The sequence below is a fragment of the Rhinoderma darwinii genome (assembly GCF_050947455.1).
Source record: "Rhinoderma darwinii isolate aRhiDar2 chromosome 1 unlocalized genomic scaffold, aRhiDar2.hap1 SUPER_1_unloc_14, whole genome shotgun sequence".
Lineage (NCBI taxonomy): Eukaryota > Metazoa > Chordata > Amphibia > Anura > Rhinodermatidae > Rhinoderma > Rhinoderma darwinii.
This window is the reverse complement of record NW_027461650.1, coordinates 133809-393231: the sequence shown is the minus strand read 5'-3', so window position 1 is coordinate 393231 and position 259423 is coordinate 133809. Positions and strand designations below refer to the sequence as shown.

The window sequence follows — 259423 nt, the reverse complement described above, 5'->3', positions numbered from 1 at the left end:
CATAGCTGCTAAACAGTATATTGCCTCCATAGCTGCGACACAGTATAATGCCCCCATAGCTGCGACACAGTATAATGCCTCCATAGCTGTTACACAGTATAATGCCTCCATAGCTGCTACATAGTATAATGTCTCCATAGCTGTGACACAGTATAATACCTCCATAGCTGTGACACAGTATAATGCCCCCATAGCTGCTACACAGTATAATGCCCCCATAGCTGCTACACAGTATAATGCCCCCATAGCTGCTACACAGTATAATGTCTCCATAGCTGCTACACAGTATAATGCCTCCATAGCTGTGACACAGTATAATGCCTCCATAGCTGTGACACAGTATAATGCCTCCATAGCTGCTACACAGTATAATGCCTCCATAGCTGTGACACAGTATAATGCCTCCATAGCTGTGACACAGTATAATGCCTCCATAGCTGCTACACAGTATAATGCCTCCATAGCTGTGACACAGTATAATACCTCCATAGCTGTGACACAGTATAATGCCTCCATAGCTGCTACACAGTATATTGCCCCCATAGCTGTGACACAGTATAATGCCTCCATAGCTGCTACACAGTATAATGCCTCCATAGCTGTGACACAGTATAATGCCTCCATAGCTGCTACACAGTATAATGCCTCCATAGCTGTGACACAGTATAATGCCTCCATAGCTGCTACACAGTATAATGCCTCCATAGCTGTGACACAGTATAATGCCTCCATAGCTGCGACACAGTATAATGCCTCCATAGCTGCTACACAGTATATTGCCCCCATAGCTGTGACACAGTATAATGCCCCCATAGCTGCTACACAGTATAATGCCCCCATAGCTGCTACACAGTATATTGCCTCCATAGCTGCGACATAGTATAATGCCCCCATAGCTGATACACAGTATAATGCCTCCATAGCTGCTGCACAGTATAATGCCCCATAGCTGTGACACAGTATAATGCCCCCATAGCTGCTAAACAGTATAATGCCCCCATAGCTGCTGACACAGTATAATGCCCCCATAGCTGCTAAACAGTATAATGCCCCCATAGCTGCTACACAGTATAATGCCTCCATAGCTGCGACACAGTATAATGCCCCCATAGCTGCTACACAGTATAATGCCTCCATAGCTGCTGACACAGTATAATGCCCCCATAGCTGCTGACACAGTATAATGCCCCCATAGCTGCTACACAGTATAATGCCCCCATAGCTGCTGACACAGTATAATGCCCCCATAGCTGCTACACAGTATAATGCCCCCATAGCTGCTACACAGTATAATGCCCCCATAGCTGCTGACACAGTATAATGCCTCCATAGCTGCTGACACAGTATAATGTCTCCATAGCTGTGACACAGTATAATGCCCCCATAGTTGTGACACAGTATAATGCCTCCATAGCTGTGACACAGTATAATGCCCCCATAGCTGCTGACACAGTATAATGCCCCCATAGCTGTGACACAGTATAATGCCCCCATAGCTGCTACACAGTATAATGCCCCCATAGCTGCTGACACAGTATAATGCCCCCATAGCTGCTACACAGTATAATGCCCCCATAGCTGCTATACAGTATAATGCCCCCATAGCTGCTATACAGTATAATGCCCCCATAGCTGCTATACAGTATAATGCCCCCATAGCTGCTATACAGTATAATGCCCCCATAGCTGCTACACAGTATAATGTCTCCATAGCTGTGACACAGTATAATGCCCCCATAGCTGCTACACAGTATAATGCCCCATAGCTGCTACACAGTATAATGCCTCCATAGCTGCTACACAGTATAATGCCTCCATAGCTGTGACACAGTATAATGCCTCCATAGCTGCTACACAATATAATGCCCCCATAGCTGCTACACAGTATAATGCCCCCATAGCTGTGACACAGTATAATGCCCCATAGCTGCTACACAGTATAATGCCTCCATAGCTGTGACACCGTATAATGCCTCCATAGCTGTGACACAGTATAATGCCTCCATAGCTGCTACACAGTATAATGCCTCCATAGCTGCTACACAGTATAATGCCTCCATAGCTGCTACACAGTATAATGCCTCCATAGCTGTGACACAGTATAATGCCTCCATAGCTGTGACACAGTATAATGCCTCCATAGCTGTGACACAGTATAATGCCTCCATAGCTGTGACACAGTATAATGCCTCCATAGCTGCTACACAGTATAATGCCCCCATAGCTGCTACACAGTATAAAGCCCCCATAGCTGTGACAAAGTATAATGCCCCATAGCTGCTACACAGTATAATGCCTCCATAGCTGCTACACAGTATAATGTCTCCATAGCTGTGACACAGTATAATGCCCCCATAGTTGTGACACAGTATAATGCCCCCATAGCTGTGACACAGTATAATGCCCCCATAGCTGCTACACAGTATGCCTCCATAGCTGTGACACAGTATAATGCCTCCATAGCTGTGACACAGTATAATGCCCCCATAGCTGTGACACAGTATAATGCCCCCATAGCTGCGACACAGTATAATGCCCCCATAGCTGCGACACAGTATAATGCCTCCATAGCTGTGACACAGTATAATGCCTCCATAGCTGCTACACAGTATAATGCCCCCATAGCTGCTACACAGTATAATGCCTCCATAGCTGCTACACAGTATAATGCCTCCATAGCTGTGACACAGTATAATGCCTCCATAGCTGTGACACAGTATAATGCCTCCATAGCTGCTACACAGTATAATGCCCCCATAGCTGTGACACAGTATAATGCATCCATAGCTGCTACACAGTATAATGCCCCCATAGCTGTGACACAGTATAATGCCTCCATAGCTGCTACACAGTATAATGCCTCCATAGCTGCTACACAGTATAATGCCCCCATAGCTGTGACACAGTATAATGCCTCCATAGCTGTTACACAGTATAATGCCTCCATAGCTGCTACACAGTATAATGCCCCATAGCTGCTACACAGTATAATGCCTCCATAGCTGTGACACAGTATAATGCCTCCATAGCTGCTACACAGTATAATGCCTCCATAGCTGTGACACAGTATAATGCCTCCATAGCTGCTACACAGTATAATGTCTCCATAGCTGTGACACAGTATAATGCCTCCATAGCTGTGACACAGTATAATGCCTCCATAGCTGTGACACAGTATAATGCCTCCATAGCTGCTACACAGTATAATGCCTCCATAGCTATGACACAGTATAATGCCTCCATAGCTGTGACACAGTATAATGCCTCCATAGCTGCTACACAGTATAATGCCTCCATAGCTGTGACACAGTATAATACCTCCATAGCTGTGACACAGTATAATGCCTCCATAGCTGCTACACAGTATAATGCCTCCATAGCTGTGACACAGTATAATGCCTCCATAGCTGCTACACAGTATAATGACTCCATAGCTGCTACACAGTATAATGCCCCATAGCTGTGACACAGTATAATGCCTCCATAGCTGCTACACAGTATAATGTCTCCATAGCTGTGACACAGTATAATGCCCCCATAGCTGCTACACAGTATAATGCCCCCATAGCTGCTACACAGTATAATGTCTCCATAGCTGCTACACAGTATAATGCCCCCATAGCTGCTACACAGTATAATGCCTCCATAGCTGCTACACAGTATAATGCCTCCATAGCTGCGACACAGTATAATGCCCCCATAGCTGTGACACAGTATAATGCCCCCATAGTTGTGACACAGTATAATGCCTCCGTAGCTGCTACACAGTATAATGCCCCATAGCTGCGACACAGTATAATGCCCCCATAGCTGCTACACAGTATAATACCCCCATAGCTGCTACACAGTATAATGCATCCATAGTTGTGACACAGTATAATGCCTCCATAGCTGCTACACAGTATAATACCCCCATAGCTGCTACACAGTATAATGCCTCCATAGCTGCTACACAGTATATTGTCTCCATAGCTGCTACACAGTATAATGCCTCCATAGCTGTGACACAGTATAATGTCTCCATAGCTGTGACACAGTATAATACCCCCATAGCTGCTACACAGTATAATACCCCCATAGCTGCTACACAGTATAATGCCTCCATAGCTGCTACACAGTATAATGCCTCCATAGCTGCTACACAGTATAATGCCTCCATAGCTGCTACACAGTATAATGCCTCCATAGCTGCTACACAGTATAATGCCTCCATAGCTGTGACACAGTATAATGCCTCCATAGCTGCTACACAGTATAATGTCTCCATAGCTGTGACACAGTATAATGCCTCCATAGCTGTGACACAGTATAATGCCTCCATAGCTGTGACACAGTATAATGCCTCCATAGCTGCTACACAGTATAATGCCTCCATAGCTATGACACAGTATAATGCCTCCATAGCTGTGACACAGTATAATGCCTCCATAGCTGCTACACAGTATAATGCCTCCATAGCTGTGACACAGTATAATACCTCCATAGCTGTGACACAGTATAATGCCTCCATAGCTGCTACACAGTATAATGCCTCCATAGCTGTGACACAGTATAATGCCTCCATAGCTGTGACACAGTATAATGCCTCCATAGCTGCTACACAGTATAATGCCCCCATAGCTGTGACACAGTATAATGCCTCCATAGCTGCTACACAGTATAATGCCTCCATAGCTGTGACACAGTATAATGCCCCCATAGCTGCTACACAGTATAATGCCTCCATAGCTGTGACACAGTATAATGCCCCCATAGCTGCTACACAGTATAATGCCTCCATAGCTGTGACACAGTATAATGCCTCCATAGCTGCTACACAGTATAATGCCTCCATAGCTGTGACACAGTATAATGCCCCCATAGCTGATACACAGTATATTGCCTCCATAGCTGCGACATAGTATAATGCCCCCATAGCTGATACACAGTATAATGCCTCCATAGCTGCTGCACAGTATAATGCCCCCATAGCTGCTACACAGTATAATGCCTCCATAGCTGTGACACAGTATAATGCCCCCATAGCTGCTAAACAGTATATTGCCTCCATAGCTGCGACACAGTATAATGCCCCATAGCTGTGACACAGTATAATGCCCCCATAGCTGCTACACAGTATAATGCCCCCATAGCTGCTACACAGTATAATGCCTCCATAGCTGCTACACAGTATAATGTCTCCATAGCTGTGACACAGTATAATGCCCCCATAGTTGTGACACAGTATAATGCCTCCATAGCTGTGACACAGTATAATGCCCCATAGCTGTGACACAGTATAATGCCCCATAGCTGTGACACAGTATAATGCCCCCATAGCTGCTACACAGTATAATGCCCCCATAGCTGCTACACAGTATAATGCCCCCATAGCTGCTATACAGTATAATGCCCCCATAGCTGCTACACAGTATAATGCCCCCATAGCTGCTACACAGTATAATGCCCCATAGCTGCTACACAGTATAATGCCTCCATAGCTGCTACACAGTATAATGCCTCTATAGCTGCTACACAGTATAATGCCTCCATAGCTGCTACACAGTATAATGCCTCCATAGCTGCTACACAGTATAATGCCTCCATAGCTGCTACACAGTATAATGTCTCCATAGCTGTGACACCGTATAATGCCTCCATAGCTGTGACACCGTATAATGCCTCCATAGCTGTGACACAGTATAATGCCTCCATAGCTGCTACACAGTATAATGCCTCCATAGCTGCTACACAGTATAATGCCTCCATAGCTGTGACACAGTATAATGCCTCCATAGCTGCTACACAGTATAATGCCCCCATAGCTGCTACACAGTATAATGCCCCCATAGCTGTGACACAGTATAATGCCCCATAGCTGCTACACAGTATAATTCCTCCATAGCTGCTACACAGTATAATTCCTCCATAGCTGCTACACAGTATAATGCCTCCATAGCTGCTACACAGTATAATGCCCCCATAGCTGCTACACAGTATAATGCCTCCATAGCTGCTACACAGTATAATGCCTCCATAGCTGTGACACAGTATAATGCCTCCATAGCTGCTACACAGTATAATGCCTCCATAGCTGCTACACAGTATAATGTCTCCATAGCTGCTACACAGTATAATGCCCCCATAGCTGCTACACAGTATAATGCCTCCATAGCTGCTACACAGTATAATGCCTCCATAGCTGTGACACAGTATAATACCTCCATAGCTGCTACACAGTATAATGCCTCCATAGCTGCTACATAGTATAATGTCTCCATAGCTGTGACACAGTATAATGCCTCCATAGCTGCTACACAGTATAATGCCTCCATAGCTGCTACACAGTATAATGTCTCCATAGCTGTGACACAGTATAATGCCTCCATAGCTGCGACACAGTATAATACCTCCATAGCTGCGACACAGTATAATGCCCCCATAGCTGCTATACAGTATAATGTCTCCATAGCTGTGACACAGTATAATGCCCCCATAGTTGTGACACAGTATAATGCCCCCATAGCTGTGACACAGTATAATGCCCCCATAGCTGCTACACAGTATGCCTCCATAGCTGTGACACAGTATAATGTCTCCATAGCTGTGACACAGTATAATGCCTCCATAGCTGCGACACAGTATAATACCTCCATAGCTGCGACACAGTATAATGCCCCCATAGCTGCTATACAGTATAATGTCTCCATAGCTGTGACACAGTATAATGCCCCCATAGTTGTGACACAGTATAATGCCCCCATAGCTGTGACACAGTATAATGCCTCCATAGCTGCTATACAGTATAATGCCCCCATAGCTGCTATACAGTATAATGTCTCCATAGCTGTGACACAGTATAATGCCCCCATAGTTGTGACACAGTATAATGCCCCCATAGCTGTGACACAGTATAATGCCCCCATAGCTGCTACACAGTATGCCTCCATAGCTGTGACACAGTATAATGCCTCCATAGCTGTGACACAGTATAATGCCTCCATAGCTGCTACACAGCATAATGCCCCCATAGCTGCTACACAGTATAATGCCTCCATAGCTGCTACACAGTATAATGCCTCCATAGCTGCTACACAGTATAATGCCCCATAGCTGCTACACAGTATAATACCCCCATAGCTGTGACACAGTATAATGCCTCCATAGCTGCTACACAGTACAATGCCCCATAGCTGCTACACAGTATAATACCCCCATAGCTGCTACACAGTATAATACCCCCATAGCTGTGACACAGTATAATGCCTCCATAGCTGCTACACAGTATAATGCCCCATAGCTGCTACACAGTATAATACCCCCATAGCTGTGACACAGTATAATACCCCCATAGCTGCTACACAGTATAATGTCTCCATAGCTGTGACACAGTATAATGCCTCCATAGCTGTGACACAGTATAATGCCTCCATAGCTGCTACACAGTATAATGCACCCATAGCTATGACACAGTATAATGCCCCCATAGCTATGACACAGTATAATGCCCCCATAGCTGCTACACAGTATAATGCCTCCATAGCTGCTACACAGTATAATGCACCCATAGCTATGACACAGTATAATGCCTCCATAGCTGTGACACAGCATAATGCCTCCATAGCTGCTACACAGCATAATGCCCCCATAGCTGCTACACAGTATAATGCCTCCATAGCTGCTACACAGTATAATGCACCCATAGCTATGACACAGTATAATGCCCCCATAGCTATGACACAGTATAATGCCCCCATAGCTGCGACACAGTATAATGCACCCATAGCTGCTATACAGTATAATGCCTCCATAGCTGTGACACAGTATAATGCCTCCATAGCTGCTACACAGTATAATGTCTCCATAGCTGCTACACAGTATAATACCCCCATAGCTGTGACACAGTATAATGCCCCATAGCTGCTACACAGTATAATGCCTCTATAGCTGCTACACAGTATAATGCCTCCATAGCTGCTACACAGTATAATGTCTCCATAGCTGCTACACAGTATAATACCCCCATAGCTGTGACACAGTATAATGCCTCCATAGCTGTGACACAGTATAATGCCTCCATAGCTGCTACACATTATAATGCCTCCATAGCTGCTACACAGTATAATGCCTCCATAGCTGTGACACAGTATAATGCCCCCATAGCTGTGACACAGTATAATGCCTCCATAGCTGCTACACAGTATAATGCCTCCATAGCTGCTACACAGTATAATGCCCCCATAGCTGCTACACAGTATAATGCCCCCATAGCTGCTACACAGTATAATGCCTCCATAGCTGTGACACAGTATAATGCCCCCATAGTAGTGACACAGTATAATGCCTCCATAGCTGCTACACAGTATAATGCCTCCATAGCTGCTACACAGTATAATGCCTCCATAGCTGCTACACAGTATAATGCCTCCATAGCTGCTACACAGCATAATGCCCCCATAGCTGCTACACAGTATAATGCCTCCATAGCTGCTACACAGCATAATACCCCCATAGCTGCTACACAGTATAATGCCCCATAGCTGCTACACAGCATAATGCCCCCATAGCTGCTACACAGTATAATGCCCCATAGCTGACACAGTATAATGCCCCATAGCTGCTACACAGTAGAATGCCCCATAGCTGCTACACAGTATAATGCCTCCATAGCTGTGACACAGTATAATGCCCCAATAGCTGCTACACAGTATAATGCCCCCATAGCTGCTACACAGTATAATGCCCCCATAGCTGCTACACAGTATAATGCCCCCATAGCTGCTACACAGTATAATGCCCCCATAGCTGCTACACAGTATAATGCCCCCATAGCTGCTACACAGTATAATGTCTCCATAGCTGTGACACAGTATAATGCCTCCATAGCTGCTACACAGTATAATGCCTCCATAGCTGTGACACAGTATAATGCCTCCATAGCTGTGACACAGTATAATGCCTCCATAGCTGCTACACAGTATAATGCCTCCATAGCTGCTATACAGTATAATGCCTCCATAGCTGCTATACAGTATAATGCCCCCATAGCTGTGACACAGTATAATGCCCCATAGCTGTGACACAGTATAATGCCCCCATAGCGGTGACACAGTATAATACCCCCATAGCTGTGACACAGTATAATACCCCCATAGCTGCTACACAGTATAATGTCTCCATAGCTGTGACACAGTATAATGCCTCCATAGCTGTGACACAGTATAATGCCTCCATAGCTGCTACACAGTATAATGCACCCATAGCTATGACACAGTATAATGCCCCCATAGCTATGACACAGTATAATGCCCCCATAGCTGCTACACAGTATAATGCCTCCATAGCTGCTACACAGTATAATGCACCCATAGCTATGACACAGTATAATGCCTCCATAGCTGTGACACAGCATAATGCCTCCATAGCTGCTACACAGCATAATGCCCCCATAGCTGCTACACAGTATAATGCCTCCATAGCTGCTACACAGTATAATGCCTCCATAGCTGCTACACAGTATAATGCACCCATAGCTATGACACAGTATAATGCCCCCATAGCTATGACACAGTATAATGCCCCCATAGCTGCGACACAGTATAATGCACCCATAGCTGCTATACAGTATAATGCCCCATAGCTGCTACACAGTATAATGCCTCCATAGCTGCTACACAGTATAATGCCCCCATAGCTGTGACACAGTATAATGTCTCCATAGCTGTGACACAGTATAATGCCCCATAGCGGTGACACAGTATAATGCCCCCATAGCTGCTACACAGTATAATGCCCCATAGCTGCTACACAGTATAATGCCCCATAGCTGCTACACAGTATAATGCCCCATAGCTGCTACACAGTATAATGTCTCCATAGCTGTGACACAGTATAATGCCCCCATAGCTGCGACACAGTATAATGCCCCCATAGCTGCGACACAGTATAATGCCTCCATAGATGTGACACAGTATAATGCCTCCATAGCTGTGACACAGTATAATGTCTCCATAGCTGTGACACAGTATAATGCCTCCATAGCTGCTACACAGTATAATGCCTCCATAGCTGCTACACAGTATAATGCCTCCATAGCTGCTACACAGTATAATGCCTCCATAGCTGCGACACAGTATAATACCCCCATAGCTGCTACACAGTATAATGCCTCCATAGCTGTTACACAGTATAATGCCCCCATAGCTGCGACACAGTATAATGTCTCCATAGCTGCTACACAGTATAATGCCTCCATAGCTGCTACACAGTATAATGCCCCCATAGCTGCTACACAGTATAATGCCCCCATAGCTGCTACACAGTATAATGCCTCCATAGCTGCTACACAGTATAATGCCTCCATAGCTGCTACACAGTATAATGCCCCCATAGCTGCTACACAGTATAATGTCTCCATAGCTGCTACACAGTATAATGCCCCCATAGCTGCTAAACAGTATATTGCCTCCATAGCTGCGACACAGTATAATGCCCCATAGCTGCTACACAGTATAATGCCCCCATAGCTGTGACACAGTATAATGCCCCCATAGCTGCTACACAGTATAATGCCCCCATAGCTGCTACACAGTATAATGCCTCCATAGCTGCTACACAGTATAATGTCTCCATAGCTGTGACACAGTATAATGCCCCCATAGTTGTGACACAGTATAATGCCTCCATAGCTGTGACACAGTATAATGCCCCATAGCTGTGACACAGTATAATGCCCCATAGCTGTGACACAGTATAATGCCCCCATAGCTGCTACACAGTATAATGCCCCCATAGCTGCTACACAGTATAATGCCCCCATAGCTGCTATACAGTATAATGCCCCCATAGCTGCTACACAGTATAATGCCCCCATAGCTGCTACACAGTATAATGCCCCATAGCTGCTACACAGTATAATGCCTCCATAGCTGCTACACAGTATAATGCCTCTATAGCTGCTACACAGTATAATGCCTCCATAGCTGCTACACAGTATAATGCCTCCATAGCTGCTACACAGTATAATGCCTCCATAGCTGCTACACAGTATAATGTCTCCATAGCTGTGACACCGTATAATGCCTCCATAGCTGTGACACCGTATAATGCCTCCATAGCTGTGACACAGTATAATGCCTCCATAGCTGCTACACAGTATAATGCCTCCATAGCTGCTACACAGTATAATGCCTCCATAGCTGTGACACAGTATAATGCCTCCATAGCTGCTACACAGTATAATGCCCCCATAGCTGCTACACAGTATAATGCCCCCATAGCTGTGACACAGTATAATGCCCCATAGCTGCTACACAGTATAATTCCTCCATAGCTGCTACACAGTATAATTCCTCCATAGCTGCTACACAGTATAATGCCTCCATAGCTGCTACACAGTATAATGCCCCCATAGCTGCTACACAGTATAATGCCTCCATAGCTGCTACACAGTATAATGCCTCCATAGCTGTGACACAGTATAATGCCTCCATAGCTGCTACACAGTATAATGCCTCCATAGCTGCTACACAGTATAATGTCTCCATAGCTGCTACACAGTATAATGCCCCCATAGCTGCTACACAGTATAATGCCTCCATAGCTGCTACACAGTATAATGCCTCCATAGCTGTGACACAGTATAATACCTCCATAGCTGCTACACAGTATAATGCCTCCATAGCTGCTACATAGTATAATGTCTCCATAGCTGTGACACAGTATAATGCCTCCATAGCTGCTACACAGTATAATGCCTCCATAGCTGCTACACAGTATAATGTCTCCATAGCTGTGACACAGTATAATGCCTCCATAGCTGCGACACAGTATAATACCTCCATAGCTGCGACACAGTATAATGCCCCCATAGCTGCTATACAGTATAATGTCTCCATAGCTGTGACACAGTATAATGCCCCCATAGTTGTGACACAGTATAATGCCCCCATAGCTGTGACACAGTATAATGCCCCCATAGCTGCTACACAGTATGCCTCCATAGCTGTGACACAGTATAATGTCTCCATAGCTGTGACACAGTATAATGCCTCCATAGCTGCGACACAGTATAATACCTCCATAGCTGCGACACAGTATAATGCCCCCATAGCTGCTATACAGTATAATGTCTCCATAGCTGTGACACAGTATAATGCCCCCATAGTTGTGACACAGTATAATGCCCCCATAGCTGTGACACAGTATAATGCCCCCATAGCTGCTACACAGTATGCCTCCATAGCTGTGACACAGTATAATGCCTCCATAGCTGTGACACAGTATAATGCCTCCATAGCTGCTACACAGCATAATGCCCCCATAGCTGCTACACAGTATAATGCCTCCATAGCTGCTACACAGTATAATGCCTCCATAGCTGCTACACAGTATAATGCCCCATAGCTGCTACACAGTATAATACCCCCATAGCTGTGACACAGTATAATGCCTCCATAGCTGCTACACAGTATAATGCCCCATAGCTGCTACACAGTATAATACCCCCATAGCTGCTACACAGTATAATACCCCCATAGCTGTGACACAGTATAATGCCTCCATAGCTGCTACACAGTATAATGCCCCATAGCTGCTACACAGTATAATACCCCCATAGCTGTGACACAGTATAATACCCCCATAGCTGCTACACAGTATAATGTCTCCATAGCTGTGACACAGTATAATGCCTCCATAGCTGTGACACAGTATAATGCCTCCATAGCTGCTATACAGTATAATGCCTCCATAGCTGCTACACAGTATAATGCACCCATAGCTATGACACAGTATAATGCCCCCATAGCTATGACACAGTATAATGCCCCCATAGCTGCTACACAGTATAATGCCTCCATAGCTGCTACACAGTATAATGCACCCATAGCTATGACACAGTATAATGCCTCCATAGCTGTGACACAGCATAATGCCTCCATAGCTGCTACACAGCATAATGCCCCCATAGCTGCTACACAGTATAATGCCTCCATAGCTGCTACACAGTATAATGCACCCATAGCTATGACACAGTATAATGCCCCCATAGCTATGACACAGTATAATGCCCCCATAGCTGCGACACAGTATAATGCACCCATAGCTGCTATACAGTATAATGCCTCCATAGCTGTGACACAGTATAATGCCTCCATAGCTGCTACACAGTATAATGTCTCCATAGCTGCTACACAGTATAATACTCCCATAGCTGTGACACAGTATAATGCCCCATAGCTGCTACACAGTATAATGCCTCTATAGCTGCTACACAGTATAATGCCTCCATAGCTGCTACACAGTATAATGTCTCCATAGCTGCTACACAGTATAATACCCCCATAGCTGTGACACAGTATAATGCCTCCATAGCTGTGACACAGTATAATGCCTCCATAGCTGCTACACATTATAATGCCTCCATAGCTGCTACACAGTATAATGCCTCCATAGCTGTGACACAGTATAATGCCCCCATAGCTGTGACACAGTATAATGCCTCCATAGCTGCTACACAGTATAATGCCTCCATAGCTGCTACACAGTATAATGCCCCCATAGCTGCTACACAGTATAATGCCCCCATAGCTGCTACACAGTATAATGCCTCCATAGCTGTGACACAGTATAATGCCCCCATAGTAGTGACACAGTATAATGCCTCCATAGCTGCTACACAGTATAATGCCTCCATAGCTGCTACACAGTATAATGCCTCCATAGCTGCTACACAGTATAATGCCTCCATAGCTGCTACACAGCATAATGCCCCCATAGCTGCTACACAGTATAATGCCTCCATAGCTGCTACACAGCATAATACCCCCATAGCTGCTACACAGTATAATGCCCCATAGCTGCTACACAGCATAATGCCCCCATAGCTGCTACACAGTATAATGCCCCATAGCTGACACAGTATAATGCCCCATAGCTGCTACACAGTATAATGCCCCATAGCTACTACACAGTATAATGCCTCCATAGCTGTGACACAGTATAATGCCCCAATAGCTGCTACACAGTATAATGCCCCCATAGCTGCTACACAGTATAATGCCCCCATAGCTGCTACACAGTATAATGCCCCCATAGCTGCTACACAGTATAATGCCCCCATAGCTGCTACACAGTATAATGCCCCCATAGCTGCTACACAGTATAATGTCTCCATAGCTGTGACACAGTATAATGCCTCCATAGCTGCTACACAGTATAATGCCTCCATAGCTGTGACACAGTATAATGCCTCCATAGCTGTGACACAGTATAATGCCTCCATAGCTGCTACACAGTATAATGCCTCCATAGCTGCTATACAGTATAATGCCTCCATAGCTGCTATACAGTATAATGCCCCCATAGCTGTGACACAGTATAATGCCCCATAGCTGTGACACAGTATAATGCCCCCATAGCGGTGACACAGTATAATACCCCCATAGCTGTGACACAGTATAATACCCCCATAGCTGCTACACAGTATAATGTCTCCATAGCTGTGACACAGTATAATGCCTCCATAGCTGTGACACAGTATAATGCCTCCATAGCTGCTACACAGTATAATGCACCCATAGCTATGACACAGTATAATGCCCCCATAGCTATGACACAGTATAATGCCCCCATAGCTGCTACACAGTATAATGCCTCCATAGCTGCTACACAGTATAATGCACCCATAGCTATGACACAGTATAATGCCTCCATAGCTGTGACACAGCATAATGCCTCCATAGCTGCTACACAGCATAATGCCCCCATAGCTGCTACACAGTATAATGCCTCCATAGCTGCTACACAGTATAATGCCTCCATAGCTGCTACACAGTATAATGCACCCATAGCTATGACACAGTATAATGCCCCCATAGCTATGACACAGTATAATGCCCCCATAGCTGCGACACAGTATAATGCACCCATAGCTGCTATACAGTATAATGCCCCATAGCTGCTACACAGTATAATGCCTCCATAGCTGCTACACAGTATAATGCCCCCATAGCTGTGACACAGTATAATGTCTCCATAGCTGTGACACAGTATAATGCCCCATAGCGGTGACACAGTATAATGCCCCCATAGCTGCTACACAGTATAATGCCCCATAGCTGCTACACAGTATAATGCCCCATAGCTGCTACACAGTATAATGCCCCATAGCTGCTACACAGTATAATGTCTCCATAGCTGTGACACAGTATAATGCCCCCATAGCTGCGACACAGTATAATGCCCCCATAGCTGCGACACAGTATAATGCCTCCATAGATGTGACACAGTATAATGCCTCCATAGCTGTGACACAGTATAATGTCTCCATAGCTGTGACACAGTATAATGCCTCCATAGCTGCTACACAGTATAATGCCTCCATAGCTGCTACACAGTATAATGCCTCCATAGCTGCTACACAGTATAATGCCTCCATAGCTGCGACACAGTATAATACCCCCATAGCTGCTACACAGTATAATGCCTCCATAGCTGTTACACAGTATAATGCCCCCATAGCTGCGACACAGTATAATGTCTCCATAGCTGCTACACAGTATAATGCCTCCATAGCTGCTACACAGCATAATGCCCCCATAGCTGCTACACAGTATAATGCCCCCATAGCTGCTACACAGTATAATGCCTCCATAGCTGCTACACAGTATAATGCCTCCATAGCTGCTACACAGTATAATGCCCCCATAGCTGCTACACAGTATAATGTCTCCATAGCTGCTACACAGTATAATGCCTCCATAGCTGCTACACAGTATAATACCCCCATAGCTGCTACACAGTATAATGCCCCATAGCTGACACAGTATAATGCCCCATAGCTGACACAGTATAATGCCCCATAGCTGCTACACAGTATAATGCCCCATAGCTGCTACACAGTATAATGCCTCCATAGCTGCTACACAGTATAATGTCCCCATAGCTGCTACACAGTATAATGCCTCCATAGCTGCTACACAGTATAATGCACCCATAGCTATGACACAGTATAATGCCCCCATAGCTATGACACAGTATAATGCCCCCATAGCTGCGACACAGTATAATGCACCCATAGCTGCTATACAGTATAATGCCCCATAGCTGCTACACAGTATAATGCCTCCATAGCTGCTACACAGTATAATGCCCCCATAGCTGTGACACAGTATAATGTCTCCATAGCTGTGACACAGTATAATGCCCCATAGCGGTGACACAGTGTAATGCCCCCATAGCTGCTACACAGTATAATGCCCCATAGCTGCTACACAGTATAATGCCCCATAGCTGCTACACAGTATAATGCCCCATAGCTGCTACACAGTATAATGTCTCCATAGCTGTGACACAGTATAATGCCCCCATAGCTGCGACACAGTATAATGCCCCCATAGCTGCGACACAGTATAATGCCTCCATAGATGTGACACAGTATAATGCCTCCATAGCTGTGACACAGTATAATGTCTCCATAGCTGTGACACAGTATAATGCCTCCATAGCTGCTACACAGTATAATGCCTCCATAGCTGCTACACAGTATAATGCCTCCATAGCTGCTACACAGTATAATGCCTCCATAGCTGCGACACAGTATAATACCCCCATAGCTGCTACACAGTATAATGCCTCCATAGCTGTTACACAGTATAATGCCCCCATAGCTGCGACACAGTATAATGTCTCCATAGCTGCTACACAGTATAATGCCTCCATAGCTGCTACACAGCATAATGCCCCCATAGCTGCTACACAGTATAATGCCCCCATAGCTGCTACACAGTATAATGCCTCCATAGCTGCTACACAGTATAATGCCTCCATAGCTGCTACACAGTATAATGCCCCCATAGCTGCTACACAGTATAATGTCTCCATAGCTGCTACACAGTATAATGCCTCCATAGCTGCTACACAGTATAATACCCCCATAGCTGCTACACAGTATAATGCCCCATAGCTGACACAGTATAATGCCCCATAGCTGACACAGTATAATGCCCCATAGCTGCTACACAGTATAATGCCCCATAGCTGCTACACAGTATAATGCCTCCATAGCTGCTACACAGTATAATGTCCCCATAGCTGTGACACAGTATAATGCCCCCATAGCTGCTACACAGTATAATGCCCCCATAGCTGCTACACAGTATAATGCCCCCATAGCTGCTACACAGTATAATGCCCCCATAGCTGCTACACAGTATAATGCCCCCATAGCTGCTACACAGTATAATGCCCCCATAGCTGCTACACAGTATAATGTCTCCATAGCTGTGACACAGTATAATGCCTCCATAGCTGCTACACAGTATAATGCCTCCATAGCTGTGACACAGTATAATGCCTCCATAGCTGTGACACAGTATAATGCCTCCATAGCTGCTACACAGTATAATGCCTCCATAGCTGCTATACAGTATAATGCCTCCATAGCTGCTATACAGTATAATGCCCCCATAGCTGTGACACAGTATAATGCCCCATAGCTGTGACACAGTATAATGCCCCCATAGCGGTGACACAGTATAATGCCCCCATAGCTGTGACACAGTATAATGCCCCATAGCTGTGACACAGTATAATGCCCCCATAGCTGCTACACAGTATAATGCCCCATAGCTGCTACACAGTATAATGCCCCATAGCTGCTACACAGTATAATGCCCCATAGCTGCTACACAGTATAATGCCCCATAGCTGCTACACAGTATAATGCCTCCATAGCTGCTACACAGTATAATGCCCCCATAGCTGTGACACAGTATAATGTCTCCATAGCTGTGACACAGTATAATGCCCCATAGCTGTGACACAGTATAATGCCCCCATAGCTGCTACACAGTATAATGCCTCCATAGCTGCTACACAGTATAATGCCTCCATAGCTGCTACACAGTATAATGCCTCCATAGCTGCTACACAGTATAATGCCCCCATAGCTGCTACACAGTATAATGCCTCCATAGCTGCTACACAGTATAATGTCTCCATAGCTGTGACACAGTATAATGCCTCCATAGCTGTTACACAGTATAATGCCCCCATAGCTGCTACACAGTATAATGCCTCCATAGCTGCTACACAGTATAATACCCCCATAGCTGCTACACAGTATAATGCCTCCATAGCTGCTACACAGTATAATGCCTCCATAGCTGTGACGCAGTATAATGCCCCCATAGCTGCTACACAGTATAATGCCCCCATAGCTGCTACACAGTATAATGCCTCCATAGCTGCTACACAGTATAATGCCTCCATAGCTGCGACACAGTATAATGCCCCCATAGCTGTGACACAGTATAATGCCCCCATAGTTGTGACACAGTATAATGCCTCCATAGCTGCTACACAGTATAATGCCCCATAGCTGCGACACAGTATAATGCCCCATAGCTGCTACACAGTATAATGCCCCATAGCTGCTACACAGTATAATGCCCCATAGCTGCTACACAGTATAATGTCTCCATAGCTGTGACACAGTATAATGCCCCCATAGCTGCTACACAGTATAATGCCCCCATAGCTGCGACACAGTATAATGCCTCCATAGATGTGACACAGTATAATGCCTCCATAGCTGTGACACAGTATAATGTCTCCATAGCTGTGACACAGTATAATGCCTCCATAGCTGCTACACAGTATAATGCCTCCATAGCTGCTACACAGTATAATGCCTCCATAGCTGCTACACAGTATAATGCCTCCATAGCTGCGACACAGTATAATACCCCCATAGCTGCTACACAGTATAATGCCTCCATAGCTGTTACACAGTATAATGCCCCCATAGCTGCGACACAGTATAATGTCTCCATAGCTGCTACACAGTATAATGCCTCCATAGCTGCTACACAGTATAATGCCCCCATAGCTGCTACACAGTATAATGCCCCCATAGCTGCTACACAGTATAATGCCTCCATAGCTGCTACACAGTATAATGCCTCCATAGCTGCTACACAGTATAATGCCCCCATAGCTGCTACACAGTATAATGTCTCCATAGCTGCTACACAGTATAATGCCTCCATAGCTGCTACACAGTATAATACCCCCATAGCTGCTACACAGTATAATGCCCCATAGCTGACACAGTATAATGCCCCATAGCTGACACAGTATAATGCCCCATAGCTGCTACACAGTATAATGCCCCATAGCTGCTACACAGTATAATGCCTCCATAGCTGCTACACAGTATAATGTCCCCATAGCTGTGACACAGTATAATGCCCCCATAGCTGCTACACAGTATAATGCCCCCATAGCTGCTACACAGTATAATGCCCCCATAGCTGCTACACAGTATAATGCCCCCATAGCTGCTACACAGTATAATGCCCCCATAGCTGCTACACAGTATAATGCCCCCATAGCTGCTACACAGTATAATGTCTCCATAGCTGTGACACAGTATAATGCCTCCATAGCTGCTACACAGTATAATGCCTCCATAGCTGTGACACAGTATAATGCCTCCATAGCTGTGACACAGTATAATGCCTCCATAGCTGCTACACAGTATAATGCCTCCATAGCTGCTATACAGTATAATGCCTCCATAGCTGCTATACAGTATAATGCCCCCATAGCTGTGACACAGTATAATGCCCCATAGCTGTGACACAGTATAATGCCCCCATAGCGGTGACACAGTATAATGCCCCCATAGCGGTGACACAGTATAATGCCCCCATAGCTGTGACACAGTATAATGCCCCATAGCTGTGACACAGTATAATGCCCCCATAGCTGCTACACAGTATAATGCCCCATAGCTGCTACACAGTATAATGCCCCATAGCTGCTACACAGTATAATGCCCCATAGCTGCTACACAGTATAATGCCCCATAGCTGCTACACAGTATAATGCCTCCATAGCTGCTACACAGTATAATGCCCCCATAGCTGTGACACAGTATAATGTCTCCATAGCTGTGACACAGTATAATGCCCCATAGCTGTGACACAGTATAATGCCCCCATAGCTGCTACACAGTATAATGCCTCCATAGCTGCTACACAGTATAATGCCTCCATAGCTGCTACACAGTATAATGCCTCCATAGCTGCTACACAGTATAATGCCCCCATAGCTGCTACACAGTATAATGCCTCCATAGCTGCTACACAGTATAATGTCTCCATAGCTGTGACACAGTATAATGCCTCCATAGCTGTTACACAGTATAATGCCCCCATAGCTGCTACACAGTATAATGCCTCCATAGCTGCTACACAGTATAATACCCCCATAGCTGCTACACAGTATAATGCCTCCATAGCTGCTACACAGTATAATGCCTCCATAGCTGTGACGCAGTATAATGCCCCCATAGCTGCTACACAGTATAATGCCCCCATAGCTGCTACACAGTATAATGCCTCCATAGCTGCTACACAGTATAATGCCTCCATAGCTGCGACACAGTATAATGCCCCCATAGCTGTGACACAGTATAATGCCCCCATAGTTGTGACACAGTATAATGCCTCCATAGCTGCTACACAGTATAATGCCCCATAGCTGCGACACAGTATAATGCCCCCATAGCTGTGACACAGTATAATGCCCCCATAGTTGTGACACAGTATAATGCCTCCATAGCTGCTACACAGTATAATACCCCCATAGCTGCTACACAGTATAATGCCTCAATAGCTGCTACACAGTATAATGCCTCCATAGCTGCTACACAGTATAATGCCTCCATAGCTGCTACACAGTATAATGCCTCCATAGCTGCTACACAGTATAATGCCTCCATAGCTGCTCTACAGTATAATGCCTCCATAGCTGTGACACAGTATAATGCCCTCATAGCTGCTACACAGTATAATGCCTCCATAGCTGCTACACAGTATAATGCCTCCATAGCTGCTACACAGTATAATGCCTCCATAGCTGTGACACAGTATAATGCCCCCATAGCTGCGACACAGTATAATGCCTCCATAGCTGCGACACAGTATAATGCATCCATAGCTGCTACACAGTATAATGCCCCCATAGCTGCTACACAGTATAATGCCTCCATAGCTGCTACACAGTATAATGCCTCAATAGCTGTGACACAGTATAATGCCTCCATAGCTGTGACACAGTATAATGCCCCCATAGCTGTGACACAGTATAATGCCTCCATAGCTGCTACACAGTATAATGCCTCCATAGCTGTGACACAGTATAATGCCCCCATAGCTGCTACACAGTATAATGCCTCAATAGCTGTGACACAGTATAATGCCTCCATAGCTGCTACACAGTATAATGCCTCCATAGCTGCTATACAGTATAATGCCCCCATAGCTGCTACACAGTATAATGCCCCCATAGCTGCTACACAGTATAATGCCTCCATAGCTGCTACACAGTATAATGCCTCCATAGCTGCTACACAGTATAATACCCCCATAGCTGCTACACAGTATAATGCCTCCATAGCTGCTACACAGTATAATGCCCCCATAGCTGTGACACAGTATAATGCCCCATAGCTGCTACACAGTATAATGCCTCCATAGCTGCTACACAGTATAATGCCCCCATAGCTGTGACACAGTATAATGCCTCCATAGCTGCTACACAGTATAATGCCTCCATAGCTGCTACACAGTATAATACCCCCATAGCTGCTACACAGTATAATGCCTCCATAGCTGCTACACAGTATAATGCCCCCATAGCTGTGACACAGTATAATGCCCCATAGCTGCTACACAGTATAATGCCCCCATAGCTGTGACACAGTATAATGCCCCCATAGCTGTGACACAGTATAATGCCTCCATAGCTGCTACACAGTATAATGCCCCCATAGCTGCTACACAGTATAATGCCCCCATAGCTGCTACACAGTATAATGCCTCCATAGCTGCTACACAGTATAATGCCCCCATAGTTGTGACACAGTATAATGCCTCCATAGCTGCTACACAGTATAATGCCTCCATAGCTGCTACACAGTATAATGCCTCCATAGCTGTGACACAGTATAATGCCCCCATAGCTGTGACACAGTATAATGCCCCATAGCTGCTACACAGTATATTGCCCCCATAGCTGCTACACAGTATAATGCCCCATAGCTGCTACACAGTATAATGCCCCCATAGCTGCTACACAGTATAATGCCCCCATAGCTGCTACACAGTATAATGCCCCCATAGCTGCTACACAGTATAATGCCTCCATAGCTGCTACACAGTATAATGCCCCCATAGCTGCTACACAGTATAATGCCTCCATAGCTGTGACACAGTATAATGCCCCCATAGCTGTGACACAGTATAATGCCTCCATAGCTGCTACACAGTATAAAGCCTCCATAGCTGCTACACAGTATAATGTCCCCATAGCTGCTACACAGTATAATGCCTCCATAGCTGCTACACAGTATAAAGCCTCCATAGCTGCTACACAGTATAATGTCCCCATAGCTGCTACACAGTATATTGCCTCCATAGCTGTGACACAGTATAATGCCCCCATAGCTGTGACACAGTATAATGCCTCCATAGCTGCTACACAGTATAATACCCCCATAGCTGCTACACAGTATAATGCCTCAATAGCTGCTACACAGTATAATGCCTCCATAGCTGCTACACAGTATAATGCCTCCATAGCTGCTACACAGTATAATGCCTCCATAGCTGCTACACAGTATAATGCCTCCATAGCTGCTCTACAGTATAATGCCTCCATAGCTGTGACACAGTATAATGCCCCCATAGTTGTGACACAGTATAATGCCTCCATAGCTGCTACACAGTATAATACCCCCATAGCTGCTACACAGTATAATGCCTCAATAGCTGCTACACAGTATAATGCCTCCATAGCTGCTACACAGTATAATGCCTCCATAGCTGCTACACAGTATAATGCCTCCATAGCTGCTACACAGTATAATGCCTCCATAGCTGCTCTACAGTATAATGCCTCCATAGCTGTGACACAGTATAATGCCCTCATAGCTGCTACACAGTATAATGCCTCCATAGCTGCTACACAGTATAATGCCTCCATAGCTGCTACACAGTATAATGCCTCCATAGCTGTGACACAGTATAATGCCCCCATAGCTGCGACACAGTATAATGCCTCCATAGCTGCGACACAGTATAATGCATCCATAGCTGCTACACAGTATAATGCCCCCATAGCTGCTACACAGTATAATGCCTCCATAGCTGCTACACAGTATAATGCCTCAATAGCTGTGACACAGTATAATGCCTCCATAGCTGTGACACAGTATAATGCCCCCATAGCTGTGACACAGTATAATGCCTCCATAGCTGCTACACAGTATAATGCCTCCATAGCTGTGACACAGTATAATGCCCCCATAGCTGCTACACAGTATAATGCCTCAATAGCTGTGACACAGTATAATGCCTCCATAGCTGCTACACAGTATAATGCCTCCATAGCTGCTATACAGTATAATGCCCCCATAGCTGCTACACAGTATAATGCCCCCATAGCTGCTACACAGTATAATGCCTCCATAGCTGCTACACAGTATAATGCCTCCATAGCTGCTACACAGTATAATACCCCCATAGCTGCTACACAGTATAATGCCTCCATAGCTGCTACACAGTATAATGCCCCCATAGCTGTGACACAGTATAATGCCCCATAGCTGCTACACAGTATAATGCCTCCATAGCTGCTACACAGTATAATGCCCCCATAGCTGTGACACAGTATAATGCCTCCATAGCTGCTACACAGTATAATGCCTCCATAGCTGCTACACAGTATAATACCCCCATAGCTGCTACACAGTATAATGCCTCCATAGCTGCTACACAGTATAATGCCCCCATAGCTGTGACACAGTATAATGCCCCATAGCTGCTACACAGTATAATGCCCCCATAGCTGTGACACAGTATAATGCCCCCATAGCTGTGACACAGTATAATGCCTCCATAGCTGCTACACAGTATAATGCCCCCATAGCTGCTACACAGTATAATGCCTCCATAGCTGCTACACAGTATAATGCCCCCATAGTTGTGACACAGTATAATGCCTCCATAGCTGCTACACAGTATAATGCCTCCATAGCTGCTACACAGTATAACGCCTCCATAGCTGTGACACAGTATAATGCCCCCATAGCTGTGACACAGTATAATGCCCCATAGCTGCTACACAGTATATTGCCCCCATAGCTGCTACACAGTATAATGCCCCATAGCTGCTACACAGTATAATGCCCCCATAGCTGCTACACAGTATAATGCCCCCATAGCTGCTACACAGTATAATGCCCCCATAGCTGCTACACAGTATAATGCCTCCATAGCTGCTACACAGTATAATGCCCCCATAGCTGCTACACAGTATAATGCCTCCATAGCTGTGACACAGTATAATGCCCCCATAGCTGTGACACAGTATAATGCCTCCATAGCTGCTACACAGTATAAAGCCTCCATAGCTGCTACACAGTATAATGTCCCCATAGCTGCTACACAGTATAATGCCTCCATAGCTGCTACACAGTATAAAGCCTCCATAGCTGCTACACAGTATAATGTCCCCATAGCTGCTACACAGTATATTGCCTCCATAGCTGTGACACAGTATAATGCCCCCATAGCTGTGACACAGTATAATGCCTCCATAGCTGCTACACAGTATAATGCCCCCATAGCTGCTACACAGTATAATGCCTCCATAGCTGCTACACAGTATAATGCCTCCATAGCTGCTACACAGTATAATGCCTCCATAGCTGCTACACAGTATAATGCCTCCATAGCTGCTACACAGTATAATGCCTCCATAGCTGATACACAGTATAATGCCTCCATAGCTGCTACACAGTATAATGCCTCCATAGCTGCTACACAGCATAATGCCTCCATAGCTGCTACACAGTATAATGCCTCCATAGCTGCTACACAGTATAATGCCTCCATAGCTGCTACACAGTATAATGCCCCCATAGCTGCTACACAGTATAATGCCTCCATAGCTGCTACACAGTATAATGCCTCCATAGCTGCTACACAGTATAATGCCTCCATAGCTGCTACACAGTATAATGCCCCCATAGCTGTGACACAGTATAATGCCTCCATAGCTGCTACACAGTATAATGCCCCCATAGCTGTGACACAGTATAATGCCCCCATAGCTGCTACACAGTATAATGCCTCCATAGCTGTGACACAGTATAATGCCTCCATAGCTGCTACACAGTATAATGTCTCCATAGCTGTGACACAGTATAATGCCCCCATAGCTGCTACACAGTATAATGCCCCCATAGCTGCTACACAGTATAATGCCTCCATAGCTGTGACACAGTATAATGCCCCCATAGCTGCTACACAGTATAATGCCTCCATAGCTGCTACACAGTATAATGCCTCCATAGCTGTGACACAGTATAATGCCTCTATAGCTGCTACACAGTATAATGTCTCCATAGCTGTGACACAGTATAATGCCCCCATAGCTGTGACACAGTATAATGCCTCCATAGCTGCTATACAGTATAATGCCCCATAGCTGTGACACAGTATAATGCCCCCATAGCTGTGACACAGTATAATGCCTCCATAGCTGCTACACAGTATAATGCCTCCATAGCTGCTACACAGTATAATGCCTCCATAGCTGCTACACAGTATAATGCCCCCATAGCTGCGACACAGTATAATGCCTCATAGCTGTGACACAGTATAATGCCCCCATAGCTGCTACACAGTATAATGCCTCCATAGCTGCAACACAGTATAATGCCTCCATAGCTGCTACACAGTATAATGCCTCCATAGCTGCAACACAGTATAATGCCTCCATAGCTGCTACACAGTATAATGCCTCCATAGCTGTGACACAGTATAATGCCTCTATAGCTGCTACACAGTATAATGTCTCCATAGCTGTGACACAGTATAATGCCCCCATAGCTGTGACACAGTATAATGCCTCCATAGCTGCTACACAGTATAATGCCCCATAGCTGTGACACAGTATAATGCCCCCATAGCTGTGACACAGTATAATACCCCCATAGCTGCTACACAGTATAATGCCTCCATAGCTGCTACACAGTATAATGCCTCCATAGCTGCTACACAGTATAATGCCTCCATAGCTGCTACACAGTATAATGCCCCCATAGCTGCGACACAGTATAATGCCTCATAGCTGCTACACAGTATAATGTCTCCATAGCTGTGACACAGTATAATGCCCCCATAGCTGCTACACAGTATAATGCCCCCATAGCTGCTACACAGTATAATGCCTCCATAGCTGCTACACAGTATAATGCCTCCATAGCTGCTACACAGTATAATGCCTCCATAGCTGTGACACAGTATAATGCCTCTATAGCTGCTACACAGTATAATGTCTCCATAGCTGTGACACAGTATAATGCCCCCATAGCTGTGACACAGTATAATGCCTCCATAGCTGTGACACAGTATAATGCCTCCATAGCTGCTATACAGTATAATGCCCCATAGCTGTGACACAGTATAATGCCCCCATAGCTGTGACACAGTATAATGCCTCCATAGCTGCTACACAGTATAATGCCTCCATAGCTGTGACACAGTATAATGCCTCCATAGCTGCTACACAGTATAATGCCTCCATAGCTGCTACACAGTATAATACCCCCATAGCTGCTACACAGTATAATGTCTCCATAGCTGCTACACAGTATAATGCCTCCATAGCTGCTACACAGTATAATGCCTCCATAGCTGCTACACAGTATAATGTCTCCATAGCTGTGACACAGTATAATGCCTCCATAGCTGCTACACAGTATAATGCCTCCATAGCTGTGACACAGTATAATGCCCCCACAGCTGCTACACAGTAGAATGCCCCCATAGCTGCTACACAATATAATGCCTCCATAGCTGCTACACAGTATAATGTCTCCATAGCTGCTACACAGTATAATGCCCCCATAGCTGTGACACAGTATAATGTCTCCATAGCTGCTACACAGTATAATGTCCCCATAGCTGCTACACAGTATAATGCCCCCATAGCTGTGACACAGTATAATGCCCCATAGCTGTGACACAGTATAATGCCCCATAGCTGTGACACAGTATAATGCCCCCATAGCTGCTACACAGTATAATGCCTCCATAGCTGCTACACAGTATAATGCCCCCATAGCTGTGACACAGTATAATGCCTCCATAGCTGCTACACAGTATAATGCCTCCATAGCTGCTACACAGTATAATGCCTCCATAGCTGCTACACAGTATAATGCCTCCATAGCTGCTACACAGTATAATGCCCCCATAGCTGCTACACAGTATAATGCCTCCATAGCTGTGACACAGTATAATGCCTCCATAGTTGCTATACAGTATAATGCCCCCATAGCTGTGACACAGTATAATGCCTCCATAGCTGCTACACAGTATAATGCCTCCATAGCTGTGACACAGTATAATGTCTCCATAGCTGCTACACAGTATAATGCCTCCATAGCTGTGACACAGTATAATGCCTCCATAGCTGTGACACAGTATAATGCCTCCATAGCTGCTACACAGTATAATGCCCCATAGCTGCGACACAGTATAATGTCCCCATAGCTGCTACACAGTATAATGCCCCCATAGTTGTGACACAGTATAATACCTCCATAGCTGCTACACAGTATAATGCCCCCATAGCTGTGACACAGTATAATGCATCCATAGCTGCTACACAGTATAATGCCCCCATAGTTGTGACACAGTATAATGCCCCCATAGCTGCTACACAGTATAATGCCCCCATAGCTGCTACACAGTATAATGCCCCCATAGCTGTGACACAGTATAATGACTCCATAGCTGCTACACAGTATAATGCCCCATAGCTGCGACACAGTATAATGCCCCCATAGCTGTGACACAGTATAATGCCCCCATAGTTGTGACACAGTATAATGCCTCCATAGCTGCTACACAGTATAATGCCTCCATAGCTGTGACACAGTATAATGCCCCCATAGTTGTGACACAGTATAATGCCTCCATAGCTGCTACACAGTATAATACCCCCATAGCTGCTACACAGTATAATGCCTCCATAGCTGCTACACAGTATAATACCCCCATAGCTGCTACACAGTATAATGCCCCCATAGCTGCTACACAGTATAATGCCTCCATAGCTGCTACACAGTATAATGCCTCCATAGCTGCTACACAGTATAATGCCCCCATAGCTGTGACACAGTATAATGCCTCCATAGCTGCGACACAGTATAATGCCTCCATAGCTGCTACACAGTATAATGCCTCCATAGCTGCTACACAGTATAATGTCTCCATAGCTGCTACACAGTATATTGCCTCCATAGCTGCTACACAGTATAATGCCTCCATAGCTGCTACACAGTATAATGTCTCCATAGCTGTGACACAGTATAATGCCCCCATAGCTGTGACACAGTATAATGCCTCCATAGCTGCTACACAATATAATGCCCCCATAGCTGTGACACAGTATAATGCCTCCATAGCTGCTACACAGTATAATGTCTCCATAGCTGTGACACAGTATAATGACTCCATAGCTGCTACACAGTATAATGCCTCCATAGCTGCTACACAGTATAATGCCCCCATAGCTGCTACACAGTATAATGCCTCCATAGCTGTGACACAGTATAATGCCCCCATAGCTGCTACACAGTATAATGCCTCCATAGATGTGACACAGTATAATGCCCCCATAGCTGCTACACAGTATAATGCCTCCATAGCTGCTACACAGTATAATGTCCCCATAGCTGCGACACAGTATAATGCCCCCATAGCTGCTACACAGTATAATGCCTCCATAGCTGTGACACAGTATAATGCCTCCATAGCTGCTACACAGTATAATGCCTCCATAGCTGTGACACAGTATAATGCCTCCATAGCTGCTACACAGTATAATGCCTCCATAGCTGCTACACAGTATAATGCCCCCATAGCTGCTACACAGTATAATGCCTCCATAGCTGTGACACAGTATAATGCCTCCATAGCTGCTACACAGTATAATGCCTCCATAGCTGTGACACAGTTTAATGCCTCCATAGCTGTGACACAGTATAATGCCTCCATAGCTGCTATACAGTATAATGCCTCCATAGCTGTGACACAGTATAATGCCCCCATAGCTGTGACACAGTATAATGTCTCCATAGCTGCTACACAGTATAATGCCCCCATAGCTGCTACACAGTATAATGCCTCCATAGCTGCTACACAGTATAATGCCTCCATAGCTGCTACACAGTATAATGTCTCCATAGCTGTGACACAGTATAATGCCTCCATAGCTGTGACACAGTATAATGCCTCCATAGCTGTGACACAGTATAATGTCCCCATAGCTGCTACACAGTATAATGCCCCCATAGCTGTGACACAGTTTAATGCCCCATAGCTGTGACACAGTATAATGCCCCATAGCTGTGACACAGTATAATGCCCCCATAGCTGCTACACAGTATAATGCCTCCATAGCTGTGACACAGTATAATGTCTCCATAGCTGTGACACAGTATAATGCCTCCATAGCTGCTACACAGTATAATGCCTCCATAGCTGCTACACAGTATAATGCCTCCATAGCTGTGACACAGTATAATGCCTCCATAGCTGCTACACAGTATAATGCCTCCATAGCTGTGACACAGTATAATGTCTCCATAGCTGCTACACAGTATAATGCCCCCATAGCTGCTACACAGTATAATGCCTCCATAGCTGTGACACAGTATAATGCCTCCATAGCTGCTACACAGTATAATGCCCCATAGCTGCGACACAGTATAATGTCCCCATAGCTGCTACACAGTATAATGCCCCCATAGTTGTGACACAGTATAATGCCTCCATAGCTGCTACACAGTATAATGCCCCCATAGCTGTGACACAGTATAATCCATCCATAGCTGCTACACAGTATAATGCCTCCATAGCTGCTACACAGTATAATGCCCCCATAGCTGCTACACAGTATAATGCCCCCATAGCTGTGACACAGTATAATGACTCCATAGCTGCTACACAGTATAATGCCCCATAGCTGCGACACAGTATAATGCCCCCATAGCTGTGACACAGTATAATGCCCCCATAGTTGTGACACAGTATAATGCCTCCATAGCTGCTACACAGTATAATGCCTCCATAGCTGTGACACAGTATAATGCCCCCATAGCTGCTACACAGTATAATGCCCCCATAGCTGCTACACAGTATAATGCCCCCATAGCTGCTACACAGTATAATGTCTCCATAGCTGTGACACAGTATAATGACTCCATAGCTGCTACACAGTATAATGCCTCCATAGCTGCTACACAGTATAATGCCCCCATAGCTGCTACACAGTATAATGCCTCCATAGCTGTGACACAGTATAATGCCCCCATAGCTGCTACACAGTATAATGCCTCCATAGATGTGACACAGTATAATGCCCCCATAGCTGCTACACAGTATAATGCCCCCATAGCTGTGACACAGTATAATGCCCCCATAGCTGTGACACAGTATAATGCCTCCATAGCTGTGACACAGTATAATGCCCCCATAGTTGTGACACAGTATAATGCCTCCATAGCTGCTACACAGTATAATACCCCCATAGCTGCTACACAGTATAATGCCTCCATAGCTGCTACACAGTATAATACCCCCATAGCTGCTACACAGTATAATGCCCCCATAGCTGCTACACAGTATAATGCCTCCATAGCTGCTACACAGTATAATGCCTCCATAGCTGCTACACAGTATAATGCCCCCATAGCTGTGACACAGTATAATGCCTCCATAGCTGCGACACAGTATAATGCCTCCATAGCTGCGACACAGTATAATGCCTCCATAGCTGCTACACAGTATAATGTCTCCATAGCTGCTACACAGTATAATGCCTCCATAGCTGCTACACAGTATAATGCCCCCATAGCTGTGACACAGTATAATGCCTCCATAGCTGCTACACAATATAATGCCCCCATAGCTGTGACACAGTATAATGCCTCCATAGCTGCTACACAGTATAATGTCTCCATAGCTGTGACACAGTATAATGACTCCATAGCTGCTACACAGTATAATGCCTCCATAGCTGCTACACAGTATAATGCCCCCATAGCTGCTACACAGTATAATGCCTCCATAGCTGTGACACAGTATAATGCCCCCATAGCTGCTACACAGTATAATGCCTCCATAGATGTGACACAGTATAATGCCCCCATAGCTGCTACACAGTATAATGCCTCCATAGCTGCTACACAGTATAATGTCCCCATAGCTGCGACACAGTATAATGCCCCCATAGCTGCTACACAGTATAATGCCTCCATAGCTGTGACACAGTATAATGCCTCCATAGCTGCTACACAGTATAATGCCTCCATAGCTGTGACACAATATAATGCCTCCATAGCTGCTACACAGTATAATGCCTCCATAGCTGCTACACAGTATAATGCCCCCATAGCTGCTACACAGTATAATGCCTCCATAGCTGTGACACAGTATAATGCCTCCATAGCTGCTACACAGTATAATGCCTCCATAGCTGTGACACAGTTTAATGCCTCCATAGCTGTGACACAGTATAATGCCTCCATAGCTGCTATACAGTATAATGCCTCCATAGCTGTGACACAGTATAATGTCTCCATAGCTGCTACACAGTATAATGCCCTCATAGCTGCGACACAGTATAATGCCCCCATAGCTGCTACACAGTATAATGCCTCCATAGCTGCTACACAGTATAATGCCTCCATAGCTGCTATACAGTATAATGCCCCATAGCTGTGACACAGTATAATGCCTCCATAGCTGTGACACAGTATAATGCCTCCATAGCTGTGACACAGTATAATGCCCCATAGCTGCTACACAGTATAATGCCTCCATAGCTGCTACACAGTATAATGCCTCCATAGCTGCTACACAGTATAATACCCCCATAGCTGCTACACAGTATAATGCCCCCATAGCTGCTACACAGTATAATGCCTCCATAGCTGCTACACAGTATAATGCCTCCATAGCTGTGACACAGTATAATGCCTCCATAGCTGTGACACAGTATAATGCCTCCATAGCTGTGACACAGTATAATGCCTCCATAGCTGCTACACAGTATAATGCCCCCATAGCTGTGACACAGTATAATGCCTCCATAGCTGCTACACAGTATAATGCCCCCATAGCTGCTACACAGTATAATGCCCCCATAGCTGTGACACAGTATAATGCCCCATAGCTGTGACACAGTATAATGCCCCCATAGCTGTGACACAGTATAATGCCTCCATAGCTGTGACAAAGTATAATGCCCCCATAGCTGTGACACAGTATAATGCCTCCATAGCTGTGACACAGTATAATGCCTCCATAGCTGCTACACAGTATAATGCCTCCATAGCTGTGACACAGTATAATGCCCCCATAGCTGCTACACAGTATAATGCCCCCATAGCTGCTACACAATATAATGCCTCCATAGCTGCTACACAGTATAATGTCTCCATAGCTGCTACACAGTATAATGCCCCCATAGCTGTGACACAGTATAATGTCTCCATAGCTGCTACACAGTATAATGCCCCCATAGCTGCTACACAGTATAATGCCTCCATAGCTGCTACACAGTATAATGCCTCCATAGCTGCTACACAGTATAATGTCTCCATAGCTGTGACACAGTATAATGCCTCCATAGCTGCTACACAGTATAATGCCTCCATAGCTGCTACACAGTATAATGCCTCCATAGCTGCTACACAGTATAATGCCTCCATAGCTGTGACACAGTATAATGTCCCCATAGCTGCTACACAGTATAATGCCCCCATAGCTGTGACACAGTTTAATGCCCCATAGCTGTGACACAGTATAATGCCCCATAGCTGTGACACAGTATAATGCCCCCATAGCTGCTACACAGTATAATGCCTCCATAGCTGTGACACAGTATAATGTCTCCATAGCTGTGACACAGTATAATGCCTCCATAGCTGCTACACAGTATAATGCCCCCATAGCTGTGACACAGTATAATGTCTCCATAGCTGTGACACAGTATAATGCCTCCATAGCTGCTACACAGTATAATGTCTCCATAGCTGCTACACAGTATAATGCCTCCATAGCTGTGACACAGTATAATGCCTCCATAGCTGCTACACAGTATAATGCCTCCATAGCTGCTACACAGTATAATGTCTCCATAGCTGCTACACAGTATAATGCCTCCATAGCTGCTACACAGTATAATGCCTCCATAGCTGCTACACAGTATAATACCCTTATAGCTGCTACACAGTATAATGCCTCCATAGCTGCTACACAGTATAATGCCTCCATAGCTGCTACACAGTATAATGCCCCCATAGCTGTGACACAGTATAATGCCTCCATAGCTGCTACACAGTATAATGCATCCATAGCTGCTACACAGTATAATGCCTCCATAGCTGCTACAAAGTATAATGTCTCCATAGCTGTGACAAAGTATAATGCCCCCATAGCTGTGACACAGTATAATGCCCCCATAGCTGTGACACAGTATAATGCCCCCATAGCTGCTACACAGTATAATGCCTCCATAGCTGCTACACAGTATAATGCCCCCATAGCTGTGACACAGTATAATGCATCCATAGCTGCTACACAGTATAATGCCCCCATAGCTGCTACACAGTATAATGCCTCCATAGCTGTGACACAGTATAATGCCTCCATAGCTGCTATACAGTATAATGCCCCCATAGCTGTGACACAGTATAATGCCTCCATAGCTGCTACACAGTATAATGCCTCCATAGCTGTGACACAGTATAATGCCTCCATAGCTGCTACACAGTATAATGCCCCATAGCTGCTACACAGTATAATGCCCCCATAGCTGTGACACAGTATAATGCCTCCATAGCTGTGACACAGTATAATGCCTCCATAGCTGCTATACAGTATAATGCCCCCATAGCTGTGACACAGTATAATGCCTCCATAGCTGCTATACAGTATAATGCCTCCATAGCTGTGACACAGTATAATGCCTCCATAGCTGTGACACAGTATAATGTCTCCATAGCTGCTACACAGTATAATGCCCCCATAGCTGCTACACAGTATAATGCCCCATAGCTGCGACACAGTATAATGCCTCCATAGCTGCTACACAGTATAATGCCCCCATAGCTGCTACACAGTATAATGCCTCCATAGCTGTGACACAGTATAATGCCTCCATAGCTGCTACACAGTATAATGCCCCATAGCTGCGACACAGTATAATGCCCCCATAGTTGTGACACAGTATAATGCCTCCATAGCTGCTACACAGTATAATGCCCCCATAGCTGTGACACAGTATAATGCATCCATAGCTGCTACACAGTATAATGCCCCCATAGCTGTGACACAGTATAATGCATCCATAGCTGCTACACAGTATAATGCCCCCATAGCTGTGACACAGTATAATGCATCCATAGCTGCTACACAGTATAATGCCTCCATAGCTGTGACACAGTATAATGCCCCATAGTTGTGACACAGTATAATGCCTCCATAGCTGCGACACAGTATAATGCCCCCATAGTTGTGACACAGTATAATGCCTCCATAGCTGCTACACAGTATAATGCCCCATAGCTGTGACACAGTATAATGCCTCCATAGCTGTGACACAGTATAATGCCCCCATAGTTGTGACACAGTATAATGCCCCCATAGCTGTGACACAGTATAATGCCTCCATAGCTGCTACACAGTATAATACCCCCATAGCTGCTACACAGTATAATGCCTCCATAGCTGCTACACAGTATAATGCCCCCATAGCTGTGACACAGTATAATACCTCCATAGCTGCTACACAGTATAATGCCTCCATAGCTGTGACACAGTATAATGTCTCCATAGCTGCTACACAGTATAATGCATCCATAGCTGTGACACAGTATAATGCCTCCATAGCTGTGACACAGTATAATGCCTCCATAGCTGCTACACAGTATAATACCCCCATAGCTGCTACACAGTATAATGCCTCCATAGCTGCTACACAGTATAATGCCCCCATAGCTGTGACACAGTATAATACCTCCATAGCTGCTACACAGTATAATGCCTCCATAGCTGTGACACAGTATAATGCCTCCATAGCTGCTACACAGTATAATACCCCCATAGCTGCTACACAGTATAATGCCTCCATAGCTGCTACACAGTATAATGCCCCCATAGCTGTGACACAGTATAATACCTCCATAGCTGCTACACAGTATAATGCCTCCATAGCTGCTACACAGTATAATGCCTCCATAGCTGCTACACAGTATAATGCCCCCATAGCTGTGACACAGTATAATGCCTCCATAGCTGTGACACAGTATAATGCCTCCATAGCTGTGACACAGTATAATGCCTCCATAGCTGCTACACAGTATAATGTCTCCATAGCTGTGACACAGTATAATGCCCCATAGCTGTGACACAGTATAATGCCTCCATAGCTGCTACACAGTATAATGCCTCCATAGCTGCTACACAGTATAATGCCTCCATAGCTGCTACACAGTATAATGCCCCCATAGCTGTGACACAGTATAATGCCTCCATAGCTGTGACACAGTATAATGCCTCCATAGCTGCTACACAGTATAATGCCCCCATAGCTGTGACACAGTATAATGCCTCCATAGCTGCTACACAGTATAATGCCTCCATAGCTGCTACACAGTATAATGCCTCCATAGCTGCTACACAGTATAATGCCCCCATAGCTGTTACACAGTATATTGCCTCCATAGCTGCTACACAGTATAATGCCTCCATAGCTGTGACACAGTATAATGCCTCCATAGCTGCGACACAGTATAATGCCCCCATAGCTGCTACACAGTATAATGCCTCCATAGCTGCTACACAGTATAATGCCTCCATAGCTGCTATACAGTATAATGCCCCCATAGCTGCTATACAGTATAATGCCCCCATAGCTGCTACACAGTATAATGCCTCCATAGCTGCTACACAGTATAATGCCCCCATAGCTGCTACCAAGTATAATGTCTCCATAGCTGTGACACAGTATAATGCCCCCATAGCTGCTACACAGTATAATGCCTCCATAGCTGTGACACAGTATAATGCCCCCATAGCTGCTACACAGTATAATGCCCCCATAGCTGCTACACAGTATAATGCCTCCATAGCTGCTACACAGTATAATGCCCCCATAGCTGTGACACAGTATAATGCCTCCATAGCTGTGACACAGTATAATGCCTCCATAGCTGTGACACAGTATAATGCCTCCATAGCTGTGACACAGTATAATGCCTCCATAGCTGCTACACAGTATAATGTCTCCATAGCTGTGACACAGTATAATGCCCCATAGCTGTGACACAGTATAATGCCTCCATAGCTGTGACACAGTATAATGCCTCCATAGCTGCTACACAGTATAATGCCCCCATAGCTGTGACACAGTATAATGCCTCCATAGCTGCTACACAGTATAATGCCTCCATAGCTGCTACACAGTATAATGCCTCCATAGCTGCTACACAGTATAATGCCCCCATAGCTGTTACACAGTATATTGCCTCCATAGCTGCTACACAGTATAATGCCTCCATAGCTGTGACACAGTATAATGCCTCCATAGCTGCGACACAGTATAATGCCCCCATAGCTGCTACACAGTATAATGCCTCCATAGCTGCTACACAATATAATGCCTCCATAGCTGCTACACAGTATAATGTCTCCATAGCTGCTACACAGTATAATGCCCCCATAGCTGTGACACAGTATAATGTCTCCATAGCTGCTACACAGTATAATGCCCCCATAGCTGCTACACAGTATAATGCCTCCATAGCTGCTACACAGTATAATGCCTCCATAGCTGCTACACAGTATAATGTCTCCATAGCTGTGACACAGTATAATGCCTCCATAGCTGCTACACAGTATAATGCCTCCATAGCTGCTACACAGTATAATGCCTCCATAGCTGCTACACAGTATAATGCCTCCATAGCTGTGACACAGTATAATGTCCCCATAGCTGCTTCACAGTATAATGCCCCCATAGCTGTGACACAGTTTAATGCCCCATAGCTGCTACACAGTATAATGTCTCCATAGCTGTGACACAGTATAATGCCTCCATAGCTGTGACACAGTATAATGCCCCATAGCTGTGACACAGTATAATGCCCCCATAGCTGCTACACAGTATAATGCCTCCATAGCTGTGACACAGTATAATGTCTCCATAGCTGTGACACAGTATAATGCCTCCATAGCTGCTACACAGTATAATGCCCCCATAGCTGTGACACAGTATAATGTCTCCATAGCTGTGACACAGTATAATGCCTCCATAGCTGCTACACAGTATAATGCCTCCATAGCTGCTACACAGTATAATACCCTTATAGCTGCTACACAGTATAATGCCTCCATAGCTGCTACACAGTATAATGCCTCCATAGCTGCTACACAGTATAATGCCCCCATAGCTGTGACACAGTATAATGCCTCCATAGCTGCTACACAGTATAATGCATCCATAGCTGCTACACAGTATAATGCCTCCATAGCTGCTACAAAGTATAATGTCTCCATAGCTGTGACAAAGTATAATGCCCCCATAGCTGTGACACAGTATAATGCCCCCATAGCTGTGACACAGTATAATGCCCCCATAGCTGCTACACAGTATAATGCCTCCATAGCTGCTACACAGTATAATGCCCCCATAGCTGTGACACAGTATAATGCATCCATAGCTGCTACACAGTATAATGCCCCCATAGCTGCTACACAGTATAATGCCTCCATAGCTGTGACACAGTATAATGCCTCCATAGCTGCTATACAGTATAATGCCCCCATAGCTGTGACACAGTATAATGCCTCCATAGCTGCTACACAGTATAATGCCTCCATAGCTGTGACACAGTATAATGCCTCCATAGCTGCTATACAGTATAATGCCTCCATAGCTGTGACACAGTATAATGCCTCCATAGCTGCTACACAGTATAATGCCCCCATAGCTGCTACACAGTATAATGCCTCCATAGCTGTGACACAGTATAATGCCTCCATAGCTGCTACACAGTATAATGCCCCATAGCTGCGACACAGTATAATGCCCCCATAGTTGTGACACAGTATAATGCCTCCATAGCTGCTACACAGTATAATGCCCCCATAGCTGTGACACAGTATAATGCATCCATAGCTGCTACACAGTATAATGCCCCCATAGCTGTGACACAGTATAATGCATCCATAGCTGCTACACAGTATAATGCCCCCATAGCTGTGACACAGTATAATGCATCCATAGCTGCTACACAGTATAATGCCTCCATAGCTGTGACACAGTATAATGCCCCATAGTTGTGACACAGTATAATGCCTCCATAGCTGCGACACAGTATAATGCCCCCATAGTTGTGACACAGTATAATGCCTCCATAGCTGCTACACAGTATAATGCCCCATAGCTGTGACACAGTATAATGCCTCCATAGCTGTGACACAGTATAATGCCCCCATAGTTGTAACACAGTATAATGCCCCCATAGCTGTGACACAGTATAATGCCTCCATAGCTGCTACACAGTATAATACCCCCATAGCTGCTACACAGTATAATGCCTCCATAGCTGCTACACAGTATAATGCCCCCATAGCTGTGACACAGTATAATGCCTCCATAGCTGTGACACAGTATAATGCCTCCATAGCTGTGACACAGTATAATGCCTCCATAGCTGCTACACAGTATAATGCCCCCATAGCTGTGACACAGTATAATGCCTCCATAGCTGCTACACAGTATAATGCCTCCATAGCTGCTACACAGTATAATGCCTCCATAGCTGCTACACAGTATAATGCCCCCATAGCTGTTACACAGTATATTGCCTCCATAGCTGCTACACAGTATAATGCCTCCATAGCTGTGACACAGTATAATGCCTCCATAGCTGCGACACAGTATAATGCCCCCATAGCTGCTACACAGTATAATGCCTCCATAGCTGCTACACAGTATAATGCCTCCATAGCTGCTATACAGTATAATGCCCCCATAGCTGCTATACAGTATAATGCCCCCATAGCTGCTACACAGTATAATGCCTCCATAGCTGCTACACAGTATAATGCCCCCATAGCTGCTACACAGTATAATGCCTCCATAGCTGTGACACAATATAATGCCTCCATAGCTGCTACACAGTATAATGCCTCCATGGCTGCTACACAGTATAATGCCCCCATAGCTGCTACACAGTATAATGCCTCCATAGCTGCGACACAGTATAATGCCTCCATAGCTGTGACACAGTATAATGCCTCCATAGCTGCTACACAGTATAATGCCTCCATAGCTGTGACACAGTTTAATGCCTCCATAGCTGCTACACAGTATAATGCCCCATAGCTGCTACACAGTATAATGCCTCCATAGCTGCTACACAGTATAATGCCCTCATAGCTGCGACACAGTATAATGCCTCCATAGCTGCTATACAGTATAATGCCCCATAGCTGCGACACAGTATAATGCCTCCATAGCTGCTACACAGTATAATGCCTCCATAGCTGTGACACAGTATAATGCCTCCATAGCTGTGACACAGTATAATGCCTCCATAGCTGTGACACAGTATAATGCCTCCATAGCTGCTACACAGTATAATGTCTCCATAGCTGTGACACAGTATAATGCCTCCATAGCTGCTACACAGTATAATGCCTCCATAGCTGTGACACAGTATAATGCCTCCATAGCTGCTACACAGTATAATGCCCCCATAGCTGTGACACAGTATAATGCCTCCATAGCTGCTATACAGTATAATGCCTCCATAGCTGCTACACAGTATAATGCCTCCATAGCTGCTACACAGTATAATGCCCCATAGCTGTGACACAGTATAATGCCCCCATAGCTGCTACACAGTATAATGCCTCCATAGCTGCTACACAGTATAATGCCTCCATAGCTGCTACACAGTATAATGCCTCCATAGCTGTGACACAGTATAATGCCCCCATAGCTGCTACACAGTGTAATGACTCCATAGCTGCTACACAGTATAATGCCTCCATAGCTGCTACACAGTATAATGTCTCCATAGCTGCTACACAGTATAATGCCTCCATAGCTGCTACACAGTATAATGTCTCCATAGCTGCTACACAGTATAATGCCCCCATAGCTGCTACACAGTATAATGCCTCCATAGCTGCTACACAGTATAATGCCCCATAGCTGTGACACAGTATAATGCCCCCATAGCTGCTACACAGTATAATGCCCCCATAGCTGTGACACAGTATAATGCCTCCATAGCTGTGACACAGTATAATGCCTCCATAGCTGCTACACAGTATAATGCCTCCATAGCTGCTACACAGTATAATGCCCCATAGCTGTGACACAGTATAATGCCCCCATAGCTGCTACACAGTATAATGCCTCCATAGCTGCGACACAGTATAATGCCCCCATAGCTGCTACACAGTATAATGCCTCCATAGCTGTGACACAGTATAATGCCTCCATAGCTGCTACACAGTATAATGCCCCATAGCTGCGACACAGTATAATGCCCCCATAGTTGTGACACAGTATAATGCCTCCATAGCTGCTACACAGTATAATGCCCCCATAGCTGTGACACAGTATAATGCATCCATAGCTGCTACACAGTATAATGCCCCCATAGCTGTGACACAGTATAATGCATCCATAGCTGCTACACAGTATAATGCCTCCATAGCTGTGACACAGTATAATGCCCCATAGTTGTGACACAGTATAATGCCTCCATAGCTGCGACACAGTATAATGCCCCCATAGTTGTGACACAGTATAATGCCTCCATAGCTGCTACACAGTATAATGCCCCATAGCTGTGACACAGTATAATGCCTCCATAGCTGTGACACAGTATAATGCCCCCATAGTTGTGACACAGTATAATGCCCCCATAGCTGTGACACAGTATAATGCCTCCATAGCTGCTACACAGTATAATACCCCCATAGCTGCTACACAGTATAATGCCTCCATAGCTGCTACACAGTATAATGCCCCCATAGCTGTGACACAGTATAATGTCTCCATAGCTGCTACACAGTATAATGCATCCATAGCTGCTACACAGTATAATGTCTCCATAGCTGTGACACAGTATAATGCCCCATAGCTGCTACACAGTATAATGTCTCCATAGCTGTGACACAGTATAATGCCCCATAGCTGCTACACAGTATAATGTCTCCATAGCTGCTACACAGTATAATGCATCCATAGCTGCTACACAGTATAATGTCTCCATAGCTGTGACACAGTATAATGCCTCCATAGCTGTGACACAGTATAATGCCTCCATAGCTGCTACACAGTATAATGTCTCCATAGCTGTGACACAGTATAATGCCCCATAGCTGTGACACAGTATAATGCCTCCATAGCTGTGACACAGTATAATGCCTCCATAGCTGCTACACAGTATAATGCCCCCATAGCTGTGACACAGTATAATGCCTCCATAGCTGCTACACAGTATAATGCCTCCATAGCTGCTACACAGTATAATGCCTCCATAGCTGCTACACAGTATAATGCCCCCATAGCTGTTACACAGTATATTGCCTCCATAGCTGCTACACAGTATAATGCCTCCATAGCTGTGACACAGTATAATGCCTCCATAGCTGCGACACAGTATAATGCCCCCATAGCTGCTACACAGTATAATGCCTCCATAGCTGCTACACAGTATAATGCCTCCATAGCTGCTATACAGTATAATGCCCCCATAGCTGCTATACAGTATAATGCCCCCATAGCTGCTACACAGTATAATGCCTCCATAGCTGCTACACAGTATAATGCCCCCATAGCTGCTACACAGTATAATGCCTCCATAGCTGTGACACAATATAATGCCTCCATAGCTGCTACACAGTATAATGTCTCCATAGCTGTGACACAGTATAATGCCCCCATAGCTGCTACACAGTATAATGCCTCCATGGCTGCTACACAGTATAATGCCCCCATAGCTGCTACACAGTATAATGCCTCCATAGCTGCGACACAGTATAATGCCTCCATAGCTGTGACACAGTATAATGCCTCCATAGCTGCTACACAGTATAATGCCTCCATAGCTGTGACACAGTTTAATGCCTCCATAGCTGTGACACAGTTTAATGCCTCCATAGCTGCTACACAGTATAATGCCCCATAGCTGCTACACAGTATAATGCCTCCATAGCTGCTACACAGTATAATGCCCTCATAGCTGCGACACAGTATAATGCCTCCATAGCTGCTATACAGTATAATGCCCCATAGCTGCGACACAGTATAATGCCTCCATAGCTGCTACACAGTATAATGCCTCCATAGCTGTGACACAGTATAATGCCTCCATAGCTGTGACACAGTATAATGTCTCCATAGCTGTGACACAGTATAATGCCTCCATAGCTGCTACACAGTATAATGCCTCCATAGCTGTGACACAGTATAATGCCTCCATAGCTGCTACACAGTATAATGCCTCCATAGCTGCTACACAGTATAATGCCCCCATAGCTGTGACACAGTATAATGCCCCCATAGCTGCTACACAGTATAATGCCTCCATAGCTGCTATACAGTATAATGCCTCCATAGCTGCTACACAGTATAATGCCTCCATAGCTGCTACACAGTATAATGCCCCAAAGCTGTGACACAGTATAATGCCCCCATAGCTGCTACACAGTATAATGCCTCCATAGCTGCTACACAGTATAATGCCTCCATAGCTGCTACACAGTATAATGCCTCCATAGCTGTGACACAGTATAATGCCCCCATAGCTGCTACACAGTGTAATGACTCCATAGCTGCTACACAGTATAATGCCTCCATAGCTGCTACACAGTATAATGTCTCCATAGCTGCTACACAGTATAATGCCTCCATAGCTGCTACACAGTATAATGTCTCCATAGCTGCTACACAGTATAATGCCCCCATAGCTGCTACACAGTATAATGCCTCCATAGCTGCTACACAGTATAATGCCCCATAGCTGTGACACAGTATATTGCCCCCATAGCTGCTACACAGTATAATGCCCCCATAGCTGTGACACAGTATAATGCCTCCATAGCTGTGACACAGTATAATGCCTCCATAGCTGCTACACAGTATAATGCCTCCATAGCTGCTACACAGTATAATGCCCCATAGCTGTGACACAGTATAATGCCCCCATAGCTGCTACACAGTATAATGCCCCCATAGCTGCTACACAGTATAATGCCTCCATAGCTGCTACACAGTATAATGCCTCCATAGCTGTGACACAGTATAATGCCTCCATAGCTGCTACACAGTATAATGTCCCCATAGCTGTGACACAGTATAATGCCTCCATAGCTGCTACACAGTATAATGCCTCCATAGCTGCTACACAGTATAATGCCTCCATAGCTGTGACACAGTATAATGTCCCCATAGCTGCTACACAGTATAATGCCTCCATAGCTGCTACACAGTATAATGCCCCCATAGCTGCTACACAGTATAATGTCCCCATAGCTGTGACACAGTATAATGTCCCCATAGCTGCTACACAGTATAATGCCTCCATAGCTGCTACACAGTATAATGCCCCCATAGCTGTGACACAGTATAATGCCCCCATAGCTGCTACACAGTATAATGTCCCCATAGCTGCTACACAGTATAATGCCTCCATAGCTGCTACACAGTATAATGCCTCCATAGCTGTGACACAGTATAATGCCCCCATAGCTGCTACACAGTATAATGTCCCCATAGCTGCTACACAGTATAATGTCCCCATAGCTGCTACACAGTATAATGCCTCCATAGCTGCTACACAGTATAATGCCTCCATAGCTGCTACACAGTATAATGCCTCCATAGCTGCTACACAGTATAATGCCCCCATAGCTGCTACACAGTATAATGTCTCCATAGCTGCTACACAGTATAATGCCTCCATAGCTGCTACACAGTATAATGCCTCCATAGCTGCTACACAGTATAATGCCCCATAGCTGCTACACAGTATAATGCCCCCATAGCTGTGACACAGTATAATGCCCCATAGCTGCTACACAGTATAATGCCCCCATAGCTGTGACACAGTATAATGCCCCCATAGCTGCTACACAGTATAATGTCTCCATAGCTGTGACACAGTATAATGCCCCCATAGTTGTGACACAGTATAATGCCTCCATAGCTGCTACACAGTATAATGCCTCCATAGCTGCTACACAGTATAATGCCTCCATAGCTGCTACACAGTATAATACCCCCATAGCTGCTACACAGTATAATGCCTCCATAGATGCTACACAGTATAATACCCCCATAGCTGCTACACAGTATAATGCCTCCATAGATGCTACACAGTATAATACCCCCATAGCTGCTACACAGTATAATGCCTCCATAGCTGCTACACAGTATAATGCCTCCATAGCTGCTACACAGTATAATACCCCCATAGCTGCTACACAGTATAATGCCTCCATAGCTGCTACACAGTATAATGCCCCCATAGCTGTGACACAGTATAATGTCTCCATAGCTGCTACACAGTATAATGCCTCCATAGCTGCTACACAGTATAATGCCTCCATAGCTGCTACACAGTATAATGCCTCCATAGCTGTGACACATTATAATGCCTCCATAGCTGTGACACAGTATAATGCCTCCATAGCTGCTACACAGTATAATGCCCCCATAGCTGCTACACAGTATAATGCCCCCATAGCTGCTACACAGTATAATGCCTCCATAGCTGCTATACAGTATAATGCCCCCATAGCTGCTACACAGTATAATGCCTCCATAGCTGCTACACAGTATAATGCCTCAAAAGCTGCTACACAGTATAATGCCCCCATAGCTGCTACACAGTATAATGCCTCCATAGCTGCTACACAGTATAATGCCCCCATAGCTGCTACACAGTATAATGCCCCCATAGCTGCTACACAGTATAATGTCCCCATAGCTGCTACACAGTATAATGCCTCCATAGCTGCTACACAGTATAATGCCTCCATAGCTGTGACACAGTATAATGCCCCCATAGCTGCTACACAGTATAATGTCCCCATAGCTGCTACACAGTATAATGCCTCCATAGCTGCTACACAGTATAATGCCTCCATAGCTGCTACACAGTATAATGCCTCCATAGCTGCTACACAGTATAATGCCCCCATAGCTGCTACACAGTATAATGTCTCCATAGCTGCTACACAGTATAATGCCTCCATAGCTGCTACACAGTATAATGCCTCCATAGCTGCTACACAGTATAATGCCCCATAGCTGCTACACAGTATAATGCCCCCATAGCTGTGACACAGTATAATGCCCCCATAGCTGCTACACAGTATAATGTCTCCATAGCTGTGACACAGTATAATGCCCCCATAGTTGTGACACAGTATAATGCCTCCATAGCTGCTACACAGTATAATGCCTCCATAGCTGCTACACAGTATAATACCCCCATAGCTGCTACACAGTATAATGCCTCCATAGATGCTACACAGTATAATGCCTCCATAGCTGCTACACAGTATAATGCCCCCATAGCTGTGACACAGTATAATGTCTCCATAGCTGCTACACAGTATAATGCCTCCATAGCTGCTACACAGTATAATGCCTCCATAGCTGCTACACAGTATAATGCCCCCATAGCTGCTACACAGTATAATGCCCCCATAGCTGCTACACAGTATAATGCCCCCATAGTTGTGACACAGTATAATGCCTCCATAGCTGCTACACAGTATAATGCCTCCATAGCTGCTACACAGTATAATGCCCCCATAGCTGCGACACAGTATAATGCCTCCATAGCTGCTACACAGTATAATGCCTCCATAGCTGCTACACAGTATAATGCCTCCATAGCTGCTACACAGTATAATGCCTCCATAGCTGCTACACAGTATAATGCCTCCATAGCTGCTACACAGTATAATGCCCCCATAGCTGTGACACAGTATAATGTCTCCATAGCTGCTACACAGTATAATGCCTCCATAGCTGCTACACAGTATAATGCCTCCATAGCTGCTACACAGTATAATGCCCCCATAGCTGCTACACAGTATAATGCCCCCATAGCTGCTACACAGTATAATGCCCCCATAGTTGTGACACAGTATAATGCCTCCATAGCTGCTACACAGTATAATGCCTCCATAGCTGCTACACAGTATAATGCCCCCATAGCTGCGACACAGTATAATGCCTCCATAGCTGCTACACAGTATAATGCCTCCATAGCTGCTACACAGTATAATGCCTCCATAGCTGCTACACAGTATAATGCCTCCATAGCTGCTACACAGTATAATGCCTCCATAGCTGCGACACAGTATAATGCCCCCATAGCTGCTACACAGTATAATGCCCCCATAGCTGCTACACAGTATAATGCCCCCATAGTTGTGACACAGTATAATGCCTCCATAGCTGCTACACAGTATAATGCCTCCATAGCTGCTACACAGTATAATGCCCCCATAGCTGCTACACAGTATAATGCCTCCATAGCTGCTATACAGTATAATGCCTCCATAGCTGCTACACAGTATAATGCCTCCATAGCTGCTACACATTATAATGCCTCCATAGCTGCTACACAGTATAATGCCCCCATAGCTGCTACACAGTATAATGCCTCCATAGCTGCTACACAGTATAATGCCCCCATAGCTGCTACACAGTATAATGCCTCCATAGCTGTGACACAGTATAATGCCCCCATAGCTGCTACACAGTATAATGCCTCCATAGCTGCTACACAGTATAATGCCTCCATAGCTGCTACACAGTATAATGCCTCCATAGCTGTGACACAGTATAATGCCCCCATAGCTGCTACACAGTGTAATGACTCCATAGCTGCTACACAGTATAATGCCTCCATAGCTGCTACACAGTATAATGTCTCCATAGCTGCTACACAGTATAATGCCTCCATAGCTGCTACACAGTATAATGTCTCCATAGCTGCTACACAGTATAATGCCCCCATAGCTGCTACACAGTATAATGCCTCCATAGCTGCTACACAGTATAATGCCCCATAGCTGTGACACAGTATAATGCCCCCATAGCTGCTACACAGTATAATGCCCCCATAGCTGCGACACAGTATAATGCCTCCATAGCTGCTACACAGTATAATGCCTCCATAGCTGCTACACAGTATAATGCCTCCATAGCTGCTACACAGTATAATGCCTCCATAGCTGCTACACAGTATAATGCCTCCATAGCTGCTACACAGTATAATGCCCCCATAGCTGTGACACAGTATAATGTCTCCATAGCTGCTACACAGTATAATGCCTCCATAGCTGCTACACAGTATAATGCCTCCATAGCTGCTACACAGTATAATGCCCCCATAGCTGCTACACAGTATAATGCCCCCATAGCTGCTACACAGTATAATGCCCCCATAGTTGTGACACAGTATAATGCCTCCATAGCTGCTACACAGTATAATGCCTCCATAGCTGCTACACAGTATAATGCCCCCATAGCTGCGACACAGTATAATGCCTCCATAGCTGCTACACAGTATAATGCCTCCATAGCTGCTACACAGTATAATGCCTCCATAGCTGCTACACAGTATAATGCCTCCATAGCTGCTACACAGTATAATGCCTCCATAGCTGCGACACAGTATAATGCCCCCATAGCTGCTACACAGTATAATGCCCCCATAGCTGCTACACAGTATAATGCCCCCATAGTTGTGACACAGTATAATGCCTCCATAGCTGCTACACAGTATAATGCCTCCATAGCTGCTACACAGTATAATGCCCCCATAGCTGCTACACAGTATAATGCCTCCATAGCTGCTATACAGTATAATGCCTCCATAGCTGCTACACAGTATAATGCCTCCATAGCTGCTACACATTATAATGCCTCCATAGCTGCTACACAGTATAATGCCCCCATAGCTGCTACACAGTATAATGCCTCCATAGCTGCTACACAGTATAATGCCCCCATAGCTGCTACACAGTATAATGCCTCCATAGCTGTGACACAGTATAATACCCCCATAGCTGCTACACAGTATAATGCCTCCATAGCTGCTACACAGTATAATGCCTCCATAGCTGCTACACAGTATAATGCCTCCATAGCTGTGACACAGTATAATGCCTCCATAGCTGTGACACAGTATAATGTCTCCATAGCTGTGACACAGTATAATGCCTCCATAGCTGCTACACAGTATAATGCCCCCATAGCTGCTACACAGTATAATGCCTCCATAGCTGCTATACAGTATAATGCCTCCATAGCTGCTACACAGTATAATGCCCCCATAGCTGCTACACAGTATAATGCCTCCATAGCTGCTACACATTATAATGCCTCCATAGCTGCTACACAGTATAATGCCCCCATAGCTGCTACACAGTATAATGCCTCCATAGCTGCTACACAGTATAATGCCCCCATAGCTGTGACACAGTATAATGCCTCCATAGCTGTGACACAGTATAATACCCCCATAGCTGCTACACAGTATAATGCCTCCATAGCTGCTACACAGTATAATGCCTCCATAGCTGCTACACAGTATAATGCCTCCATAGCTGTGACACAGTATAATGCCTCCATAGCTGTGACACAGTATAATGTCTCCATAGCTGTGACACAGTATAATGCCTCCATAGCTGCTACACAGTATAATGCCTCCATAGCTGCTACACAGTATAATGCCCCCATAGCTGCTACACAGTATAATGCCTCCATAGCTGCTACACAGTATAATGCCACCATAGCTGTGACACAGTATAATGCCTCCATAGCTGTGACACAGTATAATGCCTCCATAGCTGCTATACAGTATAATGCCTCCATAGCTGTGACACAGTATAATGCCCCCATAGCTGCTACACAGTATAATGCCCCCATAGCTGTGACACAGTATAATGACTCCATAGCTGGTACACAGTATAACGCCCCATAGCTGCGACACAGTATAATGCCCCCATAGCTGTGACACAGTGTAATGACTCCATAGCTGCTACACAGTATAATGCCCCATAGTTGTGACACAGTATAATGCCCCCATAGTTGTGACACAGTATAATGCCTCCATAGCTGCTACACAGTATAATGCCCCCATAGCTGTGACACAGTATAATGCCCCCATAGCTGCTACACAGTATAATGCCCCCATAGCTGTGACACAGTATAATGACTCTATAGCTGGTACACAGTATAACGCCCCATAGCTGCGACACAGTATAATGCCCCCATAGCTGTGACACAGTGTAATGACTCCATAGCTGCTACACAGTATAATGCCTCCATAGCTGTGACACAGTATAATGCCCCCATAGTTGTGACACAGTATAATGCCTCCATAGCTGCTACACAGTATAATACCCCCATAGCTGCTACACAGTATAATGCCTCCATAGCTGCTCTACAGTATAATGCCTCCATAGCTGCTACACAGTATAATGCCTCCATAGCTGCTACACAGTATAATGCCCCCATAGCTGTGACACAGTATAATGCCTCCATAGCTGCTACACAGTATAATGCCTCCATAACTGTGACACAGTATAATGCCTCCATAGCTGCTACACAATATAATGCCCCCATAGCTGCTACACAGTATAATGCCTCCATAGCTGCTACACAGTATAATGTCTCCATAGCTGTGACACAGTATAATGCCCCCATAGTTGTGACACAGTATAATATCCCCATAGCTGCTACACAGTATAATACCCCCATGGCTGCTACACAGTATAATGCCTCCATAGCTGCTACACAGTATAATGCCTCCATAGCTGCTACACAGTATAATGCCCCCATAGCTGTGACACAGTATAATGCCCCCATAGCTGTGACACAGTATAATGCCTCCATAGCTGCTACACAGTATAATGCCTCCATAGCTGCTACACAGTATAATGCCTCCATAGCTGCTACACAGTATAATGTCTCCATAGCTGTGACACAGTATAATGCCCCCATAGCTGTGACACAGTATAATGCCTCCATAGCTGTGACACAGTATAATGCCTCCATAGCTGCTATACAGTATATTGCCTCCATAGCTGTGACACAGTATAATGCCCCCATAGCTGTGACACAGTATAATGCCTCCATAGCTGCTATACAGTATAATGCCCCATAGCTGTGACACAGTATAATGCCCCCATAGCTGCTACACAGTATAATGCCTCCATAGCTGCTACACAGTATAATGCCTCCATAGCTGCTACACAGTATAATGCCTCCATAGCTGCTACACAGTATAATGCCTCCATAGCTGTGACACAGTATAATGCCCCCATAGCTGCTACACAGTATAATGCCTCCATAGCTGCTATACAGTATAATGCCTCCATAGCTGTGACACCGTATAATGCCCCCATAGCTGCTACACAGTATAATGCCTCCATAGCTGCTACACAGTATAATGCCTCCATAGCTGCTACACAGTATAATGCCCCCATAGCTGCTACACAGTATAATGTCCCCATAGCTGTGACACAGTATAATGCCTCCATAGCTGTGACACATTATAATGCCTCCATAGCTGCTACACAGTATAATGCCTCCATAGCTGCTACACAGTATAATGCCCCCATAGCTGCTACACAGTATAATGCCTCCATAGCTGCTACACAGTATAATGCCCCCATAGCTGCTACACAGTATAATGCCCCCATAGCTGCTACACAGTATAATGCCTCCATAGCTGCTACACAGTATAATGCCTCCATAGCTGCTACACAGTATAATGCCCCCATAGCTGCGACACAGTATAATGCACCCATAGCTGTGACACAGTATAATGCCCCCATAGCTGTGACACAGTATAATGCCTCCATAGCTGCTACACAGTATAATGCCCCCATAGCTGCGACACAGTATAATGCCTCCATAGCTGCTACACAGTATAATGCCCCCATAGCTGCTACACAGTATAATGCCTCCATAGCTGCTATACAGTATAATGCCCCATAGCTGTGACACAGTATAATGCCCCCATAGCTGCTACACAGTATAATGCCCCATAGCTGTGACACATTATAATGCCTCCATTTGTACGTACCTAATAAATAAAAATAACATAATTACTTACCTATCCCGGTTCCCATGGCGGTGGGGGATGCTTCTCCTCCTCTGCACTGTCACGTGAGTGACACCGTGCAGACAGGCGCGATGATGTCACTACATCACGCCTGCCTGCACCGAGCCGCTCACGGCAGAGTGAATGCTGGAGCGAGGCTCCAGCATTCAACCCAACTGAATCTGCGTCCTGCGGACACAGATTCAGTTGGAAGCGGGACAGCACGGAAGCTAGCAGCGCTGCATAGTTTTTTAAGATTGTGTGATGTTCGGGCGGCAATGGGCCCCCTGGGAGCCTCGGGTCCCGGGCGGCCGCCCGAACCGCCCATATTATAATCCGCCATTGAGCAGAACGTCTACAAGCATCTGCCCATTACGGCGTTCTGTTCCGACAGGGTGTTTTTTACATGGTTGTTTTCCAAAACCGGCACGTAAAAAGACGCCCGTCAAAATGAAGTGCACATAACTTCTTGGGACGTTTTTGGAGCCATTTTTCATTGACTTTATAGAAAAACAGCTCAAAAAACGGCCGTAAAAAACACGAGTTTGATTAAAAAATGGCTGAAAATCAGGATCTGGTTTCCCTTTGTTTAGTAAGCGTGTGAACATACCCTTAGCCTTTTGGTGTGTCCTATAGCTTCTGCCAGCTGCAGAATCACACCCAAAATGGCTGCCGGTCACTGCTTAGCAATTTGAAGACACCTTTTCCTGGCTTGTAGGATGAGATTCCCTCCCACATTTACAGCAGCTGTGAGTCAGGTTGCTTTGCCTTATTCACCTTGCTGTAATTCTGGGAAGTGCTCCCCCTGGTGGCCAACATAGGAAAACATGTCAAATTATTATTTAATTTGTAATACTTTCCACCATATGGAAGAGAAAAAAAGTAACGACACTTAAAAAAAAGCCGTATGGCAGTCGTGATGGGGTTATGGAGGCAGCCATTTTGTCTGAGCAGTTAACTGCATTAAGAGATATGGTTTACAGCAGCCACATGGGTCCTAGGAATCAATAGTCTGGAGCTGAGCCATTGACTTCTACGGGACAGTTTTCTAGGTGTGCTCTGTGACCTGTGCAGAGGTCATTGTGCAGGGAGGGGGAGGAGGGGAGCGGTGTCCATCACCTATTGTCAATGGTGTATCCTGTGTTATCTATATATAGGTGATACCAGTCAGTGTAAAGGCCCTTTTACATGGGCCAATTATCAGGCAAACAGTCATTCATAGAACGCTCGTTGCCGATAATTGCCCTGTGTAAACAGGGGAGCGATCAGCAGATGATCGTATCGTTTTTGAAAACCAAAATATTATCGTTGTCTGTAGCACATCTCCCTGAGCCGTGCTACCGACATGATATTAATGTATGGGGACGAGTGATCGGAGTAACGAGTTGTCGGTCCCATATATAGCTCCTTGTGACAGGAGCAAATGAGCGCCAATCAACAAGCTGTCTCATTGATCGGCAGTCGTCTACACGGTCCTTGTCAGGGCCGTGTAATAAGACCTTAATCCTGCCTGTGATGATAATGAGATGATTGGCTGTATGTTTCAGGGCAATGTCGTGCTGGAAGACCCAGCCACGAGTCATTTTTAATGTCCTGGTGGAGGGAAGGAGGTTGTCACTCAGGATTTGACGGTACATGGCTCCTTCCATTCTCCCATTGATGTGGTGAAGTAGTCCTGTGCCCTTAGCAGAGAAACACCCCCAAAACATAATGTTTCCATCTTCATGCTTGACAGTGGGGACGGTGTTCTTTGGGTCATAGGCAGCATTTCTCTTCCTCCAAACACGGCGAGTTGAGTTAATGCCAAAGAGCTAAATTTTAGTCTCATCTGACCACAGCACCTTCTCCCAATCACTCTCAGAATCATCCAGATGTTCATTTGCAAACTTCAGACGGGCCTGTACATGTGCCTTCTTGAGCAGGGGGACCTTGCGGGCACTGCAGGATTTTAATCCATTACGGGGTAATGTGTTACCAATGGTTTTCTTGGTGACTGTGGTCCCAGCTGCCTTGAGAACATTAACAAGTTCCCCCCGTGTAGTTTTCGGCTGAGCTCTCACCTTCCTCAGGATCAAGGATACCCCACGAGGTGAGATTTTGCATGGAGCCCCAGATCGATGTCGATTGACAGTCATTTTGTATGTCTTCCATTTTCTTACTATTGCACCAACAGTTGTCTCCTTCTCACCCAGCGTCTTACTTATGGTTTTGTAGCCCATTCCAGCCTTGTGCAGGTCTATGATCTTGTCCCTGACATCCTTAGAAAGCTCTTTGGTCTTGCCCATATTGTAGAGGTTAGAGTCAGACTGATTCATTGAGTCTGTGGACAGGAGTCTTTTATACAGGTGACCATGTAAGAGCTGTCTATAATGCAGGCACCAAGTTGATTTGGAGCGTGTAACTTGTCTGGAGGAGGCTGAACTCTTAATGGTTGGTCGGGGATCAAATACTTATTTCTCTGTGCACAATGCAAATAAATATATATAATTTTGACAATGTGATTTTCAGTTTTTTTTATATAATCTATATCTCACTGGTAAAATTAACCTAGCCTAAAAATTCTAGACTGTTCATGACTTTGACAGTGGGCAAACTTACAAAATCAGCAAGGGATCAAATACATATTTCCTTCACTATATATATATATATATATATATATATATATATATATATATATATATATATATTACCTGTCAGTGTAATCCTACCTGTGATGATAATGAGATGTATGCTGAGAAGTGATCTCTACAGAACAGGAAGGGTCAGTCTATTATGGATGGTGGATCCTGTGTTATCTAAATATATATGTTACCTGTCAGTGTAATCTTGCCTGTGGTGATAATGAGATGTATGCTGAGTAGTGATCTCTACAGAACAGGGAGGATCAGTCTATTATGGATGGTGGATCCTGTGATATCTATATATAGATGTAACCTGTCAGTGTAAGGGTATGTTCACAAGATTAACAAAATAAGCCTGAAAATACGGAGCTGTTTATGAGAAAACAACTCCAAAAACGTCCCAAGAAGTGTCCTGTACTTCTTTTGACGAGCCGTCATTTTACGCGCCGTATTTTGACAGCGACGCGTAAAATGACAGCTCGTCTGCACAGAACATCGTAAGACCCATTGCAGGCAATGGGCAGATGTTTACCGAAGTATTGGAGCCGTCTTTTCAGGCGTAATTCGAGGCATAAAATGCCTCAATTACGTCTGAAAAGAGGTCATGTGCACATACCCTCATCCTGCCTGTGACGATAATGAGATGAGTGCTGAGAAATGATCTCTACAGAACAGGAAGGGTCAGTCTATTATGAATGGTGGATTCTTTGTTATCTACATATATAGATGTTACCTGTCAGTGTAATCCTGCCTGTGATGATAATGAGATGAGTGCTGAGAACTGTAAGGAGCCGTCTACTATGAGACTCATTGGCCAGAGGGCAAACTGCAAGATTAGATAAAGACAAAAAAATAATATAAAAAAAACCCACCAAAAGACCTGTCCTCTACTTCTACATTACTCTGTGCTCCTTCTAGACCTGTCCTCTGCTTCTACATTACTCTGTGCTCCTCCTTCTTCTAGACCTGTCCTCTGCTTCTACATTACTCTGTGCTCCTCCTTCTAGACCTGTCCACCACCTTCGGCACAGTCGAACACACCCTCCTGATACAAATTCTCTAGTCCCTTGACATCACAGACTTGGCCCTCTCCTGGATCTCCTCATACCTTACCAACTAAAGATTTACTATCGCTCCCTTATGGGTCTCAGTGTTCTGGATCCCTTACTCTTCTCCATCTAAATCTTTGGTCAAATTTACCTCTGGTCTTGATGTTACCTCCCTGCTATCTAGAGTGTCTAACAGTTATCTCCTCTTTCACCTCCCACTTCCTTAAGATTAACATGGAGAAAACGGAATCATCTTTTCCCCATTTCACTCAACCCCCTTACCAGAACTATCAAATCACAGTTAATGGCTCCACACATTTCCCGGTCTCACAGGTCCGCTGCATTGGGATAATCCTTAATTTCAAATAGCACAGCCAAGCGCTTACCACTTCTTGCTGTCTCCACCTCAAAAACTCTCTTGAAGTCAGTCTTTCCTCGAACAGACATAAATGCTAGTATATATGCCCTCATCATCTACTGTCTAGACTACTCCAACACCCTTCTCTGTGGCTTCCCATCTAACATTATTGCACCCCTCCTACCCATTCTCAACTCAGCTGCAAGGGTAAATCTACCTCTCCCCTCATTCCACCTCTGCGGTCACTGGCCACCCATTGCCTACTAAATTAAGTTATACATATTAAAAATGACATGCAAGGCTGTCAACAAACCATCCCCTCCAAACATCTCTGCCCTAATCTCCCAATACCTCCCCACACATAATCTCCGGTCCTCACAAGACCTTCTTTGTTCTCATTTTATCTGTTCCTCACATCATCGTCTAGATTTCTCCCGTGCTTCCCCTAGTAGTCTACGAGGGCAGGGTCTCTCTCCCTCTGGACCAGTCTGTCATTCAATAATGTTTGTCTCTTCTTATGTACCGTATATATCGGCGTACAAGACGACTTTTTACACCCTTAAAAAAATGTCAAAAGTGTGGGGTCGTCTTATATGCCGGATATTGTCTACATTAGGGATGCACGTTGCAGCCGCACAGCTCAGTATAATACACATGAATGTATGGGAGCGCGGCTGCGGCTGTGTAATTCAGCCACAGCCCCGCTCCTGAGTCATGTTAAGTTCGCGGGGTCAGGATGATGCAATGCGGCCAGCGCTGCACTAATGAGCGGCGGCACTGGAGACAGAACATGGCGGGCGCGCTACAAAACACCCCCATGTTCTGTCTTCAGTGCCTGAACTGCCGCTCATTAGTGCAGCGCCGGCCGCATCACCTCATGCTGACCGCGCGCGCACTTCCTGTCAGGAGCGGGGCAATGGCTGTATTACACAGCCGCAGCCCCGCTCTATAAACGGCGGAGATCAGAGAAACCGCTCATCTCCGCCGTTATTCCCCTGAATGCTGCGATCACAGCTGACTGCAGCATTCAGGGGAAAGTGAGAAGGGGGGATGCCCCTGGATCGCGTCACAGGGAATTCCTGTGACGCGATCGAGGGCCATACCATATATGGGCAGACAGCCCAGGGTCTATTGACGGACCCCAGGGCTGTCTTACCATATTTCATGTTGTTAGGACATACCCAAGTATGTCCTAACAACTGCCTGTGTATTATCCGTCCACAGGTTAATGTACTGGCACATATCTGATATATGTCAGTACATTAAAGTTTAAAAATAAAGTAAAAACAAAGTATTGTTAAATTGTAAAAAAAATAAATACACCTTCACCTTTTTTACAATAAACATTAAAATAAGTCTCAATACATAAAATACACACATTCAGTAATGGCGCGGACAACAATGTTTTTGCATCATTTATGATGTGTACGCTGTAAAAAAATGAAATAAACACGGCTTTCATTCACTTATTAATGTGAGGCGCGAGGTGCGATGAATTTACCCTCCATGTTCCTCACATTAATAGTAATTAACCCCATCATGTACCTCGCACATTAACCCAATATGACTGAGAAACATGATGGGATTAATTACTATTAATGTGAGGTGCGTTCAAAATTCATCACACGTCGCGCCTCACATCAGAAAACGGAAGAATTTTTTTTTATTACTGTTGGCAAAAGTATCGAAATTGGTATCGAAATCGCAATACTAAACGAAGTATCGGTATCGAAGTCCAAATTCTGGTATCGTGACATCCCTAGTCTACATATTGTCTACACACAGGTTGTGTGTTACCTTGTGAGCCTGCAGTCCGGTACACAGACTCCCGGGATTCACGGAATCCGCCACGGATCTGAGGGAAGCCGGTATTAGCCGCCAGGGAACATCTCTGTAAGATCCTCTGGCCCGCCCTTTCCTCTCATTCCCTGCCTCTCAGATCTCGAGCGATGAAGCAGCCTATCTGCGCATGCGCGAGTTCAAAGAGACAGAGAGTCCTGGGTCCTGCCGCCGATGGCCATAGTGAAGCGCTCCTGCACGAAATGGTGAGTATATCTTAAATTCTATATTTTAAGGGTAAAAGTTGGGGGTCGTCTTATACGCCCAGTCGTCTTATACGCCGACATAAACGGTACTTAACCCCTTGGACACGCAGCCAATTCAAATTTTTTCTCCCTCCTTCCAAAAGCCAGAACTTTTTGGTTTTTCCGTTGACATAGCCGTATGAGAACATGTCTTGTGCTGGACGTGAAGTAATTTTAAAAGGGGATTTCCACGATCAGACAACGGATGACCTCCACTGGATAGGTCATCAGTATATGATGGTGGGGGTCCGACACCCGGACCCCGCACAGATCAGCTGCTCCTGCTGCCGGATGTTTTGATCGGTATGCAGTAGTTGGAGCCGGAAGCAAATGGCTCCGACCACTGAACAGCGGCCGTTCTGCAGAACTAAATGCTCTGCTCCTATTCACTTTAACACAGCAGCACGACCGCTCTATTCCGTGACCGGAGCATCTGCTTTCAGCATGGACGTCTGGTGCCCGGAGGCAGCCGGAGCAGTTGAGCGGTGTGGGGTCCGGGTGTCAAACCCCCACAGATCATATACCGATGGCCTATCTGGTGGAGGTCGTCAGTTGTCCGATCGTGGAAAACCCCTTTAATGTCCCCTATAATGTACTGGGTAAGAGGAAACAATTGTGGGCTGGAATAGCGGAAAACGCAGTGAATCCTATTGATTTTTAGGTTTCGTTTTTGCAGCGTTCACCATGCGGTGAAAATAACTTGTTACCTTTATTCTCCGGGTCAATACGATTATGACGACACCAAATTTATAGATTTATCTTCGACAAGGAAAGAAAAATTTGTCCAAAATAGAAAACAGTTTTGCGACGCCATTTTGAGAAACAGAACGTTTTATATTTCCGGTGATTGCGCGGTGAGAGGAGTTTTATATTTCCGGTGATTGCGCGGTGTGAGGTGTTTTATATTTCCGGTGATTGCACGGTGTGAGGTGTTTTATATTTCCGGTGATTGCGCGGTGTGGGGGGTTTATATTTCCGGTGATTGCGCGGTGTGAGGGGTTTATATTTCTGGTGATTGCGCGGTGTGAGAGGTTTTATATTTCCGTGATTGCGCGGTGTGAAGAATTTATATTGCCACACACTGCCCCTTGTAGATAGGGCCACACACAGCCCCCCTGTAGATATTACCACACACGCTGCTCCCTGTAGATATTACCACACACGCTGCTCCCTGTAGATATTACCACACACACTGCTCCCTGTAGATATTAACACACACACTGCTCCCTGTATATATTACCACACACACTGCTCCCTGTAGATATTACCACACACACTGCTCCCTGTAGATATTACCACACGCACTGCTCCCTGTATATATTACCACACACACTGCTCCCTGTAGATATTACCACACACACTGCTCCCTGTAGATATTACCACACACACTGCTCCCTGTAGATATTACCACACACTGCTCCCTGTAGATATTACCACACACACTGCTCCCTGTAGATATTACCACACACACTGCTCCCTGTAGATATTACCACACACACTGCTCCCTGTAGATATTACCACACACACACTGCTCCCTGTATATATTACCACACACACTGCTCCCTGTAGATATTACCACACACACTCCTCCCTGTAGATATTACCACACACACTGCTCCCTGTAGATATTACCACACACACTGCTCCCTGTAGATATTACCACACACACTGCTCCCTGTAGATATTACCCCACACACTGCTCCCTGTAGATATTACCCCACACACTGCTCCCTGTAGATATTACCACAGACACTGCTCCCTGTAGATATTACCACACACACTGCTCCCTGTAGATATTACCACACACTGCTCCCTGTAGATATTACCACACACTGCTCCCTGTAGATATTACCACACACACTGCTCCCTGTAGATATTACCACACACTGCTCCCTGTAGATATTACCACACACACTGCTCCCTGTAGATATTACCACACACTGCTCCCTGTAGATATTACCACACACACTGCTCCCTGTAGATATTACCACACACACTGCTCCCTGTAGATATTACCACACACTGCTCCCTGTAGATATTACCACACACACTGCTCCCTGTAGATATTACCACACACTGCTCCCTGTAGATATTACCACACACACTGCTCCCTGTAGATATTACCACACACTGCTCCCTGTAGATATTACCACACACACTGCTCCCTGTAGATATTACCACACACACTGCTCCCTGTAGATATTACCACACACACTGCTCCCTGTAGATATTACCACACACTGCTCCCTGTAGATATTACCACACACTGCTCCCTGTAGATATTACCACACACTGCTCCCTGTAGGGAATGCCACACATTGCTCCCTGTAGGGAATGCCACACATTGCTCCCTTGTAGATAGGGCCACACACAGCCCCCCTGTAGATAGGGCCACACACAGCCCCCCTGTAGATAGCGCCACACACAGCCCCCCTGTAGATAGCGCCACACACAGCCCCCCTGTAGATAGCGCCACACACAGCCCCCCTGTAGATAGCGCCACACACAGCCCCCCTGTAGATAGCGCCACACACAGCCCCCCTGTAGATAGCGCCACACACAGCCCCCCTGTAGATAGCGCCACACACAGCCCCCCTGTAGATAGCGCCACACACAGCCCCCCTGTAGATAGCGCCACACACAGCCCCCCTGTAGATAGCGCCACACACAGCCCCCCTGTAGATAGCGCCACACACAGCCCCCCTGTAGATAGCGCCACACACAGCCCCCCTGTAGATAGCGCCACACACAGCCCCCCTGTAGATAGCGCCACACACAGCCCCCCTGTAGATAGCGCCACACACAGCCCCCCTGTAGATAGCGCCACACACAGCCCCCCTGTAGATAGCGCCACACACAGCCCCCCTGTAGATAGGGCCACACACAGCCCCCCTGTACATAGCGCCACACACAGCCCCCTGTAGATAGCGCCACACACAGCCCTCTGTAGATAGCGAGACCAAAAGAGAAAATAAATGCTGAGAAACAAAGAAGTAATGAAAATACAAAAATATTTTATTAACATATAATAAGACATGTAAAAAGAATCCATAAACCCACAGTAAAAACACGGATCCTTGACTGGAGCATTAACCAAACCATGTATCTATATATGAACGGTTAGTGAGACACATGTGTATCCCTTGATGGAAAATAATATGACATGAGTGTGTGAGCGTCTTTGAGAGTATAGTCTATTAAAGTAAATAGGTCAGCTATGTGCATATGTGAATGCAAAGTACTGTAGACTAAATAGAATCACACCCTATAGTCAAAAAATAAGTTAGCAGTACTATGGTACAATAAACGTAACAACACACATGTCATTTATAAATGCAATGGGATCAAACATGCAGAGATTCCGTAATAAGGTAAGTAAAGTACACAAAATAGAGGAGGTCTCACATACCCATAATGAATGAACAGAATGAATGCAGCCAAGGTCCACCCCAACGCGCGTTTCGGCGCTAATGCCACACACTGCTCCCTGTAGGGAATGCCACACACTGCTCCCTGTAGGGAATGCCACACATTGCTCCCTGTAGGGAATGCCACACACTGCCCCTTGTAGATAGTGCCACACAGTGCTCCCTGTAGATAGGGCCACACACAGCCCCCCTGTAGATAGGGCCACACACAGCCCACTTGTAGATAGGGCCACACACAGCCCACCTGTACATAGCGCCACACACAGCCCCCTGTAAATAGCGCCACACACAGCCCCCTGTAGATAGCGCCACACTCAGTGCCCCTTGTAGATGGAGCTCGTAGATAGCGCCACACACAGCCCCCTGTAGATAGGGCCCCATACAGCCCCCCTGTAGATAAGGCCACATACAGCCCCTCTGTAGATAGGGCCACATACAGCCCCCCTGTAGATAGGGCCACACACATCGCACCTGTAGATAGGGACACACACAGCCTACTTGTAGATAGCGCCACACACAGCCCACCTGTAGATAGCGCCACACACAGCCCCCCTGTAGATAGTGCCACACACAGCCCCTTGTAGATAGCGCCACACTCAGTGCCCCTTGTAGATGGCGCTCCACACTGCCCCCTGCAGATGGCGCCACACACAGCCCCCTGTAGATGGCGCCACACACAGCCCCCTGTAGATGGCGCCACAAACAGTCCTACTGTGGATAGCGCCACAAACAGCCCCCCTGTAGATAGCACCACACCCCCCCCCCTTGTAGAAAGCACCACACCCCCTTGTATATTGCTCCACACACAGCCCTCCTGTAGATTGCGCCACACAAAGCCCCCTTGTAGGGAGAGCCACACACATCACCTTGTGGATAATGCCACACACATCCCCTTGTAGATAACGCCACATACCCCCCTTGTACATAGCGCCACAAACATCCCCTTGTAGAAAGCGCCACACCCCCCTTGTACATAGTGCCACAAAGGGCCGGCCAGAACGGTGTGCCATTGCACTGGGTGCATCACTCTAGCAGGTGGAAGGGGGCGCTGCACTGGCTACCTTTCCCCTGCTTGTTTCAGAAGCGCCCGGGCCCGGTGACTCAGCATCCGCCTTTCCGCCCATAGCAGCCATAGCGGCGACACCGGGAATGAGGACGCCCATGCTGCCAGTCGGGATCTGCCCCCCATGGCCGGCGGCACCGCTAGCAGCTGCTACAGCTGTAGCAACGCCACATTCAATAGTGTCTGCGTGATCAGTACACAGGTACTATTAAATACTATAGCAAAGCAGGAAGGTATCTCCCAGCTCTGCTATCTGCTAGCGCCACTGTGTGGCTGGGGATTCCGCTCCTGGATGAAGCGCTTGATGTCTCTGTCCATATATGGACAGTGACATCAGGGGCAACTCCTGAAGCGTAATCCCGGTCCACAGCGTTGCCGATGCAGTGACCGGGGATTCCACTTCAGTAGAGGCCCTTGACGTCACTGTCCATAAATAGACAGAGTCATCAAGCGCTCCGTCCAGGAGCGGAATCTCCAGCCACAGGGGGATTCCGCTCTTTCGGGGAGCTACAGTAGCGCTATGTACAGGAAGGGGGGGGGGGGATTCTATCATCTACAATGGGGCTGTGTGGCACTATCTACAGAGGAATCTGTGAGTGGCGGGCTGATGGTCTTCAAGTGGTTTTCACCTCTGACCTCCAATTAAAGTTAATAGGAGGCAGAAAATACCTGTGGCGTTCGTTTGGAGCTTTCTTTGCCTACGTCTTTTCCGTTAGCTTCAACGGCTTAAAAAAAAAAAGTCAAACAACGCTGTCAATTTAAAATCTGCCTTAAAATTCCTGAAGGAATTTTGGGGGGAGTATGGCACTGTCTACATTGGGAGGTGGGGGGCTGTATGGCACTGTCTACAAGGGGGAGGTGAGGGGCTGTATGGCACAATCTACAGGGGGCACTATCTACAAGGGGGGCTGTGTGTGTGCCAGCGAGGGGAGGGGGGCATTATAAAATTCCTGAAGGAATTTTGAGGAAGATATTTTCTGCCTTACAAAAAACGCTGTGTGAACATATTCTCAGTGTAGTGCTTGTTTTTAGCTGTTTTCTGTCTTTCTCGAAACAATTTTTGGTAGGGGTGCCCTGAGGAAATTTTATTTCTCCAGTGGTGCCTCGAGTCCGAAAAGGTTGGGAAACTCTGCACTAGGCTACAGGATCACGCCGGCCTACGCAAGGATCCCGTCGCGGAGCAGCGCAGTTCGTCTTGGGAACGGGGCCTAGAGGTGTACAATTTTTTTGTGTTTGGGGCACTGTCTACATCGGGAGGTGGGGGGCTGTATGGCACTGTCTACAAGGGGGAGGTGAGGGGCTGTATGGCACTGTCTACATGGGGGAGGTGGGGAGCTATATGGCATGATCTACAAGGGGGAGTTGCGGCTCTGTATAGCACGGTCTACATGGGGGAGGTGGGGGGTTGTATGTCACGATCTACAAGGGGGAGGTGGGGGAATGAACAGCACTGTCTACAAGGGGGAGGTGGTGGGCTGTATGACACTCAACAAGGAGGGGTGGCGGATTATGGCACAGTCTACAGGGAGGCTGTATGGCACAATCTACAGGGGGCACTATCTACAAGGGGGGCTGTGTGTGTGCCAGCGAGGGGAGGGGGGCATTATACTGTGTGAAGGCCACTAAGCAGACATTATTCTGTGTAAGGGCACTACAGGGGGAAATCTACTGTGTATGGCACTTAGGGGGCAAAACACTGTGTGGGCAAAATTAGAGGACAAAATACTGTGTCCATAAAAGGGGTAATAATATATGATATTATTAAATATTATTATTATTTTTGGGGCGTGGCCAGCAAGCAGCATGGATAGTCGTATCTGAGCTGAGCTCCCGGGGACCGTAACCTCTCCTGCTGATTATCCTGTCATCCTGGCTGGTAAATCTTTTTAATGGGACCAGACAAACTCTGGGCATACCTCTACCCCTCGCAGGCTACCCGGGGACATTCTTCGGTGACTTCGTCGGCCCTGCGGACGGAAACAGTGCACGACGGCCTGGTGTTCTGCTGCAGCCTGCACTCGACGTACTTCCACTTGATATTAACCCAGCCCAGGAGACATCGAAGGACTTGCATCCACTTGCATCGGAGGTACACGGTTTATGCCCGACATCTCTTGCTTCTCCCAGGTGTCTTTTGGTCCTCTCTGTCAGACTCCGTGGTCCTGGTTGCATGGGCTTCTGTTCCTCGTGGCGGCTGGTGGTTAATGGCGGCCTGTCTGTGTCTGCAAGGCACGCATGGTGAAACATTCTTTATCTGTCTCCCCTGACAGCCGGTGAAGGTACAGAACTCAGGCTCAGTTGGGGACGACAGTTTTGATTTCTCTCAAGGGAGACCCTGAGATTCCATTGTTACCAGTATCTGGGTGGTGAGTTGCGGCCTAACGGAGCCATTTTGCATATATGCCTGTTATACATCTATGTCACTGATTTGGCTCACCTGCTCACTATACTTTCTGGGACTGCCTGCCTACCCGGTTCTTTGTCTATAGAGCTTACTTACCATATATAACTTCCTACCAGTGTGCCATACTCTGTTAAAAGGAGACTGTATCTGCTGCCTTACTTTTGCTGCTACACTATTGGTGGGGTGAGACCTACCTATTTCAGCTATACTGTGCACCATGCGTAAATCTAAACCTCAGTCTGCAGTGGATAAGCTAAAAGATTTTGCTCGTACTGATCAGGACGAAGATAATTCCTCTCCACGTAAAACGTGATCTACTCACCTCAAAAATAAAGAGGGTGATGACAATTGTTCCTTGATGACGGGCCTCGGGGTTCCCTCATATTAGGCGATCCCGTCCCCCCCTAATCTGTTTACAGGAGATTCACCTCATTAGTGAAAGATCTAGTTACCTTAAGAAACCTTGGATACAATGGGCGTGCCACTCCTTTCACACTTTTTATTCTAGAGGGGTTTCCCTGCTGATACATCGCACTGTACGATGGAATCCAATACAGACGCGAAGAGACCCAGCTGGAGGTTTCGTTTTTGTTTATGCTGAAATAGACACGAAGCCATATGTTATTCTGTGTATATATAATCCACCACAGGCTAACACCTCCGTCCTTCAGGCAGCTATTGCTTTTGTACATCAAATTAGGTAATGTCTCCGGCTATAGACCGTTTCTCACAAGATCCCGCCCATAATTTAACACCCACTACTCCTTTGTGTCAGCTGATAGAAGGTTTGGCCTGGATTGATCTATGAAGACATTGTCACCCACAGGTTCTGGAATACACTTGTCATTCTCCTGGGAGACAGGCTCTCTCCAGGATTGATCTATGAAGACATTGTCACCCACAGGTTCTGGAATACACTTGTCATTCTCCTGGGAGACAGGCTCTCTCCAGGATTGATCTATGAAGACATTGTCACCCACAGGTTCTGGAATACACTTGTCATTCTCCTGGGAGACAGGCTCTCTCCAGGATTGATCTATGAAGACATTGTCACCCACAGGTTCTGGAATACACTTGTTATTCTCCTGGGAGACAGGCTCTCTCCAGGATTGATCTATGAAGACATTGTCACCCACAGGTTCTGGAATACACTTGTTATTCTCCTGGGAGACAGGCTCTCTCCAGGATTGATCTATGAAGAAATTGTCACCCACAGGTTCTGGAATACACTTGTCATTCTCCTGGGAGACAGACTCTCTCCAGGATTGATCTATGAAGACATTGTCACCCACAGGTTCTGGAATACACTTGTTATTCTCCTGGGAGACAGGCTCTCTCCAGGATTGATCTATGAAGACATTGTCACCCACAGGTTCTGGAATACACTTGTTATTCTCCTGGGAGACAGGCTCTCTCCAGGATTGATCTATGAAGACATTGTCACCCACAGGTTCTGGAATAGACTTGTCATTCTCCTGGGAGACAGGCTCTCTCCAGGATTGATCTATGAAGACATTGTCACCCACAGGTTCTGGAATACACTTGTCATTCTCCTGGGAGACAGGCTCTCTCCAGGATTGATCTATGAAGACATTGTCACCCACAGGTTCTGGAATACACTTGTCATTCTCCTGGGAGACAGGCTCTCTCCAGGATTGATCTATGAAGACATTGTCACCCACAGGTTCTGGAATACACTTGTCATTCTCCTGGGAGACAGGCTCTCTCCAGGATTGATCTATGAAGACATTGTCACCCACAGGTTCTGGAATACACTTGTCATTCTCCTGGGAGACAGGCTCTCTCCAGGATTGATCTATGAAGACATTGTCACCCACAGGTTCTGGAATACACTTGTCATTCTCCTGGGAGACAGGCTCTCTCCAGGATTGATCTATGAAGACATTGTCACCCACAGGTTCTGGAATACACTTGTCATTCTCCTGGGAGACAGGCTCTCTCCAGGATTGATCTATGAAGACATTGTCACCCACAGGTTCTGGGTCATTCTCCTGGGAGACAGGCTCTCTCCAGGATTGATCTATGAAGACATTGTCACCCACAGGTTCTGGAATACACTTGTCATTCTCCTGGGAGACAGACTCTCTCCAGGATTGATCTATGAAGACATTGTCACCCACAGGTTCTGGAATACACTTGTCATTCTCCTGGGAGACAGGCTCTCTCCAGGATTGATCTATGAAGACATTGTCACCCACAGGTTCTGGAATACACTTGTCATTCTCCTGGGAGACAGGCTCTCTCCAGGATTGATCTATGAAGACATTGTCACCCACAGGTTCTGGAATACACTTGTCATTCTCCTGGGAGACAGGCTCTCTCCAGGATTGATCTATGAAGACATTGTCACCCACAGGTTCTGGAATACACTTGTCATTCTCCTGGGAGACAGGCTCTCTCCAGGATTGATCTATGAAGACATTGTCACCCACAGGTTCTGGAATACACTTGTCATTCTCCTGGGAGACAGGCTCTCTCCAGGATTGATCTATGAAGACATTGTCACCCACAGGTTCTGGAATACACTTGTTATTCTCCTGGGAGACAGGCTCTCTCCAGGATTGATCTATGAAGAAATTGTCACCCACAGGTTCTGGAATACACTTGTCATTCTCCTGGGAGACAGACTCTCTCCAGGATTGATCTATGAAGACATTGTCACCCACAGGTTCTGGAATACACTTGTTATTCTCCTGGGAGACAGGCTCTCTCCAGGATTGATCTATGAAGACATTGTCACCCACAGGTTCTGGAATACACTTGTTATTCTCCTGGGAGACAGGCTCTCTCCAGGATTGATCTATGAAGACATTGTCACCCACAGGTTCTGGAATAGACTTGTCATTCTCCTGGGAGACAGGCTCTCTCCAGGATTGATCTATGAAGACATTGTCACCCACAGGTTCTGGAATACACTTGTCATTCTCCTGGGAGACAGGCTCTCTCCAGGATTGATCTATGAAGACATTGTCACCCACAGGTTCTGGAATACACTTGTCATTCTCCTGGGAGACAGGCTCTCTCCAGGATTGATCTATGAAGACATTGTCACCCACAGGTTCTGGAATACACTTGTCATTCTCCTGGGAGACAGGCTCTCTCCAGGATTGATCTATGAAGACATTGTCACCCACAGGTTCTGGAATACACTTGTCATTCTCCTGGGAGACAGGCTCTCTCCAGGATTGATCTATGAAGACATTGTCACCCACAGGTTCTGGAATACACTTGTCATTCTCCTGGGAGACAGGCTCTCTCCAGGATTGATCTATGAAGACATTGTCACCCACAGGTTCTGGAATACACTTGTCATTCTCCTGGGAGACAGGCTCTCTCCAGGATTGATCTATGAAGACATTGTCACCCACAGGTTCTGGGTCATTCTCCTGGGAGACAGGCTCTCTCCAGGATTGATCTATGAAGACATTGTCACCCACAGGTTCTGGAATACACTTGTCATTCTCCTGGGAGACAGACTCTCTCCAGGATTGATCTATGAAGACATTGTCACCCACAGGTTCTGGAATACACTTGTCATTCTCCTGGGAGACAGGCTCTCTCCAGGATTGATCTATGAAGACATTGTCACCCACAGGTTCTGGAATACACTTGTCATTCTCCTGGGAGACAGGCTCTCTCCAGGATTGATCTATGAAGACATTGTCACCCACAGGTTCTGGAATACACTTGTCATTCTCCTGGGAGACAGGCTCTCTCCAGGATTGATCTATGAAGACATTGTCACCCACAGGTTCTGGAATACACTTGTCATTCTCCTGGGAGACAGGCTCTCTCCAGGATTGATCTATGAAGACATGGTCACCCACAGGTTCTGGAATACACTTGTCATTCTCCTGGGAGACAGGCTCTCTCCAGGATTGATCTATGAAGACATTGTCACCCACAGGTTCTGGAATACACTTGTCATTCTCCTGGGAGACAGGCTCTCTCCAGGATTGATTATGTTTTTGGTTCTCCTGCTTTATGTGTCCTCCATATCACTCTCTCCCAGGGGGATTTCGGACCACAGTGCGATACTGGTCAGGTTGGTTACATTTCACTCGTTTATATAAACATGTGCTTCACCTTAAGACTAAGCGCAAATTGTTTTATTACACGTCAATATTATTTTGAGATGGAGAATCAATCCAGTCAGTTATTGGCCCACTTAATTAGACACAATAACACCCCAATTCAGGATAATGAGGGTGGTCTATTAACAGAGGGGGATGCCATTGCTACCAGATTTAGAAAGGACTATACCATTTTATATAGTTCCACCTCTAATCATACCATCGCAGACGTTGTAGTTTATCTGAGGGATCTGACTTTTCCTACTCTCTCTTCATCGCAGGTTACATTGCTTGACTCCCCTATGATGATGGCGGAACTTCAAGAGGCTATTCAGGAAATGTCTCTCCATAAATCCCCAGGTCCTGATGGGCTCCCTATTGAAGGTTATAGGAGGTATCGGGAACATATGGGCCCCATGTTGTTAGATACTCTTAACCAGGCTTTACTCAGCCACTCACTTCCCTCTACATTTGATGATGCTTCTATTATTGTGCTACTGAAACCGGATAAAGACCCTGTTGATTGTGGTTCTTATAGACCAATTTCCCTAGTTAACGTGGACTATAAAATCCTACCTAAGATCCTGGCAAAGCGACTGAATCAAGTTGTTCTCACAATTATTCACCCTGACCAAACTGAATTCATGCGCGGTAAATCTACATCTATAAACATTACACGTGTACAGACACTTATGCAGATGGCTAGAATGCGTCATTTGCCTTGGGCTGTCGCTTCATTAGATACTATGAAAGCGTTCGACTCTGTTGAGTGCTCCTTCCTTCTGGCCGGCCTTCACAGCTTTGCTCCTACATTTATCTCATGGATCCAACTTCTCTATAAATCCCTTATGGCTATTGTGGTGGTCAATGGCATCCCCTCTGATTCTTCTCCTCTGGCACGGGGTACGCGGCAGGGATGTCCCCTCTCACCGGTTTTATTTGCTATTGCCATTGAAGCTATAGCTATTAGATTGAGATCCACCCCTATGGTAACTGGTGTGCAGTGGGAGGGAGGGTCTGCTGTGGTGGGCCTGTACGCTGACGAGAAGGTCCTTTTCCTGCGCAGCCCTCATGAGTCTTTTGGTCACGGTGTCCGCTTGTTAGATGCCTTTTTGCCATTTTCTGGGCTTAGGGTTAATTGGCAGAAGTGCCCCATTTCCTACATAAGGAGATCGGCGCTGTAATGTCGGTGACTAATGCTTTATAATTAGAAAAACGATCATATTTACCACGTTAGGAGCGATTTTACATTTATGCTAATGAGTTTCTTAATGCCCAAGTGGGCGTGTTTTTACTTTAGACCAAGTGGGCGTTGTACAGAGGAGTGTATCACGCTGACCAATCAGTGACCAATCAGCGTCATGCACTCCTCTCCATTCATTTAGTCAGTGCATAGTGACACTGCGTTGTTCACGATCTGCTGTCTTATACTGACACATTAACGTTACTGAAGTGTTTAGACAGTGAATAGACATTCCTTCCAGCCAGGACGCCATGTCTATTCACAATCCCGACACTTCGGTAACGTTTACAGCAGAGCAAAGCGTAATCTCCCTGTAACCGGTCATTAACAGCGAGATCTCGCGAGATTACACTTTGCTCTGCTGTAAGTACCACAGAAACGTTACCGAAGTGTCGGGATTGTGAATAGACATGGCGTCCTGGCTGGAAGGAATGTCTATTCACTGTCTAAACACTTCAGTAACGTTAATGTGTCAGTGACTGAGCCCAGGCTAAGTGTAGAATCCCCAGTCAGAGGGTTGCCGACGCTCTGGCCGGGTATTCCGCTCCCGGAGGAGTGACTGGCAGAGCAGGGAGCGGAGAGTTTCCTGCTCCGCCACAGTATTCAGTAGTACCTGCGTCCTGAGGATGCAAATACAATTGAAAATGGCCGGGACAGTTATTTGCCGGGACTGTCTCTGTAAATTTGGGACAGTCCCGGCAAATTCAGGACTGTTGGCAACTATGAGAATATGGCGACACTAAATAACATTGTTTTCTAACAAAAAGTTATTTCTATGTAAATATCGCACATCATGAAAAAAACCATAGAAATTTGGTATCGTCCCGCAGAATGTAATCCTCGCACCGCGGGACCGGCAGAAAAATAAACAAGAAATAGATCTGAGGGAACAACTAAACCCGTCCTGGTGATGAAGGGGTTAACCTGCGGTGCGGATTATAGACACGCAGGATATCGCATTTATACCGCGGATTCGCTGCGCATTTGTTGCAGAATTTCCCCATTAAGTTCAATGGAAAGTCAAGTTCTGCAACAACCGCCATTGTTCCCAGAATCCTCTGCGGCTCCACCGCGTGTTCACAGCAACGCTGCAGGTTACACATATATAAAAAAGAAGGCGTCATGTGACCCCTGCAGCCAATCACAGGCCGGAGAGGTCACAGGTCATTATAGGGGTCACCTGGACACAGCCGGAAGAGCAGGGACGTGTTGCTATGGTAACGCTGGGAGAGGTGAGGATCGGCCTTGCTGTATTTCTGTAGTAGATATTCGGGAGGATTATACGTCCACCATTTGGGGTGAATATTCGGGTGATTTCCTTGCGTGTTGTGGGTCGTATTCACTACGTGTGAACATTCCCTTAAACCGCACGGTGAACGACATTAACAAGAAACGTATAAAAGTCAGTGAATAAGTTGTATGTCCCGAATATTATGTCATTACAAAACACGACTCGTCCCACAAACCATCCGACCACTACAAAGACCAGAAATAACCACTTACCCCAAAGAGGCCGGCACTGGAGGGGTTAAATCCGGGCTAGGAGTCCAGTGGGCGGGGTCACTCAATGATTGACAACAGAGAGAACACCCGACCAGCGCTGCTCTTTACCTCATCACGTAACAGCGGAAGGACCTGTGATGACGTCACCACCAAGTGACAGGAAAAGGCGGAGCCTATTAGTGGAGAGAGGCGGAGGTGGAAGGACCTGGGATATCAAGGTCACGTGACCGCGGCATCAGGGGCGGGGAGCTTAGACGTTTGAGCGATGTATGAAGGACCTGTGTGATGATCAAGTGACATGAGGGGTCCTGAGCATCATATATCGGTCATAACAGTGCAAAATATAATGTGTTGTGGTAAAAGGACCTGTGATGACATCACCACCACGTGACTGGGACGGGTGGAGCTTATCATTTGAGAAAAGAGGTGGAGGAGACCTATGAAGCTGATCACGTGACATGTGGGGGGCGGAGCTCTGTGAGTGGTCCGGTCTCCTGTGCTATGGTGAGAAGCGTTCATGATTACGTCACATGAGGGGGGGGGCTATGCCTCCTCTCCAGTTATAAGCTCCGCCTCTCTTGTCCCTGTCACATGGTGGTGACGTCATTACTGGTCCTTCAGCTGTTGCCGTGTATGATGTAGAGAGCAGCGCTGGTCGGGTGTACGTGACTTCCGGTCACCGCTGTTGTTTAGTGTTCTCTCTGTTATCAGTCAGGAGATTTCCCATGATGCAGTAGTAAGGTTACATGAGGTCATTTCTGTCCGGTTTTGGTGCGTTTTTGTCTGGCACAGTGTTGGTAATTATTATTATTTATTTTAAGTGGTGTAAATATAAAATACAGGAGGGATTAACCCCTTGGTGACATCAGATCTATAGTATTATGCTGTACATGCGCCGTCACACTAGAAGGAGCGGAGCCTGCACCGTACACGGCTACTGACAGCCGCCTGCAACCGCCAAGATCAGAGACAGCGCAATCCCGGCCGCTTAACCCCTCGTGATTAATAGCGATGGCGGCGTCTGATCAGTTAGAGATCGCGGCTTCCTCTGTCCTCCGAAGAAACTGCGCGATGCCGACCGGTTATATAAACCCCCCTCACACCGCGCAATTACCGGAAATATAAACCCCCTCACACCGCGCAATCACCGGAAATATAAAACCCCCCACACCGCGCAATCACCGGAAATATAACCCCCCCCACACCGCGCAATCACCTGAAATATAAACCCCCTCACACCGCGCAATCACCGGTTATATAAACCCCTCACACCGCATAATTACCGGAAATATAAACCCCTCACACCGCGCAATTACCGGAAATATAAACCCCCCACACCGCGCAATTACCGGAAATATAAACCCCTCACACCGCATAATTACCGGAAATATAAACCCCTCACACCGCGCAATCACCGGAAATATAAACCCCTCACACCGCGCAATCACCGGAAATATAAACCCCTCACACCGCGCAATCACCGGAAATATAAACCCCCCACACCGCGCAATCACCGGAAATATAAACCCCTCACACCGCGCAATCACCGGAAATATAAACCCCCTCACACCGCGCAATCACCGGAAATATAAACCCCTCACACCGCGCAATCACCGGAAATATAAACCCCTCACACCGCGCAATCACCGGAAATATAAACCCCCTCACGCCGCGCAATCACCGGAAATCTAAACCCCCCACACCGCGCAATCACCGGAAATATAAACCCCCCCACACCGCGCAATCACCGGAAATATAAACCCCCCCACACCGCGCAATCACCGGAAATATAAACCCCTCACACCGCGCAATCACCGGAAATATAAACCCCCCCACACCGCGCAATCACCGGAAATATAAACCACTCACACCGCGCAATCACCGGAAATATAAAACCACTCACACCCCGCAATCACCAGAAATATAAAACCTCTCACACCGCGCAATCATCAGAAATATAAAACCCCTCACACCGCGCAATCACCGGAAATATAAACACCTCACACCGCGCAATCACCGGAAATATAAAACCCCTCACACCGCGTAATCACCGGAAATATAAACCCCCCCACACCGCGCAATCACCGGAAATATAACCCCCCCCCACACCGCGTAATCACAGGAAATATAAACCCCCTCACACCGCGCAATCACCGGAAATATAAAACCCCTCACACCGCGCAATCACCGGAAATATAAAACCCCTCACACCGCGCAATCACCGGAAATATAAACCCCTCACACCGCGCAATCACCGGAAATATAAACCCCCCACACCGCGCAATCAGCGGAAATATAAAACCCCTCACACCGCGCAATCAGCGGAAATATAAACCCCCCCCCACACCGCGCAATCACCGGAAATATAAATCCCTCACACCGCGCAATCACCGGAAATATAAACCCCCCTCACACCGCGCAATCACCGGAAATATAAACCCCTCACACCGCGTAATCACCGGAAATATAAACCCCTCACACCGCGCAATCACTGGAAATATAAAACCCCCCACACCGCGCAATCACCGGAAATATAAAACCCCCCCACACCGCGCAATCACCGGAAATATAAAACTCCTCTCACCGCGCAATCACCGGAAATATAAACCACCCACACCGCGCAATCACCGGAAATATAAAACCCCTCACACCGCGCAATCACCGGAAATATAAACCCCTCACACCGCGCAATCACCGGAGATATAAACCCCCTCACACCGTGCAATCACCGGAAATATAAACCCCTCACACCGCGCAATCACCGGAAATATAAAACCCCTCACACCGCGCAATCACCGGAAATATAAAACCCTCCACACCGCGCAATCACCGGAAATATAAACCCCCCCACACCGCGCAATCACCGGAAATATAAAACCCCCTCACACCGCGCAATCACCGGGAATATAAAACCCCTCACACCGCGCAATCACCGGAAATATAAAACCCCCCACACCGCGCAATCACCGGAAATATAAAACCCCTCACACCGCGCAATCACCGGAAATATAAACCCCCCCACACCGCGCAATCACCGGAAATATAAACCCCTCACACCGCTCAATCACCGGAAATATAAAACCCCTCACACCGCGCAATCACCGGAAATATAACCCCCCCCCACACCGCGTAATCACCGGAAATATAAACCCATCACACCGCACAATCACCGGAAATATAAACCCCTCACACCGCGCAATCACCGGAAATATAAAACCCCTCACACCGCGCAATCACCGGAAATATAAAACCCCTCACACCGCGCAATCACCGGAAATATAAACCCCTCACACCGCACAATCCCCGGAAATATAAAACCCCCCACACCGCGCAATCACCGAAAATATAAACCCCTCACACCGCGCAATCACTGGAAATATAAAACCTCTCACACCGCGCAATCACTGGAAATATAAAACCCCTCACACCGCGCAATCACCGGAAATATAAAACCACTCACACCGCGCAATCACCGGAAATATAAAACCCCTCACACCGCGCAATCACCGGAAATATAAACCCCTCACACCGCGCAATCACCGGAAATATAAAACCCCCCACACCGCGCAATCACCGAAAATATAAACCCCTCACACCGCGCAATCACTGGAAATATAAAACCTCTCACACAGCGCAATCAATGGAAATATAAACCCCCTCACACCGCGCAATCACCGGAAATATAAAACCCCTCACACCGCGTAATCACCGAAAATATAAACCCCCCCACACCGCGCAATCACCGGAAATATAAAACCCCTCACACCGCGCAATCACCGCAAATATAAAATCCCCCACACCGCGAAATCACCGGAAATATAAACCCCTCACACCGCGCAATCACCGGAAATATAAACCCCCTCACACCGCGCAATCACCGGAAATATAAACCCCTCACACCGCGCAATCACCTGAAATATAAAACCCCTTACACCGCTCAATCACCGGAAATATAAAACCCTCACACCGCGCAATCACCGGAAATATAAAACCCCTCACACCGCGCAATCACCGGAAATATAAACCCCTCACACCGCGCAATCACCGGAAATATAAAACCACTCACACCGCGCAATCACCGGAAATATAAAACCCCTCACACCGCGCAATCACCGGAAATATAAACCCCTCACACCGCGCAATCACCGGAAATATAAAACCCCCCACACCGCGCAATCACCGAAAATATAAACCCCTCACACCGCGCAATCACTGGAAATATAAAACCTCTCACACCGCGCAATCAATGGAAATATAAACCCCCTCACACCGCGCAATCACCGGAAATATAAAACCCCTCACACCGCGTAATCACCGGAAATATAAACCCCCCCACACCGCGCAATCACCGGAAATATAAACCCCGCACACCGCGCAATCACCGGAAATATAAAACCCCTCACACCGCGCAATCACCGGAAATATAAATCCCCTCACACCGCGCAATCACCGGAAATATAAAACCCCTCACACCGCGCAATCACCGGAAATATAAAACCCTCACACCGCGCAATCACCGGAAATATAAACCCCTCACACCGCGCAATCACCGGAAATATAAAACCCATCACACCGCGCAATCACCGGAAATATAAAACCACTCACACCCCGCAATCACCAGAAATATAAACCCCTCACACCGCGCAATCACCGGAAATATAAACCCCCTCACACCGCGCAATCACCGGAAATATAAACCCCTCACACCGTGCAATCACCGGAAATATAAACCCCCCCCCCCCACACCGCGCAATCACCGGAAATATAAACCCCTCACACCCCCAATCACCGGAAATATAAAACCCCTCACACCGCGCAATCACCGGAAATATAAAACCCCCCCACACCGCGCAATCACCGGAACTATAAACCCCTCACACCGCGCAATCACCGGAAATATAAAACCCCTCACACCGCGCAATCACCGGAAATATAAAACCCCTCACACCGAGCAATCACCGGAAATATAAACCCCTCACACCGCGCAATCACCGGAAATATAAACCCCCCACACCGCGCAATCACCGGAAATATAAAACCCCTCACACCGCGCAATCACCGCAAATATAAAATCCCCCACACCCCGCAATCACCGGAAATATAAACCCCTCACACCGCGCAATCACCGGAAATATAAACCCCCTCACACCGCGCAATCACCGGAAATATAAACCCCTCACACCGCGCAATCACCTGAAATATAAAACCCCTTACACCGCTCAATCACCGGAAATATAAAACCCTCACACCGCGCAATCACCGGAAATATAAAACCCCTCACACCGCGCAATCACCGGAAATATAAACCCCTCACACCGCGCAATCACCGGAAATATAAACCCCTCACACCGCGCAATCACCGGAAATATAAAACCCCCACACCACGCAATCACCGGAAATATAAAACCCCTCACACCGTGCAATCACCGGAAATATAAACCCCTCACACCGCGCAATCACCGGAAATATAAACCCCCCCACACCGTGCAATCACCGGAAATATAAAACCCCTCACACCGCACAATCACCGGAAATATAAACCCCTCACACCGCACAATCCCCGGAAATATAAAACCCCCACACCGCGCAATCACCGGAAATATAAACCCCCCACACCGCGCAATCACCGGAAATATAAAACCCCTCACACCGCGAATCACCGGAAATATAAAACCCCTCACACCGCGCAATCACCGGAAATATAAAACCCCTCACACCGCGCAATCACCGGAAATATAACCCCCCCCACACACCGCGTAATCACCGGAAATATAAACCCCTTCACACCGCGAATCACCGGAAATATAAAACCCCTCACACCGCGCAATCACCGGAAATATAAAACCCCTCACACCGCGCAATCACCGGAAATATAAACCCCTCATACCGCGCAATCACCGGAAATATAAAACCACTCACACCGCGCAATCACCGGAAATATAAACCCCTCACACCGCGCAATCACCGGAAATATAAAACCCCTCACACCGCGCAATCAACGGAAATATAAAACCACTCACACCGCGCAATCACCGGAAATATAAAACCATTCACACCGCGCAATCACCGGAAATATAAACCCCTCACACCGCGCAATCACCAGAAATATAAAACCCCCCACACCGCGCAATCACCGGAAATATAAACCCCTCACACCGCGCAATCACTGGAAATATAAAACCTCTCACACCGCGCAATAACTGGAAATATAAACCCCCTCACACCGCGCAATCACCGGAAATATAAAACCCCTCACACCGCGCAATCACCGGAAATATAAAACCCCTCACACCGCGCAATCACCGGAAATATAAACCCCTCACACCGCGCAATCACCGGAAATATAAAACCCCTCACACCGCGCAATCACCGGAAATATAAACCCCCCACACCGCGCAATCACCGGAATTATAAAACCCCTCACACCGCGCAATCACCGGAAATATAAACCCCCCCACACCGCGCAATCACCGGAAATATAAACCCCGCACACCGCGCAATCACCGGAAATATAAAACCCCTCACACCGCGCAATCACCGGAAATATAAATCCCCTCACACCGCGCAATCACCGGAAATATAAAACCCCTCACACCGCGCAATCACCGGAAATATAAACCCCCTCACACCGCGCAATCACCGGAAATATAAACCCCTCACACCGCGCAATCACCGGAAATATAAAACCCCCCCCACACCGCGCAATCACCGGAAATATAAACCCCTCACACCCCGCAATCACCGGAAATATAAAACCCCACACACCGCGCAATCACCGGAACTATAAACCCCCCCCCCCACACCGCGCAATCACCGGAAATATAAAACCCCTCACACTGCGCAATCACCGGAAATATAAACCCCCCACACCGCGCAATCACCGGAAATATAAAACCCCTCACACCGCGCAATCACCGGAAATATAAACCCCCTCACACCGCGCAATCACCGGAAATATAAACCCCTCACACCGCGCAATCACCGGAAATATAAACCCCCCACACCGCGCAATCACCGGAAATATAAAACCCCTCACACCGCGCAATCACCGGAAATATAAACCCCTCACACCGCGCAATCACCGGAGATATAAACCCCCTCACACCGTGCAATCACCGGAAATATAAACCCCTCACACCGCGCAATCACCGGGAATATAAAACCCCTCACACCGCGCAATCACCGGAAATATAAAACCCCCCACACCGCGCAATCACCGGAAATATAAAACCCCTCACACCGCGCAATCACCGGAAATATAAACCCCCCCACACCGCGCAATCACCGGAAATATAAACCCCTCACACCGCTCAATCACCGGAAATATAAAACCCCCCACACCGCGCAATCACCGGAAATATAACCCCCCCCCCACACCGCGTAATCACCGGAAATATAAACCCATCACACCGCACAATCACCGGAAATATAAACCCCTCACACCGCGCAATCACCGGAAATATAAAACCCCTCACACCGCGCAATCACCGGAAATATAAAACCCCTCACACCGCGCAATCACCGGAAATATAAACCCCTCACACCGCGCAATCACCGGAAATATAAAACCCCTCACACCGCGCAATCACCGGAAATATAAAACCACTCACACCGCGCAATCACCGGAAATATAAAACCCCTCACACCGCGCAATCACCGGAAATATAAACCCCTCACACCGCGCAATCACCGGAAATATAAAACCCCCCACACCGCGCAATCACCGAAAATATAAACCCCTCACACCGCGCAATCACTGGAAATATAAAACCTCTCACACCGCGCAATCAATGGAAATATAAACCCCCTCACACCGCGCAATCACCGGAAATATAAAACCCCTCACACCGCGTAATCACCGGAAATATAAACCCCCCCACACCGCGCAATCACCGGAAATATAAACCCCGCACACCGCGCAATCACCGGAAATATAAAACCCCTCACACCGCGCAATCACCGGAAATATAAATCCCCTCACACCGCGCAATCACCGGAAATATAAAACCCCTCACACCGCGCAATCACCGGAAATATAAAACCCTCACACCGCGCAATCACCGGAAATATAAACCCCTCACACCGCGCAATCACCGGAAATATAAAACCCATCACACCGCGCAATCACCGGAAATATAAAACCACTCACACCCCGCAATCACCAGAAATATAAACCCCTCACACCGCGCAATCACCGGAAATATAAACCCCCTCACACCGCGCAATCACCGGAAATATAAACCCCTCACACCGTGCAATCACCGGAAATATAAACCCCCCCCCCCACACCGCGCAATCACCGGAAATATAAACCCCTCACACCCCCAATCACCGGAAATATAAAACCCCTCACACCGCGCAATCACCGGAAATATAAAACCCCCCCACACCGCGCAATCACCGGAACTATAAACCCCCCCCACACTGCGCAATCACCGGAAATATAAAACCCCTCACACCGCGCAATCACCGGAAATATAAACCCCCCACACCGCGCAATCACCGGAAATATAAAACCCCTCACACCGCGCAATCACCGCAAATATAAAATCCCCCACACCCCGCAATCACCGGAAATATAAACCCCTCACACCGCGCAATCACCGGAAATATAAACCCCCTCACACCGCGCAATCACCGGAAATATAAACCCCTCACACCGCGCAATCACCTGAAATATAAAACCCCTTACACCGCTTAATCACCGGAAATATAAAACCCTCACACCGCGCAATCACCGGAAATATAAACCCCTCACACCGCGCAATCACCGGAAATATAAATCCCCTCACACCGCGCAATCACCGGAAATATAAACCCCTCACACCGCACAATCCCCGGAAATATAAAACCCCTCACACCGCGCAATCACCGGAAATATAAAACCCCTCACACCGCGCAATCACCGGAAATATAAACCCCTCACACCGCGCAATCACCGGAAATATAAAACCCCTCACACCGCGCAATCACCGGAAATATAACCCCCCCCCACACCGCGTAATCACCGGAAATATAAACCCCTTCACACCGCGAATCACCGGAAATATAAAACCCCTCACACCGCGCAATCACCGGAAATATAAAACCCCTCACACCGCGCAATCAGCGGAAATATAAACCCCTCACACCGCGCAATCACCGGAAATATAAACCCCCCCCCCTTCACCGCGCAATCACCGGAAATATAAACCCCCCCCACACCGCGCAATCACCGGAAATATAAAACCCCTCACACCGCGCAATCACCGGAAATATAAACCTCCCCACACCGCGCAATCACCGGAAATATAAACCCCCCACACCGCGCAATCACCGGAAATATAAACCCCTCACACCGCGCAATCACCGGAAATATAAAACCCCCACACCGCGCAATCACCGGAAATATAAACCCCTCACACCGCGCAATCACCGGAAATATAAACCCCTCACACCGCGCAATCACCGGAAATATAAACCTCTCACACCGCGCAATCACCGGAAATATAAACCCCTCACACCGCGCAATCACCGGAAATATAAACCCCCCCCTTCACCGCGCAATCACCGGAAATATAAACCCCCCCCACACCGCGCAATCACCGGAAATATAAAACCCCTCACACCGCGCAATCACCGGAAATATAAAACCCCTCACACCGCGCAATCACCGGAAATATAAAACCCCTCACACCGCGCAATCACCGGAAATATAAACCCCTCACACCGCGCAATCACCGGAAATATAAATCCCCTCACTCCGCGCAATCACCGGAAATATAAACCCCTCACACCGCACAAACCCCGGAAATATAAAACCCCTCACACCGCGCAATCACCGGAAATATAAAACCCCTCACACCGCGCAATCACCGGAAATATAAACCCCTCACACCGCGCAATCACCGGAAATATAAAACCCCTCACACCGCGCAATCACCGGAAATATAACCCCCCCCCCACACCGCGTAATCACCGGAAATATAAACCCCTTCACACCGCGAATCACCGGAAATATAAAACCCCTCACACCGCGCAATCACCGGAAATATAAAACCCCTCACACCGCGCAATCAGCGGAAATATAAACCCCTCATACCGCGCAATCACCGGAAATATAAAACCACTCACACCGCGCAATCACCGGAAATATAAACCCCTCACACCGCGCAATCACCGGAAATATAAAACCCCTCACACCGCGCAATCACCGGAAATATAAAACCACTCACACCGCGCAATCACCGGAAATATAAAACCATTCACACCGCGCAATCACCGGAAATATAAACCCCTCACACCGCGCAATCACCAGAAATATAAAACCCCCCACACCGCGCAATCACCGGAAATATAAACCCCTCACACCGCGCAATCACTGGAAATATAAAACCTCTCACACCGCGCAATAACTGGAAATATAAACCCCCTCACACCGCGCAATCACCGGAAATATAAAACCCCTCACACCGCGCAATCACCGGAAATATAAAACCCCTCACACCGCGCAATCACCGGAAATATAAACCCCTCACACCGCGCAATCACCGGAAATATAAAACCCCTCACACCGCGCAATCACCGGAAATATAAACCCCCCACACCGCGCAATCACCGGAATTATAAAACCCCTCACACCGCGCAATCACCGGAAATATAAAACTCCTCTCACCGCGCAATCACCGGAAATATAAAACCCCTCACACCGCACAATCACCGGAAATATAAAACCCCTCACACCGCGCAATCACCGGAAAGATAAACCCCTCACACCGCGCAATCACCGGAAATATAAAACCCCTCACACCGCGCAATCACCTGAAATATAAACCCCTCACACCGCGCAATCACCGGAAATATAAATCCCCTCACACCGCGCAATCACCGGAAATATAAACCCCTCACACCGCACAATCCCCGGAAATATAAAACCCCTCACACCGCGCAATCACCGGAAATATAAACCCCTCACACCGCGCAATCACCGGAAATATAAAACCCCCACACCGCGCAATCACCGGAAATATAAACCCCTCACACCGCGCAATCACCGGAAATATAAACCTCTCACACCGCGCAATCACCGGAAATATAAACCCCTCACACCGCGCAATCACCGGAAATATAAACCCCCCCCCTTCACCGCGCAATCACCGGAAATATAAACCCCTCACACCGCGCAATCACCGGAAATATAAAACTCCTCTCACCGCGCAATCACCGGAAATATAAAACCCCTCACACCGCGCAATCACCGGAAATATAAAACCCCTCACACCGCGCAATCACCGGAAAGATAAACCCCTCACACCGCACAATCACCGGAAATATAAAACCCCTCACACCGCGCAATCACCTGAAATATAAACCCCTCACACCGCGCAATCACCGGAAATATAAATCCCCTCACACCGCGCAATCACCGGAAATATAAACCCCTCACACCGCACAATCCCCGGAAATATAAAACCCCTCACACCGCGCAATCACCGGAAATATAAAACCCCTCACACCGCGCAATCACCGGAAATATAAACCCCTCACACCGCGCAATCACCGGAAATATAAACCCCTCACACCGCGCAATCACCGGAAATATAAAACCCCTCACACCGCGCAATCACCGGAAATATAAAACCCCCCACACCCCGCAATCACCGGAAATATAAACCCCCTCACACCGCCCAATCACCGGAAATATAAACCCCTCACACCGCGCAATCACCGGAAATATAAACCCCTCACACCGCGCAATCACCGGAAATATAAAACCCCTCACACCGCGCAATCACCGGAAATATAAACCCCCCACACCGCGCAATCACAGGAATTATAAAACCCCTCACACCGCGCAATCACCGGAAATATAAACCCCGCACACCGCGCAATCACCGGAAATATAGAACCCCTCACACCGCGCAATCACCGGAAATATAAATCCCCTCACACGGCGCAATCACCGGAAATATAAAACCCCTCACACCGCGCAATCACCGGAAATATAAACCCCCTCACACCGCGCAATCACCGGAAATATAAACCCCTCACACCGCGCAATCACCGGAAATATAAACCCCCCCCCACACCGCGCAATCACCGGAAATATAAACCCCTCACACCCCGCAATCACCGGAAATATAAAACCCCTCACACCGCGCAATCACCGGAACTATAAACCCCCCCCCCCCACACCGCGCAATCACCGGAAATATAAAACCCCTCACACCGCGCAATCACCGGAAATATAAACCCCCCACACCGCGCAATCACCGGAAATATAAAACCCCTCACACCGCGCAATCACCGCAAATATAAAACCCCCCACACCCCGCAATCACCGGAAATATAAACCCCTCACACCGCGCATTCACCGGAAATATAAACCCCCTCACACCGTGCAATCACCGGAAATATAAACCCCTCACACTGCGCAATCACCTGAAATATAAAACCCCTTACACCGCTCAATCACCGGAAATATAAAACCCTCACACCGCGCAATCACCGGAAATATAAACCCCTCACACCGCGCAATCACCGGAAATATAAACCCCTCACACCGCGCAATCACCGGAAATATAAAACCCCCACACCGCGCAATCACCGGAAATATAAAACCCCTCACACCGTGCAATCACCGAAAATATAAACCCCTCACACCGCGCAATCACCGGAAATATAAACCCCCCCACACCGTGCAATCACCGGAAATATAAAACTTCTCACACCGCACAATCACCGGAAATATAAACCCCTCACACCGCACAATCCCCGGAAATATAAAAGCCCAAAACAGCGCAATCACCGGAAATATAAACCCCCCACACCGCGCAATCACTGGAAATATAAAACCCCTCACACCGCGCAATCACCGGAAATATAAACCCCTCACACCGCGCAATCATCGGAAATATAAAACCCCCTCACACCGCGCAATCACCGGAAATATAAAACCCCTCACACCGCGCAATCACCGGAAATATAAACCCCTCACACCGCACAATCCCCGGAAATATAAAACCCCCACACTGCGCAATCACCGGAAATATAAACCCCCCACACCGCGCAATCACCGGAAATATAAACCCCTCACACCGCGCAATCACCGGAAATATAAACCCCTCACACCGCGCAATCACCGGAAATATAAACCCCCTCACACCGCGCAATCACCGGAAATATAAACCCCTCACACCGCGCAATCACCGGAAATATAAACCCCTCACACCGCGCAAACACTGGAAATATAAACCCCTTACACCGCGCAATCACCGGAAATATAAAACACCTCACACCGCGCAATCACCGGAAATATAAACCCCTCACACCGCGCAATCACCGGAAATATAAACCCCCCTCACACCGCGCAATTACCGGAAATATAAACCCCCCCACACCGCGCAATCACCGGAAATATAAAAACCCCCCCCACACCGCGCAATCACCGGAAATATAAACCCCTCACACCGCGCAATCACCGGAAATATAAACCCCTCACACCGCGCAATCACCGGAAATATAAACCCCTCACACCGCGCAATCACCGGAAATATAAACCCCCCCCACACCGCGCAATCACCGGAAATATAAACCCCTCACACCGCGCAATCACCGGAAATATAAAACCCCTCACACCTCGCAATCACTGGAAATATAAACCCCTCACACCGCGCAATCACCGGAAATATAAAACCCCTCACACCGCGCAATCACCCGAAATATAAACCCCCTCACACCGCGCAATCACCGGAAATATAAACCCCTCACACCGCGCAATCACCGGAAATATAAACCCCCCACACCGCGCAATCACCGGAAATATAAACCCCTCACACCGCGCAATCACCGGAAATATAAAACCCCCCACACCGCGCAATCACCGGAAATATAAACCCCTCACACCGCGCAATCATCAGAAATCTAAAACCCCTCACACCGTGCAATCACCGGAAATATAAACCCCCTCACACCGGAAATATAAAACCCCTCACACCGCGCAATCACCGGAAATATAAAACCCCTCACACCGCGCAATCACCGGAAATATAAAACCCCTCACACCGCGCAATCACCGGAAATATAAACCCCTCACACTGCGCAATCACCGGAAATATAAAACCCCCCACACCGCGCAATCACCGGAAATATAAAACCCCTCACACCGCGCAATCACCGGAAATATAAACCCCCCCACACCGCGCAATCACCGGAAATATAAACCCCTCACACCGCGCAATCACCGGAAATATAAAACCCCCCACACCGCGCAATCACCGGAAATATAACCCCCCCCCCACACCGCGTAATCACAGGAAATATAAACCCCCTCACACCGCGCAATCACCGGAAATATAAATCCCCTCACACCGCGCAATCACCGGAAATATAAACCCCTCACACCGCGCAATCACCGGAAATATAAACCCCTCACACCGCGCAATCACCGGAAATACAAACCCCTTACACCGCACAATCACCGGAAATATAAAACACCTCACACCGCGCAATCACCGGAAATATAAACCCCTCACACCGCGCAATCACCGGAAATATAAACCCCCCTCACACCGCGCAATTACCGGAAATATAAACCCCCCCCACACCGCGCAATCACCGGAAATATAAAACCCCCCCCACACCGCGCAATCACCGGAAATATAAACCCCTCACACCGCGCAATCACCGGAAATATAAAATCCTCACACCGCACAATCACCGGAAATATAAACCTTTCACACCGCGCAATCACCGGAAATATAAACCCCTCACACCGCGCAATCACCGGAAATATAAACCCCTCACACCGCGCAATCACAGGAAATATAAACCCCCTCACACCGCGCAATCACCGGAAATATAAAACCCCTCACACCGCGCAATCACCGGAAATATAACCCCCCCACACCGCGCAATCACCGGAAATATAAACGCCCCACACCGCGCAATCACCGGAAATATAAAACCCCTCACACCGCGCAATCACCGGAAATATAAAACCCCCCACACCGCGCAATCACCGGAAATATAAACCCCCCACACCGTGCAATCACCGGAAATATAAACCCTCCACACCGCGCAATCACCGGAAATATAAAACCCCCCACACCGTGCAATCACCGGAAATATAAAACCCCCCACACCGTGCAATCACCGGAAATATAAAACACCTCACACCGTGCAATCACCGGAAATATAAAACCCCACACACCGCGCAATCACCGGAAATATAAACCCCCCACACCGCGCAATCACCGGAAATATAAAACCCCCCACACCGTGCAATCACCGGAAATATAAAACACCTCACACCGCGCAATCACCGGAAATATAAAACCCCTCACACCGCGCAATCACCGGAAATATAAACCCCTCACACCACGCAATCACCGGAAATATAACCCCCCCACACCGCGCAATCACCGGAAATATAAACCCCTTACACCGCGCAATCACCAGAAATATAAACCCCCCTCACACCGCGCAATCACCGGAAATATAAACCCCCTCACACCGCGCAATTACCGGAAATATAAAACCCCTCACACCGCGCAATCACCGGAAATATAAAACCCCTCCCACCGCGCAATCACCGGAAATATAAACCCCCCACACCGCGCAATCACCGGAAATATAAACCCCCCACACCGCGGAATCACCGGAAATATAAACCCCTCACACCGCGCAATCACCGGAAAAATAAAACCCCTCACACTGCGCAATCACCGGAAATATAAAACCTCTCACACCGCGCAATCACCGGAAATATAAACCCCTCACACCGAGCAATCACCGGAAATATAAACCCCCCACACCGCGCAATCACCGGAAATATAAAACCCCTCACACCGCGCAATCACCGGAAATATAAACCCCTCACACCGCGCAATCACAGGAAATATAAACCCCCTCACACCGCGCAATCACCGGAAATATAAAACCCCTCACACCGCGCAATCACCGGAAATATAACCCCCCCACGACGCGCAATCACCGGAAATATAAACCCCCCACACCGCGCAATCACCGGAAATATAAAACCCCTCACACCGCGCAATCACCGGAAATATAAAACCCCCCACACCGCGCAATCACCGGAAATATAAACCCCTCACACCGCGCAATCACCGGAAATATAAACCCCCCTACACCACGCAATCACCGGAAATATAAAACCACACACACCGCGCAATCACCGGAAATATAAAACCCCTCACACCGCGCAATCACCGGAAATATAAAACCCCCCACACCGTGCAATCACCGGAAATATAAAACCCCCCACACCGTGCAATCACCGGAAATATAAAACACCTCACACCGTGCAATCACCGGAAATATAAAACCCCACACACCGCGCAATCACCGGAAATATAAACCCCCCACACCGCGCAATCACCGGAAATATAAAACCCCCCACACCGTGCAATCACCGGAAATATAAAACACCTCACACCGCGCAATCACCGGAAATATAAAACCCCTCACACCGCGCAATCACCGGAAATATAAACCACCCACACCGCGCAATCACCGGAAATATAAACCCCTCACACCGCGCAATCACCGGAAATATAAAACCCCTCACACCGCGCAATCACCGGAAATATAAACCCCTCACACCGCGCAATCACCGGAAATATAAACCCCCTCACACTGCGCAATCACCGGATATATAAACCCCCTCACACCGCGCAATCACCGGAAATATAAACCCCCTCACACCGTGCAATCACCTGAAATATAAAACCCCTCACACCGCGCAATCACCTGAAATATAAAACCCCTCACACCGCGCAATCACCGGAAATATAAACCCCTCACACCGCGCAATCACCGGAAATATAAACCCCTCACACCGCGCAATCACCGGAAATATAAAACCCCTCACACCGCGCAATCACCGGAAATATAAACCCCCTCACACCGCGCAATCACCGGAAATATGAACCCCTCACACCGCGCAATCACCAGAAATATAAAACCCCTCACACCGCGCAATCACCGGAAATATAAACCCCCCCACACCGCGCAATCACCGGAACTATAAACCCCCTCACACCGCGCAATCACCGGAAATATAAAACCCCTCACACCGCGCAATCACCGGAAATATAAAACCCCTCACACCGCGCAATCACCGGAAATATAAACCCCCCCACACCGCACAATCACTGGAAATATAAACCCCTCACACCGCGCAATCACCGGAAATATAAAACCCCCCACACCGCGCCATCACCGGAAATATAAAACCACTCACACCCCGCAATCACCGGAAATATAAAACCCCTCACACTGCGCAATCACCGGAAATATAAAACCCCTCACACCGCGCAATCACCGGAGATATAAACCCCTCACACCGCGCAATCACCGGAGATATAAACCCCTCACACCGCGCAATCACCGGAAATATAAACCCCCCCACACCGCACAATCACTGGAAATATAAACCCCTCACACCGCGCAATCACCGGAAATATAAAACCCCTCATATCGCGCAATCACCGGAAATATAAAACCCTCACACCGCGCAATCACCGGAAATATAAAACCCCTCACACCGCGCAATCACCGGAAATATAAACCCCTCACACCGCGCAATCACCGGAAATATAACCCCCCCCCACACCGCGCAATGACCGGAAATATAAACCCCTCACACCGCGCAATCACCGGAAATATAAACCCCCCCACACCGCACAATCACCAGAAATATAAAACCCTCACACCGCGCAATCACCGGAAATATAAAACCCTCACACCGCGCAATCACCGGAAATATAAACCCCCTCACACCGCGCAATCATCGGAAATATAAACCCCTCACACCGCGCAATCACCGGAAATATAAAACTCCCTCACACCGCGCAATCACCGGAATGAAAAACCACTCACACCGCGCAATCACCGGAAATATAAACCCCTCACACCGCGCAATCACCGGAAATATAAAACCCCTCACACAGCGCAATCACCGGAAATATGACCCCTCACACCGCGCAATCACCGGAAATATGACACCCCTCACACCGCGCAATCACCGGAAATATAAAACCCCCCACACCGCGCAATCACCGGAAATATAAAACCCCCCACACCGCGCAATCACCGGAAATATATAACCCCCCCACACAGCGCAATCACCGGAAATATAAAACCCCTCACACCGCGCAATCACCGGAAATATAAACCCCTCACACCGCGCAATCACCGGAAATATAAAACCCCTCACACCGCGCAATCACCGGAAATATAAAACCCCTCACACCGCGCAATCACCGGAAATATAAACCCCCTCACACCGCGCAATCACCGGAAATATAAACCCCTCACACCGCGCAATCACCGGAAATATAAAACCCCTCACACCGCGCAATCACCGGAAATATAAACCCCCCCACACCGCGCAATCACCGGAACTATAAACCCCCTCACACCGCGCAATCACCGGAAATATAAAACCCCTCACACCGCGCAATCACCGGAAATATAAAACCCCTCACACCGCGCAATCACCGGAAATATAAACCCCCCCACACCGCACAATCACTGGAAATATAAACCCCTCACACCGCGCAATCACCGGAAATATAAAACCCCCCACACCGCGCCATCACCGGAAATATAAAACCACTCACACCCCGCAATCACCGGAAATATAAAACCCCTCACACTGCGCAATCACCGGAAATATAAAACCCCTCACACCGCGCAATCACCGGAGATATAAACCCCTCACACCGCGCAATCACCGGAGATATAAACCCCTCACACCGCGCAATCACCGGAAATATAAACCCCCCCACACCGCACAATCACTGGAAATATAAACCCCTCACACCGCGCAATCACCGGAAATATAAAACCCCTCATATCGCGCAATCACCGGAAATATAAAACCCTCACACCGCGCAATCACCGGAAATATAAAACCCCTCACACCGCGCAATCACCGGAAATATAAACCCCTCACACCGCGCAATCACCGGAAATATAACCCCCCCCCCCACACCGCGCAATGACCGGAAATATAAACCCCTCACACCGCGCAATCACCGTAAATATAAACCCCCCCACACCGCACAATCACCAGAAATATAAAACCCTCACACCGCGCAATCACCGGAAATATAAAACCCTCACACCGCGCAATCACCGGAAATATAAACCCCCTCACACCGCGCAATCATCGGAAATATAAACCCCTCACACCGCGCAATCACCGGAAATATAAAACTCCCTCACACCGCGCAATCACCGGAATTAAAAACCACTCACACCGCGCAATCACCGGAAATATAAACCCCTCACACCGCGCAATCACCGGAAATATAAAACCCCTCACACAGCGCAATCACCGGAAATATGACCCCTCACACCGCGCAATCACCGGAAATATGACACCCCTCACACCGCGCAATCACCGGAAATATAAAACCCCCCACACCGCGCAATCACCGGAAATATAAAACCCCCCACACCGCGCAATCACCGGAAATATATAACCCCCCCACACAGCGCAATCACCGGAAATATAAAACCCCTCACACCGCGCAATCACCGGAAATATAAACCCCTCACACCGCGCAATCACCGGAAATATAAAACCCCTCACACCGTGCAATTACCGGAAATATAAAACCCCCCCCACACCGTGCAATCACCGGAAATATAAACCCCTCACACCGCGCAATCACCGGAAATATAAAACCCCCCACACCGCGCAATCACCGGAAATATAAAACCCTCCACACCGTGCAATCACCGGAAATATAAACCCCCCCACACCGCGCAATCACCGGAAATATAAAACTCCTCACACCGCGCAATCACCGGAAATATAAACCACCCACACCGCGCAATCACCGGAAATATAAAACACCTCACACCGCGCAATCACCGGAAATATAAACCCCTCACACCGCGCAATCACCGGAAATATAAACCCCTCACACCGCTCAATCACCGGAAATATAAAACCCCTCACACCGCGCAATCACCGGAAATATAAACCTCCCCCACACCGCGTAATCACCGGAAATATAAAACTCCCTCACACCGCGCAATCACCGGAATTATAAACCACTCACACCGCGCAATCACCGGAAATATAAACCCCTCACACCGCGCAATCACCGGAAATATAAAACCCCTCACACAGCGCAATCACCGGAAATATGACCCCTCACACCGCGCAATCACCGGAAATATGACACCCCTCACACCGCGCAATCACCGGAAATATAAAACCCCCCACACCGCGCAATCACCGGAAATATAAAACCCCCCACACCGCGCAATCACCGGAAATATATAACCCCCCCACACAGCGCAATCACCGGAAATATAAAACCCCTCACACCGCGCAATCACCGGAAATATAAACCCCTCACACCGCGCAATCACCGGAAATATAAAACCCTCACACCGCACAATCACCGGAAATATAAACCTTTCACACCGCGCAATCACCGGAAATATAAACCCCTCACACCGAGCAATCACCGGAAATATAAACCCCTTACACCGCGCAATCACCGGAAATATAAAACCCCTCACACCGCGTAATCACCGGAAATATAAACCCCTCACACCGCGCAATCACCGGAAATATAAAACCCCTCACACCGCGCAATCACCAGAAATATAAAACCCCTCACACCGCGCAATCACTGGAAATATAAAACCCCTCACACCGCGCAATTACCGGAAATATAAACCCCTCACACCGCGCAATCACCGGAAATATAAACCCCTCACACCGCGCAATCACCGGAAATATAAAACCCCTCACACTGCGCAATCACCAGAAATATAAAACCCCTCACACCGCGCAATCACTGGAAATATAAAACCCCTCACACCGCGCAATCACCGGAAATATAAACCCCTCACACCGCGCAATCACCGGAAATATAAACCCCCCACACCGCGCAATCACCGGAAATATAAACCCCCCACACCGCGGAATCACTGGAAATATAAACCCCTCACACCGCGCAATCACCGGAAAAATAAAACCCCTCACACTGCGCAATCACCGGAAATATAAAACCTCTCACACCGCGCAATCACCGGAAATATAAACCCCTCACACCGAGCAATCACCGGAAATATAAACCCCCCACACCGCGCAATCACCGGAAATATAAAACCCCTCACACCGCGCAATCACCGGAAATATAAACCCCTCACACCGCGCAATCACAGGAAATATAAACCCCCTCACACCGCGCAATCACCGGAAATATAAAACCCCTCACACCGCGCAATCACCGGAAATATAACCCCCCCACACCGCGCAATCACCGGAAATATAAACCCCCCACACCGCGCAATCACCGGAAATATAAAACCCCTCACACCGCGCAATCACCGGAAATATAAAACCCCTCACACCGCGCAATCACCGGAAATATAAAACCCCCCACACCGTGCAATCACCGGAAATATAAAACACCTCACACCGTGCAATCACCGGAAATATAAAACCCCACACACCGCGCAATCACCGGAAATATAAACCCCCCACACCGCGCAATCACCGGAAATATAAAACCCCCCACACCGTGCAATCACCGGAAATATAAAACACCTCACACCGCGCAATCACCGGAAATATAAAACCCCTCACACCGCGCAATCACCGGAAATATAAACCACCCACACCGCGCAATCACCGGAAATATAAACCCCTCACACCGCGCAATCACCGGAAATATAACCCCCCCACACCGCGCAATCACCGGAAATATAAAACCCCCCACACCGTGCAATCACCGGAAATATAAAACACCTCACACCGCGCAATCACCGGAAATATAAAACCCCTCACACCGCGCAATCACCGGAAATATAAACCACCCACACCGCGCAATCACCGGAAATATAAACCCCTCACACCGCGCAATCACCGGAAATATAACCCCCCCACACCGCGCAATCACCCCTTACACCGCGCAATCACCAGAAATATAAACCCCCCTCACACCGCGCAATCACCGGAAATATAAAACCCCTCACACCGCGCAATCACCGGAAATATAAACCCCTCACACCGCGCAATCACCGGAAATATAAACCCCCTCACACCGCGCAATTACCGGAAATATAAAACCCCTCACACCGCGCAATCACCGGAAATATAAAACCCCTCCCACCGCGCAATCACCGGAAATATAAACCCCCTCACACTGCGCAATCACCGGATATATAAACCCCCTCACACCGCGCAATCACCGGAAATATAAACCCCCTCACACCGTGCAATCACCTGAAATATAAAACCCCTCACACCGCGCAATCACCTGAAATATAAAACCCCTCACACCGCGCAATCACCGGAAATATAAACCCCTCACACCGCGCAATCACCGGAAATATAAACCCCTCACACCGCGCAATCACCGGAAATATAAAACCCCTCACACCGCGCAATCACCGGAAATATAAACCCCCTCACACCGCGCAATCACCGGAAATATAAACCCCTCACACCGCGCAATCACGGAAATATAAAACCCCTCACACCGCGCAATCACCGGAAATATAAACCCCCCCACACCGCGCAATCACCGGAAATATAAACCCCCTCACACCGCGCAATCACCGGAAATATAAAACCCCTCACACCGCGCAATCACTGGAAATATAAACCCCTCACACCGCGCAATCACCGGAAATATAAAACCCCCCACACCGCGCCATCACCGGAAATATAAAACCACTCACACCCCGCAATCACCGGAAATATAAAACCCCTCACACCGCGCAATCACCGGAAATATAAAACCCCTCACACTGCGCAATCACCGGAGATATAAACCCCTCACACCGCTCAATCACTGGAAATATAAAACCCCCCACACCCCGCAATCACCGGAAATATAAACCCCCCACACCGCGCAATCACCGGAGATATAAACCCCTCACACCGCGCAATCACCGGAAATATAAACCCCCCCACACCGCACAATCACTGGAAATATAAACCCCTCACACCGCGCAATCACCGGAAATATAAAACCCCTCATATCGCGCAATCACCAGAAATATAAAACCCTCACACCGCGCAATCACCGGAAATATAAAACCCCTCACACCGCGCAATCACCGGAAATATAAACCCCTCACACCGCGCAATCACCGGAAATATAACCCCCCCCCCCCACACCGCGCAATGACCGGAAATATAAACCCCTCACACCGCGCAATCACCGGAAATATAAACCCCCCCACACCGCACAATCACCAGAAATATAAAACCCTCACACCGCGCAATCACCGGAAATATAAAACCCTCACACCGCGCAATCACCGGAAATATAAACCCCCTCACACCGCGCAATCATCGGAAATATAAACCCCTCACACCGCGCAATCACCGGAAATATAAACCCCTCACACCGCGCAATCACCGGAAATATAAAACCCCCCACACCGCGCAATCACCAGAAATATAAAACCCCTCACACCGCGCCATCACCGGAAATATAACCCCCCCTCACACCGCGCAATCACCGGAAATATAAACCCCTCACACTGCGCAATCACCGGAAATATAAAACCCCCCCACACCGCGCAATCACCGTAAATATAAACCCCTCACACCGCGCAATCACCGGAAATATAAACCCCCCCACACAATCACCGGAAATATAATCCACTCACACCGCGCAATCACCGTAAATATAAACCCCTCACACAGCGCAATCACTGGAAATATAAAACCCCTCACACCACGCAATTACCGGAAATATAAAACCCCTCACACCGCGCAATCACCGGAAATATAAAACCCCTCACACCGCGCAATCACCGGAAATATAAAACTCCTCTCACCGCGCAATCACCGGAAATATAAACCCCTCACACCGCGCAATCACCGGAAATATAAACCCCTCACACCGCGCAATCACCGGAAATATAAACTCCCTCACACCGCGCAATCACCGGAAATATAAAACCCCTCACACCGCGCAATCACCGGAAATATAAAACCCCTCACACCGCGCAATCACCGGAAATATAAAACCCCCTCACACCGCGCAATCACCAGAAATATAAAACCCCTCACACCGCGCAATCACCGGAAATATAAACCCCGCAATCACCGGAAATATAAACCCCCCACACCGCGCAATCACCGGAAATATAAAACCCCCTCACACAGCGCAATCACCGGAAATATAAAACCCCCCACACCGCGCAATCACCGGAAATATAAACCACTCACACCGCGCAATCACCGGAAATATAAAACCCCTCACACCGCGCAATCACCGGAAATATAAAACACAATTCTGTGGCTTGAATTGCAAGTGGTTTGTATATTAAGTGGAGTTCCAAAAACCGGATTGATTTACTGTGTTGTGTGTGACAAAGTGGGGGGCCATTGTATGTGATATATGTATTGATTGCTTGCTTGCTACAAAGTTTGCAAAAGTGACATAATTTGTAACCTTTTTTTTCCTTTGCAGTTTCCTGAGTAGCTGAGTAAGGGGGAGGGCTTAGCTGCTACCAGGTGGTATAAATCAGGCCTCACTACTCTGTAGAGCCTGCTCTGTGCCTTGAATTGCAAGTGGTTTGTATATTAAGTGGAGTTCCAAAAACCGGAGTTAAAGCCCAAGTAAGTGCTCTTCTACTTCTTTATCTTTTTGGTTAACACCTGTTCGCTGTTTTTTTTTAACTGGGATAATGGACAGCAAGATTGGAGGTTTTCTTCAGTGCACAGTTTGCCATATGTATGCACGACTGGAGCCGGAGTTCCAGGGTGAATATCTCTGTGGCAGATGTGAGCATATTGTTCACCTGGAAGCTCGTATTAGAGATCTGGAGGAGCAGAATGCAACACTGAGGAGGATAGCAATTTTGAACGGAGCTTGCTGCTCACAGAGCATGCAGTTAGTGGGTTACAACTGGAGGGTGAAGACATGGGTGAGCAGGATCAGGTAAGTAGCTGGGTTAATGTAGTTAGGGGCAGTAGAAAGGGGTCAAAGACAAGGAAGGCCGATCCGGTTTCTGACATTCCAGGCAAAATTGCCAAGTTGGGTGATGATGCGAGGGTGTCAGTCTCAGAAATGGCAGCCCTAGTGGATACTGATCTCCCTAACAGCCGGGAGAACAGCCCAGCTAGTAGTCGGCGGGATGGTAATGCAGGTAAGCCAAGACAATTGATAGTCGTAGGGGATTCTATAATCAGGAAGACGGATAGAATTATTTGTCGCCAAGACCACCTCAACCGAATGGTTTGCTGTCTCCCTGGTGCCAGGGTTCGGCATGTGGTGGAACGGGTGGACAAATTGCTGGGAGGGGCTGGTGATGATCCAGCTGTCGTGGTCCATGTCGGTACCAACGACAGAATAAATGGTAGGTGGAGGAGCCTTAAGAATAATTTTAAAGAACTAGGCTACAAGCTGAAGGGAAGGACCTCCAAGGTTGTATTCTCAGGAATACTGCCTGTGCCATGCGCATCACAGGAAAGACAGCGGGAGCTTAGGGAGTTAAATGCATGGCTGAAGTCTTGGTGTAGAGGAGAAGGATTTGGGTTCCTAGAGCACTGGGCTGACTTTTCATTGGGGTACAAACTGTATTCTGCAGATGATTTGCACCTAAATGGAAGGGGGTCCGCTGTGCTGGGGGAGAGAATTCTAGCTGGGGTGGCGGAGTATTTAAACTAGGGCTGAGGAGGGAGGTCAATGTAGAAAAAAAAGGGGTAGCCAGGTTAGAGAGGGGTCAGACTATATTGGTGGGGGGAGAAACAGAATGTGGGGAGAGGACTAGACAACAAGATAAGGAGATCCTTTCGTTACAAAACATCAGTGTAAATAAAAAGGACCGATTAATGTCAAATCACATTTCTGATAATAAAAGTGAAAAACTGACAGGCAAGTTAAAGTGTATGTTCACAAATGCCAGAAGTCTAGCAAGTAAAATGGGGGAGCTGGAGGCCTTGATACTGGAAGAAAATATAGATATAGTTGGTGTTGCTGAAACATGGCTGGACTCTTCACATGACTGGGCTGTAAATCTACAGGGTTTTACACTTTTTCGTAAAGACAGGACAAATAGGAAAGGTGGTGGTGTATGTCTGTATGTGAGAAGTGATATGAAGGCGAGTGTGAAAGAGACAATAGTGGGTGAAGACTGTGAGGAGGTTGAAACCTTGTGGGTGGAACTAGAAAGGGAGGTAAACACTGAAAAAATTACTTTTGGTGTAATCTATAGACCCCCCAATATAACTGAGGAGATGGAAGTTCAGCTATATAAACAGATGGAGCGGGCTGCACAGGCGGGTACTGTAGTGATAATGGGAGATTTTAATTTCCGGGATATTAATTGGTGTCATGGTTCGGCTTCAACTGCAAAGGGGAGACATTTCCTCAACCTGTTGCAGGAAAATTTTATGGGCCAGTTTGTGGAAGACCCGACTAGAGGTGAAGCTCTGTTGGATCTGGTCATTTCTAATAATGCAGATCTTGTTGGGAATGTCAATGTTCGTGAAAACCTCGGTAACAGTGATCACAATATAGTTACATTTTACCTATACTGTAAAAAACTAACGCAGGCTGGGAGGGCAAAAACATTTAATTTTAAGAAAGCCAATTTCCCCAGGATGAGGGCTGCAATTCAGGATATGGACTGGGAAGAACTAATGTCAAATAATGGAACAAATGATAAATGGGAGATTTTCAAATCTACTTTGAGTTATTATAGTGCAAAATGTATTCCTATAGGTAACAAGTATAAACGACTCAAATTAAACCCCACATGGCTTACACCTTCTGTGAAAGGGGCAATACATGACAAAAAAAGGGCATTTAAAAAATACAAATCTGAGGGTACAGCTGTAGCCTTTGTAAAATATAAAGAGCTTAATAAAATCTGTAAAAATGTAATAAAATTAGCAAAAATACAAAATGAAAGGCAGGTGGCCAGGGATAGTAAAACAAATCCTAAAAAATTCTTCAAGCATATAAATGCAAAAAAGCCAAGGTCTGAACATGTAGGACCCCTAGATAATGGTAATGGGGAGTTGATCACAGGGGATCAAGAGAAGGCAGAGTTACTAAATGGGTTCTTTAGCTCTGTATATACAACAGAAGAAAGAGCAGCTGATGTAGCCGGTGCCAGTGCTGTTAATATATCAGTTGACATACTGAATTGGATGAATGTAGATATGGTCCAAGCTAAATTAAATAAAATAAATGTGCACAAGGCTCCGGGACCAGATGGGTTACACCCTAGAATTCTTAAAGAGCTTAGTTCAGTTATTTCTGTCCCCCTTTTCATAATATTCAGAGAATCTCTAGTGACTGGTATAGTGCCAAGGGACTGGCGCAGGGCAAATGTGGTGCCTATTTTCAAAAAGGGCTCTAGGTCTTCCCCGGGTAATTATAGACCAGTAAGCTTAACATCCATCGTGGGGAAAATGTTTGAGGGGCTATTGAGGGACTATATACAGGATTATGTGACAATAAATAGCATTATAAGTGACAGCCAGCACGGTTTTACTAAGGACAGAAGTTGTCAAACTAACCTAATCTGTTTTTATGAAGAGGTAAGCAGAAGTCTAGACAGAGGGGCCGCTGTGGATTTAGTGTTTTTGGACTTTGCAAAGGCATTTGACACTGTCCCCCATAGACGCCTAATGGGTAAATTACGGACTATAGGTTTAGAAAATATAGTTTGTAATTGGATTGAGAATTGGCTCAAGGACCGTATCCAGAGAGTTGTGGTCAATGATTCCTTCTCTGAATGGTCACCGGTTATAAGTGGTGTACCCCAGGGTTCAGTGCTGGGACCACTATTATTCAACTTATTTATTAATGATATAGAGGATGGGATTAATAGCACTATTTCTATTTTTGCAGATGACACCAAGCTATGTAATATAGTTCAGACTATGGAAGATGTTTGTGAATTGCAGGCAGATTTAAACAAACTAAGTGTTTGGGTGTCCACTTGGCAAATGAAGTTTAATGTAGATAAATGTAAAGTTATGCATCTGGGTACCAACAACCTGCATGCATCATATGTCCTAGGGGGAGCTACACTGGCGGATTCACTTGTTGAGAAGGATCTGGGTGTTCTTGTAAATCATAAACTCAATAACAGCATGCAGTGTCAGTCAGCTGCTTCAAAGGCCAGCAAAATATTGTCGTGTATCAAAAGAGGCATGGACTCGCGGGACAGGGATGTAATATTGCCACTTTACAAAGCATTAGTGAGGCCCCATCTAGAATATGCAGTTCAGTTCTGGGCTCCAGTTCATAGAAAGGATGCCCTGGAGTTGGAAAAAATACAAAGAAGAGCAACGAAGCTAATAAGGGGCATGGAGAATTTAAGTTATGAGGAAAGATTGAAAGAATTAAACCTATTTAGCCTTGAAAAAAGACGACTAAGGGGGGACATGATTAACTTATATAAATATATTAATGGCACATACAAAAAATATGGTGATATCCTGTTCCTTGTAAAACCCCCTCAAAAAACAAGGGGGCACTCCCTCCGTCTGGAGAAAAAAAGGTTCAAGCTGCAGAGGCGACAAGGCTTCTTTACAGTAAGAACGGTGAATTTATGGAATAGCCTACCGCAGGAGCTGGTCACAGCAGGGACAGTAGATGGCTTTAAAAAAGGGTTAGATAATTTCCTAGAACAAAAAAATATTAGCTCCTATGTGTAGAAATTTTTCCTTCCCTTTTCCCTTCCCTTGGTTGGACTTGATGGACATGTGTCTTTTTTCAGCCGTACTAACTATGTAACTATGTAACTATGTAACACACCGTGCAATTACCGGAAATATAAAACCCCTCACACCGCGCAATCACCGGAAATATAAAACCCCTCACACCGCGCAATCACCGGAAATATAAAACCCCTCACACCGCGCAATCACCGGAAATATAAAACCCCCTCACACAGCGCAATCACCGGAAATATAAAACCCCTCACACCGCGCAATCACCGGAAATATAAAACACAACACACCGTGCAATTACCGGAAATATAAAACCCCTCACACCGCGCAATCACCGGAAATATAAAACCCCTCACACCGCGCAATCACCGGAAATATAAAACCCCTCACACCGCGCAATCACCGGAAATATAAAACCCTTCACACTGCGCAATCACCGGAAATATAAAACCCCTCACACCGCGCAATCACCGGAAATATAAACCCCCTCACACCGCGCAATCACCGGAAATATAAAACCCCTCACACCGCGCAATCACCCGAAATATAAACCCCCCACACCGCGCAATCACTGGAAATATAAACCCCCTCACACCGCGCAATCACCGGAAATATAACCCCCTCACACCGCGCAATCACCGGAAATATAAACCCCTCACACCGCGCAATCACCGGAAATATAAAACCCCCCACACCGCGCAATCACCGGAAATATAAACCCCTCACACCGCGCAATCACCGGAAATATAAAACACCTCACACCGCGCAATCACCGGAAATATAAAACCCCCCACACCGCGCAATCACCGGAAATATAAAACCCCCACACTGCGCAATCACCGGAAATATAAACCGCTCAGACCGCGCAATCACCGGAAATATAAACCCCCCCACACCGCGCAATCACCGGAAATATAAAACCACACACACCGCGCAATCACAGGAAATATAAAACCCCTCACACCGCGCAATCACCAGAAATATAAAACCCCTCACACCGCGCAATCACCGGAAATATAAACCCCTCACACCGCGCAATCACCGGAAATATAAAACCACACACACCGCGCAATCACAGGAAATATAAAACCCCTCACACCGCGCAATCACCAGAAATATAAAACCCCTCACACCGCGCAATCACCGGAAATATAACCCCTCACAACGCGCAATCACCGGAAATATAAAACCTTCACACCGCGCAATCACCGGAAACATAAACCCCCTCACACCGCGCAATCACCGGAAATATAAAACCCCCCACACACCGCGCAATCACCAGAAATATAAAACCCCCCACACCGCGCAATCACCGGAAATATAAAACTCCTCACACCGCGCAATCACCGGAAATATAAACCACCCACACCGCGCAATCACCGGAAATATAAAACACCTCACACCGCGCAATCACCGGAAATATAAACCCCTCACACCGCGCAATCACCGGAAATATAAACCCCTCACACCGCTCAATCACCGGAAATATAAAACCCCTCACACCGCGCAATCACCGGAAATATAAAACTCCCTCACACCGCGTAATCACCGGAAATATAAAACTCCCTCACACCGCGCAATCACCGGAATTATAAACCACTCACACCGCGCAATCACCGGAAATATAAACCCCTCACACCGCGCAATCACCGGAAATATAAAACCCCTCACACAGCGCAATCACCGGAAATATGACCCCTCACACCGCGCAATCACCGGAAATATGACACCACACACACCGCGCAATCACAGGAAATATAAAACCCCTCACACCGCGCAATCACCAGAAATATAAACCCCTCACACCGCGCAATCACCGGAAATATAAAACCCTCCACACCGCGCAATCACCGGAAATATAAAACCCCCACACCGCGCAATCACCGGAAATATAAACCCCTCACACCGCGCAATCACCGGAAATATAAAACCTTCACACCGCGCAATCACCAGAAACATAAACCCCCTCACACCGCGCAATCACCGGAAATATAAACCCCCCACATCGCGCAATCACCGGAAATATAAAACCCCACACACACCGCGCAATCACCAGAAATATAAAACCCCCCCACACCGCGCAATCACCGGAAATATAACACCCCTCACACCGCGCAATCACCGGAAATATAACCCCCTCACACCGCGTAATCACCGGAAATATAAAACCCCTCACACCGCGCAATCACCGGAAATATAAAACCCCTCACACCGCGCAATCACCGGAAATATAAACCCCCCACACCGCACAATCACCGGAAATATAAACCCCCCCACACCGCACAATCACCGGAAATATAAACCGCTCACACCGCGCAATCACCGGAAATATAAAACCGCTCACACCGCGCAATCACCGGAAATATAAAACCCCTCACACCGTGCAATTACCGGAAATATAAAACCCCCCCACACCGTGCAATCACCGTAAATATAAACCCCTCACACCGCGCAATCACCGGAAATATAAAACCCCCCACACCGCGCAATCACCGGAAATATAAAACCCTCCACACCGTGCAATCACCGGAAATATAAAACCCCCCACACCGCGCAATCACCGGAAATATAAAACTCCTCACACCGCGCAATCACCGGAAATATAAACCACCCACACCGCGCAATCACCGGAAATATAAAACACCTCACACCGCGCAATCACCGGAAATATAAACCCCTCACACCGCGCAATCACCGGAAATATAAACCCCTCACACCGCTCAATCACCGGAAATATAAAACCCCTCACACCGCGCAATCACCGGAAATATAAACCTCCCCCACACCGCGTAATCACCGGAAATATAAAACTCCCTCACACCGTGCAATCACCGGAATTATAAACCACTCACACCGCGCAATCACCGGAAATATAAACCCCTCACACCGCGCAATCACCGGAAATATAAAACCCCTCACACAGCGCAATCACCGGAAATATGACCCCTCACACCGCGCAATCACCGGAAATATGACACCTCTCACACCGCGCAATCACCGGAAATATAAAACCCCCCACACCGCGCAATCACCGGAAATATAAAACCCCCCACACCGCGCAATCACCGGAAATATATAACCCCCCCACACCGCGCAATCACCGGAAATATAAAACCCCTCACACCGCGCAATCACCGGAAATATAAACCCCTCACACCGCGCAATCACCGGAAATATAAAACCCTCACACCGCACAATCACCGGAAATATAAACCTTTCACACCGCGCAATCACCGGAAATATAAACCCCTCACACCGAGCAATCACCGGAAATATAAACACCTTACACCGCGCAATCACCGGAAATATAAAACCCCTCACACCGCGCAATCACCGGAAATATAAAACCCCCCACACCGCGCAATCACCGGAAATATAAAACTCCTCACACCGCGCAATCACCGGAAATATAAACCACCCACACCGCGCAATCACCGGAAATATAAAACACCTCACACCGCGCAATCACCGGAAATATAAACCCCTCACACCGCGCAATCACCGGAAATATAAACCCCTCACACCGCTCAATCACCGGAAATATAAAACCCCTCACACCGCGCAATCACCGGAAATATAAACCTCCCCCACACCGTGTAATCACCGGAAATATAAAACTCCCTCACACCGTGCAATCACCGGAATTATAAACCACTCACACCGCGCAATCACCGGAAATATAAACCCCTCACACCGCGCAATCACCGGAAATATAAAACCCCTCACACAGCGCAATCACCGGAAATATGACCCCTCACACCGCGCAATCACCGGAAATATGACACCTCTCACACCGCGCAATCACCGGAAATATAAAACCCCCCACACCGCGCAATCACCGGAAATATAAAACCCCCCACACCGCGCAATCACCGGAAATATATAACCCCCCCACACCGCGCAATCACCGGAAATATAAAACCCCTCACACCGCGCAATCACCGGAAATATAAACCCCTCACACCGCGCAATCACCGGAAATATAAAACCCTCACACCGCACAATCACCGGAAATATAAACCTTTCACACCGCGCAATCACCGGAAATATAAACCCCTCACACCGAGCAATCACCGGAAATATAAACACCTTACACCGCGCAATCACCGGAAATATAAAACCCCTCACACCGCGCAATCACCGGAAATATAAACCCCTCACACCGCGCAATCACCGGAAATATAAAACTCCTCACAACGCGCAATCACCTGAAATATAAACCCCTCACACCGCGCAATCACCGGAAATATAAAACCCCTCACACCGCGCAATCACCGGAAATATAAACCCGTCACACCGCGCAATCACCGGAAATATAAACCCCTCACACCCCGCAATCACAGGAAATATAAACCCCCTCACACTGCACAATCACCGGAAATATAAAACCCCTCACACCGCGCAATCACCGGAAATATAAAACCCCTAACACCGCGCAATCACCGGAAATATAAAACCCCTCACACCGCGCAATCACCGGAAATATAAAACTCCTCACACCGCGCAATCATCAGAAATATAAAACTCCTCACACCGCGCAATCACCGGAAATATAAAACGTTCTGTCTCACAAAATAGCGACGCAAAACGGTTTTCTTTTTTGAACAAATTTTTCTTTCCTTGTCGAAGATAAATCTCAAAATTTGGTGTCGTCGTAATCGTATTGACCCGGAGAATAAAGGTAACAAGTCATTTTCACCGCATGGTGAACGCCGCAAAAACTAAACCTAAAAATCAATAGGATTCACTGCGTTTTCCTCTATTCCAGCCCACAATTGTTTCCTCTTTCCCAGCACATTATAGGGGACAATAAAGGGGTTTTTCACGATCGGACAACTGATGACCTTCACCAGATAGGTCATCAGTATATGATCTGTGGGGGTCCGACACCCGGACTCCGCACCGATCATCTGCTCCAGCTGCCTCCGGGCACCAGAAGTCCATGCTGAAAGCAGATTCTCCGGTCACGGAATAGAGCGGTCGTGCTGCTGTGTTAAAGTGAATAGGAGCAGAGCATTTAGTTCTGCAGAACGGCCGCTGTGCAGTGGTCGGAGCCATTTGCTTCCGGCTCCAACTACTGCATACCGTTCAAAACATCCGGCAGCCGGAGCAGCTGATCTGTTCGGGGTCCGGGTGTCGGACCCCCACCATCATATACTGATGACCTATCCAGTGGAGGTCATCCGTTGTCTGATCGTGGAAAACCCCTTTTAAAATTACTTCACGTCCAGCACAAGACATGTTCTCATACGGCTATGCCAACGGAAAAACAAAAAAGTTCTGGCTTTTGGAAGGAGGGAGGAAAAATTTGAATTGGCTGCGTGTCCAAGGGGTTAAGTACATAAGAAGAGACAAACATTAATGAATGACAGACTGGTCCAGAGGGAGAGAGACCCTGCCCTCGTAGACTGCACTCTACAAGAGAAGGAGAGACCCTGCCCGTGTAGACTGCACTCTACAAGAGAAGGAGAGACCCTGCCCGCGTAGCCTGCACTCTACAAGAGAAGGAGAGACCCTGCCCACATAGACTGCACTCTACAAGAGAAGGAGAGACCCTGCCCGTGTAGACTGCACTCTACAAGAGGAGAGACCCTGCCCGCGTGGCCTGCACTCTACAAGAGAAGGAGAGACCCTGCCCACATAGACTGCACTCTACAAGAGAAGGAGAGACCCTACCCGCGTATACTGCACTCTACAAGAGAAGGAGAGACCCTGCCCGCGTAGACTGCACTCTACAAGAGAAGGAGAGACCCTGCCCGCGTAGACTGCACTCTACAAGAGAAGGAGAGACCCTGGCCACATAGACTGCACGCTACAAGAGAAGGAGAGACCCTACCCGCGTAGACTGTACTTTACAATAGGAGAGAGACCTTGCCCGCGTAGACTGCACTCTACAAGAGAAGGAGAGACCCTGCCCACATAGACTGCACGTTACAAGAGGAGAGATCCTGCCCGCGTAGACTGCACTCTACAAGAGAAGGAGAGACCCTGCCCACATAGACTGCACTCTACAAGAGAAGGAGAGATCCTGCCCACATAGACTACACTCTACAAGAGAAGGAGAGACCCTGCCCTCGTAGACTATACTCTACAAGAGAAGGAGAGACCCTGCCCGTGTAGACTGCACTCTACAAGAGAAGGAGAGATCCTGCCCACATAGACTACACTCTACAAGAGAAGGAGAGACCCTGCCCGTGTAGACTACATTCTACAAGAGAAGGAGAGACCCTGCCCGTGTAGACTGCACTCTACAAGAGAACGAGAGACCCTGCCCGTGTAGACTGCACTCTACAAGAGAAGGAGAGATCCTGCCCACATAGACTACACTCTACAAGAGAAGGAGGGACCCTGCCCACATAGACTGCACTCTACAAGAGAAGGAGAGATCCTGCCCGTGTAGACTGCACTCTACAAGAGAAGGAGAGATCCTGCCCGTGTAGACTGCACTCTACAAGAGGAGAGACCCTGCCCACATAGACTGCACTCTACAAGAGAAGGAGAGAACCTTCCCACATAGACTGCACTATACAAGAGGAGAGACCCTGCCCGCGTAGACTGCACTCTACAAGAGAAGGAGAGAACCTTCCCACATAGACTGCACTATACAAGAGGAGAGACCCTGCCCGCGTAGACTGCACTCTACAAGAGAAGGAGAGACCCTGCCCACATAGACTGCACTCTACAAGAGAAGGAGAGAACCTTCCCACATAGACTGCACTATACAAGAGGAGAGACCCTGCCCGCGTAGACTGCACTCTACAAGAGAAGGAGAGAACCTGCCCACATAGACTACACTCTACAAGAGAAGGAGAGAACTTGCCCACATAGACTGCACTCTACAATAGGAGAGACCCTGCCCGCATAGACACTACAAGAGTAGACAGTAGGTGAGGGTAGAAGCTGGTCATCCGGTGGAGTAGTGGCAGCCGGTTATTTTAGGGTGTAAGCTTTTCTGAATAGGGGGTGTTCAGGTTACTAGTGAAGGTTTGGATAGTGGGAGAGATCTGATGAGTTGGGCTAAAGAGGTCAGAATGTGGGGGAAGCACGGGAGAAATCTAGATGATGATGTGAGGAACAGATAAAATGAGAACAAAGAAGGTCTTGTGAGGACCGGAGATTATGTGTGGGAAGGTATCAGGAGATTAGGGCAGAGATGTATGGAGGGGATGGTTTGTTGACATCCTTGCATGTCATTTTTAATATGTATAACTTAATTTAGTAGGCAATGGGTGGCCAGTGACCGCAGAGGTGGAATGAGGGGACAAGGTAGATTTATCCTTGCAGCTGAGTTGAGAATGGGTAGGAGGGGTGCAATAGTGTTAGATGGGAAGCCACAGAGAAGGGTGTTGGAGTAGTCTAGACAGTAGATGATGAGGGCATATATACTAGCATTTATGTCTGTTCGAGGAAAGACTGACTTCAAGAGGTTTTTGAGGTTGAGGCAGCAAGAAGTGGTAAGCGCTTGGCTGTGCTATTTGAAATTAAGGGTTATCCCAATGCAGCGGACCTGTGAGACCGGGAAATGTGTGGAGCCATTAACTGTGATTTGATAGTTCTGGTAAGGGGGTTGAGTGAAATGGGGAAAAGATGATTCCGTTTTCTCCATGTTAATCTTAAGGAAGTGGGAGGTGAAAGAGGAGATAACTGTTAGACATTCTAGATAACAGGGAGGTAACATCAAGACCAGAGGCACTGGCGTAGCTATAGGGGTTGCAGCGGTCGCAATTGCGACCGGGCCCCGAAGCCAGGGGGCCCACGGCCCCCCGCACCACATCAATAAAAAGTTACTATAGTAACTCGGGCCGCGGGCCCCTGTTACTATAGTAACATACTTTACTTACCTTCCTGGTTCCGGATCGCAGCGGAGGTCCTGACGTCAAGCGCTGTGCGCAGCGCATGACGTCACAGCGCTATGCCGCCGCGCACAGCATCGAGACTACAGAACTCCCGCCGCGGCCGAAGAGGAAGGTAAGGTTAGCCCTGACTGGCGGGGTCTGACTCCCGGGACCCGCCAATCAGCTGTTTTGAAGGGGCCGCAGCACTCGTACGAGAGCTGCTCCCCTTCATTCCTGTCACTTCATTCCGGTCACACTGTGAAACGGTGTCGGCGATTCACAGTGTGGGCGAGTAGTGAAATGAAGGGGAAGCAGCTCTCGTACGAGTGCTGCGGCCCCTTCAAAACAGATGATTGGCGGGACCCGGGAGACACATCAGCTATTGATGGCCTATCCTGTGGATAGGCCATCAATGTTTAGGGACTGCACAACCCCTAAGCCTACGATGTAGCAGGCTTAGGGGGCCCATGAGACAGGATCACAGATTGTGTGATCCTGTCTGCTGGGTCCTGTATCTAAGCCAATCACATGGTAGGCTTAGATACATGGCCCATGCGTGATCCTGTCTGCTGGGCCCTGTATCTAAGCCTACCACACTGTAGGTTTAGATACAGGGCCCCAGCACACAGTAATCTTATACTGTATAAGATTACTGTCTGCTGGACCCTGTAACTAAGCCTACCTTGTGGTAGGCTTAGATACAGGGTCCCACAGACAGTATCACACATGGGCCCTGTATCTAAGCCTTAGGGTATGTGCACAGACACTAATTACGTCCGTAATTGACGGACGTATTTCGGCCGCAAGTACCGAACACAGTGCAGTGAGCCAGGCTCCTAGCATTATAGTTATGTACGACGCTAGGAGTCCCTGGCTCGCTGCAGGACAACTGTCCCATACTGTAAACATGTTTTCAGTACGGGACAGTTGTCCGGCAGCGAGGCAGGGACTCCTAGCGTCGTACATAAGTACGACGCTAGGAGCCCGGCTCCCTGCACTGTGTTCGGTCCGGTACTTGCGGCCGAAATACGTCCGTCAATTACGGACGTAATTAGTGTGTGTGCACATACCCTAACACATGTGTTACTAATCATTTTTTGTGTGTTTTCTTACAGGTTCGGTCGTTGGACTACGGCGGATTCCAGGACTACTTCGATGACAGCTTTTTTTTTATTAATAAAATGGTTAATGAGGGTTGTGTGTGTTTTTTTTTTTATTTCAATAAAATATTTTTTCTATGTCTTTGTGGTTTTTTTTTAAACTATATTACTACCGCCTTAGTAATGGCCGCCGGCTGATTGACAGCGTCCATTGCTAAGGCGGGACTTAGTGTTAGCTGCTGCAGAGGCTAACACTAACCCCCTTTATTACCCCGGTACCCACCGCCACCAGGGGTGCTGGGAAGAGCCGGGTACGATCCAGTACCTGACCATCTGTAGTGATGGTCGGCCACTGGGGTGGCCGCAGGCTGGTATTATCAGGAGGGGAAAGGCCAAAAACAGTGGCCCTTCCCATCCTGGTAATGCTGCCTGCTGCTGCTTTATTGTATCTGGCTGGTTATGAAAATGGGGGGGACCCCACGTAATTTATAAAAAAAAATTATTGGAAAGAACGATGTCGGGTCCCCCCCAATTTTCATAACCAGCCAGATACAACACAGCAGCAGCAGGCAGCATTACAAGGGTGGGAAGGGCCACTGTTTTTGGCCTTCCCCAGCCTAATACTACCAGCCTGCGGCCACCCCGGTGCCTGCCCGTCACTACAGATGGTCGGGTACTGGTTTGTACCCGGCTCTTCCCAGTACCCCTGGTGGCGGTGGGTACCGGGGTAATAATGGAGGTTAGTGTAGCCTCTGCACCGGCTAACATTAAGCCTCGCCTTAGTAATGGAGATTGTCAATCAGCCAGCGGCCATTACTAAGGCGGTGATAATAAAGTTTAAAAAGATACAAGCACATAGAAAAAATATTTTATTGAAATAAAAAAACACAACCCTCATTAACCATTTTATTGAGAATAAAAGAAACGCCGTCATTGAAGTCCTCGTATCCGAAGTCCAACAACCGAACCTGTAAAAAAAAACACAAACACACAAAAATAATCAGTAACACATAAAGAAACAAAATTATTATTCTTACCTATCCTGGGTCCAGCGCTGGAGCCGCAATGTCAGCGAGCTGGGCCCTGTATCTAATCCTATCATGTGTGATACAGTCTGCTGAGCTGTGTATCTAATCCAATCATGTATGATACTGTCTGCTGGGCCCTATATCTAATCCGATCATGTGTGATACTGTCTGCTGAGCCACTGTATCTAATCCTATCATGTGTGATACTGTCTGCTGAGCCACTGTATCTAATCCTATCATGTGTGGTACTGTCTGCTGAGCCACTGTATCTAATCCTATCATGTGTGATACTGTCTGCTGAGCCACTGTATCTAATCCTATCATGTGTGGTACTGTCTGCTGAGCCACTGTATCTAATCCTATCATGTGTGGTACTGTCTGCTGAGCCACTGTATCTAATCCTATCATGTGTGATACTGTCTGCTGGGCCACTGTATCTAATCCTATCATGTGTGATACTGTCTGCTCAGCCACTGTATCTAATCCTATCCATAGTTTATAGGGTCGTAGTGCTATAGATATGCTATGCTGTCTCATATACACACTTTTTTTTGGGGCGGACACATATGTATTGGGGCTATTTCCCGGACATTTTAAGCCCTGAGGGTATGTTCACACGGCAGCGTCCGTTACGGCTGAAATTACCGTGCTGTTTTCAGGAGAAAACAGAACCGTAATTTCAGCCGTAATGGCATGTGCAGGCGTCTTTTGCTGCGTCCATTACGGAAGTAATTGAAGCTGGTTTTCCATGGAGTCCATGGAAAACGGCTCCATTTACGTCTGAAGAACTGACAGGCACTTTTTTACGCGCCGCCTTTTGACAGCGGCGCGTAAAAAAAATGACCGTCGGCACAGAACATCGTAAGACCCATTCAAATGAGTGGGCAGATGTTTGCCGACGCTTTTGAGCCGCATTTTCGGACGTAATTCAATGCTAAAACGCCCGAATTACGTCCGTAAATAGTGTGTGTGTGAACCCAGCCTTAGTGACGCCCCGGCTGCTAGTGCTGCATTGTTGGGTCACTTAGGAGACCCAGCGATGCAGCTGAAAGCGGACCGTCGGCCATGAGAAGTTTGCGGGGGGGGGGGCCCAGTAAGAATTTTTGCATCGGGGCCCATGAGCCTCTAGCTACGCCCCTGACCAGAGGTAAATTTGACCAAAGATTTAGATGGAGAAAAGTAAGGGATCCAGAACACTGAGACCCATGAGGGAGCGATAGTAAATCTTTAGTTGGTAAGGTATGAGGAGATCCAGGAGAGGGCCAAGTCTGTGATGTCAAGGGACTAGAGAATTTGTATCAGGAGGGTGTGATCGACTGTGCCGAAGGTGGTGGACAGGTCTAGAAGGAGGAGCACAGAGTAATGTAGAAGCAGAGGACAGGTCTAGAAGGAGGAGCACAGAGTAATGTAGAAGCAGAGGACAGGTCTAGAAGAAGGAGGAGCACAGAGTAATGTAGAAGCAGAGGACAGGTCTAGAAGAAGGAGGAGCACAGAGTAATGTAGAAGCAGAGGACAGGTCTAGAAGAAGGAGGAGCACAGAGTAATGTAGAAGCAGAGGACAGGTCTAGAAGGAGGAGCACAGAGTAATGTAGAAGCAGAGGACAGGTCTAGAAGGAGGAGCACAGAGTAATGTAGAAGCAGAGGACAGGTCTAGAAGAAGGAGGAGCACAGAGTAATGTAGAAGCAGAGGACAGGTCTAGAAGAAGGAGGAGCACAGAGTAATGTAGAAGCAGAGGACAGGTCTAGAAGGAGGAGCACAGAGTAATGTAGAAGCAGAGGACAGGTCTAGAAGGAGGAGCACAGAGTAATGTAGAAGCAGAGGACAGGTCTAGAAGAAGGAGGAGCACAGAGTAATGTAGAAGCAGAGGACAGGTCTAGAAGGAGGAGCACAGAGCAATGTAGAAGCAGAGGACAGGTCTAGAAGGAGAAGCACAGAGTAATGTAGAAGCAGAGGACAGGTCTAGAAGGAGGAGCACAGAGCAATGTAGAAGCAGAGGACAGGTCTAGAAGAAGGAGGAGCACAGAGTAATGTAGAAGCAGAGGACAGGTCTAGAAGGAGAGGCACAGAGTAATGTAGAAGCAGAGGACAGGTCTAGAAGGAGGAGCACAGAGTAATGTAGAAGCAGAGGACAGGTCTAGAAGGAGGAGCACAGAGTAATGTAGAAGCAGAGGACAGGTCTAGAAGGAGGAGCACAGAGTAATGTAGAAACAGAGGACAGGTCTAGAAGGAGGAGCACAGAGTAATGTAGAAGCAGAGGACAGGTCTAGAAGGAGCACAGAATAATGAAGAAGTGGGGGAACAGGTTTAAAAGGAAAAGCACCAAGTAATGTAGACGATGGAGGACAGGTCACGCTTTACAGAAGTCTGTGTGTAAGATGTGACCTCTAAGTGATAAGATGATGCAGAGATCCTGCACACCCAGCACAATACATGCTGCTACCTCACACTAAACTACCAGGACATACACACTGTATTGGTGGGACGTACTGCGCATGCACACTGGTCTGGCGGGACCTTCCGCGCCTGCGCACTGGTCTGGCGGGACCTTCCGCGCCTGCGCACTGGTCTGGCGGGACCTTCCGCGCCTGCCCACTGGTCTGGCGGGACCTTCCGCGCCTGCCCACTGGTCTGGCGGGACCTTCCGCTCCTGCCCACTGGTCTGGCGGGACCTTCCGCACATGCTCGCAGGACTGGCGGGACCTTCCGCACATGCTCGCAGGACTGGCGGGACCTTCTGCACATTCACACGTGACCGCTGGTTCCCAATAACCATGGTTAGTATCTGTCTTTCAGATGTGAATAAAGTTACTATCCGGTAAAATAATCTACAAGGAAAAGGGGAATACTATAATAATTAAGAATTTTAGATGTCTCTGAAGATCCAGGATCTCTGAGGTAACTTCTAATATCTGTAAAAACTTATATTAGGGGTGTATTCATTCATAAAGGGCATCTGTCACACTGACCACCAGTCTGATCTGTTGGCAGCAGATTATATAGCAGGAGGACCTGAGCAGATTGTGTCTCTCCATTCTTTTCTATAGGAGCTACGGAAACCGCCTAACAAGGCCACCCAGAGGTGGAGCCGCATCTATCAGACATTTCTGGCATATCCTGGGGAGAGTTGTCCGTGTTGGGAATACCCCTTTATTCCATGTGGTGACGGCTCTTAGAAGATGTTTCTCTCAATGATGAATAAGTGAGGTTCTGTATGTCACACGTGATGATGTCCCCTGTATGATCTCCATCTTCTCCTTTCTTCATAAAGACGTCTGCAGTACTAGATCCTCCAGTTCCTCCAGTTTTCTCATCTTCTCCTTTCTTCCTAAAGACGTCTGCAGTACTAGATCCTCCAGTTCCTCCAGTTTTCTCATCTTCTCCTCCACAACGTTCCTTCTCCTGAATGACCCACCAAGGATGGACAAGCACAGGAATGAGATGAGCAGAAGAATATTAGACTTCACCTTGGAGATCATCTACCTGTTGAGCGGAGAGGTAAACTTTTCTACATTATAGAACAAGTCCCACATAGGGAAGGGACAATACATAATAGGAATAATCCAGTGTCCTGTATAACAACGTCCAGATCTTCCAAGTGACGTCAAGAAGCTGAAGGTCAGCCACCAATATGGTCAGTTATGTGTCATGTCACCAATGCTGCAATAGTAATGTTGTAGAGCAATGAGAATGACCAGGAACCAGGAGGATCAGGATGACCTCTATATAGAAACATAGGAGATGACGGCAGGAGGAGAGCACATGGTCCATCTAGTCCCCCCAATATTATTTCCTTTTTAGTTTTGGCCTCGTTCTATTTTCTCAATGTCTTTTTGTAGGTGAGGTCTCCAGTATTACAGATGTGGGGGCACTAGAGGTCTATACAGCGGGGTCACAATCTCCCTCTTTCTACTGAGGGGGGAATACTGTGTTCAGTTCTCTAAGTGTCTCTCTCCATACACAGGAGTACACAATAGTGAAGAAGACATCGGGTGACTGTACGACTCCCATCATCCATGAGTCAGGAGGATGGAGCAGTAGTCCCATCACAGAGCCTCCCCCTCACTCCCGGATACATGAGAAGAAGATCTTAGAACTGATCTACAAGATGACTGAGCTGCTGACTGGAGAGGTGACACTGCTGGGAATGCTGGGAAATTCTACAGTAACAGCACTGGAGGTGTCTGGGTAATAGTTACATAGTTACATAGTTAGTACGGCTGAAAAAAGACACATGTCCATCAAGTCCAACCAAGGGAAGGGAAAAGGGAAGTAAAAATTTCTACACATAGGAGCTAATATTTTTTTGTTCTAGGAAATTATCTAACCCTTTTTTAAAGCCATCTACTGTCCCTGCTGTGACCAGCTCCTGCGGTAGGCTATTCCATAAATTCACCGTTCTTACTGTAAAGAAGCCTTGTCGCCTCTGCAGCTTGAACCTTTTTTTCTCCAGACGGAGGGAGTGCCCCCTTGTTTTTTGAGGGGGTTTTACAAGGAACAGGATATCACCATATTTTTTGTATGTGCCATTAATATATTTATATAAGTTAATCATGTCCCCCCTTAGTCGTCTTTTTTCAAGGCTAAATAGGTTTAATTCTTTCAATCTTTCCTCATAACTTAAATTCTCCATGCCCCTTATTAGCTTCGTTGCTCTTCTTTGTATTTTTTCCAACTCCAGGGCATCCTTTCTATGAACTGGAGCCCAGAACTGAACTGCATATTCTAGATGGGGCCTCACTAATGCTTTGTAAAGTGGCAATATTACATCTCTGTCCCGCGAGTCCATGCCTCTTTTAATACACGACAATATCTTGCTGGCCTTTGAAGCAGCTGATTGACACTGCATGCTGTTATTGAGTTTATGATTTACAAGAACACCCAGATCCTTCTCAACAAGTGAATCCGCCAGTGTAGCTCCCCCTAGGACATATGATGCATGCAGGTTGTTGGTACCCAGATGCATAACTTTACATTTATCTACATTAAACTTCATTTGCCAAGTGGACGCCCAAACACTTAGTTTGTTTAAATCTGCCTGTAATTCATGAACATCTTCCATAGTCTGAACTATATTACATAGCTTGGTGTCATCTGCAAAAATAGAAATAGTGCTATTAATCCCATCCTCTATATCATTAATAAATAAGTTGAATAATAGTGGTCCCAGCACTGAACCCTGGGGTACACCACTTATAACCGGTGACCATTCAGAGAAGGAATCATTGACCACAACTCTCTGGATACGGTCCTTGAGCCAATTCTCAATCCAATTACAAACTATATTTTCTAAACCTATAGTCCGTAATTTACCCATTAGGCGTCTATGGGGGACAGTGTCAAATGCCTTTGCAAAGTCCAAAAACACTAAATCCACAGCGGCCCCTCTGTCTAGACTTCTGCTCACCTCTTCATAAAAACAGATTAGGTTAGTTTGACAACTTCTGTCCTTAGTAAAACCGTGCTGGCTGTCACTTATAATGCTATTTATTGTCACATAATCCTGTATATAGTCCCTCAATAGCCCCTCAAACATTTTCCCCACGATGGATGTTAAGCTTACTGGTCTATAATTACCCGGGGAAGACCTAGAGCCCTTTTTGAAAATAGGCACCACATTTGCCCTGCGCCAGTCCCTTGGCACTATACCAGTCACTAGAGATTCTCTGAATATTATGAAAAGGGGGACAGAAATAACTGAACTAAGCTCTTTAAGAATTCTAGGGTGTAACCCATCTGGTCCCGGAGCCTTGTGCACATTTATTTTATTTAATTTAGCTTGGACCATCTCTACATTCATCCAATTCAGTATATCAACTGATATATTAACAGCACTGGCACCGGCTACATCAGCTGCTCTTTCTTCTGTTGTATATACAGAGCTAAAGAACCCATTTAGTAACTCTGCCTTCTCTTGATCCCCTGTGATCAACTCCCCATTACCATTATCTAGGGGTCCTACATGTTCAGACCTTGGCTTTTTTGCATTTATATGCTTGAAGAATTTTTTAGGATTTGTTTTACTATCCTTGGCCACCTGCCTTTCATTTTGTATTTTTGCTAATTTTATTACATTTTTACAGATTTTATTAAGCTCTTTATATTTTACAAAGGCTACAGCTGTACCCTCAGATTTGTATTTTTTAAATGCCCTTTTTTTGTCATGTATTGCCCCTTTCACAGAAGGTGTAAGCCATGTGGGGTTTAATTTTAGTCGTTTATACTTGTTACCTATAGGAATACATTTTGCACTATAATAACTCAAAGTAGATTTGAAAATCTCCCATTTATCATTTGTTCCATTATTTGACATTAGTTCTTCCCAGTCCATATCCTGAATTGCAGCCCTCATCCTGGGGAAATTGGCTTTCTTAAAATTAAATGTTTTTGCCCTCCCAGCCTGCGTTTGTTTTTTACAGTATAGGTAAAATGTAACTATATTGTGATCACTGTTACCGAGGTTTTCACGAACATTGACATTCCCAACAAGATCTGCATTATTAGAAATGACCAGATCCAACAGAGCTTCACCTCTAGTCGGGTCTTCCACAAACTGGCCCATAAAATTTTCCTGCAACAGGTTGAGGAAATGTCTCCCCTTTGCAGTTGAAGCCGAACCATGACACCAATTAATATCCCGGAAATTAAAATCTCCCATTATCACTACAGTACCCGCCTGTGCAGCCCGCTCCATCTGTTTATATAGCTGAACTTCCATCTCCTCAGTTATATTGGGGGGTCTATAGATTACACCAAAAGTAATTTTTTCAGTGTTTACCTCCCTTTCTAGTTCCACCCACAAGGTTTCAACCTCCTCACAGTCTTCACCCACTATTGTCTCTTTCACACTCGCCTTCATATCACTTCTCACATACAGACATACACCACCACCTTTCCTATTTGTCCTGTCTTTACGAAAAAGTGTAAAACCCTGTAGATTTACAGCCCAGTCATGTGAAGAGTCCAGCCATGTTTCAGCAACACCAACTATATCTATATTTTCTTCCAGTATCAAGGCCTCCAGCTCCCCCATTTTACTTGCTAGACTTCTGGCATTTGTGAACATACACTTTAACTTGCCTGTCAGTTTTTCACTTTTATTATCAGAAATGTGATTTGACATTAATCGGTCCTTTTTATTTACACTGATGTTTTGTAACGAAAGGATCTCCTTATCCTGTTGTCTAGTCCTCTCCCCACATTCTGTTTCTCCCCCCACCAATATAGTCTGACCCCTCTCTAACCTGGCTACCCCTTTTTTTTCTACATTGACCTCCCTCCTCAGCCCTAGTTTAAATACTCCGCCACCCCAGCTAGAATTCTCTCCCCCAGCACAGCGGACCCCCTTCCATTTAGGTGCAAATCATCTGCAGAATACAGTTTGTACCCCAATGAAAAGTCAGCCCAGTGCTCTAGGAACCCAAATCCTTCTCCTCTACACCAAGACTTCAGCCATGCATTTAACTCCCTAAGCTCCCGCTGTCTTTCCTGTGATGCGCATGGCACAGGCAGTATTCCTGAGAATACAACCTTGGAGGTCCTTCCCTTCAGCTTGTAGCCTAGTTCTTTAAAATTATTCTTAAGGCTCCTCCACCTACCATTTATTCTGTCGTTGGTACCGACATGGACCACGACAGCTGGATCATCACCAGCCCCTCCCAGCAATTTGTCCACCCGTTCCACCACATGCCGAACCCTGGCACCAGGGAGACAGCAAACCATTCGGTTGAGGTGGTCTTGGCGACAAATAATTCTATCCGTCTTCCTGATTATAGAATCCCCTACGACTATCAATTGTCTTGGCTTACCTGCATTACCATCCCGCCGACTACTAGCTGGGCTGTTCTCCCGGCTGTTAGGGAGATCAGTATCCACTAGGGCTGCCATTTCTGAGACTGACACCCTCGCATCATCACCCAACTTGGCAATATTGCCTGGAATGTCAGAAACCGGATCGGCCTTCCTTGTCTTTGACCCCTTTCTACTGCCCCTAACTACATTAACCCAGCTACTTACCTGATCCTGCTCACCCATGTCTTCACCCTCCAGTTGTAACCCACTAACTGCATGCTCTGTGAGCAGCAAGCTCCGTTCAAAATTGTCTATCCTCCTCAGTGTTGCATTCTGCTCCTCCAGATCTCTAATACGAGCTTCCAGGTGAACAACATGCTCACATCTGCCACAGAGATATTCACCCTGGAACTCCGGCTCCAGTCGTGCATACATATGGCAAACTGTGCACTGAAGAAAACCTCCAATCTTGCTGTCCATTATCCCAGTTACAAAAAAACAGCGAACAGGTGTTAACCAAAAAGATAAAGAAGTAGAAGAGCACTTACTTGGGCTTTAACTCCTCTTTTGAACTCCGGTTTTTGGAACTCCACTTAATATACAAACCACTTGCTATTCAAGGCACAGAGCAGAGTGTAATAATCTGCAGAATATATCACTCTGTATCTGTCAGTAGAGGACAGAGCAATGTTCTGCAGATCTGTAGACAGGTCAGTGGTGTAATAATCTGCAGAATATATCACTATGTATCTGTCAGTAGAGGACAGAGCAATGTTCTGCAGATCTCTAGAGAGGTCAGTGGTGTAATAATCTGCAGAATATATCACTCTGTATCTGTCAGGAGGTGGAGAGGACAGAGCAATGTTCTGCAGGTCTGTAGAGAGGTCAGTGGTGTAATAATCTGCAGAATATATCACTCTGTATCTGTCAGTAGAGGACAGAGCAATGTTCTGCAGATCTGTAGAGAGGTCAGTGGTGTAATAATCTGCAGAATATATCACTCTGTATCTGTCAGTAGAGGACAGAGCAATGTTCTGCAGATATCTAGAGAGGTCAGTGGTGTAATAATCTGCAGAATATATCACTCTGTATCTGTCAGGAGGTGGAGAGGACAGAGCAATGTTCTGCAGATCTGTAGAGAGGTCAGTGGTGTAATAATCTGCAGAATATATCACTCTGTATCTGTCAGTAGAGGACAGAGCAATGTTCTGCAGATCTGTAGAGAGGTCAGTGGTGTAATAATCTGCAGAATATATCACTATGTATCTGTCAGTAGAGGACAGAGCAATGTTCTGCAGATCTGTAGACAGGTCAGTGGTGTAATAATCTGCAGAATATATCACTCTGTATCTGTCAGTAGAGGACAGAGCAATGTTCTGCAGATCTGTAGAGAGGTCAGTGGTGTAATAATCTGCAGAATATATCACTATGTATCTGTCAGGAGGTGGAGAGGACAGAGCAATGTTCTGCAGATCTGTAGAGAGGTCAGTGGTGTAATAATCTGCAGAATATATCACTCTGTATCTGTCAGGAGGTGGAGAGGACAGAGCAATGTTCTGCAGATCTGTAGAGAGGTCAGTGGTGTAATACTCTGCAGAATATATCACTCTGTATCTGTCAGTAGAGGACAGAGCAATGTTCTGCAGATCTGTAGAGAGGTCAGTGGTGTAATAATCTGCAGAATATATCACTATGTATCTGTCAGGAGGTGGAGAGGACAGGGCAATGTTCTGCAGATCTGTAGAGAGGTCAGTGGTGTAATAATCTGCAGAATATATCACTATGTATCTGTCAGTAGAGGACAGAGCAATGTTCTGCAGATCTGTAGAGAGGTCAGTGGTGTAATAATCTGCAGAATATATCACTCTGTATCTGTCAGTAGGGGACAGAGCAATGTTCTGCAGATCTGTAGAGAGGTCAGTGGTGTAATAATCTGCAGAATATATCACTCTGTATCTGTCAGTAGAGGACAGAGCAATGTTCTGCAGATCTGTAGAGAAGTCAGTGGTGTAATAATCTGCAGAATATATCACTCTGTATCTGTCAGTAGAGGACAGAGCAATGTTCTGCAGGTCTGTAGAGAGGTCAGTGGTGTAATAATCTGCAGAATATATCACTCTGTATCTGTCAGGAGGTGGAGAGGACAGAGCAATGTTCTGCAGATCTGTAGACAGGTCAGTGGTGTAATAATCTGCAGAATATATCACTATGTATCTGTCAGTAGAGGACAGAGCAATGTTCTGGAGATCTGTAGAGAGGTCAGTGGTGTAATAATCTGCAGAATATATCACTATGTATCTGTCAGTAGAGGACAGAGCAATGTTCTGCAGATCTGTAGAGAGGTCAGTGGTGTAATAATCTGCAGAATATATCACTATGTATCTGTCAGGAGGTGGAGAGGACAGAGCAATGTTCTGCAGATCTGTAGAGAGGTCAGTGGTGTAATAATCTGCAGAATATATCACTATGTATCTGTCAGTAGAGGACAGAGCAATGTTCTGCAGATCTGTAGAGAGGTCAGTGGTGTAATAATCTGCAGAATATATCACTCTGTATCTGTCAGTAGAGGACAGAGCAATGTTCTGCAGATCTGTAGAGAGGTCAGTGGTGTAATAATCTGCAGAATATATCACTCTGTATCTGTCAGTAGAGGACAGAGCAATGTTCTGCAGATCTGTAGAGAGGTCAGTGGTGTAATAATCTGCAGAATATATCACTCTGTATCTGTCAGTAGAGGACAGAGCAATGTTCTGCAGATATCTAGAGAGGTCAGTGGTGTAATAATCTGCAGAATATATCACTCTGTATCTGTCAGTAGAGGACAGAGCAATGTTCTGCAGATATCTAGAGAGGTCAGTGGTGTAATAATCTGCAGAATATATCACTCTGTATCTGTCAGTAGAGGACAGAGCAATGTTCTGCAGATCTGTAGAGAGGTCAGTGGTGTAATAATCTGCAGAATATATCACTATGTATCTGTCAGTAGAGGACAGAGCAATGTTCTGCAGATCTGTAGACAGGTCAGTGGTGTAATAATCTGCAGAATATATCACTATGTATCTGTCAGTAGAGGACAGAGCAATGTTCTGCAGATCTGTAGAGAGGTCAGTGGTGTAATAATCTGCAGAATATATCACTATGTATCTGTCAGTAGAGGACAGAGCAATGTTCTGCAGATCTGTAGAGGTCAGTGGTGTAATAATCTGCAGAATATATCACTATGTATCTGTCAGTAGAGGACAGAGCAATGTTCTGCAGATCTGTAGAGAGGTCAGTGGTGTAATAATCTGCAGAATATATCACTCTGTATCTGTCAGGAGGTGGAGAGGACAGAGCAATGTTCTGCAGATCTGTAGAGAGGTCAGTGGTGTAATAATCTGCAGAATATATCACTCTGTATCTGTCAGTAGAGGACAGAGCAATGTTCTGCAGATCTGTAGAGAGGTCAGTGGTGTAATAATCTGCAGAATATATCACTATGTATCTGTCAGTAGAGGACAGAGCAATGTTCTGCAGATCTGTAGAGAGGTCAGTGGTGTAATAATCTGCAGAATATATCACTATGTATCTGTCAGTAGAGGACAGAGCAATGTTCTGCAGATCTGTAGACAGGTCAGTGGTGTAATAATCTGCAGAATATATCACTCTGTATCTGTCAGTAGAGGACAGAGCAATGTTCTGCAGATCTGTAGAGAGGTCAGTGGTGTAATAATCTGCAGAATATATCACTATATATCTGTCAGTAGAGGACAGAGCAATGTTCTGCAGATCTGTAGAGAGGTCAGTGGTGTAATAGTCTGCAGAATATATCACTATGTATCTGTCAGTAGAGGACAGAGCAATGTTCTGCAGATCTGTAGACAGGTCAGTGGTGTAATAATCTGCAGAATATATCACTCTGTATCTGTCAGTAGAGGACAGAGCAATGTTCTGCAGATCTGTAGAGAGGTCAGTGGTGTAATAATCTGCAGAATATATCACTATGTATCTGTCAGTAGAGGACAGAGCAATGTTCTGCAGATCTGTAGAGAGGTCAGTGGTGTAATAATCTGCAGAATATATCACTCTGTATCTGTCAGTAGAGGACAGAGCAATGTTCTGCAGATCTGTAGACAGGTCAGTGGTGTAATAATCTGCAGAATATATCACTATGTATCTGTCAGTAGAAGACAGAGCAATGTTCTGCAGATATCTAGAGAGGTCAGTGGTGTAATAATCTGCAGAATATATCACTGTATCTGTCAGTAGAGGACAGAGCAATGTTCTGCAGATCTGTAGAGAGGTCAGTGGTGTAATAATCTGCAGAATATATCACTCTGTATCTGTCAGTAGAGGACAGAGCAATGTTCTGCAGATCTGTAGAGAGGTCAGTGGTGTAATAATCTGCAGAATATATCACTATGTATCTGTCAGTAGAGGACAGAGCAATGTTCTGCAGATCTGTAGACAGGTCAGTGGTGTAATAATCTGCAGAATATATCACTCTGTATCTGTCAGTAGAGGACAGAGCAATGTTCTGCAGATCTGTAGACAGGTCAGTGGTGTAATAATCTGCAGAATATATCACTCTGTATCTGTCAGTAGAGGACAGAGCAATGTTCTGCAGATCTGTAGAGAGGTCAGTGGTGTAATAATCTGCAGAATATATCACTATGTATCTGTCAGTAGAGGACAGAGCAATGTTCTGCAGATCTGTAGAGAGGTCAGTGGTGTAATAATCTGCAGAATATATCACTCTGTATCTGTCAGTAGAGGACAGAGCAATGTTCTGCAGATCTGTAGAGAGGTCAGTGGTGTAATAATCTGCAGAATATATCACTCTGTATCTGTCAGTAGAGGACAGAGCAATGTTCTGCAGATATCTAGAGAGGTCAGTGGTGTAATAATCTGCAGAATATATCACTCTGTATCTGTCAGGAGAGGACAGAGCAATGTTCTGCAGATCTGTAGAGAGGTCAGTGGTGTAATAATCTGCAGAATATATCACTATGTATCTGTCAGTAGAGGACAGAGCAATGTTCTGCAGATCTGTAGAGAGGTCAGTGGTGTAATAATCTGCAGAATATATCACTCTGTATCTGTCAGGAGGTGGAGAGGACAGAGCAATGTTCTGCAGATCTGTAGAGAGGTCAGTGGTGTAATACTCTGCAGAATATATCACTCTGTATCTGTCAGTAGAGGACAGAGCAATGTTCTGCAGATCTGTAGACAGGTCAGTGGTGTAATAATCTGCAGAATATATCACTCTGTATCTGTCAGTAGAGGACAGAGCAATGTTCTGCAGATCTGTAGAGAGGTCAGTGGTGTAATAATCTGCAGAATATATCACTCTGTATCTGTCTGGAGGCTTTTTGGAATTTTTCTTGAAAATATAAACAATTGCTGGTAAATTTATACATTTTCTAACGACATAAAACAGAAGGACAGATAAATTAATGCCAACAAGGGACAATATATTACCCCCCCCCCCCATAAAAAGTGGGGGTGAAATGTCCGAATGTTTCTCTTATTCTGCAGATATCATTTTATTCCTTTATGTCACTAACACAGCAGATGATAACAGAGAATCACAGCTCAATATTTATTACCCCGATTCTGCAGTGTTTAGTGATATGACATATGTGGCCCTAGTGTGCCATGTGACTTACTGGACTCTTTGCGGAGCAACTCACGCGGCGGCAGAAACGGGAGAACAAATATGAAAGACCCCCAGTTTGTGCAAAGTGAAATTGAGCTGGGCAGCATAAAGCAGCCGTCAGCTGAGTGGACCCCCCTATAAGAGCAGGGGGCCCCGGCATTTGCCCGGTTCGACCATGTGTGGACGGTGGCCCTGGTCTGTGTAAAAATACAAGCGGTCTCCTCCCACATATAACATGTATTTCTTATATTCTAGTGTGTCCTTGCAGCGAGTGGATATTCCCCTTATATGCTGGAGGATATAATAAGGTTTATTAGGAATTCTATGGATATTTGTCTGTATATTTATTACTATTATCTGCACTGAGGAGTCTTATCTGTCTATTATTGCATTAGAAATGTATGTATTTGACTCTGTATATTGTATATTGTATCATCCAGTTTTTGTTTTCTATTTGCGAGACTGTATATGATTTGATATGAATTTATGTATGTATTATATGATGCTTTTGTTCTATATATATATGTGTGTATATTTATATTTTTTATATATATATTTTTATACTTCCTTTGTTCATTGCACTACATTATCTTCATCACCATCTTTTTGGTGTACGTCTTCTTTCTTTCTCTCTCACTTTTGTACGTTTCTATTAACGTTTAATAAATCATTAATAATTGTTAATTATTGTTTTATATTTCGTCTACACTGCACTTTTGTATAATTTTTAATATATGCATCTCCTACTGACATTTGTATATTTGCTTCCTTTAGATTTATTATACTTGTCTTGCCTATATATAACTATTGCCAGCCGGTCCTTTTGCTGCAGGAATTCCCCATCACTATTTTTGTCATTTTTTTTATTTGTTTACCTTGTCTTTACTATTCTGCGTTGTCTCTCCTGCGGTGTCTGCACAGACGCTCGATCGCGCGCCTGTGGTGGGGCAGGCATCTGGGAGTGCCGCTTAGCGTCTAGGGTTGCCATGGTGATGATTCATCACGTGGCGCCTGTCACATGACGCGCGGCGCGTCCCGTGATGCGTGCGCCGCCCGGTGGGCGTGTCGAGCGCCGATTTTCATTCAGCCTAACTTTGTCCATTTATTATTTAAACCCCTAGAGTTTTAATGTATTTAGCCTCCTGACGAAGCCGGTCACAGGGCGAAACGCGCGTCGAGGCGTTTATTCAGCCATTCATCTCTTTTGACCTTCTGCGCTCTGCATCATGTCCCAGGGTATGTGCGAGCCGTTGATATGATTGTGTCTTAGTCAGTGTGTAATTCATATTCTGGCGATCTTTTTGAAACTATTTGAGTCTTCTGGACACTTCATTCTTCCATGCATTAGATATATCTTGCAGGCTATAGTGGGCATGGGTATTATCCACTGTCTACTTCTGTATACCGCTATTATCAGTTGGTAGCAATATACCTTGCGTGGACTTTGCTATCTATATTCATAGGTGCACTATTATACTATATGCACTATTGGAGCGTGGTCTGGTCAAATTTTTGGATGATTGACTCTGCTGTCATGGTCTATTCCATCTGACCCTGCTGTTTGTATTTCTGTGTATGACGTATCCCATTCTCTTTTCATTATATGTTATTGTCGATTATATTCAATAAAGTATTTTGTTTGCATCTCTGTATATTATTTTAGTATACTATTTTTCTTAGGGCTATGTCCCTTTATGGTTCATTTTTAGGTTGTCTATCTGTGAGGAGTACATCAGGATATATGTAAGCTGTGCGGAGTACATCAGGGTATATGTAATATGTGAGGAGTATATCAGGGTATATGTAATATGTGAGGAGTACATCAGGGTATATGTAATCTGTGAGGAGTATATCAGGGTATATGTAATATGTGAGGAGTACATCAGGGTATATGTAATATGTGAGGAGTACATCAGGGTATATGTAATCTGTGAGGAGTACATCAGGGTATATGTAATCTGTGAGGAGTACATCAGGGTATATGTAATCTGTGAGGAGTACATCAGGGTATATGTAATCTGTGAGGAGTATATCAGGGTATATGTAATATGTGAGGAGTACATCAGGGTATATGTAATATGTGAGGAGTACATCAGGGTATATGTAATCTGTGAGGAGTACATCAGGGTATATGTAATATGTGAGGAGTACATCAGGGTATATGTAATCTGTGAGGAGTAGATCAGGGTATATGTAAGATGTGAGGAGTACATCAGGGTATATGTAATCTGTAGGATATATGTAAACTGTGCGGAGTACATCAGGGTATATGTAATATGTGAGGAGTACATCAGGGTATATGTAATATGTGAGGAGTACATCAGGGTATATGTAATATGTGAGGAGTACATCAGGGTATATGTAAGATGTGCGGAGTACATCAGGGTATATGTAATATGTGAGGAGTACATCAGGGTATATGTAATCTGTGAGGAGAACATCAGGGTATATGTAAGCTGTGAGGAGTACATCAGGATATATGTAATCTGTGAGGAGTACATCAGGGTATATGTAATCTGTGAGGAGTACATCAGGGTATATGTAATCTGTGAGGAGTACATCAGGGTATATGTAATCTGTGAGTAGTACATCAGGGTATATGTAATCTGTGAGTAGTACATCAGGGTATATGTAATATGTGAGGAGTACATCAGGATATATGTAAGCTGTGCGGAGTACATCAGGGTATATGTAATCTGTGAGGAGTACATCAGGATATATGTAATCTGTGAGGAGTACATCAGGGTATATGTAATCTGTGAGGAGTACATCAGGGTATATGTAATATGTGAGGAGTACATCAGGGTATATGTAATATGTGAGGAGTACATCAGGATATATGTAATATGTGAGGAGTACATCAGGGTATATGTAATCTGTGAGGAGTACATCAGGATATATGTAATATGTGAGGAGTACATCAGGGTATATGTAATCTGTGAGGAGTACATCAGGGTATATGTAATCTGTGAGGAGTACATCAGGATATATGTAATATGTGAGGAGTACATCAGGGTATATGTAATATGTGAGGAGTACATCAGGATATATGTAAACTGTGCGGAGTACATCAGGGTATATGTAATCTGTGAGGAGTACATCAGGATATATGTAATATGTGAGGAGTACATCAGGGTATATGTAATATGTGAGGAGTACATCAGGATATATGTAATCTGTGAGGAGTACATCAGGATATATGTAAGCTGTGCGGAGTACATCAGGGTATATGTAATATGTGAGGAGTACATCAGGGTATATGTAATCTGCGGAGTACATCAGGGTACATGTAATATGTGAGGAGTACATCAGGATATATGTAATCTGTGAGGAGTACATCAGGGTATATGTAATATGTGAGGAGTACATCAGGGTATATGTAATATGTGAAGAGTACATCAGGATATATGTAATCTGTGCGGAGTACATCAGGATATATGTAATCTGTGAGGAGTACATCAGGATATATGTAATATGTGAGGAGTACATCAGGGTATATGTAATCTGTGAGGAGTACATCAGGGTATATGTAATATGTGAGGAGTACATCAGGGTATATGTAATATGTGAGGAGTACATCAGGGTATATGTAATATGTGAGGAGTACATCAGGGTATATGTAATATGTGAGGAGTACATCAGGGTATATGTAATATGTGAGGAGTACATCAGGGTATATGTAATATGTGAGGAGTACATCAGGGTATATGTAATATGTGAGGAGTACATCAGGGTATATGTAATATGTGAGGAGTACATCAGGGTATATGTAAGATGTGAGGAGTACATCAGGGTATATGTAAGATGTGAGGAGTACATCAGGGTATATGTAATATGTGAGGAGTACATCAGGGTATATGTAATATGTGAGGAGTACATCAGGGTATATGTAATATGTGAGGAGTACATCAGGGTATATGTAATATGTGAGGAGTACATCAGGGTATATGTAATCTGTGAGGAGTACATCAGGATATATGTAATCTGTGAGGAGTACATCAGGGTATATGTAATATGTGAGGAGTACATCAGGGTATATGTAATATGTGAGGAGTACATCAGGATATATGTAATCTGTGAGGAGTAAATCAGGATATATGTAATCTGTGAGGAGTACATCAGGGTATATGTAATATGTGAGGAGTACATCAGGGTATATGTAATCTGTGCGGAGTACATCGGTATATGTAATATGTGAGGAGTACATCAGGATATATGTAATCTGTGAGGAGTACATCAGGGTATATGTAATCTGTGAGGAGTACATCAGGGTATATGTAATCTGTGAGGAGTACATCAGGGTATATGTAAACTGTGCGGAGTACATCAGGGTATATGTAATCTGTGCGGAGTACATCAGGGTATATGTAATCTGTGTGAGGAGTACATCAGGATATATGTAATCTGTGAGGAGTACATCAGGGTATATGTAATCTATGAGGAGTACATCAGGGTATATGTAATCTGTGAGGAGTACATCAGGGTATATGTAATCTGTGAAGAGTACATTAGGGTATATGTAATATGTGAGGAGTAAATCAGGGTATATGTAATCTGTGAGGAGTACATCAGGATATATGTAATCTGTGAGGAGTACATCAGGGTATATGTAATATGTGAAGAGTACATCAGGATATATGTAATCTGTGCGGAGTACATCAGGATATATGTAATCTGTGAGGAGTACATCAGGATATATGTAATATGTGAGGAGTACATCAGAGTATATGTAATATGTGAGGAGTACATCAGGGTATATGTAATCTGTGAGGAGTACATCAGGGTATATGTAATATGTGAGGAGTACATCAGGGTATATGTAATCTGTGAGGAGTACATCAGGGTATATGTAATATGTGAGGAGTACATCAGGGTATATGTAATATGTGAGGAGTACATCAGGGTATATGTAATATGTGAGGAGTACATCAGGGTATATGTAATATGTGAGGAGTACATCAGGGTATATGTAATATGTGAGGAGTACATCAGGGTATATGTAATATGTGAGGAGTACATCAGGGTATATGTAATATGTGAGGAGTACATCAGGGTATATGTAAGATGTGAGGAGTACATCAGGGTATATGTAAGATGTGAGGAGTACATCAGGGTATATGTAATATGTGAGGAGTACATCAGGGTATATGTAATATGTGAGGAGTACATCAGGGTATATTTAATATGTGAGGAGTACATCAGGGTATATGTAATATGTGAGGAGTACATCAGGGTATATGTAATCTGTGAGGAGTACATCAGGATATATGTAATCTGTGAGGAGTACATCAGGGTATATGTAATATGTGAGGAGTACATCAGGGTATATGTAATATGTGAGGAGTACATCAGGATATATGTAATCTGTGAGGAGTACATCAGGATATATGTAATCTGTGAGGAGTACATCAGGGTATATGTAATATGTGAGGAGTACATCAGGGTATATGTAATCTGTGCGGAGTACATCGGTATATGTAATATGTGAGGAGTACATCAGGATATATGTAATCTGTGAGGAGTACATCAGGGTATATGTAATCTGTGAGGAGTACATCAGGGTATATGTAATCTGTGCGGAGTACATCAGGGTATATGTAATCTGTGCGGAGTACATCAGGGTATATGTAATCTGTGAGTAGTACAGCAGGGTATATGTAATCTGTGAGGAGTACATCAGGGTATATGTAATCTGTGAGGAGTACATCAGGGTATATGTAATCTGTGAGGAGTACCTCAGGGTATATGTAATCTGTGAGGAGTACATCAGGGTATATGTAATCTGTGAGGAGTACATCAGGGTATATGTAAGCTGTGCGGAGTACATCAGGGTATATGAAATCACTTTGCAGGGCCGTCGGGGACCACAGTGATAGGTCCCTGGGGCAGGAAATGTGACAACTGCTGTTTGTGACAGCAGTTGTCATTGCTCATAGATGTGACGGGGGCGGAATGGCCGTTTTTACCAGGACGTGCTATTACTTAAATAGCGAGATCTCACTGTAAATGACCGGTTACAGGGAGATTACGCTTTGCTCTGCTGTAAGTACCACAGAAACGTTAACGAAGTGTTGGGATTGTGAATAGACATCCGTCCTGGCTGGAAGGAATGTCTATTCACTGTCTAAACACTACAGTAACGTTAATGTGTCAGTATAAGACAGCAGATCGTGAACAACGCAGTGTCACTATGCACTGACTAAATGAATGGAGACGAGTGCATGATGCTGATTGGTCAGCGTGATACACTCCTCTGTACAATGCCCACTTGGTCTAAAGTAAAAACACGCCCATTTGGGCATTAAGAAACTCATTAGCATAAATCGAAAATCGCTCCTAACGTGGTAAATATAGATCGTTTTTCTAAATCAAAAAGCATTACTGTCACCTACATTATAGCGCTGATCACATCATGTAGGAGATAGGGCACTTATAATGTGGTGACAGAGTCTCTTTACTTATATAGGAGATAGGACACTTATAATGTGGTGACAGCCTCTTTACTTATATAGGAGATAGGGCACTTATAATGTGGTGACAGCCTCTTTACTTATATAGGAGATAGGGCACTTATAATGTGGTGACAGCCTCTTTACTTATATAGGAGATAGGGCACTTATAATGTGGTGACAGAGTCTCTTTACTTATATAGGAGATAGGACACTTATAATGTGGTGACAGAGCCTCTTTACTTATATAGGAGATGGGGCACTTATAATGTGGTGACAGCCTCTTTACTTATATAGGAGATAGGGCACTTATAATGTGGTGACAGAGCCTCTTTACTTATATAGGAGATAGGGCACGTATAGTGTGGTGACAGAGCCTCTTTACTTATATAGGAGATAGGGCACTTATAATGTGATGACAGGGTCTCTTTACTTATATAGGAGATAGGGCACTTATAATGTGGTGACAGCCTCTTTACTTATATAGGAGATAGGGCACTTATAATGTGGTGAAAGAGTCTCTTTACTTATATAGGAGATAGGACACTTATAATGTGGTGACAGCCTCTTTACTTATATAGGAGATAGGACACTTATAATGTGGTGACAGCCTCTTTACTTATATAGGAGATAGGACACTTATAATGTGGTGACAGCCTCTTTACTTATATAGGAGATAGGGCACTTATAATGTGGTGACAGAGCCTCTTTACTTATATAGGAGATAGAACACTTATAATGTGGTGACAGCCTCTTTACTTATATAGGAGATAGGGCACTTATAATGTGGTGACAGTCTCTTTACTTATATAGGAGATAGGACACTTATAATGTGGTGACAGCCTCTTTACTTATATAGGAGATAGGGCACTTATAATGTGGTGACAGAGTCTCTTTACTTATATAGGAGATAGGACACTTATAATTTGGTGACAGCCTCTTTACTTATATAGGAGATAGGGCACTTATAATGTGGTGACAGTCTCTTTACTTATATAGGAGATAGGGCACTTATAATGTGGTGACAGCCTCTTTACTTATATAGGAGATAGGGCACTTATAATGTGGTGACAGAGTCTCTTTACTTATATAGGAGATAGGACACTTATAATGTGGTGACAGAGCCTCTTTACTTATATAGGAGATAGGACACTTATAATGTGGTGACAGAGTCTCTTTACTTATATAGGAGATAGGGCACTTATAATGTGGTGACAGAGCCTCTTTACTTATATAGGAGATAGGGCAGTTATAATGTGGTGACAGAGCCTCTTTACTTATATAGGAGATGGGGCACTTATAATGTGGTGACAGCCTCTTTACTTATATAGGAGATAGGGCACTTATAATGTGGTGACAGAGTCTCTTTACTTATATAGGAGATAGGGCACTTATAATGTGGTGACAGAGCCTCTTTACTTATATAGGAGATAGGGCACGTATAGTGTGGTGACAGAGCCTCTTTACTTATATAGGAGATAGGGCACTTATAATGTGGTGACAGAGTCTCTTTACTTATATACGAGATAGGACACTTATAATGTGGTGACAGAGCCTCTTTACTTATATAGGAGATAGGACACTTATAATGTGGAGACAGAGCCTCTTTACTTATATAGGAGATAGGGCACTTATAATGTGGTGACAGGGTCTCTTTACTTATATAGGAGATAGGGCACTTATAATGTGGTGAAAGAGTCTCTTTACTTATATAGGAGATAGGACACTTATAATGTGGTGACAGAGCCTCTTTACTTATATAGGAGATAGGACACTTATAATGTGGTGACAGCCTCTTTACTTATATAGGAGATAGGACACTTATAATGTGGTGACAGAGCCTCTTTACTTATATAGGAGGTAGGGCACTTATAATGTGGTGACATAGTCTCTTTACTTATATAGGAGATAGGGCACTTATAATGTGGTGACAGCCTCTTTACTTATATAGGAGATAGGACACTTATAATGTGGTGACAGCCTCTTTACTTATATAGGAGATAGGACACTTATAATGTGGTGACAGCCTCTTTACTTATATAGGAGATAGGACACTTATAATGTGGTGACAGAGCCTCTTTACTTATATAGGAGATAGGGCACTTATAATGCGGTGACAGAGCCTCTTTAGTTATATATGAGATAGGACACTTATAATGTGGTGACAGAGCCTCTTTACTTATATAGGAGATAGGGCACTTATAATGTGGTGACAGAGCCTCATTACTTATATAGGAGATAGAGCACTTATAATGTGGTGACAGCCTCTTTACTTATATAGGAGATAGGGCACTTATAATGTGGTGACAGAGCCTCTTTACTTATATAGGAGATAGGACACTTATAATGTGGTGACAGCCTCTTTACTTATATAGGAGATAGGGCACTTATAATGTGGTGACAGAGCCTCTTTACTTATATAGGAGATAGGACACTTATAATGTGGTGACAGCCTCTTTACTTATATAGGAGATAGGACACTTATAATGTGGTGACAGAGCCTCTTTACTTCTATAGGAGATAGGACACTTATAATGTGGTGACAGCCTCTTTACTTATATAGGAGATAGGACACTTATAATGTGGTGACAGAGCCTCTTTACTTCTATAGGAGATAGGGCACTTATAATGTGGTGACAGAGCCTCTTTACTTATATAGGAGATAGGGCACTTATAATGTGGTGACAGTCTCTTTACTTATATAGGAGATAGGACACTTATAATGTGGTGACAGAGCCTCTTTACTTATATAGGAGATAGGGCACTTATAATGTGGTGACAGAGCCTCTTTACTTATATGGGAGATAGGGCACTTATAATGTGGTGACATAGTCTCTTTACTTATATAGGAGATAGGACACTTATAATGTGGAGACAGAGCCTCTTTACTTATATAGGAGATAGGACACTTATAATGTGGTGACAGTCTCTTTACTTATATAGGAGATAGGGCACTTATAATGTAGTGACAGAGCCTCTTTACTTATATAGGGATAGGGCACTTATAATGCGGTGACAAAGTCTCTTTACTTATATAGGAGATAGGACACTTATAATGTGGTGACAGAGTCTCTTTACTTATATAGGAGATAGGGCACTTATAATGTGGTGACAGCCTCTTTACTTATATAGGAGATAGGGCGCTTATAATGTGGTGACAGAGCCTCTTTACTTATATAGGAGATAGGGCACTTATAATGTGGTGACAGAGTCTCTTTACTTATATAGGAGACAGGGCACTTATAATGTGGTGACAGAGCCTCTTTACTTATATAGGAGATAGGACACTTATAATGTGGTGACAGAGCCTTTTTACTTATATAGGAGATAGGGCACTTATAATGTGGTGACAGAGTCTCTTTACTTATATAGGAGATAGGACACTTATAATGTGGTGACAGAGTCTCTTTACTTATATAGGAGATAGGGCACGTATAGTGTGGTGACAGAGCCTCTTTACTTATATAGGAGATAGGGCACTTATAATGTGGTGACAGAGTCTCTTTACTTATATAGGAGATAGGACACTTATAATGTGGAGACAGAACCTCTTTACTTATATAGGAGATAGGGCACTTATAATGTGGTGACAGAGTCTCTTTACTAATATAGGAGATAGGGCACTTATAATGTGGTGACAGAGTCTCTTATATAGGAGATAGGGCACTTATAATGTGGTGACAGAGTCTCTTATATAGGAGATAGGGCACTTATAATGTGGTGATAGCCTCTTTACTTATATAGGAGATAGGGCACTTATAATGTGGTGACAGAGTCTCTTTACTTATATAGGAGATAGGACACTTATAATGTGGTGACAGAGCCTCTTTACTTATATAGGAGATAGGACACTTATAATGTGGTGACAGCCTCTTTACTTATATAGGAGATAGGACACTTATAATGTGGTGACAGCCTCTTTACTTATATAGGAGATAGGACACTTATAATGTGGTGACAGAGCCTCTTTACTTATATAGGAGATAGGGTACTTATAATGCGGTGACAGAGCCTCTTTAGTTATATAGGAGATAGGACACTTATAATGTGGTGACAGAGCCTCTTTACTTATATAGGAGATAGGGCACTTATAATGTGGTGACAGAGTCTCTTTACTTATATAGGAGATAGGACACTTATAATGTGGTGACAGAGCCTCTTTACTTATATAGGAGATAGGGCACTTATAATGTGGTGACAGAGCCTCATTACTTATATAGGAGATAGAGCACTTATAATGTGGTGACAGAGCCTCTTTACTTATATAGGAGATAGGACACTTATAATGTGGTGACAGAGCCTCTTTACTTATATAGGAGATAGGGCACTTATAATGTGGTGACAGCCTCTTTACTTATATAGGAGATAGAGCACTTATAATGTGGTGACAGCCTCTTTACTTATATAGGAGATAGGGCACTTATAATGTGGTGACAGAGTCTCTTTACTTATATAGGAGATAGGGCACTTATAATGTGGTGACAGCCTCTTTACTTATATAGGAGATAGGGCACTTATAATGTTGTGACAGAGCCTCTTTACTTATATAGGAGATGGGGCACTTATAATGTGGTGACAGCCTCTTTACTTATATAGGAGATAGGGCACTTATAATGTGGTGACAGCCTCTTTACTTATATAGGAGATAGGACACTTATAATGTGGTGACAGAGCCTCTTTACTTATATAGGAGATGGGGCACTTATAATGTGGTGACAGCCTCTTTACTTATATAGGAGATAGGGCACTTATAATGTGGTGACAGAGTCTCTTTACTTATATAGGAGATAGGGCACTTATAATGTAGTGACAGAGCCTCTTTACTTATATAGGAGATAGGGCACGTATAGTGTGGTGACAGAGCCTCTTTACTTATATAGGAGATAGGACACTTATAATGTGGTGACAGAGCCTCTTTACTTATATAGGAGATAGGACACTTATAATGTGGTGACAGAGTCTCTTTACTTATATAGGAGATAGGGCACTTATAATGTGGTGACAGGGTCTCTTTACTTATATAGGAGATAGGGCACTTATAATGTGGTGACAGAGTCTCTTTACTTATATAGGAGATAGGACACTTATAATGTTGTGACAGAGCCTCTTTACTTATATAGGAGATGGGGCACTTATAATGTGGTGACAGCCTCTTTACTTATATAGGAGATAGGGCACTTATAATGTGGTGACAGAGTCTCTTTACTTATATAGGAGATAGGGCACTTATAATGTGGTGACAGAGCCTCTTTACTTATATAGGAGATAGGGCACGTATAGTGTGGTGACAGAGCCTCTTTACTTATATAGGAGATAGGGCACTTATAATGTGGTGACAGAGTCTCTTTACTTATATACGAGATAGGATACTTATAATGTGGAGACAGAGCCTCTTTACTTATATAGGAGATAGGGCACTTATAATGTGGTGACAGGGTCTCTTTACTTATATAGGAGATAGGGCACTTATAATGTGGTGACAGCCTCTTTACTTATATAGGAGATAGGGCACTTATAATGTGGTGACAGAGCCTCTTTACTTATATAGGAGATAGGGCACGTATAGTGTGGTGACAGAGTCTCTTTACTTATATAGGAGATAGGACACTTATAATGTGGTGACAGAGTCTCTTTACTTATATAGGAGATAGGACACTTATAATGTGGTGACAGAGCCTCTTTACTTATATAGGAGATAGGACACTTATAATGTGGTGACAGCCTCTTTACTTATATAGGAGATAGGACACTTATAATGTGGTGACAGAGCCTCTTTACTTATATAGGAGATAGGACACTTATAATGTGGTGACAGCCTCTTTACTTATATAGGAGATAGGGCACTTATAATGTGGTGACAGAGTCTCTTTACTTATATAGGAGATAGGACACTTATAATGTGGTGACAGTCTCTTTACTTATATAGGAGATAGGGCACTTATAATGTGGTGACAGAGTCTCTTTACTTATATAGGAGATAGGACACTTATAATGTGGTGACAGTGCCTCTTTACTTATATAGGAGATAGGACACTTATAATGTGGTGACAGAGTCTCTTTACTTATATAGGAGATAGGACACTTATAATGTGGTGACAGAGTCTCTTTACTTATATAGGAGATAGGGCACTTATAATGTGGTGACAGAGCCTCTTTACTTATATAGGAGATAGGGCACTTATAATGTGGAGACAGAGTCTCATTACTTATATAGGAGATAGGGCACTTATAATGTGGTGACAGAGTCTCTTTACTTATATAGGAGATAGGACACTTATAATGTGGTGACAGTCTCTTTACTTATATAGGAGATAGGGCACTTATAATGTGGTGACAGAGTCTCTTTACTTATATAGGAGATAGGGCACTTATAATGTGGTGACAGAGCCTCTTTACTTATATAGGAGATAGGACACTTATAATGTGGTGACAGTCTCTTTACTTTTATACGAGATAGGATACTTATAATGTGGAGACAGAGCCTCTTTACTTATATAGGAGATAGGGCACTTATGTGGTGACAGGGTCTCTTTACTTATATAGGAGATAGGGCACTTATAATGTGGTGACAGCCTCTTTACTTATATAGGAGATAGGGCACTTATAATGTGGTGAAAGAGTCTCTTTACTTATATAGGAGATAGGACACTTATAATGTGGTGACAGCCTCTTTACTTATATAGGAGATAGGACACTTATAATGTGGTGACAGAGTCTCTTTACTTATATAGGAGATAGGACACTTATAATGTGGTGACAGAGCCTCTTTACTTATATAGGAGATAGGACACTTATAATGTGGTGACAGAGCCTCTTTACTTATATAGGAGATAGGACACTTATAATGTGGTGACAGAGCCTCTTTACTTATATAGGAGATAGGGCACTTATAATGTGGTGACAGAGCCTCTTTACTTATATAGGAGATAGGACACTTATAATGTGGTGACAGCCTCTTTACTTATATAGGAGATAGGACACTTATAATGTGGTGACAGCCTCTTTACTTATATAGGAGATAGGACACTTATAATGCGGTGACAGAGCCTCTTTACTTATATAGGAGATAGGGCACTTATAATGCGGTGACAGAGCCTCTTTAGTTATATATGAGATAGGACACTTATAATGTGGTGACAGAGCCTCTTTACTTATATAGGAGATAGGGCACTTATAATGTGGTGACAGAGCCTCATTACTTATATAGGAGATAAAGCACTTATAATGTGGTGACAGCCTCTTTACTTATATAGGAGATAGGACACTTATAATGTGGTGACAGAGCCTCTTTACTTATATAGGAGATAGGACACTTATAATGTGGTGACAGCCTCTTTACTTATATAGGAGATAGGGCACTTATAATGTGGTGACAGAGCCTCTTTACTTATATAGGAGATAGGACACTTATAATGTGGTGACAGCCTCTTTACTTATATAGGAGATAGGGCACTTATAATGTGGTGACAGCCTCTTTACTTATATAGGAGATAGAGCACTTATAATGTGGTGACAGAGCCTCTTTACTTATATAGGAGATAGGGCACTTATAATGTGGTGACAGAGTCTCTTTACTTATATAGGAGATAGGACACTTATAATGTGGTGACAGAGCCTCTTTACTTATATAGGAGATAGGGCACTTATAATGTGGTGACAGAGTCTCTTTACTTATATAGGAGATAGGACACTTATAATGCGGTGACAGAGCCTCTTTACTTATATAGGAGATAGGACACTTATAATGCGGTGACAGAGCCTCTTTACTTATATAGGAGATAGGGCACTTATAATGTGGTGACAGAGCCTCTTTACTTATATAGGAGATAGGACACTTATAATGTGGTGACAGAGCCTCTTTACTTCTATAGGAGATAGGACACTTATAATGTGGTGACAGAGCCTCTTTACTTATATAGGAGATATGGCACTTATAATGTGGTGACAGAGCCTCTTTACTTATATAGGAGATAGGGCACTTATAATGTGGTGACAGTCTCTTTACTTATATAGGAGATAGGACACTTATAATGTGGTGACAGAGCCTCTTTACTTATATAGGAGATAGGACACTTATAATGTGGTGACAGAGCCTCTTTACTTATATAGGAGATAGGGCACTTATAATGTGGTGACAGAGCCTCTTTACTTATATGGGAGATAGGGCACTTATAATGTGGTGACATAGTCTCTTTACTTATATAGGAGATAGGACACTTATAATGTGGAGACAGAGCCTCTTTACTTATATAGGAGATAGGACACTTATAATGTGGTGACAGTCTCTTTACTTATATAGGAGATAGGGCACTTATAATGTAGTGACAGAGCCTCTTTACTTATATAGGGATAGGGCACTTATAATGCGGTGACAGAGTCTCTTTACTTATATAGGAGATAGGGCACTTATAATGTGGTGACAGAGCCTCATTACTTATATAGGAGATAAAGCACTTATAATGTGGTGACAGCCTCTTTACTTATATAGGAGATAGGGCACTTATAATGTGGTGACAGAGCCTCTTTACTTATATAGGAGATAGGACACTTATAATGTGGTGACAGCCTCTTTACTTATATAGGAGATAGGGCACTTATAATGTGGTGACAGAGCCTCTTTAGTTATATAGGAGATAGAACACTTATAATGTGGTGACAGCCTCTTTACTTATATAGGAGATAGGGCACTTATAATGTGGTGACAGCCTCTTTACTTATATAGGAGATAGGGCACTTATAATGTGGTGACAGAGTCTCTTTACTTATATAGGAGATAGGACACTTATAATTTGGTGACAGCCTCTTTACTTATATAGGAGATAGGGCACTTATAATGTGGTGACAGTCTCTTTACTTATATAGGAGATAGGGCACTTATAATGTGGTGACAGCCTCTTTACTTATATAGGAGATAGGGCACTTATAATGTGGTGACAGAGCCTCTTTACTTATATAGGAGATAGGACACTTATAATGTGGTGACAGAGTCTCTTTACTTATATAGGAGATAGGACACTTATAATGTGGTGACAGAGTCTCTTTACTTATATAGGAGATAGGGCACGTATAGTGTGGTGACAGAGCCTCTTTACTTATATAGGAGATAGGGCACTTATAATGTGGTGACAGAGTCTCTTTACTTATATAGGAGACAGGGCACTTATAATGTGGTGACAGAGCCTCTTTACTTATATAGGAGATAGGACACTTATAATGTGGTGACAGAGCCTTTTTACTTATATAGGAGATAGGGCACTTATAATGTGGTGACAGAGTCTCTTTACTTATATAGGAGATAGGACACTTATAATGTGGTGAAAGAGCCTCTTTACTTATATAGGAGATAGGACACTTAAAATGTGGTGACAGAGTCTCTTTACTTATATAGGAGATAGGACACTTATAATGTGGTGACAGAGTCTCTTTACTTATATAGGAGATAGGGCACGTATAGTGTGGTGACAGAGCCTCTTTACTTATATAGGAGATAGGGCACTTATAATGTGGTGACAGAGTCTCTTTACTTATATAGGAGATAGGGCACTTATAATGTGGTGACAGAGTCTCTTTACTTATATAGGAGATAGGACACTTATAATGTGGTGACAGAGTCTCTTTACTTATATAGGAGATAGGGCACGTATAGTGTGGTGACAGAGCCTCTTTACTTATATAGGAGATAGGGCACTTATAATGTGGTGATAGCCTCTTTACTTATATAGGAGATAGGGCACTTATAATGTGGTGACAGAGCCTCTTTACTTATATAGGAGATAGGGCACTTATAATGTGGTGACAGATCCTCTTTACTTATATAGGAGATAGGACACTTATAATGTGGTGACAGAGCCTCTTTACTTATATAGGAGATAGGACACTTATAATGTGGAGACAGAACCTCTTTACTTATATAGGAGATAGGGCACTTATAATGTGGTGACAGAGTCTCTTTACTAATATAGGAGATAGGGCACTTATAATGTGGTGACAGAGTCTCTTATATAGGAGATAGGGCACTTATAATGTGGTGATAGCCTCTTTACTTATATAGGAGATAGGGCACTTATAATGTGGTGACAGAGCCTCTTTACTTATATAGGAGATAGGGCACTTATAATGTGGTGACAGATCCTCTTTACTTATATAGGAAATAGGACACTTATAATGTGGTGACAGCCTCTTTACTTATATAGGAGATAGGACACTTATAATGTGGTGACAGAGTCTCTTTACTTATATGGGAGATAGGACACTTATAATGTGGTGACAGCCTCTTTACTTATATAGGAGATAGGGCACTTATAATGTGGTGACAGAGTCTCTTTACTTATATAGGAGATAAAACACTTATAATGTGGTGACAGAGCCTCTTTACTTATATAGGAGATAGGACACTTATAATGTGGTGACAGAGTCTCTTTACTTATATAGGAGATAGGACACTTATAATGTGGTGACAGCCTCTTTACTTATATAGGAGATAGGACACTTATAATGTGGTGACAGCCTCTTTACTTATATAGGAGATAGGACACTTATAATGTGGTGACAGAGCCTCTTTACTTATATAGGAGATAGGGTACTTATAATGCGGTGACAGAGCCTCTTTAGTTATATAGGAGATAGGACACTTATAATGTGGTGACAGAGCCTCTTTACTTATATAGGAGATAGGGCACTTATAATGTGGTGACAGAGTCTCTTTACTTATATAGGAGATAGGACACTTATAATGTGGTGACAGAGCCTCTTTACTTATATAGGAGATAGGGCACTTATAATGTGGTGACAGAGCCTCTTTACTTATATAGGAGATAGGACACTTATAATGTGGTGACAGAGCCTCTTTACTTATATAGGAGATAGGGCACTTATAATGTGGTGACAGCCTCTTTACTTATATAGGAGATAGAGCACTTATAATGTGGTGACAGCCTCTTTACTTATATAGGAGATAGGGCACTTATAATGTGGTGACAGAGCCTCTTTACTTATATAGGAGATGGGGCACTTATAATGTGGTGACAGCCTCTTTACTTATATAGGAGATAGGACACTTATAATGTGGTGACAGAGCCTCTTTACTTATATAGGAGATGGGGCACTTATAATGTGGTGACAGCCTCTTTACTTATATAGGAGATAGGGCACTTATAATGTGGTGACAGAGTCTCTTTACTTATATAGGAGATAGGGCACTTATAATGTAGTGACAGAGCCTCTTTACTTATATAGGAGATAGGGCACTTATAATGTGGTGACAGAGTCTCTTTACTTATATAGGAGATAGGACACTTATAATGTGGTGACAGAGCCTCTTTACTTATATAGGAGATAGGACACTTATAATGTGGTGACAGAGTCTCTTTACTTATATAGGAGATAGGGCACTTATAATGTGGTGACAGGGTCTCTTTACTTATATAGGAGATAGGGCACTTATAATGTGGTGACAGAGTCTCTTTACTTATATAGGAGATAGGACACTTATAATGTTGTGACAGAGCCTCTTTACTTATATAGGAGATGGGGCACTTATAATGTGGTGACAGCCTCTTTACTTATATAGGAGATAGGGCACTTATAATGTGGTGACAGAGTCTCTTTACTTATATAGGAGATAGGGCACTTATAATGTGGTGACAGACCCTCTTTACTTATATAGGAGATAGGACACTTATAATGTGGTGACAGAGTCTCTTTACTTATATAGGAGATAGGACACTTATAATGTTGTGACAGAGCCTCTTTACTTATATAGGAGATGGGGCACTTATAATGTGGTGACAGCCTCTTTACTTATATAGGAGATAGGGCACGTATAGTGTGGTGACAGAGCCTCTTTACTTATATAGGAGATAGGGCACTTATAATGTGGTGACAGAGTCTCTTTACTTATATACGAGATAGGATACTTATAATGTGGAGACAGAGCCTCTTTACTTATATAGGAGATAGGGCACTTATAATGTGGTGACAGGGTCTCTTTACTTATATAGGAGATAGGGCACTTATAATGTGGTGACAGCCTCTTTACTTATATAGGAGATAGGGCACTTATAATGTGGTGACAGAGTCTCTTTACTTATATAGGAGATAGGACACTTATAATGTGGTGACAGTGCCTCTTTACTTATATAGGAGATAGGGCACTTATAATGTGGTGACAGAGTCTCTTTACTTATATAGGAGATAGGGCACTTATAATGTAGTGACAGAGCCTCTTTACTTCTATAGGAGATAGGGCATTTATAATGTGGTGACAGAGCCTCTTTACTTATATAGGAGATAGGGCACTTATAATGTGGTGACAGAGCCTCTTTACTTATATAGGAGATAGGACACTTATAATGTGGTGACAGTCTCTTTAATTATATAGGAGATAGGACACTTATAATGTGGGGACAGAGCCTCCTTACTTATATAGGAGATAGGACACTTATAATGTGGTGACAGAGCCTCTTTACTTATATAGGAGATAGGGCACTTATAATGTGGTGACAGCCTCTTTACTTATATAGGAGATAGGGCACTTATAATGTGGTGACAGAGTCTCTTTACTTATATAGGAGATAGGACACTTATAATGTGGTGACAGAGCCTCTTTACTTACATAGGAGATAGGACACTTATAATGTGGTGACAGAGCCTCTTTACTTACATAGGAGATAGGACACTTATAATGTGGTGACAGAGCCTCTTTACTTACATAGGAGATAGGACACTTATAATGTGGAGACAGAGCCTCTTTACTTATATAGGAGATAGGACACTTATAATGTGGTGACAGAGTCTCTTTACTTATATAGGAGATAGGGCACTTATAATGTGGTGACAGAGCCTCTTTACTTATATAGGAGATAGGACACATATAATGTGGTGACAGAGTCTCTTTACTTATATAGGAGATAGGGCACTTATAATGTGGTGACAGAGTCTCTTTACTTATATAGGAGATAGGGCACTTATAATGTGGTGACAGAGCCTCTTTACTTATATAGGAGATAGGGCACGTATAATGTGGTGACAGAGTCTCTTTACTTATATAGGAGATAGGGCACTTATAATGTGGTGACAGAGCCTCTTTACTTATATAGGAGATAGGGCACTTATAATGTGGTGACAGTCTCTTTACTTATATAGGAGATAGGACACTTATAATGTGGTGACAGAGCCTCTTTACTTATATAGGAGATAGGGAACTTATAATGTGGTGACATAGTCTCTTTAATTATATAGGAGATAGGACACTTATAATGTGGAGACAGAGCCTCTTTACTTATATAGGTGATAGGACACTTATAATGTGGTGACAGAGCCTCTTTACTTATATAGGAGATAGGGCACTTATAATGTAGTGACAGAGCCTCTTTACTTATATAGGAGATAGGGCACTTATAATGTGGTGACAGAGCCTCTTTACTTATATAGGAGATAGGGCACTTATAATGTGGTGACAGAGTCTCTTTACTTATATAGGAGATAGGACACTTATAATGTGGTGACAGAGCCTCTTTACTTATATAGGAGATAGGACACTTATAATGTGGTGACAGAGCCTCTTTACTTATATAGGAGATAGGACACTTATAATGTGGTGACAGAGCCTCTTTACTTATATAGGAGATAGGACACTTATAATGTGGTGACAGAGTCTCTTTACTTATATAGGAGATAGGACACTTATAATGTGGTGACAGAGTCTCTTTACTTATATAGGAGATAGGGCACTTATAATGTGGTGACAGAGCCTCTTTACTTATATAGGAGATAGGGCACTTATAATGTGGTGACAGCCTCTTTACTTATATAGGAGATAGGGCACTTATAATGTGGAGACAGAGTCTCATTACTTATATAGGAGATAGGGCACTTATAATGTGGTGACAGAGTCTCTTTACTTATATAGGAGATAGGACACTTATAATGTGGTGACAGTCTCTTTACTTATATAGGAGATAGGGCACTTATAATGTGGTGACAGAGTCTCTTTACTTATATAGGAGATAGGGCACTTATAATGTGGTGACAGCCTCTTTACTTATATAGGAGATAGGGCACTTATAATGTGGAGACAGAGCCTCTTTACTTATATAGGAGATAGGGCACTTATAATGTGGAGACAGAGTCTCATTACTTATATAGGAGATAGGGCACTTATAATGTGGTGACAGAGTCTCTTTACTTATATAGGAGATAGGACACTTATAATGTGGTGACAGTCTCTTTACTTATATAGGAGATAGGGCACTTATAATGTGGTGACAGAGTCTCTTTACTTATATAGGAGATAGGGCACTTATAATGTGGTGACAGCCTCTTTACTTATATAGGAGATAGGACACTTATAATGTGGTGACAGAGCCTCTTTACTTATATAGGAGATAGGGCACTTATAATGTGGTGACAGAGCCTCTTTACTTATATAGGAGATAGGACACTTATAATGTGGTGACAGAGCCTCTTTACTTATATAGGAGATAGGGCACTTATAATGTGGAGACAGAGCCTCTTTACTTATATAGGAGATAGGACACTTATAATGTGGAGACAGAGCCTCTTTACTCATATAGGAGATAGGACACTTATAATGTGGTGACAGAGTCTCTTTACTTATATAGGAGATAGGGCACTTATAATGTGGTGACAGAGCCTCTTTACTTATATAGGAGAAAGGGCACTTATAATGTGGTGAAAGAGCCTCTTTACTTATATAAGAGATAGGGCACTTATAATGTAGTGACAGAGCCTCTTTACTTATATAAGAGATAGGGCACTTATAATGTTGTGACAGAGTCTCTTTACTTATATAGGAGATAGGACACTTATAATGTGGTGACAGAGCCTCTTTACTTATATAGGAGATAGGACACTTATAATGTGGTGACAGAGTCTCTTTACTTATAGGAGATAGGACACTTATAATGTGGTGACAGAGCCTCTTTACTTATATAGGAGATAGGGCACTTATAATGTGGTGGCAGAGTCTCTTTACTTATATAGGAGATAGGGCACTTATAATGTGGTGACAGAGTCTCTTTACTTATATAGGAGATAGGACACTTATAATGTGGTGACAGAGCCTCTTTACTTATATAGGAGATAGGACACTTATAATGTGGTGACAGAGCCTCTTTACTTATATAGGAGATAGGGCACTTATAATGTGGTGACAGAGTCTCTTTACTTATATACGAGATAGGACACTTATAATGTGGTGACAGAGCCTCTTTACTTATATAGGAGATAGGGCACTTATAATGCGGTGACAGAGCCTCTTTACTTATATAGGAGATAGGGCACTTATAATGTGGTGACAGAGCCTCTTTACTTATATAGGAGATAGGGCACTTATAATGTGGTGACAGAGTCTCTTTACTTATATAGGAGATAGGACACTTATAATGTGGTGACAGAGCCTCTTTACTTATATAGGAGATAGGACACTTATAATGTGGTGACAGAGTCTCTTTACTTATATAGGAGATAGGACACTTATAATGTGGTGACAGAGTCTCTTTACTTATATAGGAGATAGGACACTTATAATGTGGTGACAGAGCCTCTGTGACGGCAGGGGGTAGGGAGACGGACAAGTGAGCCCTAATCTACCCGCCACTCTGTCCCTGCCTACTTGCAACGACCCGCCCTAGGCGACGGGGTACAACTGGGCGGCGGTCCCTGCGCTCAGTAAGTGCACGACAAACACGACAAACATACAAGGAACACAAGCAAGGAAAAGGGGCCGTTGCCCACGGCAACACCGTGAGCAACCAGAGTGGTGAACGAGCCGAGTCAAGCCAGGAGTGTGCGAGGTACAAAACGACAAGCAGAAGAGTAGTCGGTAAGCCAGGGTCGGTATGGAGCAGGATCAAAAATAGCAGGAGCTGTAGCTGGGCCAGGAACCACAAGGAAGGAAACCAAAGCAATAACAAGCACCGAGGGACAGGAAGTGCAGGCTTAAATAGACCGAGGGCGGGAGCTAGCTGAGTCTGGCCAGGTTACGATAGGCTCTCCCACTCCTAAGCCTGCCAGCCTGAATGGTGGAAGCAGGAGTCAGTCTCAGGGATGTATTCTCAGGTGCTGACTGATTAGTTCTGGGAGTTAACCCCGCAGTGCCTGGCAGATCCTTTACAGCCTCTTTACTTATATAGGAGATAGGACACTTATAATGTGGTGACAGAGTCTCTTTACTTATATAGGAGATAGGACACTTATAATGTGGTGACAGAGTCTCTTTACTTATATAGGAGATAGGACACTTATAATGTGGTGACAGAGCCTCTTTACTTATATAGGAGATAGGACACTTATAATGTGGTGACAGAGTCTCTTTACTTATATAGGAGATAGGACACTTATAATGTGGTGACAGAGTCTCTTTACTTATATAGGAGATAGGGCACGTATAGTGTGGTGACAGAGCCTCTTTACTTATATAGGAGATAGGGCACTTATAATGTGGTGACAGAGTCTCTTTACTTATATAGGAGATAGGACACTTATAATGTGGTGACAGAGCCTCTTTACTTATATAGGAGATAGGGCACTTATAATGTGGTGACAGAGCCTCTTTACTTATATAAGAGATAGGGCACTTATAATGTTGTGACAGAGTCTCTTTACTTATATAGGAGATAGGACACTTATAATGTGGTGACAGAGCCTCTTTACTTATATAGGAGATAGGGCACTTATAATGTGGTGACAGAGCCTCTTTACTTATATAAGAGATAGGGCACTTATAATGTAGTGACAGAGCCTCTTTACTTATATAGGAGATAGGGCATTTATAATGTGGTGACAGAGCCTCTTTACTTATATAGGAGATAGGGCACTTATAATGTGGTGACAGAGCCTCTTTACTTATATAGGAGATAGGGCACTTATAATGTGGTGACAGAGCCTCTTTACTTATATAGGAGATAGGGCACTTATAATGTGGTGACAGAGTCTCTTTACTTATATAGGAGATAGGACACTTATAATGTGGTGACAGAGCCTCTTTACTTATATAGGAGATAGGACACTTATAATGTGGTGACAGAGTCTCTTTACTTATATAGGAGATAGGACACTTATAATGTGGTGACAGAGTCTCTTTACTTATATAGGAGATAGGGCACTTATAATGTGGTGACAGAGCCTCTTTACTTATATAGGAGATAGGACACTTATAATGTGGTGACAGAGTCTCTTTACTTATATAGGAGATAGGACACTTATAATGTGGTGACAGAGTCTCTTTACTTATATAGGAGATAGGGCACTTATAATGTGGTGACAGAGCCTCTTTACTTATATAGGAGATAGGGCACTTATAATGTGGTGACAGAGCCTCTTTACTTATATAGGAGATAGGGCACTTATAATGTGGTGACAGAGTCTCTTTACTTATATAGGAGATAGGAAACTTATAATGTGGTGACAGAGCCTCTTTACTTATATAGGAGATAGGACACTTATAATGTGGTGACAGAGTCTCTTTACTTATATAGGAGATAGGACACTTATAATGTGGTGACAGAGTCTCTTTACTTATATAGGAGATAGGGCACGTATAGTGTGGTGACAGAGCCTCTTTACTTATATAGGAGATAGGGCACTTATAATGTGGTGACAGAGTCTCTTTACTTATATAGGAGATAGGACACTTATAATGTGGAGACAGAACCTCTTTACTTATATAGGAGATAGGGCACTTATAATGTGGTGACAGAGTCTCTTTACTAATATAGGAGATATGGCACTTATAATGTGGTGACAGAGTCTCTTATATAGGAGATAGGGCACTTATAATGTGGTGATAGCCTCTTTACTTATATAGGAGATAGGGCACTTATAATGTGGTGACAGAGTCTCTTTACTTATATAGGAGATAGGACACTTATAATGTGGTGACAGAGTCTCTTTACTTATATAGGAGATAGGACACTTATAATGTGGTGACAGAGCCTCTTTGCTTATATAGGAGATAGGACACTTATAATATGGTGACAGCCTCTTTACTTATATAGGAGATAGGACACTTATAATGTGGTGACAGCCTCTTTACTTATATAGGAGATAGGACACTTATAATGTGGTGACAGCCTCTTTACTAATATAGGAGATAGGGCACTTATAATGTGGTGACAGAGCCTCTTTACTTATATAGGAGATAGGGTACTTATAATGCGGTGACAGAGCCTCTTTAGTTATATAGGAGATAGGACACTTATAATGTGGTGACAGAGCCTCTTTACTTATATAGGAGATAGGGCACTTATAATGTGGTGACAGAGCCTCTTTACTTATATAGGAGATAGAGCACTTTTAATGTGGTGACAGAGTCTCTTTACTTATATAGGAGATAGGACACTTATAATGTGGTGACAGAGCCTCTTTACTTATATAGGAGATAGGGCACTTATAATGTGGTGACAGAGCCTCTTTACTTATATAGGAGATAGAGCACTTATAATGTGGTGACAGCCTCTTTACTTATATAGGAGATAGGGCACTTATAATGTGGTGACAGAGCCTCTTTACTTATATAGGAGATAGAGCACTTATAATGTGGTGACAGCCTCTTTACTTATATAGGAGATAGGGCACTTATAATGTGGTGACAGAGTCTCTTTACTTATATAGGAGATAGGACACTTATAATGTGGTGACAGAGTCTCTTTACTTATATAGGAGATAGGACACTTATAATGTGGTGACAGCCTCTTTACTTATATAGGAGATAGGTCACTTATAATGTGGTGACAGAGTCTCTTTACTTATATAGGAGATAGGGCACTTATAATGTGGTGACAGAGCCTCTTTACTTATATAGGAGATAGGGCACGTATAGTGTGGTGACAGAGCCTCTTTACTTATATAGGAGATAGGGCACTTATAATGTGGTGACAGAGTCTCTTTACTTATATACGAGATAGGATACTTATAATGTGGAGACAGAGCCTCTTTACTTATATAGGAGATAGCGCACTTATAATGTGGTGACAGGGTCTCTTTACTTATATAGGAGATAGCGCACTTATAATGTGGTGACAGGGTCTCTTTACTTATATAGGAGATAGGGCACTTATAATGTGGTGACAGAGTCTCTTTACTTATATAGGAGATAGGGCACTTATAATGTGGTGACAGAGTCTCTTTACTTATATAGGAGATAGGGCACTTATAATGTGGTGACAGAGCCTCTTTACTTATATAGGAGATAGGACACTTATAATGTGGTGACAGTCTCTTTACTTATATAGGAGATAGGACACTTATAATGTGGGGACAGAGCCTCCTTACTTATATAGGAGATAGGACACTTATAATGTGGTGACAGAGCCTCTTTACTTATATAGGAGATAGGACACTTATAATGTGGTGACAGCCTCTTTACTTATATAGGAGATAGGGCACTTATAATGTGGTGACAGAGCCTCCTTACTTATATAGGAGATAGGACACTTATAATGTGGTGACAGAGCCTCTTTACTTATATAGGAGATAGGGCACTTATAATGTGGTGACAGAGTCTCTTTACTTATATAGGAGATAGGGCACTTATAATGTGGTGACAGAGTCTCTTTACTTATATAGGAGATAGGGCACTTATAATGTGGAGACAGAGCCTCTTTAGCCTCTTTACTTATATAGGAGATAGGACACTTATAATGTGGTGACAGAGCCTCTTTACTTACATAGGAGATAGGACACTTATAATGTGGAGACAGAGCCTCTTTACTTATATAGGAGATAGGACACTTATAATGTGGTGACAGAGTCTCTTTACTTATATAGGAGATAGGGCACTTATAATGTGGTGACAGAGCCTCTTTACTTATATAGGAGATAGGGCACTTATAATGTGGTGACAGAGCCTCTTTACTTATATAAGAGATAGGGCACTTATAATGTAGTGACAGAGCCTCTTTACTTATATAAGAGATAGGACACTTATAATGTGGTGACAGAGCCTCTTTACTTATATAGTAGATAGGACACTTATAATGTGGTGACAGCCTCTTTACTTATATAGGAGATAGGGCACTTATAATGTGGTGACAGCCTCTTTACTTATATAGGAGATAGGGCACTTATAATGTGGTGACAGAGCCTCTTTACTTATATAGGAGATAGGACACTTATAATGTGGTGACAGCCTCTTTACTTATATAGGAGATAGGACACTTATAATGTGGTGACAGAGCCTCTTTACTTATATAGGAGATAGGGCACTTATAATGTGGTGACAGAGTCTCTTTACTTATATAGGAGATAGGACACTTATAATGTGGTGACAAAGCCTCTTTACTTATATAGGAGATAGGACACTTATAATGTGGTGACAGAGCCTCTTTACTTATATAGGAGATAGGGCACTTATAATGCGGTGACAGAGCCTCTTTACTTATATAGGAGATAGGGCACTTATAATGTGGTGACAGAGCCTCTTTACTTATATAGGAGATAGGGCACTTATAATGTGGTGACAGAGTCTCTTTACTTATATAGGAGATAGGACACTTATAATGTGGTGACAGAGCCTCTTTACTTATATAGGAGATAGGACACTTATAATGTGGTGACAGAGTCTCTTTACTTATATAGGAGATAGGACACTTATAATGTGGTGACAGAGTCTCTTTACTTATATAGGAGATAGGACACTTATAATGTGGTGACAGAGCCTCTTTACTTATATAGGAGATAGGACACTTATAATGTGGTGACAGAGTCTCTTTACTTATATAGGAGATAGGACACTTATAATGTGGTGACAGAGCCTCTTTACTTATATAGGAGATAGGACACTTATAATGTGGTGACAGAGTCTCTTTACTTATATAGGAGATAGGACACTTATAATGTGGTGACAGAGTCTCTTTACTTATATAGGAGATAGGACACTTATAATGTGGTGACAGAGCCTCTGTGACGGCAGGGGGTAGGGAGACGGACAAGTGAGCCCTAATCTACCCGCCACTCTGTCCCTGCCTACTTGCAACGACCCGCCCTAGGCGACGGGGTACAACTGGGCGGCGGTCCCTGCGCTCAGTAAGTGCACGACAAACACGACAAACATACAAGGAACACAAGCAAGGAAAAGGGGCCGTTGCCCACGGCAACACCGTGAGCAACCAGAGTGGTGAACGAGCCGAGTCAAGCCAGGAGTGTGCGAGGTACAAAACGACAAGCAGAAGAGTAGTCGGTAAGCCAGGGTCGGTATGGAGCAGGATCAAAAATAGCAGGAGCTGTAGCTGGGCCAGGAACCACAAGGAAGGAAACCAAAGCAATAACAAGCACCGAGGGACAGGAAGTGCAGGCTTAAATAGACCGAGGGCGGGAGCTAGCTGAGTCTGGCCAGGTTACGATAGGCTCTCCCACTCCTAAGCCTGCCAGCCTGAATGGTGGAAGCAGGAGTCAGTCTCAGGGATGTATTCTCAGGTGCTGACTGATTAGTTCTGGGAGTTAACCCCGCAGTGCCTGGCAGATCCTTTACAGCCTCTTTACTTATATAGGAGATAGGACACTTATAATGTGGTGACAGAGTCTCTTTACTTATATAGGAGATAGGACACTTATAATGTGGTGACAGAGTCTCTTTACTTATATAGGAGATAGGACACTTATAATGTGGTGACAGAGCCTCTTTACTTATATAGGAGATAGGACACTTATAATGTGGTGACAGAGTCTCTTTACTTATATAGGAGATAGGACACTTATAATGTGGTGACAGAGTCTCTTTACTTATATAGGAGATAGGGCACGTATAGTGTGGTGACAGAGCCTCTTTACTTATATAGGAGATAGGGCACTTATAATGTGGTGATAGCCTCTTTACTTATATAGGAGATAGGGCACTTATAATGTGGTGACAGAGTCTCTTTACTTATATAGGAGATAGGACACTTATAATGTGGTGACAGAGTCTCTTTACTTATATAGGAGATAGGACACTTATAATGTGGTGACAGAGCCTCTTTGCTTATATAGGAGATAGGACACTTATAATATGGTGACAGCCTCTTTACTTATATAGGAGATAGGACACTTATAATGTGGTGACAGCCTCTTTACTTATATAGGAGATAGGACACTTATAATGTGGTGACAGCCTCTTTACTAATATAGGAGATAGGGCACTTATAATGTGGTGACAGAGCCTCTTTACTTATATAGGAGATAGGGTACTTATAATGCGGTGACAGAGCCTCTTTAGTTATATAGGAGATAGGACACTTATAATGTGGTGACAGAGCCTCTTTACTTATATAGGAGATAGGGCACTTATAATGTGGTGACAGAGCCTCATTACTTATATAGGAGATAGAGCACTTATAATGTGGTGACAGAGTCTCTTTACTTATATAGGAGATAGGACACTTATAATGTGGTGACAGAGCCTCTTTACTTATATAGGAGATAGGGCACTTATAATGTGGTGACAGAGCCTCTTTACTTATATAGGAGATAGAGCACTTATAATGTGGTGACAGCCTCTTTACTTATATAGGAGATAGGGCACTTATAATGTGGTGACAGAGTCTCTTTACTTATATAGGAGATAGGACACTTATAATGTGGTGACAGAGTCTCTTTACTTATATAGGAGATAGGACACTTATAATGTGGTGACAGCCTCTTTACTTATATAGGAGATAGGTCACTTATAATGTGGTGACAGAGTCTCTTTACTTATATAGGAGATAGGGCACTTATAATGTGGTGACAGAGCCTCTTTACTTATATAGGAGATAGGGCACGTATAGTGTGGTGACAGAGCCTCTTTACTTATATAGGAGATAGGGCACTTATAATGTGGTGACAGAGTCTCTTTACTTATATACGAGATAGGATACTTATAATGTGGAGACAGAGCCTCTTTACTTATATAGGAGATAGCGCACTTATAATGTGGTGACAGGGTCTCTTTACTTATATAGGAGATAGCGCACTTATAATGTGGTGACAGGGTCTCTTTACTTATATAGGAGATAGGGCACTTATAATGTGGTGACAGAGTCTCTTTACTTATATAGGAGATAGGACACTTATAATGTGGTGACAGCCTCTTTACTTATATAGGAGATAGGGCACTTATAATGTGGTGACAGAGCCTCCTTACTTATATAGGAGATAGGACACTTATAATGTGGTGACAGAGCCTCTTTACTTATATAGGAGATAGGGCACTTATAATGTGGTGACAGAGTCTCTTTACTTATATAGGAGATAGGGCACTTATAATGTGGTGACAGAGTCTCTTTACTTATATAGGAGATAGGGCACTTATAATGTGGAGACAGAGCCTCTTTAGCCTCTTTACTTATATAGGAGATAGGACACTTATAATGTGGTGACAGAGCCTCTTTACTTACATAGGAGATAGGACACTTATAATGTGGAGACAGAGCCTCTTTACTTATATAGGAGATAGGACACTTATAATGTGGTGACAGAGTCTCTTTACTTATATAGGAGATAGGGCACTTATAATGTGGTGACAGAGCCTCTTTACTTATATAGGAGATAGGGCACTTATAATGTGGTGACAGAGCCTCTTTACTTATATAAGAGATAGGGCACTTATAATGTAGTGACAGAGCCTCTTTACTTATATAAGAGATAGGACACTTATAATGTGGTGACAGAGCCTCTTTACTTATATAGTAGATAGGACACTTATAATGTGGTGACAGCCTCTTTACTTATATAGGAGATAGGGCACTTATAATGTGGTGACAGCCTCTTTACTTATATAGGAGATAGGGCACTTATAATGTGGTGACAGAGCCTCTTTACTTATATAGGAGATAGGACACTTATAATGTGGTGACAGCCTCTTTACTTATATAGGAGATAGGACACTTATAATGTGGTGACAGAGCCTCTTTACTTATATAGGAGATAGGGCACTTATAATGTGGTGACAGAGTCTCTTTACTTATATAGGAGATAGGACACTTATAATGTGGTGACAAAGCCTCTTTACTTATATAGGAGATAGGACACTTATAATGTGGTGACAGAGCCTCTTTACTTATATAGGAGATAGGGCACTTATAATGCGGTGACAGAGCCTCTTTACTTATATAGGAGATAGGGCACTTATAATGTGGTGACAGAGCCTCTTTACTTATATAGGAGATAGGGCACTTATAATGTGGTGACAGAGTCTCTTTACTTATATAGGAGATAGGACACTTATAATGTGGTGACAGAGCCTCTTTACTTATATAGGAGATAGGACACTTATAATGTGGTGACAGAGTCTCTTTACTTATATAGGAGATAGGACACTTATAATGTGGTGACAGAGTCTCTTTACTTATATAGGAGATAGGACACTTATAATGTGGTGACAGAGCCTCTTTACTTATATAGGAGATAGGACACTTATAATGTGGTGACAGAGTCTCTTTACTTATATAGGAGATAGGACACTTATAATGTGGTGACAGAGTCTCTTTACTTATATAGGAGATAGGACACTTATAATGTGGTGACAGAGCCTCTGTGACGGCAGGGGGTAGGGAGACGGACAAGTGAGCCCTAATCTACCCGCCACTCTGTCCCTGCCTACTTGCAACGACCCGCCCTAGGCGACGGGGTACAACTGGGCGGCGGTCCCTGCGCTCAGTAAGTGCACGACAAACACGACAAACATACAAGGAACACAAGCAAGGAAAAGGGGCCGTTGCCCACGGCAACACCGTGAGCAACCAGAGTGGTGAACGAGCCGAGTCAAGCCAGGAGTGTGCGAGGTACAAAACGACAAGCAGAAGAGTAGTCGGTAAGCCAGGGTCGGTATGGAGCAGGATCAAAAATAGCAGGAGCTGTAGCTGGGCCAGGAACCACAAGGAAGGAAACCAAAGCAATAACAAGCACCGAGGGACAGGAAGTGCAGGCTTAAATAGACCGAGGGCGGGAGCTAGCTGAGTCTGGCCAGGTTACGATAGGCTCTCCCACTCCTAAGCCTGCCAGCCTGAATGGTGGAAGCAGGAGTCAGTCTCAGGGATGTATTCTCAGGTGCTGACTGATTAGTTCTGGGAGTTAACCCCGCAGTGCCTGGCAGATCCTTTACAGCCTCTTTACTTATATAGGAGATAGGACACTTATAATGTGGTGACAGAGTCTCTTTACTTATATAGGAGATAGGACACTTATAATGTGGTGACAGAGTCTCTTTACTTATATAGGAGATAGGACACTTATAATGTGGTGACAGAGCCTCTTTACTTATATAGGAGATAGGACACTTATAATGTGGTGACAGAGTCTCTTTACTTATATAGGAGATAGGACACTTATAATGTGGTGACAGAGTCTCTTTACTTATATAGGAGATAGGGCACGTATAGTGTGGTGACAGAGCCTCTTTACTTATATAGGAGATAGGGCACTTATAATGTGGTGACAGAGTCTCTTTACTTATATAGGAGATAGGACACTTATAATGTGGTGACAGAGCCTCTTTACTTATATAGGAGATAGGGCACTTATAATGTGGTGACAGAGCCTCTTTACTTATATAAGAGATAGGGCACTTATAATGTTGTGACAGAGTCTCTTTACTTATATAGGAGATAGGACACTTATAATGTGGTGACAGAGCCTCTTTACTTATATAGGAGATAGGGCACTTATAATGTGGTGACAGAGCCTCTTTACTTATATAAGAGATAGGGCACTTATAATGTAGTGACAGAGCCTCTTTACTTATATAGGAGATAGGGCATTTATAATGTGGTGACAGAGCCTCTTTACTTATATAGGAGATATGGCACTTATAATGTGGTGACAGAGCCTCTTTACTTATATAGGAGATAGGGCACTTATAATGTGGTGACAGAGCCTCTTTACTTATATAGGAGATAGGGCACTTATAATGTGGTGACAGAGTCTCTTTACTTATATAGGAGATAGGACACTTATAATGTGGTGACAGAGCCTCTTTACTTATATAGGAGATAGGACACTTATAATGTGGTGACAGAGTCTCTTTACTTATATAGGAGATAGGACACTTATAATGTGGTGACAGAGTCTCTTTATTATATAGGAGATAGGGCACTTATAATGTGGTGACAGAGCCTCTTTACTTATATAGGAGATAGGACACTTATAATGTGGTGACAGAGTCTCTTTACTTATATAGGAGATAGGACACTTATAATGTGGTGACAGAGTCTCTTTACTTATATAGGAGATAGGGCACTTATAATGTGGTGACAGAGCCTCTTTACTTATATAGGAGATAGGGCACTTATAATGTGGTGACAGAGCCTCTTTACTTATATAGGAGATAGGGCACTTATAATGTGGTGACAGAGTCTCTTTACTTATATAGGAGATAGGAAACTTATAATGTGGTGACAGAGCCTCTTTACTTATATAGGAGATAGGACACTTATAATATGGTGACAGAGTCTCTTTACTTATATAGGAGATAGGACACTTATAATGTGGTGACAGAGTCTCTTTACTTATATAGGAGATAGGGCACGTATAGTGTGGTGACAGAGCCTCTTTACTTATATAGGAGATAGGGCACTTATAATGTGGTGACAGAGTCTCTTTACTTATATAGGAGATAGGACACTTATAATGTGGAGACAGAACCTCTTTACTTATATAGGAGATAGGGCACTTATAATGTGGTGACAGAGTCTCTTTACTAATATAGGAGATATGGCACTTATAATGTGGTGACAGAGTCTCTTATATAGGAGATAGGGCACTTATAATGTGGTGATAGCCTCTTTACTTATATAGGAGATAGGGCACTTATAATGTGGTGACAGAGTCTCTTTACTTATATAGGAGATAGGACACTTATAATGTGGTGACAGAGTCTCTTTACTTATATAGGAGATAGGACACTTATAATGTGGTGACAGAGCCTCTTTGCTTATATAGGAGATAGGACACTTATAATATGGTGACAGCCTCTTTACTTATATAGGAGATAGGACACCTATAATGTGGTGACAGTCTCTTTACTTATATAGGAGATAGGACACTTATAATGTGGTGACAGCCTCTTTACTAATATAGGAGATAGGGCACTTATAATGTGGTGACAGAGCCTCTTTACTTATATAGGAGATAGGGTACTTATAATGCGGTGACAGAGCCTCTTTAGTTATATAGGAGATAGGGCACTTATAATGTGGTGACAGAGCCTCTTTACTTATATAGGAGATAGGGCACTTATAATGTGGTGACAGAGCCTCATTACTTATATAGGAGATAGAGCACTTATAATGTGGTGACAGAGTCTCTTTACTTATATAGGAGATAGGACACTTATAATGTGGTGACAGAGCCTCTTTACTTATATAGGAGATAGGGCACTTATAATGTGGTGACAGAGCCTCTTTACTTATATAGGAGATAGAGCACTTATAATGTGGTGACAGCCTCTTTACTTATATAGGAGATAGGGCACTTATAATGTGGTGACAGAGTCTCTTTACTTATATAGGAGATAGGACACTTATAATGTGGTGACAGAGTCTCTTTACTTATATAGGAGATAGGACACTTATAATGTGGTGACAGCCTCTTTACTTATATAGGAGATAGGTCACTTATAATGTGGTGACAGAGTCTCTTTACTTATATAGGAGATAGGGCACTTATAATGTGGTGACAGAGCCTCTTTACTTATATAGGAGATAGGGCACGTATAGTGTGGTGACAGAGCCTCTTTACTTATATAGGAGATAGGGCACTTATAATGTGGTGACAGAGTCTCTTTACTTATATACGAGATAGGATACTTATAATGTGGAGACAGAGCCTCTTTACTTATATAGGAGATAGCGCACTTATAATGTGGTGACAGGGTCTCTTTACTTATATAGGAGATAGCGCACTTATAATGTGGTGACAGGGTCTCTTTACTTATATAGGAGATAGGGCACTTATAATGTGGTGACAGAGTCTCTTTACTTATATAGGAGATAGGGCACTTATAATGTGGTGACAGAGTCTCTTTACTTATATAGGAGATAGGGCACTTATAATGTGGTGACAGAGCCTCTTTACTTATATAGGAGATAGGACACTTATAATGTGGTGACAGTCTCTTTACTTATATAGGAGATAGGACACTTATAATGTGGGGACAGAGCCTCCTTACTTATATAGGAGATAGGACACTTATAATGTGGTGACAGAGCCTCTTTACTTATATAGGAGATAGGACACTTATAATGTGGTGACAGCCTCTTTACTTATATAGGAGATAGGGCACTTATAATGTGGTGACAGAGCCTCCTTACTTATATAGGAGATAGGACACTTATAATGTGGTGACAGAGCCTCTTTACTTATATAGGAGATAGGGCACTTATAATGTGGTGACAGAGTCTCTTTACTTATATAGGAGATAGGGCACTTATAATGTGGTGACAGAGTCTCTTTACTTATATAGGAGATAGGGCACTTATAATGTGGAGACAGAGCCTCTTTAGCCTCTTTACTTATATAGGAGATAGGACACTTATAATGTGGTGACAGAGCCTCTTTACTTACATAGGAGATAGGACACTTATAATGTGGAGACAGAGCCTCTTTACTTATATAGGAGATAGGACACTTATAATGTGGTGACAGAGTCTCTTTACTTATATAGGAGATAGGGCACTTATAATGTGGTGACAGAGCCTCTTTACTTATATAGGAGATAGGGCACTTATAATGTGGTGACAGAGCCTCTTTACTTATATAGGAGATAGGGCACTTATAATGTGGTGACAGAGCCTCTTTACTTATATAGGAGATAGGGCACTTATAATGTGGTGACAGAGTCTCTTTACTTATATAGGAGATAGGAAACTTATAATGTGGTGACAGAGCCTCTTTACTTATATAGGAGATAGGACACTTATAATGTGGTGACAGAGTCTCTTTACTTATATAGGAGATAGGACACTTATAATGTGGTGACAGAGTCTCTTTACTTATATAGGAGATAGGGCACGTATAGTGTGGTGACAGAGCCTCTTTACTTATATAGGAGATAGGGCACTTATAATGTGGTGACAGAGTCTCTTTACTTATATAGGAGATAGGATACTTATAATGTGGAGACAGAACCTCTTTACTTATATAGGAGATAGGGCACTTATAATGTGGTGACAGAGTCTCTTTACTAATATAGGAGATATGGCACTTATAATGTGGTGACAGCCTCTTTACTTATATAGGAGATAGGGCACTTATAATGTGGTGACAGAGTCTCTTTACTTATATAGGAGATAGGACACTTATAATGTGGTGACAGAGTCTCTTTACTTATATAGGAGATAGGACACTTATAATGTGGTGACAGAGCCTCTTTGCTTATATAGGAGATAGGACACTTATAATATGGTGACAGCCTCTTTACTTATATAGGAGATAGGACACTTATAATGTGGTGACAGCCTCTTTACTTATATAGGAGATAGGACACTTATAATGTGGTGACAGCCTCTTTACTAATATAGGAGATAGGGCACTTATAATGTGGTGACAGAGCCTCTTTACTTATATAGGAGATAGGGTACTTATAATGCGGTGACAGAGCCTCTTTAGTTATATAGGAGATAGGACACTTATAATGTGGTGACAGAGCCTCTTTACTTATATAGGAGATAGGGCACTTATAATGTGGTGACAGAGCCTCATTACTTATATAGGAGATAGAGCACTTATAATGTGGTGACAGAGTCTCTTTACTTATATAGGAGATAGGACACTTATAATGTGGTGACAGAGCCTCTTTACTTATATAGGAGATAGGGCACTTATAATGTGGTGACAGAGCCTCTTTACTTATATAGGAGATAGAGCACTTATAATGTGGTGACAGCCTCTTTACTTATATAGGAGATAGGGCACTTATAATGTGGTGACAGAGTCTCTTTACTTATATAGGAGATAGGACACTTATAATGTGGTGACAGAGTCTCTTTACTTATATAGGAGATAGGACACTTATAATGTGGTGACAGCCTCTTTACTTATATAGGAGATAGGTCACTTATAATGTGGTGACAGAGTCTCTTTACTTATATAGGAGATAGGGCACTTATAATGTGGTGACAGAGCCTCTTTACTTATATAGGAGATAGGGCACGTATAGTGTGGTGACAGAGCCTCTTTACTTATATAGGAGATAGGGCACTTATAATGTGGTGACAGAGCCTCTTTACTTATATAAGAGATAGGGCACTTATAATGTTGTGACAGAGTCTCTTTACTTATATAGGAGATAGGATACTTATAATGTGGAGACAGAGCCTCTTTACTTATATAGGAGATAGCGCACTTATAATGTGGTGACAGGGTCTCTTTACTTATATAGGAGATAGCGCACTTATAATGTGGTGACAGGGTCTCTTTACTTATATAGGAGATAGGGCACTTATAATGTGGTGACAGAGTCTCTTTACTTATATAGGAGATAGGGCACTTATAATGTGGTGACAGAGTCTCTTTACTTATATAGGAGATAGGGCACTTATAATGTGGTGACAGAGCCTCTTTACTTATATAGGAGATAGGACACTTATAATGTGGTGACAGTCTCTTTACTTATATAGGAGATAGGACACTTATAATGTGGGGACAGAGCCTCCTTACTTATATAGGAGATAGGACACTTATAATGTGGTGACAGAGCCTCTTTACTTATATAGGAGATAGGACACTTATAATGTGGTGACAGAGTCTCTTATATAGGAGATAGGGCACTTATAATGTGGTGACAGAGCCTCTTTACTTATATAGGAGATAGGGCACTTATAATGTGGTGACAGAGCCTCTTTACTTATATAGGAGATAGGGCACTTATAATGTGGTGACAGAGTCTCTTTACTTATATAGGAGATAGGGCACTTATAATGTGGTGACAGAGCCTCTTTACTTATATAGGAGATAGGGCACTTATAATGTGGTGACAGAGTCTCTTTACTTATATAGGAGATAGGACACTTATAATGTGGGGACAGAGCCTCCTTACTTATATAGGAGATAGGACACTTATAATGTGGTGACAGAGCCTCTTTACTTATATAGGAGATAGGACACTTATAATGTGGTGACAGCCTCTTTACTTATATAGGAGATAGGGCACTTATAATGTGGTGACAGAGCCTCCTTACTTATATAGGAGATAGGACACTTATAATGTGGTGACAGAGCCTCTTTACTTATATAGGAGATAGGGCACTTATAATGTGGTGACAGAGTCTCTTTACTTATATAGGAGATAGGGCACTTATAATGTGGTGACAGAGTCTCTTTACTTATATAGGAGATAGGGCACTTATAATGTGGAGACAGAGCCTCTTTAGCCTCTTTACTTATATAGGAGATAGGACACTTATAATGTGGTGACAGAGTCTCTTTACTTATATAGGAGATAGGACACTTATAATGTGGGGACAGAGCCTCCTTACTTATATAGGAGATAGGACACTTATAATGTGGTGACAGAGCCTCTTTACTTATATAGGAGATAGGACACTTATAATGTGGTGACAGCCTCTTTACTTATATAGGAGATAGGGCACTTATAATGTGGTGACAGAGCCTCCTTACTTATATAGGAGATAGGACACTTATAATGTGGTGACAGAGCCTCTTTACTTATATAGGAGATAGGGCACTTATAATGTGGTGACAGAGTCTCTTTACTTATATAGGAGATAGGGCACTTATAATGTGGTGACAGACTCTCTTTACTTATATAGGAGATAGGGCACTTATAATGTGGTGACAGAGCCTCTTTACTTACATAGGAGATAGGACACTTATAATGTGGAGACAGAGCCTCTTTACTTATATAGGAGATAGGACACTTATAATGTGGTGACAGAGTCTCTTTACTTATATAGGAGATAGGGCACTTATAATGTGGTGACAGAGCCTCTTTACTTATATAGGAGATAGGGCACTTATAATGTGGTGACAGAGCCTCTTTACTTATATAAGAGATAGGGCACTTATAATGTAGTGACAGAGCCTCTTTACTTATATAAGAGATAGGACACTTATAATGTGGTGACAGAGCCTCTTTACTTATGAGATAGGGCACTTATAATGTGGTGACAGAGTCTCTTTACTTATATAGGAGATAAAACACTTATAATGTGGTGACAGAGCCTCTTTACTTATATAGGAGATAGGACACTTATAATGTGGTGACAGAGTCTCTTTACTTATATAGGAGATAGGGCACTTATAATGTGGTGACAGATCCTCTTTACTTATATAGGAGATAGGACACTTATAATGTGGTGACAGAGTCTCTTTACTTATATAGGAGATAGGGCACTTATAATGTGGTGACAGCCTCTTTACTTATATAGGAGATAGGACACTTATAATGTGGTGACAGAGCCTCTTTACTTATATAGGAGATAGGACACTTATAATGTGGTGACAGAGCCTCTTTACTTATATAGGAGATAGGACACTTATAATGTGGTGACAGCCTCTTTACTTATATAGGAGATAGGGCACTTATAATGTGGTGACAGCCTCTTTACTTATATAGGAGATAGGACACTTATAATGTGGTGACAGAGCCTCTTTACTTATATAGGAGATAGGGCACTTATAATGTGGTGACAGAGTCTCTTTACTTATATAGGAGACAGGGCACTTATAATGTGGTGACAGAGCCTCTTTACTTATATAGGAGATAGGACACTTATAATGTGGTGACAGAGCCTCTTTACTTATATAGGAGATAGGGCACTTATAATGTAGTGACAGAGTCTCTTTACTTATATAGGAGATAGGACACTTATAATGTGGTGACAGAGCCTCTTTACTTATATAGGAGATAGGGCACTTATAATGTGGTGACAGGGTCTCTTTACTTATATAGGAGATAGGACACTTATAATGTGGTGACAGAGTCTCTTTACTTATATAGGAGGTAGGGCACATATAGTGTGGTGACAGAGCCTCTTTACTTATATAGGAGATAGGGCACTTATAATGTGGTGACAGAGTCTCTTTACTTATATAGGAGATAGGACACTTATAATGTGGAGACAGAACCTTTACTTATATAGGAGATAGGGCACTTATAATGTGGTGACAGAGTCTCTTTACTAATATAGGAGATAGGGCACTTATAATGTGGTGACAGAGTCTCTTATATAGGAGATAGGGCACTTATAATGTGGTGATAGCCTCTTTACTTATATAGGAGATAGGGCACTTATAATGTGGTGACAGAGTCTCTTTACTTATATAGGAGATAGGACACTTATAATGTGGTGACAGAGCCTCTTTACTTATATAGGAGATAGGGCACGTATAGTGTGGTGACAGAGCCTCTTTACTTATATAGGAGATAGGACACTTATAATGTGGTGACAGAGCCTCTTTACTTATATAGGAGATAGGGCACTTATAATGTGGTGACAGAGCCTCATTACTTATATAGGAGATAGAGCACTTATAATGTGGTGACAGAGTCTCTTTACTTATATAGGAGATAGGGCACTTATAATGTGGTGACAGCCTCTTTACTTATATAGGAGATAGGGCACTTATAATGTGGTGACAGAGTCTCTTTACTTATATAGGAGATAGGACACTTATAATGTGGTGACAGAGCCTCTTTACTTATATAGGAGATAGGGCACTTATAATGTGGTGACAGGGTCTCTTTACTTATATAGGAGATAGGGCACTTATAATGTGGTGACAGCCTCTTTACTTATATAGGAGATAGGGCACTTATAATGTGGTGACAGAGTCTCTTTACTTATATAGGAGATAGGACACTTATAATGTGGTGACAGAGCCTCTTTACTTATATAGGAGATAGGACACTTATAATGTGGTGACAGAGCCTCTTTACTTATATAGGAGATAGGACACTTATAATGTGGTGACAGAGCCTCTTTACTTATATAGGAGATAGGACACTTATAATGTGGTGACAGAGCCTCTTTACTTATATAGGAGATAGGGCACGTATAGTGTGGTGACAGAGCCTCTTTACTTATATAGGAGATATGGCACTTATAATGTGGTGACAGAGCCTCTTTACTTATATAGGAGATAGGGCACGTATAGTGTGGTGACAGAGCCTCTTTACTTATATAGGAGATAGGGCACTTATAATGTGGTGACAGAGCCTCTTTACTTATATAGGAGATAGGGCACTTATAATGTGGTGACAGAGTCTCTTTACTTATATGGGAGATAGGACACTTATAATGTGGTGACAGCCTCTTTACTTATATAGGAGATAGGGCACTTATAATGTGGTGACAGAGTCTCTTTACTTATATAGGAGATAAAACACTTATAATGTGGTGACAGAGCCTCTTTACTTATATAGGAGATAGGACACTTATAATGTGGTGACAGAGTCTCTTTACTTATATAGGAGATAGGGCACTTATAATGTGGTGACAGATCCTCTTTACTTATATAGGAGATAGGACACTTATAATGTGGTGACAGAGTCTCTTTACTTATATAGGAGATAGGGCACTTATAATGTGGTGACAGAGCCTCTTTACTTATATAGGAGATAGAGCACTTATAATGTGGTGACAGCCTCTTTACTTATATAGGAGATAGGGCACTTATAATGTGGTGACAGAGTCTCTTTACTTATATAGGAGATAGGACACTTATAATGTGGTGACAGAGCCTCTTTACTTATATAGGAGATAGGGCACTTATAATGTGGTGACAGGGTCTTTACTTATATAGGAGATAGGGCACTTATAATGTGGTGACAGCCTCTTTACTTATATAGGAGATAGGGCACTTATAATGTGGTGACAGAGTCTCTTTACTTATATAGGAGATAGGACACTTATAATGTGGTGACAGAGCCTCTTTACTTATATAGGAGATAGGACACTTATAATGTGGTGACAGAGCCTCTTTACTTATATAGGAGATAGGACACTTATAATGTGGTGACAGAGCCTCTTTACTTATATAGGAGATAGGACACTTATAATGTGGTGACAGAGCCTCTTTACTTATATAGGAGATAGGGCACGTATAGTGTGGTGACAGAGCCTCTTTACTTATATAGGAGATATGGCACTTATAATGTGGTGACAGAGTCTCTTTACTTATATAGGAGATAGGGCACGTATAGTGTGGTGACAGAGCCTCTTTACTTATATAGGAGATAGGGCACTTATAATGTGGTGACAGAGCCTCTTTACTTATATAGGAGATAGGGCACTTATAATGTGGTGACAGAGTCTCTTTACTTATATGGGAGATAGGACACTTATAATGTGGTGACAGCCTCTTTACTTATATAGGAGATAGGGCACTTATAATGTGGTGACAGAGTCTCTTTACTTATATAGGAGATAAAACACTTATAATGTGGTGACAGAGCCTCTTTACTTATATAGGAGATAGGACACTTATAATGTGGTGACAGAGTCTCTTTACTTATATAGGAGATAGGGCACTTATAATGTGGTGACAGATCCTCTTTACTTATATAGGAGATAGGACACTTATAATGTGGTGACAGAGTCTCTTTACTTATATAGGAGATAGGGCACTTATAATGTGGTGACAGAGCCTCTTTACTTATATAGGAGATAGAGCACTTATAATGTGGTGACAGCCTCTTTACTTATATAGGAGATAGGGCACTTATAATGTCGTGACAGAGCCTCTTTACTTATATAGGAGATAGGGCACTTATAATGTGGTGACAGAGTCTCTTTACTTATATAGGAGATAGGGCACTTATAATGTGGTGACAAAGTCTCTTTACTTATATAGGAGATAGGACACTTATAATGTGGTGACAGAGCCTCTTTACTTATATAGCAGATAGGACACTTATAATGTGGTGACAGAGCCTCATTACTTATATAGGAGATAGGGCACTTATAATGTGGTGACAGAGCCTCTTTACTTATATAGGAGATAGGACACTTATAATGTGGTGACAGAGTCTCTTTACTTATATAGGAGATATGACACTTATAATGTGGTGACAGATCCTCTTTACTTATATAGGAGATAGGGCACTTATAATGTGGTGACAGAGCCTCTTTACTTATATAGGAGATAGGGCACGTATAGTGTGGTGACAGAGCCTCTTTACTTATATAGGAGATAGGGCACTTATAATGTGGTGACAGAGTCTCTTTACTTATATAGGAGATAGGACACTTATAATGTGGTGACAGCCTCTTTACTTATATAGGAGATAGGACACTTATAATGTGGTGACAGAGCCTCTTTACTTATATAGGAGATAGGACACTTATAATGTGGTGACAGAGCCTCTTTACTTATATAGGAGATAGGACACTTATAATGTGGTGACAGTCTCTTTACTTATATAGGAGATAGGGCACTTATAATGTAGTGACAGAGCCTCTTTACTTATATAGGAGATAGGGCACTTATAATGTGGTAACAAAGTTTTTTTACTTATATAGGAGATAGGACACTTATAATGTGGCGACAAAGTCTCTTTACTTATATAGGAGATAGGACACTTATAATATGGTGACAGAGTCTCTTTACTTATATAGGACATAGGGCACTTATAATGTGGTGACAGAGCCTCTTTACTTATATAGGAGATAGGGCACTTATAATGTGGTGACAGAGTCTCTTTAAGCATGACCTAATACTACGTCTTTGAGCGGAAGGGGTTAATAAAAAATAATTTAAAAAAAATATTTTCTATAAAGTTGTACACTGCCTTTAAGAGGCTAATAAGCAGGTGACACTGACAGGTTTTTGGGTTGGCAGAGAAATCTAAGGCTGTGATCCTGAAAATTCCTCCTGCAATAACTGCTCCAGATGTTTTTTGCACAGTGGTTTGACAATAACTCGTCAAGGTGTTTTTTTACCCTTTCTGACTGATTGAAATGGGGTTTTGGAGGCGGAAACCGCCTCAAGATGGGTCATGTCGCTTCTTTTTACTGCGACACGTTTTTTTTACTCGTGGTAAAAAAAATCGTCCAACTCCCATTGAAATCAATGGGAGGCATTTTCGGGTGTTTTTTGACTAGTTTTGCGGAGCGGTTTCCACGACAAAAAACTTGTAAAAAAGTTCTGTGTGAACAGGGCCTTAAAATAGAGGCACCGTGTGTCCCGCCACTTTCAAGTGTATCCGCGTCCACAGAGGGCAGATACAGGTAAATACTATGGCGGAGCAGGGAGCTGTCGGCACCCCGCCATTCACTTTGGTAGGCCACAGTCTCCTTTAGGCCTGTGGCTTACAAGGTGCAGGGACCTCGACACCGGTAGTGAGGACCTCAACATTGTAATTTCGGCTCTGATCAGTAAACATAGAAGTGTAGAGAGGAGTGTGTGATATATAGACAGATATACAGTAGTCATGTATTCAGTCACTGTGTGTTTCCTACAGATGGATCCAGTAGAAGAAATCCACCAGAGATGTCCCAGTCCTCTGTATTCCCAGGACTGTCCAGAGGAAAATCACAATGTCCCAGAGAATCATCAGGTAGATGAAGCTGAGCCCTATACCAGATCTATATATGGGGGTGTGAAGCTTTTTGGTCCTGCGGTCATTAGGGATGTCACGATACCAGAATTTGGACTTCGATACCGATAGTTTGTGTAGTATTGCGATTTCGATACCAAAACGATTCTTTACCAATAGTAATAAAAAAATAATAAAAAAGTTCTTCCATTTTCTGATGTGAGGCGCGAGGTGTGATGATGAATTTAACCTCCATGTACCTCATTAATAGTAATTAACCCCATCATGTTTCTCAGTCATAATGGGTTGATGTGTAAGGTACATGATGGGGTTAATTACTATTAATGAGGCGCATGGAGGTTAAATTCATCACACCTCGTGCCCCACAATAAGTGATAGAAAGCAGTGTTTATTTTATTTTTTTACAGCGTACACAGAAATATGCAAAAAAATTGTTGTGCAGGTTATTATGGCCGCGCCAATACCGAATATGTGTATATTTTATGTATTGAGACTTATTTTAATTTTTTTATTGTAAAAAAATGTGTGTGTATTTTTTTTATTTAATATTACTTTATGTTTTTACTTTATTTTTAAACTTTAATGTACCGGCATATATCTATAAACTGATAGTACAGAGGCATATATCTATATACCAGTATATTAGCCTGTGTACGGATAGTACACAGGCAGTTGTTAGGACATACCTAAGTATGCCCTAACAACAGGAAATATGGTAGGACAGCCCTGGGGTCCTTCAATGGACCCTGGGCTGTCTGCCCATATATGGTATGTCCCTTAATCGCGTCACAGGAATTCCCACGATGCGATCCAAGGGGCATCCCCCCTTTTCTGAATTCTGCAGTCCGCTGTGATCGCAGCATTCAGGGGAATAGCGGCGGAGATGAGAGGTTTCTCTGATCTCCGCCGTTATAGAGCTGGGCTGCGGATGTGTAATACAACAATTGCCCCGCTCCTGACAATAAGTGAGAGCGCGGTCAGCATGAGGTGATGCGGCCGGCGCTGCACTATAATAAGCGGCGGTGCAAACACTGAAGACAGAACATGGGGGTGTTTTGCAGCGCGCCCGCCATGTTCTGTCTTCAGTGCCGGCAATCATTAGTGCAGCGCTGGCCGCATCGCATCATCCACACCCCGCACACTCGTCATGACTCAGGAGCCGGGCAATGACTATCACACAGCCGGAGCCCCGCTCTCATACATTCATGTGTTACTATACTGAGCTGTGCGGCCGCACAGCCAAGTATCGAAATACATGTATCGAAATACATGACATAACGGTATCGAAACAGTATCGAAGTTTCGATGCATCGTGCATCCCTAACGGTCATAGATGTGGTCATAGAGTTTGGTGGTTTCTTATGTTGATCTGTTAGATTCTTCACACTCTCTGCTGTATTGTACTGAATTGTTACATATGTGAAATCAGGGGGAAGATGTGACTAATATTAAAACAGAGGATGAAGAAGAAGAGCGGGTGAGAGGCGATCAACCGTGTAAGAGTGAACCGGAGGAGGAAATTCCAGGAGGAGTTACCACAAGTCAGTAATAATGAATTTAGAAAGTGAACTCCGTGGTTTATTAAGCAGGACCTGCTGTGTTTTTTGTTGTTGTTTTTTTAACCACATTTTTGTTAATCGTGTGAACATACCCTTACACTGACAGGTTACATCTATATATAGATATCACAGGATCCACCATCCATAATAGACTGATCCTCCCTGTTCTGTAGAGATCACTTCTCAGCATACATCTCATTATCATCACAGGCAGGATTACACTGACAGTTAACATCTATATATATACTGTAGATAATACAAGATCCACCATTCATAATAGACTGACCCTTTCTGTTCTGTAGAGCTCATTTCTCAGCAGTCATCTCATTATCATCACAGGCAGGATTACACTGACAGGTTACATCTATATATAGATAATGCAGGATCCACCATTCATAATAGACTGATCCTCCCTGTTCTGTAGAGATCATTTCTCAGCAGTCATCTCATTATCGTCACAGGCAGGATTACACTGACAGGTTACATCTATATATAGATAACACAGGATCCACCATCCATAATAGACTGATCCTTCGTGTTTTGTGGAGATCACTTCTCAGCAATCATCTCATTATCATCACAGGCAGGATCAAGGTCTTATTACAAGGACCGTGTAGACGACTGCCAATCAATGAGACAGCTTGTTGATTGGCGCTCGTTTGCTCCTGTCACAAGGAGCTATGTATGGGAACGAGCACTCGTTACTCCGATCACTCGTCCCCATACATTATTATCATGTCGGCAGCACGGCTCAGGGAGATGTGCTGCCGACAACAATAATATTTTGGTTTTCTAAAACGATACGATAATCTGCTGATCGCTCCCCTGTTTACACAGGGCAATTCTCGGCAACGAGCGTTCTATGAATGACTGTTTGCCTGATCATTGGCCCATGTAAAAGGGCCTTTACACTGACTGGTATCACCTATATATAGATAATACAGGATACACCATTGACAATAGGTGATGGACACAGCTCCCCTCCTCCCCCTCCCTGCACAATGACTTCTGCACAGGCCACAGAGCAAACCTAGAAAACTGTCCCGTAGAAGTCAATGGCTCAGCTCCAGACTATTGTTTCCTACGACCCATGTGGCTGCTGTAAACCATATCTCTTAATGCAGTTAACAGCGAAGACAAAATGGCTGCCTCCATAACCCCTTCACGACTGCCATACGGCTATATACGTTCTAACTGCCGATGCCCCGTGCAGGTAGCAGGTATATAGACGATTGCAGCGTGCATCGGGGTTCAATGAGTGCAGAAGGTGCTTCAGCGTGAGCAGCTCTGCACTAATCTATATGTCGGCTCTCTTTAAAAGTGCCGACACGTCTTTGACTTAGTTTCATAAAACAAACGTGTTTTTTTGAATGAAACTAAACTTACAAGTGCAGTCTGCACTTTTCTCTCTCTCCCGTGTGTGTCTGCACCTCCCCCTCCTTCTCCCTCCATCGCTTCTGCCCAGAGATAACGGAGCCAGTGTGCTTGTTATCTCGGCAGAAAGGGAATGTGTCGCGAATTAAACCTTTTTTTTAAGTGTCGTTACTTATTTCTATTATATTTTTTACGTTTTTTGCTGCATTTTTTTTTTTATTCCATATTCTGGAAAGTATTAAAAGTTAAATAATAATTTGACATGTTTGAGCATGTTAGAAGAATTTTCCATACTTCGCAATAATGATTCAAGTTTTCATCCCAATAAGAGTTTTATTCTCATCGATGAGGAGACGATATCTGACTTCATTACATAAGCTCTGGCTTATATAGACTTTAACCACAAACAGATGACATCTTGCACATGACGGTGAATATCTTACACAAAATACTAGTCTAATGCAGTTTTGCTTCAAATAGCATATTTTGACATTTACAACTGAAACTGGGAAAAAGTTGAACTTCCCTAAATTGCATCTGACTTTATTGAGAAATATCAACTGTCCCAGACTTGAAAGCAAAGCATATTTAAAACTATAACAGCTAAAACATTTCCTAAGAAGTTCTCCATAACTGAGAGTATATTTAATTTCATTGCATCAAATAAGTATAAATTTAAAATAAAACTTTCATAACATTCCACCCTGTTGTAAATTTATCAAGAAATGTTCTATAAAATATCCAGGACAGGTTCTCTTCTTTTGAATTTCTTGGCACATTGTCTTTGTCACTGAGGTCTCAATGAACCTTTGGATCAATCCTCTTATGCAAGGTATCGCATCCACAAACAGTCAATATACTGGCAACAACGGCAATGGTCATGAGTACAGATGTTACCAGGCCAGTCCATTTTCCAAACTACCCCGCAATCCATGAGGTGAAGATGTCATTTATTCTGGAGTTTTCCCGCAAGATCTTCGGACAGGGAATTGAGTCCTTCCAATACTGAGTCCTTCTAATACTGCCATCAGGAGCTGTATTATTGGGAATAAAAGTACAACAGAAGATACTAACATTTTGCAGACACCCCCTTTTTCTGCTAGTAACATATCCAGCGTTATTCTATTTCACCATGTCATTAAAGATATAGGTCCCAACTGATCTGCAATACCTGTTATTGCATCTCTGGTATAATTAACAAATCTCTGTTGATTGTAATAAATATAATTAATCCAGTCGACATTCTTATTTATCGTAGACCACCAGAAAAGTACAGACTTGAAGCCTGATGCAATCTGATTTTGGGCCTTAAACTCACAGGGTACTCCTACTTCATCTATGTATATTCTATGGTGAAAGGAAACTCCAGGGTTAGACCGCTTATAGCGATTCAGATAGTCTCCAGGGCATTTTCTCATTCTCTGAAACTCAGGTGCTAAAAACAAGTGGAATGGCTTCAGAAGCTGAACCAGAGCACAGCCTCCCTGCCACTTGGCCTTCCTGTCTCCACATAGCCACCGGAGATCAGTCCTTGCCCTTGTCTGGTTGATAAACCAATTAGAGGAGTAATTACCATTATCGGTCACAAAACTCTTCAGTGAGGTTCCCGACTTTCTTACCTTGCCCATTCCTCAGAAAGCAGGTGTAGTTGCCTGGGTAAGCCACTACTAAGGGAGGGATTTCATCTCTCCCCACAGGTGGGTACAATAAAGAGAATGTCTTACATAATTGATCACCTGGATTATATGATGCATTATATAAAGATAACACGCATTGCAGACCTTGTGGGTTCTCCTTGCCTGAAATGTATAGTAGCCAGATGTGGCCTGGCTTTTGCACAAGCGATACAGTTAGTTCTATTATTTTGGATTGCAGTGTATCCTATCCAGGCTAACCATTCATGTTTATCTCTGTAACCTGTTTCTAATGTCAATTTATCTTCATAAGTGAAGTTGGCCAGATAAACTTTAGAGGGTAGGTCTATCTTCGGAACTAAAAAACTTTCCGTTGCATTCAATAAAAAAAATCCCTATAGGGTCAGTACCTGAAACATCAGTTCCTATAGCATATAGTCCCTTATCCTTTTTATTAGGGTGTTTACATAGATAATACAAATGTTCTTCTCTGAATATGCTAGTTTATAAGCTATGTTTCTATCCTTGCATTGATCTATAACACCGCGCAGAAAACTATTTCATATGTTGCAGTCTCACCTTCAGTAAAATTAAAATATTTAACTCTCCAAGCTAAGTCTTTAGGGAATCCTACCCTGACCCTGTTTCCCAGAGATCCCATACCTTAGGTTGACACACTTTGAACCCCCATAGGATACCTAGAATAACTAATAACATTTTGCCCTGTCTCCTCCCAGGCTCTGGATGTTTTCTTCGCTGAAGTTTGAGACCAGTCACTTCTAACAAATGACCACCCTTTGTAATCAGTCTTTCATAGCCTAGGAGGATAGTGGCAATTCCCTAACTACCTTACAGTGTGATAAGTGTATCCAAGCGGTACATTCGGCTATCTTTACGGCCTTAGGTGTGGTAAGCAGAACCTGATATGATCTTTTTCAACAAAGATAATATCCAATTTCCTGGCTTCACAGGTTCAGGTTCAGGTACAGGGTCACCTGGAATAGAATTAGAGATAGAAACTTCCCTGTTGGTTAGCTTTTTTGCCATATATTCAGGAAGTGTAAAATCAAACTCTTCATCCATCCTAGAGAATAGATTTAACTGCGGTATTACAAATGGTCTACCCATTTGGTGAATACATCAATAATCACTAAGCAATAGCTATTCCTTTTGAGTTTCGCATGAGAACTAAGGTAAAAAATAACTAATTTTAATAACATACGAAATCAGCATTAATATACTTGTCTTAAAGGAACAATGTCTTTCTTATTCACTACATAAGAACAAGTTGGGGTCTCCAGACAAGTTAGCTGCTGCACAAAATAAATTAATCTTCACATTATTTTAATCATTTTCATTTTTCCCACCTTTTGTTTATTTGAGGACATTTTGTATCCAAGCCAGGTACTTAAAAGAGGGCTTATTCCCCTTACAGACTTTATTTTCTTAGCTTGCTCTACGGTCATACTTGTCCTGCATAATGCCAAAAAGGTCTATACAGTGGCAACAGGTTGAGCCAACTACTTGGCAAATGCCCCCTTGGGCAGAATTCAAGACATCAAACACATAATCTGTAACAGTATCCAATCTGTCGGCCACTTTCTCTATATTATGAGCATTCTTACTGCTAAACCTACTAATATTGGCAATAATCCAAATCTCATCCACGGTACATGTATTGGTAATAATTGTCGCACTGTCACTTACTGTCCTAATGGGACTTTTACAACTGCAGATATAACAGGTCGTGGGCAGCATATTTCTCAAACCTAAAGACACCCAGGTAACATAACCTCCGGGCTCTCATTGCTGCCATGAACGTCTTACTCATGAGTGACAACAACCAGTGACCTTCACCTCATACCTCCACATAAAACACCTCAAGTTGTTATTCACAGTACCGTGGCATATTTACACACATTATAATTATAAACCTCAGACAATATTAACAATAGGGTCTCAACTAAGAAAAGAATACTATCACCAATCTCATGCTATCACCCTCATGTTTGGGTCCCATCAGTTCATTGACAAATCCTGTACATCAAACAAAGAAACAAACAAACAAACACCTTTATATAAGAAAAACGTCTCTGTCCCTCTGGACAGGGCACATAGATAATATGTAGTTACTGGGTACATTTTATGTCGCACTTGGTGTTACCCTTTTCAGCAGGATTTGTACCTTGATCTGAGCTGATTATCTGTAACATCTTCTACTCACAGAAATATTCACATATACCATACATTTTATCTGACAAGTGTCTCAAACCAAATATTTTCAAATCAACACCCTTATACATATACCTAATATCTTAGGAAGCAAAAACAACTTCAATGAAATCCATACAAATGTGTTAGAATGGATATTGTGGACATGGGAACTGTCCTCTCTTTGGTCTTACATTCCCCTGTAGATTATGTTTGGCGCATGTTAAACAAGTTCAATTTTTTTAGAGTAGTTAGTAAAGCCATATGCCGTGAACACTTTAGATATGATTTCTACCATCCCCCCTGTTGAGACATGGCTTGTCCGATGGCTCAATATAACTGCACTTCTGAATAAGTTGCTGGGTAGGATGTATTTGTTCTTACAAGATCCATCTACAAACAGTATGAGATCACTATTTGGTAATGGAATATCTTTAAGATCTGATCTTGGTAACACTCTTTCTGCTATTGAGGATAGGCAATCAAGTGGTGCACCATCCTCCACAGTAGACATCAAGGTCGAAAAATTTAAAGTGGTACATCTTTCTATCATAAATAACACTAATGTGGCGGAAGCTCTTATAGCTTCTGCGGCGGCTACAACTGATTGAACACGGGGAGGTAGGGCTCTAGCTACTCGGTCGAGTTTTGATAAGTAGTAAGCTAGAGGTCTATACTTTCATCCATACTCCTGTGTTAGCCCTGAAGTCATATATCAATTTTTACACTCTACAGTTTGAATAAAGTTTTTTTCTTTGTTGTTGTTTTGTTTTTTTTAATAATAATCAGTTAGTCCAAGCACTGAAGAGCCTACAAGATCCTGTTTTATCTGAAAAAAAAGACCTCTTCATAAATCAAAGACATCAATGGTCCTGTAATAGCAGCATAATTGGCTATCCAACACCTGCAGAAGTTAGTAATACCCAAAAAGGACATCATTTGTCTTTTTGTCAGAGGTTTCGGTGCTTGGAGTATTACTGACTTTCTTCCTTCATACAGATGTTTACCTTCTTGGGTAATATGGTGTATAGAATGCCTGTGTGATACCGAGCCTAGTAAGTATATGCCCTAATACTTCTCCTATGAAGTGGGTTCTTCGAACTCCATATCGGCATACTACTTCACTGAGTATTTTTCTAGCAGTGTTTTTAGCTATGTTTTTGGTTACTGGCCATGCCTCAGGCCAATTTGAAAACATGTCAGTACATATGAGGACATATTCATATACACCTACCTTGGGTTGCTGTATCTAGTCCACTTGCAGTTGCTGGAAGGGGTAATCAGGGCAAAGCGAGTGCTTACTGGGTGTTTTTGTCATTTTACCGTGATTGTGTCTGACGCATGTCAGACAACCCTCTACATGTAGAGCACCTGTGTTCTGAGATTCAGGGGCAAACCAGTGTTGTATTGATTTGCCTGCTGCAGTCAGAAAGCCTCTTGCTTGACATATTGTGTCATAATGTGAGACTCCAAAGGCGTACCTTGAGTCTGTATAGATGTTCACCCTTTTTCCTGTGCCTAACTTACATGCTTCTGTGAGTGCCATGAGTTCTGCCTCCTGGGCAGAGCTGCTGGAGGGCAGTGACTTTTGCAGCACTGTCTTACTTTCCTGGACTACTGCATACCCGGTGGTGAAATGTCCTGTCTGCTTATTCCAGTATTTGGATCTGTCTACAAAATACTGAACATCATAGTTAGTAAAAGGTACATTAGTGACACCTGGTAACCCTTGGACTTCAAGTTGCATTAAACTGTGACAATCAGACTCATGTTCCATATCAAACAAGTCATTGTCATTTGCAAGTTCGTACATTAAGGAAACTGTATTTATAACTTTAAAACCAGATTTTACACAGCTAACTTTAATTACTTAAGTCAGTCTATTTACACAATCTTGTACTTTAGTTCAATGTTCTAGGACTTTTTACACACCAATTTTACATATAATAACAATTTGAAATTCAATTAATTTAGTTCTTAATCTGGATTGAGAAAAACATCTCACATCAAACAGTACACAATTTCATTTCCTCCTCAGACTAGTCTGCAACACACACCCTGTATACACGGGGACACACGCTGTATACATGGGGACACACACTGTATACACGGGGACACACTCTGTATACATGTCTACATCATACTTCTCGTCATCATCCACCTTACTCATTGCAATGTACCTATCTGTATTACTCTCTATCACTAGTAAAGTCACTGTTATCACTTTTATGCACATACTATACATATCAACATTTATTGACACACTCTTCTATAGTTCTGCTTTTCCGATCATTTCATGGTCTTTCAACCAGCCAGCATTTTGTTCTATGAAAGTTTTTCATCTTGAACTATATAAACAACCTTCTTCTAACCTTCGTGATCATTTTAACATTCTGTAAACCTTCTACCTTGTTCTCCCTTGTGAGATTCTTCCAACCGCCGTCTTACACAATCAAAACCACACTTCTCTTTTCCCTTCACTAAATTATAACATTCAATTACCCTCAAATTCCTTTTAAATCCAAATTTGCCACACCCTTATCATCATCATTTTACATTCACCACATCTAATTTGTGCATATACTTAACATCTCCTTCTAAAGGAATATTTTAATACTTTTTAACACAAACAACAACATGTTGAAGCTGTTCCTGATACGTTACACATGTTACAAGCAGTGTCCTTTTGAAAGGAAATCTAATGTAACAATTTTAGTATATGTCTCTCTATTTAATGGACACCTAAATGGCGTCTTTTAGGGATATATACAGTTTGCCTCCTTCTAGGTCCGTTAATAATATGCCAATAGTTGTTGTTTTTTTTCTAGAATAGTAGTCTTACGTATATTTAATTTAAACACTTTTTTAATATGAAAAGATTTGATTAACTTTGTATCCTTTATCAATTATTTTGACTATTCTCCAACCTTCAGTAGAAATAGCCAACATTAATCCAAACATACACTCCGGACAAGAGATTTAAAATAATTTGGTGTGCCTTTGTCCTTTTCTAATATTTTTAAATATCTTAGTCATCACAAATATAGTAAATAATAAAAGACCAACCAAACTTAATGAGAAGCCTTCAGGGCAATAGATGTTAATCCACTGCTACGTGACAATTTGACTTACTAATATTCATTTATCCCTTTGTTCTATTATTTGATCTTGGTTCTATGATCTGACCCTAATTTGATCTCATTCAAAGAGTCTTATGGTCAGTTGGGTATGTTGAATAACAGTGTTCGCTGCACCTTATAAATAAGGCCGCTTGCCAAAACTTTATTCTCCATGAACTGTAGGACTCGCTGCACTCTAGACGCCTAGAGCCGCTTACCAAAACACAGTCCCAAGACAGTAATGTCGCTCACCCAAGGTGACCACGACACGAAAATGTGAGACTGTCTCAACTCACCACATTTAGACAAGACACATAATTAACGATTAACAAACAAATTCGATATGAATAACAAAACCTACTATCATATTCTATATTTCTGTATACCTCGTATATCTTGACCACAAGGTATTTTCACCAAAGTTTCACAGTACACACACAAAACGCAACAATATTTACAAGTATTATGCTGATCAGTCATATACTTCATGTTCCTGGGTGTTTTACAGTATTTTTCCTACTGATTTGTCCTTGTAACAATTCTACAAAGGACCATTCCTAATTGGACTCCCTTATACACACAGGGTTTTATTTATTTAACCCTCATACATTCAATCTTCACAGTCAAGGAGTCTCATATGTTTCATCTATAACAACCATTTCTTTCAACTTCACCAAAGAAATACTTGATTACCTTAAAACTTCTGGTGTCAGGGGCGTCCAGAGACAATAAGAGACTGGTCAGACCAGCAGCAGATGTCCTGGATGTGTCTTTACACCACAGTTTGAAAGTCTTTATCTTTCTTTAACTTTGGATTTCGTTTATCTCAATTATTCAATACTTTTAGTCAGAATCATAAACTTTATAAAACAAATAATCCTAATACTTTCTAACAAATAATACTAATACTCTATAACAAATAATACTAATACTCTATAAGAAATAATCATAATACTCTATAATCCTTAAGCTATAGGAGATCCTCCAAATCTCCAAATACTTTATCTTTTACGTGCTGCACAGAGTTATTTATTACCTGTAGCCTTCTCACATAGGCTATGGACTACTAACCTCGAGAACCTGTTCTTAATATAACTAAGACCCAGTCTTAGTACCTAAGATCCAACTTAGGTTTTTATCACATAACCTTATACATCTAAATATGAAAAATAATAAAAACACATATATATAAATAAAAAAAAAGAAATATATATACAATATTGCCGTTATTCAGATGAAAACTCGAATCTTCAACTCTCCTTACTATGTGCTTTTACAAACCGTCATTCCACCTCGTCCCTGCGTCTGACTGGCCTCTTTTTAACTATAATTTAACCGGAGGTCTTTGAATTAAGTGAGTATTTTGATGACTCACCCCGTGCACGGTGTACAGTCCTCAGGTGGACTAGGGTCTGGAAATATTGGTTTCCGGCTTCGAAGGACCAAGATGTTAGAAGAATTTTCCATACTTCGCAATAATGATTCAAGTTTTCATCCCAATAAGAGTTTTATTCTCATCGATGAGGAGACGATATCTGACTTCATTACATAAGCTCTGGCTTATATAGACTTTAACCACAAACAGATGACATCTTGCACATGACAGTGAATATCTTTCACAAAATACTAGTCTAATGCAGTTTTGCTTCATATAGCATATTTTGACATTTACAACTTAAACTGGGATAAAGTTGAACTTCCCTAATTTGCATCTGACTTTATTGAGAAATATCAACTGTCCCAGACTTGAAAGCAAAGCATATTTAAAACTTTAACAGATAAAACATTTCCTAAGAAGTTCTCCATAACTGAGAGTATATTTAATTTCGTTGCATCAAATAAGTATAAATTTAAAATAAAACTTTCATAACAGAGCACTTCCCAGAATTACAGCAAGGTGAATAAGGCAAAGCAACCCGACTCACAGCTGCTGTAAATGTGGGAGGGAATCTCACCCCTCCCTCCTACAAGCCAGGAAAAGGTGTCTTCAAATTGCTAAGCAGTGTCCGGCAGCCATTTTGGGTGTGATTCTGCAGCTGGAAGAAGCTATAGGACACATCAAAAGGCTAAGGGTATGTTCACACGCTTACTAAACAAAGGGAAACCAGATCCTGATTTTCAGCCATTTTTTAATCAAACTCGCGTTTTTTACGGCTGTTTTTGGAGCTGTTTTTCTATAAAGTCAATGAAAAACGGCTCCAAAAACATCCCAAGAAGTGATGTGCACTTCATTTTGGTGGCGTCTTTTTACATGGCAGTTTTGGAAAACGACCACGTAAAAAACGCCCTGTCGGAACAGAACGCCGTATTTCCCATTGAAACCAATGGGCAGATGCTCCGATTTTTCAGCTGAAAACATTGTGTGTGAACATACCCTTAGAATGATGAAAGTGAAGTGAATGACTTTTCAGTTGACAAGTTCACACGGTGTGTATTTGACATGTTTTTTTTTTGTACATTTTACGTGCCAAAAACCACATCAAAAAACGCTTGATTACACTTGATTTTGCGTGTTTGGGGGGATTTGTGTGTGTGTGTGTGGGGGGGGGGGGGTGCTCGCCGCTGATTCTTCAAAACAGCTGATAAGCGGCTATGAAGTATCAGCTATGAAGTATCAGCGGCGCCCGTGCACTCCGCTCTGCTACACACACACACACACGCACACACACACACACACACACACACACACAGCACTGCAGACACGGGAAAAGTGTTAAAGGGGTCGTCCAGGAAAAGATGGTGCCGCACCTGTCCTCAGGTCGTGTGTGGTATTACAGCTCTGTCCTATTCACTTCAATGGAGGTGAACTGCAATACCAGACACAACCTGAGGACAGGTGCGGCGCTGTGTCTCCAATCCGGATAGCCCTTATGTCCTGAGATGACCTGACGGGGGAGGCGGGTGTCAGAGCCACCCACCGCCATCACTGCAGACAGAACCACACAACTACGGCATGAGGGTAGGGCTTGTCCTGAGTGAACTGTCTCTTGTTATGGACAGATTTATAGTCACATGAACCCCGTCTGCATCAGAACCGGTAACCTAGGTCCGATCACATGAAAGAGGGGGATCACCAAAAACCTTGTGCACCCTCAGCCCGTCCATCCAGCCCTTTCCTGGTTTTATCTGCTTCTGGGAAAGCTGGGTGACCACCATTGCCCCTCCTACTGGAGTGTTTGGGGATGTGACCAATGAACCTCTCACACTCCAGTAGGAGGGGTAATGGTGGTCACCCAGCTTTCCCAGACCCCTGAATGGTAAATTTCTCTAGTTGTATTGAGACTGTTTGGGGATGTGACTAATGAACCTCTGAGTCTCAGCACAACTAGAGAGATTTATCTGCGCAGTACAGAGCCAGAGAGCAGAGGCAATGGACGGGAGCCGTTCATTGACTCGTATGCATTGTAGCTGCCGTATTCCATCTCTGTATGTGTCGTTAATCGACACATACAGAGATGAAAAAAAAGTGGCAGCCCCCATAGAGAGGTAAAAGAAATAAAAAATAAAAAGTAGAACACAAAAAGACAAATGAATACAATTTATTTTAATGACATACTAAAAGCAATAGTATATAAAAAATAAAATTTTCCGTGACACCTTCCCTTTAACCCCTTAACGACCAAGGACGAAAAAAAACCCAATAAAAAACTACGACAGAATCGCAATTTTTTGGGTCACCACCGCTCCCTAAATAAAGAATAAAAAGTGATCAAAAAGTCGCATGTACCCGAAAATAGTACCAATAAAAACTTCTATCCGTCCCGCAAAAAACAAGCCCTTACACAGCTTTTTTGACTTAAAAATTAAAAAATTATGGCTCTCAGAATATGGTGACACAGAATTTTTTTTTTTTTATAAATAAGTCATTTTATTGCGCAAACGCTAAAAAAAAGGACCAAACCTATATACATATGGTATCGCCGTAATCGTACCAACCCGCAGAATAAATTAAAAATGTCATTTATTGCGTACGGTAAGCGCCGCAAAAAAAACCCCTAAAAAAACGGTGTCAGAATTCCTGTTTTTTGCTCAGGATTGCAAAAAAATTTAATAAAAAGTGATCAAAAAAAATCGCATGTACCCCAAAATGGTACCAATGAAAACTACAGATTGTCCCGCAACAAATAAGCCTTCACACCACTCTATTGATGGAAAAATAAAAAAGTTATGGCTCTTGGAAAGCGGGGAGTGAAAATCTAAAATATGAAAGCAAAAAACGGATCAGTCCTGAAAGGGTTAATTCATTTCTAATGAAAAAACGTATGACCACATGTGCGGTATTTCCGTACTCGGGAGAAATTGCTTTATAAAAAAATGGTTGTTTTTTTCCTCCTTTATCCCTTGTGAAAATGAGAAAATGCAACATTTTAGTGGAAAAAATTTTGATATTAATTTTCGCGCCCTAATTCTAATAAACTCTGCAAAAGACCCGTGGGGTCTAAATGCTCACTATACCCCTAGAAAAATTCCTTGAAGGTTTTTCCAAAATGGGGTCACTTTTGGTGGGTTTCCACTGTTTTGGTCCCTACAGTGCATTGCAAATGCGACATGGCACCGAAAACCATTCCAGCAAAATCATAAATCCAAATGGCGCTCCTTCCATTCTGAGCCCTGCTGTGGGTCCAAACAGCAGTTTATTACCACATATGGGGTATTGTCGTAATCGGGAGACATTGCTTTACAAATGTTGGGGTGCATTTTCTTCGTTATTCCTTGTAAATAATAAAAATTTCTATGTTGTTTCAGAAAAAAAGTACATTTTAATTCTTACAGACTAATTTCAATATATTTAGCGAAAAACCTGTGTGGTCAAAATGCTAACTACACCCCTAGATAAATACCTTAAGGGGTCTAGTTTTCGAAATGGGGTCGTTTATGGGGAGTTTCTATCATTCTGGCAGCTCAAAGCCTCTCCAAATGTACAGTGGGGCCTAAAACATTTTCAAGCAAAATATGAGTCCTGAAAGCCTCCGGGTGCTCCTTCCTTTTGGGTCCTGCCGTGTGTCCAAACAACGCATTAGGGCCACAATGTGGGTATTTTTGAAAACAGGAGAAAGAGGGTGATAGATTTTGGGGTGTGTTTCTTCATTTTCATGGTCGCTTTACAAAGAAATCGGTCTTCAAACTGATACTTTTATGAAAAAAGTGAAATTATTATTTTTTTCACCTGCTATGCATTAAATTTAGCAAAGAACTGTGGGGTCAAAATAATTACTATACCCCTAAATAAATACCTTATGGGGTCTAGTTTTCTAAATGGGGTCATTTATGGGGAGTTTCTATCGTTTTGGCAGCTCAAAGCCTCTCCAAATGTACAGTGGGGCCTAAAACATTTTCAAGCAAAATATGAGTCCTGAAAGCCTCCGGGTGCTCCCTTCATTTTGGGTCCTGCCGTGTGTCCAGGCAGCACATTAGGGCCACAATGTTGGTATTTTTGAAAACAGGAGAAACAGGGTGATAGATTTTGTGGTGTGTTTCTTCATTCTCATGGTCGCTTTACAAAGAAATTGGTCTTCAAACTGATACTTTTATGAAAAAAGTGAAATATTTTTTTTTCACCTGCTATGTATTAAATTTAGCAAAAAACTGTGGGGTCAAAATACTTACTATACCCTTAGGTAAATACCTTAAGGGGTCTAGTTTTCTAAATGGGGTCATTTGTGGGGGTTTCCATCACTCTGAGACCTATGAGCCTCTGAAAACCTGGCTTGGTGCCGGAAAACAAAATGTACTTCAAAATTTATAAAATTATTATTCAATTTGTAAGTCCTCTAAATTGCTGAAAATTTATTTTATTTTTTCAAAAGTGCTGCCAAAATGGAGTAAAGAGATAGAAATATATATTTAATTAAAAAAATTGTACAGTATGTGTGTACATATGTGACATATTGCAGTTAAAAATAGGGGAAAATGGTAATTTTTACAAAATTTCTTCAATTTTTCTATTTTTTAATTAATTTCCGCAAATCGTATCAGTCTACTTTTACCACTAAAATAAAGTACAACATGTGACGAAAAAACAATGTCAGAATTACTTGGATATTCAAAACTTTCACAGAGTTATTCTCTGATAAAGTCAGACATACCAGATTTGACAAATCTGGCTTGGTCATTAAGGTACAAACATGCCCGGTCATTAAGGGGTTAAAGAGCTGCAACAGTGTGTATATATGTATGTGTATATATATATATGTGTATATATATATATATATATATATATATATATATATACATAACATACGCACACAGACACACATAAATAACATGGATAAATATATTTAAAAAAATTACAAAATTGTTTATTTTTAAAAAAAATTGTGATTTGTCTGCTCATAATAAAATTGTAAAACATGGAATTAATTAAACTAATCTAGAAAATGAAAGCCTCATAAGTCTTGTAAAAATCAAAGTTAAAATAGTTGTGATATTCAAAGCGGTTGCAAAGTTATTATCGTCTAAAGAAGTGCATATCAGAAATGGAAAATTTGACCTGGACACAGGGGCATCAATGACCCCTGGTCATGAAAGGGTTAATTATGTACAGAAAATAGAATTGAAAAAATCTACAATCAATATATATATATATATATATATATATATATATATATAAAGACTTTTTCGGACTATAAGGCGCAGTTTTTAGCAAGAATAAATCTTGCTAAAAAGTCCCTGCGTGTTATAGTCGGCCCCCTGACCGCTCCTTACTTAACCCCTTCCCGACCCGTGATGTGCCAGCACATCATCAGGCGGGGAGGGGATGATGTATGGAGCAGGCTCACGCGCTGAGCCTGCTCCATACACTGCAGGTGTCAGCTTCTGACACGCTGCACTAACGGCTAGGCGCAGTGATGGCGCTGTTTAACTAGTTAAATACTGCGGTCAATAGCGACCGCAGCATTTATATTGGTTTTCCTACGAAGGACATTTATGACATATCCACAGGTGTAATATCTCTAGAACGGGGCCCCCTAAGCCCCATTCCATCTTACCCGGCTCCGCGGTCTTCCGGCCACTTCACTTTCTGGTTACATGTTCGAGTTACGCAAACAGCGTAACTCTCTGAGCTACGCAGTTTCCGCAACTCCCATAGAACTGAATAGTAGTTACGGAAACAGCGTAGCATGCTACGCTGCTTCTATAACTGACATTCACTACTATGGGAGTTCCGGAAACAGCGTAGCTCAGCGAGTTACGCTGTTTCCGTAACTCATCCATGTATTGCAGTGTATTGTACCAGCGATCTAATGATCACTGCTTCAAGTCCCCTAGGGGAACTAATAAAATGGGTGTAAAAAAATAAATTTAAAGTTAAAAAAAAACTTTTCCCATTTTTCCCCAAGCACAATGTAAAAATAATAACAAAATTGGTATCGCTGCATCGGTAAAAGTCCAGAACTATTACAATATAGCATTATTTGACTCACACAGTGAACGGTGTAATTTTTTTTTATTTAAAACCCCCGACTGTCTGTATTCTTCTACCATATTACGTTATATATGGCCGCTCTGTTGTAACGGTTCACTGGGATACGCTTCTTGTGATGTCATCTAGAATGTGGGCAGATTCTATTTCTCTGAGCGTGACGTCCTCTAGAGAATCTGAGCGTGATGTCATGTGAAGGGCGGGGCCTTTATAAATTGGGATCACACATTGACCGCGGTGTCAGTTTCTGTTGCTGGCTCTCATCATGGACGTGTCTTATAAGAAGAAGGGGATGGTGAAGATGTTTCCAATGATGAGTGTTATAGAGAAGATAAAGGTTGGCGGACGCCAGTTTCCGGAGGACGTTGAGATGGAGGAGGAGCACGAGAAGATGGAAGTTAGCGGACGCCAGTTTCCGGAGGACGTGGAGATGGAGGAGGATCACGAGAGGATGGAAGTTGGTGGACGCCAGTTTCCGGAAGACGTGGAGATGGAGACGAAGGACGGGAAGATGGAGGTTGGCGGATGCCAGTTTCCGGAGGACGTGGAGATGGAGGAGGATCACGAGAGGATGGAGGTTGGCGGACGCCAGTTTCCGGAGGATGTGGAGATGGAGGAGGATCACGAGAGGATGGAAGTTGGCGGACGCCAGTTTCCGGAGGACGTGGAGATGGAGGAGGATCACGAGAGGATGGAAGTTGGCGGACGCCAGTTTCCGGAGGACGTGGAGATGGAGGAGGATCACGAGAGGATGGAAGTTGGCGGACGCCAGTTTCCGGAGGACGTGGAGAAGGAGGACGGGAAGATGGAAGTTGGTGGACGCCAGTTTCCGGAGGACCTGGAGATGGAGGAAGTGAAGGATAATGATGACAAACTGGAGGTTGGCGGACGCCAATTTGCAGCTGCTGATGTGGAGATGGACGATCTTTCGGGGGCTACAGTTAACATCAGGGCCTCCAACCCCCGAAAAAGAAAGTGGCCATTTTAGTAACATCTGCCGCTTGGGGCCTATTTACCATCAGGGCCCCCAACCCCCGGGAGAGATAGCGGCCATCTTATTTCTATCTGCCGCTCGGGGCCCATTTACCATCTTTAGGTGAGGTAAGTGCCGTCCACTGATGATCTTCTCACCTCACGACTCTTCTACAGCCGCCTGGACACTGAATTTCTGTTTTTTTTTTTTTGCAGTTGTCACCCCAATATTGTGGTCTTTACCACCTAAACCATCAGAAATTCCCATGAAGACTCCTCCAGTGATGAGCAGACGCGAGATCCGGTAAGTCTGACGTCTTCCGCTCGTCTTCATCTTCTCCTTGTGGTGAAGGTTTTGTGAATTTTTTTGCTTATTTGTATTTTTTCCTTTTCTAGGATCCGACTTTGGAAAATATGAAAAACGTTTTCGGTTTCTTCTGATCCAAGATCGAGCTGTGTAAGGGTGGACTAGCGGCCATATCCACGGGTGAAGAAGGACCCTCCCCCTCTTCATCTCACCGATCATCGCATGTTAAAGGGCCGGAGCCACAGAAAACCGCACAGAAATTCTACCAGATTCTATAATAAACATATTTTTGATGATGTATGGAGCGGGCTCACGCGCTGAGCCTGCCCCATACACTGCAGGTGTCAGCTTCTGACACGCTGCACTAACGGCTAGGAACAGTGATGGTGCTGTTTAACTAGTTAAATACTGCGGTCAATAGCGACCGCGGCATTTATATTGGTTTTCCTACAAAGGACATTTATGACATATCCACAGGTGTAATATCTCTAGAACGGGGCCCCCTAAGCCCCATTCCATCTTACCCGGCTCCGCGGTCTTCCGGCCACTTCACTTTCTGGTTACATGTTCGAGTTACGCAAACAGCGTAACTCTCTGAGCTACGCAGTTTCCGCAACTCCCATAGAACTGAATAGTAGTTACGGAAACAGCGTAGCATGCTACGCTGCTTCTATAACTGACATTCACTACTATGGGAGTTCCGGAAACAGCGTAGCTCAGCGAGTTACGCTGTTTCGTAACTCATCCATGTATTGCAGTGTATTGTACCAGCGATCTAATGTTCACTGGTTCAAGTCCCCTAGGGGAACTAATAAAATGGGTGTAAAAAAATAAATGTAAAGTAAAAAAAAAACTTTTCCCATTTTTCCCCAAGCACAATGTAAAAATAATAACAAAATTGGTATCGCTGCATCGGTAAAAGTCCAGAACTATTACAATATAGCATTATTTGACTCACACAGTGAACGGTGTAATTTTTTTTAATTTAAAACCCCCGACTGTCTGTATTCTTCTACCATATTACGTTATATATGGCCGCTCTGTTGTAACGGTTCACTGGGATACGCTTCTTGTGATGTCATCTAGAATGTGGGCAGATTCTATTTCTCTGAGCGTGACGTCCTCTAGAGAATCTGAGCGTGATGTCATGTGAAGGGCGGGGCCTGTGATCTGCATGCGTTCCGTTTGCACATAATGGCCCTCATGTTGTGACATCAAGTTTATAAATTGGGATCACACATTGACCGCGGTGTCAGTTTCTGTTGCTGGCTCCCATCATGGACGTGTCTTATAAGAAGAAGGGGATGGTGAAGATGTTTCCAATGATGAGTGTTATAGAGAAGATGGAGGTTGGCGGACGCCAGTTTCCGGAGGACGTTGAGATGGAGGAGGAGCACGAGAAGATGGAAGTTAGCGGACGCCAGTTTCCGGAGGACGTGGAGATGGAGGAGGATCACGAGAGGATGGAAGTTGGTGGATGCCAGTTTCCGGAGGACGTGGAGATGGAGGAGGATCACGAGAGGATGGAGGTTGGCGGACGCCAGTTTCCGGAAGACGTGGAGATGGAGGAGGATCACGAGAGGATGGAAGTTGGCGGACGCCAGTTTCCGGAGGACGTGGAGATGGAGGAGGATCACGAGAGGATGGAAGTTGGCGGACGCCAGTTTCCGGAGGACGTGGAGATGGAGGAGGATCACGAGAGGATGGAAGTTGGCGGACGCCAGTTTCCGGAGGACGTGGAGAAGGAGGACGGGAAGATGGAAGTTGGTGGACGCCAGTTTCCGGAGGACCTGGAGATGGAGGAAGTGAAGGATAATGATGACAAACTGGAGGTTGGCGGATGCCAATTTGCAGCTGCTGATGTGGAGATGGACGATCTTTCGGGGGCTACAGTTAACATCAGGGCCTCCAACCCCCGAAAGAGAAAGTGGCCATTTTAGTAACATCTGCCGCTTGGGGCCTATTTACCATCAGGGCCCCCAACCCCCGGGAGAGATAGCGGCCATCTTATTTCTATCTGCCGCTCGGGGCCCATTTACCATCTTTAGGTGAGGTAAGTGCCGTCCACTGATGATCTTCTCACCTCACGACTCTTCTACAGCCGCCTGGACACTGAATTTCTGTTTGTTTTTTTTTGCAGTTGTCACCCCAATATTGTGGTCTTTACCACCTAAACCATCAGAAATTCCCATGAAGACTCCTCCAGTGATGAGCAGACGCGAGATCCGGTAAGTCTGACGTCTTCCGCTCGTCTTCATCTTCTCCTTGTGGTGAAGGTTTTGTGAATTTTTTTGCTTATTTGTATTTTTTCCTTTTCTAGGATCCGACTTTGGAAAATATGAAAAACGTTTTCGGTTTCTTCTGATCCAGGATCGAGCTGTGTAAGGGTGGACTAGCGGCCATATCCACGGATGAAGAAGGACCCTCCCCCTATTCATCTCACCGATCATCGCATGTTAAAGGGCCGGAGCCACAGAAAACCGCACAGAAATTCTACCAGATTCTATAATAAACATATTTTTGATGATGTATGGAGCGGGCTCACGCGCTGAGCCTGCCCCATACACTGCAGGTGTCAGCTTCTGACACGCTGCACTAACGGCTAGGAACAGTGATGGCGCTGTTTAACTAGTTAAATACTGCGGTCAATAGCGACCGCGGCATTTATATTGGTTTTCCTACGAAGGACATTTATGACATATCCACAGGTGTAATATCTCTAGAACGGGGCCCCCTTAGCCCCATTCTATCTTACCCGGCTCCGCGGTCTTCCGGCCACTTCACTTTCTGGTTACATGTTCGAGTTACGCAAACAGCGTAACTCTCTGAGCTACGCAGTTTCCGCAACTCCCATAGAACTGAATAGTAGTTACGGAAACAGCGTAGCATGCTACGCTGCTTCTATAACTGACATTCACTACTATGGGAGTTCCGGAAACAGCGTAGCTCAGCGAGTTACGCTGTTTCCGTAACTCATCCATGTATTGCAGTGTATTGTACCAGCGATCTAATGATCACTGGTTCAAGTCCCCTAGGGGAACTAATAAAATGGGTGTAAAAAAATTAATTTAAAGTTAAAAAAAAACTTTTCCCATTTTTCCCCAAGCACAATGTAAAAATAATAACAAAATTGGTATCGCTGCATCGGTAAAAGTCCAGAACTATTACAATATAGCATTATTTGACTCACACAGTGAACGGTGTAATTTTTTTTTATTTAAAACCCCCTACTGTCTGTATTCTTCTACCATATTACGTTATATATGGCCGCTCTGTTGTAACGGTTCACTGGGATACGCTTCTTGTGATGTCATCTAGAATGTGGGCAGATTCTATTTCTCTGAGCGTGACGTCCTCTAGAGAATCTGAGCGTGATGTCATGTGAAGGGCGGGGCCTGTGATCTGCATGCGTTCCGTTTGCACATAATGGCCCTGATGTTGTGACATCAAGTTTATAAATTGGGATCACACATTGACCGCGGTGTCAGTTTCTGTTGCTGGCTCTCATCATGGACGTGTCTTATAAGAAGAAGGGGATGGTGAAGATGTTTCCAATGATGAGTGTTATAGAGAAGATGGAGGTTGGCGGACGCCAGTTTCCGGAGTTCGTTGAGATGGAGGAGGAGCACGAGAAGATGGAAGTTAGCGGACGCCAGTTTCCGGAGGACGTGGAGATGGAGGAGGATCACGAGAGGATGGAAGTTGGTGGACGCCAGTTTCCGGAGGACCTGGAGATGGAGGAAGTGAAGGATAATGATGACAAACTGGAGGTTGGCGGACGCCAATTTCCAGCTGCTGATGTGGAGATGGACGATCTTTCGGGGGCTACAGTTAACATCAGGGCCTCCAACCCCCGAAAGAGAAAGTGGCCATTTTAGTAACATCTGCCGCTTGGGGCCTATTTACCATCAGGGCCCCCAACCCTCGGGAGAGATAGCGGCCATCTTATTTCTATCTGCCGCTCGGGGCCCATTTACCATCTTTAGGTGAGGTAAGTGCCGTCCACTGATGATCTTCTCACCTCACGACTCTTCTACAGCCGCCTGGACACTGAATTTCTGTTTGTTTTTTTTTGCAGTTGTCACCGCAATATTGTGGTCTTTACCACCTAAACCATCAGAAATTCCCATGAAGACTCCTCCAGTGATGAGCAGACGCGAGATCCGGTAAGTCTGACGTCTTCCGCTCGTCTTCATCTTCTCCTTGTGGTGAAGGTTTTGTGAATTTTTTTGCTTATTTGTATTTTTTCCTTTTCTAGGATCCGACTTTGGAAAATATGAAAAACGTTTTCGGTTTCTTCTGATCCAGGATCGAGCTGTGTAAGGGTGGACTAGCGGCCATATCCACGGGTGAAGAAGGACCCTCCCCCTATTCATCTCACCGATCATCGCATGTTAAAGGGCCGGAGCCACAGAAAACCGCACAGAAATTCTACCAGATTCTATAATAAACATATTTTTGATGATGTATGGAGCGGGCTCACGCGCTGAGCCTGCCCCATACACTGCAGGTGTCAGCTTCTGACACGCTGCACTAACGGCTAAGAACAGTGATGGCGCTGTTTAACTAGTTAAATACTGCGGTCAATAGCGACCGCGGCATTTATATTGGTTTTCCTACGAAGGACATTTATGACATATCCACAGGTGTAATATCTCTAGAACGGGGCCCCCTAAGCCCCATTCCATCTTACCCGGCTCCGCGGTCTTCCGGCCACTTCACTTTCTGGTTACATGTTCGAGTTACGCAAACAGCGTAACTCTCTGAGCTACGCAGTTTCCGCAACTCCCATAGAACTGAATAGTAGTTACGGAAACAGCGTAGCATGCTACGCTGCTTCTATAACTGACATTCACTACTATGGGAGTTCCGGAAACAGCGTAGCTCAGCGAGTTACGCTGTTTCCGTAACTCATCCATGTATTGCAGTGTATTGTACCAGCGATCTAATGATCACTGGTTCAAGTCCCCTAGGGGAACTAATAAAATGGGTGTAAAAAAATAAATTTAAAGTTTAAAAAAAACTTTTCCCATTTTTCCCCAAGCACAATGTAAAAATAATAACAAAATTGGTATCGCTGCATCGGTAAAAGTCCAGAACTATTACAATATAGCATTATTTGACTCACACAGTGAACGGTGTAATTTTTTTTTATTTAAAACCCCCTACTGTCTGTATTCTTCTACCATATTACGTTATATATGGCCGCTCTGTTGTAACGGTTCACTGGGATACGCTTCTTGTGATGTCATCTAGAATGTGGGCAGATTCTATTTCTCTGAGCGTGACGTCCTCTAGAGAATCTGAGCGTGATGTCATGTGAAGGGCGGGGCCTGTGATCTGCATGCGTTCCGTTTGCACATAATGGCCCTCATGTTGTGACATCAAGTTTATAAATTGGGATCACACATTGACCGCGGTGTCAGTTTCTGTTGCTGGCTCTCATCATGGACGTGTCTTATAAGAAGAAGGGGATGGTGAAGATGTTTCCAATGATGAGTGTTATAGAGAAGATGGAGGTTGGCGGACGCCAGTTTCCGGAGTTCGTTGAGATGGAGGAGGAGCACGAGAAGATGGAAGTTAGCGGACGCCAGTTTCCGGAGGACGTGGAGATGGAGGAGGATCACGAGAGGATGGAAGTTGGTGGACGCCAGTTTCCGGAGGACCTGGAGATGGAGGAAGTGAAGGATAATGATGACAAACTGGAGGTTGGCGGACGCCAATTTCCAGCTGCTGATGTGGAGATGGACGATCTTTCGGGGGCTACAGTTAACATCAGGGCCTCCAACCCCCGAAAGAGAAAGTGGCCATTTTAGTAACATCTGCCGCTTGGGGCCTATTTACCATCAGGGCCCCCAACCCCCGGGAGAGATAGCGGCCATCTTATTTCTATCTGCCGCTCGGGGCCCATTTACCATCTTTAGGTGAGGTAAGTGCCGTCCACTGATGATCTTCTCACCTCACGACTCTTCTACAGCCGCCTGGACACTGAATTTCTGTTTGTTTTTTTTTGCAGTTGTCACCGCAATATTGTGGTCTTTACCACCTAAACCATCAGAAATTCCCATGAAGACTCCTCCAGTGATGAGCAGACGCGAGATCCGGTAAGTCTGACGTCTTCCGCTCGTCTTCATCTTCTCCTTGTGGTGAAGGTTTTGTGAATTTTTTTGCTTATTTGTATTTTTTCCTTTTCTAGGATCCGACTTTGGAAAATATGAAAAACGTTTTCGGTTTCTTCTGATCCAGGATCGAGCTGTGTAAGGGTGGACTAGCGGCCATATCCACGGGTGAAGAAGGACCCTCCCCCTATTCATCTCACCGATCATCGCATGTTAAAGGGCCGGAGCCACAGAAAACCGCACAGAAATTCTACCAGATTCTATAATAAACATATTTTTGATGATGTATGGAGCGGGCTCACGCGCTGAGCCTGCCCCATACACTGCAGGTGTCAGCTTCTGACACGCTGCACTAACGGCTAGGAACAGTGATGGCGCTGTTTAACTAGTTAAATACTGCAGTCAATAGCGACCGCGGCATTTATATTGGTTTTCCTACGAAGGACATTTATGACATATCCACAGGTGTAATATCTCTAGAACGGGGCCCCCTAAGCCCCATTCCATCTTACCCGGCTCCGCGGTCTTCTGGCCACTTCACTTTCTGGTTACATGTTCGAGTTACGCAAACAGCGTAACTCTCTGAGCTACGCAGTTTCCGCAACTCCCATAGAACTGAATAGTAGTTACGGAAACAGCGTAGCATGCTACGCTGCTTCTATAAGGGCGGGTTCACACGTGGCGGAATTTCACTTAAATTCCGCTGCGGACACTCCGCAGCGTTAATCCGCAGCGGTGCCGTTTGTCCATTGACTTACACTTTAATTTAGCAGTGTTCGTTTAGACGAGGCGTAAAATTCCGCTGCGGAGCATAGGCTGCGGAGCGGAATTTGGTGTCCGCAGCATGCTCTGTCTGTTGTGGAGCAGTGGCGGACTCATGGCGGAATTTCTCCATTGACTTCAATGGAGAGTCAAAATTCCGCAATGAAGTCCGCAGATCTTATGTGTGCTGCGGAGCGTATTGTTTTTACTACCATGACATTTCTTCATTCTGGCTGGACCTATGTATTTCTAGGTCTACAGCCAGACTGAGGAAGTCAATGGGGCTCCCGTAATGACGGGAGCGTTGCTAGGAGACGTCTGTAAATAGTCACTGTCCAGGGTGCTGAAAGAGTTAAGCGATCGGCAGTAACTGTTTCTGCACCCGGGACAGTGACTACCGATCTCAATATACATGTATCTGTAAAAAACATATAAGTTCATACTTACCGAGAACTCCCTGCGTCTGTCTCCAGTCCGGCCTCCCAGGATGACGTTTCAGTCTAAGTGACGGCTGCAGCCAATCACAGGCCAAGCACAGGCTGCAGCGGTCACATGGACTGGTGCGTCATCCAGGGAGGTCGGGCTGGATGCCGAAAGAGGGACGCGTCACCAAGACAACGGCCGGTAAGTATGAAATTCTTTTACTTTCCCTAGGGAATGTGCTGTCCCTTCTCTCTATCCTGCACTGATAGGGAGAAGGGAAGCACTTTTCCCGCAGTCCGCAGCAGCTAGTCCGCATCAATGTACTGCACATTTTGTGCAGATCCGCAGCAGAATCTGCAACGCAGATTCTGTGCGGCATTGATGCGGACAGTTGCGGAGGAAATCCGCCACGTGCGGTCATGCCCTAACTGACATTCACTACTATGGGAGTTCCGGAAACAGCGTAGCTCAGCGAGTTACGCTGTTTCCGTAACTCATCCATGTATTGCAGTGTATTGTACCAGCGATCTAATGATCACTTTTTCAAGTCCCCTAGGGGAACTAATAAAATGGGTGTAAAAAAATTAATTTAAAGTTTAAAAAAAACTTTTCCCATTTTTCCCCAAGCACAATGTAAAAATAATAACAAAATTGGTATCGCTGCATCGGTAAAAGTCCAGAACTATTACAATATAGCATTATTTGACTCACACAGTGAACGGTGTAATTTTTTTTTATTTAAAACCCCCTACTGTCTGTATTCTTCTACCATATTACGTTATATATGGCCGCTCTGTTGTAACGGTTCACTGGGATACGCTTCTTGTGATGTCATCTAGAATGTGGGCAGATTCTATTTCTCTGAGCGTGACGTCCTCTAGAGAATCTGAGCGTGATGTCATGTGAAGGGCGGGGCCTGTGATCTGCATGCGTTCCGTTTGCACATAATGGCCCTCATGTTGTGACATCAAGTTTATAAATTGGGATCACACATTGACCGCGGTGTCAGTTTCTGTTGCTGGCTCTCATCATGGACGTGTCTTATAAGAAGAAGGGGATGGTGAAGATGTTTCCAATGATGAGTGTTATAGAGAAGATGGAGGTTGGCGGACGGCAGTTTCCGGAGTTCGTTGAGATGGAGGAGGAGCACGAGAAGATGGAAGTTAGCGGACGCCAGTTTCCGGAGGACGTGGAGATGGAGGAGGATCACGAGAGGATGGAAGTTGGTGGACGCCAGTTTCCGGAGGACCTGGAGATGGAGGAAGTGAAGGATAATGATGACAAACTGGAGGTTGGCGGACGCCAATTTCCAGCTGCTGATGTGGAGATGGACGATCTTTCGGGGGCTACAGTTAACATCAGGGCCTCCAACCCCCGAAAGAGAAAGTGGCCATTTTAGTAACATCTGCCGCTTGGGGCCTATTTACCATCAGGGCCCCCAACCCCCGGGAGAGATAGCGGCCATCTTATTTCTATCTGCCGCTCGGGGCCCATTTACCATCTTTAGGTGAGGTAAGTGCCGTCCACTGATGATCTTCTCACCTCACGACTCTTCTACAGCCGCCTGGACACTGAATTTCTGTTTGTTTTTTTTTGCAGTTGTCACCCCAATATTGTGGTCTTTACCACCTAAACCATCAGAAATTCCCATGAAGACTCCTCCAGTGATGAGCAGACGCGAGATCCGGTAAGTCTGACGTCTTCCGCTCGTCTTCATCTTCTCCTTGTGGTGAAGGTTTTGTGAATTTTTTTGCTTATTTGTATTTTTTCCTTTTCTAGGATCCGACTTTGGAAAATATGAAAAACGTTTTCGGTTTCTTCTGATCCAGGATCGAGCTGTGTAAGGGTGGAATAGTGGCCATATCCACGGGTGAAGAAGGACCCTCCCCCTATTCATCTCACCGATCATCGCATGTTAAAGGGCCGGAGCCACAGAAAACCGCACAGAAATTCTACCAGATTCTATAATAAACATATTTTTGATGATGTATGGAGCGGGCTCACGCGCTGAGCCTGCCCCATACACTGCAGGTGTCAGCTTCTGACACACTGCACTAACGGCTAGGAACAGTGATGGCGCTGTTTAACTAGTTAAATACTGCGGTCAATAGCGACTGCGGCATTTATATTGGTTTTCCTACGAAGGACATTTATGACATATCCACAGGTGTAATATCTCTAGAACGGGGCCCCCTAAGCCCCATTCCATCTTACCCGGCTCCGCGGTCTTCCGGCCACTTCACTTTCTGGTTACATGTTCGAGTTACGCAAACAGCGTAACTCTCTGAGCTACGCAGTTTCCGCAACTCCCATAGAACTGAATAGTAGTTACGGAAACAGCGTAGCATGCTACGCTGCTTCTATAACTGACATTCACTACTATGGGAGTTCCGGAAACAGCGTAGCTCAGCGAGTTACGCTGTTTCCGTAACTCATCCATGTATTGCAGTGTATTGTACCAGCGATCTAATGATCACTGGTTCAAGTCCCCTAGGGGAACTAATAAAATGGGTGTAAAAAAATTAATTTAAAGTTAAAAAAAAACTTTTCCCATTTTTCCCCAAGCACAATGTAAAAATAATAACAAAATTGGTATCGCTGCATCGGTAAAAGTCCAGAACTATTACAATATAGCATTATTTGACTCACACAGTGAACGGTGTAATTTTTTTTTATTTAAAACCCCCTACTGTCTGTATTCTTCTACCGTATTACGTTATATATGGCCGCTCTGTTGTAACGGTTCACTGGGATACGCTTCTTGTGATGTCATCTAGAATGTGGGCAAATTCTATTTCTCTGAGCGTGACGTCCTCTAGAGAATCTGAGCGTGATGTCATGTGAAGGGCGGGGCCTGTGATCTGCATGCGTTCCGTTTGCACATAATGGCCCTCATGTTGTGACATCAAGTTTATAAATTGGGATCACACATTGACCGCGGTGTCAGTTTCTGTTGCTGGCTCTCATCATGGACGTGTCTTATAAGAAGAAGGGGATGGTGAAGATGTTTCCAATGATGAGTGTTATAGAGAAGATGGAGGTTGGCGGACGCCAGTTTCCGGAGTTCGTTGAGATGGAGGAGGAGCACGAGAAGATGGAAGTTAGCGGACGCCAGTTTCCGGAGGACGTGGAGATGGAGGAGGATCACGAGAGGATGGAAGTTGGTGGACGCCAGTTTCCGGAGGACCTGGAGATGGAGGAAGTGAAGGATAATGATGACAAACTGGAGGTTGGCGGACGCCAATTTCCAGCTGCTGATGTGGAGATGGACGATCTTTCGGGGGCTACAGTTAACATCAGGGCCTCCAACCCCCGAAAGAGAAAGTGGCCATTTTAGTAACATCTGCCGCTTGGGGCCTATTTACCATCAGGGCCCCCAACCCCCGGGAGAGATAGCGACCATCTTATTTCTATCTGCCGCTCGGGGCCCATTTACCATCTTTAGGTGAGGTAAGTGCCGTCCACTGATGATCTTCTCACCTCACGACTCTTCTACAGCCGCCTGGACACTGAATTTCTGTTTGTTTTTTTTTGCAGTTGTCACCGCAATATTGTGGTCTTTACCACCTAAACCATCAGAAATTCCCATGAAGACTCCTCCAGTGATGAGCAGACGCGAGATCCGGTAAGTCTGACGTCTTCCGCTCGTCTTCATCTTCTCCTTGTGGTGAAGGTTTTGTGAATTTTTTTGCTTATTTGTATTTTTTCCTTTTCTAGGATCCGACTTTGGAAAATATGAAAAACGTTTTCGGTTTCTTCTGATCCAGGATCGAGCTGTGTAAGGGTGGACTAGCGGCCATATCCACGGGTGAAGAAGGACCCTCCCCCTATTCATCTCACCGATCATCGCATGTTAAAGGGCCGGAGCCACAGAAAACCGCACAGAAATTCTACCAGATTCTATAATAAACATATTTTTGATGATGTATGGAGCGGGCTCACGCGCTGAGCCTGCCCCATACACTGCAGGTGTCAGCTTCTGACACGCTGCACTAACGGCTAGGAACAGTGATGGCGCTGTTTAACTAGTTAAATACTGCGGTCAATAGCGACTGCGGCATTTATATTGGTTTTCCTACGAAGGACATTTATGACATATCCACAGGTGTAATATCTCTAGAACGGGGCCCCCTAAGCCCCATTCCATCTTACCCGGCTCCGCGGTCTTCCGGCCACTTCACTTTCTGGTTACATGTTCGAGTTACGCAAACAGCGTAACTCTCTGAGCTACGCAGTTTCCGCAACTCCCATAGAACTGAATAGTAGTTACGGAAACAGCGTAGCATGCTACGCTGCTTCTATAACTGACATTCACTACTATGGGAGTTCCGGAAACAGCGTAGCTCAGCGAGTTACGCTGTTTCCGTAACTCATCCATGTATTGCAGTGTATTGTACCAGCGATCTAATGATCACTGGTTCAAGTCCCCTAGGGGAACTAATAAAATGGGTGTAAAAAAATTAATTTAAAGTTAAAAAAAAACTTTTCCCATTTTTCCCCAAGCACAATGTAAAAATAATAACAAAATTGGTATCGCTGCATCGGTAAAAGTCCAGAACTATTACAATATAGCATTATTTGACTCACACAGTGAACGGTGTAATTTTTTTTTATTTAAAACCCCCTACTGTCTGTATTCTTCTACCGTATTACGTTATATATGGCCGCTCTGTTGTAACGGTTCACTGGGATACGCTTCTTGTGATGTCATCTAGAATGTGGGCAGATTCTATTTCTCTGAGCGTGACGTCCTCTAGAGAATCTGAGCGTGATGTCATGTGAAGGGCGGGGCCTGTGATCTGCATGCGTTCCGTTTGCACATAATGGCCCTCATGTTGTGACATCAAGTTTATAAATTGGGATCACACATTGACCGCGGTGTCAGTTTCTGTTGCTGGCTCTCATCATGGACGTGTCTTATAAGAAGAAGGGGATGGTGAAGATGTTTCCAATGATGAGTGTTATAGAGAAGATGGAGGTTGGCGGACGCCAGTTTCCGGAGTTCGTTGAGATGGAGGAGGAGCACGAGAAGATGGAAGTTAGCGGACGCCAGTTTCCGGAGGACGTGGAGATGGAGGAGGATCACGAGAGGATGGAAGTTGGCGGACGCCAGTTTCCGGAGATGGACGATCTTTCGGGGGCTACAGTTAACATCAGGGCCTCCAACCCCCGAAAGAGAAAGTGACCATTTTAGTAACATCTGCCGCTTGGGGCCTATTTACCATCAGGGCCCCCAACCCCCGGGAGAGATAGTGGCCATCTTATTTCTATCTGCCGCTCAGGGCCCATTTACCATCTTTAGGTGAGGTAAGTGCCGTCCACTGATGATCTTCCCACCTCACGACTCTTCTACAGCCGCCTGGACACTGAATTTCTGTTTGTTTCTTTTTGCAGTTGTCACCCCAATATTGTGGTCTTTACCACCTAAACCATCAGAAATTCCCATGAAGACTCCTCCAGTGATGAGCAGACGCGAGATCCGGTAAGTCTGACGTCTTCCGCTCGTCTTCATCTTCTCCTTGTGGTGAAGGTTTTGTGAATTTTTTTGCTTATTTGTATTTTTTCCTTTTCTAGGATCCGACTTTGGAAAATATGAAAAACGTTTTCGGTTTCTTCTGATCCAGGATCGAGCTGTGTAAGGGTGGACTAGCGGCCATATCCACGGGTGAAGAAGGACCCTCCCCCTCTTCATCTCACCGATCATCGCATGTTAAAGGGCCGGAGCCACAGAAAACCGCACAGAAATTCTACCAGATTCTATAATAAACATATTTTTGATGATGTATGGAGCGGGCTCACGCGCTGAGCCTGCCCCATACACTGCAGGTGTCAGCTTCTGACTCGCTGCACTAACGGCTAGGAACAGTGATGGCGCTGTTTAACTAGTTAAATACTGCGGTCAATAGCGACCGCGGCATTTATATTGGTTTTCCTACGAAGGACATTTATGACATATCCACAGGTGTAATATCTCTAGAACGGGGCCCCCTAAGCCCCATTCCATCTTACCCGGCTCCGCGGTCTTCCGGCCACTTCACTTTCTGGTTATATGTTCGAGTTACGCAAACAGCGTAACTCTCTGTGCTACGCAGTTTCCGCAACTCCCATAGAACTGAATAGTGGTTACGGAAACAGCGTAGCATGCTACGCTGCTTCTATAACTGACATTCACTACTATGGGAGTTCCGGAAACAGCGTGCTCAAACAGCAGTTTATCTCCACAAATGGGGTATTGCCGTATTCAGGAGAAATTGCGTAACAAACTGTGGGTGCTTTTTCTCCTTTAACCCCTTGTGAAAATTATGAATTTGGGGCTAAAGCAACATTTTATTTGAAAAAATCTAAATTTTATTATTTTACTGCCCAGTGTATGAAACACCTATGGGGTCAAACTGCTCACTATACCACTTGAAAAATTCCTTGAGGGGTGTAGTTTCCCAAATAGAGTGACTTTTGGGGGGCTTCCACTGCACTGGCACCTTTACAAATGCGACATGGTGCAGAGAAATCAATCCAGCACTCCAAAAGCTAAATGGCGTGCCTTCTCTTCCAAGTCCTGCTGCTTGCCAAAACAGCAGTTTATGACCACATGTTTGGTATTTCCGTACTCTGGAGAAGTTGCTTTACAAATGTTGGGGTGCTTTTCCTCATTTATTTGTTGAAAAAAATAAGAATTTTGAGGTAAATCTGTCAGGGATCATTACCATGTATATTGTTTGCAAAAATATTATCATCACACATATGTATATACATTTCAGTTCTTTGTGTAGTATACTGATATATAATAAGTTCTTTGTTCATGTCGGACACACCTATGGAAGACACCGTCCCCTGGAATGCAAGAAGAGTTAGTCTGAGAACTTGCAGCTGAGAAGCCGGTGGGGGCTTGGGCACTCCCACATCCCTAGGGAGGAGGCATGTGTCTTTTCCTGTGTTTCTTTGTTCTGAATAAAGTTAGTTTGCTTCTTGTCTGATTTGGGAAAGCTGTGCACCAACATCTTTGGCTGGTTTACTTCTTTCCAGGCATGCCTTCAGCTTTCAATTTACAGAGGTGGTTATTCGGTGTGAAATAACAGGGGAAAGGAAGATACCCTGAAATACGGACCTGACATTTGGCGCCCGAACGTGGGGCCTCACTCGTGGAAATATCAAAATCCGGACAATCGACAATCACAGGGTGAAACAGAGGACTCAAACTTGCCCACTGAAAGAGTCTGATCATCTCCATACTAAGCACGGTAAGTCAGTTGATTTTATAAATCTTCGACTTTTCTGTGTTAGTGGACAGTCTTGTGGCGATCTGTAGAACCCTTTTGTTGATTTCCTGGATTATCTCAGGCGACAGAGGCGATATTTTCCGCTGTGAGGTCGCAAACCTGTGAGACCTTAGTCGCGCCCGACTAATCATCCTCTGGGTAATTAGGGACTAGATAGAAAATATAACAGACCGGAGAGCTGTAGACTGCGAAATTTTAATATTTCCAGCGAGGCCGGAGAGTCTAGAAAATATAACAGACCGGAGAGCTGTAGACTGCGAAATGTTAATATTTCCAGCGAGGCCAGAGAGTCTAGATAAAGATTGTTATATCGTAGCGAGATGTAATAAATACATTGCAGACTAGAGATTGTACTATTTCGGCGAGACTTAGTGTTGCAGACTGCGAAATTGTAATATTTCCGGCCAGACCAAGAGTTGCAGATCGAAAATTGTTATATAAATTACGTGTATAATATAGACTGTTAGAATGGATGGTTTACGGTCCATATTCAAATCTCCAGGATCGTCCGTAAAATGAAGAAATTGATGGAAGTGTGTGGAATCCATAGAGGAGGGCGGCTGCAAGCCGGAGATTGGGCAAAAGGTATTCTGGAGAACAAAGGAAAGTTGGAAGGTAGTAAGTTGATGGAAAGTGCTTTAGAGGGATTTGCAGAAGAGGAAGTTAGGAATAAGAAAGGTATTGTATGTTATATGTATTAGAAAACACAGGACCAGCCAACGCCCGGTAATGGCGTCCGTACCTCATGTTGAGTGTGTCCTCATTGTGGGCAGGAAACCCCCCTGCCCCTGATGTGGCCACGCCCGGCCCAACCAACTCAGTATGAAATAATCGCCTTGTTAATTTTGTCATTTGTAACACATGCTGCAGTGTCTTTTCTATTTTAGGTTCCATTCTAGTGTGCGGGACGCTGTTCACTGATGAAACAACACGTCATCATAATATAGAGATGGTGGCCGACAGATTGGACTGTTACAGATTATGTGTTTGATGTTTTGAACGTAGATAATTCCTATACAATAGTGTGATGAATGATTGCAGATACGTATGTTGTTTTGCCGGCATTGAAAGGGTTAAGATTGTGAGACTAGAAGCTGTGAGGAATGAGTGTGTGACCCCCCCCCCTGTAGTATGCTGCGTTTGGGAGGAGGAGGGGGGGCTGACTGGGTGCAGTCTGCAGACAAAAGGATTTCAATATGCACTGCTTTTAGATGTATATCAGTAATGTCTACAAACTTAAATAAATTTCTTCTCTTTGCGCATGCGCTGTTGTTTATAAAAGTTACGATATTTATGTGTTATGATGTGATCAGATTTAATCTGTTTTGATGTTAATTCAGATGTATTAAACTATAGATACTGTGAGACACAGGGTTTTGAAAATGTATGTGCCCCCCACCGTTCCCTATTTTTATATACAGTTTATTGGTTTGCAGTAATTAATGTTATCAGATATAATATTTTCTGTTTTATTGAATAACTAACTACAATTGTTTTGTTTTTGATTTCACACATGAGTTATGTCATTGTAAAGATAAAATGTATTTTCGTCAGGAAAAAGTCATTTTTGTTTCAAGCTGTTGTACAGTACAGGGGGTTAAACTAGTGCCCGACTTTGTTATGTTGAGATGTAGTTTTGAACTCTGCTACATTACTTTCGCAGAGTCCACAAAAGGGGGAATGGTGAAGGAACTGATCAGGTACAATTGAGACCCCAATGAGTAATCCAGATGAAATGTGTAGAAGAGTAACCTAAATGGTGAGGTTTTTCTGTGTAGATGGTTCCAAATCTTTCCAGAACGGTGAATATGGCACTGGGTATGCTGTTCTGTAGTCTCCACCCAATATGAGGTAATGTGTAAAAGACCCTCCCCCTCCAGCAAATTTACACAAGAGGTGTGGGGTCACTCACAGATGAGTCTTTACAGATTTAGATGGGGGAGAAGGCAAAACAAAAAATTGTCTGAACATTGTTTATTTTATGCCAGATTTCAGTAATATATTTTTATTTGTTTTTGTATTAATCAAGTATTTGCAGAACGTGATAAAAGTGAGATTCTCAAAGTGTTCTGGATTATCAGAGGAGTGTGGAGAAGTGTATAACATTTGGTTTTATTTTAGAGGATGAAGACGCCACCCCTTTGAAATGTTCTATCTATATGTGACGTGGGTTTTTAATGTAAATTTGTAATGTAGAAATACTTCATACAGTATGTGCAAGACAGGATACAAGGCACCAGGTAAATTACCCAGAAACCACTCTCACCTTCTTGTTCATCTCAAGGAGCGGAGCTGGAGGTGCTCGCTGAGGCTGTAACCTGGCAGAAGGTAAGACGGCCGACATTTACACTGACTCTAGGTACGCTTTTGGCATCGCCCACAATTATGGGCCCATTGGTAGTAGGAACTTTATTGGATAATCGGGTAAGCCAATTGAGAGAGCAAGAGAAGACAGAACTGACAAGGGTATGTGCAGTCAGTTGTCAGTAAATTGGCTTGTCCCTGGATACAATAATGCCACCGCTAGGTTTGTAGCAGCCGGCATGATGTGCGCACGGCATGTCATAGGTAAAACAGCAAAGGTACCTGTGAAAAGTGCAGCCCGGCCAGATTACCCGTCCCACCGACTGCAGAACATACAACTACCCGAGGAAGAAGTGTATGACAATGTGCTCGTGTGTGTAGACCTGTTCTCAGGGGGGCCTGAAGCCCGGCCAGTATCTTCCCCACTGCAGACATTGTGTGTAAGTGACAGGGGAACAGGGTTATCCCAAAGTTAGTTTGTTTAATAACTGTATTTAAGAAGTGTTGTGGGAATATTAAATACTGAGGTTAAGTTTTATGTCAAGTTCTAGACCAGCCTCAGCATTGGACTGTTGGATGTGTCAGATAAAAAGGTACAGAAGCGGAATATTCCCATTCGAAAACATTTTTATTTGTTTATTTTTGTTGTTGTTGTGAAAGGGAAATTTTAGAGCAGAGAATTCTGTGCTGTGTATATGTGTATGTATAGATATATATAAAGAAGAAGAATCAGTTTGTAGGTATCAGTTTTAGTTACTGACCAGTGTGAACGTTTAAAATAAATCTGTCATTGTTAATGTTTTTCTTCAAGTTAATTATCTGATTAAGATCAATTACTGATTATGCGATGCAAAGCTTGTTCTTCACAGGAAGAGTCCAACTGGGAGCGGAAGGCGTAAGAACCAGATTCTAACAGAATGTGGACGGATAAAGGAAGGTAAACCGGTAGCGCCCAATGCATTCTTGATAGCACTTGTATTGATGGTGTATGACCTCACATATGCCCCAAGACTGCAAGGATTGATGTGGTAAGATCTAATTGGTATGTCCCAGGTTTTACAGCTGTTGCTGCTAAATTCTGTTAGAGCTGTTTGATTTGCCTACAGAACAGTCCTGGCAGACCGGTGCCAACCTTATCATACCCGCCTCACACAAAGAGAACCGACCTTGAGAGGCCTTCCCAGGTAGAACGAACCAGATTAGAGTAAGAAAAGTTGGTTTAAGACACTTGTCAGATAAACATGTGGAATCTGTGTATATTTCTGTGGGTAGAAGATGTTCTAGGCAATCAGCTGAGATCAAGGTACAAATCCTGCTGAAAGAGTATCACCAAGTGCAAATGAAATGTACCCAGTAATCACACATCTTCTAGGCGCCATGTCCATTGTAACAGAGAAGTTTTTTCCTTATATAAAAGGTGTTTGATGTCATTTAAGGGCCTGACATTATTATTGTATGTACTTAGAACAACGTTTATAGTGTATGCGGATGATGTTATCACCAGATTAGTATTTATTTTAACAATTGACAAGAGTTGGGGGTCCCCAGCAAGTGCCAGTAAATATGAACTAAAAAGACTTTTAACACGATGAACTCCATCACGGAGATACGGCAGGCACAGCCTGAGCCAGTACAACGCGTTTATCATGAACTGACGGCAGTGTCACAATTCTAAGCGGCCGCCCAGACAAGTAACTTGCCAGAGGAAGAGTACAGATGCGGAGGGTTTGTGGTAGTCACAATACAACTCCACTAATCCGCCTACGTGGGATCTCACCCCAGGCTCACAGTATGAGGTGCTATGTACAGCCTGGTGACGTAAACTAAAGGAGACGGTGTCTGACAGATGAGAAGGACCAAACCAAGTCCTGATGACATCAGCAAAGATCAAAGTAAAGATCAAAGACCTGAGTGACTCCGTCAGCAGTATCAAGTGTTTTGATAAGTAAGTGGCTAGGAGGGGGTAATAATAACTCCCCCACTGGACACCAACGTAGTCTGACTCCACAATTGTATGGGTTACCCTGAGGGTGACAGTCAGTGAAGAGCAGAAGACAGGAGAAGAAGGGGACGATGATGTACAGGACTGGCAATGAACTGATGGGACCCGAAACCTGAGGGTGATAACATAATGCTATCACCAATCTCATGCTATTAGTTGAGGCCCTATTGTTTATAATGTCTGAGGTTTATAATTATAATGTGTGCAAATATGCCACGGTGCTGCAAATTACAATCTGAGGAGTTTATGTGAAGGTGTGAAGTGAAGGTCACTGTGCTGCCCATGACCTGTTATATCTGCAGGGGTAAAAGTCCCTTAGGACAGTAAGTGACAGTGCGACAATTATTAACATTAGCAAAAATGTAGACTGGATTAATTATATATATATATATATATATATATATATATATATATATATATATATTACAACCAGCAGCGGTTTGTAGATTTTACCAAGACAACCATCCTGAGGAGAATAGGGAAAGTTAGGACCACTCCGAAACCTTGGAAGTCCAGGTACAAAGGGGGGTTACTCATCAGGAGTAGCTCGTCTCAAGCTGGTGAAAAAATCAAAACCCCTACCCGCCTGGTTCGAGTGGTCGGTGGTAGGTTGATAGTCCAGACTCAGGGATAGAGTAATAATATTTTTAGGGGGGACTGTCAGGGATCATTACCATGTATATTGTTTGCAAAAATATTACATTTATTGCAGGGCCAATTTGAACACATTTACTTTGCTGCCTGTCGTCACAACAGTGCAGCAAAGACAATTTCAGCCTGCCATCTAGCACAACCTAGGCTCCTGAGACTGATACAATGCTACATATATCAGCGCATTGACTCCACTCTATTCCACCTGCAGCTTCAACTAATACCCACAGCTCAGTGATTTGTGGACGACAATGGAGCCATAGTGACAGTTTAATCACTCAATACATTACCACACTATACCATTCAAAGCCAAGAGTATGTGAGTTTGGGGGTCACTCACACATACCATATCAATAAAAGTTATATATTAATTCATCTCTAGACCACATCTTTCCTCTTCCCCCTACTCCCTACTCAATTTTGCAAAAATATTATCCTCACACATATGTATATACATTTCAGTTCTTTGTGTAATATACTGATATATAATAAGTTCTTTGTTCATGTCGGACACACCTATGGAAGACACCGCCCCCTGGAATGCAAGAAGAGTGAGTCTGAGAACTTGCAGCTGAGAAGCCGGTGGGGGCTTGGGCACTCCCACATCCCTAGGGAGGAGGCATGTGTCTTTTCCTGTGTTTCTTTGTTCTGAATAAAGTTAGTTTGCTTCCTGTCTGATTTAGGAAAGCTGTGTACCAACATCTTTGGCTGGTTTACTTCTTTCCAGGCATCCCTTCAGCTTTCAATTTACAGAGGTGGTTATTCGGTGTTAAATAACAGGGGAAAGGAAGATACCCTGAAATACGGACCTGACAAAGCTACATCTTATTGGAAAATAATGTAATTTTTACATTTTCACTGCCCAATTCAAATGAAATCTATGAAACACCTGTGGGGACAAAATGCTCTCTACACCCCTAGATGAATTCCTCAAAGGGTGTAGTTTCCCTAATGGAGTCACTTTTGTGGGGTTTCCTTTGTTTCGGCACCACAAGACCTCTTCTAACCTGACATGGTGCCTGAAATATAATTGAATAAAAGGAAGGCCCAAAAATCCTCTAGGTACTCCTTTGCTTCTGGGGCTTTTGTTTCAGAATAGCGATCATGGCCTCCTGCCCCCAAGTCCCCTAGTGGTACAAAGTAAAAATAAGTAAAAAAAAAGTTGTGCAAAAATAAGAAAATAAGTTTTAAAAGTATAAATATCCCCCCTTTTCCCTTATCAGTCTTTATTATTAAAATAAATAAACCAAAAAAATAAAACTATACATAATTGGTATCGCCGCGTCCGTAACGGCCTGAACTACAAAAGTTTCAGTGCCCGGTATTGCCAGTCCTACAAGCCAGGAAAAGGTGTCTTCAAATTGCTAAGCAGTGTCTGGCAGCCATTTTGGGTGTGATTCTGCAGCTGGCAGAAGCTATAGGACACACCAAAAGGCTAAGGGTATGTTCACACGCTTACTAAACAAAGGAAAAACAGCTCCTGATCTTCAGCCATTTTTTAATCAAACTCACGTTTTTGGAAGTTTTTTTACGGTAGTTTTTGGAGCGTTTTTTCTATAGAGTCAATGAAAAACAGCTTAAAATACGTCCCAAGAAGTGATATGCACTTCTTTTTGGCCGCCGTCTTTTTACGTGTAGTTTTTGGAAAACGGCCACGTAAAAAAATGCTCCGTCGGAACAGAACGCCGTATATCCCATTGAAACCAATGGGCAGATGTTTGTAGGCGTTGTTTCCGATTTTTTAGGCTTTTTTCGGGACGTTTTCGGCCCGAAAAATAGCTGAAAACTGCGTGTGAACATACCCTTAGAATAATGAAAGTGACTGACTTTTCAGTTGACCGTTTCACACGGCGTGTATTTGACAAGTTTTTTTTGCGCATTTTACGTGCCAAAAACCGCATTAAAAAACGCTTGATTACACTTGATTTTGCATGTTTAGGGGGATTTGTGTGTGTGTGTGTGTGTGTGTGGGGGGGGGGGGGGGGAGGGGGGGTGCTTGCCGCTGATTCTTCAAAACAGCTGATATGCGGCTATGAAGCATCAGCGGCGCCCGTGCATACGCCGCTCTGCTACACACACACACACACACACACACACACACGCAGCACTGCTACACACACAGTCGGCACTGGTACATACATCCATACACACTCAGCACTGCTACACAAACACACACACTCAGCTTTGCTACACAGACACACACTCAAATCTACTACACAGACACACACTCAGCACTGCTACATACAGACACACACAGCACTTCTACATACATACACACACAGTCAGCACTGCTACATACATACACACACAGCACTGCTACAGACACACACTCAGCTCTGCTACAGACACACACTCAGCTCTGCTACACAGACACACACTCAGCTCTGCTACACAGACACACACTCAGCTCTGCTACACAGACACACACTCAGCTCTGCTACACAGACACACACTCAGCTCTGCTACACAGACACACACTCCGCTCTGCTACAGACACACACTAAGCACTGCTACATACGGACACACACACCACTGCTACATACATGTTTGTCACATTTCTTTGCCATGAGTAAGAGCACAGGACGTGCTCGAAACGCGTAGGCTAAGGCAAAATCGCCTACTACTCACACTTGTCTCGGGACTGCGTCTCCCTACAATTTTAATCTTCTACAAGCTATGATTAAGGACCCTAGTGGTCTGAAACGCGTAAGCGTGGTCCCGGGATTGTTGTTTTATCCCTTTTAAACATGACCTAATAAAACTGAATTTTTAATCATTGGAGTGCTGGATCTGCCTTTCCTTCACACTATTTTTGTTACCAAAACCTGCTGTCGACACAGGATTAAGCTCAGGAGGATCTACGAGCACCCACATCTTTTTGGATTCTTATGCCTATTCAGGCATCAATCAAGCTTTACACAAAACGCATGAAAAAAACGCATTGGAAAAACGCAACTTGGTTATGAGGTGAGCAAAACTTGAGGTACAAGCTTTTTTCACTTTTCACTCAAATCTACTACACAGACACACACTCAGCACTGCTACATACAGACACACACAGCACTTCTACATACATACACACACAGTCAGCACTGCTACATACATACACACACAGCACTGCTACAGACACACACTCAGCTCTGCTACAGACACACACTCAGCTCTGCTACACAGACACACACTCAGCTCTGCTACACAGACACACACTCAGCTCTGCTACACAGACACACACTCAGCTCTGCTACACAGACACACACTCAGCTCTGCTACACAGACACACACTCCGCTCTGCTACAGACACACACTAAGCACTGCTACATACGGACACACACACCACTGCTACATACATGTTTGTCACATTTCTTTGCCATGAGTAAGAGCACAGGACGTGCTCGAAACGCGTAGGCTAAGGCAAAATCGCCTACTACTCACACTTGTCTCGGGACTGCGTCTCCCTACAATTTTAATCTTCTACACCCCAATAAAGGTGGGAATATCGTTTCCTTTTTAAACTCAAAGCACGACTCAGCGCTGGATCATTTCTTCTATTTCTTCCATTATATACCGCCAGCCGTAGCGGGGATCCGAGCGGAGAGTCTGGAGACGCTTCAAACTGGTGAGCTTGAGGTTCCCTCCCTTCTTTACTGTTTACAACTCAATATTTATTGCCCAGATTCTGCGGTTTTTACAAATATCCCATATGTGGCCCTAGTGTGCTACTAGACTCCAACACAGGCCTCAGAAACAAAGCAGCACCTAGCGGGTTTTGGGCCTTCATTTTACACTCAACATTGCAATTGCAACACCAAGTAGGACAAGCCATAAGGTTATGCAAATCGAGGAAGTAGCAGGTGTCGCGAAGATCTGCAAATTATCACATTTTCAAGCACCTACGTAGCTCCAATCTGTGGCATGTGGGACAGGCATGAACGCCAGATTGAGAGCAAAGTTTTTCAGCCACATGAAACCTCAAAAATCAGATCAAGTGTTATGGGATGATTGTGCAATGTCTCCTGTTCATTGACGTGCCCGTTGTCGCAAACGGAGAGAGACAGAATCCTTGAACTGAGAGACATTGGTTTATCACTCCTGCAGATCGCTACGCACCTAGGCCGAGATGTCAGCACTGTTCAACGTTGAGTGTCCCGGAGGTTAGGAGAAAAACAACGAACGGGAATGACAGAAAGAGGTGCGCGGATGCGAATATATGCACGAACCGATCGTCTGATTGGAAGAATGGCGCATAATGATTGACTCTGTATTGCAAGTGAAATTGGACATCACATCAAAAAGCCTAGGGCCGCAACCAGTGTCGACACAAACCATCAAAAGGCATTTGAACGACATTGGGCTATGAGCCAGACGTGCCATTGACTACACACCACTGCTCTCAAAGGCTATCATGGTGCACAGCAAGATGGCAATGGAGGATGGAATGGAGGTCTATCCTCTTCAGCGATGAGTCCCGCTTTTGTCTCGGGCACAATGATAGCCGGAAATTGGTCTGAAAACCACATAGGCAATGCCATGAAGAGGCCTTCACAAGGGAACGTGACACCGGCCCTACTCCCGGGATTATGGTGTGGGGTGGCATAATGTACAGTAGCCTGACCCCTCTAGTCTTCATTTCAGGTACACGAACAGTTCGGCGTTACATTCATTTGGTTGTGGAGCAATTTCTCCAAAGTGTCCCAGAAGCCGGTTTTCAACAGAACAATGCCAGGCTGCATGTTGCTCATGCTACTGTGAGCAGCCTGTGTGGCCTAAACGTGCTACCATGGCCTGCAGCGTCTTTTGGACTTGTCTCCCATCTAGCACCTCTGGGACGTCATTGGACAGCAAATGCAAGGGAGCTGCCAACAGCCAATCTTGATAATTTGCGTGCTCAAGTGCATTCAGCGTGGCATAACAACTATTAATAACCTCATTGATAGAATGCCAAGGCATGTACGTACGTGTATTTCTGCACTTGGCGCTCATACTCGGCACAGAATAAATCAAGGCGTTTGGAATATTTTGTTTCCATTTTTTTATCATTTGCATATTATTAACATGTCGATCGATCCTGTGATTTCCACAATTCCAAAACGTTTCCTCCTTGGTGTTGCAATTTTAGTGTTGAGGATATAGGTGTAACCCGTCAGTGTAAACCTGCCTGTGATGATAAAGAGATGACTGCTGAGAAGTGATCTCTAAAGAACAGGAAGGATCAGTCTCTTATAAATGGTGGATCCTGTGTTATTTATATATAGGGGTTACCTGTCAGTGTAATCCTGCCTGTGATGATAATGAGGTGACTGCTGAGAAGCGATTTCTACAATAGGGTTGTCACAATACCAGAATTTGGACTTCGATACCGATACTTCATGTAGAATTACAATTTGAGATACCAAAACGATACTTTGCTAACAATAATAATAAATAAAAAAAACGCCCAAAAATAAAAAGTCCTTCCACTTTCTGATTTGAGCCTCATGGTCTTATGAATTTTGAACCTCCATTAATAGTAATTAATCCCATTATGTAGCTCACAGTCATAATGGGCAACATTGAGTTAATGTGTGAGAGAAGGTGTATGGGCAGCACAGTAGAACAAAAACCTCCAGGGCATAAGGGTGCCGGCCTCCAGGGATCCGACTTGTAAATCCCCAATGGTATACAAATGTAAGGAGAAAGAGGCAGCCTAGAGTGCTGCCTCTTTCTCCTTACATGAGTTAATGTGTGAGGTACATGATGGGATTAATTACTACTAATATGAGGCACGTCGAGGTTCAAAATTCATAAGACTCTGTGCCTCACATTAATAATTCCCCCCTTCATTTTCCGCACATAACGGCAACATTGGGGTTAAAAATGTTTTCCTCTTTATGTAATCCTGCCTGTGATGATAGTGAGATGACTGCTGAGAAGTGATCTCTACAGAACTGCAAGTGTCAGTCTATTGTGAATGGTGTATCCTGTGCAGGGCCGATCTTAGGGGTGCGCGAGCACACAGGGCGCTGCCCCCTCCAAGCATGTAGGGGGCTCCACTGGGCTCTGCCTCTACTCTGTGCTCTTCTCTTAGTTACACACATGGAGTAAATAGAGCCGAGGAGCAAGAGAAAAGGAGGAAGCTCCGCCCACAGCCTGTCCTGCAAGAAACCTGTGATCCTGTCAGCAAGGAGAGATGGTGAGAATCTATGTGTATATATGTGTGTATATATGTGTGTGTATATGTTACAGTGTGTGTGTGTGTGTGTGCGCACGCCTGTATGTGTTTAATATTAAAGTAGAACAGATAAAATGAAGATATCTGTGCTGCCACCTATATACCCTGCAGCCCCCTATATACCCTGCTGCCCCTTATATACTCTGCTGCCCCTTATATACTCTGCTGCCCCTATATACCCTGCTGCCCCCTATATACCCTACTGGTCCATAATATACCCTGCTGCTCCTTATATAACCTGCTTCCCCTTATATAACCTGCTTCCCTATATATATATATATATATATATATATATATATATATATGCCTCTGTGTGTGGGTGAGTTTATATGTGTCTGTGGGTATAGTTATCATCTACGACATTATCTGTACTCAGAGAGTTATCACTGTGTGTTATCTGTGGTGTTACATAGGATTGCAGATAACTCTGAGTACAGATATTGTAGTAGATGTTACCTGCAGTCCTATGTAACACCACAGATAACACAGTGATAACTCTCTGAGAACAGATAATGTAGTAGCGTTACCTGCAGTCCTAAGTAAAACAACAGATAATTCAGTGATAACAGAGTACAGATAATGTAGTGGATATTTTCACAGTATTATCTGTTGTGTTACATAGGACTGCATGCGAAATCTGCTACATTATCTGTACTGGGTATATATGGGTCTGTTTGTGAATGTGTCTTTGTGCTTGTATCTTTGTGCCTTTTATGTATTTGTATATGTTCCCGTCTGTGTATTTACGTGTGTGTGTGTGTGTGTGTGTGTGTGTGTGTGTGTGTGTGTGTGTGTGTACGTCTACATATTTACCTGTATGTATATATTCCAGATGTGTGTATGTATAATTGCCTGTATGTCTAAATATCTGTCTCTATGTATGCACAGTATATATGTTCCAGTATGTGCGTGTCTATATATGTGGTTCATATTTGGTTTGTGTAGGGGGCGGCAACAGGGAGTCCCGCACAGGGCGCCATCCAACCTAAGGCCAGTCCTGATCATGTGATATCTATATATAGGTGTTACCTGTCAGTGTAATCCTGCCTGTAATGATAATGAGATGTCTGCTGAGAATTGATCTCTACAGAACAGGAAGGATCAGTCTACTATAAGACTCAGTGGCCAGAGGGAAAAATGCAAGATTTTAGGATTATTTTTAAATAAAGAGGACTTAAAAAAAAAAACAAATCTTAAAAATATTTTTAACATAAAAACTTGATTTAAACAATAGGTCATTTTCTGAGTAAGTGGTTAAACGGAGTTTCCTCAGATCCCGGCTGTTAATCACAGCTGGTGCCTCCAAAATCTGATACTAAGCCTAGTGCATGACCGGATTCATAGATCACCTTGTAGAGAACTTCTATGTGCAGTCACAGCTCCCTCAGGTCCTGCACTATGTATAACACATTGTCTGACGTGTTACTGTAATGTAGAACTAAGGAGGAACCCCACCTTAACAAACCTCCCAATTCACTTTCTAAATTCATTATCACTTACCTCTGGTAACACCTCCTGGAATTTCCTCCTCCACTTCACTGTTACACGGTTGATCGCCCCTCACCCGCTCTTCTTCTTCATCCTCCACTTTAATATCAGTCAGATCTTCCCCCTGATTTCACATATGTAACAATTCAGTACAATACAGCAGAGAGTGCGAAGAATCTAACAGATCAACATAAGAAACCACCAAAATCTATGACCACATCTATGACCGCAGGACCAAAAAGCTCCGCACCCCCCTATATAGATCTGGTATACGGCTCAGCTTCATCTACCTGATGATTCTCTGGGACATTGTGATTTTCCTCTGGACAGTCCTGGGAATACAGAGGACTGGGACATCTCTCTGGTGGATTTCTCCTACTGGATCCATCTGTAGGAAACACACAGTGACTGAATACATGACTACTGTATATCTGTCTATATATCACACACTTCTCTCTACACTTCTATGTTTATGATCAGAGCCGGAATTACAATGTTGAGGTCCTCACTACCTGTGTCGATGTTCCTGCACCTTGTAAGCCACAGGCCTAAAGGAGACTGTGGCCTACCAGAGTGAACGGCGGGGCGTAACTGGCTCCCTGCTCCACCATAGTATTTACCTGTATCTGCCTTCTGTGGACGCGGATACACATGAAAGTGGCGGGACACAGGGGTCTCTATTTTGAGAGTGCCCTGCAACCCAAAAAAATTGTCAGTGTGTCAAATGCTTATTAGCTGTGTACACCTTTATAGACAATATTTTCTATACGCTTTTATTAACCCCTTCACAACGGCCATATGGCAATATTCTTTCAAACCGCTGATGCCCCGGGCAGTTGTCATATAAATAAACATTGGCAGAATGGAAAGGAGTTTAATGTGTGCAGCGCTGCACTTTCCTGTCCGCCGGCTCTCTCCACAAGTGCCGGCACATCTCCCCCTTAGTTTAATCAAACTTATATGCCAAACCCCTGCAGATAGCACCCCAGCACCTGTAGATAGCGCCACTGAAGCTCCCACTAGGAGCAGAATGCTTTGCCAGAGCGTTGCCGTCAACTTGGCTGGGAATTGTGATCCTAGAGGGAGCCCCTGATGTCTCGGTCCATATATGGACAGTCACGACAGGGACTCCTCTGGGAGTGGAATGCACAGCCTATTTTTGACCTGTTTAAGACGGAACCATTTCTCAAATCTGACGTGTCACTTTAAAGAGGCTCTGTCACCAGATTCTGAAACCCCTATCTCCTATTGCAGCAGATCGGCGCTGCAATGTAGATAACAGTAACGTTTGTTTTTTTCAAAAACGAGCATTTTTGGCCAAGTTATGACCATTTTTATATTTATGCAAATGAGCATTTCTTAAGTACAACTGGGCGTGTTTAAAGTGAAGTCCAAGTGGGCGTGTATTATGTGCGTACATCTGGGTGTGTTTACTTGTTTTAATAGCTGGGCGTTGTGAATGGAAGTGTATGATGCTGACGAATCAGCATCATCCACTTCTCTTCGTTAACACCCAGCTTCTGGCAGTTCACAGAGACACCGCGTGTCCTCGCTCATCCAACGCGATGAAGTTCCTGTGGGAGGAAGTGAGTGACGTCGCAGCGTGATCTCGCGAGATCACGCTGTGTGTCTGTGCACTGCCAGAAGCTGGGTGGTAACGAAGAGAAGTGGATGATGCTGATTCGTCAGCATCATACACTTCCATTCACAACGCCCTGCTAGTAAAAGAAGTAAACACACCCAGATGTACACACACAATACACGCCCACTTAGACTTCACTTTAAACACGCCCAGTTGTACTTAAGAAAGGCTCATTTGCATAAATATAAAAATGGTCATAACTTGGCCAAAAATGCTTGTCTTTGAAAAAAAAACAAAAAACGTTACTGTAATCTACATTGCAGCGCCGATCTGCTGTAATAGGAGATAGGGGTTTGAAAATCTGGTGACAGAGCCTCTTTAAGGGTATGTGCACATGGGGTGGATAAGATGTAGATTTTCTGTTCTCCACATAGAGGTGGGACCCCCATATATCAGACATTTATGGCATATCTCTCAGATGAGAAGAGTAAAATGAAGACATTCCCCCCAGACAATGAAGACCTGACTCATGACAACCTGACACATGGCGGATACTGGGGAGACATTGCTGACATCGCACAAGACGTGGTGCACACTATGCAGTCAGTGTTTTGATATGAACTGTGAGGTTCTGCAGCAGCTGAGGTGACATTATATATAAAGGAAACATGCAGTGTGATCTCTTATCATCATGTTATAGCGCAGGTGGAGCGGAGCAGAGTGATACATTGTTTTGTGGGATAAGATTCAGTATAAACTTGTATTTTACTCATTTAACCCCTTCCTGAACAGGACATTTACCGACATAGGGAACACCTGACACCCTGGGCTGGAAACCTGCAAAGGCTGGAAACCTGAGAGAACTGTGATTAAGGCCATTTATATACTTAGATTCTGTGGTCAACAGCGACTGCAGAAACTAAGCTGTAAGAAAGACGGGGGTCCTCCCTGACAGCTCATCGTCCCCACGCGACACGATGGACGGTTGTCATGGCAGCATGGGGGGCAATGAAGGTCCGCCATCTTTCTGCTCCTATAAACCCCTTAATATTAATCACGATATATTGCGATACATTAGTATTACAGTGATTTGTACCGGAGATCTAATCATCACTAGTTCAAGTCCCCCAGAACAGGAATACATTTTTTTAGAAAAAACAGTAAAATAAAGTTTTCATTTATGAATAAAAATAATTTAAAATGTAAAAAAAACCTCCACAAACCCTTTTCCCATTTTTTCTCTAAAGTAACGTAAAAAACATAAACATAACTGGTATCACCGCATCCGTAAGAGTCAGAACGATTACAATATAATGTTATTTACCCGCACGGTGAACACCGTAAAAACATAAACATAACTGGTATCACCGCATCCGTAAGAGTCAGAACGATTACAATATAATGTTATTTACCCGCACGGTGAACACCGTAAAAACATAAACATAACTGGTATCACCGCATCCGTAAGAGTCAGAACGATTACAATATAATGTTATTTACCAGCACGGTGAACACCGTAAAAACATAAACATAACTGGTATCACCGCATCCGTAAGAGTCAGAACGATTACAATATAATGTTATTTACCCGCACGGTGAACACCGTAAAAACATAAACATAACTGGTATCACCGCATCCGTAAGAGTCAGAACGATTACAATATAATGTTATTTACCCGCACGGTGAACACCGTAAAAACATAAACATAACTGGTATCACCGCATCCGTAAGAGTCAGAACGATTACAATATAATGTTATTTACCCGCACGGTGAACACCGTAAAAACATAAACATAACTGGTATCACCGCATCCATAAGAGTCAGAACGATTACAATATAATGTTATTTACCCGCACGGTGAACACCGTAAAAAACATAAACATAACTGGTATCACCGCATCCGTAAGAGTCAGAACGATTACAATATAATGTTATTTACCCGCACGGTGAACACCGTAAAAACATAAACATAACTGGTATCACCGCATCCGTAAGAGTCAGAACGATTACAATATAATGTTATTTACCCGCACGGTGAACACCGTAAAAACATAAACATAACTGGTATCACCGCATCCGTAAGAGTCAGAACGATTACAATATAATGTTATTTACCCGCACGGTGAACACCGTAAAAACATAAACATAACTGGTATCACCGCATCCGTAAGAGTCAGAACGATTACAATATAATGTTATTTACCCGCATGGTGAACACCGTAAAAAACATAAACATAACTGGTATCACCGCATCCGTAAGAGTCAGAACGATTACAATATAATGTTATTTACCCGCACGGTGAACACCGTAAAAACATAAACATAACTGGTATCACCGCATCCGTAAGAGTCAGAACGATTACAATATAATGTTATTTACCCGCACGGTGAACACCGTAAAAAACATTTTTAAAAAATAAAAAAAGACTAGCAGCTCTAAAAGTATAAATAAAAAATAAATAAAATTATCAAAAACTGCAGCTCGTCCCACAAAAAATAAGCCCTCACTCCGCTACATCGACGGAAAAATAAAAAAAGTTCTGGTTCTGAATATACATAGTTGCGAACTTTTTAAAAAAAATTTCAAGGACAATTAGCGTGTGTTCTTCGGTGGGTGTCTTATGGGACGTGGTTTATCTCATGGGTGTGGCTAATGGGGCGTGGTTTTCTTCCCAGAATTTCTGCATCCAAATAAACAAACAAAAACGTCTGCACTAGTTTGGCTGACAACCACTATGGTGGCCGGTATCTCTCTGGTTATCTGGTTTTTACAGGCAGGTGATGTCTCACTTTATCACTAGGGCGAGGTGATATGTGCTGACCACTACTGGCAGCGTAAATACCAGCGCAGATAGTGTCACACTGTAGATGGTGTGCTTCTTTTAGATGGTGCTCCACACAGCCCCCCTGTAGATAGGGCCACACACAGCCCCCCTGTAGATAGGGCCACACACAGCCCCCCTGTAGATAGGGCCACACACAGCCCCCCTGTAGATAGGGCCACACACAGCCCCCCTGTAGATAGCGCCACACACAGCCCCCGTGTAGATGGCGCTCCACACTGCCCCCTGCAGATAGCGCCACACACAGCCCCCTGTAGATCGCGCCACAAACAGTCCTACTGTGGATAGCGCCACACACAACCCCCCTTGTAGAAAGCACCATACCCCCTTTTAGATTGCGCCACACACAGCCCTCCTGTAGATTGCGCCACACACAGCCCTCCAGTAGATTGCGCCACATACAGCCCTCCAGTAGATTGCGCCACATACAGCCCCCTTGTAGAGAGAGCCACACACATCACCTTGTGGATAATGCCACACACATCCCCTTGTAGATAGCACCACACCCCCCTTGTACATAGTGCCTCAAAGGGACGGCCAGAACGGTGTGCCATTGCACTGGGTGCATCACTCCAGCAGGTGGAAGGGGGCGCTGCGCTGGCTACCTTTCCCCTGCTAGTTTCAGAAGCGCCCGGGCCCGGCGACTCAGCATCCGCCTTTCCGCCCGTAGCAGCCATAGCGGCTACATCGGGCATGGGGACGCCCATGCTGCCAGTCGGGATGGGCCCCCCATGGCCGGCGGCACCGCTAGCAGCTGCTACGGCTGTAGCAACGCCACATTCAATAGTGTCTGCGTCATTAGTACACAGGTACTATTGAATACTATAGCAAAGCAGGAAGGTATCTCCCAGCTCTGCTATCTGCTAGCGCCACTGTGTGGCTGGGGATTCCGCTCCTGGATTGAGCGCTTGATGTCTCTGTCCATATATGGACAGTGACAACTCCTGAAGCGGAATCCCCGTCCACAGCGTTGCTGATGCGGTGACCGGGGATTCCACTTCAGTAGAGGCCCATGACGTCACTGTCCATAAATAGACAGTCATCAAGCGCTCCGTCCAGGAGCTGAATCTTCGGCCACAGGGGGATTCCGCTCTTTCAGGGAGCTACAGTAGCGCTATGTACAGGAAGGGGGGGGGGGTTTCTATCATCTACAAGGGGGCTCTGTGGCACTATCTACAATGGGGCTGTGTGGCACTATCTACAGGAGAATCTGTGAGTGGTGGGCTGATTGTCATTTTACTGTGAGTGGGGGGCTAATGGTCATTTTACTGTGAGTGGGGGGCTGTTGGTCTTCAAGTGGTTTTCACCTCTGACCTCCAATTAAAGTTAATAGGAGGCAGAAAATACCTGTGGCGTTCGTTTGGAGCTTTTTTTGCCTACGTCTTTTCCGTTAGCTTCAACAGCTTAAAGAATCACGCAAAAAAAAAGTCAAACAACGCTGTCAATTCAAAATCTGCCTTAAAATTCCTGAAGGAATTTTGAGGAAGATATTTTCTACCTTACAAAAAACGCTGTGTGAACATATTCTAAGTGTAGTGCTTGTTTTTAGCTGTTTTCTGTCTTTCTCGAAACAATTTTTGGTAGGGGTGCCCTGAGGAAATTTTATTTTTCCAGTGGTGCCTCGAGTCCGAAAAGGTTGGGAAACTCTGCACTAGGCTACAGGATCACGCCGGCCTACGCAAGGATCCCGTCGCGGAGCAGCTCAGTTCGTCTTGGGAACGGGGCCTAGAGGATTACAATTTTTTTGTGTTTGGGGCACTGTCTACATGGGGAGGTGGGTGGGCTGTATGGCACTGTCTACAAGGGGGAGGTGAGGGGCTGTATGGCACTGTCTACATGGGGGAGGTGGGGGGCTATATGGCATGATCTACAAGGGGGAGTTGCGGCTCTGTATGGCGCTGTCTACATGGGGGAGGTGGGGGGCGTTGTATGCCACGATCTACAAGGGGGAGGTGGGGGAATGAACAGCACTGTCTACAAGGGGGAGGTGGTGGGCTGTATGACACTGTCTACAAGGAGGGGTGGGCGATTATGGCACAGTCTACAGGGAGGCTGTATGGCACAGTCTACAGGGGGCACTATCTACAAGGGGGGCTGTGTGTGTGCCAGCCAGGGGAGGGGGCATTATACTGTGTGGAGGCCACTAAGCGGACATTATTCTGTGTAAGGGCACTACAGGGGGAAATAAACTGTGTATAGCACTTAGGGCGCAAAACACTGTGTGGGCAAAATTAGAGGATAAAATACTGTGTCCTTAAAGGGGTAATAATATATTATATTATTAAATATTATTATTATTTTTGGGGCGTGGCCAGCAAGCAGCATGGATAGTCGTATCTGAGCTGAGCTCCCGGGGACCGTAACCTCTCCTGCTGATTATCCTGTCATCCTGGCTGGTAAATCTTTTTACTGGGACCAGACAAACTCTGGGCATACCTCTACCCCTCGCAGGCTACCCGGGGACATTCTTCGGTGACTTTGTTGGCCCTGCGGACGGAAACAGTGCACGACGGCCTGGTGTTCTGCTGCAGCCTGCACTCGACGCACTTCCACTTGATATTAACCCAGCCTAGGAGACAACGAAGGACTTGCATCCACTTGCATCGGAGGTACACTGTTTATGCCCGACATCTCTTGCTTCTCCCAGGTGTCTTTTGGTCCTCTCTGTCAGACTCCGTGGTCCTGGTTGCATGGGCTTCTGTTCCTCGTGGCGGCTGGTGGTTAATGACGGCCTGTCTGTGTCTGCAAGGCACGCATGGTGAAACATTCTTTATCTGTCTCCCCTGACAGCCGGTGAAGGTACAGAACTCAGGCTCAGTTGGGGACGACAGTTTTGATTTCTCTCAGGGGAGACCCTGAGATTCCATTGTTACCAGTATCTGGGTGGTGAGTTGCGGCCTAACGGAGCCATTTTGCATATATGCATGTTATACATCTATGTCACTGATTTGGCTCACCTGCTCACTATACTTTCTGGGACTGCCTGCCTACCCGGTTCTTTGTCTATAGAGCTTACTTACCATATATAACTTCCTACCAGTGTGCCATACTCTGTTAAAAGGAGACTGTATCTGTTGCCTTACTTTTCCTGCTACACTATTGGTGGGGTGCGACCTACCTATTTCAGCTATACTGTGCACCATGCGTAAATCTAAACCTCAGTCTGCAGTGGATAAGCTAAAAGATTTTGCTCGTACTGATCAGGACGAAGATAATTCCTCTCCACGTAAAACGAGATCTACTCACCTCAAAAATAAAGAGGACGATGCCCGACCGAGTGGCGGCATGGATTCCGACACTGAGCCTAAACCTACGTTACGTCAGGTTTCATTGCAACTTCTATCGGCCATTGATGCTTGCAAAACTTCTTTAACAGGCCAGATTGATGAGATAAACCTTGATGTCAGTTTGCTCCGTCACAACATGCAGAACCTGAAAGGCTGTATGAGAGAGATGGAGGGGCGACTTTCTCAAGTAGAGGACAGGATTGGTCCTCTTGCTACTACCCTGGCTGCTACTACACGGAATGCGGATGCTTGTCAATCCAAAACTGATGACCTTGAAAATAGACTGCGTCGTAATAATTTACGTATAATTGGCTTACCGGAAAAATCTGAGGGCAAAACTCCTGAACCGTTTATTGAACAATGGCTCAAGACTAACTTAGAGGCGCCAGCCTTTTCCCCTTGCTTTGTGGTTGAGAGGGCACATCGTGTTCCGGCTAAGCCGCTGCCTCAAGGTGCAGCCCCTCGGGCAATTCCTGGTTGGGATTCTAAATTACAGAGATCGAGACACGTCTTTGCGTCAGTCCAGGTTGAAAGCTCCATTAAAATTCAACAATTCCACTATTTCCATATTCCCTGACTTTTCTGCAGACCTCCAGAAGCAGCGCGCCACCTTTATGGAGCTCAAAAGAAAGTTTAAGGAGTGAAACATTCCATACTCAATGGCATACCCTGCTCGTCTCCGAATTGCCTATGATGACAAAGTGGTCTTCTTGCATAGCCCGGCGAGAGAGTGGCTCCAGATGCATCCTCCGGTGGCTTGAGTGACTCTTCAGCATTCACCTGTGGGCCCTTCGAGAATGCTCCGTTGATCAGCCTGACATTCTTCACATGATGAACGTTACTGGGTGATATGTTGTATATTTTATGATGTTATACCGTACCTTATGTCGCTATATCTACCATTGGCTATTCAGGTCAGTTGATCCAGAGGGGGATCTCTCTCCTTTCTATATATTGTTCTCATCTGATTCACTGGTAAAAAACAAACAAAAAGACCCAGAACATTTTTCTTATATGTTTACTGATGCCAGGATGGATGCCTGACCAAGACGTAGTCAAGTATTCCCCATTCTACCTTTTCTACCCCAAATGTCTGCCCTACCTATGGTTCTTGGTGGGGACATTTCTGGGTTATTTTCCTAGGTTACTTTGTTATGTTTGATTGTTGTTCATGTGTATGTCTATGCCACTGACTCTGATAACTCTGTCCATACCTTTTTCTGCTCATCCATTGTATGCTGCTGTACTGCCCAGGACTGGCAATTGATCCTCTCTAAAGTATTGATGACTGACGACGGGCCTCGGTGTTCCCTCATATTAGGCGATCCCGTCCCCCCCTAATCTGTTTACAGGAGACTCACCTCGTTAGTGAAAGATCTAGTTCTCTTAAGAAACCTTGGATACAATGGGCGTGCCACTCCTTTCACACTTTTTATTCTAGAGGGGTTTCCCTGCTGATACATCGCACTGTACGATGGAATCCAATACAGACGCGAAGAGACCCAGCTGGAGGTTTCGTTTTTGTTTATGCTGAAATAGACACTAAGCCATATGTTATTCTGTGTATATATAATCCACCACAGGCTAACACCTCCGTCCTTCAGGCAGCTATTGCTTTTGCACATCAAATTAGGTAATGTCTCCGGCTATAGACCGTTTCTCACAAGATCCCGCCCATAATTTAACACCCACTACTCCTTTGTGTCAGCTGATAGAAGGTTTGGGCTGGATTGATCTATGAAGACATTGTCACCCACAGGTTCTGGAATACACTTGTCATTCTCCTGGGAGACAGACTCTCTCCAGGATTGATCTATGAAGACATTGTCACCCACAGGTTCTGGAATACACTTGTCATTCTCCTGGGAGACAGGCTCTCTCCAGGATTGATCTATGAAGACATGGTCACCCACAGGTTCTGGAATACACTTGTCATTCTCCTGGGAGACAGACTCTCTCCAGGATTGATCTATGAAGACATTGTCACCCACAGGTTCTGGAATACACTTGTCATTCTCCTGGGAGACAGGCTCTCTCCAGGATTGATCTATGAAGACATTGTCACCCACAGGTTCTGGAATACACTTGTCATTCTCCTGGGAGACAGACTCTCTCCAGGATTGATCTATGAAGACATTGTCACCCACAGGTTCTGGAATACACTTGTCATTCTCCTGGGAGACAGGCTCTCTCCAGGATTGATCTATGAAGACATTGTCACCCACAGGTTCTGGAATACACTTGTCATTCTCCTGGGAGACAGGCTCTCTCCAGGATTGATCTATGAAGACATTGTCACCCACAGGTTCTGGAATACACTTGTCATTCTCCTGGGAGACAGGCTCTCTCCAGGATTGATCTATGAAGACATTGTCACCCACAGGTTCTGGAATACACTTGTCATTCTCCTGGGAGACAGGCTCTCTCCAGGATTGGTCTATGAAGACATTGTCACCCACAGGTTCTGGAATACACTTGTCATTCTCCTGGGAGACAGGCTCTCTCCAGGATTGATTATGTTTTTGGTTCTCCTGCTTTATGTGTCCTCCATATCACTCTCTCCCAGGGGGATTTCGGACCACAGTGCGATACTGGTCAGGTTGGTTACATTTCACTCGTTTATATAAACATGTGCTTCACCTTAAGACTAAGCGCAAATTGTTTTATTACACGTCAATATTATTTTGAGATGGAGAATCAATCCAGTCAGTTATTGGCCCACTTAATTAGACACAATAACACTTCCAATTCAGGATAATGAGGGTGGTCTATTAACAGAGGGGGATGCCATTGCTACCAGATTTAGAAAGGACTATACCATTTTATATAGTTCCACCTCTAATCATACCATCGCAGACGTTGTAGTTTATCTGAGGGATCTGACTTTTCCTACTCTCTCTTCATCGCAGGTTACATTGCTTGACTCCCCTATTATGATGGCGGAACTTCAAGAGGCTATTCAGGAAATGTCTCTCCATAAATCCCCAGGTCCTGATGGGCTCCCTATTGAAGGTTATAGGAGGTATCGGGAACATATGGGCCCCATGTTGTTAGATACTCTTAACCAGGCTTTACTCAGCCACTCACTTCCCTCTACATTTGATGATGCTTCTATCATTGTGCTACTGAAGCCGGATAAAGACCCTGTTGATTGAGGTTCTTATAGACCAATTTCCCTAGTTAACGTGGACTATAAAATCCTACCTAAGATCCTGGCAAAGCGACTGAATCAAGTTGTTCTAACAATTATTCACCCTGACCAAACTGAATTCATGCGCGGTAAATCTACATCTATAAACATTACACGTGTACAGACACTTATGCAGATGGCTAGAATGCGGCATTTGCCTTGGGCTGTCGCTTCATTAGATACTATGAAGGCGTTCGACTCTGTTGAGTGCTCCTTCCTTCTGGCCGGCCTTCACAGCTTTGCTCCTACATTTATCTCATGGATCCAACTTCTCTATAAATCCCTTATGGCTATTGTGGTGGTCAATGGCATCCCCTCGGATTCTTCTCCTCTGGCACGGGGTACGCGGCAGGGATGTCCCCTCTCACCGCTTTTATTTGCTATTGCCATTGAAGCTATAGCTATTAGATTGAGATCCACCCCTATGGTAACTGGTGTGCAGTGGGAGGGAGGGTCTGCTGTGGTGGGCCTGTACGCTGACGAGAAGGTCCTTTTCCTGCGCAGCCCTCATGAGTCTTTTGGTCACGGTGTCCGCTTGCTAGATGCCTTTTTGACATTTTCTGGGCTTAGGGTTAATTGGCAGAAGTGCCCCATTTCCTACATCAGGAGATCGGCGCTGTAATGTCGGTGACAGTAATGCTTTATATTTAGAAAAACGATCATATTTACCACGTTAGGAGCGATTTTACATTTATGCTAATGAGTTTCTTAATGCCCAAGTGGGCGTGTTTTTACTTTAGACCAAGTGGGCGTTGTACAGAGGAGTGTATGACGCTGACCAATCAGTGACCAATCAGCGTCATGCACTTCTCCCCATTCATTTAGTCAGTGCATAGTGACACTGCGTTGTTCACGATCTGCTGTCTTATACTGACACATTAACGTTACTGAAGTGTTTAGACAGTGAATAGACATTCCTTCCAGCCAGGACGCGATGTCTATTCACAATCCCGACACTTCATTAACGTTTACAGCAGAGCAAAGCGTAATCTCCCTGTAACCGGTCATTAACAGCGAGATCTCGCGAGATTACACTTTGCTCTGCTGTAAGTACCACAGAAACGTTACCGAAGTGTCGGGATTGTGAATAGACATGGCGTCCTGGCTGGAAGGAATGTCTATTCACTGTCTAAACACTTCAGTAACGTTAATGTGTCAGTGACTGAGCCCAGGCTAAGTGTAGAATCCCCAGTCAGAGGGTTGCCGACGCTCTGGCCGGGTATTCCGCTCCCGGAGGAGTGAATGGCAGAGCAGGGAGCGGAGAGTTTCCTGCTCCGCCACAGTATTCAGTAGTACCTGCGTCCTGAGGATGCAAATACAATTGAAAATGGCCGGGACAGTTATTTGCCGGGACTGTCTCTGTAAATTTGGGACAGTCCCGGCAAATTCAGGACTGTTGGCAACTATGAGAATATGGCGACACTAAAAAACATTGTTTTCTAACAAAAAGTTATTTCTATGTAAATATCGCACATCATGAAAAAAACCATAGAAATTTGGTATCGTCCCGCAGAATCTAATCCTCGCACCGCGGGACCGGCAGAAAAATAAACAAGAAATAGATCTGAGGGCACAACTAAACCCGTCCTGGTGATTAAGGGGTTAACCTGCGGTGCGGATTATAGACACGCAGGATATCGCATTTATACCGCGGATTCGCTGCGCATTTGTTGCAGAATTTCCCCATTAAGTGCAATGGAAAGTCAAGTTCTGCAACAACCGCCATTGTTCCAAGAATCCTCTGCGGCTCCACCGCGTGTTCACAGCAACGCTGCAGGTTACACATCTATAAAAAAGAAGGCGTCATGTGACCCCTGCAGCCAATCACAGGCCGGAGAGGTCACATGTCATTATAGGGGTCCCCTGGACACAGCCGGAAGAGCAGGGACGTGTTGCTATGGTAACGCTGGGAGAGGTGGGGATCGGCCTGGTTGTATTTCTGTAGTAGATATTCGGGGGGATTATACGTCCACCATTTGGGGTGAATATTCGGGGTGATTTCCTGGCGTGTTGTGGGTCGTATTCGTTGCGTGTGAACATTCCCTTAAACCGCACGGTGAACGACATTAACAAGAAACGTATAAAAGTCAGTGAATAAGTTGTAAGTCCCGAATATTATGTCATTACAAAACAAAGACTCGTCCCACAAACCACCCGACCACTACAAAGACCAGAAATAACCACTTACCCCAAAGAGGCCGGCACTAGAGGGGTTAAATCTGGGCTAGGAGTCCAGTGGGCGGGGTCACTCAATAATTGACAACAGAGAGAACACCCGACCAGCGCTGCTCTTTACCTCATCACGTAACAGCGGAAGGACCTGTGATGACGTCACCACCAAGTGACAGGAAAAGGCGGAGCTTATTAGTGGAGAGAGGCGGAGGTGGAAGGACCTGGGATATCAAGGTCACGTGACCGCGGCATCAGGGGCGGGGAGCTTAGACGTTTGAGCGATGTATGAAGGACCTGTGTGATGATCAAGTGACATGAGGGGTCCTGAGCATCATATATCGGTCATAACAGTGCAAAATATAATGTGTTGTGGTAAAAGGACCTGTGATGACATCACCACCACGTGACTGGGACGGGTGGAGCTTATCATTTGAGAAAAGTGGTGGAGGAAAGACCTATGAAGCTGATCACGTGACATGTGGGGGGCGGAGCTCTGTGAGTGGTCCGGTCTCCTGTGCTATGTTGAGAAGCGTTCATGATTACGTCACATGAGGGGTGGGGCTATGCCTCCTCTCCAGTTATAAGCTCCGCCTCTCTTCTCCCGGTCACATGGTGGTGACGTCATTACTGGTCCTTCAGCTGTTGCCGTGTATGATGTAGAGAGCAGCGCTGGTCGGGTGTACGTGACTTCCGGTCACCGCTGTTGTTTAGTGTTCTCTCTGTTATCAGTCAGGAGATTTTCCATGATGCAGTAGTAAGGTTACATGAGGTCATTTCTGTCCGGTTTTGGTGCGTTTTTGTCTGGCACAGTGTTGGTAATTATTATAATTTATTTTAAGTGGTGTAAATATAAAATACAGGAGGGATTAACCCCTTGGTGACATCAGATCTATAGTATTATGCTGTACGTGCGCCGTCACACTAGAAGGAGCGGAGCCTGCACCGTACACGGCTACTGACAGCCGCCTGCAACCGCCAAGATCAGAGACAGCGCAATCCCGGCCGCTTAACCCCTCGTGATTAATAGCGATGGCGGCGTCTGATCAGTTAGAGATCGCGGCTTCCTCTGTCCTCCGAAGAAACTGCGCGATGCCGACCGGTTATATAAACCCCCCCCCCCGCCACACCGCGCAATCACCGGAAATATAAACCCCCTCACACCGCGCAATCACCGGAAATATAAAACCCCTCCCACCGCGCAATCACCGGAAATATAAAACCCCCCACACCGCGCAATCACCGGAAATATAAAACCCCTCCCACCGCGCAATCACCGGAAATATAAAACCCCCCACACCGCGCAATCACCGGAAATATAAAACCCCTCACACCGCGCAATCACCGGAAATATAAACCCCTCACACCGCGCAATCACCGGAAATATAAACCCCTCACACCGCACAATCACCGGAAATATAAACCCCACACACCGCGCAATCACCGGAAATATAAAACCCCTCACACCGCGCAATCACCGGAAATATAAAACCCCTCACACCGCGCAATCACCGGAAATATAAAACCCCTCATACCGCGCAATCACCGGAAATATAAACCCCTCACACCGCGCAATCACCGGAAATATAAAACCCCCACACCGCGCAATCACCGGAAATATAAACCCCCCACACCGCGCAATCACCGGAAATATAAACCCCCCACACCGCGCAATCACCGGAAATATAAACCCCCCACACCGCGCAATCACCGGAAATATAAACCCCTCACACCGCGCAATCACCGGAAATATAAACCCCCTCACACCGCGCAATCACCGGAAATATAAAACCCCCACACCGCGCAATCACCGGAAATATAAACCCCTCACACCGCGCAATCACCGGAAATATAAACCCCTCACACCGCGCAATCACCGGAAATATAAACCCCCCCACACCGCGCAATCACCGGAAATATAAACCCCTCACACCGCGCAATCACCGGAAATATAAAACCCCCCACACCGCGCAATCACCGGAAATATAAAACCCCCACACCGCGCAATCACCGGAAATATAAACCCCTCACACCGCACAATCACCGGAAATATAACCCCCCCCCCACACCGCGTAATCACCGGAAATATAAACCCCCTCACACCGCGAATCACCGGAAATATAAAACCCCTCACACCGCGCAATCACCGGAAATATAAAACCCCTCACACCGCGCAATCACCGGAAATATAAACCCCTCACACCGCGCAATCACCGGAAATATAAAACCCCTCACACCGCGCAATCACCGGAAATATAAAACCTCTCACACCGTGCAATCACCGGAAATATAAACCCCTCACACCGCGCAATCACCGGAAATATAAAACCACTCACACCGCGCAATCACCGTAAATATAAACCCCTCACACCGCGCAATCACCGGAAATATAAAACCACTCACACCGCGCAATCACCGTAAATATAAACCCCTCACACCGCGCAATCACCGGAAATATAAAACCCATCACACCGCGCAATCACCCGAAATATAAACCCCCTCACACCGCGCAATCACCGGAAATATAAACCCCTCACACCGCGCAATCACCGGAAATATAAACCCCTCACACCGCGCAATCACCGGAAATATAAACCCCTCACACCGCGCAATCACCGGAAATATAAACCCCTCACACCGCGCAATCACCGGAAATATAAAACCCCCCACACCGCGCAATCACCGGAAATATAAAACCCCTCACACCGCGCAATCACCGGAAATATAAACCCCTCACACCGCGCAATCACCGGAAATATAAAACCCCCCACACCGCGCAATCACCGGAAATATAAACCCCTCACACCGCGCAATCACTGGAAATATAAAACGTCTCACACCGCGCAATCACCGGAAATATAAACCCCTCACACCGCGCAATCACCAGAAATATAAAACCCCTCACACCGCGCAATCACCGGAAATATAAACCCCCTCACACCGCGCAATCACCGGAAATATAAACCCCTCACACCGCGCAATCACCGGAAATATAAAACCCCCCACACCGCGCAATCACCGGAAATATAAACCCCTCACACCGCGCAATCACTGGAAATATAAAACGTCTCACACCGCGCAATCACTGGAAATATAAACCCCTCACACCGCGCAATCACCGGAAATATAAACCCCTCACACCGCGCAATCACCGGAAATATAAAACCCCTCACACCGCGCAATCACCGGAAATATAAACCCCCTCACACCGCGCAATCACTGGAAATATAAAACCCCCCACACCGCGCAATCACCGGAAATATAAACCCCTCACACCGCGCAATCACTGGAAATATAAAACGTCTCACACCGCGCAATCACCGGAAATATAAACCCCTCACACCGCGCAATCACTGGAAATATAAACCCCCTCACACCGCGCAATCACCGGAAATATAAACCCCTCACACCGCGCAATCACCGGAAATATAAAACCCCCCACACCGCGCAATCACCGGAAATATAAACCCCTCACACCGCGCAATCACTGGAAATATAAAACGTCTCACACCGCGCAATCACTGGAAATATAAACCCCTCACACCGCGCAATCACCGGAAATATAAACCCCTCACACCGCGCAATCACCGGAAATATAAAACCCCTCACACCGCGCAATCACCGGAAATATAAACCCCCTCACACCGCGCAATCACCGGAAATATAAACCCCCTCACACCGCGCAATCACCGGAAATATAAACCCCCCACACCGCGCAATCACCGGAATTATAAAACCCCTCACACCGCGCAATCACCGGAAATATAAACCCCCCCACACCGCGCAATCACCGGAAATATAAACCCCGCACACCGCGCAATCACCGGAAATATAAAACCCCTCACACCGCGCAATCACCGGAAATATAAATCCCCTCACACCGCGCAATCACCGGAAATATAAAACCCCTCACACCGCGCAATCACCGGAAATATAAACCCCCTCACACCGCGCAATCACCGGAAATATAAACCCCTCACACCGCGCAATCACCGGAAATATAAAACCCCCCCACACCGCGCAATCACCGGAAATATAAACCCCTCACACCCCGCAATCACCAGAAATATAAAACCCCTCACACCGCGCAATCACCGGAACTATAAGCCCACCCCCCCACACCGCGCAATCACCGGAAATATAAAACCCCTCACACCGCGCAATCACCGGAAATATAAACCCCCCACACCGCGCAATCACCGGAAATATAAAACCCCTCACACCGCGCAATCACCGCAAATATAAAACCCCGCAATCACCGGAAATATAAACCCCTCACACCGCGCAATCACCGGAAATATAAACCCCCTCACACCGCGCAATCACCGGAAATATAAACCCCTCACACCGCGCAATCACCTGAAATATAAAACCCCTTACACCGCTCAATCACCGGAAATATAAAACCCTCACACCGCGCAATCACCGGAAATATAAAACCCCTCACACCGCGCAATTACCGGAAATATAAACCCCTCACACCGCGCAATCACCGGAAATATAAACCCCTCACACCGCGCAATCACCGGAAATATAAAACCCCCACACCGTGCAATCACCGGAAATATAAAACCCCTCACACCGTGCAATCACCGGAAATATAAACCCCTCACACCGCGCAATCACCGGAAATATAAACCCCCCCACACCGTGCAATCACCGGAAATATAAAACCCCTCACACCCCGCAATCACCGGAAATATAAAACCCCTCACACCGCGCAATCACCGGAACTATAAACCCACCCCCCCACACCGCGCAATCACCGGAAATATAAAACCCCTCACACCGCGCAATCACCGGAAATATAAACCCCCCACACCACGCAATCACCGGAAATATAAAACCCCTCACACCGCGCAATCACCGCAAATATAAAACCCCGCAATCACCGGAAATATAAACCCCTCACACCGCGCAATCACCGGAAATATAAACCCCCTCACACCGCGCAATCACCGGAAATATAAACCCCTCACACCGCGCAATCACCTGAAATATAAAACCCCTTACACCGCTCAATCACCGGAAATATAAAACCCTCACACCGCGCAATCACCGGAAATATAAAACCCCTCACACCGCGCAATTACCGGAAATATAAACCCCTCACACCGCGCAATCACCGGAAATATAAACCCCTCACACCGCGCAATCACCGGAAATATAAAACCCCCACACCACGCAATCACCGGAAATATAAAACCCCTCACACCGTGCAATCACCGGAAATATAAACCCCTCACACCGCGCAATCACCGGAAATATAAACCCCCCCACACCGTGCAATCACCGGAAATATAAAACCCCTCACACCGCACAATCACCGGAAATATAAACCCCTCACACCGCACAATCCCCGGAAATATAAAACCCCCACACCGCGCAATCACCGGAAATATAAACCCCCCACACGCGCAATCACCGGAAATATAAAACCCCTCACACCGCGCAATCACCGAAAATATAAACCCCTCACACCACGCAATCACCGGAAATATAAAACCCCTCACACCGCGCAATCACCGGAAATATAAACCCCTCACACCGCACAATCACCGGAAATATAAACCCCTCACACCGCACAATCCCCGGAAATATAAAACCCCCACACCGCGCAATCACCGGAAATATAAACCCCCCACACCGCGCAATCACCGGAAATATAAACCCCCCACACCGCGCAATCACCGGAAATATAAACCCCCCACACCGCGCAATCACCGGAAATATAAACCCCTCACACCGCGCAATCACCGGAAATATAAAACCCCTCACACCGCGCAATCACCAGAAATATAAAACCTCTCACACCGCGCAATCACCGGAAATATAATCCACTCACACCGCGCAATCACCGTAAATATAAACCCCTCACACCGCGCAATCACCGGAAATATAAACCCCTCACACCGCGCAATCACCAGAAATATAAACTCCCTCACACCGCACAATCACCGGAAATATAAACCCCTCACACCGCGCAATCACTGGAAATATAAAACCCCCCACACCGTGCAATCACCGGAAATATAAACCCCTCACACCGCGCAATCACCGGAAATATGAAACCCCTCACACCGCGCAATCACCTGAAATATAAACTCCCTCACACAGCGCAATCACCGGAAATATAAAACCCCTCACACCACGCAATCACCGGAAGTATAAACCCCCCACACCGCGCAATCACTGGAAATATAAAATCCCTCACACCGCGCAATCACCGGAAATATAAAACCCCCTCACACCACGCAATCACCGGAAATATAAAACCCCCTCACACAGCGCAATCACCGGAAATATAAAACACCTCACACCGCGCAATCACCGGAAATATAAAACACAACACACCGTGCAATTACCGGAAATATAAAACCCCTCACACCGCGCAATCACCGGAAATATAAAAACCCTCACACCGCGCAATCACCGGAAATATAAACCCCCCACACCGCGCAATCACCGGAAATATAAAACCCCTCACACCGCGCAATCACCGGAAATATAAAACCCCTCACACCGCGCAATCACCGGAAATATAAAACCCCCTCACACAGCGCAATCACCGGAAATATAAAACCCCTCACACCGCGCAATCACCGGAAATATAAAACACAACACACCGTGCAATTACCGGAAATATAAAACCCCTCACACCGCGCAATCACCGGAAATATAAAACTCCTCACACCGCGCAATCACCGGAAATATAAAACCCCTCACACCGCGCAATCACCGGAAATATAAAACCCCTCACACTGCGCAATCACCGGAAATATAAACCCCTCACACCGCGCAATCACCGGAAATATAAAACTCCTCACAACGCGCAATCACCGGAAATATAAAACTCCTCACAACGCGCTATCACCGGAAATATAAAACCCCTCGCACCGCGCAATCACCGGAAATATAAACCCCTCACACCGCGCAATCACCGGAAATATAAAACCCCTCACACCGTGCAATTACCGGAAATATAAAACCCCCCCACACCGTGCAATCACCGGAAATATAAACCCCTCACACCGCGCAATCACCGGAAATATAAAACCCCCCACACCGCGCAATCACCGGAAATATAAAACCCTCCACACCGTGCAATCACCGGAAATATAAAACCCCCCACACCGCGCAATCACCGGAAATATAAAACTCCTCACACCGCGCAATCACCGGAAATATAAACCACCCACACCGCGCAATTACCGGAAATATAAAACACCTCACACCGCGCAATCACCGGAAATATAAACCCCTCAAACCGCGCAATCACCGGAAATATAAACCCCTCACACCGCGCAATCACCGGAAATATAAACCCCTCACACCGCTCAATCACCGGAAATATAAAACCCCTCACACCGCGCAATCACCGGAAATATAAACCTCCCCCACACCGCGTAATCACCGGAAATATAAACCTCCCCCACACCGCGTAATCACCGGAAATATAAAACCCCTCCCACCGCGCAATCACCGGAAATATAAAACCCCCCACACCGCGCAATCACCGGAAATATAAAACCCCTCACACCGCGCAATCACCGGAAATATAAACCCCTCACACCGCGCAATCACCGGAAATATAAACCCCTCACACCGCACAATCACCGGAAATATAAACCCCCCACACCGCGCAATCACCGGAAATATAAAACCCCTCACACCGCGCAATCACCGGAAATATAAACCCCTCACACCGCGCAATCACCGGAAATATAAACCCCTCACACCGCGCAATCACCGGAAATATAAACCCCTCACACCGCGCAATCACCGGAAATATAAACCCCTCACACACCGCGCAATCACCGGAAATATAAACCCCCTCACACCGCGCAATCACCAGAAATATAAATCCCCTCACACCGCGCAATCCCTGGAAATATAAAACCCCTCACACCGCGCAATCCCTGGAAATATAAACCCCCTCACACCGCGCAATCACCGGAAATATAAACCCCCTCACACCGCGCAATTACCGGAAATATAAACCCCCCTCACACCGCGCAATCACCAGAAATATAAAACCCCTCACACCGCGCAATCACCTGAAATATAAACCCCCTCACACCGCGCAATCACCGGAAATATAAAACCCTCACACCGCGCAATCACCGGAAATATAAACCCCCCACACCGCGCAATCACCGGAAATATAAACCCCTCACACCGCGCAATCACCGGAAATATAAACCCCTCACACCGTGCAATCACCGGAAATATAAACCCCCTCACACCGCGCAATCACCGGAAATATAAAACCCCCACACCGCGCAATCACCGGAAATATAAACCCCTCACACCGCGCAATCACCGGAAATATAAACCCCTCACACCGCGCAATCACCGGAAATATAAACCCCCCCACACCGCGCAATCACCGGAAATATAAACCCCTCACACCGCGCAATCACCGGAAATATAAAACCCCCCACACCGCGCAATCACCGGAAATATAAAACCCCCACACCGCGCAATCACCGGAAATATAAACCCCTCACACCGCACAATCACCGGAAATATAACCCCCCCCCCACACCGCGTAATCACCGGAAATATAAACCCCCTCACACCGCGAATCACCGGAAATATAAAACCCCTCACACCGCGCAATCACCGGAAATATAAAACCCCTCACACCGCGCAATCACCGGAAATATAAACCCCTCACACCGCGCAATCACCGGAAATATAAAACCCCTCACACCGCGCAATCACCGGAAATATAAACCCCTCACACCGCGCAATCACCGGAAATATAAAACCCCTCACACCGCGCAATCACCGGAAATATAAAACCACTCACACCGCGCAATCACCGTAAATATAAACCCCTCACACCGCGCAATCACCGGAAATATAAACCCCTCACACCGCGCAATCACCGGAAATATAAAACCCCCCACACCGCGCAATCACCGGAAATATAAAACCCCTCACACCGCGCAATCACCGGAAATATAAACCCCTCACACCGCGCAATCACCGGAAATATAAAACCCCCCACACCGCGCAATCACCGGAAATATAAACCCCTCACACCGCGCAATCACTGGAAATATAAAACGTCTCACACCGCGCAATCACTGGAAATATAAACCCCCTCACACCGCGCAATCACCGGAAATATAAAACCCCTCACACCGCGCAATCACCGGAAATATAAACCCCCTCACACCGCGCAATCACCGGAAATATAAACCCCCTCACACCGCGCAATCACCGGAAATATAAACCCCCCACACCGCGCAATCACCGGAATTATAAAACCCCTCACACCGCGCAATCACCGGAAATATAAACCCCCCCACACCGCGCAATCACCGGAAATATAAACCCCGCACACCGCGCAATCACCGGAAATATAAAACCCCTCACACCGCGCAATCACCGGAAATATAAATCCCCTCACACCGCGCAATCACCGGAAATATAAAACCCCTCACACCGCGCAATCACCGGAAATATAAACCCCCTCACACCGCGCAATCACCGGAAATATAAACCCCTCACACCGCGCAATCACCGGAAATATAAAACCCCCCCCACACCGCGCAATCACCGGAAATATAAACCCCTCACACCCCGCAATCACCAGAAATATAAAACCCCTCACACCGCGCAATCACCGGAACTATAAGCCCACCCCCCCACACCGCGCAATCACCGGAAATATAAAACCCCTCACACCGCGCAATCACCGGAAATATAAACCCCCCACACCGCGCAATCACCGGAAATATAAAACCCCTCACACCGCGCAATCACCGCAAATATAAAACCCCGCAATCACCGGAAATATAAACCCCTCACACCGCGCAATCACCGGAAATATAAACCCCCTCACACCGCGCAATCACCGGAAATATAAACCCCTCACACCGCGCAATCACCTGAAATATAAAACCCCTTACACCGCTCAATCACCGGAAATATAAAACCCTCACACCGCGCAATCACCGGAAATATAAAACCCCTCACACCGCGCAATTACCGGAAATATAAACCCCTCACACCGCGCAATCACCGGAAATATAAACCCCTCACACCGCGCAATCACCGGAAATATAAAACCCCCACACCGTGCAATCACCGGAAATATAAAACCCCTCACACCGTGCAATCACCGGAAATATAAACCCCTCACACCGCGCAATCACCGGAAATATAAACCCCCCCACACCGTGCAATCACCGGAAATATAAAACCCCTCACACCCCGCAATCACCGGAAATATAAAACCCCTCACACCGCGCAATCACCGGAACTATAAACCCACCCCCCCACACCGCGCAATCACCGGAAATATAAAACCCCTCACACCGCGCAATCACCGGAAATATAAACCCCCCACACCGCGCAATCACCGGAAATATAAAACCCCTCACACCGCGCAATCACCGCAAATATAAAACCCCGCAATCACCGGAAATATAAACCCCTCACACCGCGCAATCACCGGAAATATAAACCCCCTCACACCGCGCAATCACCGGAAATATAAACCCCTCACACCGCGCAATCACCTGAAATATAAAACCCCTTACACCGCTCAATCACCGGAAATATAAAACCCTCACACCGCGCAATCACCGGAAATATAAAACCCCTCACACCGCGCAATTACCGGAAATATAAACCCCTCACACCGCGCAATCACCGGAAATATAAACCCCTCACACCGCGCAATCACCGGAAATATAAAACCCCCACACCACGCAATCACCGGAAATATAAAACCCCTCACACCGTGCAATCACCGGAAATATAAACCCCTCACACCGCGCAATCACCGGAAATATAAACCCCCCCACACCGTGCAATCACCGGAAATATAAAACCCCTCACACCGCACAATCACCGGAAATATAAACCCCTCACACCGCACAATCCCCGGAAATATAAAACCCCCACACCGCGCAATCACCGGAAATATAAACCCCCCACACGCGCAATCACCGGAAATATAAAACCCCTCACACCGCGCAATCACCGAAAATATAAACCCCTCACACCACGCAATCACCGGAAATATAAAACCCCTCACACCGCGCAATCACCGGAAATATAAACCCCTCACACCGCACAATCACCGGAAATATAAACCCCTCACACCGCACAATCCCCGGAAATATAAAACCCCCACACCGCGCAATCACCGGAAATATAAACCCCCCACACCGCGCAATCACCGGAAATATAAACCCCCCACACCGCGCAATCACCGGAAATATAAACCCCCCACACCGCGCAATCACCGGAAATATAAACCCCTCACACCGCGCAATCACCGGAAATATAAAACCCCTCACACCGCGCAATCACCAGAAATATAAAACCTCTCACACCGCGCAATCACCGGAAATATAATCCACTCACACCGCGCAATCACCGTAAATATAAACCCCTCACACCGCGCAATCACCGGAAATATAAACCCCTCACACCGCGCAATCACCAGAAATATAAACTCCCTCACACCGCACAATCACCGGAAATATAAACCCCTCACACCGCGCAATCACTGGAAATATAAAACCCCCCACACCGTGCAATCACCGGAAATATAAACCCCTCACACCGCGCAATCACCGGAAATATGAAACCCCTCACACCGCGCAATCACCTGAAATATAAACTCCCTCACACAGCGCAATCACCGGAAATATAAAACCCCTCACACCACGCAATCACCGGAAGTATAAACCCCCCACACCGCGCAATCACTGGAAATATAAAATCCCTCACACCGCGCAATCACCGGAAATATAAAACCCCCTCACACCACGCAATCACCGGAAATATAAAACCCCCTCACACAGCGCAATCACCGGAAATATAAAACACCTCACACCGCGCAATCACCGGAAATATAAAACACAACACACCGTGCAATTACCGGAAATATAAAACCCCTCACACCGCGCAATCACCGGAAATATAAAAACCCTCACACCGCGCAATCACCGGAAATATAAACCCCCCACACCGCGCAATCACCGGAAATATAAAACCCCTCACACCGCGCAATCACCGGAAATATAAAACCCCTCACACCGCGCAATCACCGGAAATATAAAACCCCCTCACACAGCGCAATCACCGGAAATATAAAACCCCTCACACCGCGCAATCACCGGAAATATAAAACACAACACACCGTGCAATTACCGGAAATATAAAACCCCTCACACCGCGCAATCACCGGAAATATAAAACTCCTCACACCGCGCAATCACCGGAAATATAAAACCCCTCACACCGCGCAATCACCGGAAATATAAAACCCTTCACACTGCGCAATCACCGGAAATATAAAACCCCTCACACCGCGCAATCACCGGAAATATAACCCCCCTCACACCGCGCAATCACCAGAAATATAAAACCCCTCACACCGCGCAATCACCGGAAATATAAACCCCCCACACCGCGCAATCACCGGAAATATAAAACCCCTCACACCGCGCAATCACCGGAAATATAAACCCCCTCACACTGCGCAAACACCGGAAATATAAACCCCTCACACCGCGCAATCACCGGAAATATAACCCCCTCACACCGCGTAATCACCGGAAATATAAAACCCCTCACACCGCGCAATCACCGGAAATATAAAACCCCTCACACCGCGCAATCACCGGAAATATAAACCCCCCCACACCGCGCAATCACCGGAAATATAACCCCCCCCCACACCGCACAATCACCGGAAATATAAACCGCTCACACCGCGCAATCACCGGAAATATAAAACCGCTCACACCGCGCAATCACCGGAAATATAAAACCCCTCACACCGCGCAATCACCGGAAATATAAAACCCCTCACACCGCGCAATCACCGGAAATATAAACCCCCCACACCGCGCAATCACCGGAAATATAAAACCCCTCACACCGCGCAATCACCGGAAATATAAACCCCTCACACCGCGCAATCACCGGAAATATAAAACTCCTCACAATGCGCAATCACCGGAAATATAAAACTCCTCACAACGCGCTATCACCGGAAATATAAAACCCCTCGCACCGCGCAATCACCGGAAATATAAACCCCTCACACCGCGCAATCACCGGAAATATAAAACCCCTCACACCGTGCAATTACCGGAAATATAAAACCCCCCCACACCGTGCAATCACCGGAAATATAAACCCCTCACACCGCGCAATCACCGGAAATATAAAACCCCCCACACCGCGCAATCACCGGAAATATAAAACCCTCCACACCGTGCAATCACTGGAAATATAAAACCCCCCACACCGCGCAATCACCGGAAATATAAAACTCCTCACACCGCGCAATCACCGGAAATATAAACCACCCACACCGCGCAATTACCGGAAATATAAAACACCTCACACCGCGCAATCACCGGAAATATAAACCCCTCAAACCGCGCAATCACCGGAAATATAAACCCCTCACACCGCGCAATCACCGGAAATATAAACCCCTCACACCGCTCAATCACCGGAAATATAAAACCCCTCACACCGCGCAATCACCGGAAATATAAACCTCCCCCACACCGCGTAATCACCGGAAATATAAACCTCCCCCACACCGCGTAATCACCGGAAATATAAAACCCCTCCCACCGCGCAATCACCGGAAATATAAAACCCCCCACACCGCGCAATCACCGGAAATATAAAACCCCTCACACCGCGCAATCACCGGAAATATAAACCCCTCACACCGCGCAATCACCGGAAATATAAACCCCTCACACCGCACAATCACCGGAAATATAAACCCCCCACACCGCGCAATCACCGGAAATATAAAACCCCTCACACCGCGCAATCACCGGAAATATAAACCCCTCACACCGCGCAATCACCGGAAATATAAACCCCTCACACCGCGCAATCACCGGAAATATAAACCCCTCACACCGCGCAATCACCGGAAATATAAACCCCTCACACACCGCGCAATCACCGGAAATATAAACCCCCTCACACCGCGCAATCACCAGAAATATAAATCCCCTCACACCGCGCAATCCCTGGAAATATAAAACCCCTCACACCGCGCAATCCCTGGAAATATAAACCCCCTCACACCGCGCAATCACCGGAAATATAAACCCCCTCACACCGCGCAATTACCGGAAATATAAACCCCCCTCACACCGCGCAATCACCAGAAATATAAAACCCCTCACACCGCGCAATCACCTGAAATATAAACCCCCTCACACCGCGCAATCACCGGAAATATAAAACCCTCACACCGCGCAATCACCGGAAATATAAACCCCCCACACCGCGCAATCACCGGAAATATAAACCCCTCACACCGCGCAATCACCGGAAATATAAACCCCTCACACCGTGCAATCACCGGAAATATAAACCCCCTCACACCGCGCAATCACCGGAAATATAAAACCCCCACACCGCGCAATCACCGGAAATATAAACCCCTCACACCGCGCAATCACCGGAAATATAAACCCCTCACACCGCGCAATCACCGGAAATATAAACCCCCCCACACCGCGCAATCACCGGAAATATAAACCCCTCACACCGCGCAATCACCGGAAATATAAAACCCCCCACACCGCGCAATCACCGGAAATATAAAACCCCCACACCGCGCAATCACCGGAAATATAAACCCCTCACACCGCACAATCACCGGAAATATAACCCCCCCCCCCCACACCGCGTAATCACCGGAAATATAAACCCCCTCACACCGCGAATCACCGGAAATATAAAACCCCTCACACCGCGCAATCACCGGAAATATAAAACCCCTCACACCGCGCAATCACCGGAAATATAAACCCCTCACACCGCGCAATCACCGGAAATATAAAACCCCTCACACCGCGCAATCACCGGAAATATAAACCCCTCACACCGCGCAATCACCGGAAATATAAAACCCCTCACACCGCGCAATCACCGGAAATATAAAACCACTCACACCGCGCAATCACCGTAAATATAAACCCCTCACACCGCGCAATCACCGGAAATATAAACCCCTCACACCGCGCAATCACCGGAAATATAAAACCCCCCACACCGCGCAATCACCGGAAATATAAAACCCCTCACACCGCGCAATCACCGGAAATATAAACCCCTCACACCGCGCAATCACCGGAAATATAAAACCCCCCACACCGCGCAATCACCGGAAATATAAACCCCTCACACCGCGCAATCACTGGAAATATAAAACGTCTCACACCGCGCAATCACTGGAAATATAAACCCCCTCACACCGCGCAATCACCGGAAATATAAAACCCCTCACACCGCGCAATCACCGGAAATATAAACCCCCTCACACCGCGCAATCACCGGAAATATAAACCCCCTCACACCGCGCAATCACCGGAAATATAAACCCCCCACACCGCGCAATCACCGGAATTATAAAACCCCTCACACCGCGCAATCACCGGAAATATAAACCCCCCCACACCGCGCAATCACCGGAAATATAAACCCCGCACACCGCGCAATCACCGGAAATATAAAACCCCTCACACCGCGCAATCACCGGAAATATAAATCCCCTCACACCGCGCAATCACCGGAAATATAAAACCCCTCACACCGCGCAATCACCGGAAATATAAACCCCCTCACACCGCGCAATCACCGGAAATATAAACCCCTCACACCGCGCAATCACCGGAAATATAAAACCCCCCCCACACCGCGCAATCACCGGAAATATAAACCCCTCACACCCCGCAATCACCGGAAATATAAAACCCCTCACACCGCGCAATCACCGGAACTATAAACCCACCCCCCCACACCGCGCAATCACCGGAAATATAAAACCCCTCACACCGCGCAATCACCGGAAATATAAACCCCCCACACCGCGCAATCACCGGAAATATAAAACCCCTCACACCGCGCAATCACCGCAAATATAAAACCCCGCAATCACCGGAAATATAAACCCCTCACACCGCGCAATCACCGGAAATATAAACCCCCTCACACCGCGCAATCACCGGAAATATAAACCCCTCACACCGCGCAATCACCTGAAATATAAAACCCCTTACACCGCTCAATCACCGGAAATATAAAACCCTCACACCGCGCAATCACCGGAAATATAAAACCCCTCACACCGCGCAATTACCGGAAATATAAACCCCTCACACCGCGCAATCACCGGAAATATAAACCCCTCACACCGCGCAATCACCGGAAATATAAAACCCCCACACCGTGCAATCACCGGAAATATAAAACCCCTCACACCGTGCAATCACCGGAAATATAAACCCCTCACACCGCGCAATCACCGGAAATATAACCCCCCCCACACCGTGCAATCACCGGAAATATAAAACCCCTCACACCCCGCAATCACCGGAAATATAAAACCCCTCACACCGCGCAATCACCGGAACTATAAACCCACCCCCCCACACCGCGCAATCACCGGAAATATAAAACCCCTCACACCGCGCAATCACCGGAAATATAAACCCCCCACACCGCGCAATCACCGGAAATATAAAACCCCTCACACCGCGCAATCACCGCAAATATAAAACCCTGCAATCACCGGAAATATAAACCCCTCACACCGCGCAATCACCGGAAATATAAACCCCCTCACACCGCGCAATCACCGGAAATATAAACCCCTCACACCGCGCAATCACCTGAAATATAAAACCCCTTACACCGCTCAATCACCGGAAATATAAAACCCTCACACCGCGCAATCACCGGAAATATAAAACCCCTCACACCGCGCAATTACCGGAAATATAAACCCCTCACACCGCGCAATCACCGGAAATATAAACCCCTCACACCGCGCAATCACCGGAAATATAAAACCCCCACACCACGCAATCACCGGAAATATAAAACCCCTCACACCGTGCAATCACCGGAAATATAAACCCCTCACACCGCGCAATCACCGGAAATATAAACCCCCCCACACCGTGCAATCACCGGAAATATAAAACCCCTCACACCGCACAATCACCGGAAATATAAACCCCTCACACCGCACAATCCCCGGAAATATAAAACCCCCACACCGCGCAATCACCGGAAATATAAACCCCCCACACGCGCAATCACCGGAAATATAAAACCCCTCACACCGCGCAATCACCGAAAATATAAACCCCTCACACCACGCAATCACCGGAAATATAAAACCCCTCACACCGCGCAATCACCGGAAATATAAACCCCTCACACCGCACAATCACCGGAAATATAAACCCCTCACACCGCACAATCCCCGGAAATATAAAACCCCCACACCGCGCAATCACCGGAAATATAAACCCCCCACACCGCGCAATCACCGGAAATATAAACCCCCCACACCGCGCAATCACCGGAAATATAAACCCCCCACACCGCGCAATCACCGGAAATATAAACCCCTCACACCGCGCAATCACCGGAAATATAAAACCCCTCACACCGCGCAATCACCAGAAATATAAAACCTCTCACACCGCGCAATCACCGGAAATATAATCCACTCACACCGCGCAATCACCGTAAATATAAACCCCTCACACCGCGCAATCACCGGAAATATAAACCCCTCACACCGCGCAATCACCAGAAATATAAACTCCCTCACACCGCACAATCACCGGAAATATAAACCCCTCACACCGCGCAATCACTGGAAATATAAAACCCCCCACACCGTGCAATCACCGGAAATATAAACCCCTCACACCGCGCAATCACCGGAAATATGAAACCCCTCACACCGCGCAATCACCGGAAATATAAACCCCTCACACCGCGCCATCACCGGAAATATAAACTCCCTCACACCGCGCAATCACCGGAAATATAAAACCCCTCACACCACGCAATCACCGGAAGTATAAACCCCCCACACCGCGCAATCACTGGAAATATAAAATCCCTCACACCGCGCAATCACCGGAAATATAAAACCCCCTCACACCACGCAATCACCGGAAATATAAAACCCCCTCACACAGCGCAATCACCGGAAATATAAAAAACCTCACACCGCGCAATCACCGGAAATATAAAACACAACACACCGTGCAATTACCGGAAATATAAAACCCCTCACACCGCGCAATCACCGGAAATATAAAAACCCTCACACCGCGCAATCACCGGAAATATAAACCCCCCACACCGCGCAATCACCGGAAATATAAAACCCCTCACACCGCGCAATCACCGGAAATATAAAACCCCTCACACCGCGCAATCACCGGAAATATAAAACCCCCTCACACAGCGCAATCACCGGAAATATAAAACCCCTCACACCGCGCAATCACCGGAAATATAAAACACAACACACCGTGCAATTACCGGAAATATAAAACCCCTCACACCGCGCAATCACCGGAAATATAAAACTCCTCACACCGCGCAATCACCGGAAATATAAAACCCCTCACACCGCGCAATCACCGGAAATATAAAACCCTTCACACTGCGCAATCACCGGAAATATAAAACCCCTCACACCGCGCAATCACCGGAAATATAACCCCCCTCACACCGCGCAATCACCAGAAATATAAAACCCCTCACACCGCGCAATCACCGGAAATATAAACCCCCCACACCGCGCAATCACCGGAAATATAAAACCCCTCACACCGCGCAATCACCGGAAATATAAACCCCCTCACACTGCGCAAACACCGGAAATATAAACCCCTCACACCGCGCAATCACCGGAAATATAACCCCCTCACACCGCGTAATCACCGGAAATATAAAACCCCTCACACCGCGCAATCACCGGAAATATAAAACCCCTCACACCGCGCAATCACCGGAAATATAAACCCCCCCACACCGCGCAATCACCGGAAATATAAACCCCCCCCACACCGCACAATCACCGGAAATATAAACCGCTCACACCGCGCAATCACCGGAAATATAAAACCGCTCACACCGCGCAATCACCGGAAATATAAAACCCCTCACACCGCGCAATCACCGGAAATATAAAACCCCTCACACCGCGCAATCACCGGAAATATAAACCCCCCACACCGCGCAATCACCGGAAATATAAAACCCCTCACACCGCGCAATCACCGGAAATATAAACCCCTCACACCGCGCAATCACCGGAAATATAAAACTCCTCACAACGCGCAATCACCGGAAATATAAAACTCCTCACAACGCGCTATCACCGGAAATATAAAACCCCTCGCACCGCGCAATCACCGGAAATATAAACCCCTCACACCGCGCAATCACCGGAAATATAAAACCCCTCACACCGTGCAATTACCGGAAATATAAAACCCCCCCACACCGTGCAATCACCGGAAATATAAACCCCTCACACCGCGCAATCACCGGAAATATAAAACCCCCCACACCGCGCAATCACCGGAAATATAAAACCCTCCACACCGTGCAATCACCGGAAATATAAAACCCCCCACACCGCGCAATCACCGGAAATATAAAACTCCTCACACCACGCAATCGCCGGAAATATAAACCACCCACACCGCGCAATTACCGGAAATATAAAACACCTCACACCGCGCAATCACCGGAAATATAAACCCCTCACACCGCGCAATCACCGGAAATATAAACCCCTCACACCGCGCAATCACCGGAAATATAAACCCCTCACACCGCTCAATCACCGGAAATATAAAACCCCTCACACCGCGCAATCACCGGAAATATAAACCTCCCCCACACCGCGTAATCACCGGAAATATAAACCTCCCCCACACCGCGTAATCACCGGAAATATAAAACCCCTCACACCGCGCAATCACCGGAAATACACCGCGCAATCACCGGAAATATAAACCCCTCACCGCGCAATCACCGGAAATATAAACCCCTCACACCGCGCAATCACCGGAAATATAAAACCCCTCACACCGCGCAATCACCGGAAATATAAACCCCTCACACCGCGCAATCACCGGAAATATAAACCCCCCACACGCGCTATCACCAGAAATATAAACCCCTCACACCGCGCAATCACCGGAAATATAAAACCCCCCACACCGCGCAATCACCGGAAATATAAACCCCCCCACACCGCGCAATCACCGGAAATATAAAACCCCTCACACCGCGCAATCACCGGAAATATAAAACCCCTCACACCGCGCAATCACCGGAAATATAAAACCCTTCACACTGCGCAATCACCGGAAATATAAAACCCCTCACACCGCGCAATCACCGGAAATATAAACCCCCTCACACCGCGCAATCACCAGAAATATAAAACCCCTCACACCGCGCAATCACCGGAAATATAAACCCCCCACACCGCGCAATCACCGGAAATATAAAACCCCTCACACTGCGCAATCACCGGAAATATAAACCCCCTCACACTGCGCAAACACCGGAAATATAAACCCCTCACACCGCGCAATCACCGGAAATATAACCCCCTCACACCGCGTAATCACCGGAAATATAAAACCCCTCACACCGCGCAATCACCGGAAATATAAAACCCCTCACACCGCGCAATCACCGGAAATATAAACCCCCCCACACCGCGCAATCACCGGAGATATAAACCCCCCCACACCGCACAATCACCGGAAATATAAACCGCTCACACCGCGCAATCACCGGAAATATAAAACCGCTCACACCGCGCAATCACCGGAAATATAAAACCCCTCACACCGCGCAATCACCGGAAATATAAAACCCCTCACACCGCGCAATCACCGGAAATATAAACCCCCCACACCGCGCAATCACCGGAAATATAAAACCCCTCACACCGCGCAATCACCGGAAATATAAACCCCTCACACCGCGCAATCACCGGAAATATAAAACTCCTCACAACGCGCAATCACCGGAAATATAAAACTCCTCACAACGCGCTATCACCGGAAATATAAAACCCCTCGCACCGCGCAATCACCGGAAATATAAACCCCTCACACCGCGCAATCACCGGAAATATAAAACCCCTCACACCGTGCAATTACCGGAAATATAAAACCCCCCCACACCGTGCAATCACCGGAAATATAAACCCCTCACACCGCGCAATCACCGGAAATATAAAACCCCCCACACCGCGCAATCACCGGAAATATAAAACCCTCCATACTGTGCAATCACCGGAAATATAAAACCCCCCACACCGCGCAATCACCGGAAATATAAAACTCCTCACACCGCGCAATCACCGGAAATATAAACCACCCACACCGCGCTATCACCGGAAATATAAAACACCTCACACCGCGCAATCACCGGAAATATAAACCCCTCACACCGCGCAATCACCGGAAATATAAACCCCTCACACCGCGCAATCACCGGAAATATAAACCCCTCACACCGCTCAATCACCGGAAATATAAAACCCCTCACACCGCGCAATCACCGGAAATATAAACCTCCCCCACACCGCGTAATCACCGGAAATATAAAACTCCCTCACACCGCGCAATCACCGGAATTATAAACCACTCACACCGCGCAATCACCGGAAATATAAACCCCTCACACCGCGCAATCACCGGAAATATAAAACCCCTCACACAGTGCAATCACCGGAAATATGACCCCTCACACCGCGCAATCACCGGAAATATGACCCCACACACACCGCGCAATCACAGGAAATATAAAACCCCTCACACCGCGCAATCACCAGAAATATAAACCCCTCACACCGCGCAATCACCGGAAATATAAAACCCTCCACACCGCGCAATCACCGGAAATATAAAACCCCCACACCGCGCAATCGCCGGAAATATAAAACCCCTCACACCGCGCAATCACCGGAAATATAACCCCTCACAACGCGCAATCACCGGAAATATAAAACCTTCACACCGCGCAATAACCGGAAACATAAACCCCCTCACACCGCGCAATCACCGGAAATATAAACCCCCCACATCGCGCAATCACCGGAAATATAAAACCCCCCACACACCGCGCAATTATCAGAAATATAAAACCCCCCCACACCGCGCAATCACCGGAAATATAACACCCCTCACACCGCGCAATCACCGGAAATATAACCCCCTCACACCGCGTAATCACCGGAAATATAAAACCCCTCACACCGCGCAATCACCGGAAATATAAAACCCCTCACACCGCGCAATCACCGGAAATATAAACCCCCCCACACCGCGCAATCACCGGAGATATAAACCCCCCCCACACCGCACAATCACCGGAAATATAAACCGCTCACACCGCGCAATCACCGGAAATATAAAACCGCTCACACCGCGCAATCACCGGAAATATAAAACCCCTCACACCGCGCAATCACCGGAAATATAAAACCCCTCACACCGCACAATCACCGGAAATATAAAACCCCTCACACCGCGCAATCACCGGAAATACACCGCGCAATCACCGGAAATATAAACCCCTCACCGCGCAATCACCGGAAATATAAACCCCTCACACCGCGCAATCACCGGAAATATAAAACCCCTCACACCGCGCAATCACCGGAAATATAAACCCCTCACACCGCGCAATCACCGGAAATATAAACCCCCCACACCGCGCTATCACCAGAAATATAAACCCCTCACACCGCGCAATCACCGGAAATATAAAACCCCCCACACCGCGCAATCACCGGAAATATAAACCCCCCCACACCGCGCAATCACCGGAAATATAAAACCCCTCACACCGCGCAATCACCGGAAATATAAACCCCTCACACCGCGCAATCACCGGAAATATAAAACCCCCCCACACCGTGCAATCACCGGAAATATAAACCCCTCACACCGCGCAATCACCGGAAATATAAACCCCTCACACCGCGCAATCACCGGAAATATAAACCCCCCCCCACACCGCGCAATCACCGGAAATATAAACCCCTCACACCGCGCAATCACCGGAAATATAAAACTCCTCACAACGCGCAATCACCGGAAATATAAAACTCCTCACAACGCGCTATCACCGGAAATATAAAACCCCTCGCACCGCGCAATCACCGGAAATATAAACCCCTCACACCGCGCAATCACCGGAAATATAAAACCCCTCACACCGTGCAATTACCGGAAATATAAAACCCCCCCACACCGTGCAATCACCGGAAATATAAACCCCTCACACCGCGCAATCACCGGAAATATAAAACCCCCCACACCGCGCAATCACCGGAAATATAAAACCCTCCATACTGTGCAATCACCGGAAATATAAAACCCCCCACACCGCGCAATCACCGGAAATATAAAACTCCTCACACCGCGCAATCACCGGAAATATAAACCACCCACACCGCGCTATCACCGGAAATATAAAACACCTCACACCGCGCAATCACCGGAAATATAAACCCCTCACACCGCGCAATCACCGGAAATATAAACCCCTCACACCGCGCAATCACCGGAAATATAAACCCCTCACACCGCTCAATCACCGGAAATATAAAACCCCTCACACCGCGCAGTCACCGGAAATATAAACCTCCCCCACACCGCGTAATCACCGGAAATATAAAACTCCCTCACACCGCGCAATCACCGGAATTATAAACCACTCACACCGCGCAATCACCGGAAATATAAACCCCTCACACCGCGCAATCACCGGAAATATAAAACCCCTCACACAGTGCAATCACCGGAAATATGACCCCTCACACCGCGCAATCACCGGAAATATGACCCCACACACACCGCGCAATCACAGGAAATATAAAACCCCTCACACCGCGCAATCACCAGAAATATAAACCCCTCACACCGCGCAATCACCGGAAATATAAAACCCTCCACACCGCGCAATCACCGGAAATATAAAACCCCCACACCGCGCAATCGCCGGAAATATAAAACCCCTCACACCGCGCAATCACCGGAAATATAACCCCTCACAACGCGCAATCACCGGAAATATAAAACCTTCACACCGCGCAATAACCGGAAACATAAACCCCCTCACACCGCGCAATCACCGGAAATATAAACCCCCCACATCGCGCAATCACCGGAAATATAAAACCCCCCACACACCGCGCAATTACCAGAAATATAAAACCCCCCCACACCGCGCAATCACCGGAAATATAACACCCCTCACACCGCGCAATCACCGGAAATATAACCCCCTCACACCGCGTAATCACCGGAAATATAAAACCCCTCACACCGCGCAATCACCGGAAATATAAAACCCCTCACACCGCGCAATCACCGGAAATATAAACCCCCCCACACCGCGCAATCACCGGAGATATAAACCCCCCCCACACCGCACAATCACCGGAAATATAAACCGCTCACACCGCGCAATCACCGGAAATATAAAACCGCTCACACCGCGCAATCACCGGAAATATAAAACCCCTCACACCGCGCAATCACCGGAAATATAAAACCCCTCACACCGCACAATCACCGGAAATATAAAACCCCTCACACCGCGCAATCACCGGAAATACACCGCGCAATCACCGGAAATATAAACCCCTCACCGCGCAATCACCGGAAATATAAACCCCTCACACCGCGCAATCACCGGAAATATAAAACCCCTCACACCGCGCAATCACCGGAAATATAAACCCCTCACACCGCGCAATCACCGGAAATATAAACCCCCCACACCGCGCTATCACCAGAAATATAAACCCCTCACACCGCGCAATCACCGGAAATATAAAACCCCCCACACCGCGCAATCACCGGAAATATAAACCCCCCCACACCGCGCAATCACCGGAAATATAAAACCCCTCACACCGCGCAATCACCGGAAATATAAACCCCTCACACCGCGCAATCACCGGAAATATAAAACCCCCCCACACCGTGCAATCACCGGAAATATAAACCCCTCACACCGCGCAATCACCGGAAATATAAACCCCTCACACCGCGCAATCACCGGAAATATAAACCCCCCCCACACCGCGCAATCACCGGAAATATAAACCCCTCACACCGCGCAATCACCGGAAATATAAAACCACTCACACCGCGCAATCACCGGAAATATAAAACCCCTCACACCGCGCAATCACCGGAAATATAAAACCCCCCACACCGCGCAATCACCGGAAATATAAAACCCCTCACACCGCGCAATCACCGGAAATATAAACCCCCCTACACCGCGCAATCACCGGAAATATAAACCCCTCACACCGCGCAATCACCGGAAATATAAACCCCTCACACCGCGCAATCACCGGAAATATAAATCCCCTCACACCGCGCAATCACCGGAAATATAAACCCCTTACACCGCGCAATCACCGGAAATATAAACCCCTCACACCGCGCAATCACCAGAAATATAAACCCCTCACACCGCGCAATCACCGGAACTATAAACCCCCCCACACCGCGCAATCACCGGAAATATAAACCCCCCCCACACCGCACAATCACCGGAAATATAAACCGCTCACACCGCGCAATCACCGGAAATATAAAACCGCTCACACCGCGCAATCACCGGAAATATAAAACCCCTCACACCGCGCAATCACCGGAAATATAAAACCCCTCACACCGCGCAATCACCGGAAATATAAACCCCCCACACCGCGCAATCACCGGAAATATAAAACCCCTCACACCGCGCAATCACCGGAAATATAAACCCCTCACACCGCGCAATCACCGGAAATATAAAACTCCTCACAACGCGCAATCACCGGAAATATAAAACTCCTCACAACGCGCTATCACCGGAAATATAAAACCCCTCACACCGTGCAATTACCGGAAATATAAAACCCCCCCACACCGTGCAATCACCGGAAATATAAACCCCTCACACCGCGCAATCACCGGAAATATAAAACCCCCCACACCGCGCAATCACCGGAAATATAAAACCCTCCACACCGTGCAATCACCGGAAATATAAAACCCCCCACACCGCGGAATCACCGGAAATATAAAACTCCTCACACCGCGCAATCACCGGAAATATAAACCCCCCACACCGCGCAATCACCGGAAATATAAACCCCCCACACCGCGCAATCACCGTAAATATAAACCCCTCACACCGCGCAATCACCGGAAATATAAACCCCTCACACCGCGCAATCACCAGAAATATAAACTCCCTCACACCGCGCAATCACCGGAAATATAAACCCCTCACACCGCGCAATCACCGGAAATATAAACCCCTCACACCGCGCAATCACCGGAAATATAAACTCCCTCACACCGCGCAATCACCGGAAATATAAAACCCCTCACACCACGCAATCACCGGAAGTATAAACCCCCCACACCGCGCAATCACTGGAAATATAAACCCCCTCACACAGCGCAATCACCGGAAATATAAAACACCTCACACCGCGCAATCACCGGAAATATAAAACACAACACACCGTGCAATTACCGGAAATATAAAACCCCTCACACCGCGCAATCACCGGAAATATAAAACCCCTCACACCGCGCAATCACCGGAAATATAAACCCCCCACACCGCGCAATCACCGGAAATATAAAACCCCTCACACCGCGCAATCACCGGAAATATAAAACCCCTCACACCGCGCAATCACCGGAAATATAAAACCCCCTCACACAGCGCAATCACCGGAAATATAAAACCCCTCACACCGCACAATCACCGGAAATATAAAACACAACACACCGTGCAATTACCGGAAATATAAAACCCCTCACACCGCGCAATCACCGGAAATATAAAACCCCTCACACCGCGCAATCACCGGAAATATAAAACCCCTCACACCGCGCAATCACCGGAAATATAAAACCCTTCACACCGCGCAATCACCGGAAATATAAAACCCCTCACACCGCGCAATCACCGGAAATATAAACCCCCTCACACCGCGCAATCACCAGAAATATAAAACCCCTCACACCGCGCAATCACCGGAAATATAAACCCCCCACACCGCGCAATCACCGGAAATATAAAACCCCTCACACCGCGCAATCACCGGAAATATAAACCCCCTCACACTGCGCAAACACCGGAAATATAAACCCCTCACACCGCGCAATCACCGGAAATATAACCCCCTCACACCGCGTAATCACTGGAAATATAAAACCCCTCACACCGCGCAATCACCGGAAATATAAAACCCCTCACACCGCGCAATCACCGGAACTATAAACCCCCCCACACCGCGCAATCACCGGAAATATAAACCCCCCCACACCGCACAATCACCGGAAATATAAACCGCTCACACCGCGCAATCACCGGAAATATAAAACCGCTCACACCGCGCAATCACCGGAAATATAAAACCCCCACACCGCGCAATCACCGGAAATATAAAACCCCTCACACCGCGCAATCACCGGAAATATAAACCCCCCACACCGCGCAATCACCGGAAATATAAAACCCCTCACACCGCGCAATCACCGGAAATATAAACCCCTCACACCGCGCAATCACCGGAAATATAAAACTCCTCACAACGCGCAATCACCGGAAATATAAAACTCCTCACAACGCGCTATCACCGGAAATATAAAACCCCTCACACCGCGCAATCACCGGAAATATAAACCCCTCACACCGCGCAATCACCGGAAATAAAAAACCCCTCACACCGTGCAATTACCGGAAATATAAAACCCCCCCACACCGTGCAATCACCGGAAATATAAACCCCTCACACCGCGCAATCACCGGAAATATAAAACCCCCCACACCGCGCAATCACCGGAAATATAAAACCCTCCACACCGTGCAATCACCGGAAATATAAAACCCCCCACACCGCGGAATCACCGGAAATATAAAACTCCTCACACCGCGCAATCACCGGAAATATAAACCACCCACACCGCGCAATCACCGGAAATATAAAACCCCTCACACCGCGCAATCACCGTAAATATAAACCCCCCACACCGCGCAATCACCGGAAATATGAAACTCCTCACAGCGCGCAATCACCGGAAATATAAAACCCCTCACACCGCGCAATCACCGGAAATATAAGCCCCTCACACCGCGCAATCACCGGAAATATAAAACTCCTCACAACGCGCTATTACTGGAAATATAAAACTCCTCACAACGCGCTATCACCGGAAATATAAAACCCCTCACACCGCGCAATCACCGGAAATATAAACCCCTCACACCGCGCAATCACCGGAAATATAAAACCCCTCACACCGTGCAATTACCGGAAATATAAAACCCCCCCACACCGTGCAATCACCGGAAATATAAACCCCTCACACCGCGCAATCACCGGAAATATAAAACCCCCCACACCGCGCAATTACCGGAAATATAAAACCCTCCACACCGTGCAATCACCGGAAATAATAACCCCCCCACACCGCGCAATCACCGGAAATATAAAACTCCTCACACCGCGCAATCACCGGAAATATAAACCACCCACACCGCGCAATCACCGGAAATATAAAACACCTCACACCGCGCAATCACCGGAAATATAAACCCCTCACACCGCGCAATCATCGGAAATATAAACCCCTCACACCGCTCAATCACCGGAAATATAAAACCCCTCACACCGCGCAATCACCGGAAATATAAACCTCCCCAACACCGCGTAATCACCGGAAATATAAAACTCCCTCACACCGCGCAATCACCGGAATTATAAACCACTCACACCGCGCAATCACCGGAAATATAAACCCCTCACACCGCGCAATCACCGGAAATATAAAACCCCTCACACAGCGCAATCACCGGAAATATGACCCCTCACACCACGCAATCACCGGAAATATGACACCCCTCACACCGCGCAATCACCGGAAATATAAAACCCCCCACACCGCGCAATCACCGGAAATATAAAACCCCCCACACCGCGCAATCACCGGAAATATATAACCCCCCCACACCGCGCAATCACCGGAAATATAAAACCCCTCACACCGCGCAATCACCGGAAATATAAACCCCTCACACCGCGCAATCACCGGAAATATAAAACCCTCACACCGCACAATCACCGGAAATATAAACCTTTCACACCGCGCAATCACCGGAAATATAAACCCCTCACACCGAGCAATCACCGGAAATATAAACCCCTTACACCGCGCAATCACCGGAAATATAAAACCCCTCACACCGCGCAATCACCGGAAATATAAACCCCTCACACCGCGCAATCACCGGAAATATAAAACTCCTCACAACGCGCAATCACCGGAAATATAAACCCCTCACACCGCGCAATCACCGGAAATATAAAACCCCTCACACCGCGCAATCACCGGAAATATAAACCCGTCACACCGCGCAATCACCGGAAATATAAACCCCTCACACCCCGCAATCACAGGAAATATAAACCCCCTCACACTGCACAATCACCGGAAATATAAAACCCCTCACACCGCGCAATCACCGGAAATATAAAACCCCTAACACCGCGCAATCACCGGAAATATAAAACCCCTCACGCAGCGCAATCACCGGAAATATAAAACTCCTCACACCGCGCAATCATCAGAAATATAAAACTCCTCACACCGCGCAATCACCGGAAATATAAAACCCCTCACACCGCACAATCTCCGGAAATATAAACCCCTCACACCGCGCAATCACCAGAAATATAAAACGTTCTGTCTCACAAAATAGCGACGCAAAACGGTTTTCTTTTTTTAACAAATTTTTCTTTCCTTGTCGAAGATAAATCTCAAAATTTGGTGTCGTCGTAATCGTATTGACCCGGAGAATAAAGGTAACAAGTCATTTTCACCGCATGGTGAACGCCGCAAAAACTAAACCTAAAAATCAATAGGATTCACTGCGTTTTCCGCTATTCCAGCCCACAATTGTTTCCTCTTTCCCAGCACATTATAGGGGACAATAAAGGGGTTTTCCACGATCGGACAACTGATGACCTTCACCAGATAGGTCATCAGTATATGATCTGTGGGGGTCCGACACCCGGACTCCGCACCGATCATCTGCTCCAGCTGCCTCCGGGCACCAGAAGTCCATGCTGAAAGCAGATGCTCCGGTCACGGAATAGAGCGGTCGTGCTGCTGTGTTAAAGTGAATAGGAGCAGAGCATTTAGTTCTGCAGAACGGCCGCTGTGCAGTGGTCGGAGCCATTTGCTTCCGACTCCAACTACTGCATACCGTTCAAAACATCCGGCAGCCGGAGCAGCTGATCTGTTCGGGGTCCGGGTGTCGGACCCCCACCATCATATACTGATGACCTATCCAGTGGAGGTCATCCGTTGTCTGATCGTGGAAAACCCCTTTTAAAATTACTTCACGTCCAGCACAAGACATGTTCTCATACGGCTATGCCAACGGAAAAACAAAAAAGTTCTGGGTTTTGAATTTGAATTGGCTGCGTGTCCAAGGGGTTAATTACATAAGAAGAGACAAACATTAATGAATGACAGACTGGTCCAGAGGGAGAGAGACCCTGCCCTCGTAGACTGCACTCTACAAGAGAAGGAGAGACCCTGCCCGTGTAGACTGCACTCTACAAGAGAAGGAGAGACCCTGCCCGCGTAGCCTGCACTCTACAAGAGAAGGAGAGACCCTGCCCACATAGACTGCACTCTACAAGAGAAGGAGAGACCCTGCCCGTGTAGACTGCACTCTACAAGAGAAGGAGAGACCCTGCCCGCGTAGCCTGCACTCTACAAGAGAAGGAGAGACCCTGCCCACATAGACTGCACTCTACAAGAGAAGGAGAGACCCTACCCGCGTATACTGCACTCTACAAGAGAAGGAGAGACCCTGCCCGCGTAGACTGCACTCTACAAGAGAAGGAGAGACCCTGCCCGCGTAGACTGCACTCTACAAGAGAAGGAGAGACCCTGGCCACATAGACTGCACGCTACAAGAGAAGGAGAGACCCTACCCGCGTAGACTGTACTTTACAATAGGAGAGAGACCTTGCCCGCGTAGACTGCACTCTACAAGAGAAGGAGAGACCCTGCCCACATAGACTGCACTTTACAAGAGGAGAGACCCTGCACGCGTAGACTGCACTCTACAAGAGAAGGAGAGACCCTGCCCACATAGACTGCACTCTACAAGAGAAGGAGAGATCCTGCCCACATAGACTACACTCTACAAGAGAAGGAGAGACCCTGCCCTCGTAGACTATACTCTACAAGAGAAGGAGAGACCCTGCCCGTGTAGACTGCACTCTACAAGAGAAGGAGAGATCCTGCCCACATAGACTACACTCTACAAGAGAAGGAGAGACCCTGCCCGTGTAGACTACATTCTACAAGAGAAGGAGAGACCCTGCCCGTGTAGACTGCACTCTACAAGAGAAGGAGAGACCCTGCCCGTGTAGACTGCACTCTACAAGCGAAGGAGAGATCCTGCCCACATAGACTACACTCTACAAGAGAAGGAGAGACCCTGCCCACATAGACTGCACTCTACAAGAGAAGGAGAGATCCTGCCCGTGTAGACTGCACTCTACAAGAGAAGGAGAGATCCTGCCCACATAGACTACACTCTACAAGAGAAGGAGAGACCCTGCCCACATAGACTGCACTCTACAAGAGAAGGAGAGATCCTGCCCGTGTAGACTGCACTCTACAAGAGAAGGAGAGATCCTGCCCGTGTAGACTGCACTCTACAAGAGGAGAGACCCTGCCCACATAGACTGCACTCTACAAGAGAAGGAGAGAACCTTCCCACATAGACTGCACTATACAAGAGGAGAGACCCTGCCCGCGTAGACTGCACTCTACAAGAGAAGGAGAGAACCTGCCCACATAGACTACACTCTACAAGAGAAGGAGAGACCTTGCCCACATAGACTGCACTCTACAATAGGAGAGACCCTGCCCGCATAGACACTACAAGAGGAGACAGTAGGTGAGGGTAGAAGCTGGTCATCCGGTGGAGTAGTGGCAGCCGGTTATTTTAGGGTGTAAGCTTTTCTGAAGAGGGGGTATTCAGGTTACTAGTGAAGGTTTGGATAGTGGGAGAGATCTGATGAGTTGGGCTAAAGAGGTCAGAATGTGGGGGAAGCACGGGAGAAATCTAGATGATGATGTGAGGAACAGATAAAATGAGAACAAAGAAGGTCTTGTGAGGACCGGAGATTATGTGTGGGAAGGTATCAGGAGATTAGGGCAGAGATGTATGGAGGGGATGGTTTGTTGACATCCTTGCATGTCATTTTTAATATGTATAACTTAATTTAGTAGGCAATGGGTGGCCAGTGACCGCAGAGGTGGAATGAGGGGACAAGGTAGATTTATCCTTGCAGCTGAGTTGAGAATGGGTAGGAGGGATGCAATAGTGTTAGATGGGAAGCCACAGAGAAGGATGTTGGAGTAGTCTAGACAGTAGATGATGAGGGCATATATACTGGCATGTTTGTCTGTTCGAGGAAAGACTGACTTCAAGAGGTTTTTGAGGTGGAGACAGCAAGAAGTGGTAAGCGCTTGGCTGTGCTATTTGAAATTAAGGGTTATCCCAATGCAGCGGACCTGTGAGACCGGGAAATGTGTGGAGCCATTAACTGTGATTTGATAGTTCTGGTAAGGGGGTTGAGTGAAATGGGGAAAAGATGATTCCGTTTTCTCCATGTTAATCTTAAGGAAGTAGGAGGTGAAAGAGGAGATAACTGTTAGACATTCTAGATAACAGGGAGGTAACATCAAGACCAGAGGCACTGGCGTAGCTATAGGGGTCGCAGCGGTCGCAATTGCGACCGGGCCCCGAAGCCAGGGGGGACAACGGCCCCCCGCACCACATCAATAAAAAGTTACTATAGTAACTCGGGCCGCGGGCCCCTGTTACTATAGTAACATACTTTACTTACCTTCCTGGTTCCGGATCGCAGCGGAGGTCCTGACGTCAAGCGCTGTGAGCAGCGCATGACGTCACAGCGCTATGCCGCCGCGCAGAGCATCGAGACTACAGAACTCCCGCCGCGGCCGAAGAGGAAGGTAAGGTTAGCCCTGACTGGCGGGGTCTGACTCCCGGGACCCGCCAATCAGCTGTTTTGAAGGGGCCGCAGCACTCGTACGAGAGCTGCTCCCCTTCATTCCTGTCACTTCATTCCTGTCACACTGTGAAACGGTGTCGGCGATTCACAGTGTGGGCGAGTAGTGAAATGAAGGGGAAGCAGCTCTCGTACGAGTGCTGCGGCCCGTTCAAAACAGATGATTGGCGGGACCCGGGAGACACATCAGCTATTGATGGCCTATCCTGTGGATAGGCCATCAATGTTTAGGGACTGCACAACCCCTAAGCCTACGATGTAGCAGGCTTAGGGGGCCCATGAGACAGGATCACAGATTGTGTGATCCTGTCTGCTGGGCCCTGTATCTAAGCCAATCACATGGT

The 259423-nt window shown here is 45.1% G+C and overlaps 2 long non-coding RNA genes across 3 annotated transcripts; one reads left to right on the top strand and one right to left on the bottom strand.

Moving 5' to 3' along the window:
* Positions 1-68372: 68372 nt before the first annotated feature.
* LOC142669041 (uncharacterized) lies at positions 68373-213377 on the bottom strand. Of its 2 annotated transcripts, XR_012851769.1 has the most exons (3): positions 213284-213377; positions 213006-213117; positions 170413-171127 (listed from the first exon to the last, which is right to left on the bottom strand). It is a non-coding gene; the product is annotated as an uncharacterized LOC142669041 (long non-coding RNA). The 2 variants fall into 2 exon arrangements; XR_012851770.1 differs by lacking the exons at positions 170413-171127; positions 213006-213117 and adding an exon at positions 68373-69558.
* Positions 71753-113872, top strand: LOC142669042 (uncharacterized). Its single transcript, XR_012851771.1, has 4 exons — positions 71753-71942; positions 112587-112688; positions 112838-113288; positions 113755-113872. It is a non-coding gene; the product is annotated as an uncharacterized LOC142669042 (long non-coding RNA).
* Positions 213378-259423: the final 46046 nt, after the last annotated feature.